Source organism: Dasypus novemcinctus, chromosome 20 (genome assembly GCF_030445035.2).
Source record: "Dasypus novemcinctus isolate mDasNov1 chromosome 20, mDasNov1.1.hap2, whole genome shotgun sequence".
NCBI lineage: Eukaryota > Metazoa > Chordata > Mammalia > Cingulata > Dasypodidae > Dasypus > Dasypus novemcinctus.
The window spans coordinates 34,263,245-34,551,602 of NC_080692.1; the positions used below are offsets into that span (position 1 = coordinate 34,263,245).

A 288,358-nucleotide genomic window follows, 5' to 3' on the forward strand; every position below is an offset into this window, starting at 1 on the left:
TTTTTTTTTTTTTAAAGATTTTATTTATTTACTTCTCTGCCCTTCCCTCCCCCCCCCCCCCCCGCCCCAGTTGTCTGTCTGTTGCATCTATTTACTGCGTATTCTTCTTTGTCCACTTCTGTTGTCAGCTGCACAGGAATCTGTGTTTCTTTTTGTTGCGTCATCTTGTTGTGTCAGCTCTCCGTGTGTGTGGTGCCATTCCTGGGCAGGCTGCACTTTCTTTCGCGCTGGGCGGCTCTCCTTACGGGGCACACTCCTTGCACGTGGGGCTCCCCTACGCAGGGGACACCCCTGTGTGGCACAGCATTCCTTGCGCGCATCAGCACTGCGCATGGGCCAGCTCCACACGGGTCGAGGAGGCCCGGGGTTTGAACCGCAGACCTCCCATGTGGCAGACGGACGCCCTAACAACTGGGCCAAGTCCGCTTCCCATGTCATCCCTTTCAATGCTGCTGGGAAGAGAGCTTCTTGCTTCATTCTTTAACCTCATCTCTGACAATTCTGCTCCTTCCCCCTTGGATCTGGAGTCTACTACCAAAGACCTCTCCTAGAAGGGACTAGAAGAGTTGGTGTAACCTCTTTAGGATTGGTGTAATTACAGCTCTAAAGCCCTTTGTAGAATTCAAGTAGTCTTGTTAAAGGCAGGTTTCTTTGCATCCTGCCAAACACCTCTGCTACTTGGCCTTCAATACAGAGCATCACTTACCATCACCTTCCATTCAAGAAGGCAATGGTTTATAGAAGGGAAGGCTCACAGTGCCTGAACCAAAAAGTTTGAAGCTATAAAGATAGAATTCTCAGACATCTGAAAACCATTATTGTGTCTTTCCCATCCCCTTATCTTTGGCATCTACAACTCAGGAAAATCATAAGCCTAAAGACTTCTTTTTGGCTTCTGCTTTGATCAAACTTCTACCATCCTGCCTATTAAGGCTTCAGTCAGCTATGAACTTCCCTTGCGATAGCCTCCAAAGCAGTGGAAAAAGGGAAAAAAAAAAAAAAGATCAAGTCTATCAGTCCTATCCAGGCAGTACCCAATTAATTTATAAGTAGCATTGAATTTCTTGTGGTTTCTGACATACAAGGCATGTACCTTCCAATTAGATATCCTAGTTAGAGGGGAATGGAAACCAGATAATGTAATTATTCAGATGCTTCAAACCCAAAAATCCAATTTGTGGATTTAGTTGCTTACTAGCATAACCAGTATCTAGTATGGTCTGCTAGTGGGTATGTATGTGTCCATTATGCGTAGGGATTTTTCCAGGGTCACATCTGTATAAGCCTGGATGGAATTTAATGATGACCCACTTAATTTTTCTTCACCAACCAAGGCTCATTCCTACTGCTACCTTTTATTGCATAATGTGACATGATTCGTGTTAAAAGCTTTTGGGGACCAAGTATTTTAATCCAGTCTTTTTTTGTATAAAATTTAAATTTTATGACCATATTTAGACCTTTTTACATTTAGCACAATGGAAATGTTCAAATGTTTCCCCCAAAGGAAAAATTTCTGAATCATCACTTTGTTGCACAGTAGAATAAAAATAGGAGTTCAGGCAACTTATTCAAATTTCTAAGTACAAATAACAGACAAAATTTTACTTCCAAAATCTGAAGTCACCAACATGATTTTGTGGTATTATATCTCAGGATTTCCCTAAAAATTAATTGTTCAGATAAAGATAGCCCCCTAATCACTTTTTAAAAAGCCTCTGCCCCACCACAAATTCCTGAGAACTGTGAAGGAACTGCAGTCTTGTGATCAGACTCCAGAAAGTAATGGCAGCTTTATCATCGGTAAAGGAAAAAAGGTGACTGGTTTTACGTGCCAGTCAACTGTCGTCTGCTGCTGTGATTAGAAGCCTTGACAAATGCCTGGTGGCGACTGCAAATCACTGCCAAGCATATCGGGATCATACAGTAGCCCCAGTTTTGGGGTCAGCTCTTGTGCAAGAATAAAGGGACAAAAACATCTGTAAGTAAGGTATGAGAAAAATACCTGTCCACAGCCAAAAAGGCAGGGAGAGTAATCGTGCTTTCAAGGAGTGCGTCCACGTGGTTCCTTCAAAGGCTCCTCAGAATGCTGCTGGATGTGTTCCAAGGCCAGCCTCTTGGAAGTCTCACTCATTTCAAAAAATGTAGTAAAAAGCTGCTGCACTTGATAACAGAGACAATCCCATTCTAAGCCATCCCATCGCTGACAGTTCATCACTCTCCATGCTCTATGCCTTCTTGTCCCAAGTGACCCTCCCGCTCCCCCCTCCCTTTAAAGACTTATTTACCACCACCACCACCCCCATCTGCTCTCTGTGTCCATTCACTGTGTGTTCTTTGGTGTCTGCTTGTATTCTCATTAGGCAGCTCCGGGAACCAATTCTGGCACCTTCCAGAATGGGAGGTGATCATTCTCTTGCACCACCTCAGCTCCATGTTCTGCTACATCTCTTAGTATCTCTCCTCTGTGTCTCTTGTGTCATCTTGCTGCACCAACTCTGCATTGGCCAGCACTCCTGCATGGGGTGGCCGTCCTGCGTGGGGGTCACTCCTGTGTGGGAACAGCAGCACTCCTGCATGGGCCAGCTTGCCTTCCCAGGGGGCCCTGGGCATCAAACCCTGGACCTCCTATATGGTTAACAGGAGCCCAACTGCTTGAGCCACATCCATTTCCCAAATCCAGTCTTTAAAGTTGTCATTCCCTGACCAGAGAACCTAGAGCAAAGCTGAACTAACCCTCTCCAAGTTACCGTTTCCTGTGACACTGCTTCTACATAGTCACATTCTGCATTTCCTGTGGGACAGCGTTCTCTGATTCTAGTGTTTTAGTTAGAACCAAAGGAACAAACTTGTTTTTGCATAAACCAACTGAATGTCTATATACATAAACTGCAACAATGTGATTCACTTGTAAACATCTTCCAGGAGAGTGTTGTAATTTTCCAGTTGGTTTCATAACACTTTAAAGATATAGCCAAGTATAGGGAAACGGACTTTGGCCCAGTGGTTAGGGCGTCCGTCTACCATATGGGAGGTCCGCGGTTCAAACCCCGGGCCTCCTTGACCCGTGTGGAGCTGGCCCATGCGCAGTGCTGATGCGCACAAGGAGTGCTGTGCCACGCAGGGGTGTCCCCCGCGTGGGGGAGCCCCACGCGCAAGGAGTGCGCCCGTGAGGAGAGCCGCCCAGCGTAAAAAGAAAGTGCAGCCTGCCCAGGAATGGCGCCGCCCACACTTCCCGTGCCGCTGACGACAACAGAAGCGGACAAAGAAACAAGACGCAGCAAATAGACACAGAGAACAGACAACCAGGGGAGGGGGGGAATTAAATAAATAAATAAATCTTTAAAAAAAAAAAAAAAAAAAAAAAAAAAAGATATAGCCAAGTATAATTATGCTATACAAGGATGACAGGGACCCACAGACTGCTAGAAATAACTCACGTTACTCTTCCATTTATAGATACAGGAAAGAGCAATATTCAGGAGGGGAAAAAAAAGCACTTAGACAAATTTTATTTACTAGACTTAAGGCATTGCCTCCTGTCAGAAAACAAGACCAGAACAGTTTTAAGGATGAAAAGTTTTTTGTCACCTAGAACAGATATATATATGCCCTACCTTTCACAAAATCTCCCTTTGGTCTAATTTTAGATGTTACATTCAACCTAGTCCTCTGGCGCCAGCCCGCTCAGGCTGGTCTCTAACGGGCTCCAAGATCGGGCTGCCTTTAAGTAGCTGGCTTGACCTTCAGGGCTCCCCAAGGTCCACACCTTTCCATCCAAAGCCTCCGACTGAAGCACCTACTCCCTGCCACCTGCCCTCTCTGGAGGCAGGTCGACCTCACTCCACTTCCTTCTACCACACTCCCACCTCTTTCTGTAGGGTCTGGCCACAACAGCTCTTCAGGCCTAGCTCACCCAGTCCAATCCTTCTTGCTTTGAAATTTTCTTTTTCCAACTTTAACCCAAGCCTTTCACAGTCAATTTAAATGAGGTCACCTATGATCTCTCTATATTCATTCCATCCGCTTCACTGTATTTAGGAAAATACTGATCCTTTCATGAATAATTCCTTAACACACCGCTACAACTCAGCTTCTAGGTGGCAGAGCCCATCTCTGACTACAGAAGTCAGCAACATCCAAGGTCACTCACAGGCAGACAGGCCATTAAGACGTACACGGCAAGCAAGAGTTGACACCTCTAAGAACTATGTTCTATGTTCTTCCCATAGAACCACTTACATACTATATTCAAATGTATTATATCTGACTTTTTCTCCCTGAGTGTTCTGGAATCAGAAAATACTTAACCAGGAAGTGGATTTGGCCCAACGGACAGGGCGTCCACCTACCACATGGGAGGTCCAAGGTTCAAACCCCAGGCCTCCTTGACCCGTGTGGAGCTGGCCATGTGCAGTGCTGATGTGTGCAAGGAGTGCCCTGTGCAAGGAGTGCACCCCATAAGGAGAGCCACCCAGCGCGAAAGAAAGTGCAGCCTGCCCAGGAGTGGCGTCGCACACACGGAGAGCTGACAGAACAAGATGACGCAACAAAATGAGACACGGATTGCAGATGCCACTGACAAGAATACAAGCGGACACAGAAGAACACAAGGCAAAACGACACAGAGAGGAGACAACGGGGGGAGGGGGCAGGGGAGAGAAATAAAAAAGTAATAATTTAAAAAAAGAAAATATTTACCAAGTGCCTCGGGTTTCTGCACTGCAGCGTGTATTTGGGGTAAGCCGTAAAGAATGAAGGTGGCACTAAACCATTAATGATTTAATGTTTCATGTAAATGAGAGAGGGCACAGATTTATCTGATGACACCACTTTATTTTGAGCTAAATCCTCATTTACTGAGAAAAGCTGGGCAGGTTCCATTACTGCCTTCTTTGCCAACTCGGACATTGTTGTTCCCAAGTTTATTAGCTGCACAGAGGTTCTTCCTCAGATTTATGTATAAACAGGTACCAGTTTTGATTTTATTTCTTATTAACATACATGTCACATCAAATGAGAAACATACAATTTAACCATTCAACAGCTTGCCTTACACCAAAAAAGAACACTATATTCATATTAGACATTTTTACAGTCCTTCCACCTAACTTAACAAATGTCCTAAGCCATTTTCCAGCATTTCTCACACAGAAGCCCAGTTTGGCTCTTTATATCACCAATCTGAATCATGCTAGTAGACTCCAGGGCGGCCCCTACAATTGCACGTGGAGTAGAGCCAGCCACACTGCCCAAGTGCCACGCAAACTCCACGGCTACCCCTTAAAATGGTAGCCTTGGTTCCAAGAACTGGTTATTTGACATAGTGACCAGGGACTAAAGGCTGCAGTGCATGACTGCATTGCAGTTATAGAAAGGCAGGCCACATGGCCAAGAGAAACCCCAAATGATGGAAGGCAAGTTGCTGCCAATAGATCTCTCGTCAAAGCCAAGTCCCTAATTCTCCTGAGACATATTTTAACATTGGAGCTTCTGCTTTCATTTCTTAAAAACGTTTCACAGTTGTGACCAGACTCTGGAAGCAGTGAGCTGTTAACTTGTTTGGTGTGTATATGAGTAACACATTGGAAATTACTCAGTGAAACCTTGAGAATGATTATATCAAAGATGTAAATTTTCAGCAAATGTTTCTATAAAAACTACCTTGGATCATTTAACAGATATGGTAATAATGTACTTTCTTTACTTTCTTTCTGCCTTCACTTTACACCCAGATCGTAGCACATTATTTGGGCATAACCAGACACATCTGTGAAGTTCATTATTACGATTCAGTTAGGCAGTTTTAAAAAATGTCATTCTATGCTGGTTTTAGCAGTCACCATAGAAAGAGTAAGTACATCCTAGTCAAAGGACTGTCCATTTCTCAAACACAGAAAAACCTGAGATATGAGTCAGCAACTAGCTACAATTACAGTAAAGAACAATTCCAACACCCGCCCCCTCAAAAGAAGGAAAAAAAGCTGCTGACATGAATTAAGTCTTCGAAAGAGGACCGTACTGTAGTCAACAAAACTACAGGGGGTTTAAGAGCAGGTCTGTGCTATCGCTTGTGTGCTTGTTCCAATCACCTCCTATTTCCAGCTGCCAGGACTGATTCCACCGTGATGGTGACTCATGGGCCGAGAGACCACCGTGGTCTTACCCATTGTGATGCGCTCCTTTTACTAAAAAAGCGTGGAGAGAGTTTTGAAAGTAGCTTGGCTGTGGCTTTCTACACTACCAGCAATTAAACAAAATGTACCAGCCTTCTCCTCACCGTCCCCTACCAGCTATTTTATTCTGAATGTTCATTGCTTACTAAAGCCCCTTTCAGCCCTATCAAGAAATTCAAAAGTCTGAAGAAATTACAGAAATACCACCCTCGTCACATGCCAAGAAGGGAAGAAAACCTTTTGAGAAAGTAAATTCCTGCTCCCAAGCAGTTTTTACCTTCCCTAATCTTTCCATAGTTTTTCTCCTCCTTAGTACTTCCTATCCAATTCTGCCTTAATGTTACATTTTCACAAAATATATCCATACAGTGAAACAGGAATGGAAATTGACTACTTTGGCTGAGAACTTGAAGATGCTGCTCTTCTGCTAACAACCCAAATAAATTCACATTTGGCTCTAAACCAGGTTAATCTTTAAAGGGTTAACAATCCCATTTTAAACAACTGTTTGATTTATAAAGAGAGAGAGAGACTAGTTTAGTCTCCCACCTTTAGCTTAAATCATTATGCTGCCAGATCATGGCTGTTAAATTGAATCTTAGACGGCTTCCCTTCTCTTTCTTCATAAAGGCTGAGAAGAAGAATATTAGTTACCTCCATCCAGGTCCACCTGGAAATCTGTGTGCAGTTTGAATTGGTTTGAAGAGTGCGGCTAGCTACCTACCTATTCACGACACTTAGAAAACGGGCTACCAGGTGTGGGTAGTGGTGAAAGCCCCATTTTCACGTCTGAGGTACTGGGTTTGCTCTAGAGTAGATCTTGGCAACTCCCCTAACAGTCTGTCCAGCAGAATGAGGTGTGTCACTCAGCTGGTGACCCAGCTGGGGTGCTCATTTCTTCTGGAGTTACCATTAGGCTTCTGTCCCTATCAGGGTCTACCACTTGACCCACCAGCTGGCTCAGTCTTAGCGCTAAGGTGCACTATGGAAGGGACTGGACAAACACGTGGATTTGAGATCTCTTTGTGGCACAAAATGAAAATGGTAGGGGATTTTGTCCTAACACCAAATAAAACTAATTTTTGTAAGAACAAGAGGATATGCAATTGTATAAAATTGCTTCACCTGTCTAGGGGAAACTCTAGCATCTGTCCTTCCATTTTTATTGAGAGAACTGTTAGATATCTCCCAAATGCAGATGTCAAGAGAGCTGTGTTGATCCGCCTTTTGCTTTTACACCATAGCTCCATTTTTCAAAAATATATATGTATATACATATATATACTTCAGATTTACAGGGAATATTTTTGTGAATAAGAAAGTTATGAATAGAAATCACAAGTGTCTTTCTTCTCAGGAGACCTCAATGATTTCCATGCTGCCTGAAAAGCTAGACTGACTGCCCACTTTCCCCAGTTCTTCCCGTGACCTGTTGTCTGACATTATACTCTCTCCAAATTCCATCTGGCAGCTTCTGCGTTTAAACTGCTTTTCAAAGGGGCTCTCTTCATGCCAGCTCCGCCGGGAGTCAGCTCTGTCATTTGGCTTCTGCCTCCGGCGCACAGAGTAGACTTGATCACTGCAAGTGGGCAGCTGGCTACAGCTGTAGGCAGAATAGCTGGCATTGCCTCCGTAGATGGCTGAGGCAGAGTAGAAGTGAGAGGGCTCTGTGGCAAAATACCAGCTATTGGCCAAGGAAGGGGTAGAGGTCTGGGGAGCCAAGATATCTGAGTGCCAGCCCTTGAGACCCAGGCCAGCGGCAGACTTCGCAAGGTGTTGCTGGCTGGTGGAGAGGCCAAAAAGGAAGTTGGTATGGTAGTTGTCCTCCACACTGCCACTTCGATGTAATGGCGATAAGAGGGACCTTTGGGTGGCACCACCGTTGCTGGTTCTTACCGAGTGGAATCGCTTGACCTGGCTGTCTGGAGGCCTGCTAACCTGGGGCTTCTTGGGGATGTTGGCTTCTTCCTTATCCGGGCTGGTTTCTGGAGTCTGCTCTGATACTTCCTGAACTGGGGAGAACTGGCATAGCTTGTTGGTCCCATCCAGAGCACTGGAAGGTTTGTAGTACTCCAAAGCATCCTCTGATGAGGAGAAACCATGCAAGGATGGTGCCATACCAGCTGAGTATGAAACTGATTTGATATCCAGAGAGAAAGAACGCTTGAGCTTATTGCTGTCTTCCAGCTTGTCTGAAGACAGGTGGAGCCCATTGAGCGCCTCCTCCAGCAGCTGTCTGCGAGGCAGACTGGCAGGATGCACAGGCCTTTGCCCTGCTGCTTCTGAGGTAGCAGAGTTGGCACAGGGTGGACTGAGGGACATCTCACTTTTTTGTCCACCCTCTGAGCCCACAGGGACAACTTCATTTGGCTTCTCCAGGTGCAGCAACTTGAGTTTGCTCTTTGGCCCTAATGTTCCAGTCTGGTTCTTAATCTTCTTCTCATAATCTAGGAGTTGGCCCAGGAAATTGAAGTTTGGAGATATAGTAGGTCTTTTTTCTTTCACAAATCTATGAAGAGAAGGAAATAAACTGAAAACCTGATTTTCAAACTGTGCTATAACTAAAGAAAACTAAGTGAATAAATGAGATGAAGTATTAGAAAGACCCTCTCAAAAACCTTTGGAAAAGACTGGGTTAAAAGTTCAGGGAGATGCCTCAAGGTCGCGAATACAAAAGAAAAGGCATCTGCACTGGAGGGCTTTAGAGCCTGTCCCTCCCTGGAGCAGGTGGAGGGCCAAGCCCCAAAAGCTCTAGTTTTAGCCTCCTTATTTTCAAGGACCCAGGGTTTCCACTGCTGTTGATAGATGATTCTCTCCTTCCCGGCAAGAACCACCCGTCCCACACACACCAGTGCTGCCAGAAGAAATACAGAAACTTTAGTTTCCAATATCATGCCCTCTCAAAGTCCCCTTAGTTACTTCCTCAACACAGTTCACATTTTTAATGAATGAGAGAAAAAGAGGTTATCAGATGGTCAGAATATCAAAGCACGCATTTCTGACTTCCTTCCCTGTACTCAACACGCCCAGAATAACCAGCCACAAAGTGATCTTTGTGGTAGTAGCGAGTGAGTGCTCTATATAGTGCAGGGTCTCGTTTAAGCCTCAGGTGGGTATAATTATTCCCATCACACAGAGGTAGAAAGAGGGTCTTAAATGACTTGCCCTAAAATCAGTTACTGAATGACAGTGCTAGGATTAATTTTGTAGCCACCATGTGAAAAAAGATTTGTATTTTCATAACTAATCATTGATACTATGTTTCACTGAGGAAGCAAAGACTCTTAGGGGTAGAAGACAAATTCTTCAGGGCCCCTGAACCTTATTGACAAGCTTCAGCAAAGGAGGCAAGAGTGAAACATCTTTGAAAATTTGCATTTGGTAAGGAAAAAAGAATTAAACTCCTTGGAAATCAATAAAACTAAGCAAACAGACTAGAAATAACTGGCTCAACTAACAAGTCAAGCTGTAGGGCCTTGGTAAGGAGCCTTAATAACTCTGGTTTACACACAGTACAAGTCAGACTTTAGGAGAAGAGCCTGAACAGAGGGTGAGGGGGCTTGTGCTGACATGTGGAGACTGCATCTCCTCCGTCTTCTTCCTCAAACTGGGAAGCTCATTTCTTCTTTCCAAGCAGTCAAAATTATATACTACCAGGAGCCGCGAAATCTGGGCAATACGAGAATGTGGGAAATCTTACTCAACAAATGGAGTGTGACAATAATTTGGTTTTATACTTGCACGTCGAAGCAGAGTAGAGATTATAGTATAAGGATTTGACTATAATCCCACAAGAGCTTTTTTCCTCACATGTAAATTAGAGCAAATAACATTCCCCCAATTATGGAAAGGAATAATATACTCATGTAATGGGATAGAGATCTCTGCCTGGATTTGTTGATGCATAAACTTCAAAATTAGCTGAGGAGGAATATGGTGTATGTTAGGGCAGAATTAATGTTAAATAATAAAAATGGATTCTTCAGTCTTTAAGAGAACATTTAAAATTTGAAAATACAGAGATATTTTTAAATTTAACATTTTTTTTGTGATGTATGTATCTTCAAAAGAATACAATTTACAAAAATGATGGGCGTGGGGGGGTGGGGAGTGGGTTATACGGGAACTTCTTATGTTTTTTAATGTAACATTCTGTGTGCTCTATTAACTTTAAAAAAAAAGTAATGAAAAATAAAATAATTTTTTAAAAATCACCTAAAAAAAATAAAAAAGTACATTTAAAAATACAGAAACATGTAAAGAATGTAACTAAAATAATCTCAATCTGCTTTAATGTGGTGAGCCACCCTCTTATCTCATGTTTCAAGTCAAATTAAAAGCCAGCTGCACAAGGCACGTTCCTGTCCTGACCTGTAAGCTTCGTCTAAGGACAGATCCATCCTCTTCATGATGTAGGCAATAGCGATGGTGGCGGAGCGCGAGATCCCAGCTAAACAGTGCACCAGGACGCATCCATTGGAGGCTTTGGCTTTCTCTGCATGAGTCAAATTCGAGAGGGTCAGGCAAAACAACTTCCTTCAGCAGTGAAATCTGGTTTCCATTTTTAATCTTTCATCAGAAAAACTCAAAGCAAATCTCATCTCTCTCACAGATCATATTTATCCTTTCAATATTTTTTTTTGAGGAGGGAGGGGAAGATAGTTTCCCTATCATTTGCATATAAGACAACTGAGTCCAAAAGGGTTAATGAACAAGTTGTCCCTAACTCAGGTTGCCAGATACACATTTCACATTTTCACTATGTATTTTATATCAGGCTACTTTAACAAGGACCAAGGGAACTTTCCTCCCTTCCTTGATACCCCAAAGTTACTGTCTTATTAGGTTATCTTAATTCCTCATAACATGGTATAAGGACTCGTATACACTGTTAGAACCACAGAACCAAAGAAACTCAGTCCAACATCGCTGTCATCTCTCGTGTTAAGGGGCTTAAGAAGTTCACACGCAAGCGTGGGTGAAGTTCATCCCACACAGCCTAACTGCTGCTAACATTCCCCACCAGGATCGTATACTGGGCACAAAATATGCATCCAGTAAATACTGGCTGGATGACTGATAAATATTTTTAAAAACAATCTATATAATAATAGGAGAAAAGGTGGAAGGAAATAAAACAGTGATGATAACAGATGTGTTAGGATAACTAAAGTTCTTTACTGATTTCCTTTTCTCTTCCCCCCCCGCCCCCATTTTCTGCATTGTGATTACACTATTTTTACAATTAAAGTCTTTTGATGAATTGGTTTTAAAAATCAAAATGAAAAAATGTTTAGACTGCAGTAGATTTCATTAGAATGGATTTCTTGGCAGAAGTGGAATTTTAAAGCAAAGGAAGGAATACACATGGGCCTGGCAGAAAGGAAAAGGGAAAGTGTAGAACTGAACAAACTGCTCAGAAAATAGTCTGCCTTAGCTGGTGCACACACCCATCGGGAAGCATCTAGAGACGTTTCAACTGTGGAAAGCAGGTTTTGGAGGGCCTTGGGAATGGTAGGGTAAGGACTACAGTTTTTATGTAGGCAATTAGGGAGCCACAGCAGGTTCCTGAATGGGAGAAAACAAGAAGACAGTGGTGAAAAACTGAAATAAAAAAGTAGGCTACCACCACAGAAATTCAGGATAAAATCTACATTAAAAAAAAAAAGAGAAGACAGCAAATAAGAAGGGTACAGGAACCAGTGAGGAGATAGTACAAAGACTAAAAGAAGGTTTAACAACTACCTGAGGTACACAGTGAGGCTCTAAAGAAAGAAAGGAACTCAGATAAATGTGGCATGCAATGGAAATATTAACCATAAATGTTACCTTTTGAGGCAAAAAAGCTGAATGATATGTTGGGTATTTTCTAGAAGTACACTGTGGAGGGTATTATTTCGGCGGGTGTGATTATTTTAATGTGACTTGTCTAAGGCCTTTATCTTCAGATGTTTCACATTATGAGTCCTAACTGAAGATGAAAACCCTGGCCAATCTGAAAATCTTGAAAAAAGAGAACTTTTTTGGAAATACCCAAAGCTCCAACGGCATTGCCTAGAAGATTCTTCCCACAAATCAAAGATACACAGTGGGGAGCTTAATTTACATGGAACTGGTTGACTAATTAAGGATTTAAGGACTCAAACTTATGTGACTAGGGAAAAAACAACGAAAACTCCTCCCATGAAACACTAAGAGTCTTGAGCTAGCAATGTTCCTCTCTCTGCTCACTCTCCACCAAAACCACTCTTCAAATCCACCCTAGCACTATATTACCAGCAGACCTGATCTGGAAGCACCAAAATATCATAGCTGGCATCAGGGAGGTTCTGGGACTAAACAGCCTCACTAAGCAGAACAGAAAACTATGGTACAGTCAGATCCTGGCACAGGTAATTCAAGGAAATGACCAAATGTATGTGTATGTGTGTGTTTTGGAATTTATTAGATCTACCACTTATAGCAATTACTGGCATATGGACCAAGACTTAGAAATCTTGTGACATAAAAACTGTAGTGAAGGGAAGCAGATGTGGTTCAACTGACAGAGCGTCTGCCTACCATATGGAGGGTCCAGGGTTCAAACCCCAGGCCTCCTTGACCCATGTGGAGCTGGCCCTCATGCAGTGCTGCCACATGCGAGGAGTGCTGTGCCACGCAGAGGTGTCCCCACGTAGGGGAGCTCCACGTGCAAGGGGGGTGCAAGGCCCCCTAAGGAGAGCCGCCCCACGCAAAAAGCGCAGGCTGCCCAGGAGTGGTGCCACACACATGGAGAACTGACACAGCAAGATAATGCAATAAGGGAAACGGACTTTGGCCCAGTGGTTAGGGCGTCCGTCTACCATATGGGAGGTCCGCGGTTCAAACCCCGGGCCTCCTTGACCCGTGTGGAGCTGGCCATGCGCAGTGCTGATGCGCGCAAGGAGTGCCGTGCCACGCAAGGGTGTCCCCCGCGTGGGGGAGCCCCACGCGCAAGGAGTGCGCCCGTGAGGAAAGCCGCCCAGCGTGAAAAGAAAGAGCAGCCTGCCCAGGAATGGCGCCGCCCACACTTCCCGTGCCGCTGACGACAACAGAAGCGGACAAAGAAACAAGACGCAGCAAATAGACACCAAGAACAGACAACCAGGGGAGGGGGGGAAATTAAATAAATAAATAAATCTTTTTTTTTTTAAAAAAAAAAAAGATAATGCAATAAAAAGACAATGCAATAAAAAGATAATGCAATAAAAAGACCTGACAAGAATGTAAGTGGACACAGAAAAACACAAAGCGAATGGACACGAGAGCAGACAACGGGGCGGGGGGGGGGGGGGGAGTGGGAGGGAAAAGAAATAAATAAAAATAAATCTTTAAAAAAATTTAGTGTAAATGAGATTTGTTTTTATAGGATTTGACTTATCTCTAGAAAAAACAAAGCAAAAGCAAAAACAGTTTAAGGAAATCCACCAACGTTTCTAAATATTTTATGGGATATGAAAAAGTGGGGGAGACTTCAGGGAAGATGGTGGAGTAGAGAGTTCTGAGAATCAGGCCTTCTACCAAAACAACTATTAAATAGGCGGGAACGGTCTGAAACAACTATTTTGAAGCACTGGAGGCCAGAAGAAAACTGTATAGCATCCACAAAAAAAAACAAGAAGAAGCTGCTGATAAATTATGGCAAAGAACTGTAAATTGCTCTCTCCAAACGGTAGTAACCGGCACCCATCCCACACTCGTACAGCAGGCTGCGTCAGGGTCCAGTCCCTGGCGAGCAGCTGCTGACAGAAAGGGGCATAAAAATCCTCTTCCCCAAGAACAGTAGTGTGTTTGGCCGATCACTGATTACAGCTTTTGATTAGTAAATTTGGATCGCTGGGTCCTGGTTCTGAGGGCCGCTATTGTTCCAACCTGTCCCAAAGGCGGAAGCAGCCATTGTTTCAACCTCCCTAGACAGGGGCGGAGGTCATGGAGGTTTAGAGACGCAGGGCTCCCTCAGGACTGTGGGCGAGAGTTAGCTGAAGGGCTGCATGTGCCGGACAGGTAAGTTCAGCTTTGGGGAGCAACTGGAGAAGATTTGGGTGCCCGTCCTGACCCTCTCCACAGGGCACTTTAGAACCAGTCTGCGCCCCCTTCATGGGTCCTGGTCCTGTTTTGGCTGGGAAAGTCCTTCTCGGGTAATCCTCCACCCAGAATTTATCCTCTAGGCAAAAACAGCATGAAACAACGAAAGGAGTATAAAAAAATATAGAAATGGACAGTCTGGGACAAATGCCTGCTGACTTTTGATACCTGGGGAACAGAGCAGACAACTAAACACCTGTAAATAGGGGAACTCCAAAACAACTAACAAGCTAAAGCTGAGGAAAAGAGAAGGGGCCCAGCCAGACAAGGAGACCCTGCACACTGCATTCGCCTTGGGCAGACCTTCCTTACAGGAAGCCTGAAGCTCAAGAAAATCTGTCTTCTCACCAGCTCATTACAAAACCAGGAAACAAACATCCCAGGAAGTAAATCCCAGAGTTAACGTGTTAAATAAAGCCTTTTTATTTTTTTTTATTTTTAATTTTTTTAGAGATTTATTTTATTTATTCCATCCTCCTCCTCGCCCCCCCCCCACACACACATTGTTTGCTCTCTATATCCATACACTGTGTGTTCTTCTGTGTCTGCTTGTATTCTCATTGGATGGCTCCGGGACCGATCCTGGGACCTTCCGGAGTGGGAGAGAGGTGATTACTCTCTTGCGCCACCTCAGCTCCCTGTTCTGCTGTGTCTTCTTATTTTCTCTCCTCTGTGTCTATTGTGTCATCCTGCTGTGCCACCTCTGCATGTCGGCTGGCACTCCTTTGCGGGATGGCTTTCTCACATGGGGCGGCATTTCTGCATGGACCAGCACTCCGCATGGGCTAGCTCTCCATGTGGGCCAGCTTGCCCTTACCAGGAGGCCTGGGCATCAAACCCTGGACTTCCTATACGGTAGACGGGAGCCCAATTGGTTGAGCCACATTCATTTCCCAAAATAAAACCTTTTTAAAATGATCTTAAAAATGCTTAATGGGGGAGGCAGAGTTGGCCCAATGGATGGGGCATCTGCCTGCCACATGGGAGGTCCGTGGATCAAACCCCAGGCCTCCTTGACCCGTGTGGAGCTGGCCCATGCACGGTGCTGATGGTGCATAGGGAGTGCTGTGCCACACAGGGGTTCCCCCCTTAGGGGACTCCACGTGCAGGGGGTGGTCCCCGTAAGGAGAGACGCCCAGCATGAAAGAAAGTGCAGCCTGCCCAGGAATGGCGCCGCACACACAGAGAGCTGACACAGCAAGATGACGCAACAAAGGGAGACACAGATTTCCAGTGCCGCTGGTAAGGATGGAAGCAGTCACAGAAGAGCACGCAGCGGGTGGACACAGAGAGCAGACAACTGAGGGGCGGGGGAAGGGGAGAGAAATAAATAAAAAAATCTTTAAAAAAAAAAGAAAGAAAGAAATTCCTAAATCTTATTTTAAAAAATGCTTAATGAGATGAAGAAAAGTACAGAGAAGGATATAAGGAAAGCAATGAATGAAAAAAGAGTCTAAGTAAACAAAATTTTAAAACAAAAATTTAAAACCAAACAGAACAGCTAGAGTTGAAGACCATTATAACCAAAATGAAAATGCCCAGGAATGTTTCAATGAGTAGAATGGAGTTGGCAGCAGAAAGAATCAATGAACATGAAGACAAGAAACTAGAAATAAGTCAGCCTGAGGAGCAGAAAGAAAAAAAGATATAATAAAAGTGAAAACAGCCTGAGAAAGCTATGGGATACCATCAAGTGTAATTGGAGGCCCAGAAGGCGAAGAAAGAAAGAAAGGAACAAAAGGAAGAGTCAAAGAAATAATGACAGAGAATTTCCCAAACTTAGCAAAAGATGTGAATATGCGCATCCAAGAAGCACAGAGAGTACCATACGGGATAAATGTGAAGAAAAAATATACCCTGTCATGTATTACACTATCAAATACAAAAAACAAGAAGAAAGTTCTGAAAGCTGCAAGAGAAAAGCAAAGTATTACATACAAGGAAATCCCAATAAGACTGAGGACTGAATTCTTATCAGAAACCATGGATGCAAGAAGGCACAGGATGAAATACTAAAAGCAGTAAAGGAAAACAATTACCAGCCAATAATTTTATATCCAGCAAGACTCTTTCAAAAATATGGGAGAGATTAAGACATTCTCTAAATCTCTAAAGGGCCTTCTTCAGATTGAAACAAAAGGACATTAGGCAGTGGTTCAAAGAAGCATGAAAAATAAAAACTTGAGGTAAGGGGAACCATTTAGTGATCATAACTGCCAGTATTATTTATTGTATTGTTTGGTATATAACTCTAGTACTTATTTCCTACAGGTACTAAAATGCAAATGCATTTTTTATAAAAAGTAATGATAAATCTAGGTATCTGGAAATACAGTGTACAAAGATATAAGTGCTAACAAGTATAAACAAATGTTTGGGGGACAGAAGGGTACAGGAAAAGTATATGCACATACTAATGAATTTAAGTTAGTAAGAAACCAAATATAATTGTTATATATTTAGGATGTTAACTTTTAACCCTATGGTAACTACAAGGAAAACCAATGAAAATTATATCCAGATAGAAGTAAGAAGGCATTCAATATGGTACAACACAAGAGAGCAAATCAATATAAAAGTAGACTTTAATAGAATTGAGGGACAAAAAAGGTATAAGACTTACAAAGGCTAAATAGCAAAACAGCAGAAGAAAGACCTGTATTATTAGTAGTAACTTTAAATGTAAATGGATTAAACTTTCCAGTTAAAAAGCAGAGATTGGCAGAATAGATTAAAAAGCCCCAACTATATCCTGTCTGCAAGAGACTCACTTAATTCAAAGATACAAGTTGGTTGATGGTGAAAGGATGGGAAAAAAATATACCATATAAGTAGTAATCAAAAGAGAGCTGGGCGAAGCAGCTGTGGCTCAAGCAACTGAGCTCCTGTTTACCATATGAAGGACCCAGGTTCAGTCCCCGGGACCTCCTGGTAGAAAAAGTAAAGAAAAGGCAGCCCAGATCTGCACGGTAAAAAGACAAAGAGGCAACCAGATTTAAAAAAAAAAAGAGAGAGAGAGAGAGGGAGAGAGAACTGGAGTAGCTGTACTAGTATAGAATAAAATAGACTTCAAGTCAAAACAGTTATGAGGGACAAAGATGGTCATTACCACTGATAAAGGGCACAATTCACCAGGAAGATGTAACAATTATAAATATATATGCACCTAACAGTGGAGCCCCAGAATACATGAAGCAAATACTAATAGATTTGAAAGAAAAAATTGACAGTTCCACATTCACAGTAGGAGATTTTAAAACATCACTCTCAATAATGGATAGAACAACTAGTGATAATATCAATAAGGAAGTATAGGACTTGAATAATACACTAAACCATCTAGACCTAACAGATATATAAGAACACTGCACCTAACAAAAACAGAATGCACATTCTTCTCAAGTGCACATGGATCATTCTCCAAGATAGACCATATGTTGGGTCACAAAACAAATCTCAATAAATTATTCATATAATATAATTCAGTATAAAAATATTGAAATCATACAATGTAATATCTCTGACCACAATGAAATGTTTTTTTTCAAACTTATTCTAAAATAGGCTCCTCTTCTCTAAAGAAAAAAGAAGATTAGCATGAGGCTAGAACCCAAAGAACTTTTAATACTACTTGAGGTACTTACCAATGAAATCCACTGACTTGTCCAACCATGGGAAAATTTTCTCACAAAAACTATCATTCACAGGCACTCGCAGGAAATGAGACTCAGGAATAAAGTCAGGCTTTGGACAGGTATTGCTGGCATTTAACACATAACCAATCCCATTCTGCTGCATCAGCTCCTATGGAAGGGAAAGAGCAATTAAAGAGACTAATAATATACTAACATAATCACTCTGAAAGAGTAGTTTAAAATAATGATTAAAAAAAATAATGGTCCATTTCCATGAATTAATTTTTTTAATCAGTGAAATCCAAAACCCCAGCAAAATGACATCTAGAGACTTTAGGTTTAAAGCAGTGTGTGTTTCAAGGACAAAAAAAAAGGCTGTTTAAAATGATATGCTTGAAGATCATGTTATTATAGTCAACTTTCAATTGTCTTACTTCCAGGAAGATGGAAGATAAGAGAGACACAATACTCAATTCTCTGCTAGAAAAATAACCAGAGGACAGGCAGAAATGGCCTGAAAAAATGTTTCAGGGTTTAGGGCACCAGGCGAAGACTGGCTACCACCCAGAAGAGAGAATCTCAATGGGAAAACTATGAATAAAAGCTGCAGTTGCAGCTGCTGGTGCCCATCTTCCCATGGCTGGGGCAGAAAGCTCTAAATTCTCCAGCCTCTGGCTGGTAGCTATGGACAGAGAGGGCCACAGGGGTCCACCTCCCCAGGAAAGGGTAGATAGAGGGATGTGGCCTAAGGCTGATTCAGCTTTTAGGCAACAAATTTGTTCTGCTGTTTGCTACAAGTCCTTGTGGGGCGACACCATTGTTTTCCCTAAGAGCAGGCAAGGGATGAAAGAGAACCAACTTTTATAAACACTCTCCTGATACTGCCCAGGACTGGTTGTTGAGAATATAGAGGGGAGTGGAATTATTTTCTACCCAGGAAAGGGAGGGGAGCCGCCAGCAGAGGTTGGAGACAGCCTCTAAGAAAGTTTGATTTTAGAGGCGCTACATAGCCTTGAAGCAGGATCCTCTGTCACACTGTTGAGGTCTGTGTTGCTGTGAACACATTCTGACCAGGGTTTGAACTGCAAGGGCTGCTGAATGGCGCCATCTGCTGGCAGGCCAAGAAAGTGCATGAAAGGAAATTTTTTTAAAAAATGAAAGGTTTTATTGGGCCTTTACAACCTCCCTCCCCAAGGCCCTTGGAAATGTATCTGGAACCTATTACTAGGTCCATGGTATGGATTTCAGCAATTAAACAGGGATAATCCTAAAGAGTTAGAACAGCTTGAACCAAGAATCAAAGAACATCAGTAACACATAGCTTCCTGCTACTAAATCCCAATACAAGAGAGAGAAATTTGAGCACCACCATAAACTCACCATCATTATCAGATGCCTAGAGTTCAGCAAATTACAAGGCATGCTAAAAAAATGGAAGATATGGCCCCAGGAAAGGAATATATCAAAGCCCCAGATGAAACACAGGATTTGAGACAACTAATTAATGAGGTTCATACAAATCTCCTAAATCAAACCAACGAGCTGAAAGACAATATAGCTAAAGAGATAAAGGACGTTAAGAGGACACTGGGCAAACTCAAAGAAGAATTTGAAAACTTGAATAGAAAAATAAGAGAGCTTATGGGAATGAAAGACACAATAGGTGAGATATAAAACACATTAGAGGCATACAACAGCAGACTCGAAATGACAGAAGAAAAAGTAAGTGATGCAGAAGACAAAACAGCTGAAAATGAAGAGAGAAGAACGTAGAGAGAAAAGAACAGGAAAAATTAAGCAGGGACTCAGGGAGCCTAATGAAAACATAAAGCACAACAACGTAAGTGTCATGAGCATTCCAGAAGGAGAAGACAAGGTAAAATAGGCAGAAACAATATTTGAGGAAATAATGGCTAAAATTTCCCAACTTTTACGAAAGAAATGAGCTCTCAATTGTCTTCATTACTGGAGAAAGAAGTGGAAGAAAGGATACAAAATAAAACCACGCAATGTTAGTGACCTTAGAATATATGTACACACAATAATACATAGCGATGATACACACACACACACACACACACACACACACACACGTACTCTTAAATTCCCAACACATATTTCCAACTACCTACTGGGTATCTCTATTTGTCCCACAGGCCCTCCAAACTCAAAATGTCATCAACTAAACGTATTCCCCTTCTCCTTTCTCTACCCCAAACCCCATTTCCTTTCTGTAATCCCAAAATTGTTTTATGGTAACAGTATCCAGGCAGGCAGTCTAGTAGAAAACAGGATCATTTGACAGCTTTCTTTAGCTCACAACCCCTGTCCAAAGGGTCACCAGATCCTTTGGTTCTACTTCCCATTTATCCTCTCCTCTCTATTTCCAGTCCCTGTGCTTATGGTAACCTCTCATGAAGATAATGAAAAGAGTCACCAGGGAGCTCTTGAAGTTTTCAGTCTTTCCCTCTCCCATTCATATTCTTAACAGCAACTAGAGTAATCTAATATTTCTTCTAATTAAATACAGGCTGGGTGTTTTATGCATATCTCTTGTCCCAAATCCCTGCAAAATCCCATGAACACCCACCCTTATGTGCTTTTGCTCACACCATTCCTGGGCCTCTTCCTAATGACATTATTCCCATTTTCCCAAGTCATTTCAGTTAAACTTATCTATCAACTTTTCCCACTAATGCAATTAACCATTCTGTTCTCTGTCCTTCCAAAATACTTTGTTCAAATCATTAGTAAAGCACTTAGCATAGTGTGTTATCATTAGCTGATAGTTTTTTTCTCCTCTATTAGACACTAGAGGGAGTGATACCTTGGACTCAGTCTTGCCTGTTTTTCTACCTTCTCACCAGGTGCACAGTTGCACTGAATACATGTTTGTTCAATTGACTTCCCATCTACATTTACCAGACAAGCCTATACAACCCCATTTCATTTAGTCATTCCACTGCTGCCTCTCAGGAAATGTTCTGAGTCTACAATAATTCTCTTCTTCTAAGCAATGTGGGTCACTTCTTTCTTTTCTTGGAATGCTACTTCCTCTACCAATCTTTTCCAATTTTCTTTCTACTTTATTCTCCTGAAACATTCCGTATCCCTAATTTTCTTCATCCACTACACCTCCAAAATGTATTTTGCACAATAAATTTTTTTCTATAAAGGGTGGAATGCATAAATCCAGATCATGTATTCAGCCCTCTCTCAACTCTGAGATGACTGTCAAGAAGTAGTTTTAACTCTGTGATGAAAATGAGAGCCACCGAATGTACACTTTGAATGGACTGTACAAAGCCTTGGGACTGTATAACACAGGGAATCCAGTGGTGGAAGATGGGCTGTGGTTAACAGAACAAATATGAGAACATTCCTTATGAGCTATAGCAACTATTATAGTAGTAATACAGGATGGTAATAATCAGGTGGGTTGGGGGAAAAGTACACCAAATGTAAGATATGGGCTACAGTTAGTAGTAATATTTTCACAATGCTCTTTGATAGCTTGTGACAAATGTTTCACAACAATGCAAGTACTGGTGATGGGATAACATGCATGTTTGTTTTGTAAGTTCACAAATTTTACAGTGTATTATTGTTTACATATTTTCATATGTGAATGATATATTTCAGTAAAATTTTATAAAAAACCTTAAAAAAAAAAAAAAAAAAAGAAGTAGTTTTAAAACTTCTGATTAGCCAACACTCATCATCTGTACCAGAGCCCAAGTCTTCTGAAGGTCTCATACGCTCCTTTTAGGTGGAATCAACAGTCTATGAAGATCTCAATGATGTTTACTACAATCTTTAAACTCTTGTACATGTAGTAAGGGTTATAACCATTTTTCTATGGGTGAACCAAAGCTACACTGGGATTATCTAGGACTGTCTGATCAACCATAGGGTGAAGAGACTGATTCAGTATAGCACATGTAAGGACAGAAGTGGCCACTGGAGGTAAGTCAGCTTTTCAAGCCTTTCTCACTAATGGTCCTTGAAGACAGGAAACACTCTTTCATGTATCACCTCCCCTTTCCTTTCCAACAGTACTACAAAGACCTATTAAAGTAATACCATTCCTTTCCACCAATCCAATAATGAAGAGATCAGAGGTTCATGAAAGAAGGGACAGACACCAACAGTGTTATCCACTACAATCAAAGGACAACAGGCAATTCTCACTGAGGATCCAATACATTGCAAGTCAAAATGATGACTGTCAAATTTGATGTCCCCATAGAAAGAATGTAACAATGTATACTTCTGAGAGAGTCTGATAACCTACCCTGTAAAAGAGACCACTTAACTTAATTCAATAAAAAATACTGTTTAAGCACCTCTACTAGAAACTTATTAATAAAAATATTATAGTAAAATAATAGTATCTAAAATTTAACAAATGCCTACTATATACCGGTACTATGCTAAGCATTTAAATGGATTGTCTCATTTAATCCTCAAAACATTCTTTAATGTGTTTACTATTATCATCCCCATTTTAAAAAGAGGGAAACTGAGGCTTAGTGAGGTTACATAATTTGTCCAAAGTCACACAACTAGCAAATGGGTATACAGTGAAGATTCAAATCCAAGGATATCCATCTATGGTATCTTCCCTCTTAATCAATAGACTGAACACAACTCTTAAGTTCTTTCAGAAGCAAACAAAAATTAGATGAAGCAGTAAAGTAACTAGCCTAAACACTTTTTAAACTAAATGAGGTATTAGCATAGAAAAGTTATTTTTTTCTTTTGAAGATTTATTTTATTTATTTATCCCCAGCCCCCTCTGTTTGCACTCACTGTTTGTCTTCTCTTTAGGAGGTACCAGGAACTGAACCTGGGACCTCCCATGTGGGAGAGAGGTACTCAATCACTTGAACCACCTCAGTTCACTGCTCTGTTGTATCTCCCATTGTCTTTCCTCTTTGTGTCTCTTTGTTGCATCATCTTTTTGCATCAGCTTGCTGCTCCTGCCCATCGTGCCAGCGCGCCTTCTCCAGGAAGCACCAGGAACTGAACCTGGGACCTCCCTTGTGGTAGGCAGGAGCTCAATCGCTGGAGCCACATTTGCTTCCCCAGCATATCAAGTTTTTTTTAAAAGATTTCTTTCTTTCTTTCTCTCCCCTCTCCCCCAATCTGGTTGTCTGTTCTCTGTGTCTATTTGCTGTGTCTTCTTTGTCCGCTTCTGTTGTTGTCAGTGGCACGGGAATCTGTGTTTCTTTTTGTTGCGTAATCTTGTTGTGTCAGCTCTCCACGTGTGTGGCACCATTCATGGGCAGGCTGCACTTTCTTTCGCGCTGGGCAGCTCTCCTTACGGGGCGCACTCCTTGCATGTGGGGCTCCCCTACGCGGGGGACACCCCTGCGTGGCACGGCACTCCTTGCATGCAACAGCACTGCACATGGGCCAGCTCCACACGGGTCAAGGAGGCCCGGGGTTTGAACCGCGGACCTCCCATGTGGTAGACAGACACCCTAACCACTGGGCCAAGTCCGCCACCATAATCTCATTCTTCTTTGTACTTTTCAACTATAACAAATTAGAAAGCAAGGGAACACCACTTGCCCTGGACTTTGAGGAGATTTTGGGAGATAACTTGGGCCACTACATGACTCTTTGAGGAAACTTATCTATGTTGTACCTTTGCCCTCTTTTTTCCCCTTATTGTCACCTTAATTGCAGGTATAGGCATTAGAGGGCTGGTCTTTCTGCCACGTTTCCACTGGTATCTACACTGTAAGCTGAGGACTGGCTGCCTATAGCATGCCACTGTCCTCACGTTGCTGGCTGCTGCCCACCAAACTGCAGCATTTCCCTGATGTATAGGAAGGAACCACGAGACAGACAGTTCTAACCTGATTTAAGAAATGTCAAAAATGCAAGCTTATAATTATAAGTGTTTACATCACAAAGGGATTCTTCTCTGATAAAACAACATTCCTTAAAAGATGCATTTAAATATTTGCTTTATTTTAGATAACTGGCAAAAGGGAGGAAAATATCAATGTGTTGAAATTGAGAGTGATATTATCCATTATTAGTGGAATAAAATACTTTAAATAGAAAATTAAATGGGAAAAAATTGAATAATTTCAGTGGTAAATAGGACAATTTATAAAATTTTTACTTTAAAAATATTTTTGTAACATTTATGTAATTAAGGTATCTTTTAAAAAAGTGAAAAAAAAATTTTTCATTTATTTAATCTATTATCTAGCTTCCACCTGAAATTCTTTTTGGATTCAGATGGAATTTGATACATAAAACACTGCCAATGTCAAAAGCAAAACAACTTACATGTCACCAGGTACAATTTAAATATAATTTAGCTCCTAAATTAAATACCATAATTAATGGTGATCATACGGATTGGTAGTTATTGGGTTACTATGGGATTATGATGCTTACAAACCTGAGACATTTTAATTTAAGAAAAAAAAAGAAATGTACATTCATTCACTGGTTACTAATACAATGACTTTCTTTTACAGGTTAGAGGAATGGAGTACATAAGCAAATCACACCCAAATGTATCATCTACCATATAGTTTCCATTTCTTTAAAAAAAAAAAAAAGGCAAGAATTTGTGAAGCAGCATCAGTACAGGTTCCTTCTAGATTATGACTATTCCACAGGCTCCTTCTAGATTTCAACTATCCCCAAAATATTTCACATATGCCTTACTCCCACCTAACTTGACAGAAAAAATTTTAAAGTAGTTTGTCTCTTGAATTTTTCCAAAACATTTAACTTAGGTCATAGAAAAACAAGTCACTCACATTTCATCAGTGTATGTAATATTTAATTAATGTATATAATTTTAAGAAGTAAAATGGCCTAAACAGGTTTGAGAACAAACACAATGGACTCTCAGAAAGCACGTGGTTCAGAGGGGAAAGCAGAAGTGCTGCAGCAGATAGCCAGCCCACTGTTGGCCAAGAGCAGGCCTTCCCCTGCTGAGGGCAGCAGGCATAGGAATGCCAAGAAGCCCTTAAGTCAGTTAAGAAAGTCTCTACTGAAGTTTCAAATAACTACTCTAGTAACTTATTCTCTTGATTTTTTTTTCCTAGAACTTTTTTTCTTGAATGAACATACATAAGTGGTCAAGAGAACATTTATTTATTGGCAATGGAAATGGGATAGAACCACAATTATGAAGAATGGGTCTATTTTATAGAATAATGATTGTTTTTATTCACAGATGGCTGTAAATAACTTCTGACTAAAATATAGATATTTATATGTTTTGTTTTAGTAGATTGTATAAACATACACAATTGAATATTTGCTCTGACCCATAATTTAACATTATAACCTTTATGCCTCGAGAGAGCAGTCATCTTGTACGTTTAATATTTAGCTCAACTTCGTGCTAAGTCTATCAATTATTTGCACTGATAAACTAATCTTTCTTCTGTGGCCTTCAAATATCCTCCGACACCTTGGTCTCTCAGTTCCCTGACTCATCATTTCAGCCACTCACTCCATGGCCCTAGCCTGGTCTCTGCCACACCGAGAACCACAACCCCTCCATAATCTCAATTCCACACAACCCACTCTTCAACCACTATTCCTCTTTTTCCACCTCACTCACTACCCCTGAAATTCTTCAACCCCTCCGGCACTGCTCCCACCCACTTTTCTGTGTCCCTCATCCCCATGATGTCTACCGTCTCTCCTTTGCCCAACTGCAAGTCTATGGTCACTCATTGTAAATACTCCCTTGCCTTCACCCTCAATTTTTTCACCCACTATCACCTCTTCACACCCATTTAACAAGCCTACGAGCCACACTGATTTTAATTCTCCATCTACTCCACATCTGCACCCATGAAGGTAAACGTGGCTAAAGAAGAGAACACAACAATACTGCCTGATCTCACTTTCAATTTGTGCTCCTCAACAATCATCCTATTTCCCTAGTCCATTCCTTCCCCCTGTCGCCTAGATCCTATTTCACCTATTTCCTTTTCTCTTCAAACTCTATATATCTTCCCTCATTCTCACTCTCAGCAGATAGGTATCTTTCTTGCTTCACTGAGAAAACGGAAACAATCAGAAACAAATTTTGGTAAATTCTCACTACCACATTTACCCTTCTACCAGTACATACACCTCTATATACTCTAATTTTCCTTCTGTTACTATGGATAAACTGTCTGTGCTCCTAAAGCCAATCTCTCTACTTGTTTAATAAATCCCATTTCCTCTTACTCAAGGACATAGTTCTGACAATTCTCTTCTCTTTTATCAGTTTTCCACTGAAACATTCCTCCCATCAGCAAACAATTATTTCTCCCATCTTAAAAGTATCTTTTTTTGCTCTGTACTTCACTTCCAGCTATTCCCATTTTTTGCTCCTCTATAGCAAAATTCATTGAAAGAGCTGCCCTTATGTTCTATCTCCAATTATTCTCCTCCCATTACCTCCTGAGCCCTTTCATTCAGGCTTTCACTACACCACTCCAGCAAACTGCTCCTAGGTCACTAACGGCATCCATGTTGGCCAATTCTTAGTCTTCATCTCACTTGACCCATAGGATCATTTGATAGTCCTGATTACACCTTCCTTCTGGGAAACACTTTGCTCACATGCCTCCTGGCACACCACACTCCACTCTCTAGTTCTCTCTCTTTCCCCAATGTCACTTCAAATCTCTTTTTGCTGGATCCGTCTCATCTCCCCAGCTTTTCAATGTTGGAGTACCCCAAGGCTCTGTCCCTGATCATTTCCTCTTCACCATCCTATATTTTATCAATTGTATCCAGTCTTATAACATTAAATACCATCTATATGGTAATGACTCCCATATTCATACTTCCTCCTTCAGGGACCTCCCTCTGAATTTTTATCTCCATCTGTCTATTCAAAATCACCATTTACATGTATCACAGGCATCCAAGCTTAAGTAAAAAACTGAATGCCTACCCTTCCCTTTCTCAGTCAATAACTCCATTTCCAGTCTCCTTGATGTCTATCTTTTTTTACACACCTCCACCATCCAATCCGTGAGAACATCCTACTGGCTATCCATTCAATATACAGCCAGAACCCAACCACTTCTCGCCACTGCTACCACCCTGATTCCAATCCACCATTGTGTAACCTCCTAACTGGTCTCCTTGCTTCCATCCGAAAGAGAGTTCAGGCTATTCTGAACACAAAGTGATCCTAATATGAGATCATGACACTCCTCTGGTTAGAATCTTCTAGTGACTCCCCATTTTTTCACACAATGCCCTTACACAAGGCCTACAAAGTCTTACACGATCTGCTCCCATTACCTCTTTGACTTCCTCTCCTGCCACAATGCCCCATGCTCATTGCGTTCCACTTGTCTTCTTGCTATACCTTTCTCACATGAGATCCACTCTCATTTTTGCACCCATGTTTCTTCTGCCTGTACTACTCTTCTCCTAGATATCCAAAAGGCTCACTCTTTGATCTCCTTCAAGTGTTAGTTCAATCTCGAGCTCAGTAAGGCCTACATTGAGCACCCCACATCCCCAAAGGGACTCCCTGCCCTTTTTATGCTATTTTTTTCATAGCACTTATCACATCCACTATATTATATAATTTACCTATTTATTATGTTTACTGTCAGTTTCTTTCCTTGACAATGTAAGACCATGAATGCAGGGATTTCTGTCTGGTTTGCTGATACATCTCTGGCACATAAAAAAGTTCCTGGCACACAGTAGAGGCTCAAAAAATATTTGTTGAATGAATCAATGAATGACCATTCTTATAATGACTAAAATCAGGATCTAGTAATTCATGTATTAGCATCTTATGATAAAGAATCTTTATAAATGTTCTTTACACATTTTAGTTTAGTAAAATGCCAATAACTTACATTCCATTCATTTTGTGATTTGTTAGAGCCTATTTTATTTGGGTTGAGCAATTTTACTTTCTCAAATTCATTAAGAAAGTGTTTTCTGAATAAACAACATAAATGTTTCAGGAGGGCATAGTTTATTTTAAACAAAATTTAAGGTATATTAAACTGCGCACAAATTGCACTGGTTATAAATTAGGTTACAAAATAACTTATTATTTTGAAAATAATTATCTAGGACTTACTCTGCATCAAGGTACTCTGTAGGGGTGCCCTGGGGTATAAAAGCAAGAGTCCCTCTAAAGGGTGAAGAGTTTACCTGCAGATAAAAGGAACTTGTGCGAATATTGATGAAAAAGAGGTATCTGATGAATGTTAAGGGAAGAAAATAAATACAAAAAGATCAGAAAACAGAAGAATAAAACTAAAGGAGGATTTCTGAGAGGCCCATTTATAATGGGAACTGAAGTTCACCTGAATCTCAAGTAAGGGTACGGGCATTCCAGATGAAGTACAGAAAGTGAGTGAAGACGGTGAAGATGGGGGGGGGGGGAGAAGGGGAGAAATAAATAAATAAATCTTTTTAAGAAAAAAGGGAGGGAGGAGGGGGAATCTGGTTTAAGAATGCAATTAAGTAAACTTTCAAAAATAATATCTTAGTCCAAAAATAAAGCTTAAATTTATTATTTAATTTCCATTCACTATTTTTCCCCTTTTAAATTTTTTTTCTCTCTCTCATTTCCTTCTCTTCTAAGTCATTTACGTAAACTTTCTCTGTTAGTTGGGCTAATTTCTAAAAATGTGTTCTATGTTCTGTTGATGCAGACCATGGAGTAATGTATGGAGGACAGATTAATATTATGGCCTTAATACAACTGCTTTATTTGGTCTAATTCCTCATGTTCAGCTAGACTGAGGAGATGAGATCCTATTAAATCACCATGGATACTGCAATTCCAGATAGTGGAATTGTCATTTTTCTTTCCAAAGTCAAGTCAAATGAATAATTTTGCATTTGCCAATCCTTTTGCCTTAAAAATCGACCTCAAGCCCTACTTCCTCCATCAAAACTTCCGCAAACAACCAAATCCACTGTATCTCCCACTCACCTAGCATCTTGTATACACCACCCTGTGATGGTGATAATGTTGAGTGTCTCCCTATAAACCAGGAACTGTACTTGGTACTGGGCATGGGTCTTTGCATTTGAGCCTTACAGCATCACTAGCAGGCAGGAATTATTACAATTTGTAGGTGAAGAAACCAAGATTAAGAAACTTGGGTAAACTGACATGGCTAATAAGGTGGAAAACTGGGATGCAAAGCCAGGCATGTCTACTTCCAGCACTAGCTCTGAACCATTAAGCCAGGCAGCCTCTGTATTGGGAGCTATACTGTAAGTCACCTTGCCTTGTGAATTACTGTTTAATGAATAGGTCTTGTCTACCTAATATACACACTGTGTGGTGTTCTACATATAATGGATATTAAATAAATATTTTTGCTGATAATTTTGGTGACCTTTTGTCTTCCAGTCATATATTTCTTTTGGAAACCCTGAAAGTCGTATTTGACTAAATTGTGTCTAGGCTACTGCTTAACTCTCTTAAAACAACAGAGAAAATAGCAGTAGGCAGAACAATACAGCCAACTTTTCATGTTAAAAGGCTGAAATAAGCTACACAAAGAATGCTGACAACAGTTTGTTTGGAACAGGGCTGGCAGCAGAACTGCTTCAGTGAAGAGGCTGGAGCAGTTCACTGCAGATACAGTTCTGGCTTAGTAATTTACCCCAATAGGTAATTCTGACTTACATTTTATGTACTTAAGGATGAAAAAAGAAATTCCCTATTTGAAATTTTAGGTGAGAAAGAAGAAAAATGATCAAGAACATCTGTCTTTCACGTAGACACTAGATATTCTTGCTCAAATCCCACTCAGTTCAGAAGTGGATTGGGCATACGCAAACCACTTTTAGTAGGACACACTGTTGCTGTTCCAAGTCTAGGGCAAAGACGAGAAGGTGAAAGACCAGACTGAGAAACAAAAGTAGAGAGCTGTGAGGAAAAGGGTAAATAAAAGTATCCTTTTTGCTACCGTTGACTTATTATGGTCTAGTACAGAAGAACCATGTCCTTTAAAGTAAAAATTAATCCCTGCTGAGAATACTGACATGCCCTGTCCAGTATGTGGCTAACAAGACATGAAATGCCGTGCATCCAGACTGAGATGTGCAGTAAGCATAAAATACACATCTGATTTCAAAGACTTAGTATCAAAGAAGGAATGTAAAATACCTCCATAATTTTTTATAATGACTGCATGTTAAAATGATATTTTACATATATTAGGTTAAGTGAAATATTAAAATTAGCCTTACAGGTTTCTTTTTTACTTTTTAAATAAGGTGGCTGGAAAATTTTAATTGTTGTATGTGGCTTGTATTATATTTCTATTAGATAGTACTGGTATAGAATATGCCATGAAAAAACCTGGGAAAGAAAATCTCAGTTGTAATTCACCTGATAGTTAAGATTTGTCAGTCTTTCATTAACAGCCTGCAATAGAGAGTTCCACTTTCCAGAAAATGGGTATTTCCAGTATTAGATAAACAGTCGGTTAAGTCAGAGCAGCATGGGTTTGAGTATGAGCTCAGCCACTGACCAGCTCTGAAGGCAACAATTTTCTACCTACATAATCTTGGGTAAGTGACTTAACATCTTAGGAGTAACCTACCTCAAATTCTATTATAAAAATTAAAGGCACTATTATATTTTAAAGAGCCTAAGCATTTCAAATGGTAAATATTATGATCCTCCTAGGAAAGTTTCTGTGACTTTTTTAAAAAACATATTTGGTGGCACTTTATTTAAAAAAAAAGAAAATGACTAAATAAAATTAGTAGGCTTGTGTTTCTGGGTTTTAATGAAAAGGAATATACTATTTAGGGCAGATTTCAAAATCTTCATTGTTAGAGAGCTTCAAGAAGAAAATAAGCATATTATTTCTCCTGGAAAGTTTAAGTCAGTGAGTTGAGTGGGTCAGTCAGTCAGTTTATGTTATCTATGAAATAAAGGCAAATATGGTTCTGAAACTCATCATCTGGGTAACCGTGGGGAAGTCATTTAACATTTCTAAAATAACAATATCCATATTTATAAGATAAAGGAGGCTAACTAAGGTATCTAAAAACATCTTCAGTACTAAGCTTCTTGCCAACAGTAAGTCTGGAGGTGAAATATAATTTCTATTTACTGCTTTCAAAGTCATCCAGCCTAACAGTGCATTCTCATTTCTCACCATCCCCCTAATCTGTTCCAAAGATTTTTTTAAGGTGTTCTCTCAAGACTCCTTGTCCAAATTGTTTTCCCTGTGAAAACAACTCTATAAACCTATTCTCCCCACTACAACCATTTCCTCTCAATGCATCTATGCCTCCTCTTTTAGTAGACAATGAAAACCAGAAAACTACCCTTTTCCTCAATCCTTAACTCTAAATTAAGTTTTAACTGCTCTCACTTTGTGGGCACTCACACAATTTTTAACTGATATTTCTGTTAAACCTGGAAAACGTACATAGCAAAATAAATGTGCCCATTTAATTTAATGTCAAAAGTAACAAGATTGATCTGCAACAATTATTTGTGGATCATCTACTGACAGGCTGGTGGAAGTTTACTGGACTTTCTGAACAGGATCCTTAACTAGGAATTTTCTTTCTTTTTTCCTGATCCAACTTTGTGCCAGGGATGCATGTGATTTTAGGAAATTAATTTTACTTTCCATGACATAGTTTGCTTATCTCTAAAAGAGAATTAATAACAATCACATGCTCAAAGGCACTGTGACCTCATCAAAATGGCTCAGCTTTCAAATCTCACACAGGCAGATTTCACAATAAGAGCAGGCTTGTTAACAACAGTGTCCAAGGCAAAAGTTTTGAAGAGGCAGGAGTTTTGAGAACAAAAAAGAATGCCTCATTGCTGCTCAATGTTAGGGTTTTTTTTTCCCTCCCAAAAAGCTTTGCTTCCACAAGTTTAAAGAAAGCCAGTCTGGAAGCTTATTTTCTAGTCAGCCCAATTCTGCAAGAAAGAAATTACTGAACAAAATGTTAAGATATTGTTCTTCATATAGGTAAGTAGTACTTGTAAATCTGTGACAGCTGAATTAAATGCTTTTGCAATCAGCAGAAACGTAAAATGATTGTTTTTAGAAAAACTTCACTTTTATGGGCAATTAGAGCACTGTTTTATTGTACTAGTGGTTGAAAGCCTATCAGCTGTGGAATTGGACAAATTTTAGTTCTAAAATTGTTGTTGTGCTTGTACCATTACATATAGTAGGTGCTCTTTTTCTATTAGGGACACTTTGCTCAGTATGACCCATGGCCTTTCCAGCAAGAATCCCTGCTCTTCCCTCATCTTTCTGAACTGAACTGCTCCAACTCTTTTCAGACAAGGGAGGCGGCTCATAATTTTAGCCCTTGACTTTACCATTTTTCACAGCCTCTTCTCACTACCCTTCCAGCCAGTACAACTGAGAGCCTTCCTCAATCTAAGTCCAATCTGTTTACCTTTTTAGGATGCTGCAGCAAATATACATTTCCAAAAACAAAATAATTTAGAACGTATTTGCCTACAAAAGTTATTTATGCTTCCTGAGTGTGTCCAACTACTACAATAGAACAATTAATACTCTACTAAGGCTAAACTTCTAAACAATCCTGTCCTAATTCAGGTCTTTGGCCATATAAGGAACACACAAACATGAAGATGGGTTAGATTTACTGTGAGCAGTAAATAACATCAAACAGAATAACACTACAAAAGATAACGCAACTGTTAACTGGGCAGTCACAATGAGATGTGTGTACTTCCTTTCTGAGACTGGGGTGTGTTTGAAATGGCGGTTAATGGGCAATTGCTGTTCTCTAACTGCTAAGAATAAACCCTACAATGAAGGATATTTTCAAAGCACCCACCTTGTTGAGGGCATCTCGCTGGCAACCAAGATAAAGATGGGGAAGAATTCGGGTTGGCCCAATGTTGGCAACAGGTAGACAAGGCTGAGAAATGCAGGTAGGGACTAGAGTGGATTTTCCTTCACAGAGGCCAGGGAAACAACGGGAGAACTCAGCAAACCCACCTAAGAATAAACATTGGAGTCATCAAACATACTATAAAATTATGCCATGTACAAAGATAAAATCTGCCTCCTGTGAACCACTCAACTAAACCTGTTTACAAAAAGGAAAATCAAACCCTGCATATACAAGTGGACAGCACTGCAGGTGCACACCTTTCTACAGCTGCTGACTGTGAAGACTGGTATGTGACCCAGCACTGAGTCCTGGCATTCAGGGCTACACCAGGATCTGTAGCCCTGCGCCTCCTCTCTCAAGTGCATTCTTCAACAGCCTCCAGCATTTGCTTCCTACTCCCCACCTCCCACCCCCCATGTGACCTTTTTTGTTTGTTACCAAGGGCAAACATAACAGGGATTCAAAGTCAGCAGCAGTAACCAAGTCGAGACAATTACCGTCAGAAGCAAAATGGGGATATAAAAAATTTGAACTGGGGCCTGATGTGACTTCTTCAAAATAAAACTGACCCAAGTTAAAGATTCTTTCTAACCAGATGGACAGAGTAGGTAGTTCCACTGCAGACCCCTTCCAAGTTCCTTTGTGTGATACATGAGGCCCTCCAGGATCTGTATCTGTATAGTTTCAGGTTTCACTTCTTACCATTTCCTAACATGACCTCCAGCCACCCAAAACTCATTGTTTTACTCTTTCAGGTTGTTCGTTCACGTAGGAAAACTACCCTTACAGCCTGTCCCATATATGCATGATGCATACCACACGACACACAGTACACAACATATGCGCATGCGTGTGCACACACACGCCCCTGTCTGAACAGAAGAGAAATTGAAATCGAGAACACAGCCTCTTGTACTTGAGTTCAAGAAGTGGCTCCACCACTTCTCGTCATCTGGCCTTGGGAAAATTACTTAAACCCTCTGCCTCTCAGTTTCCTCATCTATAAAATAGGGACGGTGATAGAATCTACCCATAGATTTGCTGAAATGACTAAATTAGTTAATAATCTAAAGCCCTTCTCACCTGGCACAAAGAAAGCATGCAGTAGGTATCAGCGATTATGATAGCCTTAGAGTGATCGTACATTCAGTTTCCAGTCTCAACTGTGAAGCCTTCCTCCACTGGTGATCTGCAGCTAATTGCTTAGCTGCACCTCGTTAGGATTCACCAGGCACAAAGTGAGAAAACTAAGGCTTCTAAGATTACACTTTCCAAAATGTGCTCCAGAGCACTGACGTTCTGCAGGAAGTTGATAGACAAGATCTTGGTCCAAAAAGTGAGAGAAAAATAATACATATCTCCCTGGCAGGGTCATAGTACATATTAGCATACTAGAAGTTCCAGAAAGTATCTCCATAGAAACTCATTTAATTTTATTTAATTCAATTAAGTTTCCCACAATTACTTAAAAATAGAATTCCCCCTCTTTATTTTTTCCCCTAAAATGTGTTAATAGCTAATGTAGTTCATGCTTAGGAAAATGCCATACTAAGTCCATTGCAGCTACTGAAACATAGTTGATTAAAATTCTTAAAACTGCAATCTAAAAAAAGGGTTGGCCAGGGAAGCAGCTGTGGCTCAATCGACTGGGCTCCCGTCTACCATATGAGAGGCCCTGGGTTCGGGTCCCACAAGGGCCTCCTTGTGAAAACAAGCTGGCCTGTGCCCCGGAGAGCTGACAGCCCATGCCCACAGAGAGCTGGCGCAGCAAGAGGACCCAACAAAGGGAGACAAGCAGACACAGAAGAATGCGCAGTGAATAGACACAGAGAGCAGAGAGCAAGCAAGCCACAAGGTGGGGGATAAATAAATAAAAAATAAATCTTAAAAAAAAAAGCGTTAGCCAATGTTGGGATATGTATATTAGTGAGCCCCACTGTTCAGAATGTATAGTTTTGTTTCTATTAGTGCTTTGTTCTTTTTCACTCTAATTGTATAATACAGTTATTTAAGATGAAGCTTCCCAAAAGTAATTCTTGTAATAATGTGTTAAAGAGTCTCAACATTCTTTGCCTATCTTGTATCTACTCAACATAACTGACAAGCACTATTTTGATTATAATTTAATTGTATGAATGTTAACTCTATTTCTGTTGTTCTGGTGTTTCTCTAAAGAACCAGTTTCATATTTTTTCTATTCTGGCTCCCAAACAGTTTATGGTTTGGTATCTCATTTAAATCCAACAATTTAGTACTCTAGTAAACATTCTCTGTGAAAGAAAAGCCAGACAATCCAAGGGAATGTCACTTTAATTCCATTTTAAATTTATAAATAATCCAACTAGTATGTGCTGAACACTGGCCCTGTGCAATGCACTGCCCTAAGCACCTAACCACCACCACACTATCCTATGAGGTAGGAGCTGCTATTATTCTCATTCTACAGAGGCCAGCAGTTAGCTTAACACTTGGCAGGGCTTGGAGGAGAATCCAGGCAGTCTGGCTCTAGAGACTGCTACACCCCTTCCCTAAATGCTACTGAGGTTAATTTCAACCCCCTTCGATGGGGGCAGCCTTGCTGATATACAGCGCCCTGACCTCCACAGTGGTGCCCTGCCAGATCCCAATACCAGCTACAAATGCCTATGGCCCTTCTCCCAAACTTATGGAAAAGCCTAGTTTTCCCAAAGCTAAATAGTCTAAAAGCTTCAATGACAGAGAAGACAGTCTGGCATGACTAGGGCCAGAAGAGACTCTTTAAAGCACATCACATGAGACCAGCAACAAAGTTTACAGATGAACTAACTGAAATGTAAATATGGTCACTGAGGGGATATATGGCTGACAGGGAGCTGTACAGAACATATGTCCAGGGTGCATGGCAATGTTTGGATATACTCATAGTGGCAACAATTAAAAACCACAGCAGGGGGGGTACTGGGTTCCTGGCCAGTGGTGCTCTGTCGTGGTCCCTAGGGGAGCAGCGACAGTCTCCCAGGTGCAGCGGTGGGGACCGGGAGGGAGTGAGGGTTCAACAGTGAGCCCCTGACACTAATGACTATGCTTGTGAGCTGATAAGCCTAAAATAAGAACAAGGCCTAGAGCAGCATTGTGCCTGGGAATTTCCTCCTGTCAGCCTTCATGTTACTCAAATGTGGCCAGTCTCGAAGCCAAACTCAGCATGTAAATGCAATGCCTTCCCCCCAGCATGGGACATGACACCCGGGGATGAGCCTCCCTGGCACCGAGGGACCACTATCAACTACCAACTGATGATGCAACTGGAAAATGACCTCATATGGAAGGTTCAACGTGGATCAGCGGAATATCCCTGTCTACATAAAATAACATGACTTTAAAATGCTGTTTGACCTAACGTAAGGGGGAAATGGAAAGGAGAAATGAGTTTATATGGCTACGAGTCTCTAAAAAAGAGTCTGGAGGCTGTCAGAAGGATTGCCCTTATGCACAACTGAGCAGAGTCTGAGAGACAGATAAAGCAGATACAACCCCCAGATATCGGTTCCTTTGAGGGCTAAAGAGACCCATGGGAGTTATGGTCATGGCCGATGGGGTTAACTACCAGGTCAGATGGCCCCTCTTTGGAACTGGTGTTTATGTGTGATGAATCTGGACTCAGATGGGATCTCTCTTCATAAGACTTTCATGCTAATGTGCTGGAGGTGCAGTTAGTGTCGGGGTTTAAGATATATTTAGGGGATTTGAATCTCTGGACTGACAATGTGATAGCCAGGTCCTGAGCCTCAACAGACACCAGCACCTACAATCTGACTTATTGGGCTCACCACACTCAGCTAAGATGGAGTTGAAGAAGGACAACCACCACACCATGGAGCCTAGAGTGATTACAACTGAAAGTGGGAGGATTGCATCCAGCATCCATGTGGAATCTGAGCCTCCTCTTGACATAGAGGTGCAATGGACACAACCAATCCAATGTCCACATAGAAAAGGTGGCATTGGATTGAGAAAAGTGGACATGATGGCTGATGGGTATGGGGAAAGGCAGGAAGAGATGAGAGGTGGAGGCGTCTTTGGGACATGGAGCTGCCCTGGATGGTGCTTCAGGGGCAATCACTGGACATTGTAAATCCTCACAGGGCCCACTGGATGGTATGGGGGAGAGTATGGGCCATGATGTGGACCATTGACCATGAGGTGCAGAGGTGCCCAAAGATGTACTTGCCAAATGCAATGGATATGTCATGATGATGGGAAGGAGTGTTGCTGGGGGGTGGGGGTGGTAGGGTTCAAAGGGACCTCATATATATATATTTTTAATGTAATATTATTACAAAGTCAATAAAAAAATAAATAAATAAATATGGTCACTGGTTTGTTTATGATCTTAATTTGCCACTTGGTAGTAAGGCTGAAGCTGGGTCTTGATGACTTTATGCCATCCTCTATAGAACTTTCAGAGGGGAGACAAGTTTGCAACAATCATAAACTGCAAGTCGATCAGCCTGGGCTGTTTAAAGTTCACTCCATCATTAATTCTAAATCACCTAACTTCATCGGCCCTCAAAAGTGAGAGTGTGTCAATAGAAACTTATAAGACAGAGAACAGAAATAAATCTGAGAAAGGAACCACTGCTCAGCCTCAAAACAAAAGAGCAAAACAAAACAATAACACATTACAAAACAAAAAGGAACCTCTTTTTAGAAATCTGTTCAATTAATAGCCATTGCAAATCCAGAAAAGCCTTAAAATAAACAACAGATTTCACTGGAATCAGTGCGTTTAGTGCAAGACTTTGCATGAAATGTCCCAGCCTATGGCCCAGTCACTTCCAGAAAAGAGAGTTCATTTACTCTGATCTTTATCTACCACAATGTTCCATTCTGCTGACATCCTCCTTCATTGACAGTTCTTTCCATTCACTGACCTTTCATTCATTGCTGTTCTCTAGTGACCCCAGTTTCATTTCATTAATTTACAACAGATGAGACACTGCTGATTTCCCTGAACCCTTTAAAAACCACCTGTGGCTTCACAAGCAACTTAGTTTTGAAATATGCCTAAAATGTCCCTCTTCCTCTGCTAGGTCCTCTTACAAACTAGATCTACAAAAAAAGAAAAGTATAATTCATTTGGTCAAACTTTTTATTACCAGTGGCTGAAAGATACAAAGAAAAAAGTAATCTTATCTGCCCTTGTCATAATTCTCCACTGTCCCATTAGAGATTCCATTCCATTTTCACTACTGTGAAAAGTAGTATGGAAAAACTGATAAGCATTTTGAAAAAGTTTAAAAATATTTTAAGTTGCTCAAACATTTGATTCACCGTCCAATTTTGCCAAGTGTCTGCTACTGCTAGATGTTAAAAAGGATTCTTACTTTGGAATGACAAAAATAGAAAGCAGTAGTAACCCACACACACTTCCCTAACACAGACCCAAATCTAAGAATGGCTGTATCAGTTCTTCCCCCTTTTACTAAACCTATTTGTGTTTAAAAGGAAGGAGACACACATACAGATACCCCTGGCTTGTAGAGAAAGGGTTTGGGAGATAGGCAGACAGACACCGTTGGCCTCCAAAGAATCTGGATGGACAGGCAGGCAGGCAGGCTGCAATGCAGAAGTCCACGTTTCCCTTTGTTAATCTTCCATAAATCCAACAAAAACAATTAATGTTTATACATAAAAACATTTATATTGCTTTGGACTGAGAAATCATTTAGTATAGCTTCAAAGTCATTAACTTACATATCTATTTATTCTAAATGAGTCAAGGGAAGCTTCTTCCTTTAAAAGGATCGTCTCTGCAATTTCGAAAATAAATACTATTTTCTGTAAAAGCCAATATGAACCACTATTTAATTTTGGGGGGGAAACATCTGCCAAGTAAAACAGAATACATTTAACAACCCTACTAAACAATTCCAATCAGTTACTTTTTTCTTTTCCTAAGAACCCTCTGACCCTTGTAGTTATAAATCACACCCATTTCTAATAAGAAAATTCAATTTCTTAAAATGAAAGAATATTTATATAATAAACAAAAGTAACATTGAACTACAGCATTAACAACATTTAAATGTTTTTTAAGTTCCAAACATGCATCCCTTTCCTTTTAGTCAAACTATGATAAATGTCAGTTTCACTCTTCAGGTTCATCAGAGGGTGAGACTGAGGACCTTTCCACTTATGCTTCAGTTCAAATAGGTTCAAATCAGTGGCACTTTATCAATTGACACAGCTGTCCAAAGTGGACAGGTAGAATTAAAGCAACTCCTCCCAAACTGTGAATGGATTCCTTGACTATATACTGAAATGTTATTTACACAAACCCTACTTCATAGAAGACATGCTTCTAAAACAGTCATATGCAAATTTAATTTTGGAAAATTAAATTATTTTCACATAGTTTACATAGTTTCATAGTTTTAAAAATATGATTCTACATAGTAAAAACTATAGTTTAATAGTTTCACAGTTTTTTATATGGTTCTCATGTAGTTTAATCCTTTTGTAAATTAAAGACTCCCTATCTGTGATATATATATTCAACCTCTTCATTTACTTATTTTAGACTGTGAGGAATTAAGGGAAGTATATCTGAACCTGTAAAGAACAGTTTTGTTCATACTGAAAATAAAATCTGCTGGTTTACTATTGCACAAAGGAGACAACCTTAGTAGTAAAAATTGAAAATATTAAAAGCATATATTTCACAATGAAGTATTTAATTGCTCTTGAGAGCATTTCTTTTATCCTTTAGTTTGAAGTGAAAGATTCAGGCAATTCTGTTCTCTAGTCACATAAAAACAGACTCAAGTTTGGTTACAATTCTTCCAGGTTCAGCAGGCAGTATACATGGAGATCTGAAACTAGTTAAAGAAAACGAAAAAACACAAACAAAAGAACATAATTTTGTACCCCAAAGGAAGCAAAGAAAAAAGAAAAATAAATAACTGTAATTTTCCAATGTAGATGGGTTGGTCTGGGTAAGCCAAGGCACACAGGTTGGATAAATCAGTTCTGGAAGGATAGAGAACATGGCCTATTTTTCTCCTTAATATTAGCAGCATTCCACCTATGTCCTACATAGTCAATGCTCCGTCTCTGAAGCCAGTGATCAGCACTGAAGAAAACCATCCTAAATGATCTGAAGCACTAATTGTGAGCTCTTATTTGATCCACCCCACAGTTGCTAGAGCACAGACCAAGAGGAAGTCGAGAAATATGCATTTCTTCGGGGACCCATCAAGAAGCCTGACAGCCCACATCTCATAAAACTTGTCCTATAAATGTCACCTCCCAAAAATCTCACCCTATATTAAACAACTCTATCACCTGGTACAGTCAGGGAAAATGGGAAGTTCTATCTAATCTAATTTTGGGATTAATAGTTATATACACAACACATGAATTAAAAATGCCCAAAGCTGCTAGTATAAAAATCACTAAGTACTAAAATAATGCAAATCGTAATTATTTTCTTGTGATTCAGAATGTCCAGATCTCATTATTACCCAGGATAACATTATCTAAGTCAATTCAGCTGGCAAAATCCAGAGGCAGTAAGAAAAGTTCTCAGAAGTTGTAGGGTGACACCTATTTTACTTACCATTCAAATTTGCAATACATAACTATGTCCAAAACAAACATGCACAGCCAGGACTCTTAATAAGTGCCCTCAAACAAACAAAGATTGTTCTGCAGAGTGCAACCAGAACAGCCAATCACAGGGAACATGGCCAGAAGCCACTGCTTAGCTGAATAAACTTAGCAAGCTTGTAAGTAGGCTAGCCAGTCACAGATGCAACCCTGACTGGTCCTTGGGGACTTTAAGATACTAAGACAAACAGCCAAGCAGACAGTACCCTAAGGCTTCCTGAGAAGGATTTATTTAGAAAGATTCTACTTTCATCAACATGGAAGGAGGTTAAATGAGGAGATCTCATTTGCTCATTTTTACCTGAAAACCAAAGATTTCCCAGTTTTTATAGTTTAGCCTTGATATCCTAAACTCCAGTGTAACATTTTCAACCACGTTTGAATATTTTCACTTGAAAGACATACTGACTTTTTAAAAATAAATTCAAAGCCAAAATCTTCCTCTTCCATCTGCCCTGCCTTCCCTCTCTCCTACTACCACCCTAGTCCAGAACCTTTGCACCTCAAGCTCAATAAATTCAGGAACAGTTCTCTGATCCATGTGCCCTTTATTTCCAACCTATTTCCACTCTACGTCAGATTAAGCACCTAAAATAAAGTTTTGATGTCATTCCCTGCCCCCGAATACCCACAGAATAAAACCCAAAGTCTTTAGCCAGACATTCAAGGCCTTCTAATCCCAATCTACCATCCAGCCTAATTTCCCTTACCACCCTACAAACAAACTGGTCTTACTGTTTTCCTAACACACTTGTGCTTTTTGACCTCTGGGCCTTTACCAATTCAACTCTTCCAATCCATTTTATATTTCCTTCTAAACCTTAAGCAAGCACAAATCACACCTCTTCAAAAGCAAAAAAATTTTTTATCATGACCAACAAAATACACTTTACATCAAAACCTCTGGACATTTGTTCAAATAATGAAACGTGGAGGTGGATGTGGTTCAACTGATGGGAGCGTCCGCCTACCATATGGGAGGTCCAGGGTTCAAACCCAGGGTCTCCTGGCCCATGTGGTGAGCTAGACCACGGGCATTTCTGCCAAGCACAAGAAGTGCCATGCCACGCACAGATGCCCCCACGTAGGGGTGCCCCACGCACAAGGAGTGCGCCCTGCAAGGAGAGCTGCCCCACACGAAAAGCACAGCCTGCCCAGGAGTGGAGCCGCACACATGGAGAGTGGCTGCAGCAAGATGATGCAACAAAAAGAGACAGATTCCCTGTGCCGCCTGATGAGAATGCGAGCGGACATGGAAGAACACACAGCGAATGGACAGAAGAGAGTGGACAGTGGGGGGCAGGGAGGGGGAGGTAAGGTGAGTGAAATAAAGAAAATAAATCTTTAAAAAATAAAAATAAAATATACAAAAGTTTTACAATACAATCTTCTCTTACTTGGGAGATACTCTTTGACAGTTTCAATTCTATTCTGTTGCATTAAAAAAATCTTCCCTGACCAGCATATCTAGATATGGTCTTGTCACCACAGAACTTAGTAAATTTATACCAGTCATTTGGCAGTAAGCATTTACTGCTGACCTAGTAACTATGAATTATCTTTGCATATGTCTTATTTCTTAAACTATAATACACTCTGAATTGCTTATAGGCAAGAATTACGTTTTCTACTCCTTTTTAATCCTCTCTGCATTTAGCACTGTGCCTGGCACATAATTAGAATTCAGTAAATGTTTACTGAATCCTTCCTTGTTACAATGAATAGCTGGTGACAGACATAGGTCTTATATATTTTTGGTGTTGAAAGGATTTCCTGATTCCGCTCAAAGCCAAAAGCTCTGTCAGTATGGGTGGGTGCACAGAATCTCTTTCCTATTTCTAGACCACAATACTCCAGAAGACTCCCAGGGAGAGTGCTTGGGAGGCACAGGACAAGTAAAAGGAAAAAAGATGGAATTGTTGAAATGTGGCCTTGGTCATCTAAAAGCAATGTTAAATCCTCACTGTGCTTCTGCCATACTCAGGGGACTTAACATGAAAGAAGAACAAAGATTCTCTAACGCCTCTAAGTGGCTCTGGAGTCCATAATGGTCTGCAGAGTCCGTAATCCCCTCAGAGTTCAGGACATCAGGGCACATCCTTAGGAAACCAATTAGACACCAACAAAAAGTATGCCCCAGCTGAGGATGAAGTGACTTGTTACAGTGATGATCAAAGGGCACAAGGAAATGAGATTATCTATCAGGGGTAACTCCATGAGTCAGGGGAAATGGAATATGGTCTGGTCTCCAGAGAATAACTATTAAGAATCAGCGTTGACTAATTTGTGACTGTCCATGAGTCAATACACCACTCATTTCTCAGGCCTTTCTATGTGAAGCTCAACCCTTTCTAATCTATGCAGTAGCTGGCTCTCCCACAAAATCACTCTATCAAGAGTCATCCTCTTTGGCCAACTGCACTACTTCACAAGAGGTTTCGTGGAGCAATATCAATTCTACTACCCAATTTCTTTTACCCTTTGTCTAGAGAACGGAAGTCTTCAACATTCCATTTCAAATCCTATAGTATTTGTAAAAGATTAAAACTAAAGGATTTTGGTACAAGTACTACAGTTATACAGGAACTGGCTATTCTTGTGTCTGAAAAGCTGTAATGGCTAAAAGTCACTGAAAACAAACTAAAAATCAGGCCCATTTTTAGTTTATTCAGAAAACATTTAACGAGCACCTACTGTGAGCTGACACTGTACTAGATAAGGGGGATAACAGTGGTAACCAAGACAAAGACCCTGTCTGCATGGAGCTGACAGTTCAGTGGGACAAACTTTAAATAATCAGACAAATAATTAAGCAATTGTGATAAATGGTCAAAGGAGAGGAGGACATTATAACATTGTACATAACAGAGGAATCCAACTTTGCCTGGTAGCTAAGGAAGGCTTGACAACTGGACTGAGCAGGAGACACCCAGGTAAGTGAGGAAGAGGAAGAGATCACCAGACAGAGACGGACCCTATACAGCCCCACAGAGCATGAAGCTGTGATAAGTCTTCAGGAGCTGAAACAAAAAAACAAACAAACAGAGGACTTTAAGAGGCATTAGATCAAGTTCAAGGGGGTAGCAATACCCAGCCACTGTGGGGCCTCTGAACAGTTAATTAAGAATTTTGGAATTTATCCCAGTAGAACTGAGGCATATTAAACTAGGGAGTGATAACAATTGGTTATATTAAAAATGTAACTTTAGCTCTAGTGTGAGAATGGAATGGAGGCTGGCAAGAAGATGGGAGAAGAGCAGGTGAGAAGCTCTGGAGCAATCCAAGGGAAGGCCTGGTTTGGCTCCACTGAGTTAGGAGGAGAAGAGTGGACAGATCTGAGGAGCCAAGAGAAAGACCTGGTGGCTGAGGCATGACAGGGAGGATGGGCAGCACAGCCAGGTCTCCTGCATTCACAAGCCCCCACCTCAAAGCACAAATCTGTCCTTCTGGTTTAAAGGGCTTGCTTAACTTGATCTCACTCCTTCTTAATTCTCATTTCCCATTCTAATTCCCTTCACAAAAAAATCCACTCTGGTTTTATCACTGCCCTCCACCCCTAAAATTTAGGTTCATTCCTGACATTTTTATTTGCACTTTTTCCTCCTCAGGACCCTCACCTTCAAGGTTCAATGAAAATTCCATTGCCCTAACAGAGTCTTCCCAACTTCTCCAGACTACACTGAACCCCTTATCACTGTATCATACATTTCAACACATGATCATATGCTTCTCTTTGTTTCATGCACTTTAGGCATTATCCAAAATTGAGACCCTCAAGGGCAGGGGCAAGCATTTTACTGTTCCGGTCTCCCCATGCCCCAGAGCCCAGTCCAGGGCCCATCCACACAAGTGTCCATCAAACACTGAGAAACTCACTGAAAAGGCTGCAGACAATGCCTGGACCGGGCATTTCTCCAGAGCACACAGATGACATGACTGGGGCAAGGGCAGGCTGATGTTGCTGTCGTCACTAGGGGTGATCTTGCTTAGCTTGCACAGAATGTCAGAATGAGGAGCCAAGGAACCAGCGTTAGTCTGGTCTGTAGCCAATTTTTTAAAAAGACACAGCCTGAGGCATTATGTCTTAGCACCTGGTAGCTGGGAATTGACATAAACTGGGTGACCACACTGGCATGTGGCAGTTGGGGAAAAGATGATCCAATCTGCGCAACCTCATGCAAACTCAAGCTTGGGAGCAGAGTCAGGAAACACACAGAAACCAGTGGTAAAATTACCCTATTTTAAGTTTGTTTTCAGTGACTTTCAGCCACTACAGCTTTTTAGACAGAATAGTCAAACCCTGAACATATGTAGTACTTTTACTGAACTCCATTAGTTTTAATCTCTTTCACCAGATACTACAGGATTTGAAATAGAATGATGAAGACTCCCCTTCTCCAAACAAAGGGATAGAAGGAACTGTGTAATAGAATTGATAATAATACCATGGGCACCCAAACTGTAACCATGAAGATCAAGATCTTACTACACTGCCATGAGGAAGGCAATAATTGCTTCCATTAAGCCAAAACTATGCCTTGACTACATAGAACAGGTGGTTGAATCAGGATGCCTGTTAAGAAACTGAAGATGTGTTAAGAGTCAATACATTCTTATTCATTCCTATCTATAACTACGTTAGCAAGTCTAATTCAAAACAAAGAAACATGTATTTGGCTTTTAACCATAGCAAACAATCTAAGTTCAGAGATGAAATGCTTATGAAAGCTCTCAGCAAAGCACCTAGCACACAGTAAGCTGCTTAATAAACAGTATCTTTTATCATTATTCACACCTATACTTCAACATAGAAGAGAATAGTAAGAATTTTTTTACCTGATGATTTCCCGTGGCCATAATAATTTATGGCTTTAAAATTTTTATATATAGTATTTTTATAGATTGCATCATTCCATGAAATGTTAAGTAAGAATATGACTCTGAAACCCACACATAGTTTACGAAAGAGTTACTACCAGAAGAGCCTTTCAGAATAAGCCTGACCTGAAATAGGCACTCTTGATTCCCAATCTGGCCTCCTGTTGAAATTCCAGAAGACTCAGGAATTACCTGTGAATGGCGGACTTGAGCTAAGTGTCCTGGGTAGAATATCAAGAGCTAGGGAAAGTCCCACAATGCCTCTGTTCTTTTCCTCTTTGGGAAATGAAAGGGCTGAAGTCTGTGATTCACTGATGGTTATCCTGTGCCTCATCACCGGATAGAAATGAGTGCTGAAGAATTAACAAACCATTGTGGATCCCTTAGGTTTTAGTTTTTACTCAGAGTCATAAAAATCAATGTTTTAGTTTAATAAAACATTGCTGGGAGCAATATACCAGAAATGGGTTGGCTTTTACAATGGGGATTTATTAGGTTAAAAGCTTACAGTTCTGAGGCTGTGAAAGTGTCCAAATCAAGGCATCATCAGGAGATGCTTTCTTCTCAAGCTGCAGCTGTGGATGATCAGAAACATGGCAGTGTTCATTCCTCTTCCCTGTCTTGCCCCTCTCCTCTGGCCTCGTTGCTTTCAGCTTTGGGCTGCTCCATTTGTGGCTTTTCTCTCTCCTAGATTCACTGATTTCAACTTCTGGAGGCCTCTCTCTATCTCTACAGACGTTTTCCCTGTCTCATTTTTTATTACATTTATACAGGACTTCAATAAGAGGATTAAGACCCACCCTGGGTCACACAATCTAATCAGAAGCCCTTAACTGCAGTAAATTAATCAGAAGGTCATACCTACAATAGATTTACACACAGAGATAAGACTTATGCATTAGCTTTGAAGACAGGCTTTTCTGGGTCCACAAAAGCTTCAAACTGCCACAGCAGAGAAAGAAATAATAAAAGAGTATTTTTCATCAGCAGATTGGTCTTTATTTCTACTAAATGAGTCCACTTACTCTCTTTTCTATATGTAGGCATAAAATAATAGCCCAAATTCAGTAATTTTTCTTTTCTCCCCTATATTTATTTCCAATCTAGCACTTAGAAATATAAGAGACAGGGGCAAGTAGAATAAAGTAATACCAAGTTCATAAGTAAAGGATAAATGCAACTTTATTTTTTCTTAAAAAAAGAACTAGTTTTCAGAAGGTTAACAAGACCAAAAAAGTTGATCAATAAGTCAATATTGACAATTGGTTGTTTTCTAATTCATAATAATAATAGTTGTATTTAAAAGAAAATACATAGAGATTTCACATGCATTATCTAATATGATCTGTACAGTAGGACAAGAGTATTAGCCCTTTTTAGGAGTTGAATAGCTAAAATAAGCCAGGTTAAGTGAGTTAGTCACCCAGCCAGAGAACATGCAAGATAAAAACATGGTGCTGTGGATTGAATCGTGTACCCCACAAAGGACATGTTCAAATCTTAACCCACATTCCTGTGGGTGTGAACCACTTGTAAACATGACCTTTTAAAGATGTTATTATCATTTAAAGTGTGGCCAAACTGAATCAAGGTGGTCTTAATCCATATAAGGAGGCCTTATACAGACAGGAAATTAGATGCTGTCACTCAGCAGAAGTCAGAAGATCACCAAGTGGCGGAGGACAGCCACCACCAGGTTACCAACCCCAGGAGAAAGCATGGCCTTGCTGACATAGTAAGTTTGGATTTTTAGCCTTCAAAACCATGAGACAATAAACACTTATTGTTTAAGCCAACCCATAGTAGGGTATTATATGTCATAGCAGCTCTGGCAAACTGAGACACACAGGTTATAGATTTGACCCCTATTCCATTGATCTTTCCAGTTTAACCTGATGGTTGCTCAATACAGATGTTAGACCACCCAAGGAATGGGTTGGGGAAAGGCTGTGAGTCCACCATATGACCCCATAACCTCCAGAGGATAAAGATGTTGTGCTAGGACAGCACTCTTTACCACTCAGACCTAGCTTTTTCTCTTTCCTGCTCTCTTTACTGATCCTTTCCTTTTCTTTTTTTCTGTGAATATCAAATATTTAGCAGAAGCATTAGAAAGTATTATCAAGCCTTAAAAATGGTTTTGGATTCTCCCAATTCCTATCTTTTCCTTTCCCCTCCATCTTAAATGTTACTTCTGTACAGGAAATAGCAGGACACAGTATGAAGCAGAATGCCTACCTTTCTCTTGCTCTACCTTCTCCTGTTATTTTTTTTTTTAAGATTTATTTATTTCTCTCCCCACCCCGTTGTCTGCTCTCTTGTGTTCATTCGCTGTGTATTCTTCTGTGTCCGCCTGCATTTTCCGCGGCACCAGGAATCTGTCTCTTTTTGTTGTGTAATCAGCTCTCCGTGTGCGTGGTACCACTCCTGGGCAGGCTGCACTTTTTTCATGCAGGGCAGTTCTCCTTACGGGGCACACGCCCATGCGTGGGGCGCCCCCACACAGAGGACACCCTTGCATGGCACGGCACTCCTTGCACGCAGCAGCGCTAAGCATGGGACGGCTCACCACATGGGCCAGGAGACCCTGGGTTTGAACCCTGGACCTCCCATATGGTAGGCAGACACACCATCAGTTGAGCCACATTTGCTTCCCTTCTCCTGTTATTTCTATGCCTGGTTTACCTTTTGCTCCCATTAACTTAAAATGGCCCTCTCTACATTTATGGCTTTCTATTGGAAGTTCAAAATATAGTTCATTCTGTTTGTTAACATTTCCCCCCAATTTTAACTATTTTTCACCTATTTAAAATAACTACGCAAATTTTTCTGAAAAAAAAAAACAAAACCCTCAATTAAATTGGATTCTGTTCAAGTTATTAGAAATCCATGGGTTTTATTTCTTCATCCAAATAGGAATTTTAGCATTTCTCCCTTACAAAAGTCCATCCTAGGTTATAAAGTCATTTTCATGATTCAAATTTTTGTCACTCCATTACTCCACTAACAAGTTTTAAATATTGTTTAAAGATGTATTTACTTATTTATTTATTTTCCCCTCTTCCCCTCCTCCTGCCCTGCTGTTTTTGCTGTCTGTGTTGTCTTCTCTTCTCATTTTCTCTCCTCTAGGATTCACCGGGATTTGATCCTGGAGACCTCTGATGTGGAGAAAGGTTCCCTGTCAATTGTGCCACCTCAGTTCCTGATTTCTGCTTCACTTTGACTCTCCCCTTGTCTCTCTTTTTATGAGTCATCATCTTGCTGCATGACTCACGTGTGCAGGCACTGGCTTGCCATGCTTTCTCCTTTTTCACCAGGAGGCCCCGGGGTCCTCCCATATGGTAGGTGGGAGCTCTTATCACTTGAGCCACATCCGCTTCCCTAAATATTATTATTTTTAAAGAGGATTGCAGAGAAGATATATGGGTCTTTAAAGTATGTTCATTCAGTAACTGACTTCAAAATTGAAAATAAAATGGAAAAAAAAAAAAGGCTTTACCATTACCTACCCATTAATGACAATGAAGGACATTCTAAAGGGATCCAAATTCATTCTGTTTTTGCTAAGAGGAGAATGTTACTCATAATTAAACCATTCAATCCTCTGGAGGGTGGGGAGAAACAATGTTATGGTCTGGTTTTGTCTGGCTACTGGGTGACTTACTAATGACTAAACAGAACAATCTATCTTTTCATATAAAATAATATTAAAATTATTCCAACTGTTCTCAGTTCACATGGATTCAAGACTTGTATCCAGCTATGAATACAGCTGTGTTTCTAGAGCTGTTAGCTCTTCCTTATTAAAATTTGGCATTTAAGGACCACACAAAATTAACATTGTTTAAGTGCAGCAATATTTTTATTATACTTTTAATATCATGTTTAATCTATTCAAATAAATGAAAACATTTTGTTATTAGGTCATTTTCCAATAGCAGCTACATGTCTGCTCTATTTGAACAAATAAATTTTGCAAATCATTTATGTCAAAACAATCCCATACATTCTCTACTCTTTCAATTAAGTTTCATTACTGTTTAATACAATCAAATATATCCTAAACTAATAAAATAGATCATATAAAATATAAATGTTCAAAAATGTACATGTAAGCTAATTTATTTATCAAATATTTACTGAAAAGAAGTGCTAGGAGAACATAAAGATAAGCAAATGTAAAAAAAAAAAAAAGAAGAAGAAAAACAAGACAAACAAATGTAGTCCTCAGCCTTAAGGAAAATAATCCAATATGGGAGTTAATGCTAACAAGTGAAAAAGAGAAATAACAATGTAAGCTTTAAATAAGATTTTAAGGTAATAATGAAAAACTTGTGACAGAACAATCTATGATTATCAAATTAGCCATTTTGTTCAGAATATTGACTGGTCTTGGAAAAAGGGGAGGCTGATCAGGTAGGGTCAAAGTCCCTGACCGAACGGGCCCACAGATGAGGCCAGCAGAGACAAAGTCCATTTTAAAACCAAGTCCTAAATTTCAGGATCAGAAAATCCTTGAGAATCAGGTCCCACTGATAATTAGATGTCAAATCTGAGCAAAAGAACCCCTTTCACCTGGTTGAGGCTGAAATTTACTAGGCTAGTTCTATCCCCCAAGCAGGGCCTGTTCCATATTAAAGAACTAAGTCTGCTCCATTCCCCACATCCCATCCCCTTTCTTCAGTTATCCGTTATTTTTCATGTCCATGTAACTAGGGCCTCCAAGGAAGTCTGCATCTCTTTTGTCTGAAGGAAAGAGCTCATTAAGATGCTGCTATAAGCTTCTGGGGGAGGAGGGATCCCTTGTTTCCCTTCTTCAAAGTCTTTTTTTCGGGGTAAGGGTGTCTGAGAGTGTGCGTGGAATTTGGGCCACAATTCTTCACTCTCATATCTAGTGACCATAAAAACCATCTCACATATCTAATGTTTTCTTCCTCAATCATCTCAGCATAGCTGAAACATCTAAAAGGATGCAAAAATTACTCCAAGAAACAACTTTGTCTATTTATCACATCCACATGATGATGACACATATCTGTAACTGCAGATAGGAATAGTCAGTTTATAGTGAAAATTGTCTCCAAAGACCTTGTAATTTCCTTTAGCACCTGTGAGAAGTTAGTGTGCTTTTCTACAGGCAGTTATTTCCCCCAAAGCAAAATATTTAAGAAACATCTGTTGAGATGTCCTTTATCTCATATCCCTGGCATGTCCTCTGAGCAGCTGGACTTTGGCAAAGAAACAGGCTGCCAAGAATTGATGGCCATACCTTCCCCAGCATTCCTTTCCATTTATCCCAATTTTCTGTCTACCCTGAGGAAAAGACTTATTTACTGACCAATAGAATTTCCAGTTGTTCAGAGGCTTTCAGAAGGCTGGGGAGGCTTTTAACCAGCCAGAACTCTCCCTAATGTCAGAAAGAGCTTTGGCTGCTCAGATACTCCTAAACAAGGCAATCCCAACACCAAAGCTACCTTCTGTGCTAGAAGAAATGCCAGGTTCTGGAGATGTGGCTGGGAATATGGTACTATCAACACATTTAATACGGTGCTTGGTGCTGACTCAGTGGGCTTTCATTTAGGTCTAGGAAACATTTCCTTTATGACATGTGGATGTCAGGATGTTGTGACTCAGTGTATCCTACCACATGTCCTTAGGGTTGATCTCACTGATTACTCATTACCGCCCAATGAGTGCCCACCTCTACCACCAAGCTACAGAGTTTCAAACTGTTAATACATAGACTCATGATTCTTTTTCTTAAACAGGAAATGCTTAGATTTCAAACCATTAATTGCCAATAATACCAAGTTCACTGAACTCTCCTTGCAACAAATTATGAAAGGTTTGAAAACGATGGTATCTATCAATAGCCAATTTTTCCATTACTCTGGCAGTATCTACCTCACCAAACAGCTTTCTGTTAAAGATTACTGTGCATTGTCAAATTGTATTCTCTGTTGTGAGCCAGTGTGAGTAAAAGAGCTTTAGTAATGTTTGCAAAACAGCAGAAGCAGAGATGAACACCCTGCTCTGGAATTTGATGAGATGGAAACCCTCAGTGCCCTCCTTCAGGATAGATAAAAATTACTTAGTCCTTTCCATGTACTTTATAAAATCATTTTAGGCACTGAATATTTGCAAGTTGAGAAGTTAATTGTTTTACTGTAAAAACAAACAAAAATACACAATACGTTTTTTTTTTAAGATTTATTAATTTCTCTCCCCTTCCCCACCCCCCACCCCAGTTGTCTGTTTTCTGTGTCCATTTGCTGCGTGTTGTTCTTTTGTCTGCTTCTGTTATTGTCAGCAGCATGGGAATCTGTGTCTCTTTTTGTTGCATCATCTTGCTGCGTCAGCTCTCCAAGTGTGCAGCGCCATTCCTAGGCAGGCTGCACTTTCTTTCACGCTGGGCGGCTCTCCACACCCCTGCGTGGCACTGCACTCCTTGCGTGCATCAGTACTGAGCGTGGGCCAGCTCCACATGGGTCAAGGAGGCCCGGGGTTTGAACCATGGACCTCCCATGTGGTAGAAGGATGCCCTAACCACTGGGCCAAGTCCGCTTCCCTGTGTCTCTTTTTGGTTGCATCACCTTGTGTGTCAGCTCGGCATCACTCCTGGGTGGGCTGCACTTTTCTCGTGGGGGCAGCTCAATGTGGAGAGCACTCCTTCTGTATGGGACTCCCCTACGTTGGGGACACCCCTGCGTGGCACAGCACTCCCTGCACACAGCAGCACTGCACATGGGCCAGCTTACCACAAAGACCAGGAGGCCCTGGGTTTGAACCCTGGACTTCCCATATGGTAGGCGGACAATCTATCAGTTGAGCCATGTCTGCTTCCCCAAGTAATAAGTTTTAAAATAGTCCCCCTAAATTATTTAGGAGAAATATTCTACACACACACTCTCCTTATTTCATTGTGCATAATGTCCAAGAATGATGACCTGATCTCTGGAGTCAATGTTAACTATAAATGTTTCATAAGTTGTTTTGATGCCATAACACTAGTCTTTCCAGTTCTTGCCACAGGGAGTGAGAACTGACAGCAGGAGCTGAGATATACAACATCTGGTGTTCTTAGATCACAGGCAAATGGAAAAAGCTCTGGATAGAAAGTTCTGGCTTTGAGCTATCTATATGAAGACTGTGGCACTTCTAGCTAATAAATACTGCAAGCAAGTGAACAAGCATTTGAGCTAAGTCAATAATACACTGAACAATGTAGGATTAATTAAATAGAAGAGTTACATCAATTAAAAGCTATAGAATAGATCATTTTACCCAACAAATTTAAAGTAGCAATGACCTATTGTAGTTTGAGCTCACTGTGCAGTATGACTTACTCATCTGGCACGATGAGATTCTGAGTCCTCTGAATCCTCCACAAACCTTACCTGCAAGCAAGTGAACAGAACTGAAGCTCTTCTCCAGTTTACCCAGAAGTACAATGAGAAAACAGTCTGCAGACAGAGGGGCCACATCTTGGGAGCTCTGATCATAAACTACAACCTTCTGATTACGATCGATGTCAACCTAAAATGCAAATATGAGGCTGTTAGAAACAAGGTGAAGAAAATAATCCCATAACTACTGGCTGAGCAGGACTGGACATTTTACTGGCATTGAAGCAAACAGATGCTGTTTTCATTTCCTAGTTGCTAAAACAAATACCAGACAATGGATTGGCTTTTCTATCATATGACACAGTACATGGTGGCATCTTCTTTCTCTTCTGGGCTCACTGACTTCAGAACGCTCCTTGTGGCTTTTTTCTGTAATTTTTCCCTTTCTTTAAAAGGACTTTAGCCATGTTAGAGTAAGGTCCATTCTCATTCAGTTTAGGTGCACCTTAACTAACAACAGCTTTAAAACTTCAAGGTCCTATTTACAAATGGGTTCACATCTACAGGACCAGGGTTTGGGACCTGAACATGCCTTTTATGGGGGAGATGATTCAGTCCCTTAGAGTTCCCTGCCAGATCACAAAAAAGCCTGTTATTCCCAAGGACAAAGTACATGTTTTCCATCACATTCCAAAAGTCTTAAGCTATTTTAGAACAATGTTATACACACGTATCAATCTGATATGGTGTCCATATCAAAATTAGATATAGGTGTCCATTCTGGGAAAAATTTCTCTCTCTGATAGACCTGTGACAACTAGAAAACAAGTGATCTGCTTCCAATATACAATGGTGGGACAGACATACAATAGACATTCCCTTTCCCGGAGGGAAAAACTGGAAGGAAAACAAGGGTCTCAGGTCCCAAGCGAATCCAAAACCCAGCAGGGCAAACTCCATAACGTCTGAGAGTCATCTCTGGGTCGATGTTTGGTCCTCCAGGCCTGATGGAGCAGCAGCCTTACCCCTTCCAAGTACTTGCACAGCAGCCGTTTCTCCCCAGACTCTGGGGGAGAGGCCCCGTCCTCTCCAAGCATCAGGATGGTTGCCAGGCTCTCCTTGAACACCAGCAACACAGGCCCTACCATCTCTGAGCACTGGGGTGGAAGCCTGAACAATGGCATGGGGCCCAAGGCCCAGCCCCTCCAAGCGGAGAGGAGGACCTGCCCTTTCCATGCACATGGGTGGGCTGGCACTTTTGGCCTGAGGTTTTGGTTCAGACCTTGGCTTCCAAGGTTCTTCTCTTGAAGTAATTCTTTCTTCAATTCATTCCTTCTCTGCCACTTTTGGTCCAGGATGGCAGTGGTTCTGCTCACACCAATTAAACAAAAATCTTGTCAGTTTTGTTTTGTAGTTCAAGCAGGTCCAAAGCATTAGACAACAGAACTCTCCACAGATCCTTCCTGGAAAGTTGCATTTCCAACTCTGAATTCTTCTGAAATGTCTGACTGGATCCACCTTTTTTTTTTTAATAAAGATTTTTATTTTATTTACTTATTTCTCCTCTCCCCTCCTTGTTGTTTGCACTTGCTATCTGCTCATCATGTGCTCATCTTTTTTAGAAGGCACTGAGAACCAAACCTGGGACCTCCCATGTAGGAGGGAGGCGCCCACTCACTTGAGTCATATCTGTTCCCTGCTTGTATCTCTTGTTGTGTTTTCCTTGTTGTGTCTTGTGTCATCTTGTTGTGCCAGCCCATCACATCAGCTCGACATGTCAGCTCGCTGTCTTGCTCTTCTTCTTTAGGAGGCACCAGGAACCAATCCAGGACCTCCCAATGTGATAGGTGGACACCCAACTGCTTGAACCACAGCTGCTTTCCTGCTACACCTTCTTTAACAAAGGGTTATTTGGTTAAAACTCTTACATGGAGCCTTGTTCTCTGGGTACTCAACTTTCCAGGAGTTCAGGAGGGTCCCTGATAGAGCCACTTCTGGCCTTAGTCTCAGAGGATACTATCTGGACAGGCTGAGAATTTTCCAAATCATCAGCTGCTGATTTCCTAATGCTTAACAGTTCAATCCTTGAGAAGCAGATACGGCTCAAGCAACTGGGCTCCTGTCTATCACATTCAATTCAATTCCCAGGGACTCCTGGTGAAGGCAAGCTGGCCCTGTGGCAAGCTGGCCCACATGGAGTGCTGGCCCACGCAGAGAGCTGGCGCAGCAAGATGACACAACAAAAGGAGACACAGAGGAGAGACAATAAGAGACACAGCAAACCAGGGAGCTGAGGTGGTGCAAGAGATTGAGTGACTCTCTCCCACTCCAGAAGGTCCCAGGATTGGTTCCTGGTGCCACCTAAAGAGAAGACAAGTAGACACAGAACACACAGCAAATGGACACAGAAAGCAGACAGTGAGTGCAAAAACAACAGGAGGGTGGGAATAAATAAATATATAAAATAAAATCTTAAAAAAACCCAAAAACATTTCAATCCTCAGTTTCTCTCATTCCACTATAAGGTGCAAGGAGAGGGAAACGGACTTTGGCCCAGTGGTTAGGGTGTCCGTCTACCATATGGGAGGTCCGCAGTTCAAACCCCGGGCCTCCTTGACCCGTGTGGAGCTGGCCATGCGCAGTGCTGATGCGCACAAGGAGTGCCGTGCCACGCAAGGGTGACCCCCGCGTGGGGGAGCCCCACGCGCAAGGAGTGCACCCGTGAGGAAAGCCGCCCAGCGTGAAAAGAAAGAGCAGCCTGCCCAGGAATGGCGCCGCCCACACTTCCTCTGCCGCTGACGACAACAGAAGCGGACAAAGAAACAAAAGCAGACAAAGAAACAAGACGCAGCAAATAGACACCAAGAACAGACAACCAGGGGAGGGGGGGAAATTAAATAAATAAATAAATCTTTTTAAAAATAAATAAATAAATAAATAAGGTGCAAGGAGAAATCAGGCTGTACCTCCCATCCTTAGCCTGGAAATCTCCTCAGCTAAATATCCAAGTTCATCACTTACAAGTTCTGCCTCCCATCTGACATCAGAACTCAATTTTGCTAAGTTCTCTGCCACTTTATAACAAGGATCACCTTTCTTCCAATTTCCGATGACATGTTCATCATTTCCATCTAAAGGCATATAAGAAGTACCTTTAACATTCTTATTTCTACCAACACTCTTTTTGTGATGAATTATGTATTTTCCAGGACAATACAAACATTCTCTGCAGCTCTCACTAATTTTTTTAAAAAGCAATGTTTAAAATTTATTGATTTTACTTTTAATTTTTAAGTAGAATTCACTCTTAATTTTTTTTTCTTTTTTTTTAAAGATTTATTTATTTATTTAATTTCCCCCCCTCCCCCGGTTGTCTGTTCTTGGTGTCTATTTGCTGCGTCTTGTTTCTTTGTCCGCTTCTGTTGTCGTCAGCGGCGCGGGAAGTGTGGGCGGCGCCATTCCTGGGCAGGCTGCTCTTTCTTTTCACGCTGGGCGGCTCTCCTCACGGGTACACTCCTTGCGCGTGGGGCTCCCCTACGCGGGGGACACCCTTGCGTGGCGCGGCACTCCTTGCGCGCATCAGCACTGCGCATGGCCAGCTCCACACGGGTCAAGGAGGCCCGGGGTTTGAACCGCAGACCTCCCATATGGTGGACGGACGCCCTAACCACTGGGCCAAAGTCCGTTTCCCTCACTCTTAATTTTTAAGTAGAGTTCATAGGTTTTGACAAATGTAGAGTCCACCACCCCAGTACCACACAGAACAGTTTAATATCCTAATTGTTCTCGGGGCATCCCTTTTTGCAGATCTTACCTATATTAGTCAGAGTTCTCTAGGGAAACAGAAACAACAGGAGATATCTATAAATAGTATGAGATTTTATAAAATTGTCTCACACAATCGTGGGGATGCACAAGTCCAAATTCTGTAAGTCAGACTGCAAGCCAGGGGCTCAATGAAGGTCCCTGATGATTTCCTTAGGAGACACGAGCTGTCCAAAGTAGAGATGGGAATTCTCTTTCTTCTCCTTTTAAGGCCTTCAACTGATTGGATAAGACATCACTCATTGCTGACAGCAGTCTCTTCAGTTGATTGAAGATGTAACCAGCCATCTCTGCAATCAACTCATTGATGATTAATGTCCATGAAATGCCCTGTATTACAAGTAGTCCAGTGCTTGCTTGACCCAACAACTTGGCACCATTGCTTGGCCTAGCTGACACATTAGCCTAACCATCACATTTCTCATTATCCAAACACTTTGTATAGTCACGTGATTAACATCAGACATTTGCTTTCACAGCCCCATTGGTCAGTGAAACATCTTGTACACAGGATGTCATTCTGGGCTCCACATAATTCCTGCACCCTCATGCTACCCACACACTTCTCCACTTCTCGTCCTTCACTGTACCTCCCCCCACACACCTCAAAAGACAGCTGAAACCTGCACCAATGGAGGGAAAAATACAATTTTTAACTAAATTAGCATGCATGATTGGGAAACAAACAAACACCTACATAGCTCTCAATAAAAAATTTTTTTGGGGGCCAACTGGTTTTATTATTATTATTATTATTATTAATTGTCTTTTTAAAAAAAGATAAATAGATCACACAAAATGTTAATTAAAAAATAAAAGAGGTCCCCATATAACCCGCTCCTCCCACACCAACGTCCCCTTTCATCAGTAAAGCACATTCATTGCATTTGTCAACCAATTATTGATGAGTTACTCTGTGCCAGTAATGTCTCACTCATTTTTAAGCCCCTCCAGTCTCTACCCATTACCCAATTTCAAAGTCATTTCCACATTTTTAGTTGTTTGCAGTAACAAGATACCACTTTCAAGTACCACAACTGTTTCAGTTTTTCAGCTGCTAAAACAAATATCATACAATGGGTTGGATTAACAACAGGAATTTACTGATTGAAGATTTCAGAGGTTAGAAGGTTTGCTACCTCCTGGGAGTAGCACCTTCTGACTGGCTGGCAATCTTTGGGATTCCTTGGCTTTTCTATCACAAGGCAATGCACATAGTGACATCTTCTCCTTTCTCTTCTGGGTTCCACTGACTTCCAATTTCCAGGTTCTCTTGACTTCCAGGTTCTCTTGACTTCCACCTTCTTACTCCTACTGTAGCTTCTCTATGTCCAACGTCCTCTGCTTATAAAGACTTCAGCCATATTGGTTTATGGCCCACTGCATTTCAGTCTGGGCACACCTAACTAATAACAGCTTTAAGGGTCCCATTTACAAATGAGTTCACACCCATAAGACCAGAGTCTGGGACCTGAACATGTCTTCTGTGGAGGACACCATTCAATCCCTAGCAGCTACTTCCTGTTTTCAGTTAATAATACGATAAAAATAGTTGCAATCACCTTACTAAATAAACTGAGCACACATCATAAAAATCAATTTTTAAAAGACAAATCCATGTAATTCTGTGTGGATATAGTTCAAAACTTCCAGATTAAAAATCTTTATACTGGCGGCGGACTTGGCCCAGTGGTTAGGGTGTCCATCTACCACTTGGGAAGTCCGCGGTTCAAACCCTGGACCTCCTCGACCCATGTGGAGCTAGCCCATGCACAGTGCTGATGCATGCAAGGAGTGCTGTGCCACCCAGGGGTGTCCCCCGCGTAGGGGAGCCCCACGCGCAAGGAGTGCGCCCGTGAGGAGAGCCATCCAGCGTGAAAGAGAGAGCAGCCTGCCCAGGAATGGCGCCGCCCACACTTCCCATGCTGCTGACGACAACAGAAGCAGACAAAGAAACAAGATGCAGCAAAATAGACACAGAGAACAGACAACCGGGGGAGGGGGGAATTAAGTAAATAAATAAATCTTAAAAAAAAAACAAAACTTTATACTATAAAAAGATAACGCTCATAAAATAAAATAATATGCAAAGTAAACACAATAAACTTTGAACTAAAGAAATACTTTTAAAAATGTTTTATGCATAACAAAGAAATCAGTTTAATAAAATTAAAACTAGCTCATTTTTATTTCTGAAGAAAAGAAATAACCTTCTTTATCACAAAGATGATTATTTTGATAACCCAGGAATAACTTTCCAGGAAAGTTATTTCCTGGGACCAATAGAACCTTACCTTCCCACACATAAAAAGGACCTCTACTATAATCAGTTACTACTTTGTTTCCAAAGCACTTGAAAACAATGATTTTCCTTTCGTTAAATTTGTAGATAGCACAAAATAATGATTAATAAAACTTTTAGCAAGCCATTAGTAAGAAAACATCATACCTACCCAAATTAAAACAAGTTAACTTTTCTGTATACTTCAGAAATATTCTTAAATGTGACAATACAGTTAGTAAATTATTTTGAGGTACCACAAAGTAAATTTAAAAGGAATTGAAACTTCCTCCAATTAATTTCTCCCCTCAAAAATAAAGTTTCAATTAATTTCCCCATTTAGTGTGCTCATTTATTTTAAAAGGGTGAGAGAGAGGGAGGAAAGAAGGAAGGTCAGTTTACCTTATGTTTTGCTGAATGCTGGATGAGTTCAGTAATTAACACTTTGTCCTGTTGCAATCTTCGCTTCATAAGCTTGGAACAGTTGATATTAATGGCTTCCAAAATGTGGGATGTATTGTATTCCACAAAAGGCCGGCTATCAATTAGCAGCACTTTTTCCGTTCCACTTTCCAGAAGAGCCACCAATCTCTCAGAAACAATTGGAGTTCCAATGATCTCATGGGCCATGACCACAATAAGTCCTCTTTTCCCACCTCCTTTAATTTGCCACGATGATGTAACGGTGGTGTGCTCAAAGGCTCACCCACTCCATTGTGCTAAAAATGTATGAGGTCAGGCTGGCGGTGACTGGCAAAAGGAGAGTTAAACCCATTTTCAGCAAGAGCCCTCCAAGTGAATGTCTCTTTCTCTTTCCTGTTGATGTGCTTGCTCTTGCAAAGGACTCCTTCCACAAAGCTGCCCCTCACATTTGATTCATAAAGAGATGGCTGGAATAACCATTCCACAACAAAAGATGCTTTGGGGCAGCCACTGCATTACATCATTCTTTACCTTTGCTCCTTCGCTCCAACAGCTTTACCCTGGTCTGAAAGCCTATGTGGAGAGAGAGAGACAGAAAACAAAACATGGGGTCACAAAAAGAAAGAACATCAGATTAGAGAGTATATGATCCATAATATTTACTCCATTAATCTAATTGCAAAATCTAATTTCATTTGAACAAACAAACAAAAAGGACAAATAAGTACGGTTTCAGAAAAATGTGCTAGTGATAATTCAATTTTACCTCAACTGCAAAAAACAAAGACTAAACAAGACACATTTATGAATTATATCACCAGGGCCCAGCACCAAATAACTTGTACGAAATTAAAAAGGCTATAAAAAATTGCCAGAAGTATTATTATGCCAAATGACTTCCCTCCACCTTATTTGCTTATTTTTGGAAAACAGCATAAAGAATGACAGTTTAGGGACCAAGTTAGCAATCCCGAATTATCTGCGACAAAAATGTTTCCTGATGGCTTGAGAATTACTGTGATGAGTGCTCAGAAGTAAGTCCCTTTACACACAAACAGCAATCCCTTTAAACCAGGGGTTCCTGATCTTTTTTGTTCCACAGACCCTTTGCCAGGTAGGTGAAAACCATGGGCCCTTTACTAAGTTCAAGCTATACTGTGTATTGTTTAACACATCATACTGCACCAACTTGAGCCCACAGGAAAAATGTTTTCTTGAACTGCAATTCAAGTTCACAAACCCCTTGTTAGAACCCCTGCTTTAAACTGTCCTCACAGAGGATAAAAAGTAGGAAAACAGGGGGTTCCATAAATTTTAGCTGCCTTTTAAGGAAAAGGGCTAGAAATGGCTGGTAAGCTTGTCATAGCAAGACCTGAGCTGACTGCACGCTTCCAGAGCCATCCCAGGCAGCCCCACAGCTATGATCCTTGCCTGATGACCCTCTCCCCTGACCTTTGCTTGTTTCCCCAGTACTGAGTTCCTGGACCTTTTGTTGGCTTATGTACAATCCCCTTACTTTTTTTTTTTTTTTTTAATTTCTCTTCCCTTCCCCGCCCCCGCCCCCCGCCCCGCCGTTGTCTGCTCTCTATGTCCATTCGCTGTGTGTTCTTCTGTGTCCTTGTATTCTGTGTTCTTGTATTCTGTCAGCGGCACCAGGAATCTGTGTCATCTTGCTGTGTCAGTTCCCCACGTGTGTGGCGCCACTCCTGGGCGGTCTGCACTTTTTTCGCAGGGGGCAGCTTTCCTTACAGGGCATACTCTTTATGCGTGGGGCTCCCCTACACGGGGGACACCCCTGCATGGCAGGGCACTCCTTGTGCACATCAGCACTGTGCATGGGCCAGCTCACCACGTGGGTCAGGAGGCCGTGGGTTTGAATACTGGACCTCCCATGTGGTAGGCAGACACTCTATCCATTGAGCCAAATCAGCTTCCCCCCCTCACTTTCTATACCTCATTCTTAAGAGAAGCACTGACTTAAAACCTTAGAAAACCTTACATCTTAACCTGGGATTCTGGGTCAGCAACTCAGAGCCCAATGCTTCCCTGTGATGGACCATTCCCTAATTAATACTGATTAATTAGTATTAGTATTAATTAGTATTAGAACTTCGTGCTCACACCTTGGACCTCACCCTAACATTCAATATTCTCATATGCCTATGTCCCCTGGTCTACCTCTGCTTATAGTAAATCCTCTACTACATAAAACTAGATGTCCACTATCAGCATACAACCTCTAGAAGATAAGCTATTTGGGAAGTTCTATATCTTACTTCTTACCCCCATATTGCTAAGTACATAAGATACCCAATTTATATTATTACAGTAAGTAAAATCCTCCTTGCTCCAAATACAACTTAAGATTCTAAATAAACATTTGATTAACTGATTTCAGATCAGGATAGTAGAGTCCTCCAACTTCCTGATTTTATACTTATAAATGAGAAACTGAAGCATGGAGAAGAGGGAGCAAGATATAAAGAGAAGCTGCCTTGCCATTTATCTATTAAATAACTTTGGCAAAGCATATGACCATAATTTCTTCATCCTTGAATTGTGAATGTAGGGAAGCAGATGTGGCTCAAGTGATTGAGTCCCCGCCTACCACACGGGAGGTCCCAGATTTGGTTCCCACTGCCTCCTGGAGAAGACGAAAAAGACAGCGGGCTGGCGCAATGGGCAGTCACAGCAAGCTGATGCAACAAGGAAAGACAATGAGAGATACAACAGAGCAGGGAGTTGAGGTGGCTCAATCAAGTAAGCACCTCTCTCCCACATGGGCGATCCCAGGTTCGGTTCCCAGTGCCTCCCAAACAGAAGACAGAGAGCAGACAGTGAGCACAAACAACAGGGAGGTGGGGGAGATAAATAAAATAAATTTTTTAAAAAATTGTGGAGAAGTGGCTGTGGTTCAATCAGCTGAGCTCCCGTCTACCATATGGGAGGCCCTAGGTTCACGTCCCGGGGCTCCTTGTGAAGGCAGGCTCGCCCACACATTGCAGAGAGCTGCCCGGCCCACAAGCGCCGGGGAGAGCCGACTCAGCAAGGTGATGCAACAAAAAAGGGAGACAAGCAAAAACACAGAAGAGCGCACAGCAAATGGGCACAGAGAGCAGACAGCAAGCAAGCCGCAGAGGGGAAGGGGGGGAGATAAATAGATAAATAAATAAATAAATAATTGTGAATGTAATAATGCCCTTGTCTCCTCACGAAGTTTCTAATAAGGACAAAATTATCGAATTTATCTAAAGTGAGTAGGTAAAGAAGCAACTACATATCACATAGAGAAAGGAGGAAAATTCTCTAAAGATGCACATGCTGACCAGAGCTGTCTTGTATCTGGAATCTAAAAGACATCACCCATCCTGTTCTAATCCAGCCTCAACCAAGCTATGCCCATATGCACATGTCAGAGCTAGGGGGATCAGACAGATCATCTCATCCACCCCCCCACCCCCCATATTTTACAAATCACAAAAAGTCTCCATTTAATGCATTTGTCCAGTTCTTCTCTTCCAAGAAACTGAAAATGCTTCATTACAGTAATTTATTTATTTTTAGTATTGTTTTATGGCAATGAGATACAAAAGTCATCTCTTTTATCAATTGAAGAAAGCAGAGTATTTGTCCTAGATAAGCACCTAATAAACTTTTGCAATGCATCTAAAAAGAATACAGCATTGAATCAATTTGTGATTGCTCAGTGACACAGTTCACAGCAATAAAGACTGACACCTAAACCAGGGCTCCTCCTACTGGGTTACCCTGTTTTCCCTAAGTACCTGTTCCCGTAATGGAACTGGACTGGGAAAGAATGACGTGACTTGTCCTTGTGGGTACCCAAGGGGCAAAGAAAGTAGAAACTTCAGAACAAGAGAAGTTGATTCCAACAATGGCATTGAGTCTCCCAGTCTGATTGGCTCCTCTCGATGATAAAATCAGGATAGGACAAAGCAGTTATCTGGGTTAGCAGATCAAGGGACAAAGGGAGGGAGATGACAGCAAACATGCAAAAGTTGAATTATAAAGTTCTCATCTTTGCTTCCCTTCAGCCAAATCTCATAAGCCCAAATCACTGAAACCAAAGATGAGCTATAGCAAACACTTCTCCAGGGCAGAAAATGGTCACTTACCTAGCGACCCAGTACTGACTTACTCTGGTCAGTAGTTCAGATATGAAACCCTGTCCCCAACCAAAAAAGGCCTGGTCAAAGGGACTCAAATATGAGGATGTAATGGAAGCAAAGGGGTGAAGTGAAATGAGGATAAAGTTTCACCTGTTCAGTGCAGTACCAAGGCCAACTGGAGCCCTCTTGTTATACCTTTATGCTCAAGGTCTGATTTTCTGTAGCCTCAAATTGATCATGTTAGAGGTGCAGCCTTGCCAAGGGGGGAGGAGGGTGGAGTAACAAACACCTTAAATCTCAATTACTTACACTGAGAGATTTTTTTATTAAATCCTGATCATGGGCTACAACTCTAATTAAAAAGAAAGAAAGAAAGAAAATCTCGACAATCACTGTCTAATTCTGAAAAAATGTCAATATTCTGAGATCAGGGATATGTCTGTAGTAGTTTTGTTTTCAAAATATTCTGCATGAGGCAGCATTTAAAAGATGACAAGAGAATACTTTATAGTTGGCAAATCAACAAGCTAACCTTACCAAACTTTCTACAAAGAAGTCAAAAGGAATAAAAAATTTTTAGACTGAACAGCAAAGGCGCAAATGCATATAACAAAACCTAAGGCAGACCAGCGTCACAATTTACATATTTACTTAGCCAATCTTTAAAGTTCGAATTAATATCTTTAATTTTGAGTAGACAATATATTCACATAGTTCAAAATAATTAAAAGTATAAAAATTTTTACTGTTTATGGCATACCTTAACAAAGCTGTTAAAAACACCATGATATTCAAACTCCAACAAATACATTTAAAGGGTAACAACGAACATACTAAAAAGTTTTCTCCCTTCCTTGGCCAGTTCCCACCCCTACCCCCTAACTGATAATCACTGTTATTAATTTCTTCTGATTTCTTCCAAAGATTTTTTTTAATGAATACAGAATAAAACACAAAGGCATACTCATTTTATCTGTTTTGTTCAAGTAATTACAGTACATACATTGTTTTGCATAGGGTTTTTTCTACTTACAATACATACCCATTTGTCTTCTATACATGGATTTTTTGAAGTCTAAATAAAACATGCAGAAATACTGTAACCTTAAAAGACGACTCTATTCCTTTAGCACCACTCTTATTCAATCAGCGGTCTACCTGAATGCTGAACAATAATTCAGAAAAGTGTGCTTGAAAGGCTAGCAAATTGTTTCCTATCAGCCTAATGAAACAATATCCTCTAAGCACTACTGTGACTGAAAGAAATCTATAAATGTGACAGGTCATATCCATAGAATTATGAAAAGTATCCCTAAAGTCATACCAAAGCCAATTAACTTTAATCAGGGCTACTGAACAAACAATTGCAAAGTATCTCACATTCAGAAGTAAAAGTTTTAAAAAGACTTTATTTATCTAGGGATAGAGAGTGTGGCAACATGCCAGGATAATAAAATGACTATACAGATCAGGGAACAGAAAGGGCAAATCTCCTAAAGAAATGCCACTTCTGGCAAACAATTTGTTCTATATTTTGTAACATTTAATATTAACATACCTTGTATAAGAACTTTCCCCCTTCGATATACAATTTTTAAAGTTTTACTGTGGTCTTTATATTTAATTTGTGTTATGTTTTAGATTTCATTCAGTTACTAATGAAAATCAGTAGAGGTTAATTTATTAAATCACTTTAACGGCAACTTTACAAGAATATGGTCTATCAACAGTAAAGTAACTATTGAATTAGTTATGTTTGAAAACTATAAGCCTATGTTTTAATTAAAATAACAATATGAAAGCCAACTGTTAAAAAATCAATATTTGACATTAGAGTTAGTTAAGAGGAAAAGGGCTTTGTTTAGATTTTCTTCAGTACCCTTAGCCTTTAAAGCTGGTGCCCAACCAGAAAATAAAAAACGATTAAGGTGGTTTTTTTTTTATTATTTATTCTTCCCCCCTTGCGGCTTGCTTGTTGTCTGCTCTCTGTGTCCACTTGCTGCACGCTCTTCTGTGTTTTTGCTTATCTCCCTTTTTGTTGCATCACTTTGCTGAGTTGGCTCTCTGCAGTGCTTGCAGGCCAGCGGCACTCTGCGGCGCCCAGGCCGGCTGTTCTCCGCAGAGAGTGGACAAGCCTGCCTTCATAAGGAGGCCCCGGGATGCAAACCCAGGGCCTCCCATATGGTAGACAGGAGTCCAATTGATTGAGCCACAGCCACTTCCCAATTAAAGTTATTTTTAAATGATTCTATTAAGCATCTCCCTCTTCTTTTCAGATGAGGCATAATTCTTTTTAACAATTCAATTTTATTGATAACATATTAATAAAGCATACAATTCACCCACAGTGTACAATCAATGGTATTTGGTATAATCACATAGCCATAATTCTTTTTAACATTACATATGTGATTCTGGCTTCTAGCTCAAGCATACCAACCCTGGATAAGAAACTTTCTCCCAAGTTTTTTTTCCCTTCTACCCATGGGTTATGTCCAGCCATCAGCAACAGCCCATGTGCTTGCCTCCCCTGCACCGCTCCCCTCAGCACGGCCTACAGCAGGGAGGGCAAGGGATAAGACTCCAGGATGCACCTGCTGGTCTCAAAAGTGGTGTCCATGAGGAGGGAGGGGCTCCCCCTTGGAAAGGTTTCCTTCCATTTTAAATACTTCTCATCTACAAAGAGAAATTCTCAGGGAAAGGGAAAGAATCCTATGGCTATGGGGTGCTTAAAAGTGATTTAGCTTTATTTGGCTGAGCTTAAGTTCAAAATCTCAGAGAGTTTATAGGAAGGACATAGTCAGGGGAGATTTACTTTTTTTTTTAGAATTTACTTTTATTAAATGACAAGTCAGTCTTAATTTTTTCCCTCAAATAAAAGTGAAGAAAGGGGTAACAAAATACAGCAAACAGTCTTTCAATAACAAAGAAAACTTGAGCAAATCATGAGAAGAAGTAGGCTGCTGACGTCCGGAAGCAAGCCAGAACATGTCAGGTTTTGACCCTCTTCACTCCACAGTGATAAAAGCCACTCTGCCTCCTATGCTGTGGGTTAATACTGACTGAAATTCTGAGGGCTGACACTTTGTAAATAAGTTCAATAAAAAATAAAAATAAAAATTTAAAAAACAAAAAAACAAAAACTTCCCTCACCAAAGCTAAGTAGACTGTATGAGCATAATATGCTTTTCAGTTGCCTATTCATGTCATGACCAATCCTTACCCCAAAGTTGAGGACACATGTTCTGAGAAGTGAGGGGACAACAGGAGCTAGCCCAGTGAAGCCCAGCCACATCTCACTGCTGAGAGCACCCCGTGCTACCGGAGGCTCAGGTGGTTTACATGGATCTCAAGGATCCACAGACAGGCTGGACTAGCAGCCTTCTTTCAAAGACAAAATACAATGCCTCTGCTTCCAGAAATATGCTCTCCAAGGCAGAGCCCAGGTCTGTGAGAAAACTCCCGATTCCACAGTTTCTGCTGGACTGGCGCCTCTCCATTAGCACTCTCCTGTCTTCTTAGCACTGCTTTCCACTTGTGCTCCCCTGCTGTCCTCTCCACCTTCCTCTTTGCTTCTCCCACAGCACTTACTCTCCAAGTGACCACCTTTCCTACAGACTCCCTCACTGACTCCTCTACATTTAGCATTTCCCTGCAGGGCTGGCCGCTAAGGACTCCACCAGCAAGGAACGGGCCTGGGGGTGGAGGCCATCTGGAGTACAAATGGAAACACTCATTGGACAAGGAAAAATGTGACAAGGGGCTGGGGTTCAATCTGAGAGTTGAAGCAGAAAATGTTCTGGAAGGATATTAGGGATAAAGTGGGCTGGAGGCAGGAAAAAAGACTCAGAACAAGCCAATCAGAGGCAAGATGGTGACTGACTGTGCATCCTAGTTTAGGGTTTGTCAGCCTACTGAGACTTATTCAGTCAACTAACAGATAGTTACCAGGCTCCTATTGCAGATGCAACAATGAATGGAACAGACAAAAATCCCTACCCTCCTGGAGCTACTAATTTGGCAATGGGAGATTCACAAGAAACAGCAACTACAAAATTAAAAAAAGAAAACAAAAAACTTTTTGTATGAGAGATGGTGATATATGCCATGAGGAAAAAAATAAAGCAGGGAAGGAAGAGTGGGAGTGTAGAGAGGGAAGGCCTCCCTGACAGGGTGTCACTGAAGCCCACTTATGAGGTGAGAGTGGGCCATGTGAGCACTGAGGAGACTGTCCATCTCTGCCCATGCCAATAGCTTGAGGCCTGGGGCTGAACTGGGCAAATGCCAATAAAAGATGTGGCAGATATTCAGGCTTTCTTCAGAACTATGGCTGTATCTATTGAAAATTATGCATTTCCCCAGGCAACTGACCTTTTAATTCCAGTGTGAAAAAATATATACAGAAAGTTTAGTATAGGGAAGTGGATGTGGTTCGACCAGTTGGGCGCCTGCCTTCCACATGGGAGGTCCCAGATTTGGGTTCTGGTGCCTCCTAAAGAAGACAAGCAGATGCCACACCTACTGCAACGAGCTAGACGCTGCACTACTACAATGAGCAGATGCCTAAACGAGCAGATGCCACAAACCAGCAGATGCTGCAGCCCACAGGGAATGGATGTGACTCAGGCCACTGGGCACTCGCCTCCCAGAAGGGAGGTCCTGGGTTTCGTTCCCGGTGCCTCCTGGGAAATGAAAGCAAACAATGAGCAGACAGATAAGAAAACCATCTGGGGAAGAGGGGGCTAAATAAATTTAAAAAATAAAGACTAAATCTTAAAAAAAAAAAAAAGTGGATGTGAGCCAACTGTCTAAACAGTATCAAAACAAACTAAAAGGATAAAAAGTTTAGCATAGTTTCTTCTCTAAAACTGCAAAGAAGCTGTAGTTCCTACCTTAGTACTTTTCTTGGCAAGGAAATGAAAAGAAATATTGTAACAAAAAAGATTACCATTAATGTTAAACTAACACTATTCTGCCAACTACACAAACGTGCTACACACCTAATATTTAGAGAGACTCAGTTTTATCCCATGGAATGTAGTAAAATATCAAGGACAGTGTTATGTATTTATATACTTAAATAAACCTATACAACAAGGAGGTAGTTTAAAGGATCTTTATATTAAAATAAATAAAAACACTTTCAAGGTGCTTTCCTTGTCAGAAGGTGTGTGAACTACTTCACACATGGCCTTTGTAAATCAGGTGACTGTATTCAAGGGTGTGGTTAACACTCTAATCTGTACCCATGTACCACCCTTAGCCCACCCCACCCTCAAAGCGAAACTCCACTACATGAAAGATATGATATACTTTCCTGACAAAGAGCTCAATTACTAAAGGTGTAAAGACCAGAGTAAGCATCCGGACAATTTGCAATAGTCTAATAGAGAAGGGGGGTGGCTATAATTTAATTTTTCCAGAAGGTACCAGCAGGCTTTAGAACAGGAAATGGAATCCAATTAGAAATCACCAACCACCTCAACCTGAACCCAAGTTTGTAGATTTGGGGATTTTATCTATTTTAAATTTATGAATGCTAAAACAAGTAAAACTAGAATGCCAAACTGTATTCAGAACAGTACATAAAGTAGAACCTTAAACACACCCAAGGACGGATATACTAAAAATGCAGCTAATATTCAGTTTGTATAACTAAATTAAAGGTATTTTTATTATACTCTTTTTCCATAGCCTTAGAAAGCATGAAGAATATTTGCAAAGGATATAAGACACACTCAGAACCCTGAGAGCCTGTTCAGGGACTCTGCTCTGCCTGCATTGCTTAGCAATCGATACAGTTAACAGAAGTGTGTGAGCACGTGGGTAAGAAGACACACGAATACAACCTATGGAAATCCATGTGTACCCACAGATAAAAGCTGAACTTCTGCTTTACAAAAGAATTTAACAAAAATTCTTTTATATAGCAAAAATGTTGGGGGGAGACTACAAGAAAAATTACATTTTAAATCATGCACTTATGACTATAAACCTGAACTTTGAAAATAACTTTTACTTAATGAACATGTGCTTTAATTTATAGCTTCCAAAATAAATGTACTATAAGCACTGCAGTGAAATACACTGACTTTTATTCCTCACAATGAAAAGCACCAACTGTTCTGACAACAACCGTCGTCCTTGTGGCCACGGTTCTCGGCGCCTAAGCAGACATGCACAGCAAGTCTTCAACAGATTCCAGGCTCGGCCTTCAGGTCTTCAAGTTCCCACCACACCTGCTTCCAAGGCCTTGGGGCTAAAAACAACGCTGGGGCCTCAAAAAAACGGGATAGTAGCCAGGCCAAGGGGTAGCTACAGGCCCGTTGCTCAGTACCACTCATGGTAAAGCAGGAACTTCAAAACTACAATCACAAAATACACCATCACAGGCTGTTTCCTTCAATCTCCTTGTGCCAATCACCTCCATCCTATTTTCTTTGCCCCTTGCTCATTTTCTTTGCCCCTTGAAGCCAAAACCAATTCCAGAAGCTTAAAAACAAGTAAGGTTTTATGATGAATTGTTAAAACACGGTAGCCTAGGTAAGACTCAGGAGGCCTTTTTCTAATCTCAGCTCCTCTACTAAGTGGCTAAAATGTCATGGCAAGAGTTTTTTGATGATGAGAACTGTGGGAAGATGGAGCAGAGAACTACAGGATTCAGTCCTTCTACAAAAAAAACTATTAAACAGGTAGTAACAACTGTCTGAAACAACTATTTTGAAACTCCAGAGACCACAAGAACACTGTACAGCATGCAGGGAAGAGTGGCAGAGGGGAGGGGGTGTAGCTCAGTGATTTGAGCGCCTGCTTCTCACGTCTAAGATCCAGGTTCAAATCCCAGTACTTTCTTTAAAAAAAAAATTGTGACAGGAAAGGACTGATAAATCATGGTAAAGAACAGTGAACTGCTCTCTCTGTGCAGTGGCTACCTGCACCCATCCCCCACTCTAGCAGCATGCTACTGTGGGGTCCAGCCCTAGCTAGCTCGCAGGTGACAAGAAGGAAAATTAAAATCCTCATCCCCAAGACCAGGGGTGGGCATAGCTGATCACTGATCATGGCTTGTGATTAGTGACTTTGGATCACTGGGGCCCTGGCTCTGAGCGGCCACTGTTTCAACCCACCCTGGACAAGGGCAGAGGTGGCCATTGTTTCAACAGGCCCTGACAGGGGCCACGGCGGAGGAGACTTAAAGATGCTGTGCTTCCACGGGCCTGCAAGGAATATATTTAGTAGAAGGGATGTATTTGCCTGACAGTCCAGAAAAGCTCAGCTTTGGAGAGCTATGGAAGAAGTTCTAGGCACCCCTTCCGATCCCCTCCCCAGGGCACGGTGGAGCCGCCTGTGCCCCCTTCGAAGGTCCCTGGCCCTGTTTCAGCTGGCTAAGGCTGACTGGCGAAAATCCTTTCCAGTGTGCCCCTCTTCCCAGAACTTGCCTTGCAGGCAAAAGAAGCTTGACACAACAAAGGAATTTAAGAAACGGTAGAAGTGGACGATTTGGGGCAACAGCTTGCTGGCTTCGAACACCCAGGAGAGGGAAGTGTGTCTCCTGAGAAACAGAGGGAACAGCCAAGCTCATGTAAACAGCGGAACTCCAAAACGGCTAACAAGCAAAAGCTTAGGACAAGACAGAGGCCTAGAAAGGGAAAACCATGCAACCAGCATTCACCTTAGGCAGCCCTTCCTAATAGTTGAGCTTCAGCCCTCCTGTCTTATCACCAGTTGGTTACAAAATCAAGACACAGACATCAAAGGAAAAAAATTTGAGTCAACATTTTAAAATATCAAACTATGCAGTGTGCAAAAAAAGAGTACAAGACAAAAAAGATACAGGAAATGGTGGCACACCCAAAGGAAGAGGATAAAAATCCATAAGGTAGATAGATGTGGCTCAAGTGATTGAGCTCCTGCCTACCAATGGGAGGTCCTAAGTTCGGTCCTAGGGCCTCATGGAGAAGGCAAGCTGGAGCAACAGGCGCAGCAAGCTGATGTAATAAGATGATACAAAGTAGAGACACAAAAAGGAAAGACAATGAGAGATACAACTACCCAGGGAGCCGAGGTGGCTCAAGCGATTGAGTGCCTCTCCCCCACACAGGAGGTCCCAGGTTCAGTTCCCGGTGCCTCAAGAAGATGAGCGGACACAGAGAACAGACAGTGAGCGCAAACAATGAGGGCAGTGGAAATAAATAAAATAAATCTTTAAAAAACAAAATCCATAAAACGCCAATGAAGAAGACCAGAATGTGGAACTTATCAGAGTCTTTTTTTTAAATGATCTTAAAAATGCTTAAGGAGATGAAGGAAACCACAGAGAAAGAGCTAAAGGATATGAGCAAAACAGTTTAAAGAGAAACCAAACAGAACTAATGGAGTTCAAGACCCCAATAACTGAAATGAAAAAAAAAAAAAAACAACTCATAGGAGGATGTCAAAAGCAGATTGGAGCTGACAGAAGAAAGAATTCATGAACTCGTAGACAAGACCCTTAAAATGAATCACTGAGGAGATGAAAAACAATTATAAAAAGTAAAAATAGCCTAAGACATCTTGGGACACCGTGAAGCACACCAATAAAAGCATTATGCAATATAAGCATTATCCCAGAAGAAGGAATAGTTAAGGAAATAATGATAGAGAACTTCCTAAACTTAGCAAAAGATGTGAATATGCACATCCAAGAATCCCAGAGAACACAAACTAGGGTAAACATGAAGAAAAATACACCCCATCATATATCGAGCACACTAATGAATGCAAAGGACAAGGAGAGAGTGTTGAAAGATGCAAGAGAAAAGCAACATATTATGTACAAGGGAATGCCAATTAGACTGAGTGCTGATTTTTCATCAGAAACTATGGAGTAAAGAAAGCAGTGGGTTGAACTACTTAAAGTGCTGAAAGAAAACTGCCAACCAAGAATTTTATATCTGGCAGATATTTCAAAAATGAAGGAGCATTTAAGACGTTCCCAGATGAACAAAAGCTGAGGGAGTTCATCACCACTAGACCTGTTCTACATGAAATGCTAAAGGGAGTTCTTCGGACTGAAAGGAAAGGACACTAGACAATGGTACAAACCAACATAAATAAAGACCTGCAGTAGAGGCAACCATATGGGTAATTATAAATGCCAATATTATTGTAATGTAATTGGTATGTAACCCCAATTCTTACTTCCTACAGGTGCTAAAATGCAAATAAATGAAAAATAAGGATAAATGAATGGTTTTGGACATACAATGTACAAAAAGATATAAGTGGCAATAAATACAATTAAAAAAAAGGTGGGGGATGAAAAGGTATAGGAAAAGTATATGTGTATGCTATTGAAGTTTAAATTGGTATCAAACCAAATATGTTTATTATATATTTAAGATGTTAAATTTTAACTCCATGGTAACCACAAGGAAAACAGATGAAAAACATATCATTAGAAAAGAGAAGGCACTCAACATGGTACAACATAAAAAATCAAATAAATATGAAAGAAGGCATTAACTGAAGATTGGGGGACATAAATCATAAGACATGCAAAGGTTAAATAGCAAAATTGCAAAAAAAAAAAAAAAGTCCTGCATTATCATTAGTGACTTTAAATATAAACGGATTAAATTCATGAATCAAAAGGCAGAGATTGGAAAAATGGATTAAAAAAAAAAAAGAGCCAATTATATGCTGCCTGCAAGAGACTCACTTAAATTAAAGATAAAAGTAGCTTGTAAGTGAAAGGATGAAAAAATACATATACCATGCAAGTAGTAACCAAAAGAGAGCTGGGGTAGCTACACTAAAATCAGATAAAATAGACTTTAAGTCAAAAACAGTTAAGAGGAATGAGGCAGTATGGAAAATGTGAGCCAAACATACATTATGAGCATGGTAACAATCATTTGATATTATCTTCTCTGTAGCAAACATTCCACCATAGTGTGGTGTGTTGATGGAAGGGTGTTGTTTGGGAATTCTGCACATGTGCATGATTGTTTTACAAGTTTACAACCTCTGTAATAAAAATATATTTTAAAAATAGTAATAGGGTAGGTTGGGGGAAAAACGCACCAAATGTAAGATAAGGACTATGATTAATAGTAAGATTTTGACAATATTCTTTCATAATTTGTAACAAATGTCTCACAATAATGCAAGGTGTTGGTGGAAGGTTGATATATGGGACCCCTGAATGATGTTATGCATGTTTGCTTTGTAAGTTCACAACTTTGACTATACACTTAATAGTTTATGTATGTCAATGTATAAATGATATAAAGATAATAGGGTTGCTTGGGGAAAAATATTTTGGTTAGTAGTAATATTTTGACAATGCTCTTTAATCACTAAAAAGGTTTAAAAACGGCAAGTTATTGCTGGTAGGGTGAATGATGTTATATATGTTTCTTTTGGAAGTTCACAACTATTATCATACACTTATTGCTTATGTATGTTTATGTATAAATGATAAACTTCAATAAATTAATTTCTTAATAAGGTAAGGAATGGAAAATTTTATGGAAGAATATTTGGTTTAAAATCTTTTGAGTAAAAGCCCTTATAAATTTTAATAGGCCTTTAAATAAAATGCCTACCATTTGAACTCCAAAAAAAAAAACAGTTAAGAGGGACAAAGATGGTTATTCTATACTAATAAAGGGGACAATTCAACAAGAAGATGTTAAAATTATAAATATATTTGCATCCAACAGGAGAGCCTCAAATTATATGAAGGAGGGAGGCAGATGTGGCTCAAGCAACTGAGTTTCCAGCTACTACATGGGAAGTCCCAGTTTCAGTTCCTGATGCCTTCTGGAAAAGATGAGCAAGACAGTGAGCTGGCACCACGGGCAGGTGTGGTGAGCTGATGCAACAAGATGATGCAACAAGGAGACACAAAGAGGAAAGACAATGAGAGATACAACAAAGCAGGAAGCTGAGGTGGCTCAAGTGATTGAGCACCTCTCTCCCACATGGGAGGTCCCAGGTTGGGTTCCCAGTGCCTCCTAAAGAGAAGACAAGCAGACACAGGGAGCATACAGCACATGGACACAGACAGCAGACAGCAAGTGCAAATGGTGGGGAGAGGGGGGTAGGAATAAGTAAAATAAATCTTTAAAAAAAATTATATGAAGGAAATACTGACAACTTTGAAGGGAGCAACAGATGGTTCTAAAAAATAGTAGGACACCACATTCAATAATGGATAGATCATTTAGTCAGAAGATAACAAAGAAATGCAAGCCTTCAATGATACTCATAACCAACTAGACTTAACAGACATATATACAACACAACACCCAACAAAAACAGAATACACATTCTTCTTAAGTGCACATGGATCATTCCCTAAGATAGGCCATATGCTGAGTCAGAAAACAAGTCTCAGTAAATTAAAAAGTATTGAAATCATACAATGCATAATCTCCAACCACAATAACAGAGGGCAATGGAAAAATTCACAGATATTTGGAAATAAAATAATATACTTTTATTTTTTTATTTTTTATTTATTTCTCTCCCCTTCCCCCACCCACCCCCACCCCGGCTGTCTATTCTCTGTGTCTATTTGCTGTGTCTTCTTCTTTGTCCGCTTCTGTTGTTGTCAGCGGCACGGGAATCTGTGTTTCTTTTTGTTGCGTCATCTTGTTGTGTTAGCTCTCCGTGTGTGCGGCGCCATTCTTGGGCAGTTTGCACTTTCTTTCGCACTGGGCGGCTCTCCTTACGGGGCACACTCCTTGCGCGTGGGGCTCCCCTACGCAGGGGACACGCCTGTGTGGCATGGCACTCCTTGCGCGCATCAGCACTGCACATGGGCCAGCTCGACACAAGTCAAGGAGGCCGGGGTTTGAACCACAGACCTCCCATGTGGTAGACGGACGCCCTATCCATTGGGCCAATATTCACATTTAATCAACTGTCAAGACCTAGTGTCTATCTCTATCACCTGGAGGCAGAGAGGAGCAAAAACTGTATTTGCACTGGAAAGAGTGGCAGGGTGAGGAATGCGAAATCAGCCAGCGAAAATCCATATCTCATAGATGATGCAGTATTACCATTTAGTTACATGCCTTCTGGTATGTAATGTCCCTTTTATAAAATGTTAAGTATTTGTCCAAAGTCTAAGAATCTGTCAGCAAAGCTTCTAGGGAAGAGACCTTTCCACAACTCTATGGGATTACCAAACATTCTTCAAATTTTAATAGGCTCCTGAAAGGCACAGAAAGCAACAGATTTCAAAAGGTAACAAATAATGCAACTTCATAAAAACTTGATGTGTGTGGCTGTGAAGAGAAACAGCCTTATCAAAATGCTAGCCTGCCTGAAGTGACAGTCAAACAGTCAAGTATCAAGTGGGAATGGTGAGGCAATAACCTTTGCAGAACACTAGTACAGAATGAGGAATCTTGGAAGCAGAAGTTCAAGTTCTTTACTGGTAACTGTGAGAATACAATCAGATAACTAAAGTATGTAAAAGTATAATACTTTACAGAGCAGATGTAGCTAAGTGGTTGAGCACCTGCTTCACATGTATGAGGTACCTGGGTTCAAGCCCTGGTATTTACTTAAAAAAAAAAAGAAAAAAGCACAGTACCTTGTAAATTGTCCAAAATTCACTAAAAACGAGTAACTCACTTTGATATTAATGGAGGGGCATTTTGGCTAATGTAGGAGTTCTGAATCTTGCCTACACATTAAAATGACCTGGGAAACTTTTAATATCCTAATGTAGCCAAGACAAATGAAATAAAAATTTGGGAGAAGTGAGACCCAGGGATCAGTACATATATATTTTTTTGAGGTACAGGGACCAGTGATGGAACCCAGGACTTTGTATTTGGGAAGCCAGCATTCAACCACTGAGCCACATCAGCTCCCCTGAATTGGTTTTTTTCTTTTGTTTGCTTGCTTCTTTTTAGGAGGCACTGGGAACTGAACCGGGACCTCCCATGTGGAAAGAAGGTGCTCAATTGCTTGACCTACATCCACTCCCTGGGGTGAGTATTTTTATACAAACAGGTAGAGGTGGATTCTTCTTTATCTCCTCACAAAGATGAGTCACAAAGGACAGCCCACTTGAAAGACAAAATTTAAGATGGAGAAAAAGAGAAATTTGGTTACACAATGTGATTTATTTGACCTATTATTGGAGGTATTTTATATCCGCTGGAAATCTGGGGTTCTAAATATATTATCAGATTATGAATCAAATTCTCAATGTTACAACCTCCATAAAAGAGCCCAACAATTCCATTATGACACTCAACAAAAGACCAGAAGGATATACTAGGGCACAGAACCTCATTATTTATGGCTTACAAACACAGAGTTTATGGTTGAAGCAATCTGTTTTCTACATGTAGAAGTATTAAGAAAAGATTTTAAAAGGTAGGAAGGAGACAAGGTAGAGCTCAATGTTCACATATGTGTGAATGCAAGTTAAATAAGTGTCTGCACCCAGAAATTTCCCATTTCAAAGGGTGAATCACAATTACAAGGGCATAATCCTTTAGAATTCCTCCTTCTAATCTAAACCTGTAAACCCCATTTAAATAAACTGATGATGGAACTCAATATTTAGGCCTCTTGGGAAGCGGACTTGGCCCAATGGATGGGGCGTCCGCCTACCACACAGGAGGTCTGCAGTTCAAACCCGGGCCTCCTTGACCCGTGTGGAGCTGATGCGCGCAAGGAGTGCCACGTCACGCAGGGGTGTATCCCCGCATAGGGTAGCCCCACGTGCAAGCAGTGTGCCCCATAAGGAGAGCCGCCCAGTACGAAAGAGTGTGCAGCCTGTCCAAGAATGGCGCCGTACACACAGAGAGCTGACACAGCAAGATGATGCAACAAAAAAGAAACAGATTCCCAGGCCGCTGATAAGGATAGAAGCGGTCACAGAAGAACACACAGTGAATGGACACAGAGAGCAGACAACTGGGGGGGGGGGGGGCGGAGAGGGGAGAGAAATAAATTTTTAAAATAATAGTAAAAAAAAAAAAAGATATAGGCCTCCAGCCAAATAAATATTACATGAAATAAAGGACAAACTCTTCTCAAGGTTGTGCCAGTAGTTATTGGGGGAAAAGAAAAAAGAAAAAGTGACTTCAGCCAGAGTAGGGACGTTTTATTCATAACATACCATATTATCAACCAACAGAAGAAACACTAGATGTAGAAAATACTTTCAGCTGTCTCCATTGCATAGTAGGTACCTGAGGTACCTTTAGAGGTCACAATTCAAGATCCAAGGGAAAGGCATGGAGTGAAGAGTGCTGCCTGAGTGGGAGGAAGGAAAGAATTTCTGGTGGTGAAGTCTAAGAAGGCACCAAGGCAATAAGAGGTGATAAACCTCATCAACATATATTTACTCTGAATGTGTGCCTACCCAACTCCTTAGAGTGCTACACAACCTTTTGATATTCACAAATAACCCTCAACCAAGGAAAGTAGTAGGAAGTGGGGACATCCCCAGCCTGCATACTCTTCTACTTTGGAGGCAACTTCCTTTCAGCCAGTCCCTGAAGGCTGGCCACTTCATGCAAGGAGCACTTAGCACAGATGCATCTCCAGGAGGCATATGGGTTCCTGATTCTCCTTGTGACACTGACTTGGCTGAGGAAGAGGGGAAGGGGAAGACAGTTCATCTCTCTCAGACTCCAGGTCCCTCTTCAACACAAATACAAACATAAAGGGGACAAGAAATAAAAGGAAGGTACAGGTCTTTCAATTCTGACAGTTACCTGACATTATAACATTGACATTATTCCAATATCTAACAAATCTTAAGCAGGAAAAAAAGAGAGAGAGGAAATTACAATTAGTCCATTTTTTGGAAGGCCCACTAAAGTAGGCAAAAAGCATAAATTCTCAGGAGTTGGTCCATCTATAATGGTTGTAAACAGGGATAGCTTAGCTGTCCAGACCCATGGGCCTCACCTTATCTACAGAGCACTTCAGAATGGCCAAAGTACCTGGCCTACAACTTCCTAACAACTGTTTCTCTGAATATAGGTAATCTACCCCAAACCCTAAAGGAGAGGGAATGATGGTGAACCAATTTTTGCAGAGTGCTACAGTGAGATATGAAGCCTAAGTCAGACTTTAGATAAGAGAGAACTGAAAACAGGGAAGCGAACGTGGCTCAACTGACAGAGCATCCGCCTACCGTATGGAGGGTCCAGGATTCTCTACCCAGGTCCTCCTGACCTGTGTGGTGAGCTGGCCCACGTGCAGTGTGGCCGCGCATAAGGAGGGCCATGCCACGAAGGGATGTCCCGTGTGTAGGGGAGCCCCATGCGCAAGGAGTGCACCCCACAAGAAAAGCTGCCCCGTGTGTTAAAAGCACAGCCCACCCAGGAATGGCAATGCACACATGGAGAGCGGAAGCAGCAAGATAACGCAACAAAGAAGAGACGCAGTTTCCCACTGCCCTGCCTGATAACACAAACAGATGCAGAAGAACACAGTGAATGGACACAGTCAGCAGACAAAAAAAAGAGAACTCAAAACATATGGCTACGCAAAATCTTGTACAAGAATGTTCATAGCGGGAAGCAGACTTGGCCCAGTGGTTAGGGCGTCCATCTATCACATGGGAGGTCCGCGGTTCAAACCCCCAGCCTCCTTGACCCGTGTGGAGCTGGCCCATGCACAGTGCTGATGCGCGCAAGGAGTGCCCTGCCACGCAGGGGTGTCCCCCGCGTAGGGGAACCCCACATGCAAGGAGTGTGCCCCGTAAGGAGAGCCGCCCAGCACGAAAGAAAGTGCAGCCCGCCCAAGAATGGCGCGGCACACATGGAGAGCTGACACAACAAGGTAACGCAACAAAAAGAAACACAGATTCCCGGTGACGCTGATAAGGATAGAAGCGGTCACAGAAGAACACACAGCGAATGGACACAGAGAGCAGACAACGGGGGGATTAGGGGGAGAAGGGGAGAGAAATAAATAAAAAATAAATCTTTAAAAAAAAAAAAAAAGCTGAGAAACAGACTTGGCCCAATATGGGAGGTCCGCGGTTCAAACCCCGGGCCTCCTTGACCCGTGTGGAGCTGGCCCATGCGCAGTGCTGATGCGCGCAAGGAGTGCCCTGCCATGTAGGGGTATCCCCCGTGTAGGAAGCCCGACACACAAGGAGTGCGCCCCATAAAGAGAGCCACCCAGCACGAAAGAAAGTGCAGCCTGCCCAGGAATGGCACCACCCACACAGAGAGCTGACGCAGAAAGATGACGCAACAAAAAGAAACACAGATTCCCGTGCCGCTGACAACAACAGAAGCAGATGAAGAAGAAAGATGAAGAAGAAAGAAGCGGCAAATAGAGAACAGACAAGGGGGAGGGGTGTAAATAAATAAATCTTTATTAAAAAAAAGCAACAGTTTCTTGGTGCCACATGACAAGCATGAACACACAGAGAATGGACACAGAGAGCAGACAGGAGGGGGGAAGGGAGAGAAATAAAATAAATCTTTTAAAAAAAGCAAAAGTTTTTATTTTGATATAATCCAATTTATTCTTTTTTTTCCCTTTTACAGATCAAGCTTTCAGTGTCATATGTAAGAACTTGCTGTCTAACCAAAGTCACAAAGATTTTCTCCTATGATTTCTTCTAAAAGTTTTATAGTTTTATGTTTTACATTTAGGAGTATGATCCATTTTGAGTTAATTTTTGTAACTTTTGTTCTGAGGTTCATTTTTTTTGTAATTGGAGGTCCAATTGTTTTAGCACTATTGTTTAAAAAAATTCTTCTTCCACTAAATTGCTTTACACCATGTCAAAAATCAGTTGACTATTTTTGTAGGTTAATATCTGGACATCATTCTGTCCCATTACAGTAAGTTTTGAAATTAGACATTTGTGAGTTCTGCAACTATGTTCTTTTTGAGAATTGTTTTGGTGATTCTAGTTCCTTTTCCTTTCTGTATAAATTTTAAAATCAACTTGTTGATATTTACAAAGTCTTGCTAGGATTTTGATTGGGATTGTGTTGAATCTACAGATCACAGTGTTAAGCCTTCCAATCTATGAATCTGTCTATCTAAGTCATTTTTGAAGTCTTTCATTAGTGTTTTGTAGTTTTCATCATAAAGATCCCACATATATTTTGCTAAATTTATTCCTAAGTATTTTGTTTTTTGGTGATTATAAATGGTAGGTTTTTTTATTTTGAATTCCAACTGTTCGTTGCCAATACATAGATATACAATTGAATTTTGTATATTAACCTTGTATCCTTAGACCTTATTAACTCACTTCTTAGTTTTAGAACTGTACATTCCTTGGGATGTTATATGTAGACAATCGTGACATCTGCAAATCAAGTCTTTTATTTCTTCCTTTACAATCTATATGCCTTTTCTTTCTCTTTCCTGTCTTACTGCACTGGCCAGAATCTGCAATATAATGGTGAGTAGGAATGGTGAAAGTAAATATTCTTGCCTTGTTCCCAAATTTAGCTTCTAATCTTTTACCACCAAATTTACTTTTTTATTTAATAGTTCATTTATAGATTCTTCTGGTCACACAATCATTCCTGTCCAGTCCTTTTATTACTTTTATTATCTTATTGTACTAGCCAAAACTTCCAATACAATGTTGAGTATAAGTGGTGATAGTAGGCATTCTTACCTTTTTCCCAATTTCAGTATTTCATTATTATTTGTGTTTTTGTATAATAATATGACTTTTATAAATATTCTTTATCATATTAAAGAAGGTCCTTTCTATTCATGTTTGCTAAGTTTTTAAAATGAACAATATTAGATTTTAACAAATGCTTTGTCTGCATCCACAGAAACAGTCATAAGATTTTTCTACATTTTACAGTTTTACAGTTAATGTGGTAAATTATATTAACTTTTTAATAGATGTATACATGTTTGCTGCATCAAAACATGTATACATCTATTCCCTGTTTACTTAGAAAAGCTTACTTAGTCATTTTTATATAAATCAAGATCAAATCATAAAGTTACCCTAATAACAGATAAAAGGATACATGGATAGATGAAGTATAATGATACTCTAAAAGCTACCATCTAATCAAAACATGATAGCTTCAGCCTCACTTCCTAGCAAATTTTTCCCTACCAAATACAATGCAGATCAGAAATCATGGCTAAATTATGGTCGTAGAGCCGAATGCACCATTCTAATGTTTAATATATAGATTCTGAAGCACACAAAAATAAAAAGAACTTCTATTACAAATGATATGGGTGTCGTTATAAAAGAAACACATTTTTAGAAACCAGAAAATTATAGAATAGTGACAAGTTATATTTCACACAAAATAAATGGATGAATAATGTAAACATCTGACAGTCCAATGTATTATAAATATATGAAAAATTATATTTGGAGAGGAACTCTTATACCTCTTTGATAATTATTACATTAAGTAATTCTGTCTTACTAATTATCACCCATAGGTTAGTTTTATCTTTTTACTTTATCTGTGTTCTAGTAGTTGTGTTTTTCTAATATTAACTGACCAAACTACAATCAAGTGGATAGTGAAGAGGAACCCCAAAGGGCCTAGATAATCTTCTGCAATGAAATTGTCATTATGCTACCAAATGTATTATCAGTTCCTGAGTTGGCTATATAATCTAGATTAAGAATGACCTAGAGTGGCTCTGAATATTTTGGCAGCTTCCCACAATGCAGCTTTCTGAAGTTGCCTCAGTTTCCTATTAACATACCCAGGCGTATTTAGCATTTTCATAAAAGGGACTGGTGATACCCTATCAGGACCTTGCAAACCTGCCAAAAAGTAATATAGATGACATGGGTAGCTAAGCACAAAAATTGCTGCACTAGAGATCTTTAGTTCTACTGCAAAATTACCAACAACTCACTCATTCTGAGTCACGAGCATATTCCTTGCACATTCCTACCTGCTTTACTGTATTTTTCTGGTTTACCTTATTAGCTCGTAGGGTATTGTTAGTATTAGTGCATTTTAAGTCACAGCACCATAGAGCAATAACATATAACACCAAATAACTAAGACAAGCTACCTAAAGACCAATCAACTGTCAGATAGTATCTACCAAGTATTTTAAGACTATAAGATGTAAAAAAATTAAAAATATCAAGTACTAAAAATCTAAAACTACTTCTAAGCATATCTTAAAGTCCACAGTGTCCTTTAACTTCAACCACCACAATCACATTACCTCTTCCTTTTTATTACTACCATGATATCACCGTCTATGTGAGAAATATAGACAAGGAATAAATAAACCAGTTTGGTAATATTTCTGTAAAGATGGTATTTGACATTTAAAGACATAACTAGTCTTACAGAAATTAAACACCTCGCTGAATTTGGACTGGTTGTTTTGTTTGCTCTACGTATTTAAAAAAAAAGCAAACATACTGTCCGATGAACTTTGGCTTCTATTTCTTCATTACTCTCTAAGTAGGTTAAAAAATAAAAGCACAACTCTCTATATCTCCAGGACAAAGTACAAGCTCTACCAGTCGATGACATATCCACTGTAGGACTTATGTATATCAGCAATTAAAGAACTGACCTTTAGGCCCAGGATTTGGAGATGATACCACACTATAAAAAAATTAGTATGATTAAAAGTTAGAAAAACAAAGATCCAACAAAGCTTTGGGTAGAGTGCTACCTACTAGCCATTGATTGCGGCAACAAAGATTCCTCAATCTAGGGATCAGATATTACTGAGGTTCCAAAGAATTGTACACACAAGAGGTCGGTTGGTAAAAGGCAATACTCTCTCAAAACTCAGAATTTCAGAGCTGGAAGAAACCTTAGATATCTAGCCCATACGTCTGGTTTTACAGATAATGAGAAAGGGAAGGAGGGAGAGGAGGAAGAAAAGAATGAATCTGCAGGGAAGCGGATTTGGCCCAACTGATAAAGCGTCCACCTATCATACAGGAGGTCCAGGGTTCAAACCCAGGGCCTCCTGACCCGTGTGCTGAGGTGGTCCAGGCACAGTGCTGATGTGCGCAAGGAGTGCCATGCCACACAGCGGTGTGTCCCCCCCACCCCGGGGAAGTCCCACGCACAAGAAGTGTGCCCCATGAGAAAAAAGCGCAGCCTGCCCAGGGGTGGCGCCACACACACAGAGAGCTGATACAGCAAGATGATGCAACAAAAAAGAGACACAGATTCCCATGCCACTGACAAGAACACAAGCAGACAAAGAAAAACACACAGCGAATGGACACAGAAAGCAGACAACAGGAGGGGGTTAGAAATAAAATATAAATCTTTAACAAAAAAACAGAGAATGAATCTGCAGCCTCTAAGTCCTCTTCAGAGTACAAAGCCCTCAACTAGAAAAGCTGTGCTGGTAAAAGCTAAGGAGGGGAGAGACTATGCTGCAGCTACTACCGTCCACTCCACTATTCTCATACCCTTGACTGCACCATGCCTGATCTGTTTAGTTCTAAGTTGCTGATTCATATTTTATTTATTATTTTTTTTAATAAAGGGTATTTATTTGGGGTAGGAGCTTACAGATACTAGGCCATAAAGCATAAGCTCCTTCCCTCATCAGTCTATTTTCATGTGTTGGAGCAAGATGGCTGCCAACATTTGCGAGGGTTCAGGCTTCTTGGGTTCCTCCCTTCCAAGGTCTTGCTTCTCTCTCCTCTTTGTGCTTACTTCCTGGGGCTCCAGCTTAAGGCTTCAGCATCAAACTCCAATATCAAAACTCCAACATCAAAAATCCTCTCGTCATCTTTTTTTAAGAGGCACTGGGAACTGAACCCAAGACCTCCCATGTGGGTGAGAGGAGCCCAATCACTTGAGCTACCTCCTCTCCCTGCTGTTATGTCCCTCATTCATCTCCTCATTGCTTGATCTTTTTGCAACATCTTGTTGTGTCAGCTCACCATGCCAGCTCGCTGTCTTGCTCATCTTTAGGAGGCACCGGGAACTGAACCCAGGAAAACCTCCCATTGGTAGATGGGTACCCAACTGCTTGAGCCACATCCGCTTCCCACATTCAAGTCTTAATGTGCATTCCTGTGAGTGTGAACCCATTTGTAAACAGGACCTTTGAAGATATTACTAGTTAAGGTATGGACTCATTTGTGAATAGGATCCTCAGTGATCCTATGTAGATGAAGCCGAAGTGAGTCAGGGTAGGCCTTAATCCGTATGCTGGTGTCTTGGTTTGCCAAAGGGTTGATGGCACAAAGTACCTCTTTCACCCATAGGTCTTCCCTGTTTTCCTGCAGTCCTTTCTCTCTCATATGGCAAGATCAATATGGTGGCTTCCTTTTTCTCTTCTAATTCATATTTTAAAAAGAAAGTGGCAAAAGATCTCTTACTATTTCTTGCTGTGTCCTTCACCCCACCCTGCCAACCTTCATACTGTAAAGGTCCTCCTTCTCCTAAACCCACCTAGTGAAGCCACTGGCTAGTGCTGCTCTTAGAGCAAGTAGGGCAGGGTTGCAATTACAGCAGAGAAGAGGCCAGAGAAGGACTTCGGGTGGACTGACCTATATTTCTACTCTTGACTTCATCCCTCAGCCTAGGAAAGTAGAAACTGGCACGCAGGACTTCTAGTTGAAGAACTCCTAGAGCAAAGAAAAACGAATCTTTTATAGCATTTTGTTTAAACCTAGAAGAGTAGATAATCAAGAGATGCTGGCAATGAGTGTAAGCTCCTTGATGGACAAAGACACGCACTATACACTTCTTTACATCCCTTCCAGTATTTCACTTTTAGTGAAATTGGTAAATACTTGGTTCATGCTGATTACAATGACACTGTTGGCCAAAAGAATATATCTTTTGTCCAGAGAAACTACCTTAGCAGGCAAAGTACTTACTTGGATAAATTAAGGTCATTTTTATAATGAAAATCTCCACTGGTTTCATAATAATCTCTATTAAAGACCTCTATAAAACTAGTTTTTCCTGGCAAGTGGATGCCATACTGCTTAACACTTCCTACTTGGAAATTCCCCCTTATATACTGTCTCTTTAAACTATTATTATGTTAATTACATTCTACAGTGAAATAGCCACGGGCAGCATACAACATTATACCACACAAAATCATACATTTGCCACAAAAATCGCTTGGTTTGTGTATTTTCAGTTGGACCTGTTGGTAGACAAGGGAAAGGGGGTTTTCCACTGTATGTGATTTTTATTGTAGGTTATAAAACCAAGAAGCTATAAAGTTAAGCTTCCTGAATATTTACATTAACAAGGCTCTTAGTCATTCACAGAATGAAAAATGAAAACAACTGCCTTAATTACATACTTAAAAAGCTTTCAGTAGAGGGAAAAAGTTTCTAGCATTTGGATATTCTGTGGCAATGAAATTAGATACTGCTCCTAAACTAATTAAAGCAACTGTTAAATGTGCACACCCACATGCATTTTATTCTTAAAAATACACCCCAAAATGTAGATGCCTTTTGGTCCTTTAAATGCTACAGTTAATAACATTTATATCCAGGACTTTCCAATACTAATAGACAACAAATAAAGTGCAGTGGAACTCTTCTACAAGATTTCTTTTAGGTTAAAATGTATTACTCTTACAAGCAATGTAGTTGTGTCCTAATTTGTTAGAATTGGGAATGTGATTTTCAACTCACTATATATCCAAACTCATATAATAACAAATATTGATAGAATTCTTTATGAGGAACCAGATTATCACTCTTTGATACTAAAGTAGAATACCAGTTTAAGGCACCTGAACATTAAAGCTTCTGCCTTACTCCAGTGAAATCTAGTTGCTACAATGCACAAAGGGAATCAATCACCTTCCTTTAATTCTTACCTAAGGCAAATATACAACATGAACACTATTAATATGAAGAAATGTATTAAATGTTCTACCAGGTTTTCAACAATAGTGCTCAAAAGCCTCCCTCTGTTGAAACAGAAGGCATTTTCTCTGAATGTTTTACTAAGGGTATTTTGTTAAAAATATACACATATATGTATCTTTTCCTATTAAAATATATATTAATTTCCTATTTTCAATAGAAATTTGGGACAGAAGCAATGACTAACTGCTGAAAAGTTAAAACCTAATTTTAGCTTTAACCTTCTTTACCATCAAGATCTCTAACAGAAATACTTCTTAGCAAAATTATTAAAAATCATTTTCATAATCCTCTAATAAAGAGGATTTTTTAAAAATATAGATAACAAGTGAAATATTCAAAAGATGGGGGGTGGTGAGAAGAAGAGAAACAAGAATTTTAGAGCTGAAAGTTACCTCAGAGATTATCTAACCCAATTAGACCTAATTCTTGCTTTACATAGTTGAAAAAAAATAAAATCTGAGACAATCTTTAAATTAGCACCATAATTAATTGCAATATAAGTCTATATAATCTTCCCTTAAAATAAGAAAGAAAATGGATATGGTTATGTTTGAGGGGAATACTAAAAAAGTCTCTGGACTAAAAGTAATTTTAAAAACTGCCAAACTTTCTTTGTGCTTTCCTTTCTGCATACCTGTGAGAGACACAGCTAGCTACCCAAAAGATATTTCTTCCCCTCTGATTTGCTAAAAGAACCCCATGTTTGCCCTGGGCAGCTATGTGCCTAACCCTTAGGGATGATGCATGATGCATGCTAAATACACGATGGTAATCTCATTCCCCCAGTCTATTCTGTGAGTGGGAGTGGTCTTGTGAGACAGTTTACACAATGAGACACAGTCTGATGAGAACTTCCGGGATTTTGTTTTCTGTTAGGCGTGGAGAAAAAAAGTGCTGCTTGCTCTGTCCCCTCTCTCCTTCTTGCCTTTGAAAGGGACTTGACACCTGAAGCCGAGGCAGCCATTTTGTTACCTGGAGGAATCAAGCATGGTCACAATAAGTGATCATGCAAAAGATGGCAGATTCAAAGACTGGAGAGAACCTGGAGCCTTGGTGACGCTGCTGAGCAGGTGAACTGACTCTGAGACCGTCTACCTCTGAATTTCTCTGAACTCCTTAATAACAAATTGTTCATGGTTTAAACCTCTGTTGGTGGCTCTCATTAACTACAGCTGAAAGCAGTCCTGAATTTTTCAAAACTTTTTCTGTAGCATGCTATAATTTTCCTGCTCACTACATTCCTATTACAAACACATTCTACTTAAAGACAAGAAGTGACAGGACTATTTTATTCCTATATAGTTAACAGAGACCAGTTCAATGATTTCATAGTCATACTACCTTACCTATATGACCCTATTAAAATAAGCATCATCAGTAGAGATAAACAATTAGGAAAACAAAACATGATATAGAGTATTTGTTCTTTATTGAGTTTGATCCTTCCTTTGCCATCTCCAACCCGTTTTGGAAATAAGCACTAAATAAATAACAAATGTTATCTGTTTGGAATAAACTTTTGTCTCCTTTAATCAGATCTGCCTGTTAGTAAATAAACTATTTAAATTTCATTCTTGAATTTGTAGCTCTAAACCTGGCTTGGTCAATATTTCCATATACTAATGTAGATAACCAAAGCTTAGAGATCTACCTAACCTACACCAAACTCATGGTGTCATTGTTTTTCTCTACTATAACTGTAGTTGTCTGAATATACAGGTATAGAATTTGAAAATTGGTAAGGCATTAAAATAAAGTCAGACTATCTAGTACAGTTATTTTAGTCATATTTTGATGGAAATCTGTCGTTATTCATCTCCACGACTCCTGGCTGCACCCATCTCCTTCTTCCCTGACCTAATTCTTCCAGCGCCTGGCACCTGGGGAGCCCAGTTCTTCCAGTAGTCCCTCTGTATCCACCAATGCTTATCTCCATCCTCTGTCTGGAGCCCTGTTGTGCTTCTAGCTGTTCGCATGCTCACTCTATTCCAATCCACTCTTCTCTCACCAATTCTTCTTTCTCTTCTCGTCTTCTGTCCTCTCCCCTTTCCCAGAAAAAAAAAAAAAAAGAACAGCCTCCCTAGTTGGAAGGAACAAACAACTGCCACAAGCACTCCATTCTCAAGTATGTTGCCATCTTGTCATTCAAGAAAAAAGGTGGCTGAGTACCCTTGATTTTTAACACATACAAATGAGTGTGAGGACGTGTTTGTGCATATAAGTAGGCTCAGTGTTTTAGTTAAAAAAAAAAAAATAGGGAGTGCATGTGGTCATTTTTTTTGATAAGCTGTGAAACAAAGAGCCTTTACTCACCTCCTGGTTTCTATCTTTATTCACCATTCTCTGATATTATGTGACTTTCCACCTAATATAGTCTCTTGGTCATGTGGCTCATCCCACACACTAGCATATTCACTTCCTCCTGAGAAATTAATCAGTCAATTTTTGGTGTATATGTGTATGTCAGACTGCTCTAAAAATGTTAGGACACAGGTCTAGTTTATACCAGCAGTTTTGAAAGCCTGGTCCAAAGATCTTAGTCGGGCACCCGAGACCCATTCAGGGGATACACAAGTCAAAACTATTCTTAGTCATATCAAGATGTTGTTTGCCTTTTTCATTCTCATTCTCTCATGAGGGCACAACAGTGATTTCCAGAGGATACAGTGTATGTATGGTGAAGTATCACTCTGACGGCTAATGAAAATGTTGCTTGTATATTCTTGTTTTAGAATTTTCTAAGGTAGCAAGTTTGAGGTATAACGAGGCATTTTCAGAAATTACCTAAGTACTTCTACCATGTTCCTACTACCAATCTTCAGCTACATTTGCTATAATCTCAATAAACTCTTTATCACTCAGTGATTCAGTGAGAGTTTAAAGAAAAGTAAAATGGACATCAAACAGTAACACGATGAGCTCTTTAAGAGAAAAAAAATGTTTTCAAAATAGAAATGAAAAAGAAACTTAAGTATCTACAGGATAAATTACAGATTTCACTAGCCAGAGCAGTACACAATAGTTGCTAAGAAATTAACAAAGCTTTTTATAGTTGCAATTGCTGAATCCTGCTGAATGAAAAATCCGTAAAAGAAATCATTGCACTGCCACTTTCCAATGATGCAGTTACTCATCAAATTAAAGATTTTACTGCAAACATAAATCCCAAGTTAATATCCAGCCTTTATTGTTCTTTTGCTTTACAAGTGGGCAAATCTAGAGATGTGGTTGTACTCGCTGCTTTGTTTATATTATTCCAATATCCACACCAACTTATCATTGAAGATTTTCTTTTATGTGAATGCTTGGCAACAAATACAAGTGCTGCTGAATTATTTAAAATGTTGAGCAGATTTTTTGAGTCTTGTGACTGATCCTGAAACAAATGTGTTGACATCTGCTCTGATGGCTGGTGCTTCAGCATGATGCAAGGCAGTGGCACCAAACTGTACTCAAAGCAATTATACCCTTCACTTCCAAATCAATCATTCAAAAAGAGAAAGTTCCATTTAATGTCCTTGATAATGCAATCAATTACTAATTTTATTAAATTTCAACCTTTGAGAATATGTCTTTTTAATATTCTATGGGGTGAAATGGAAAGTACACATAAAGCACTTCTGCTGTATACTAAGTACAATGGTTGTCTTGAGGGAAAGCATTTACGTAATTGTTTGAGTTGTGAGCTAAACTAATCATCTTTTTCATGGAATACCATTGTTGTTTATAAGAACGGCAGACAGACAACTCTTGGTTATTCAGACTTAGGTAACTGGTAAACATTTTCTCTAAAATTAATAAAGTAAGCCTGTCATCTCAAGGGGGAAAAAATGACAATATCTATTGCCAGTGATAAAATTTGAGCTTTCAAGAGCAAATGAGGGAAGCGGATGTGACTCAAGCATTACAGCTCCCACCTACCACATGGGAGGTCCCAGGTTTGGTTCCCAGTGCCTCCTAGAGAAGAGGTGCAAGACAGCAAGCTGGTGCAATGGGCTGGCATGGCAAGCTGACACAACAAGATGATGCAACAAGGAGACACAAAGAGGAAACACAATGAGAGACACAAAAAAGCAGGGAGCAGAGGTGGCTCAAGCAATTGAGCACCTCTCTCTCACATGGGAGGTACCAACTTTGGTTCCTGGTGCTTCCTAAAGAGTAAATGAGCAGACAGTGAGAGCAAACAACAGGGGTGGGGGATAAGTAATAAACCTTAAAAAAAAAAAAAGAAAAAAGGATAAATGAGAAGTTTGGAAAACTTGTATTTGCCATCATGATCTTGACTACTTTCCAATTCTTAAAGACTTTCTTGATGAGAATGATGGTCATATTAATAAACATGATTTTTAAAAAATACTGTATAATGAAATGTGTCAACTTTTGAAAGATCTGTATAACTCACTCAGTAAGCATTATTTTTCAAATGACCAAGGTATGTTACAAACTCATACATGTCAAAATCCATTCAAAGTGCAAGATGAACCAATAGTTCTGTTTTGTCTTTTAATATATCTAAGTTGTTTTAATGTTAATCTGTTTTTTCCAATAGAATCTTTATGGAGTAAAAAATCAGAAAGATGAGCTCTTGGCTTTGAATATTCATTAAAATGTTTATTCTGTAACATGTTAAACCTAAAATTTTCAGTTTTATCCAATTTCAGGTATACAATTCAGTGGTGCTAATTATAATACATTCACAATGTTGTGCTACCATTACTGCCATCAATTACCAAAACTTTTGCCTCACTCCAAACAGGTACTCTGTACCAATTAAGCATTACCTCCCCATTTCCTATCTCTACCCAGCCCCTGGTAACCTGTATTTCAGTTTCTGACTCTGACCAATAGGGTTTAATGCTACAGAATACCAAAAAATCCATTGATAATGATTTAGATTGAACACTGCAACTAATCTTTAAGAATTTACCACTTGTAATATCCACAATTATGTGAAAAGAATATTAAAATAAACTTTTTCCTTTCCAACTACAATGAATATGTGCAACCAGACTTTCTTCATCCACCTCAACCAAAATAACATGTTGCAACAGACTGAATATGATAGAAGCAGTTATGAAAATTCACCTGATCTTCTATTATGTAATGCATTAAAAAGTGTGGTAAAAATATAAAACAATGCTACTCTTCTCACTAATTTTTTTAATACCTTCTTCATAAAAATGCTATTTATGTTAACATTTAATGAGTTTGTTGTTTATTTTTTAATGGATATTTTAAAAATTCATTTTAATTTCTACTATGTTAAATATTGATATAGACCACATAAACAAAAGTTCTTTGATGTCCTGAATAAATTTTAAGAATATAAAGGTGTCCTGAGACCGAAAGGTTTAAAAACTGCTGGTTTATACCACCACAAAAAAAGAGCATTGTAAGTATGTGTATGTATGAAAATGGCACCCAAATAAGAATTAGAAAATCTCAGCCCCAGTTCTAGCATCACTTCTCACTTTCTCTGAGATTTAGATAAATTACTTAATATCTCTAAGCCTTAGTTTCCACATCTACAAAATGGATAACTCATGTCTTATTCTAAAGATAAAACAGACAAATATGTCAAAGTAATTTATAAACTATAAGGTATATTATTACAGATCTTAAAGTTCAGAGTTCTAATCACTTCTTGTAATGTTTCTACTAAATTCTTCATATTCTCAAAAATTCATCATTAAAAAGAGAACTTACCAAAAATACAAAATAGAGATTCTTCACTAGCCAATTATTTCGAATGTTCAACCATAGTTTCACTGTATTAAATTTCTTCCCCTACAGTTAACCGATATTTTCAACTCATTATTAGACATTTCCAAATATAAACAAATGTAGAGAAAATAAACCCCAATGTACCAACATTCAGCTTCAACAAGTACCACAATTTTGCCCTTATATAGTTTTACTTATTTCCCATTTGTGTGTGCTTGTGACTCTCCTCAAGTTTTTAAAAACAAATATTAGGTATCCTTTCATTTTGCCTATAAATACTTCCATACATATCTTTCAGAAATTAAGTTTTTTTAAACATAACAACAATACCATTATAGCTAAAAACTTCATGGTTATTAGAATAGAGGTTACCAGACGCCAGGTAGAGGGGCAGAATAGAGAGTTAATGCTTAATTCTATTTAGGGTGATACAAAAGTTTTGGTAATGGATGATGGTGACAGTAGCACAACATTGTGAATGTAATTCAACTGAAATATATCTGAAAGTGGGTAAGATGGGAAATTTTAGGTTGTATATATGTTACCACAACAATTTTTTAAAAACACCCATAGAACTGTACAACATAGAGTAAACCCTAAATATGGATTATACTTAAAAACATTTATAATTATATTGTTGCATCAATTATAACAATGGTACTATACTTATGGAAAACTCTGAGGAGGGGCTTATATGGAAACTCTGCACTTTCTGAATGATTATTCTGTAAACCTACAAATGTGCTAATTTTAAAAAAACTTTATGAATTTTCAGTAACATCTAATACTTACTCCCTGCTCAAATTCTCTGATTGTCTCAAAAAATGTTATTTTCCGTTTTTTAGTTGGTCTGTATCATAAAAATGTCATTCTTACTGGTTTGTTTTCAGGTGAACGAATACAAGATTTTTAAACTAAAGCAAGGAAGGAAGGAAAAGGAAATAATACCATGCTTTATATACCATGCACAGTTCATAAAACAGTCAGGAACTGTCATTCTAGGGAATGTGCTTCTCCCCCAACCAAAAAAATAAACAAACAAAAACAAATAACAACAAAAACAAACAAAAAAAAGTCCACTACAAAACAGGCCAGATGGCTGGCATTTGCTCTTCAGTATTCTGAGAAGTGACCAGAAGACGACACAGCTCAGCTGCTCAGGGAGGGGAGGAGCTGTTAGAATGGAGCAGAGGGAGCCGACAGGAAGCAACCACCTGCCATTTCGGAAAGGATGAGGTCAGAGTCAGCCACAGGGTCAGGGGAACAGGAGGCGTCATCAGACACTAGGCCCTGGGGAAGCATACGGCTCACATATGAGCAGGGCGCCCAAAACAGTAAGGCAACTCCCTGCAGTTTTCAACTCAAAGCTCAAGAAACAGTACTCTAAGCTAGAGCAAGCAGGTGCTGGAAATGTAACGAAGACTCAATAAACACCAGCAGTTGTGAGAATTAATACAATTTATTCAGCAAACATTGAACAAAAGCCAACTCTATCAGCACTAATGTAGGATATGAATTGTGTATTAAAAAAAAAAAGTATAGGGGTGTGGGTATTGCTCAGCAGTTGAGCACCTGCTTCACATGTACGAGGTCCTGGGTTCAATGCCAGTACCTCCTAAAAAAAAACAAAATGCATACAACCGGTAGCATATATTCTACATCTGTCTTTCCCGAATCATTTCAAAGGAGAGGATAAAGATATTTAATGTTAATTTCCTTGCAATAGCATTATGATTTATAGTGCATCTCTTCTATAAACTGTACTTTGCCCCCCTACTACACTCATACAGACATTAAAACAAATCTGAGTTCTACTCTCCTTCCCAAATACTTTTGAAAAATATGTGTCACATTAGCTATTATATGCACACACTACAGGTCCCTACCATTTATACCTAGGATTCTTTTCTAAAGGAATATTTAGTTAGGGAGGGGCTCAAGGGAACATTCCTCCCTCTTAAAATGCTTTTCTTTTCCATAGGTAATAAAAATTCAAGCACATCAAAAGATATTGTTGATGAAAACCGGTTAGGAACATATAGAAAAATTTTCAAGGGGTTTGCTTCCACAGACACACACATTCAATATAAGCCCTTCTGGAATCCTTCACAATTTCACCTACAATTTTTTTTTTAAGTTTAAAACTGGAAAAATAGTGGACAAGGGGCAGGAACATATTTCCTGAAGGGGCACACTTTGTAAATGTGCCCCAAAACATGAAAAAGTCACTAATAGCCACCAACAACAGCCACTAAGAATATTTTAGTTGATGATAAAGAACATCTTCTAAACAGCAACGGGAAAAAACCTGTCAGTAAGATAATTACAATAAAAATCCAGACTTCCCCATTTAAGAATGAACACTTTTGCTTCAGGTTTCTGCTACCTGTAGAAAAATAGTAAAAATTATAAACTGAAGACAATTTCAGTGAGACCATTAAACCCCTACAAATCTTTAAGGAGATATAATTAAGCATATAGTGCACGTGACAATCCTAATCTCTCATTCAATTCCTGTACCACACTGACAAAACCTGAACGATGTCAACACTGACCCTATTTTACCAATCTAGTTATTGAGCCCAAACTATTTGAACCCCCTGATAGTGTTTGCACAAGATTTGCCTTGTAAGTTCTCATACATGGTACCATCAAAACAAATAGTCCTTGGAATTTAGTTTCACTTTATAGGACCATACTCTATTTTTCCTAATGAAAAATCTAACCTAAGTATATAACCCAATATATAACCCTAAATAAACTGTAAACAATAAGAGTAAACTCACTGTAATAACAGGACTCTTAATAAATGACAACAAAAGAATTCAAGATAAATTTGTTAAGGAGTTAAAAACTCAAAGCTTACACACTTCCATAAGAATATTTACAGAATAAGGGGGCAGTAATTCTATCATTTCCTTGATTCTGATTATTATTTTCCTAAGATACCACTATTTCACATCAGATTTTTCATGTATTATTTATTGCCATCTTCTCCCACTTGAATGTTAAGTTTCATAAGGGCAAAAACCTTATCTATCTTACTTTCCACAGTATGCCTAGTGCCCTACACATAGTAGAGGCTCAATATTAATTTGCTTAATAAATAGAGGAATAAATGGCTTCCCACTTCGGCACTCCCTGTCATCCACTTCCCTTCCCCCATACAAATGCCGACCATCTTGTAATGCAAATTTCAAATTCCATTACATCTCTGAGAACACAATATCTTTCTCCTTTAAACCTTTGACACTTACCGGTTGTCTTATAATTGCTTATCTTTACATATGTGTATTCTTTCCTTAAAATACTTATAATTCTACTCTCCTTAAGAGCAAGGGCCTGAGTGTCAAACTTTTGGTATCTACGTCAGCACACGGACACAGTAAAGTTTTAATAAATATCTTGCTTGATTAATTTATATTTGTAGTTAATCCAGATATCAATTTAGTTACTAGTTTCAACTTTTTATAACTCATCCCTCCTTCCAAATAGGCAATGTAATTGCAGTGGGTCCCCCCTATTTTAAATTTACCTCTGACAATTTCAAGTTTTATATTCCCTGTTCATAACGTACTTGATCCACTACCTACCCCAAGGCAAAAATTTTTATATAATAAAAAATCTTGTGACTTTTTGGTGATGTCTATAATGAGGTTTCTAACCTCACTTAAGAAGTAGGTAAATTTCATCACCATCGTGTTCTTGCTGCTGAGCACCCGAGGATAATTTCCCCTTCGTGCTTTTCTCCTTTCATGTGAAGATGTACCCCATTTCCTTCTTTACTGATCATACCTCCCGCAAGGTTTTATTATTCCTTTATATCTGTCCTAGGAATCCGGCCTTAGAGCCCACTTTTTGAGCCATTCCTATCTGGTTTCTCCAGTCATTTATTGGATTAATTTTCTAACTCCCTTTCTAAATCAGTTTGTATATGAAAATAGCCTCTTTTTAAAGTTTGATTCTGTTTTTTTCAATTCCAGCTGAACTTTATGAACCCCATCCACTCACACAGACAACCCCTGAAATGTAGTGAAATGTATAAAAATATCCAATTATCCACAACACAAGAAAATCAGATTAAAATTGACATCTGGCTTTGGAAGATATCATGAATCTATGGGCAAGATTGACTAAATTATGTTTTGCTTAAGCCAACATTAGTAAGATTTTCTTTTATGGTGGTAGATGTCTGTCTCCATTTTTTTAATTTGATGCACTTCAATTAAAAAGAAGCCAATCAAGCATCAACTGTGGTTTTTCCCATGAAACCTTTCAACTAGTTTCTTCAATCTGCTGAGATCTGTCATAAAATCTGGTTTCTGTTTCCCATGATTTATATCCTTCCTTTCTTGGGATTCTGAAGAATTCTGATCCAAATCAGTTTACTCTATATTAATTTACTTTTTCAATTTAAAGTACCTTTTGCTTGAGCTCTCAAAGCACTTGAAAAATGTTAAATCTTCAGTGAAATGTTTAGTCCACAATTAATAGAAAACTCATTTTTCTCAAATACACCAGAAAAACTTAGGTTTCTAGCATAAATTACACTGGCAATTCTAGCAAAGTATGTTTAATAGATCATGATTGGCTGAAAAACAGAAAAACTTTAATATTCAAGAGCCATGTAAGTCTGCTTGATCAATATATATTGTTACATTTTCCAAGAACTCTACTAAATTAAGCCCCCAATACACAAATGTATAGAAAATAATATCAAAACAGAGCAATGCAACCTTGGCCCTTCTGGCCACAGTCTAAACTTTGCACTCATCTCAGACCTACTTTTAAGCACTGATCTCCCCCTCACCTCCATTCCCAACCACGCCACAATTATTTTTTTAAATGTACAGGAAAGAAAAAAGGAAAGAACTGGGTTAATAGGGGTGTTCTCTTTTGATCCCTTCTCAATTAATACCATTTAAACTCATCTCTAATTTTACATGACTATTTTCACAGTTACCAAATGAACAAAAGGACAAAGGTTTCTCAAATTGAAGAAAGAGCTAAACTGGAAAATTCGGCATTCCTGTTCCCTGCTCCCTCCATAATCATGCACTATCCAGAACCCTACAATGTCTAATTGGACCACCCAAGTAAACTAAGTACAATTTTAAGCCAAATCATACAGTTTACTCAGAGTTACTACCACACCAGAGGTTAAAATTTTAAAATTTAAACATCATTACCACAGTTCATACACTTTTTACATCTGAATGTAGGCTTACAGGGCTTGAACTGACTTAGTTTCATACACTATTATGACCATGTTAACAGCAGAATTAAGAATGAACCCCAGGTCTAATTTTGTGCTTTGGTAAGTGCAAATTATTTATTTTAAAAATACCTTTGGGGCTGTTATTATTCAGTTAATAAATGTTAACCAAAAAATAATTTTTTAACAGCAACCTTCCACAGTCTTCGAATTCAGTAAATTCCACAACTTTATTTCAAAAAAAAAAAAAAAAAAAAAAAAAGCTTTCCCAATGCCTAGTCACATTTTGACTAAAATACCCACACAAAGCCATGAATTCTTCGTTTTTCAATTTACTTCTCCAAGCTGCTGCCTTCACCAAATTTAGAACTCCACAAGCCTCAATTATTTATGGCTTCCCAAGTTGTGTGTCCACCAACACATATGAGTCTCAAGAAAAAGTAAGTAATTAAAAGTTACTTAACTTGCTTGGTAAGAGATTATTTTCTTCTTTTAAAGTTTTACCTTAAGTTTTACCATCTTTTTTCTTGATGAAAATGAAACAGAATAAATCCCTTAAGGAGACAGTTGTCACCTTTGTGCGCTCTCAATCAGCCCCAGTAAGTCGGTGGCAAAGGGGACATTTTTCTGACATCTAAATTCCCCAAATAGTAGTCTAAAGGTCTTTCGTGGATGGTAAATTTCACACATACGTACAGAAAGAAAGAAGAGAAACATACCTGGTCGTTTTCTAAACAGGTTTGATAAGTTTTGTTCACTTGTAAGAACAGGGTATTTATTTACTTACAATCTTTTAAGCAGAAGTGGCAGCCGGAGCACTGGATAAATAAAAACTTCAGAGTTTTAAAAATCCTGCATCTTAACTCACCTCCCCTGACTTCAAGAGGCACGGCACAGCAAACCCCACCGCAAATGAGATTATGCAACAGGTTTTCTTCTCTCCACCTTTCTCATCACGAGCTGGTTAGAGGTGTGCTTTCTCCAAACAATCTGAATCACCCCGGAGAACTTCAAAACGCCAAGAATCTTTGCAGTTGACGTTTAATAAACTTCTTTAGGACTTTACAGTACCCATTCATTTGGTTAATCCCGGAAAAATCCTACACACTTTTTTTTTTAATGATCTACTTTTATTCTCTTATGACCTAAACCCAGCATCTGAAAAACTTAAGGTTTTGCATACAATATATTCTCCCCTGGCGTTTTATCACACGAAAGGAAACAGGAGAAACAGACCCTCAGTTGCCTCACTGAGCTTTAATGTCTCACGTCTTACGGCGAAAGTAAATAAAGAAGTCACAGGCGCACCCGGCCCCCCAATACTGCGACCCGAGATCCGGTATGAAATTTTTCATTTTTGATTTTTTTTTGATTGGCTGCTTTGGTTTAAGAAAGCAGTACCGTCACCACCCAGGTGGCCTCGCTGCTTACACCGAAGGCGAACTGGGCAGAATGGGAACAGTCAGGCCGGGGCCCCACTTGGCAGGCGTGTTGTGTAACAGTCGCGCCTGGAAGTGAGCAGCTTCGCCCGCGAAGGTACCGGGTCCCGCGGCCGCGGCTCCCGTCGGCGGGGCCCGGGCCAAGCCCGCTCGGGGGGCCGGAGGCGCACGGTCCGCGACCCCCTCCTCGGGCCGGCCCCCAGCAGGGCCTACATCCCTCCCCAAAACGCCCTCGCGGCTCCGGGCCGCAGCCGCCCCCCACGCCGCCTTCCGAAAAGGTGGCGGGTCCGCCCGGGCAGGCGGATCGCGCGGCGCCGGGAGCAGCCGGGGTCGGGACGCGCCGCGGGGCGTCCACGCTGTGGTGCGGGCGGCCGCCCGCGCCCCGCGCCCTCCCGCCCGCACCTCCCGCGCGGCCCGCCGGAGGGCACTTACTCTGGGGACCGCCGACCTCCCGACTCCCCCGGGAGGAAGCGAAAGTTGTCACGGCGTCTCCCCGCGGGCCCCCCTCAGCTCCCGAACGTGCGAGGCGCCGCCGCCGAGCCGGGCGAGCGGCAGCGCTCCCGCTCGCGTCCCGTCGCGTCGCTCTCTCCTCCTCTTCTTTTCACTATTTTATCTTCTCCTTCTCTGTGCGGCGGGTGGGGGCGGGAGGCTTAGGAAGAGAGGAAACGTTTGCAACTTTTCTTCACTCTTTCTCTTCCACACCCCCCCCTCCCCAGTCAGCCTTGAAAAAAAAAATGTCGAAAGGGATGAAGCGCTTGAGGAGCTAAAGGTGGGGGCCGGGGGGGGGGGCAAAGTGGGGAGGGGGTAGGGAGAGGTGATAATAATTGTTTTAAAACGGCTTAAAGCCCCCAAACGGTGATTCACAGAAAGAGGGGGAAAGGCGTGGGGGGGGCTGGGGTGGGGGTTGGGGGGAAAGAGAAAGAGTCGCTGGTCAGGAAACTTCAAGCGCCGATGAGGTCATTGGTTTAAAAATAAAGAGATGGCGTCATTTGAAACCAATCCCAGTGAATGAACTCAGCGGAGCCCGGGGGAAAGGAGGAGACAGGCGAGGGCAGGGCGGTGGGCGCCGGGCGGGGCCGCGCGGCCGCCGGGCCCCGCGCGCGGCTCCGCGCCTCGTTCCGGCGGCGCGGGGAGGCGCGGGTCACGTTCCCCCCGCACAGCCCGGCGGCTCCGAGGCAGGTTCGGCGGGCGCCGCGGGGAGGAGCCGGGGCTGCCCCGGGAGGCGGCCCCGCGGCCTCCTCCTTCCGCGCCCGCGCGCCCTCCGGCCCCGGCCCGCGTCTCCGCCTGGGCCTCGCGCGCTCCCGCGCAGCGCCCCAGCAGGTATTTAAGGGTTTGCGCCCCCCGGGGACGCCGAGCCTCTTCCTCTTCCCTGGGCTGTTTCCGACTGCTTTACGGCGTGGAGAAAGGCAAACAATGATTTGAGAGAAATTACCGTCGTTCCTTAAAAAGTCTAATGAATCCAAAGTGCAGGACTCCGCTGTCTATAAAAGAGAAGTTACAGGTACTTTAAGAAAAATCACACGAGGGTTGCCAGGCTTTCAGTACTTTAAGAAAAATCACACGAGGGTTGCCAGGCTTTCAGCTGTCGTTGGAAGCCCTCGCATGAATCTTCCCAAATTATTTTACTTTGCCAAGTATGATGAGAATAAGCAGCCTAAAATGCTCTCATAATGTTTTCCACATCTGCAGCACAGTATCGTCTTTGAGATCAGGGGTTGTTAAGAGGTGCAAGACCCTACTGATAGAACGCTACACACCTCGTGCATTTTTTTTTCTTTGAATTTATTAAAATACCCTGGAAAACTAGAGTCCTGAGGTGGTGACAAACCAGAACTTGGACTCACTGAATAGACAATCGGAGCTTTATTCCAGTGTTCTTTGAGCATTTAGCACGAAGCTGCTTCTACTGAGAAGTACTCACGTGGATATCATATAACAAAGATGTGATTAATGACGGAAAAGCAGTCTGCGCCCAGTGGACTGCTCCATGAGCCAGAATTTAAGTGCAGGAATAATCCAGCTCTTAAAACGTTCTGTTAGCAGTGGACAAGATTAGGATCACTGGTCCCTAAACGCTTCTTTGTTGCAGGATATCCAGGTGGACACTGCATAAGCGATTTTTTTTGTTGTTGTTGTTTAATTGGTTAAAGAACTGAGAAGTAGGTTTGGGTGGATTAGAAGGATAAGACATCTCTGTTCCTGCTTTTCTGCCTTTAAATCCTGCAACTGAAGTGCACTTGTTATTGCTGGTAATCATAGTATTATGGTTAGTATTATGGGGTACTTCTGGCCCATCTATGAGAAGAGAAATAGGAACCTAGTTGGAGATGGGAGAGGAGCCTAAGGCCACCGATGTTGAGTGGCTTTCAGCCCCTGCCTTTGACCTCTTCTTCTGCTAAGGGGTAGCAATCGCTTCCACTGCTCCTTGTCCTCTGGTGGCCAGGAGATGTTACTGCAGCTTCTTGGTATTACCTGTGTTCTGTAGGTAAACCTCTAAAAGATCTGCTGTTTTTAGGATGGTTTGGAGGGTGTGGTTGGAAAGGACCTGCGTCTCAAATCCACTTAGTTGGAGGAGCTGGGATTTTTAGGAAGGAAGGAAGCCATGAGTCCTGTAACTAGAGGTTGTTGGGGTGAAGGACTCGAGAATTTATGGACCCCCCTTTACATCTGCAACGCTATATATAGCCTTACTTTCAATGAATTTCTTCATTCTTTCAACAGTTAAGTTTGAGTACTTAACATGCATGCGGACTTACGACAGCTGTAATGGGAACCTCTCTACTACTTAGGGAAATAAGAGACTAAAATTAAATGAAAAATTAAACTTGAGTAGCATGCAATATTGGTTAAAGAAGTTCAGAGGAGAAAAGGAGCCCTGTTGGCTGGTAGTGACAGGGAAGCTTCTTATGCAGAGCTTTGACCTCGCCTTGAAGGGATAGTTAAGATTTAATTTGGACATTTTGTCAAAACCTATAAAATTGTTGGGTACAAAGTGTAAACCATAATGTAAACCAAAAACCTTGGTTAGTAACAGTGCTTCAATATTTGTTCATCAATTGTAACAAATGTAAGATGTTATTAATAGGGAAAAATTTGGGAGGGGGGTTGGGGTACATGGGAATCCCCTATACTTTCCATGTAACTTTTCTGTACTCTAAAACTTCTTTAAAAATAAAGTTTATTATATGAAAAAAAAAATTAGCTTGGAGTAAAAGGGTCAGTGGAGGGACTGTTTTAGAATGGAAATGGCATGAGCAAATACATGGAGGTAGAATGAATAAGATGTATTCAGATGAAGGATGAGTAGTCCATTCTGGCCATAGTAGACATTTGTGTTTAGCAGTTAGGTATCAGGTTAAAGTTGAGAGATTTAGAGACACAGTATGGAGATACTTGATTGTTAGGATAAATAGTTTATTAATAGTCTAGCATGTTACAGGAAACCATTGAACAAGTTTACTTCACTGCAGAGTCCATTTCTCCTTGTTTTGCTAAAAGTTTCCACATATGCTAACCACAAACATGTGGAAACAAAAATGAAAAACACAATACCATCTACAATTGCTCTAAAGACATGAACTATTTAGATATAAATTAATCAAAGCTTGTAGAGGACCTATATGCAGAAAATTGTAAAATGCTGATGAAAAAAATTAAGGAATAATAATTAGAAGGACTTACTATATTCATGAGTTGGAAGATTCAATATAGTAAAGATATCAGTTCTCTCCAGATTGATCTGTAGATTTAACACAATTGCTATCAAAATCCCAGCAAGATTTTTTGTAGACATAGACAAACTTATTCTAAAAATGCTTCCAGCAAATTTAGATGGGAGAGAAGATATATTTTTTTTTCTGCCTCCAATTATCCCAAGGACTATAAAAAAACTTTCACAAATTTCAAAATCAAATTAAATATAATTCACTTTATTAAATAAAGACCTTAAAGCATCTTCAAGAGAAAATCTATACTGGAATTTTAAAAATTGGTAGACAGTAATAAATATCTGCAACAACCAAAAAATTGTGACCCACTACTTTAAGTGAATTTTGCTTCTCTCAACTGACCCTAAAGGAAAATAATTGGAATGAATACCATGATGTCCTTTCATTCTGATACAGAGAATATGTTTTTTTTTTAAATTGATGTCTGTTTTTGAAGGCCAGTGATTTTAAAATCGTTTTTCCATTTTCTGAGTAAACATAGGTCTTGATGTGTTCAATTTTAAAATTTGCAGTGGCTTTCTGGACTAACAATGACAACATTCAGCAGCAACATTCATATTTATAAATGTAAACATTTACCTGAGGAACAGTCTTTAACCAATAACTGAACCTCTTGTTCAATATTGGTTAAATAGCAAGATGGGATATTCTGACCAAAATAGCAAAATACTATTGGTAGTACTTTTTAAATTTGTGTAAAGTTGATTTTTTAATATCTTGAAGAAAAAGACCTTTTCCTCTTTAGGTTGTTGAGTCTTACAACTATCACAAACAACTACTATAAAGAAACTAGGAATTATATAGATTTTGGAAAATGAACTAATGTCACCATGTCAAATCAAAGGTTTAATAAGCCACTCTTTTGTACGACGTATACACTGGGCTTTTAACTCTCATAACCCTAAGAGTTTGGTATTATCATTCTCTCTCCTAGTTTACCGTTGAGAATCTGAGACTGAGAAAAGTTAAGGAGTTTGGCAGAAAACACATAGCTAGTAAATAGCAAGCTAGGACTTGAACCCAGCTTTTCCCACAAGGAGCATTGGTTGAAAAGATAAACAAAAATACAAAATATACATAGTTAAGCATAACATTATAAGCAATCCGTTATCTTAGAATACACTTCTGTGATTATTGGTCAAATTTAACATTCAAATATATGCTACCAAAGTTGGGAAAAATGAGAGCTCAGTGAGCTGGGGCAGAAGAGTCAGCCAGCTATAAATTCCAGCTCTGCCACATACTGGCTATGTGGCTTGAGGGAAACTTTGTTTCCTCTTCTCTAAAATGAAGATAATTAATGCCAACCTTCCAGCTGATGTGGAGTTTGACTGAAGTACTGACTAAAACACCAAGTACCGTGTATAGCACATAGTAAATACTCACTAAATACTGACTCCTTCCTTCTTCCTTCTTAGGAAAGCTTTATGTAGAACTGACTTAGATCTTGAACAATAGATTGAACTGGGGTAGTAAAAGAGAATGAGGGGAGCAGATGAGACTCAAGCAGTTGAGTGCCTGCCTCCCACATGGGGGGTCCCAGGTTTAGTTCCTGGTGCCTCCTAAAGAAAACAAACAAGTAGACAACAAGCAGACATTGAGGGGGGGAAAAACACAAATGAGCGAATAAGTATAAACAATGAACAAAAACCAAGAGCAAATAAATGAGAAGCCATGGAGGGGCGGGGGGGGGGGGGTGGAATATAAAAAAAGAGAATGGGGGATGCTCATTCCAGGAGGAGGAAAAAAGCACAGAGACACAAGAAAGAGCTGTTAAAATAATTTAACTGAAGCAGAACATTTGTATTTAATAGCATATAAAAAACCTGGAAAGTTGTTTGGGGCCAGATTATATAGGACCTCAGCCAAAGATTTTAAACTTTATGCTAATTAAGTTGCAGGAAATGATGGAAAGTTTTGCTCTTTGTTTAAGCTTTATTGGCCTTATTTTCCATTATAAAGCTATACATGTTCATTGTAGAAAGTCCGTAAATTACAGAAAAGTATAAAAAAGAACATATAAATCATCTTATTAATGGTTACCTTGGAAGAGCAATACATTTTTGTTATATCCTTTTGTGACATTTCGATTGGGTCTTTTACCATGTACATTTATTATTTTAATCACAATAATAAAGCATATAAATAATTGAAAAACGCTAAACACATTTACAAGACTTTTATTTGTGCAAAGATTTGCCTCTAAAAAAATGGAGTTGCATATTTGGAATGGTCTGATGACCAGTGAGAACTCCCCAATGCTGGATCAATGATGTTTGACCTGCCCTTTTATAAAGTCAAATTGTTTATTATCTTTACTATGAATCTTGTCTTACCGTTTTAACATATAGTTGTAACATTTTTTCCTTTTATACTTAATATAAAGATATTCAAATTTTCTAAAAAATATCACTACCATTACACTAATTCAAGGATAACATATGGGGATATCTGGATGTATCTTTTCCTGTTTAATGGTTTGAACTTGGAAATGGATGGCATAAAAATAGTGCTCAGTCTGACCAAAAGTGTATTAGAAAGATCTAAGGCAAGAAGGTCATGTAACAAGGGAGACCATATAGGGCTATGTGAGCAATTTAGGCATAAATCAAAAGGGGAAAGATCACTACAGTGGCAATGGACACGAAAAGAAAGCAACAGATGCAAGAAATAGTACACAGAGAGCATTGACAGAACTTGGTGATTCATTTCCTATGGAGGACAAAGATGAGTAGTGAAAGATGATGCTAATGTGTCACCTTTATCGATTTATATAAGCCTCAATTTCCTAATCAATAACATGGTAGCAATAATTATACCTTCCTTGTAAGGTTGTTGGGAGGATTACATGGATGATGTCTAAAACACTTGGCACAACACATGGAATGTATTCTCAATAAATGTTAGCTGTTAATGTTTTTATAGGTGTTTAACCTGTGTGACTAAGTTAATAATGAAATTTTTTAATGAAATAGGAAAGTTATCTGATGGGGAGAGAGCACAAATGAGCTGTATTTTAGACATGTCAAATTTTGGGTCATGGTAGGTAGTTCAATTAAAAATGTTTAGCAAAAAGTCACCACTAGCCAGTGATGTTTTGATAATGGTTACATTGTAGTGAGACTCCATATTCATGAGAAGCAGACATTGAATGGATACCCATTGCAAAGTATTATCTGCACATCTACCCCCAGCCCCCATTTAACTTGCACAAATTACCTGAACTAATGAACACTCTCCATGCATGTTGACTTCCTGGCTGAATGGCTCACCAAGGAGGACAGATACCAAAGTGGTGAAGTACCTGGGCTTTGGAACCAGACAGATGTGTTGAAATCCCAACTCTTCCACCTACTAATTGTCTGATCTCAGGCAGATTAACTCTCTAAAACTTAGTTTTCTTATTTACAAAATGGAATATAGAAATTTTGACCTCATAGGGTTGATGGAAGGAATGAGACTGTTTAGGTCAGGGGTTCTTAACAAGGGGTCCATGAGCCTGAATTGAAATTCAAAATACATTATTCTTGTGAGGACCTGTTGGTGCAAGTATGATATATTTATTAAATAATGCACAATAGAGTGGACTTAGAAGGGATGCATGTTTTTCACTGACTGGCAAAGGGGTCCGTGGAATAAAAAAAGGTTCAGAACCTCTAGTTTAGGTGAAACCCTTGGTGTACACCAAGAGGCTGTGCATGCCACAGCCCAGGCCTTCCCAGATGTCCACTGGCACAGGCCCAAGCCAAGTCCATCCTGCCCACTCCTGCCACCCCTAACCGGCTGTTCCTGCAGGTCTCTTCTCAGTCAATGGCTTCCCCTCACCTCCCAAGTCCCCCCCTACACCCTACCTCACCCCACAACAGCCACCCCTGCCAGAAGGGGCTATCCTCACTCTGACCCTCTTAATGATACCCTCTTAGGCATACCCCTAATGTCTTATCTCACACCCTTCTCCTTCTCCACCCGTCTCCATCTTGCCTTCAGTCAGGCCTCATCATGCTTGCCTTCCAGCTGCCCTCCATACCTCTACCCACACACACACCAATTCTTTATCCAGCTGCCAGGCCTGTGTTTCTCAAACATCAGACTCCACCACTCACCTGCTTAAAATAAATAAAGAAGGATGTGATAGAAATACCCATATAGAATACCTTTCTCTCCTTGAGATTATGAGTTAGATTTCTTCTCCATCTCTTATGATGCTAAGCATGAGATCCACTGTCTACTAACTGCTGATTGCTTTTCCCCATGTCTGTGTCCCTCAGCCTCTCATTGTGTCACAGTCCCTTTGAGACTTTGTTACCCATAGTCGAGTGGAATCCCAAAATGCCAAGCAACATCTTTGGGACAAGAGAGTCTGCCAGTCTCTATTTGGAGAGACCTTCTGTACTAGTTTTGTATTACTGCTATACACAAATTGCCACAGACTTAGTGGCTTAAAACAACACAAATTAATTACCTTACTGCTCGGCAGTTTAGAAGTCCTAAATGAGTCTCCCTTGGCTAAAATGGTGTCAGTGGGGCTGTGTTCCTTTCTGGAAGCTCTAGGAGAGAATCTGGTTTCTTGCCCTTTCCAGCTTCTAGAAGCTGCCCATATTCCTTGGCTCATGGACCTCTTCTTCCACCTTCAAGGCCAACAACAGCAAGAAAAGTTCTCATAATAGTATCTCTCTGGTTCTCTTCTGCCTCCCTCTTCCCCTTTTAAGACCCTTATCTGCTCCAGAATAATCTATTTTAAAGCCTGCTGATTAGCAACCTTAATTCCATCTCTAACTTTATGCCCTCCCTTTCCATGTAATCTAACATCTTCACAGGTTCCAGGGATTAGGATGTGAATGTCTGTAAGGAACCATTATTCTGCCTACCATACCCAACACAAAGGGAACTCCAAGGTGGTTTGCCCTTGCTTTGGCCCTCTACCTTGTAGGACCCAACCAACTCACTAAATCGTGAACCATCAATCACAATTTGATAACTGCAATTATCACAACTGGTAGGGCTTTCATGCCAAGACTTTTCTTCTGTTCTAATCCTAATTCTGCCACATGCTTAAAAATATATTTGCAGTCAAGCACAATAAATATTAACTAACCAAACTTTTTTTTTTGAGGTACCAGGGGCCAGAGATTGAACCCAGGACCTCATATATGGGAAGCTGGTGCTCAACTACTGAGCCACATGGCTCCCCTGAGTTTTTTTTTTTTAATTTGTTTTGTTTTTTTTTTAGGAGGCACCAAGAACTCAACCCTGTATCTCCCATGTGAGAAGCAGGGGCTCAACCACTTGAGCTACATCTGCTCCCCAACATTTATAAAATAACCAGTAAATCCTCTCTAGTCTGGGAAAGAATGGTTTATTGTCAACCAATCATTTTTATAAATGATATGATGTCCATTTCATTTCTGAGACTAAATTACCCCCTGCAAGTCTACCGAGATCATTATCAATGTTTCTTATTTTTTTAACAGAAGCTCAACAGCATTGTTTTCATTTTAGTTTTGATTGATGATTAATGGACAGTAGAGTATGTCTTAAGAGAGACAGGTGAAAAATATCAGGTTGCAAGGCAAAGCATGTAAAAGATCAGGGACTGGAATCTTTATTTTTTAAAAGGGTAAAAGGCCATGAGTATATTTTAGGAGTAGGAAGGGCTCAAAATCTATGGTTGGAAATGGGTAGAATCTCAATACCTTTGAAGTTCATTCTGAAATTCAGCATTCCTATCTTCTAAGTTCTCTTTTTCAGAAGTATATAAATGTACTCAAAATAAATCTGTCCAAATAGCCAATGAAGGTAATTGCCACATTTAAGAAAATGTTAATGGTTGCTCCTAATTTTCTCATGGGTAGGAGACTAAATCTTAGTATGTGATTGAAAAAAAGGTTAGCTTGAAAAACAGGAGTCTAGCACTAAATTGCGTGATGGTGTTGGGCAGGGCACTCAAGAGAAGGAAAGGGGACAGAACCAACAAGATCTGAGCATCTGGTACATACATGACCTCACTTAGTTCTCACAAGCCTAGTAGATAGGCAGTGGTATCCCCACTTTAAAGATGAGGAAATTCAGGTTCTGAGCTGGTTAGTGACTTTTCCACTAGCACACAGCTAAAAAAAAAAGTGGCAATGCGGGGATTCAAGTCCAGTTCCACGTTATTCCAAGGCCAGGTATATTCCCCTCACCACCCTTGGCTGCTTCTCCCTGAGCCCCAGGTCCCTCAATTAGAAAATAAGGGCATTGAATCAGACAGTCTTCGGGGCACCTTGCAGCTCTAACTGGATGCCTTCATGGTTGGGAGGGGAGAGCGGAATCAGAGAAGGGGGCTCAGGTCTGAGGTGGAACATCTTTATCTCCTACTCAGGAAAGTGCTGTCACCGTGCACCTCTCTGTACTGGCTGGACTTCCTGTCCTACCACCGGAGGCTGCTGCTGCTGACACCACCATGGATAACGAAGGGCCTCCCAGGGCCCACTACTTTAAAGAAGCTGGTCTTTGAGTTCTCCTTTGTTGGGCTACTTTTCTATGAATTCGCATTTCCAAAAACAAATCCATTAACACTTGTTGAGAATTTTATTGTGCCCAAGGCTGAGTTAAATTGGAGGATCTATAGGGGACAGCAAAGTATGAAACATAGTCTCTGTTCTCAAGAAACCTAAAACTAGCAGTCTTTAAAAGACAATGCATACTCAGGATTAACTGTGGAGCCCGGGCGATAAGTATTATAAGAGTTCAGGAAGTACAGAGCTTGGCGTAGACTGCAACACCCTGAGAAGGCGTCGTGAGAACTGGGGCAAAGACTCTGCCCTTCACCTTGCATCGAAGCTGCTCTTTCTTGGCCTTCCCAGTAATTGTGAAATTATGGTATGAGCCTTTCACATAGTTCAAACACTCTCAGCTTCAGAGGCTGCCGTGATGTCCTTCATATCACACCATCTGAATGGCGCTTCATCTTTATTGGCACATATGGGAGGGGTGAAGCCCCAGTGGTATGCAAACACCGTCATGGATACTTGCTTCAAGCCAGGGGAAGTTTCATGCAAAACCAGTTTCTCAACCGGGCAAACGTTGTGTAAAGTGTCAGGAGCTTGAGAAACCAGTTAAAGGCAAAGCTTGTCACAGCAAGAACCAGGTTTGAATGGGGACACTTTCTGTCTGTCAGCGATGGTTGGCTCCAGTCCCTCTCTGCAGAGCCACCCTGTTTCAGCACTTCTCCAACATGTTGGCCTGAGGCCACCAGCCTCATCTCATGCAGCAAGAACTGCTTACCCCACAGCCCCCTGCATCTGCCCACTCTCAGAGGCCCCGAGATTAATGACAGACTCTAGGTCTGCAATTTTTTTTCTCGAAATTCTAAATCCTTCCTGTTATCTGACAACTAAATGTGCATTCCTTTCCCCAAATTCTACCTTAAACATAATCTGGGAATAAAATCCCACAGATGATATGAGAGAATAAGATAGAATAGTAAATTAAGTAAGCATTCCCTAGATATTTACTGTGTAAGGAATATTTTCCAAACTAGTTAGAGACGAGATGAGTACACAGGAAATACTACTCTGTGTACCTGACAGAATAATAGCATCAAGTCCTAAATCAAGAGTAATTGGTTCAGAAGAGTGAGAAATCAATAAGTACAGCTGTAAAGAGGGTAAGTTTCTAGAGGCAGGGTTTAGGAGAGCCTTGAAGCATAGAAAGCATTTGCCTAAGCAGAAAGGAGAAATAATGGTATTCTAGAAAAGAGGAATACCATAACCAAAGGCAAGGAAAGTTGAAACGTATTCATGGAAAGCTGAGGCAGTCAGCCTGTCTGGAGAAAGGGTGGTGTGAGAATGTGCATGGCAAGGATTCACAGGAAATAAGATCATATGGATAAAATAAATTCATCGACAAACTTAGCAAATATTTTTTAAGTGTGGAGGAGGTCAAGCACTGTACTGAGTCCCTGGCCAGGTGGTAATAAAAGAGCATACACTTATAGGTTTACAATATTGCCAGGCTCTGTGCTAAGCACTATACGTAAGTAATCTCATTTAGTCATCACTACAGACCTGTGAGTTATGCACTGTTACTCACTCCATTTTTCCACGTGAAAAAGATGAAGCCTTAGAGAAGTTAAGGCGCTTGCTCCAGGTCACACAGGTTCTAAGAGGAAAAGCCTGGTTCTGAATGAAAGGAGTCAGCGCCAAGCCTAGGTTCTGAACACAATGTTAAACTGCCTCCACACACATTATCTCATTAAATCCTAATAAGATTCCCAGTGATATAGGCATTATTATCCCCATTTTACAAAGCTCTGAGAGACTGAATTGCCCAAGGTCGTTCTCTAAGTACAGAGCCAGGATTTGAAATTGGTTTCGCTAAGTCTAAGCCCATTACACTTTATAGCACACTTTAGCTGTCTGGCAGAAGGGGTGTCTAGGATGAGATAAAATTAGGGGAGTCTTTGACAGCCTGATAAGAGCAAGAAGCCTACCTGACAGGAGCAGAGAAGAACTTCAGGGTTTTGGACTTGATAAATGAAGATAGGTCTAGCTATAGCTGTCCCGGTAAACTGAAGCAGGGAAAGCACTAAGTTGATATCAGAAGTGGAAAGAACCTAGAAAGGGGAAGGCAGGAGAGAAGGACAGAAACAATGATCAATATTTGAAGGAAAATCTGCTCTTTCTTGGGACTGAATGGCTGAGGGTGATGAAAGATTAGAGTAAATCAAAGAGGACTTTGTATCTGTGTTTAATTGACTTAATATACTATCGACTGACTGAGCCGTTATAAGAACCACTGGTGTGGGGCATAAAATAATGATTGTGCATAAAATGACGGATGTTTTTGGATGGTGTCGCAATCTGCCTGGCAGAACAACTACTGGCACATTACAAGGAAATTACCAGTGGGCGGTCAGAGATGTGGGATTGGAGCTCAGGTAGCAAGCAAAAGCTACCTGACATTTATATCTGACAAGTGCAGTACACTACACAAGGGCCACAGAAGGCTCAGACCCCAGGGAAGAGGCTCTTAATAGTCAGGATAAGCCGGGAGTCACTGGAGAACAAAAATGCAGCATGGCAAAAACGATCAGGCACAAGGGCAAGTCAGAGGCCAAGACAAGTGACCAGGGCATAGATAAAACTTGATGGAACAGAAGAAAAGAAAAAAAATTTTTTTTTCACCCAAAGGGACACGGCAGCAAATGAGATCTCACCAGTATCCAGGAGATATAACCACTGAATAATTTCCTGCCCTGCTTCTGGTATTTTAGAATATCTCCCTAGTGCAGGAGGCAACCCAGCTGAACTGGATGGGACCGTGTAGTCTAGAACAATCAGGAACTTTCCTAGCAGGGACCACAGGGTCGACATCAGCATAGGGAGAATATTGAAGAAACCAAAAAGGGTCTTCTCCCCTGAAAACTTAAACATCTATGGATCCCACAAAAATTTCCACAAGCCCATCTAATTTAAACATCTCCTAGACTTACCTCTTTGTTAAAGATCTTGATTTCCTTGCCTACGTTGGTGGCTGCAGTGTTGAGGGAATGAAGGTATTTATGAAGCCATGGACGCTTTAGCTGGCTGGCTCCCATGTCCCTTCCACTCTGGAAAGAGATGGGGCTAGCCAATTGTCGTCAGTCTGCAGTGGAAATTCTTCTTCAGGCCTTTCTGCTCCTACTGTCCTCTCTCCAAAGCACTGGGAGCATGAGACATTGGTCCAAGGGGGTCCTGCGGTTTCAGTTCTTGCTTTTTGCCCTTTAGACACTCCCTTTAAAGTTCTAGGGTCCTTCTAACTGGCTTGACAGAGCTTATCTCCAAGCCTGTATCCAATTCCTTTCCTACCCAATGTGTAGCGTGGCTCTTGATCAGGGCACCTCTACCACCCAGGGCCATTCACAGGGGTTCCTATACTCTTGGAAGTAGCCAGGTAAGGTTCTACCTCGTTTTACAAGTGCAGAAATGGGCTGAGGGTTGTCATGTGTCATGCCCAAGGGTATACACCTGGTTAGTTTGCAGAACAAGGCAATTGCAGGCCTTCTGATCCACACTGCAATTCTCTTTTAGATTTTCAGATCTTAGTTGAAATATTTGGAATTCTATTTGTACTGAAACTATGCTTTCCCCAGAATTTAGTACCAGCATTTAGTTTCCTTTACTGCCCTTTTCTCAAAAGATGTTTGAAATGCCAGATTAGAAGTCTAGAAGAGAATAGTAATAACTGTGATGGAGGGGAAAACTCATCGGTTACCCACAAAACCGTCACAGAGTGCCTATGACATTGCGGCTAAACTTCAGAGCCGTGCCCTCAGCCCTCACACAGCAGAGCCTAGTAGGGGAACCCTGTTTACTAGGACTCCCTCGTCCTTTCTGTCACTTTGGTCCCTACCTCTGCAGTCCTTCACTGCCATTGTCAACAGGCAGCTGGTCTGCTTCAAAGGGACCCTCCAACCCCATGGCAAGGTAGATGAGTGACAGCACAGCTCATTGTAAACGTATTTGTCAGGCAAACTTCAAGAAAAACTGGTTGCTCAAGCGTGCCACCTCGAGAAAAATAGTTTTGTGTAAAGCTCGACGTGGCACAAAATAGATGTATGCAAGCCTGTTCCATTGCAACACTCAGTTGAGAGGTATCTGTGAGTCAGTTCAGCACACAAAAAGACACTATTTCAAACTATAAAATTAGCCAAAGGAATGGATTATCTGGTTTCATCAAGCATAGGCATCTTTTCTGAGAATGCACGAATTCAAAAGTTCAGAACATCGAAGTTAGAGAGTCATATACTTATAAAATATGAGAACTGTATGGGACTTAGAAATCATCTAATCTAGCCCATAATTTTGTAGATGGGGAAGCTGAAGTTTCCTATTATTAGGACATTGTACATGTACTACACAGACTAAGAATGCACTCATTTCTTTCTTTTTTTTTTTAACACTCATTTCTTTATAAGCCAAAATTGCAATGTTGGCCCTCTCCTGGACCCAATGATCAATCTAAAACCCCTGGTATTTTTCATATAAACTGCTACCTAGCTGAATTTTCCTCAGTCCAGGTTTATACAATAAATTTCTTGAAATTTTGTTCAGAAGTTTACACTTTCCCTTTCCATTCCATTTTGCTAATTTTAACTCAGATTTCCAGTCTATGATTTGAATTTTTTTTTCTTTTTTCAGGTATTAGGGCTGGGGATTGAACCTAATGGGAAGCGGGTGCTCAACCACTGAGCCATATCTGCTCCCCTGAGTTGGTTTTCCACTTGTTTGCTTGAGTTTTTTTTTGTTTGTTTCTTTAGAAGGTATGGAGAACCGAAACTGGACCTCTCATGGGAAGCGTGTATTCAACCACTTGAGCCAGATCTGCTCCCCAAATTTTGGTTCTTAAATTGTATAAGTGTGTGTGGGGAAAGGAAAATAATTTGCCCTTATGCATTTTACAGTGTGCTTGCTATCTCATAATGAATAGCAAAATTGTTCTAAATAAAATTCTATTCATGAAAAGCATTTAATTTGGAATTACCACCACCTAGTTTTTCAGATCTCAAGAAAGATGGATAACTTTTCTCCTTTCTTATATATTCCCTACGGCAGACACATATTCTTATGTCTGTTTCCTTCAGGGAGTGGGCAAGATTTTGGTAATGTGGTAAGAGGCCACCCTCTAAATTCCAAAGTGCAGAGGACTTTTTTTTTCCTACCATTTTTTTAATTAAAAAAAATATTTTTTATCAATGTTACAAGTTACTCAGTTAACACAAGATAATATCTACAATAACAACATATCTGCTTTAGTCAGCAGCAACACTCCGCCCTTCCTTTTGTTCATTCCTCAATCTTCAGGGATTTTGGATGACGTCTACTCTGACTGCTTCAGGCTGAGAAGAGACATAGATATTATGTGGCAGAGGAATGGAATGGTTTTGCTTGCAGCTGAAGATAGCCCTTTTTTTTGGAATGAGGCTGCTCTATCATTATTTTGTTAGTTGTCCAGGGCAGCCCTGAAGAACAGGAGAGTAGGTGTTGACCGCAACTCTGCTAGGTTTCTGGGTTCAACCAGCATATTTTCCATCCATTTGATGTATAAGTTAATTGATTATCTTCCATTGGCCATGAATACTGGATGAGTCAGGAAGAAATTTGTGAATGAGGAAGAAAGAAAGGAAGAATTTCTTACTCTTTTTTGAGCTCAAAAGGATCGCTGTTGTGTGTAAAAGAAGAATTAAATTGAATGGAATATTTGGGCTCATTCTAGATATTGTAAATAGCCAGTAACCTAAGAATTACCTTAACTTCTTTTTCTTCTTCTTCCTACATATCTACCATGTATCAAGTGCATTAATCAAGCACTTACCATGTGCCAGATATTGTGCTAAATTCTTTATAATCCTGATTAATCAAGTGGAAGAGTCTTCCACTACAGTGCAGGTCTGAGAAAGGACAGCGAGACTGATGGGACATCTTAGAGCTCAAGTTGGGATAGGCCTACCTTAAAGTCCCTGCTGTGCTCAAGTCATGAAGTAATCTGTGAGAAGCACATGGCCTCAGCAAGAAGCAGTGATGGATTTCAGAGCAGAGAAGCTGGGGTCATCAGTTGTGATCTTTTCTAAAAATTGCATTTTCATGACTGCCACATTATATTACAATGCTTCTTTGAGCAAATCCAGCTTATTTTGTCTTCCAAAAAGTCTTTATCTACTGCCCTAATTCGGGGCCCTGTCATCACTCACCTAGACAATTCTAATAACCCTTTAATTCATTTTCCTACTTCCTATTTCAGTATGATTAAAACAATTTCCCACAATGCTACCAGGGCGATTTTTCTAATACATAAATCCAACTATGTCATACCCAGTTTAAGAAGTTAGGTGGAGACTTCCTTTTGTCAATATTAGAACAGGTCTAATGATCCTCTAGCATATAAATGACAAGAATCTCATCAGCTTTCATTAACTAGGCTAATTTCAAAATTGCCTCATATTAATTTTGACAAAGTCATCATTATGATTTTGACATATGGGGCTATTCAGTTTACTGTATGTCATTCATGTGCTTAAAACCCTTCCAACATTTATAGGATAAAATCCAAGCTTTTGACCATTGCATACAAGGACCCCCAGAACCCAGCTGCTCCCTACTTCTCTGATTTTCATCCCTGCCACTCCTTACCTTGAGTGTTCATATTTCAAAATTATATTACTGTATTATGTATGGCTCCCTTGATGTTGTCGCACGTTTCCATGCCTTCATTTATACTCTTTCCTCTATCTGCAGTGCCGTTTTCTCTTCTTCCCCTCCTCTCTCTTTTTTTTTTAAGATTTATTTATTTATTTAATTCCCCCCCTCCCCCGGTTGTCTGTTCTTTGTGTCTATTTGCTGCGTCTTGTTTCTTTGTGGTCATCGGCACTTCAGCGGCACAGGAAGTGTGGGCGGCGCCATTCCTGGGCAGGCTGCACTTTCTTTTGCGCTGGGCGGCTCTCCTTACGGGGCGCACTCCTTGCGCGTGGGGCTCCCCTACGCCCGGAACACCCCTGCGTGGTGCGGCACTCCTTGCGCGCAGTGCTGATGCGCATGGGCCAGTTCCACACACGGGTCAAGGAGGCCCGGGGCTTGAACCGCGGACCTCCCATGTGGTAGACGGACGCCCTAACCACTGGACCAAGTCCGTTTCCCCTCCTCCTCTCCCTTTTGTGCCTATTTAAATACCATCTAAGATTCAGAATGCTCGGCTGCCTCCTCCTTGGGGAAGCTTTCCCTGACTCACACACTATCCCCTACTTCAAAGATCATTTAGTCCAATGTCCAGTCAATTCAGGAACCCTATCTAAGGCATGAGGCAGATGGTCATCCAAGGAAGAGTGCATGACTTCACAAGACAATTGGCGATACCTTTGTTCTGTGCTAGTGGTCACATATACAAGTTATGGCCCCTTGCTTGCTCTGTTCCATGAGAGTCTAACAGTTCCTATTTACTCAACTTTTCTCTGTGGGAAATGTTAAAATAGTACTCACCTGAAGCTTCAAGATGAGTAGCACGGTAGCAGTTGCGAGACTGACTGAGCGATTCTGCTGCCAAGTCCTGTGAAGGTGATCTCCAGCTTTGAACCTTCAGCCATAGCACCATCTTGGGTGGAGAGGGTGAGGGAGGGGAGGACAGAACTTACCAATAAGACAGTGATCATTTCCTTCTATTGTTGTAATTTCTGAACTTTCCGGCTTTTCGTTTCTATGACTTAGAGATATCGTAAGGGGCCTTCAGAATGTCTATGAATTTCAAGAAGGGGGATCAATGGATAGAAAAAGGATGTAGTCTATGATAAACCACATAGGGATCAGCATTTGGCCACAATGTCTGCACTTACCAAGATTCCAAATGTTTCCTTAGGGTTTTTTTGGTAAATCTTTCTTTTCCAAGACTGAAAAGTTCTGTTCAGAACTAGATCCACAGATAGGAGATACCTGATATAGAGGAGATGATAGGGAACAAAGGTTGATCTGTAGGCCCTAACCCTACTGGGACGGTGGAATGGGAAGCATGATGAATATGAGCTTTCTCTATCCACACTGAGCACAGGCAAAGGTTTTCAAGTTTTCAGTAGGTACTGCCTGCTTTTTATGCATTTTTAGAGCATTCCAAATAATGGCTGAGTTAACAATGGGATATTGTAAAATAGTTTTCAGCCAAAAGTTTATTTGGGGAAAGCAAAGTTTGTAATACATATAATCAAATCAGAAAAACAGAGCTGAAGAAAAATGTCACTATTGGCAATGCTGTTTATACTGTAATATGGAAATAAAAACAATAATAAAAGAGACCCAAGTTCAAGGAAAATTAGTTTATGATAAAAAGAGCATTTCAGATCAGTAGGAAAAATATTCAATAAATGGTGTTAGGAGAAGGATTTTGACATAAAACCCAGAGGTCAAAAAGAAAAGATTAATAAATACGACTACTTAAAAATAGAAACTTCTGAATAAAAAGATACAATCAACAAAGTCAAAGACAAACAACAAATAGAGAGAAAAATGGGCAAAACATATGATATATAGTACTAATTCCTTTAATATATGAGGATCTTCTGCAAATCTATAGGACTTAACCAATTACCATTAAAGAGTAGGTAAAGAGTGTGAACAGGTAGTCCACAGAAAAATAAATATAAATGCCCCTTCCCAAAATAATAAAAAGAATACCCAAACTGGATGCTAATTTGACCAAAAAAAAGAAATTAAAATTTCAATAATTTACTATTTTATACCTATCAAATTTCCCCAGATTTAAAGTTTAATAAAATGTGTTGGCTGTCAAGTGGAGAAACATGCACTATTGGTGAGAGTATATATTTTGCAACACTTTTAGAGGAAATTTGGCAACATCTGTGAAAAAATCAAGTATATATATTCAAATGCACTTAATCTAGGGATTTCTCTATTAGGAGTTCACTCTATGGAGAAAGTCACACAAAAGTAGAATGATATATAATCAAGATTGTATATTTCTGGGGAGTGAATGTAGCTCAAATGGTTGAATGCCTGCTTCCCATGTACACAGTCCCAGGTTTGATCCCCAGTACCTCCTAAAAAATAATTTTAAAAAAGATTGTACATTTCTTCATTGTTTAATAAAAATAAAAAGTAAAACCAAAAAATTCTGAAAGAAAAAACAATGAGGGAAGGGTATAGTATTTGTACAATGATATGGAATTATATCTCAGATATATAATTAATTGAGAAAACAAATTGCAGAACAGTGTGTATAACATAATATCATTTGTGTAAAAATGAAAAGGAAATACCTATACTCCTCAAAATGCATAGAAAATTTAATTCTCGAAGAATGTACAGTGGTTAACTCTGAAGAGTGCATCAAAGTGATTGGATAGAGATTAGGAAAAGCGTCTTTTACATTTCTCCTTGTAACCTTCTTTACAAGGTTTTGAATGTTTTACCATAGACACATATAACTTTTAAAATTAAAAGCTACTTTTTTTTTTCTACTTCTATAAACAAAAGAGAAATTTCTGCTGGTTAAGGAAATTTTCTGTAAAGGATATTGTACTTTCTTTTTTTAAAATCACCTTTCTTAAGTAACATTTGTTCAACTCTATTGAATAAGTGGTAAGATTCTAACTTTGGTCTCACTTCAATGAGTCCTTCTATCTGCCCATTCACTGTTCTTTTTTTAAAAAAAAGATTTTATTTATTTTCTCCTTCCCACCCCCTTGCCACCTGCGCTTGCTATCTGTTCTCTGTGTCCATTCACTCTATGTGCTTGTCTTCTCATCTTCTCTTTAGGAGGTACTGGGAACTGAGCCCCAGACCTTCCAATGTGGAAGAGAGGCACTCAATCGCCCAAGCCACCTCAGCTCCCTTGTTTTGTTGTGTCTCTCACTGTTTCTCTTCTGTGTCTCTTTTTGTTGTGTCACCTTGTTGCTCCAGCTCTCCATACCATGAGGGCCAGCTTGCTTCTCACCAGGAGGCCCCAGGAATTGAACCCTGGACCTCCCATATGGTAGATGGGAGCCCAATCGCTTGAGCCACATCTGCTTCCCCATCAATTCTTGATAATATGTCTTAATAGGAATAGTATGGGGAAATGAAGAACACTGAAAATTTTTAGTCTATCCGCTACATGTCCATGCCAGGTGTTCCTCACTTTGCAAAATGGATTAGTTCATTGCAGTTGAAAATAAGATTTCTCTGGAGTGAACTCCACATCTTGCTGACTAACATTATAAAAGTTACTGTCCTTTTACAGAGATATTACAATAGATTGAATTAAAATTTGGGGTTATGGAGGACTTAAAATAATTTCTGGAAAATCTAGACATTGTTATTTAGCTGCAATGCATACCTATGGGAACATCCCAACAGTTCACTTTTCTTTTTTAAAAAAAGATTTATTTATTTATACCCCCCTCCCTCATTGTCTGCTCTCTGTGTCCATTTGTTGTATGTCTCTGTGTCTGCTTGTCTTCTCTTTAGGAGGCACTGGGAACCAAACCCGGGACCCCCCATGTAGGAGAGAGGCACTCAATTGCTTGAGCCACCTCTGCTCCCTGCTTTATTGTCTCTCTCATAGTCTTTCCTCTTTGTGTCTCCTTGTTGCATCATCTTCCTGTGTCAGCTCGCTGTCTTGCTCATCTTCTCTAGGAGGCACTGGGAACCAAATCCTGGACCTCCCATGTGGTAGGCAGGAGCCAGGTTGCTTGACCCACATCTACTTCCCCAGTTCACCTTTCATTTATCACTTGTTGCTTGTGTGTGATAGAAAGAGCTTGGAGGGGAAGGAGTTCAGGAGTCTTGACCTATAGTCCTGTCTAGAGCCAGCAACTGACTAAGGGCAAGAGACACGTCATAGCCTTCATTCAGTCATTACATATTCAAAAAGTGCTTAGTAAATACCAGGCACTTATACCATAACATTCATTTCTGTATACCATACTATGATATAGCACATACTGTGCATATGACATAATATAGTATAATAAAATAAAATATTCCAAAATAAAATAAGAGTTGTTGAGGAGCTGCCAATTGCATATGAAGTTCTACAGATTTAATTGTTACTCTTGCTTGAACTCCGAATGGCTCCCAAGCACCTTCAAATTAAGTCCAAGCTCCTAAGCTTGACATTCAAAGTGCTTTGCTATTCACTTCCTGTCTAACTCTTTGGCCTTAGCACTTGAGACAGCTCTCTTCCTCTCCTGAGATGCCTAGGTTACACCTAAACCAAATTATTTGTGGTTCTCCTGTACTACTTCACACCACTATGCCTTTGCAAGTGTTCCTTTTCTTGATTGATTGACAAACTTTGTACTCATACTTTTGAGACCTGGCTCAGAATCAGCCTTGCAGAAAAGTCTTACCCTAGATGCTCTCTTACTTTACACTTGACACTTAACCCCTATCCTGCAGTTTCATTTACATGCATAGACATGTGTGCAATGAATTCCCCATTGGTCTATAAGCTCCCTGAGGGCAGAACTACTGTCTCACTAATTTTTCTAACTCTAGTGTATAGCATAGTGGCTGGCAAGGAGTTGCTTGGTACATTTTGTGAATGAATGGATGGATAAAAGGATAAATCAGTCATGCTAGAGCTGAAGGATTTCTCTGTAGTGTGACATTTCTCAATATAGTGACCACTTTGGTAAGACTTACATCTCTCCTGTACTCCCTGTTGTCTCTAGCCTAGAGCCAGTGCAACAGGCAACTCCACAGCCTTCTAGTGAGGTTTCCTGTGACAACAAGTAGTGTCAGCTCTACAGTTGGCGCAGTCTTGCATAGTGAAAGGTAACTTTAAAACACACCAAATCAACAAGTATATATCATTTTAATCTTGACAGTGCACTTCTAAGCAGACACTGGAGTTTTTCTTCCTTCACATAGCTAGCATCTCTCCAAACAAGCCTGGAGAGCAACCTGTTTTCTTTGGAGAATTGATTAATGGGGACATTACTCATATGCCTGGTAGTATGACATTTCCAATAACATTGCCATTTTGTTTATGGGGTAGTGGATAAAAATACCCAGGAATTCAGTACCAGTGGAGTGACCACCTGTCTGCTGGAAATGTTAGAGAGGAAATGCTGTGGAAGCAGCTCCCTTGAAGAATGCCGAAGGGGTCTTGTTCCACCACCAGCCTCCCCCACAACCAGCTTCCTTCTCCAGGCTTAGCAGTAGCACCTGTGGAAACAAGAGACCGGTCTTGCTCTGTACCTAGCCCTTTGGTTGGCTGGGGGCTGAGCTGCCTGTGGGCATCTAGTAAAACTGCAGCAGTAGCTCTTCCCAGACCTAAGGGAGGGCAGAGCAAAGGAGCTGGGGGAACTGTCAAACACTGCATCTGTGGCAGGGAGAGAGGTAGGTACTGATGTAGGAGGAGAAATGGGAGAAAACAAGCATGAATGAGAGAAGGTCAGGGTGATGGTCAGGCAAAGGAACACCTGGAAGAGAGGGAACTACACAAAGGCAGTTTGCCAACCACAAAGATGGGGCAGGGGGACACGGAAGATAAGGATTCCCAAGAAAAGGTGTGATCTTGTCCTCTGGAAGCTCTGACTGGGCTGGAAGGTAACAAGCGTGGATTTTGGTCTCAGCTCAGCAACAAGACCAGAGCAGAAAAAAAGACAAATTCTAGTCTGAGTGGGAAAGGAGCCTAGTTGAGGGAAACATACCAGAAGGCCTGAAGTTTTCCACGGCAAAATAAACTGAGGAAAATCTTAAAGGATTAGGGGATTAATGGACTTTCCAAACCACTCCCAGGACCTGCTGTCTTAAAAAGAAAAGAAAAGAAAAGATCAACAGAACACAACACAAGAATCTCATGAAAAAATGGGAAAGGGTGACGTTGTCCAGAGAGGGTAAGAAAGTCCAGGCTGATGACCAAAGTGTCAAATGCTGCAGGAAAAGATCAACATTCCTTGCACAATCCTCTGCTGCGTGTGCGTCAGCCCGCACAAGGCCGTCTTGAACTGGCAACAGTACAACTCAAGAGGTTTACTTGAGGAGGGCAACATTACTTCAGACAAAATGACTTTCTGTTCTAGTTTAGAAAAATACCCCATCAGAGGCCAGAGCTTAAATGTAAATAAATCGATAAAATTCACAGTGATACGTTCATGTCTGGTGAAAGAGGAAGGAGGGTTTGTTCATTTTGTGGTTTGAGTCTCATAATCTTGAGGGCAGCAGGAGTGCTGGAGAGGCTATAGTCCTAACTCTTAACATTTTTAAATTCCTACACTGCATTATAAAATGAGAACTATAACAGAAGAGCTACTTGTGCAAAGTCTTAGTTCTGACAGATACTTTCTTGGGGAAACAAGGTGGCCGTCTAAAATCTAACTTACAGAAAAAAAGTAAGGGAACAAAGAACTGGTAGTTGTGTGGAAAAGATGTATATGCCTAGACAAAATTCCTATAGATTACTGTGTTATATCCAAAAAGTTCCAGCAGAAGGCCCCAGAAAATGTCTGGCGGCACCAAGTCCAGAACAGAAATGAAAACAAGAGTTATTATGTTCTGATTTAAAAAAACAAAACAAGTGAAACTGTGGTTTATCCACTCATGGGAGACATTACTGAGGTAGTTCTAAGGACTGCACCTGGAAAGAGAGGTGATGGGGTCAGAATCTGCTCAGAATAGATCAGTGTAAAACCTTGTAGGGGTCAGGCATGGGGAAAGACTTCTTTAACCAACCTATTTCATCTTGGATAGATAAAGGCTGAAAATAGCAAGACGTGAATCTATAAAAGCCATAAGCAGTGAGGATAGAATCAACATAGGCTTGATTACAAAATAAACAAGGATGAACTGGTGCCTTTTGAAACTCGTTTGAGAATACATTTTTTTAAAGTTTAGAATACATTTTTTAAAAGAACTATTTCACAAAGAAAGCAAAAAAAATCTTAGAAAATCATAACCTGTAAAAAAAAAATGATACTACCAAGAACTATAAATGGATCTATAAATGATTTGGGCACTTTCATGAATGACAGAATCAAAATTGGCTTCTAAGTGGACCTATGGTATCTAACTTTTAAGGATAACATTAAGCTAGAAAAGCCATATTCTTCTACCAAAGGACTCTGTTGGTGACAGAAATACCATGATAGACTGGTCAGATTCCATGTGATAATATTCACGAGATTTGCATGAGATAATATTCATGCAAATGCCTGTGGAAATTAGGAAGTGGTATTACAAGTACTAATTTTATAATTTATCAGACAACATATTATACCATTCAATATTAACATTGTATTAGCCAGAGAAGATTGACATTAACCACCTTCAGCCTTAAGAAAATGTTTTTAGAAACAACTCTATGTATCATCAAAAAGATTTAAAGATATGTTCTAGAATTGAAGTATTCTTAGATGAAGGAAGCACTTAAAATGAGAGGAATTGAAAAAATACTTTTAAAAATTCTTACCTTAAATATGGAAATAATTAAAAAATGAATGAAGATGTATGACTACTGTGTGATATCAAATGATAAAAGCAGAATATCTATGTTATCAAGTAATGCCAGAAAGAGAAAGTCAAAGGTATTTAGCCATAGATAGTTCCTGACAAGCAGCAGGAGATATTGTTAGTACTTAAATTCTCATAAATATTTTTGTGACTTTGAAAAATATCTTTATGGTTGTAAGTAGGTCTGATACTATCCCAATGGTCAAATTTAGGTTGTTTTTTTTTCCTAAAAAATAAGGATGATTGAAACATAATTTGGAGCCAATAAGGGACTATTCATAAAATAAGAAATGACTTCTCTGCTGCTCTCCTAAAGTCTCACGATACCAAAACTACACTTTTTCCTAGATAACCGAGAATTCTAGACTTTTTCCCCTTAAAAATGCAAGATCCAAAAGAGAACTCCATCAGATTTCAGTTCAGCGATCACCTCTGGGTTTACCAAACCTTATACAGGCAACAACCAAAGTGAACTCTGATGGAAGGAAACTGCTTTTTAAAAAGTCTTCCAAGCTTTAAGCGCAAGCTGAGTTGTTTGTTTTGTTTTGTTTTTACTTGCTTTGTAACAAGTAAGTTTAGACATCTTCAGGTCTGAGTCAGTAGAATCAAATGTGCCTGTCCTGTGTGTGTCTGCTGGGTAAAACCTAGGATTATTGTGAAAGAAGATACCTGATCATTTGTCCTTTCCTCATCTTTCTCCCATCTTCTCCAGCCTGACCCTCACAAGTATCTGCGTCCACTGGCTACTCTTCAAATGCTCAAAGCCCCGCCACAGTGTGCAGCTCTACCCGGCTCTTCCTCCTCTCAGAACACCTGTTATTTAAGGCTACGTATTCCTCTTTGTTCACCACCTAACAACCCCTTATTAAGCTAATCTTTAGGTAGCAGGTATGAAGCACATTCATACTAAAATGTAAATGGTTAATGGTGATTACCATTAATCCCCCCCAAAGGGTAATTTAGCTTTAAACAGTTGCTGGTTGGGCAAATATTCAATACATAAATTTCCTGTTACTTCCTCAAATAAGCACAAACTTTTCCTTTCCCTACTTGGGTAAGGTATGGTTCAGGAACAGCAGCAGTATTTAACATAGAAAACTGTGCTTAGGACAACATAAAAACAGCTGTTGTTGAGTTTGAGGAGAAGCATTAAGTTTGTTGTTGAAGCGGAAGAGGTGAGGGAATGTTTAAACACGGTAGGTTTTGGTTCCTTGAGCTTCATTTTCTCTTCCTTATATTTAATGCTGATTAGGTCTCTTTTTCCTTCCCTCAACAGACCATTTCGGTCTTCTTGGCTTTGTTTATTTATGTATTTATTTATTCTGCTCCACTGAAAAGTTGGAGGCTGAATTATGAGCTCATCCTGAAAATGTTCGTTTAGACTTTGCCTCTGAGCTTTTTAGCCAATGAAGAGAGTAATAGGTACTTTGCTCTGTGCAAATGTAGGCATATTTGTCCGTGTGGGCAAAAGGAGGGAGGCATGTTGCAAAATGCCTTAGAACAAAAACAAACTTTTGAGATGGAATACTTCATAGCCTCATGAAAATAAGCTCAACTTTCAGAAAACAAGAAGTACAGAGGAGTACTCATCTATAAAATAAATCGGAAAAAAAACCACACACAAAACACAGAACATGACTAACGCTTCAACAGTGAGTTTACCTCAAGCATTTTATGAATTTCACATGACCCGCCCACTTTTCCTCTGTACCTCTGAAGATTACCATATCAGCAGCAATAGTACTCTGTTGTTCAAGTGCCAGATTTACATATCGACCCAGCCGTGGCATTCCTGAATGTAGAATATTGTACTGTTCTGCCTTGTTGGTGGTTTCTATAATAAGGTTAATTTTTGTTCCCTTACCCTCCTCACTTAATCTCATGCCACCCCCTACCTCTCTTCAATTGGTGGTTTGTGTTTTTCTTTGAATAGTGCCTTCCTTTCTCTGTCTCTGTGTCATGATTTGAGCTATCTGCAAATTTACCATACAAATAATGCTGTATTTTTTTCATCTTTAGCACTCAGCCGTAGATGTCCAACTCTCAGGGGACAGAGAAGTAATGAATGGTCACTTTTGGGTTAGGCTGGGATGCCTTCTTCCCCAAGTGTGTGGTGTATGTTTTGATGGGTCAGAAGTTAACATGGTAGATTTCCTGGCCACCTTTGTCTCTTTCTTGGTCGGCCTTGTTTTTAATTATTGCTATTTCTAGATTGTATTGGAGATGGATCTAGCAAAAATTTCCACACCATAATTGAGTCAAATAATTTTCATGTCCAGCAGAAGTTTGGAAGGGGCTGGATAATTCTGAAATTCTCAGACTCATATGTGTCAAACGTAATGGAAAGTCAGCTGGAGCCTAAAAAGCTATTTTAATGAGTTCCCTTTCTCTCTGCTGTTTCCCCAGGGATAGGTCCCCAGCGGAACCCATGGGGCCCAGGGAGTAACATGAGCGTCTTGGCTCTGTTTTGACACCTGTGCTCTTTTAGCCTAGCGGTAAGGGCAAAAGGGGAGAAAGATGAGCAGAGGAAGTGCATGCAGACCTGGTGGGAGTGGGTGTGTGCCATGCTGCTTAGGAATTCACCAAGAGACACTCCAAAGCCGCCAGAGGCTTGCTGCATTACGGGGCAACAGTGCCTCTATGTGGGGTGTCTGAGAGTGTCAGGAAATACGTTCGTGCATGTTAAGGAGGGAAGGATGGAGAGGACGGGAAGGAGAAAACTATGTGCCTTTAAAAAAAAAAAAAAAGAATTGCATGCTTCCCGTGTTCTTTTTGAGAAGGAAGGGACAGGGAGAAGAGATTGAGAACCCAGGATATAGATTATGCCCAGAATCCTGTGAGCAATTTAAAAAAAAAAATCTTTTTACTATGTTCACTTTTCCTTGTCCTCCAGTTATTCTTTTTTTTTTTTTTTAAAAGATTTATTTATTTATTTTTAATTTCCCCCCCTCCCCTGGTTGTCTGTTCTTGGTGTCTATTTGCTGCGTCTTGTTTCTTTGTCCGCTTCTGTTGTCGTCAGCGGCACGGGAAGTGTGGGCGGCGCCATTCCTGGGCAGGCTGCTCTTTCTTTTCACGCTGGGCGGCTTTCCTCACGGGCGCACTCCTTGTGCATGGGGCTCCCCCACGCGGGGGACACCCTTGCGTGGCACGGCACTCCTTGCGCGCATCAGCGCTGCGCATGGCCAGCTCCACACGGGTCAAGGAGGCCCGGGGTTTGAACCGCGGACCTCCCATATGGTAGACGGACGCCCTAACCACTGGGCCAAAGTCCGTTTCCCTCTTTTTTTTTTTAAAGATTTATTTTTTAAATTTATTTCTCTCCCTTTCCCGCCCCCCTCCCCGCCGAGTTGTCTGCTCTCTGTGTCCATTCGCTGTGTGTACTTCTGTGACCACTTCTTATCAGCGGCACCAGTAATCTGTGTCTCTTCTTGTTGCGTCATCTTGTTGATGTCAGCTCTCCATGTGTGCTGCGCCATTCCTGGGCAGGCTGCACTTTCTTTCGCGCTGGGCGGCTCTCCTTATGGGGTGCACTCCTTGCGCGTGGGGCTCCCCTACGCGGGGGACACCCCTGCGTGGCAGGGCTCTCCTTGCGCACATAAGCACTGCGCATGGGCCAGCTCCACATGGGTCAGGGAGGCCCGGGGTTTGAACCACGGACCTCCCATGTGGTAGACGGACGCCCTAACCACTGGGCCAAGTCCACTTCCCTCCTCCAGTTATTCTGATACTTGTCTCTTCCTACCCAATCTGTACACCTCTTTATCAGCATATAAATATGGAACTTGATCTGTATTATCTTTCCCCAGATGTCACATTTGCTGATTTTCTTTTTTTTTTTTATTTATTTTTCTCCCCTTCTCCCCCCCCAGTTGTCTGCTCTCCATGTCCATTCACTGTGTGTTCTTCTGTGACAGCTTCTATCCTTATCAGCGGCATGGGACTCTGTGTTTCTTTTTGTTGCGTCATCTTGTGTGTCAGCTCTCTGTGTGTGCGGCGCCATTCTTGGGCAGGCTGCACTGTCTTTCATGCTGGGCTGCTATCCTTATGGGGCGCACTCCTTGCGTGCGGGGCTCCCCTACGAGGGGGACACCCCTGCGTGGCTCAGCACTCCTTGCACGCATCAGCACTGCGCATGGGCCAGCTCCACACGGGTCAGAGAGGCCCAGGGTTTGAACCTTGGACCTCCCATGTGGCAGGCAGACGCCCTATCCATTGGGCCAAGCCCGCTTCCCTGCTGATTTTCTTAGTCTCATGTATTTCTTAGTCTCATGTATTTCCCTCACCTGGATTATAAAGTCCTTGAGGATTTATACTTATAGAAACTAATATTTCCTCTTGTTCTTTCCTCCCCTCTTTGTTACCAATTCTGGGTACTTCTCAGTAAATGTTTAACACGTGATGATACAATACTTCATAAGAGATTCTTCCCTCCAGAGTCTTATTTTATGATATGATTAAGCTTTATTTTTATAACTTAAAATATTATTTTATAACAAAGTATTTCCACACTTTCTAAAGTAAGCATGTTTAAAGTTTTTTTGTTTTTAAATTTCTATTTTATGTAATATTTTAAAACGTACAGAAATATAAAGAAAATGATACACTCTATAGCTACCACAGATTTAACAGATTTGCTTCCACTCTTTAAAAATCAAAAATATATGTGCAGCTAATGGCCCAGATCGCCCCATCCCATTTGCCTTCCTCCTTATAGATACCCACTCTACTCAAAATGGTGTTTCTATTCCTTGGCATGTTTTTTATTTTATTTTTATTTATTTCTCCCCACCCCCTCATTGTTTTGCATTCATCTTCCTTGTTTCTTTATGAGGCACCAGGAACTGAACCCTGAACCACCAATGTGCGAGAGAGGAGCCTAATTGCCTGAGCCACCTCTGTTCCCTGCTCTGTTGTGCCTCTCATTATGCTTTTTCTTCTTGTGTCTCTTGTTGCATCAGCTTGCCGCACCTGCCCATTGCATCAGCTCGCTGTCTTGCTCATCTTCCTTAGGAGGCACCAAGAACCTCTGCTCCCTGCTTTTCGCGTGTCTCTCATTATATTTTTCTTCTCATGTCTCTTGTTGCATCAACTTGCTGCTCTTGCCTGGCATGTCAGCTGGTTGTCTTCTATAGGAGGCACCAGGATGTGAACCAGGGACCTCCCATGTGGTAGGCGGGAGCCCAATCTCTTGAGCCACATCTGCCTCCCTTGCAGGTTTTATTTCACCAGTATTGGTCAAAAGTTCTAAAGGTCAAGAGGCCTTCCCTCTTGAGGATCCTGAGTGCTGCCGCCACACAGTGCAGCACGGTGGGCCCTGGAACTCCTGAAGGCGGGAGGACAGGACAGATAAGTGCTGTTCATTAGGGTGGGGGAACGCAGCTGGGAGGGAGGAAGGGAGCATAGCAGAAGACTGACCCAGGGAAAAGGCAGCAACTGTCCAAAGACCCGTTCTTAGCAGTGGCAAGGGTGTGGTGAGAGGTGGACCAAGGCCTGCTGGGCACAAGAGAGAAGGGGGCACCTCCAGCTGCAAAGCCTCTGGCGGGAGGGTGGGGCAAAAGAGGTATTAGTGAGAGAGCTTGCTGGCACTAGCAGACTTGTGCTCAGTGAAGATGGGCTGGGGTCTCTCAGGACACCAGGAAGTTTGGGGTTACTGATGTGCCCCAGGGCTGAGGTCCACCACTGCAACTTGCCCCTGCGCATCTGACTCTTAGCAACCATGTGGCCTGGCTGAGCCGCATTTACTTAGAGGAGCTGACCTGCTTCAGTTCTACAGCGTTACAATTACGATTCAACTTTACTAGTACAATATTAACTCCTTATTTAGCTTGCCAGATAAACTAGTTAAATTTGAATTTCAGATAAATAATAAATAATTTTTAGGAAAAGTATGTGCCAAATATTGCCTGGGACCCATGCTGATATTAAAAAGGTATTTATTGGGAAGTGGTTGTGGCTCAACCAGTTGGGTTCCCATCTACCATATAGGAGGCCCTGGGTTTGCGTCCTGTGGCCTCCTTGTGAAGGCAGGCTCGCCCGCACACTGCAGAGTGCCACCAGGCCTGCAGACACACTGGAGAGCCAACTCAGCAAAGTGATGCAACAGAAAGGGAGACCAGCAAAAACACAGAAGAGCACACAGAGAATGGACACAGAGAACAGACAACAAGCAAGTTGCAAGGGGGAAGGGGAAATAAAATAAATAAATATAGACACAGAAGAGCACACAGCAAATGGACACAGAGAGCAGACAGCACGCAAAAAAAAAAAGCTATTTATTGTTTATTTGAAATTCAAGTGTAACTCGGTGACCTATATTTTTATTGCTAAATTGGGGAGACCTACCTCAAATGGATTTTGGAGGGGTTTAGCAAAGAAACCCAAAGAAACCAAGCAAAGAACTTCAGGAGTTTTTGAAAAGATGTGCGTTAAAGGACTTACTAGGAATAACGTTAATAAAAACAATCTTTCTCAAGCTCTCAAAGGCCTTAAGATAGGTTAAAACAACAAGAAAAAGGAAGCTAAAGGACTTTATTAATTTGGGAGGCCCCAACGACAATCTTAGGTTTTTTTTTAACAGATTTACTGAGGTATGATTCACATACCATAAAACCCACCCGTAAGTGTACAATTCAGTAATTTTTCGTATATTCACAGAGTTGTGCAACCATTACCACAACCAATTTTCTTTCTCTTTAGTTTGCCTATCCTGGACAGTTCTTATAAATGGAATCATATTTGTCCTTTTGTGTCTAGTTTATTTCATTTAGCATAATGTTGTCAACGTTCATTCATTTTGTTGCATGCATCAAAACTTCATTCCTTTGTATGGCTGAATACTATTTCCTTGTTTGGATATTGTTCATCTGTCTAAGGACATTTGGATTGTTTCCACTTCTTGGTGGAATAAAGCTGCTATAAGCATTTCTGTACAAGTTGATACATGGACATATGTTTTCATTTTTGAATTGCTGGCCACACGGTTGGACTATGTTTAATCTTTTGGAGAACTTCCAAAGTGTCTACCAAAGTGGCTGCACTATTTTACAGTTTAAGGGTGTTTGTCTTGTTTCGGTTGTTGTTGCTGCTATTCTTAATAAAGAACCACTAGGATTTCCTCAGCGTCCTGAGGGAGTCGACCCAAAGTACCCAGCACAGTGCCAGAGCACGGCTTCTTCAGGGCTGCCTCCTCCCCGCCCCAGCCTCCCGCCCCTACGGGCTGGATCCCCGGCACTCTGGGCCAATATGGACCAACGCACTCTGGGAAACGTAGTTTTCTTCTCCGCCAGACCCTCCTTCCAGGCGCTTGAAGGCTAGAGAAAAATAGACGCCGCTGGCTGGGGGGGATATGGATACTGTAGTTCTCTTTTTAGAAAGCCATGCAGCGACTATGGTAAAGAAAACTACAACTCCCAGAATGCCCGCAGTGCTACGGCGGCCGAAGGGGCCGGGCGGTGCGCAGCGCCCCGCCCACTCCCCGGTCCCCGCCGCTTCCAGGGCGTCTGTAAACACACCCAAAGACTGTCATGGAGGGGGAGGAGGACACGGCGGCGGCGAAAGGAGGCGTTTTGTGCCGCCTCCAGGGTCTGCTCTGCCATTCCTGAAGTGGTCCCTCGTCCCAGTGACTGTGGCATCAGTGAAGCGAGCTGTTAGGCGCGAGAAGGGGGCAGTCAGAACCGTATCCCCTTCTTCCCCGGGGCGGGGGCCGGGCCAGGCCAGGCCGGCTGAGCCGGGGGAGGGTCGGGAGAGGGAGCGCCGGGCCGGGCTGGCCTGACTGCTGAGATGGATGACAGTAAGGTAAGTCCTGTGGTTTGCACGCTCAGCTTCCGCCGCCTCCGCCTGCTTGTCGCCAAGTGCCAGTCCCGCCGCTGAGCCTAAGCTGGGTAGTTTAAGCCAGCACCCAAGAAACACCTGCGCTAGATAGCCCTACCCTCTGCACTTAATGCCCGATGGTACACAACCAGGAACTCAGGGACCACCGGGGCTGCGTTTCCCCAGAAACGGCCCTCTCTGGAAAATTCTCATTCCAAGGGCAAGCCTATTTGCCAGCTTTTCAGGTAGTGCAAACCCTGGCCCTAGACATGCTGATCGAGAAACTACTGTGCTTTTACTTTTTGCCTTTCCCGCCCCTATCCCGTCTTTCTCCAGTTGGAGACCTCACACCCTGAATTAGCTCCGTTCGGCTTTATGATTCCCCTTTCTTCTCTCAGACTCCTTAACTCAATGGCCCATTCATATAGTCAGTTCACTTCCCCTCTGAGCTATTTTCCTGTGGTTGGTTGGAACACTCTGCTAAGCTCATGTTGCTCTTCGGCAGGAGTCTGGAATCTCCGCTCCTTTTGAAAGCCTTTAGGAAAAGTAGTGAATTCCTTCTTGTTAACCTTTCCTAATATCCCATCACTGTCCCCCTTTCCCTAATCAAATCACTTATCCCTATGATTGTAAAATAATAGGCAATGTTTATTATTGCCCAGTTCACGTAGTTAATGTATAACTTGTTCTTATGACTTCTGTTTTTCCACATTGGTGTAATCTAGTTTACTTCATGAAGATAGGGATAGTCAGGGATTAAGTTATTGATGTTTTAGGTTATTTAGGAAATTGGGCCCTTTTTAAAACTTTCGTAGAAGGGAACTTCTAAAACTTGCCATTTTTAAAAATGCAAATCAGTGCTTCCCTATGCTTTCCAGAGGTCCTATTTTCCACAACCTCTGGCATGCTCCTTGTCATAGCTTTTACTTTTGCTTGGGTCCCCTTTTGTTCCTCCACGTAACTTTAAAGCTTTTCTGCTGCCAAATTGTTTTTTCACCCACTCTCAGAGGTGGAAAAAACTTCAAGCTTCACTTTGCTGCTTAGTTTATTCTTCCTTCTCTCCTGTTTTTGTTTTCCGTGAAAGACCCTGAGAAAAGTGACAAACAGAAGGGAAAGCCCAACACAGTACTCTGGAATTGAGACCTGCCTAGGGGAATAGATTGATTGTGAAGTAGCAGATCCCTCATAATAGGAAATGGTATTTCCAAGACAGAAGTTCTGAAAGTTTTCCAGAAAAGATGAAAATAATTTCCTTTAAAAGCCTTCGCTAACTTGATCTTTCACTGTCAGTTTGGAAGTTAAATCTGAATATTATACCCAAAACCTTTCCCAGAAAATTATATTAACGTTATAGCTGTTTAAGGATGCTAAAATAACATTCTTTCAATTCCTTAATTTGATACTCTGACAGTATATTCTACCTTATTTTCAGTTGTTTCCTTTTGAGACCTTCGAGATATTTAAGAACTTTAACAAAGTTTTCAATAATCTCAAAATAAGTCCAAGAAAAATGCATAGGATTTTTGGTTGTTTTAATTACCTATAAAATCACATAAGGGTTATTTCTAAAAGTAACAAACTTTAATGGGAGTGATAAAATTTCATTATTCTGCCAAAACACAGTTAAATTTCTAGGGGGAGGCTATCCATAGCTTTGTTTGTATATAGGCAAACAAAATTGATTTAGTTTCATTCTTCATTATCATTATTTTTATGAGAGTAGGTAGAAGCCAACAGTTTAATTTTTAAAATTTTATTATTTTTAGGAGGTACGGATTGAACCCTAGACCTTGTATATGGGAAGCAGGTGCTCAATGAGCTACATCCGCTCCCCAATGAGAGTTGTTTTTTTTGTTTGTTTGGTTTGTTTGTTTTAGGAGGTCTGGGGGATCAAACCCAGGATCTCACACATGGGGAGCAGGTGCTCAACCACATGAGCTACATTTGCTGCCCTAGTTTCATTAATGTTTAATGATTACTGTAAAGAAAATTCATTTCAAATGTCTCCAAATGGATATTGCCTGCATGAGTGTACTACTTTCACTTTGAATATATGTCTTAGTTGTGGATGAGTAATACTTAAATGCCACATACAGCAAGACTGGCCTACTTCAGCAGTCAGACCTTGTGAAACAGCCCTTAAGTAAGGCTTTGGCAGCTCCCAGCCCTGCTTTTCCCTGTGCCCTAGTTGTTATAATTCAGCAGAACCATCAGAATTGTTCCCTCCTCCCAGTATACACATACGTACCCAGACTAAAACACATTCTTTCCTCACAATGTGTATGGGTAATGAGACTCTTGTTCCAGTTTTCCCCGTATAAGAGAAGGTGAGGGTTGCAGCTTGGAAGTATGGTGGCTGGACCGGTGAGAGCATAGAGGATGACAGACTGGCTGACAGCAAGGCCAGGGCAATCGGTAGAGGGCAGAGTGGGCAGAAGCAGCAATTAGAAAGAGGCAGTATTTGAATATGCTAGTCAGGAAGAAAGGGATGATGATGTGAGGAACTCCTTTTTTAAATATTGTGTTTTGGGTTGTTTTTACCAGTGGCAATGTGTGAGTTTGCCAAGAGCTCTCCACCCTCTGACATCAGCCTCCTCAAGTAAGAATAGGACAGATATTGGAATGAGAGTGCAGCTTTGCCTCAGAAGGATCTAGACCAGCACAGGGTACTAGTTAATCGTGAAGAAATTGAATTGAAACAGAGTGATATTAGGGAGATTTCCCTGACATACCTGTTAATCAGCAGTGTGCTCCAAGTGAGCAAACCAGCCAGAGAATACAAACCCAGCAATCCTAAGCAATAGCAAATGGAAACAATAAAGCAAGAGACAGATTAGGCATCTAATAGTGGGGGTTTGGAAAAGTGCTAGCTAAGTAACCGGCTCAAATACTGACTGGGTAGACCTCCTAGTGGGCTAATTGGGAAGGAAAACAATTTTTTGGCTAAGTTATTTAACCTTTCTGAGATTCCATTTCCTTAACTATTAAATAAGAGTAATATCTTCCTCATAAGACTTTGGTAAGGATTAGAGAAAGAGAGATACATATAAATCATCGAGTACAGAATCTAACACACAGTAAGCATTCAGAAAAATGTCATAATTATTATATTCCCTAGCAGTGATTTTCTTAGTCCTTAGCAAAGTGCAATAGGCACTGAGATGCTCACTTTAGTGATTTCTTAAGTGTATGCAGATGTATAATACCTGCAGCTGTGTTTACACCTAACTGGGCCCCAAAATGGGACAGGGGCAGTGGGATGGGAAATGGAATGAACTTAAACTCTGCCCTTATCTCTTGGATTGAGAAAGGTATGAGAAAGGTAGTCTCCTGAGCCGACCCATGTGTTCACCTCTGGGAAAAATTGCTTGTTTTGATGAAGGCTCCTTTCCCTGACCTTCTGCATTCAGTTATAAAGAAAATTAAAATGTGCTGTTTTCAGAGGCTTTGATCATATCAATAGCTTTGTAGTTCATCTTAAATTTGACTTTTATGTTTATTGAATAAACGAATGGATACATTGAAATATCCTAGACCAGATATCTTCCTGCCATAGGCTTTAAACTAATAAAAGACTCTCTCCCATCCATCAGCCATGTGGGATCGACATCCCCTCTCAATTAGAGGTGGAGTGGGCTTTACCATCCCAGAATCCTCAGGATTGGGGAATAAAATATGGACTAGAGTGGACTTACTGGTATTTTACTATAGATTTATTGTGATTCTAGCAGTGGAAGATATTATATCTTTGATGTGGAGACAATGGCCACTGGAGTTGCTAAAGTCAGGGAGAGGGAAAAAGAGATGTAATATGGGGGCATTTTCAGAACTTGGAATTGTTCTGAATGACATTGCAACTACAGATACAGGCCATTATATATCCTGCCATAACCTACAGAATTGAGTGGGAGAGAGTGTAAAATACAGTGTAAACTATAATCCATGCTTAGTGGCAATGCTGCAAAATGTGTTCATCAATTGCAATGAAAGTACCACACTAATGAAAGAAGTTGTTAATGTGGGGAAGGGTGGGATGTGTGGGGAGTGGGGCATATGGGAATCCCTTATATATTTTTTATGTAACATTTTATATAATCTAAGTATCTTAAAAACAAACAAACAAGAAAACTACCACACTCTATTGTGCAGCCTGACAGCTTGGGCGTCAAGTCCCAGTTGGGGGACTGATGAGAGAGTAGGCCAGCCACTGGTCACAGTATGCCAATATGGGTTCCTATTCCCTTCCATATTCCTTTTCACTTTGTGCTACCCATGATTATCTGGGAATTACGTTTCTTAACACTTACCTTATCCTTTCTCCAGTGTCTTCTGTTCTATTCATTTGTTCTGAGTAGTGCTAGTTTTCACTAAAATTAAATTAAACTGGGCCAAAAAATCTTTGACATCTGAAACCTATCCTTTGGCCTCTGAAGTCCCCTCATATTGGCACCTTAGCTACCCTCCTTGAGTAGTGCCTCACAGCCCATGCATTTTCTGCTTTTTATGTCTTCCTTTTCCATCAATGCTTTTCATAGGACCAAGAGAGAAGAGCCAGCTAATCTACTAAAACAAATCTCTGATAGCAGATATTATTGTCCTTCCTTTTCAGTCCAGTTCATGTACATTTTAGAGTATCTCTAAAGATAGCTTAATCCCATGGAGTAATTTTAATACTACAGAAACAAGTTGAAATCTAAGTTTAAATAACCTTGTTCAGAATTTTTGGCTCATGAGTGTTTTAGTTCACTTGGCTGCTAAAGCAAATACCATGCAATGGGTTGGTTTAAAAAATGGGAATTTACTGGCTTTCAGTTTTGAGGCTGAGAAAAATGTCCAAATCAAAGCATTCAGTGCAATGCTTTTTTCCCAAAGACTGGCTGCCGCCAATCCTTGATTGCTCTTCCACATGGCAAGGCACGTGGTCTCCTTTCTCTTCTGGGTTTCCTTGCCTCCAACTTCTTGCTTCCATGGCTTTCTCTCTCTCTGTCTGAATTTCATACTTTTATAAAGGACTCCAGTAAGAGGGCTAAGACCCGTCCTAGGCTACACCTTAACTGAAGTAACCTCATCAAAAGGTCCTATTTACAACAGGATTACACCAATAGGAATAGATTAGCTTTAAGAACGTGATTTTCTGGGGTACATACAGTTCCAAACCACCACAAGCCTAGAAGTCCAAAATTCTGGAGCTGGTTACTGGTCATCCTTGGTCCTTGGCTTTTCTGTCACATGGCAATGCACATGATGGCCTCTCCTGGCTTCTCCCATCTTTTCCAGGTTTTGATGATATTCAGCTTCTGGCTGTTCCCTCTAGTTTCTCTCTGTGGACTTCCCTACAAGACCTTAAGTAATAGGATTAAGACCCATCCTGGTTGAGCTGGGCCATATCTTAACTAAAGTAATCTCATCAAAAGGTCCTTTTTACAAGAGTTCATACCCAAAGGCATGGGTTATGTTTAAAAATATGTTTGTTTGTTTTTTTCCTGGAGTACATAGCTCCAAACCAAATGTTCTGAAAACATTTGTTGGGTACCTAAGATGTACTAGACATGGTGCTAAGCAGTAGAAATATTAAGATGAATAATAGTGACTGTTTTTGAGGAGCTTACTTATCAGTGGGGTAGGCAGTCATATGAAAAAGTACTTATAGTGAGATAAGAAATGAGGACAAATAAAGGCAAAGGTCTTTGGGGTACCAAGAATGGATATCTAATTGTCTGGGGATGTCAGAGGTGAGTTCACAGAGTAGGAATAAATTTCTAAGAATGAATAGCAGTCACTTTCCCCTCCCTCTCCCCCTCCAAAAAAGACAACGGAAAGAAGGAATAGCTTGTACTAAAGCATATAAGCAAAGGAAAATAAGTATTTTGGTACAGCTAGAGCAGAGATTTGCAAACTTTCTGTAAAGGCCAGATAGTACATATTTGTAGGCTGTTTGATCTCTGTTACAATTACTCAGTTTGCCATTGTAACAGTCTCCCATGTGGTAGACAGATGCCCTAACCACTGGGAAGTGGACTTGGCCCAATGGATAGGGCGTCCGCCTACCACATGGGAGGTCCACGGTTCAAACCCCGGGCCTCCTTGACCCGTGTGGAGTTGGCCCATGTGGAGTGCTGATGCATGCAAGGAGTGCCCTGTCACACAGGGGTGTCCCCTACATAGGGGAGCCCCATGCATAGGGAGTGCGCCCCATAAGGAGAGCCACCCAGCGCGAAAGAAAGTGCAGCCTGCTCAGGAATGGTGCCGCACACATGGAGAGCTGACACAACAAATGACACAACAAAAAGAAACACAGATTCCCGATGTTGCTGATAAGGATAGAAGCGGTCACAGAAGAACAGATAGCGAATGGACAGACAGAGCAAACAACTGGGGGGGGGGATAAATAAATAAATCTTAAAAAAAAAACTTTAGTTACAAAAACAAATGGCAAACTAGATTTGGCTCACCAGCTAGGCTGTAGTTTGTGGACTCCTGAATTAGAGCATAGGCACAGTAGGAGTATGGTCACAGATAAGGATTGAAAGAAAATTGGGTCAGATCACGATATGTCTCACAAACTAGGCTAAGAAATTTGGGTCAGTATTTTCCAAAGTGTGGAATAAAAAAGAGACCTGCTGCATTAAAATCTCTGGGGATGGAGTCTGGAAATTTGCCTTTTAACAGGCTTTCCGGTGGTAGTGACTCATCTGCTTAATGAAGTTTGAAACCAAGGCCATAGATATTGGCGATCTGTTAAAAGATTTTGAAGCAGAGGTAATAAGATCAGATTTGTGTTTTTGAAGAAAGGAAGCTAATGGATATGGGGAAAACAGATTAGGGTAAAGATGTGACAAGAATAGAGGGACAAGTGGCCCAGTTAGGAAAGAACATGGGTTTCAGCATATGAAACTGAGCTAAAATCTCAGTTCCTGCCACTTTCAAGCTAATATGATTTTGGACAAACTATTTATTTACTTAAAGATCTGGTGTGTTAACAATGAACTGATTGAGTTATTATGAGACTTAAATGTCATATATATGTGTATTAGTGAGCCAAAGGGGTGCTGATGCAAAATACCAGAAATCTCTTGGCTTTTATACAGGGTATTTATTTGGGGTAGAAGCTTACTGTTACCAGGCCATAAAGCATAAGTTACTTCCCTCACCAAAGTCTGTTGCTATTGCATTGGAGCAAGATGGCTGCTGGTCTCTGTGAGGATTCAGCCTTCCTCTTCCTGCTAAGTCTCCGTGGTCCCAGCTTCTTCCTATCTCAGCTGTAGGCTAGAATAAGGCTCATCACTTTCCCCGAGGCACGTTTCTTTCTGGGCTTTCTCAGCTGTTCAAGGTTCTGGTCTCATCAGCTGTAAACTATCAGGTGAACTGCTCAGCTCTCTCCCCAGGCTCCAGCATCCAAAACTAAACTCTCTATGTATTTACTTCCCTGTCTCAGATTGAGCTCCATTTATATAGCACACAAGGGGTGTGGGGACCCTAACCACGTCACCTTAATGATATAGTCAAATAAAAGCCCTAATCTTGATGTAATAAAGTAAAAGTGAAGCCTCTGAATCTAATACAATCTAATACGCCCAGAGGGACAGACCAGTTTACAAACACAATCCAATATCTAGTTTTGGAATTCATAAACAATACCAAACTGCCACAATATGTGACCTCCTACTATCAGAACTTAGTACATAATAGGTTGTCAAAAAATGTTAGTCCTTTCTGTATCCTCAGCAGCTAAGTTATATTGTATTAGCATATAGGTTGTGGTTGAGGCAGCATACATAAAATCTCTCAGTGATGAGGATTGTGGAGAGAAGAAAGAACTAGAGAGACAGAGCCCTGGGAAACTCTTAAAATATACAGGAGAAGTTGAGGAATAGGATTCATTAAAATACACAGAAAAGTAGAGATCAGAGATGTAGAAGAACTGGAAGAAAGAGCTGCTATGACATCAGTCTAAAGGAGAGACTTTTAAAAAGGAATTTGGTCTAAATGTGAGGTGTTACAGGTCAAATAAATTAAGTAGTGATAAAGTAGCCATTGCACTTGGAAAACAGGAGATTATAAACCTAGTGAGAACAATTTCAGTGGAGTGATGGGCAGAAGCAAGAATGTAGTAGTTGAAGAGGTGGGTAGGAAAGAAGCAAAGACAATAAGCACAGACCATTCTTACCAAATCATTTTTTAAAAGTTTCAGGCATTGCTAATATGTATAGTAGTATATTTAGATGAAATTATACTTAGTTCTAGCTTCAAAATATAATTCCTGTTTTTTGGGGAAAAAGCACAGAAAGGAGAAGCAGGAGTTAACTCTCACTTCAGAGATGCCACCTCCTCTTTCTCCTGTTGACTAGAAAAACTGACTGAAGGGTTCACAGCAGGAAGATGAGATTAGATTTTTCTCAATTTCTCAAAATCTGATAAATGAAAGAAGAAGAGTCTAGCCCACAGCTGTGAAGGGAGTTATGGGAGCGTTCACCCCAAATGAAAATGCAGCTGCTTGTTTTTGTACATTTTTCTTTAAAGTGGTAAAGAGCAGTGGCTAGGCACATTCATATCTGTCTTGTTTTTCTGTAATCCGTGACTTCTCACTTTATGTTTTTAAAAGAAAAGTAAAACAAGCTCTCCTGCTATTTTCCATTTTAGCCTAGGCTGCTGGTACCACTTCATGTAAATACCTAAAAAATTCTCTTAAATGTAATAACTTGAAACTTTTCTGGGTTGCTTTAAGAGTTAAAATATCAAGATGTAAATTAGTGTAAATGGGTGGTAAAATAATAAAAGTTCTTGCTTTCCAGATTTTATACCCCTCACCGAGGAGCATTTCTTCACGACTTCTGTCAGTTGGTGGTGGTGGTGGCAGTGGTATCTAAAACCCTGTGCTGGATACTGTGGGGTGTAAATGTAGAAGGCAGCCTTGTGCCTGAGGAGCTCACACTGTTTGGGGGAGAGAGAACTTAAATATGTGAGACTACTGAAAAAACAGTATAAAATAACATATAAATACAGTGTGATATCATCTATGTGTTCTAGAAATTTGGAGAAGAAAAATGAAGGGCAGAGAGTGGGTGTGAGAGCATTAGAGAAAGTGTCTTGAGCTGAACCTAATAAAAGAAAGCATAACATTTGTCCTTTTGATGGTGGGAGAATGGAGGAGAGAACAGTTAGAGAAATGGTGAGTATAGATAGGAATGCAGAGTATGGGGTTTAGTGCTGAGGACCTTAAAGGAGCCTAGGCATGACTTGATAAGGACGGTGCCTGGGGAATGAGAAAGAGCAACTGGCTTGGTGAGGAAGAGCCTAGAGAAGGTTGAGTAGTAGTCCCCAGAAAGGTATGTCCATGCCCTAGTCGCTGGGATTTGTAACTGTTACCTTAAACGGTGAAAGCTGTGACTAAGTTTGCTGCTGATTTAGTTTGCTGGTATTTTTCAACATCTTTTACATTTATATTCTTAAGAAATATTGCTCTGTAGTTTTCTTATATCTTTGTCTGGTTTTGGTATCAGGATAATATTGGCCTTATAGAATGAGTTGGGAAATGGTCCCTTGTCTTCCATTTTTTGGAAGTTGGTGAAGGACTGGTGTTAATTCTTTAAACATTTAAAATTCACCAGTGAAGTCACCTAGGCCTGGCTTTTCTTTGTGTGGGAAATGCTTAAATTACTAAATCAACCAATTAGAGTTCTGTCCAGATTTTCGGTTCCTTTTTGAGTCAATTTTGGTAGTTTGAGTCTTTCTAGGAAATTGTCCATTCCATATAGGTTACCTAATTTGTTGGCATATTGTTGGATTATAAGTATCTTCTTATAATCCTTTTAAAATTTCTGTAAGATTGGTAGCAAAGACCCTTCTTTCAATCCTGATTGTAGTATCTTGACTATTTTCTCTTTTTTTCTTATTTTATCAAACTAAAGGTTCATCAGTTTTGTTTCAAAGCACCAACCTTTGATTTTGTTTTCTCTATTGCTTTTTTTATTCTCTTTCTCCACACTAATCTTTATTATTTCTTCTTCTGCTTGCTTTAGGCTTACTTTGTTCTTTTTTTTCCTAGGTTCCTAAGATAGAAGGTTAGGTTATTGATTTGAGGTCTTTGTTTTCTTTTTCTTTTACTTCTTTCTTCATTTTCACACTCCCTCTGTGTACTACTTTAGCTGCATCCCATACATTTTGTCTGTTGTGTTTTCCTTTTCATTCATCTCAAAGTATTTTCAAATTTCCCTTGTGATTTCTTGTTTTGACTACAGGTTATTTAGGAATGTCTTTTGTTTTTTATCTGTCATATTGATTACTTACTTATTACTGTATATTAAAATATAATTATATGACATAGTCCCAGGTTCTTACTTTCTAAGAGCTGTCTAGTTTTATCTTGTCTCAAAGGAGAAAGTGTTAAAAGTAGTTCAGAGAAAAGCAAGACTTTCACTCTTACTTATAATCAATAAGCTTTAACATTTCTACCATGTAATGAAGATAGACTTAGTATTGTAGAGGCCCTAGTGAAATCAAACTTCTCTAAATCCCTACCTTTGTGAAAGATGTTCTTTCTGGAGAGTACGAGGATCAATAACTGGCAGGTTTCTTTTCTTAGTGATGGGGATAGGAACATAGGCTTTCTGAGTGTTTCCCTTTGGACCACACTCAAGAGCAAAAGGCCTAAGAACCCTAGCTCACATAAATGTTCTGGGGAAAAAGAGGTCAAATGCATAGTAGGTAAAGAGGTACACTGTTTTAAAGCCAGCTATTTAAATTTGCATGTGGCTCTATGCCAGTATAAATAAAAGTGGAACAGGAAAAAAAGTTAAACTTTTGGGTTATTTTTGTAGTTTTCTTTGGAGTTCACAGTGTTAGGACATAAAAATTAGTGCCTTCACTTAGCCACGTTCATTTGCTTCCTCACAGGAGAAATAGAAGGGGAGAATAGGGGGCAACGTGATTATCACTAAATTTGTGAAAATTTTATGAATTGGTAAAAATGTGGTTTTTTTTGTCCCAGAAATATTTAAGGAACTTGTGAGGGTGATGTCAGCTTTTAGTTCCTGGTTCCTGGTTTATAATTAACTTCCCTTATTTTTCCCCAATCTTTATGGCTTATGAAACATAAAGTTCAGTGTCGTTAATGCAACTAGTTTATCAACCTCCATTTGTATAACAGTTTGGGAATCTTTTGTATCTTCTCTCTTTGATTTGCCTTTAAAGTCTCAGCAATATTACTGTCACCATACAGAGCTTATTCTATTAAGTTGATTTTCAGAAAGAGCTAGCTACCATTCAGAGCCATGCCAGGTAAACTAAATGGATAATCAGATCCTTTGGGAATCTGAAAAATAATGTATGGCTCAGAAATAACAAAGCATATTGTGTTGTAGCTTATAAAAACTGGCTCCAAAGGCACTTCCAAAAGAGTTTCGAAGAGTGGCATTATTGGAATAAATGTATCCCTTTTCAAGGTGACTCCTTTAAAGACCATTTGTTTGAAGTATAAGTTCTGGTTGATATATTTAAAAATTCATCATCTTTATAACATAGTTATGTCCTCTATAAGAACTTGGGGAGGTCTCACAGCTAAACAATGAAGAAGATAAAATTACTTTGCCAGTCACCTAAAAAGTGTGCCTAGGGAGGTCAATGAATCATAGGGATATTGAGAGACTGTACTATGACATCAGTGGGAGCAGGCAGAAATCTACTGAGACAGTGTAGGGTTTTAATGAAAGGCTTCTAAAGGCAAGAGAGGATTATCCTAAAGATTTCAGGAACTTCCTATGGGCTCCTTAGGGCTGTACAAATTTGAAGGAGAAATTCATGACCAAATTGCTTAGAAAACATATTTATTAGGGCTACCATTTTAATGTTATATACATATTTTGTATTGCTTCTAATTGTAAACATTTAAAAATCCAAAAAATGACAGATGAGCAAAAAGCTTTTGATAATCACATCTAACAGTAAGATCCTCATTCACCTTCTGTTAACTTCCTTTCTTCTGTGTGTTCTTTTAAAATGTTGCAGTCATACTGAACTCACAATTTTGAATATTGATTTTTTAACTTATTATTTTCTTAAGTCAAAAATTCTTTATAAGCAAAATATTTGTTAGTGATTTTTTAGTTTTTATTGCTACCTAATAAAAACTTAAATTATTTCTTCTCTCATATTCATGGTATCAGAAAATATTTAAAAAATTATAAGGCATAGATCCATAAAGCATTTGATGTAATTGCGTTTTCTTAGTTCCAAGGTCTTATTGTTTGTTTGTTTGTAAATATTCTCTTTGCTAAGATGTAGCTCTAGTTGCTTTACTGGGAACAGAACTAGAGAAAAAATAATTCTTTTTCTCTCTTCTTGAAGATGGTTGGAGGCAAAGTAAAGAAGCCTGGTAAACGTGGTCGGAAACCAGCCAAAATCGACTTGAAGGCAAAACTTGAAAGGAGCCGACAGAGCGCAAGAGAATGCCGGGCCAGAAAAAAACTGAGATATCAGTATTTGGAAGAATTGGTGTCCAGTCGGGAAAGAGCTATATGTGCTCTCAGAGAGGAACTGGAAATGGTAAGAAAATTTGTCAAGAACATATGAAAAAAATCAAACCTCAATTTAGTAGTCAAATAAATTTATGTTAAAACATGAAGATACTAGTTTCACCTACCCAACTGGCAAACACTGGAAAGAATATTAATCTTTTGGCCAAAATGTGGGCAAATAAGCATTTTCATACTCTGCTGGTATATGAATTCATTGAGGGATTGTTTATGATAGCAAAACACTAAAAATAACTCAAATGTGCAACACTTAAATGTGGTAACAAGTTAAAAAGTAACAACTATATTCATATATTATACCACTTTGCAGCCAGTAAAAATGCACGTATTTATTTACTGATATAGAAAGATGTTCAGAATATATTGCTAAGTAGAAAAAGCAATATAATTATGCATGGTTTGATCCCATTTGTGTTTAAACATATATATTTATTTAACGTTTTATTCATTTATTATTTAATTGATTTAGACTTTGGATAGTGGCTATGGAAATGTAAAGCGAAGTAGATAAAAGACAGAATTAAAACCCTGTTGCTGTGAGATTAGGGAGGAGGTGAAATGTAGGAGAGGAGAAAGATGGTACTATCATGAGGGTTACAAAACTGGGACAGGCTACTTCAGGTTTTTAGAAGGTAAGAAATAAGATTGGCACATAAGGAGAGTCCAAATATACATTATTCAGTAGTTTGTTTCTGTAAAATGTTGAATTTAACTTACAGTATAAATTATTCCATTGTGTGTCTATATCACAGTTTGTTTATCATTCATTAGTTGATCAACACTTGGGTTGTTTCCATATTTTCACAATTGTGAATATCACCTCTGTGAACATCAGTGTGCAGATGTCTGTGTCACAGTCTTCAGTTCTTCTGAATATATTCCTAGTAGAGGAATTGCTGGATCATATGACAGTTCTATATTTACCTTCCTGAGGAACTGCCAGACTATCTTCCACAGAGGCTGCACCATTTTACAATCCCACCAATAGTAGAGTGTTCCTATTTCTCCACATCCTCTCCAGACATATTGTGTTGTTTTTTTAATAATGGCCATTCTGTGCAGTATGAGATGATATCTCATTGTCATTTTAAAATCCCTAGTAGCTAGTGATATTGAATATTTTTTATGTGTTTTTTGGCCATTTATATTTCCTCTTTGGAGAAATGCCTATTTAAGTCTTGCCCATTTTTAAATTACCACCCAATATATTTTTCTTATCAAATATTGTGTTTTTCATTTCTAGAAGTTCCATTTGGGTCTTTTTTTTTTTAAATTTCCATTTGTTTACTCTTTATTCCTTTAAATCTTTGAATGTATTTATAATAAATATTTTAATGTCATTGATTAGTAATTCCATCCGCTCTAGTTCATTTCTGGATCTGCTTCATCAACTGATTTTTCTCCTGGTTATGACTCACGTTTTTCTGTTTCTATGTCTAGTAATTTTTATTGGATGGTGGACATTATGAATGGTACATTGTTAAGTTTCCAGATTTTATTGTCTTTCTTTATAAAGTACTGAATTTCATTTTGGCAGGAAACCAAGTAATATATTTGTACTAGTCAGCCAAAGGGGTGCTGATGCAAAATACCAGAAATTGGTTGGTTTTTATAAAGGGTATTTATTTGGGGCAGGACTTACAGATACTAGGCCATCAAGCATAAGTTACTTCCCTCACCAAAGTTTATTTTCACATGTTGGAGCAAGATGGCTGCTGATGTCTGCAAAGGTTCAGGCTTCCTGGGTTCCTCCTTCCAGGGTCTCACTTCTTTCTGGGTTCAAGGTTCCTCTCTTCACAGGGCTTGCTTCTTCCTGGGCTCAGCGTTCCTCTCTTCCCAGGGCTTGCTTCTCTTTCCTCTGTAAGCTTACTTCCTGGGGCTCCAATTTAAGTCTTCAGCATCAAACTCCAACATCAAAATCCAGCATCCAAACCCTCAACTCTGTCCTGTGCCATGCCTTTTATCTTTTACCAAGGGGTGGGCACTCAACGCCCAAATGACATGGCCCAATCAAAGCCCTAATCATAACTTAATCACGCCCAGGTACAGACCAGATTACAAACATAATCCATTATCTGTTTTTGGAATTCATAACCATATCGAACTGCTACACTCCACCTCTGAATTCCAAAAAGACATTACAATATTCTAAAAAACCTTAAATCAGTAATAATGCAAGTACTAAATCATATCACAATCGATTTAAAGAAATATAGTTTGTCTTGTGGCAAAGTCCTGTCTGCTATAGACTTCTGAAACTTACACAACAATTTATCTGTTTCCAATACACAAATGAACAAAGGATAAAAATTTTCATTACAATAAGGAGAAATTGGGAGGGAAACATGAGTCATGGGTCTTCTATAGTTCAGTAAATCTGCAGGGCATCCTCCATTTGATTTCAGTCTGAGAGTCATTCTTTAGTTGATGGTTTCTTCTCCTTGGTGCCTTATGGGGACCCACCCTTTCACCATGCTTGTCCAACGGCCATTTTCTTGGTTCCACCCTCATCAAGCATCTGGGTGTTGACCACGCTCCAGACCTCACCCTCCAAGAGTGTTGGGGTGATTGCCACACCTTACTCAATCTTTGGGTTAGAGTCTTAACCTCCCTAGTACAATGATGTGAAGACAATATTCCCCGTAACCTTTGGCATACAGGCTCAACCCTCTTAGAGCAATGAGTTGACCACCTGGCCTTCCCTAACCTTTGGCATGTAGACTCAACCTTCTCAGAGCAACAAGTTGACCGCCTGGCCTTCACTAATCCATGGGGGACAGGTCCACTCCTCTCACACCTGTGGGGTGCTGACCTTAACCACCATAGTGCTTGGGGAATGTGCTTTACCCTCTCTGTACCCTGGGGTGGAAAAACCTCCCAGAACATTAGGCAGGAACATCCACTCTCTTCAACTGCTGGTGCAAACTCAAACCCTCTTGCTACACATGGGAGGAGTTCCTCTCTTGGCCCAAGGTGATATCTTAATTCCAGATTTCAGCTTCCATGGTTTTGCTCTTAAAGCTGTTTCTCCTTCAATCTCTCTTTTCCATGTCCCTTTTAGTCCAAGCTGACAGTGGTTTTGTTCATATAGCTCTCTCAAAAACCTTGTTGGTTTAACATCCAAGAAGCAGGTGTCCAAGCCATCAGACAGTATGTATGAAGCAGGTGTCCAAGCCATCAGACTTTCCACAAGTCTTTCCAGGGTAACTGTATCTTCAATGCTGATTTATAAGTTCCAGGTATAGTTGAATCCTCCAATGGGGCATTTTCATCTGGGAGCTTGATTTCCAGAGGCTTGGAATTTCCAGAATCAGTTTCTGTTTTCTTTGTGCCTGACAGTTCAGTCCTCAATATGTCTCTCTCATCTAGCATTTTGCTATAAGCTGCAAGGAGAAGCCAAGCTGCATTATCTGGGTTTCCTTTGGAAATTTCTTCAGCTAAATGCCCAGGCTGGCCATTTTCAAATTCTGCCTCCCATAAAACACCAAGAGTTAATCTTGCTAAGTTCTCTGTAACTTTAAAACACAGATTGCCTTTCCTCCAGTTTCCAATAATAGTTTTATCTATTACTTCTAAGGAATCATAAAAAGTCTCTTTAGCATCCATATTGCTATCGATAGTCTCTTCAAAGCAATCTAGGCTTTTTCCATCAAGCATCTCACAAATTCCTCCAAAAATACCCCTTACCCATTTATAAAACCATTCCAGCATTTTTTATTTTATTTTATTTTATTTTTTACATTTTTACATTTTACATTTTTTACAATTACTATCCCACTCTTGTAAAAAGCACTATCCCACTCTTGGTACCAAGCTGTATCAGTCAGGGTTCTCTAGGGAAACAGAATCAACAGAGATATCTGTCAATAGTATGCAATTTTATAAGAGTCTCTCACACAGCCGTGGGGATACACAAGCCCAGGTTCCGCAGGCAGGCTGCAACCAGGGGCTCTGATGAAAGTCCAGTGTTCTTGATGAGTTCTGGGAGACATTGAGTGAGCTGGGAAATTCTCAACTCAATGCTGGAATCACTTTCCCTTTAAGGCAGTCAGTTGATTGGTAAAGTGTCACTCATTGTGGATGGCAATCTCCCTGATTGATGTAATTGTAATCAGCCATCATGATTTACCACTGCAGTAGTCAATGGTGACTAAAGTCATAAATGTCCTTGTATTACAGTTAGCCCAGTGCTTGCTTGACCAAGCAACTAGGCACACTTACCTGGCCAAATTGACACAATAGCCTAACCAACACAATGTTAATCAGTTTAATTCTTTTGAGAATTGTTTATAAACTTTATTTGGGCAAGTCTAGAGTAGTCTTTATTTAGGACTAATTTACCTTAATACTAAGGTGTGATCCTCCTGAGTTATTACTCAGTGCTCAAGTGTTCTGTAAGGCCTCTGTCCTCTGACTGCATGGAATTCATTTCCCAGTTTTATTGTGTAAGTTCTGGGAACTGTTCAGCTTACAGCTCTCTGGTAGTCCTTTCCCTAGCCTTGTGGAGTTTCACTCTATACATAGTTTATGCATAGTTTAGTATTCTGCTACAGACTTAAACCCCATGCGGATTTCTGGAGCTCATTCTCTGCATAGCTCCCTCCTCTGCACTACTCAGCCTTTCAAATTTCAAACACCTCAATCTCTTCAAACTTTCGTCTGTATTCTCAACCCAGAGAGACCATCTTATTCTACTTAAATCTCTCCCCATTCCACACTTCTTCCAAGAAAAAGGCTGGGTGCTTAGAGGGTTCAACTCATTTGTTTCTCTTATTTTGGGGATCATACTCCTATACTGCCATTGGCCTAATGTTTGAAAATAGCTGTCTCTTATATTTGTTTAGTTTCCTTGTTGTTTACAGTAAGAGCGGAAGTCCAATTTTCTCTAATTTTTTAACATTACAAATTATACTTCAGTAAATATCCTTGTAAATAAAGCCTTACCTACTTTCCATGTCACTTAAAGGTTAATTTTGAAAATATTTCCTTGTAAAAAGGTAATATGATTGTTAACTTAATTCTTATTAAAAACATTACCATTTATTATTTTTTAAAAAGTAGTCTTCACTTTATTTCCAGTTCTCAATTCAGAATAGGATGCCCTATGTATAAAACCTTATATAGAAATAATGATGTTTTTTATATATGCACATTTACAAATATATTAATTAAATCAGTAAATATTTAGTGATCATGAGCTTTGTACCTTGTACTATGCCTGGCCCTTGGGTTACAATTATATATAAGAGTGTCCCTGCTGGGTATGGAATAAATATATGAAATGTACTCTCTGCACCATAGTTAATGGTAATAGTCTGATTATATATTATCTCATATTCTGTAACAAATGTTCTACAACAATGTAATATGTTGGTGGAGGGTGTTGTATGGGAATTCTACATATGTACATGATTGTTTTGTAAGTTCATAACTTCTCTAATAAAATATACTACAAAAAAAAAAAAAAGAAAGCTAGAGAATAATCTAGGGACTGAATAACATAGTGAACCTAGAGGTGGATAAGCAAAAAATAAAAAAAGTGTCCCTGCCACCCTCTAGCTTATAGTCTAGTTCAGGGGTTCTTAACCTTTTTTGTTCCACGGATCCCTTTGCCAATCAGGTGAAAAGCACGGACCCTGTACTAAGTCCACACTATACTGTGTATTATTTAATAAATATAGCATACCCACACCAACACGTCCCCACAACAATGTTTTTTGAATTTCAATTCAAGCTCACGGACCCCTTGTTAAGAACCCCTGGTTTAGATGGTAAGATGGAGAAATGTACAATTAACAGTAAAATACATGCTTTGTTATTGTAGGATAGTAATACTGTTAGAAGGGACACTTAAGCTAGTGGCGGGAGGGGGTGGTCTGGGGAGAATTTCTGACTGATGAGTAAAAGTAAACCAGGGTGTTCCAGGCAGATGTAGCAGGTCTAGTGGTAAGAAACAATGGCAAATTCTGGGAACTGTGAGTAGATCAATGTGATTGATTCTTAGAGATAATGGGGATGATGAAAGTTTGTTGCCAGTAGCATCGGCAGAGACAGACCTTATGAGCAATAAAGAGGAGTAAGAATTTCATCCTAATTGTATTTGAAGGCTTTTAAGCTGAAGAGTGATATGGTTAAATTTGTCTAAGGATAATTACTGTGACTGTAGTATGGAGAGTAGTTAGGGTGAGTAAATGGGAGTAGTTAGAGGCAGAGGGAACGTTTAGAAAGCTATGGTAGTTGGCCTGAACTTCAGTGAAGGTGCAGAGAAACGAAAATACAGGGGTTCTTATAAGAGGTATAATCCACGGAAGTTAGAGGAGAGAATGAGGAGTGACTTGAGCATATGGCTAGACAAATGGTCCTGTACGTTGAGAGAATGTAGATGGTACAGAGTGGGTTTGGTTGAGAAAGACGTATTCAGATTTTTAGACATGTTTAATTTGAGGTGTCTGTGGAAGATCCAATGCCAGAGATTAAGTGATACCTGGATAAATGAGTCTAAAGCAGGGCTTGGTAAATTTTTTTCCTGTAAATGTCCAAATAATAGTAAATATTTCAGGTTTTGCAGGCCACACAGTCTTCTTTAGGAGGTGCTGAGAACCAAACCAGGGACCTTGCATGTGGTAGGCGGGAGCTCAGTCGTTTGAGCCATATCCACTTCCCTTACGTTTGTTTTTGCTTGTTTTTTGTTTCCATTTTCCTTAGGAGGCACCAGAAACTGAACCCTGGACTTCCCATGTGGGAAGCAAGCATTCAATTGTTTGAGCCACATCCGCTCCCCTTCCTGTTTTCTTTTTTCCTTTGTTTTTATTATTTTTTGTTTTGTCTTTTATTTTTTTAAAAATAATTTCCAAATACCAAAAAACCCCGCTAATATAATACTAAATTTAAAAGTTAATAAATATGAAAGACCTAACACACATATTTTTGTGCTAGCTGTCTAAAGTAGGGGTGGTACCTATGGAACTACAATGCCAGAATCTAATTTCAGATTCTGAAATATGAAGTGTACAGGTTTCATATATTTATATGTGTATTGTATATAAAATACATAAGTGTACATTTATATACATTTATATTATAGGTCTTCAAAATAACTATTCCTAATATTTAATATCTAAATTTTTCATTACCTTAGTTGTGCTATATAATAACAGATATTACAAAGAACATTACTGCTTGCCTGTTTTAAAATTTATTTAATCATATGAAATGCCTCTAATAAACATTGATATAAACTGCTTTTATCTTATTAAAAAATTATGCCCCCCCATCTGTTTATGAGCAGACATCCACAAGTCTTCTGTTTTATGAGCTGAAATGTGTCTCATTTGGCCATTTTGGGCACAGTTGCTCACGTTTCTTTTAGCTTACCATCTAAATGCATGTGGTCACAATTATAAATATAAATATAAATATAAATAAGTACCAAAATAATGTAACCTGATAGTGATTTAATGAGAGGAAGGATAGCACCAGAGATGACTTTTAATTACCTGAATTTCCCCTAGATCTGAATCCTTGTCTTTGACATTGGAAAGCTCCCATTGGTGGATTCAGAAGTCTAAAAGAGTGTGGCAGTTACATAAATGCCCATGGCACTAGCTTGGCGGCCAGCAGTGGCCCCAGACACTGACTGCAACCCAACTCTTGGATAATTATTAAGGCTTTAGGCAAATTGCAGGGTTTGATTAGATTTGGTCATTTTTTTATCTCTCAATCCACTTTGTCTTTAAATCACCCATATTGTCTTTTAGCTTTCCAATTTGCCACTCTTGTCTCTAGGGTTTTTGTTTTTTTTTTTAATTTTTTAATTTTTAATTTTTTTTAAGATTTATTTATTTATTTAATTCCCCCCTCCCCCGGTTATCTGTTCTCTGTGTCCATTTGCTGCGTCTTGTTTCTTTGTCCGCTTCCGTTGTCGTCAGCGGCATGGGAAGTGTGGGCGGCGCCATTCCTGGGCAGGCTGCACTTTCTTTTGCGCTGGGCGGCTCTCCTTATGGGGCGCACTGTTTGCGCGTGGGGCTCCCCTGCGTGGCAGGGCACTCCTTGCGCGCATCAGCACTGCGCATGGGCCAGCTCCACACGGGTCAAGGAGGCCCGGGGTTTGAACCGCGGACCTCCCATGTGGTAGACATGGGACCCTAACCACTGGGCCAAGTCCGTTTCCCGGGTTTTTTTTTTTTTTAAATTGTACTCTTAGCTAAGAGAGTTTTTGGTTTTAAAGTGCTTCTCACTGAGAAATAAATACTTGAGAGGCTTATCTATTTGTGGGTATTTGCATTTTAAAATAAATTTATTAATCACAATAAATCTCTAATTAACAGCACAGTAGGGAGCTAGTCTTTTAGCCAGAATGGCTTTCTTAATCAGAGCAGCATTTCAATAAGAATCATTAGAAGATTCAGCAGCATTTTAGCACCCTTTTCTGAGAGGTGCACATGTCCTACATAGCCTAGTTTATAAAAAGTAAATATAGCAGAGGGTGAGATTCCTGGCAGTCAATTTAATCTATAGTTATAAGGGTTCTTATGTCTAGGACTTCTAATAGTGGTTCTTGAACTTGGGTAAAATTTTACTTAAATTATATTTTACATATTTCAGTACAAGCAATGGTGCATGGCAATGGACCAAGGAAAAATCCCTTCTGAAATAAAGGCCCTGCTCACTGGAGAAGAGCAGAGTAAATCTCAGCAGAGCTCAAGCAGACACACCAAAGCTGGGAAGACAGAAGCTAATAACAATTCCTGTGAGTACAATCCACAGAGAATGTATATAGGGGAGTGACTGAAGGTAGAGTTTCTGTTGACCACTTTACTCTTTAAATAAAATAAAATGTTGATGTCCTTTGTAATACACAAATAAGCAAGTGAAATGGGATTAGCTTCTAGTAATTGAAATATATTTTATATGGGATCTTTAAAGAGCAACTGATAGACTGGGAACTTTCTCATTGAATATACTTAGTACATAAATGGAAGTGAATTATTCTAGTTGTTAATATTTTATTTGCATTTTGATTTATACCTTGCAAAGTACTTTCATTTATATTTATCTTGTTTCTACCAACAATTGTGTTAAGGAATTATACTATTTATTTCATAGATGAAGAAATATAAGCAGGGCTGTGAGGAGCCCAAGGTTACACCGCTGTAGTGTGGAACCTGTCCTCACCCAGTGCAGGCTCATTCTAGTACAGCAGCACATCACTGCAAGGATTTTAGAAAGAAGATGTAGTGTGTTGATTATTTCATCATTGTGATTGTTTGGGGACCCTTGAAATAATTATGAGGGAACGTTATAAACGTTTAATCTTTTTAAAAACTTTGATAATTGAAGGAATTGCCTTTTTGATAATTTTTATTAGGTGAAACAACATTTATCTTATTATAAATTGAATTAAAGAAAAATGCCAAATGAGCCTGTTTATTTTTCAGTCTGAGTTTGAGAAAACAATTCATGTGTTTTAAAGCAGATTAACAAAACTTCAATGACTTTAACAACATTATTAACTTTGATTTATTTTTCAGGGTGAAGATCATATAAAATGATTCAGTGAATGGAGCCAATTTTCTGATTCCCAGGGAGGATGAATGGACAACATTGCACTTCTTGGCTCCATTTACTACCTACTGCTCAGTAGTCATCTCTGTAAATCTGCTATTTCTACCAAAATGTGTGATCTTAGATCTCAGAGGGTCTTGCTTTAACATTCAACACTTAGAAAATTTACATACATTCAGACCTGTTCCGGTTGGTGTTGCCACCCATGGCACTTAACACATTGTGATGCTTGAAAACACAGGAATAGAGAAAATAGGTTGAAGATTGTATTTTTGCACCTTAACTCCACATTGCTTTATTGATTATTTATGTTCTTTTGATGTAATTCACGTAATTGTGTGTGTGTTTGTGTGTGTTTTGGTGTCACCTCCTTTCATGTTTTTGATTGCCCTACAAAGAGAAACCAAATGGGCTGATTATTAAATTCTCAGCCTTTACGGACCTAATCTTATTTCATTATATTTACTTGAGTAACGTATATTTCTTGCATGAACCATGATTTCTCCGTGAGCCATTCCAGCATAAGCTGTGAATATGTATTAACAAATATATACATTTCTATTTTTATAATCCATAATATTATACCTGTTTTAAATAATGAACACATTAGCAAAATGCATCAGGAAAGCCCTCAAGACAGCCTATATTTAACACCTTTGTTGCTGTCCTCTTAAACTGTATTTATATAGTTTATGAAAGTTTACTAGGGCCTCATCCTTACCTGGAGAATAATTAGTCACATTTTATTTTTAAGTGAGACGTAACCTTTCAGACATTTCAGCAGCCTGCATCATCTTGACAACCAGGATGTGTATGTATGTATGCGTTTATATTGTATGTCTACATATGTATGGCAGAGGGCAGGAGTGAATGCTCACACACATTTTCTTGTGTACCCAACTAACTCAGAGAATTTTTCTGAAAAAATAGGATGAAGCTAGCTGCTGAGACCGAGTTTCTGCCTGAAGAGATCTAGAATAAAATGAAGGACAAGTTGGTGGTAGAGCTAATGGCTATAACTGTAACCAGAACACTTAGTGTCCTTCCTGACATGATTTTCCTTATGAATGTGTTCTGTGCCAGAAAGAAAGATGTTGTGGGTTTGCATCTGGTTCTTCCCTGGTCATGCCCCCACTGTGGAGTGAAGCACTGGTGCTGGGGTCGGGCACTGCACTAGTGGACTTGGTAGGAGGTGCAGAAGAGCAGGGTAGCTGTTTCCCGTCAGCATCACAGCTGCATTTACTTCCTGACTACCATACGGAATAAAGTGTATCACAATATGATACGCGCAAATAGACTTAAGAATCTTCATTGTCCCAATGAAACACTTGATTACTCTCTCTTTACCATCGTTTGAAATCAGGAGTTGTGTCCTCTGGAGCTGCTCCATTATAATTATTCTTCACTTCTAATGAAGCAAATATTTGGCTTCCAAACAAAATGTTTTATTATAAACTAGCAGTTCAAGACGTCGCATCACACTCTAGATTGTCTGAAATAGAACGTAACATAGTTTAAGATTACAATGTATTTTTCCCCTTCACTCAGGCCATGAATTTGAATAAAGTGCCTCCCTTGAGCCTGAGTTCCAAAAGACCTCTTGCACTTAGGATGCAAACTCAGATCTCCAGTCTAGTCATGTGACTACTGATATACCACTAGCCCAGCCTGTTGGGTCTCTCTGTGTTTTGGAGGAGTGGAGGTTTAAGAGTATTTAATGTCTTTTTAGGATCATAGATACAGATAGATAGAAGGATTATTGATATTCAAGCCTTTAGAATTTTAAGTGTTTTAAATATAGTGTTCAGATTGTAGTGGGTATGTCTTTTGCCATCTGGTCTACTCAATTGTATATTTTTGTTTTGCAAAACATCCCAAGACTTACTTTATGTTGCTTTGTTCAGTACCTTTTGAATTCCCCAGAAGAGTTGTTTTCAAAGCAAACATTCCAAAATGAACGTGGCTCTTTCTTCAATAGAATGTCTCCATTGTGCTTGAAGTGTTTCTTCTCTGTTGAAATTCTAAATTACAGGAATATTTTAGCTTTTTCTTTTTTTTCTTTTTTTTTTTTTGGAACATTTACAAGAGCAGAGTGACCATGTCCTCAGGTAGAGGATATGTAATTTTGGATGAAAGTAAATTATAATTTATTTTAGTTTAAACTCTATCTGGGTGTTGGGAATAGAATAAAACAAAGGGACGTTCCTTAGTCTTAAAAAGGAATGATTTGATTGTTTTGGGTATTGTGCTAGCTGCAAGCTTTTGGCCACTTTGAAGCATGATGATAAATGTCATTGATTAGAACACCTGGAGCCTTTCATTCCCCATTCCAGTTAAGAAGCAGCATACTGAACTCCTGGCATCTCCCACTTACCTGTAATGCTAACAGAAGGGCTGAGAGAACAGAAGAGAGTGAGAGAGTCCCTCACTCTTTTCTTAGTCCTTCTGGAACAGTGCTGTTCTCCTTCCCTTCTGAGTAAACTAAGTAATGTGCTCTTTTTCTTTTTCCCAATAAAGATAAGAGAAAAATTCATATGTGAATTAGACCAGTCATATTCTGTCATTAATTTAGTGTAGACCTGCTACATCTGAGAGGAACAGAATATAATATGGATTAAGTCTGACCAGGCCAAGTTTTAGGATATAGTCTTTCTTTAAAAATATATCTTTTCATTATATCTAAATCAGAACCTCTCTTACTGTGGCAAATTCATATCACTGTTTACCAGCTAACTGACAGTATTTATCAGCATCACCATTTAGCATTTTATTTTATCATCTTTGAATTATGATAGACCTGATTTGACTCACTGCAAAAAGTACAGGTTTAAACTGAACTGAACTTTGATTGAAAGAAAGACAACAAAAATTTACAAATATAAATGATATATTTCACAAGAAATCACTTGCATATTATCAATTATGTATTTAGTTTCAAAAGGGAGGAAGATTACTGTTAAACCACATGGTGTTTGGGGCATTGGAGGAATTTTTCTTTCTCTGGAAAACATTGTACAATTATATTTTTATGAAAAATAAAAAAAAATTCACCAGATATCTGAAATTGTCTGTTTTATAGTACTGAAATATGCATATATAAGCATAGGATAGTAAAAGGTATGGGTTTTAAGCAAGAAATGGTTTTGGGTCCATATTCTAAGTGACCTTGTAATTATTTAATCTCCCAGCCTGTTTCCTCATCTATAAAAAGCAGGGAGGATAACTTTCTGAGAGTTATTATTAGGCTAAAGAGGATTATGAGAAAATGCTTCTTAAGTAGTAAAGAACTACATTAAATTCAACAGTCAAATTACAGTGTTTGACTAGGAAAGTTTAAAATCACTTCATACAAATATATTTTCTCTAAATCTGTAGTGCTGTAGGTATTAGTATTCAAGTTTTTTTGCTATATCATTTCTATCCATAGAATGGTATCATTGGAGGCTTCTTTTTTTTTAAGCAATAATAGCCTATTAGGCTAATTTTAAGAACATCTAATATTCTATTTAGCGATCCCATCTTATAATTATCTGCATAAAACATTTTCAGGCTGCTGGGTAATTTGGTTTTCTTCTTCCTTTATTCCATCCATTTTACTTAACTACAGAGTGGTTATGAATCAGGACTACTATGGAAAGTTGTGCCAATGTGCACTGCACAGAGTGATCTGGATAAAGAGGTAAATGGACCTAAAATCCTGCTCACAGTCCCCTCAACATGCCATATATGAAGGTAGGGACAACTATGTTCATCAAGACACACATGAGGTATGTGTTAGCCCATAAAAGGTGCTGTTTACTAATTTGTCTGCCCAAAGCAGGTATCTTTCTTAATTCCTCCACCCAGAGCGGGGCCTGCTGGCTCCCCAGATGCAATTCTGTGCATCTTCTCAACTCCACATGTAGGGGCATTACATCGGTAGCATTTAAGCAGTAACAGTGGGAGTATTTCTACCACAGAAATCAAGAAATGCTACAAATCAGAGATTTTTTTTTCTCCTAGAGAGCTAGTAACACACCACTAAAAAGGCCCTCAGGCTAGCATGACCCTGACCAGGGCAGGTAAATTTGAGGCCCAAAGAATATATGACTGAAAGATAACATGGAAGAACTCTTTTTCTGTTTGTAGACTGCTTGAAGATGTCCATATCTAATACCCATTAGTTTGACTTCCAAGAAGATGGCATTGGAATAGGTCAGCAGGTCTCAACGCTTTTAAAAAAACAATGGGGAAGTAGATGTGGCTCAAGTGATAGGTCTCCCGCCTACATTATGGGAGGACCGGGATTCGATCCCTGGGCCTTCTGATGAAAAAGAAGAAAAGAGAGCATGCCTGCATGGCAAACCGAGTGCCCACGTGGAAGCTGAGTGCCTGCACAGTGAGCCGAGCGCCCATGTAGCAAGCCGAGTGCCTGTATGGTGAGCCCAGTGCCGGCATGAGTGCCCAAATGGTGAGCCAGTGCCCACACAAGTGACTCGTAGCAAGATAATGATGCAACAAAAGAGACAAAGGGAAGAGTCAAGGTGAAGCAGAGCAGAAACCAGGAATAGAGGGGGCACAGCTGACAGGGAATCTCTCTCCATATCAGAGGTCTCCAGGATCGCATCCCAGTGAATCCTAGAGGAGAAAAAATGAGAAGAAAAAAAGAGAGATACAGAAGATCACACAGCAAAAACAGCAGGGGAGGGGGAGGGGGAGGGGGAGAGAAAGAGAGAAAAATAAATAAATCTGGGGAATAAAAGGCAAGGGAGCAGATGTAGCTCAAGCAGTTGACAGCCTGCTTCCCTCCTAAGGAAAACGGAAACAAGCAAAAACAAACATAAAAACCAACACAGGGAAGCCAATATGGCTCAGTGGTTGAGCACTGGCTTCCCACAAACAAGATTCCCAGTTCAATCTCAGGTCCCAGTACCTAAGAAGAAAACCCAGCAACAATGTAGGAAGGGCAAAAAGCTGTCTGAGGTAGCTGCTTTGGGAATCTGCAGACCAGGAGAGTGGCGCACATAGTCCAGGAGGGCGAAGGACAGAGAGATGAAGAGGCCAAAAAAAAACCATTGGGAGAAGATGTGGTTCAAGTGGTTGAATACCCACCTACCTACCATATGGAAGTTCCTGGGTTCGGTTCCTGGTGCCTCCTGAAAAAACAAAAACGACAAGCAAAACAAATGAAAAAACCAACTCAGGGAAGCTAATGTGGCTCAGTGTTCAGGTGCTGGGCTTCCCACATATGAGGTCCTGGATTCATTCTCCAGCTCCTGGATAAAAACAAACAAAAGAACTGGGAATTACTGGCCCTCACAGCTGAGAACAGCACCCATCCACCACCCTCAAGGCAAACAGCCTTGGTAAAACCAGTGATTCTCTGTGGTCAACTGAGGGAACAGAGGTCATCCTCCCTGGAAAGAGGGAGAGTGTGGTAGAGAGCAGAGAGTGGTTTCTCTTCAGTGAGTTTATCCAGCAGAGCTGACTTTTTTTTTTCTCTTTATTTTTTTAATGTTACATTAAAAAAAATATGAGGTTCCCATATATCCCCCACCCTGCTCACCCCACTCCTCTCCCCATAACAACAATCTCCTCCATCATCATGAGACATTCATTGCATTTGGTGAATACATCTCTGAGCACCGCTGCACCTCATGGTCAATGGTCCACACATAGCCCACACTCTCCCACAGTCTACTCGGTGGGCCATGGGAAGACATACAATGTCTGGTAACTGTCCCTGCAGCACCACCCAGGACAACTCCAACCCCCAAAAATGCCCCCACATCACATCTCTTCCTCCTATTCCCTACCCCCAGCAGCCACCATGGCCACTCTCTTCACACCAATGCCACATTTTCTTCGATTACTAATCACAATAGTTCATGAATAGAATATCAGTAAGTCCACTACTAATCCATTTTCTATTCCTCCATCCTGTGGACCCTAGAATGGCCGTATCCACTCCACATCTATATCAAGAGGGGGCTTAGATTCTACATGGATGCTGGATGCAATTCTCCTGCTTTCAGGTGTAGGCACTCTTGGCTCCCTGGTGTGGTAGTTGACCTTCTTTACTTCCATTTTAGGTGAGTGGGGTAAGTCCAATAAACCAGAGTGTAGGAGCTGCAAGTCTGTTGAGGCTCAGGGCCTAACTATCACATGGTCAGTCCAGAGTCAGGTCCCCTGGGTATACATTAAACCCCAGCACAAACTACAGTTCTGGTAAAAGTAACAGGAGAGGCTTGTGGACAAAGATCACATCTGAATCCAGCTCCATCACACAGAAACACAAACTCCAAAGTAGGGCCAGCTGACATGGCACTGAACTCCATCTGCCATGGCCATAGAAATTGTGGGTCTCTGCAGCCCTCAGAAGAACCAATACCTGGGGTTGCATCTACTTTATCTGTCTCAGGGACTCTGCTGAGGTGTGCATAAGGGCAACCCCTCTGATAACCTCCCAGCTCTTTTTGGAGACTCATAGCCATATAAACTCATTTGTCCTTTCCATTTCCCCCTTTGATTCAGGTCAAAAAGCATTTTTAACTCCTGGTATTATATGTAGACTGAGATATTCTGCTGGTATGAGTTGACCCTTTTATTCAAGGTCATTTTCTAGTTACATCATCAGCTGATACTTGGTAGTAATCCCTCGGTGCCAGAGAGGCTCATCCCCGGGAGTCATGTCCCATGCGGAGGGGAAGGCAACACATTTACATGCTGAGTTTGGCTTTGAGACTGGCCACATTTGAGCAACACGGAGACTCTCAGGAGGTAACTTTTAGGCACCCTGCAGCTCTAGGCCTTGTTCTTATTTCAGGTGCACAGGCTCACAAGCATAGTCATTAGTATCAAGGGCTCATTGTTGGAACTTCATTCTTTTTTGGTCTTTGCTATTGCACTTGGGGGATTGTTGCTGTTCCTTTAGGGACTATGATAGAGCTCCTCTGGCTAGGAACTCAGCACTCCCTCAGATGTTGTTTTTAATTGTAACCACTATGAAAATATCCAAACATTTTATGTACCCTGGATATATGCCCTGGAGAACTCCCTGCCAACTATACATCCCCTGTCAATAACACCCCACACCAGTATTCCTCCCTGCCATTGTTCCAGCAGAGCTGACTTTAAATCTCCACCCTCACCAGCCCAGCAAGAGGAGGTTGAAAGAGTCACTTCCGTGGAAAGATTTGTCAAAGATCACCATCTGCTGGCAGGCAGGGATAAAAAAATATTTATGAGTTTCTCAAGTCTCAAAACCCTTGAATCTGGTCTAAGCCCTACTAATGGATCCCTGACCCCATTTTTTTCATTTAAGCTAATTAATTTTTTTTAAAAAAAGATTTATTTATTTATTTAATATCCCCCTCTCCCCTGGTTGTCTGTTCTTGGTGTCTATTTGCTGCATCTTGTTTCTTTGTCCGCTTCTGTTGTCAGCGTAACAGGAAGTGTGGGCGGCGCCATTCCTGGGCAGGCTGCACTTTCTTTTCACGCTGGGCGGCTTTCCTCACGGGCGCACTTCTTGCGCGTGGGGCTCCCCCACGCGGGGACACCCTTGGTGGCACGGCACTCCTTGCGCGCATCAGCACTGCGCATGGCCAGCTCCACATGGGTCAAGGAGGCCCAGGGTTTGAACCGCGGACCTCCCATATGGTAGACGGACGCCCTAACCACTGGGCCAAAGTCTGTTTCCCAAAGCTAATTAATTTTAAAGATTTAGAATAAGTTGAACTAAAAAGCAAAGAGAGCTATGAAACAAAATTACTAGGCAAAAGAAATTGAATGTCAGAGTAAATTCATTGACAAAATCAGGTGTCTAGACGTCAGCAAAAAATTACAATCCATACTAAGAAATTGGAAGATATGGCTCAACCAAAGGAACAACTCAAAAATCCTGAAGAGACTCAGGATTTAAGACAATAAATCAATGATGTTCACACAAATCTCCTGAATCAATTGAAGCTGTTGAAGGAAAATATGGCTAAAGAGATAAAGAATATTAAGAAGATGGGAAGCAGATGTGGCTCAGGAAATGGATGTGGCTCAAGTGGTTGAGCTCCCACCTACCACATGGGAGGTCCTGGGATTGGTTTCCAGTACCTCCTAAAGAAAATGAATGAGATAGCAAGCTGGCACAAGACGACGATGCAACAAAGAGACACAAGGAGGAAAACACAATGAGAGAACAACAAAGCAGGGACATGGGAGGTACCTAGTTCAGTTCCTGTGCCTCCTAAAAAAAAGATGAACACACAATGAACAGACACAGCAAGCACAAACACCAATAGTGGGAGGGAAAAATAAATAAATAAAATCTTTAAAAAAAAACACTGGGTGAGCATAAAGAACAATTTGAAAGCCTACAAAGAAAATGAACAGCTTATGAGAATGAAAAACACAATGGGGGAAACGGACTTTGGCCCAGTGGTTAGGGCGTCCGTCTACCACATGGGAGGTCCGCGGTTCAAACCCCGGGCCTCCTTGACCCGCGTGCAGCTGGCCATGCGCAGTGCTGATGCGCGCAAGGAGTGCCGTGCCACGCAAGGGTGCCCCCCGCGTGCGGGAGCCCCACGCGCAAGGAGTGCGCCCGTGAGGAAAGCCGCCCAGCGTGAAAAGAAAGTGCAGCCTGCCCAGGAATGGCGCCGCCCACACTTCCCGTGCCGCTGACGACAACAGAAGCGGACAAAGAAACAAGACGCAGCAAATAGACACCAAGAACAGACAACCAGGGGAGGGGGGAAATTAAATAAATAAATAAATCTTTAAAAAAAAAAAAAAAAGAAAAAAAAAAAGAAAAACACAATGGATGAGATTTTTTTAAAATGTACTTTAGAGGCATATAACAGCAGATTTGAATTTGCTGAGAGGAGAATTAGTGAATTAAAAGAGAATCTGAACTTGAAAAGACAGGATTAAAGACAAAATTGAACATGGTCTCAGGAATTTGAACGACAACACGAAACACAAACATACACTGTTATAAAAGATGGAGAAGGTCATTATGTATTAATAAAAGGGGTAATTCAACAAGAAGAAATAATCATAAATATTTATGCACCTAAACTGGATGCCCCCAAATACATGAGGCACATACTGGCAAAACTGAAGGAAGAAACAGACATCTACAATAATAGTTGGAGACTTCAATACACCATTCTCAGCACTGGATAGAATGTCTGAACAGAGGATAAGTAAGGAAGCAGAGCTTCAATAATATGATAAATGTACTAGACCTCACAGACAATTTAGAGCTTTACACCCTCCAAAGCAGCAGGATATACATTTTGTAATTCTGAGCATTCTCAAGTGCTTTTATCCTTTTCCAGGATAGACCATATATATTGATAGACAGGTATCAATAAATTTTAAAAGATTGAAATTATGCAAAGCACTTTCTCTGGTCATAATGGAATGAAGCTGGAAATCTATAACAGGCAAAAAAAAAAAGGGGGAAACACAAATATATGGCATTCTTCATCAGTGGGTCAAAGAAGAAATTACAAGAGAAATCAGTAAATATCTCAAGATGAATGATAACATGAATACAATATATCAAAATCTATGGGATACAGCTAAGGCAGCACTGAGAAGGAAATTTATTGCCCTCAATGTTTACATTAAATGAGAAGAAAGATCTAAAATCAAAGCTCTAACTGCACTCTGGGAGGAACAAGAAAAAGAAAAGTAAAACATTTCCAAAGCAAGCATAACAAAGAGCATAAATAAATGAAATTGAGAACAAAACAAAAACAAAAACAATAGCATCAAGAAAATCAGAAGTTGATTATTTTTTGAGAAGAGAAAATCAACAAACCCTTTGGTAGATTGACAAAGAAAAAAACAGACAAGATGCAAATAAATAAAATCAGAAATGAGAGGTGGGTCATTACCACTGACCCTGCAGAAATAAAAGAGATTATAAGAAGATACCATTGGGAAGTGGACTTGGATCAATGGTTAGAATATCCACCTACCACATGGGAGGTCCATGGTTCAAACCCAGGGCCTCCTTGACCCGTGTGGAGCCGGCCCACACACCATGCTGATGTGCACAAGGAGTGCTGTGCCATGCAGGGGTGTCCCCCACGTAGGGGAGCCCCATGCGCAAGGAGTGCACCCCCGTAAAGAGAGCCGCCCAGTGCGAAAGAAAGTTCAGCCTGCCCAGGAGTGGCGCTGCACACACAGAGAGCTGATGCAGCATGATGACTCAACAACAACAACAACACAAAAAACGAGACACAGATTCCTGGTGCTGCTGAGAAGAATAGAAACAGACACAGAAGAACACACAGTGAATGGACACAGAGAGCAGACAACAGGGGGATGGGGAGGGGGGAATGGGAGAGAAATAAAAATAATAAAATAAAATAAAAAGGATACCATAAACAACTGTATACCAACAAACTAGACAATGTAGACAAAATGGACAAATTCCTAGAAACACATGAAGAACCTACACTGACCTTTCAAGAAATAGAACACCTCAACAAACCAATCATAAATGAAGAGATTGAAACAATCATCAAAAACCTCAAAAAAAAAAAAAAAAAGGGAAGCAGATGTGGCTCAACTGGTAGAGCATCCACCTACCATACAGGAGGTCCAGGGTTCAATACCCAGGGCCTCCTGGCCGGTGTGGTGACCTGGCCCATGGGCAGTGCTGCTGTGCACAAGGAGTGCCATGCCACACCAGAGTGCTGTGCCACACAGGAGTGTCATTCCTAGGGATGGTTAACCACATCAGTTTATTGCGGGAGACATTGTTGGTTGATTTCCTAAGAACCTTCCCCTCTCCTTCCTTGCTTAGGGATTTTGTTGAGGTTTTGTTCAGATTTGGGATGGCAATAAAGGCAGGTGAAGTGGGCATCTCCAAAGTCTTAGGGCAGGGGTTCTTAACAAGGGGTCCATGAGCTTGAATTTAAATGAAAAAGACATTATTCTTGGGAAGCAGACTTGGCCCCGTGGTTAGGGCGTCTGCCTACCACATGGGAGGTCTGTGGTTCAAACCCCGGGCCTCCTTGACCCATGTGGAACTGGCTAATGTGCAGTGCTGATGTGCACAAGGAGTGCCATGCCACGCAGGGGTGTCCCCCGTGTAGGGGAGCCCCATGTGCAAGGAGTGCGCCCCGTAAGTAGAGCCGCCCAGCGCCAAAGAAAGTGCAGCCTGCCTAAGAATGGCGCTGCCCACACGGAGAGATGACACAACAAGATGACACAGCAAAAAGAAACACAGATTCCCGTGCCGCTGACAACAACAGAAGCACACAAAGAAGACGCAGCAAATAGACACAGAGAACAGACAACCAGGGTGGGGGGGAAGGGGAGAGAAACAAATAAATCTTAAAAAAAAAAAAAAGAATGCCTTAAAAAAAAAAGAATTATACATCACGATCAAGTGGTTTTTATCACTGGTATGCAAGGGTGGTTCAACACAAGAAAATCAATTAAGGTAAAACACCAGATTACTAAATTGAAGAAGAAAAATCACATGATTCTTTCAACTGATGCTGAAAAGGCATCTGACAAAATCCAGCATTCTTTTTTGATAAAAACACTCCAAAAGATAGCAATAGAAGGAAACTTTCTCAGCCTGGTTAAGTGCATATATGAAAAACCCACAGCTTACATTGGTGAAAGACTGAAAACTTTCCCGGTGAGATCAGCAACAAGACAAGGGTGCCCACTGTTACCATTGATATTCAATACTGTGATAGAATTTCTAGCCAGAGAAACTAGGCAAGAAAAAGAAAGAAAAGGCACCCAAATAGTAAAGGAGAAATATTTGCTGATGATATGATCTTATATCTAGAAAATCCTGAAATAATCACAACAAAGCTACCAGAACTAATAGATGAGTTCAGGAAAGTGGCAGGATATAAGATGAGCCTGCAACAATCAGTAGCTAATTTTTTATAATGAGAAATCTGAGGAGGAAGTCAGGAAAAAATGCCATTTACAATAGAAACTAAAAGAATAAAATATTTAGGAATAAACTTAGCCAAGACATCAAGGACCTGTATTCAACAAAACATTGCTAAAAGAAACCAAACTTCTTTGGTTTCTTCTAAATAAATGGAAAGACATCCATGTTCATGGATTGAAAGACTAAATATCATTAACATGTCAATTCTACCCAAACTGCTTTACAGATTCAATGCAATCCCAATAAAAACTCCAATAGCCTTTTTTTTGCAGAAATGGAAAAGCCAATTATCAAACATATCTGGAAGGGTATTATCCCTGAATAGCCAAAAATGTTTTTAAAAAGAAGAACGAAGTTGGAGGACTCTCACTTCCTGACTTTAAACATATTACTTAGCTACAATGGTAAAAAACAAAAACAAACCAATGTGGTATTGGCATAAAGATAGATATATTGACCAGTGGAATCGAACTGAGAATTCAGAAACAGACCTTCACATTTATACTCAAATGATTTAATTTTTTTTTATTTCTCCCCCCCCCCCCCGTTTCCCTCCATTGTCTGCTCTCTGTGTCCATTTGCTGTGTGTACTTCTGTGTCTGCTTGTATTCTCATTAGACAACTCCAGGAACCGATCCTGACCTTCTAGAGTAGGAAAGATGCAATTACTTTCTTGTGCCACCTCAGGCCCCCGTTCTGCTACTGTCTTATCTTCTCTCCTCTGTGTATCTTTTTGCATCTTCTTGCTGCACCAGCTCTCAGCATTTGCCAGCACTCCTGCGCGGGCTACCTTCCCAAGTGGGATGGCACTCCGCAAGGGCCAGCTCGCCGCAAGGGCCAGCTCGCCGCGAGGGCCAGCTTGCCCTCACCACGAGGCCCTGGGGATTGAACCCTGGACCTCCTATATGGTAGACAGGAGCCCAACTGATTGAGCCACATCTGTTTCCCTATACTCAAGTGATTTTTGACAAGTCTGTCAAATCCACCCAGCTAGGTCAGAACATTCTATTCAACAAATGGTGCTGGGAGAATTGTATATCCATAGCTAAAAGAAAGAGGATCACCATCTCACACTTTATAAAAAAATTAACTCAAAATGGATCAAGGACCTAAATATAAAAGTTAAAACCACAAAACTCCTAGAAGAAAATGTAGGGAAACATGTTCAAGGTCTTGTGGTAGGTGGTTGTTTCTTAAACCTTAGACCCAAAGCACAAGCAATGAAATAAAAATAGATAAATGGGACCTCCTCAAAATTAAACACTTTTGTGCTTCAAATGACTTTGTTAAGGTGAAAAGGCAGCCTACTCAATGGGAGAAAATAATTGGAAACCACTATCCAATAAGGGTTTGATCTTCATGTTATGTAAAGAGATCCTACAACACAATGATAAAAAGACAAGAAAATAATTTAAAAATGGGCAAAAGACTTGACATTTTTCCAAAGAAGAAATACAAATGGCCAAAAGCACATGAAAATATGCTTATCACCAGCTCTTAGGGAAATGCAGATCAAAACTATAATTAGATATCATGTCACGCCTTACAGAATGGTCATTATTTTAAAAAACAGAAAATTATAAGTGCTGGAGGGGATGCGGAAAAATAGGAACAGAGCTCCTTCACTGTTGGTGGGAATGTAAAATGGTGCAGCCTCTATAGAAGTTGGTGGTTCTTCAGGAAGCTAAATATATAACTGCCATATGATCTGTCAATCCCACTACCAGGAATATATTCAGAAGTACTGAAAGCAAGGATGTGAACAGACATTGTTACACCCATGTTCATAGTGGCATTATTCACAATTGCTAAAAGATGGAAACAGCCCAAGTGTCTATCAATTGATGAATGGATAAACAAAATGTGTTATATACATATGATGAAACGCTATTCATCTGTAAGAAGAAATAAATTTGGGATGCATATGGCAACATGGATTAACCTTGAGAGCATTATGTTGAATGGAATAAGCCATACAAAAAAGGACAAATACTATATGGTCTCCCTAATATGAACTAAATGCAATGAGTAAACTCGTGGATTAAACTATAGAGTATAGGTTACTAGGAGATAGAATTGGGTTGAGAAGGGAGAACTGATGCTGAAGTTATGCAGAATATTTAATAAGGGGACAGTGAATGTGGAGAAATGGTTAGAGTAGATGGTAATGCATTTCAGTGAGTATAGTTAATGCTGCTGGTTTATAAATGTGATTGTGGCTGAAAGGGTAGTCTAGGGAGGTTAATGTCAATGGTAAAAAGCCAGAGGATAATCTAGGGACTGTATAAGAGTGATTTCAAGTGTGGATGATAATTGTGTTTAATAATACAAAGACAAGAACGTTCTCCTATTACCAGGTGTTAAGAATAGAGAGATACATGGGGAAAATATCTCTATTATAATGTGTAGCCTATGGGTGACAGTAATATTGTAATATTTTTACAGCAACAGTAAAGAAGGTACTGTATTAATGCTAAGGGTCAATAATAGGGTGTATAAAGGGATATGGGATTTTTCATTCTGAAGTAATGAAAATGTTCTGAAATGGACTAAGCTGATGACAGTACAACTTTGTGATGAAACTGAGAGCCACTGAGTACCTACTTTGGATGGATTGTATAGGCAGGGGACTATACAGCAAACCCCATGATGAATGATGGACTGTGGTTAACAGTACAAATATGAGAACGTTTTCTCATGAACTATAACAAATATACAATACTAATGCATGGTGTTAATAATAGGATGGTGTTGGGGGCACGCCCGCCATTTTGCGGACCGCCCCACACCAGTAGAAAAAATGGCGGGCGGCATGATTCAGCACTGTTTCCCCCTGCTTCCTGCCCTCTCCCCGCCCCTTTTTCCCCCGGAGCCCTTTCCAAGCCATATAAGGTCTTGTTCCAGCCCTGACCAATCCCCTTGCAACACAAATGCTTAAGACGCTATATAAGCTTGCTCTGTACAAAAAGAATAAACGGAAGAAGACGACACACCATGGTGCGGCTCTGAGTGGTTCTTCCCCGCCATCTGCCCACTCCCTCTCTCGGGTACCCTGTTGTCCTCGTGGTCTCCGTACACCCGCTGGCGGGGCAGGAGAGCACAGGATGGTTTGTGGGAAAAATATACAAAATATAAGCTATGGACTGTAGATAGTAGTAATACAATGTTCTTTCATCATTTGTAACAAAGGTGTCACAACAATGTAAGGTGTTGGTGGTAGGGTGATGTATTGGGAATCTTGTGTGTTATATATGATGATTCTTTACACTTTTGAAATAAAAAAAGGAAAAAAATTTCCATTAGTTCACAAGACAGAGTTGTGACTCAGAACCCATTATGGGTTGCAGGAGAATATCCAGCCCAACTCTAGAAATGACTAGGAATAAATCAGCTCAATTCTTAAAGCAAATTCTGTGCTCAGAGTTGACACAACAAATTCATCTATCGTGCTTTGGTTTAGTGCCCCAAATGCTCCTTGGCTGGGGGTGGACTGGAGTTGAACAGTGACCTGTGATTTACAGGCCATTTTGACTCTGCAGTAAGATAAATATCTGGGCAGAAAAAATTTCCTGTGATCCAGCAGAACCTAGTCAAATCCTTCCCTGCCTCTAGTATTTCCTTCCTGAGACAGAAAGCAATAGTTAGGAAGCACTTTATGACCCCATAACCAGCGTGGAATCAAGTCAGCCAGCTAGATGTGAAAATTCCTGTGCCTAAACTAGGTAAATTTGAACAGCACAGAACCAAATAACACCAAAATCCCAATGTCTAAACTAAGTTTTGGATCTCACTACCTCAGTGGAATAAAGACAATGCCTGCCAGCACAACAAAAGAAAGTAGAATGTTGTCAATCAGTTAGCAAGTAATAAATAATGCCCTAAATAAGTAAATCAATAAATAATGCCACCAAACCTGCTCCAGTCCTTCTCAGATCAGAATAACCCTGGGCCACATATGGAGAAAGGCGAGAGCATCAGAAAAAGTAAGGGGAAAAAACGCCAATGAAAGCTGGCCGGGCCTTCTCCCAAAAGGAGGAAGAGAGCCCACATCGGGGTCAAACAGGAGAGGAAGGCTGGAAATACCTCTTCCCTTGTGGGAGCAGCCGCACCTTTTCACCATGCCATATAAAAAGTGAACCAACCCACATGCCCGCAGCCATTTCAACTAGGCAGTGTGAGAACTCCACAGAGCAAAAGCCAATCAAATATCTTTAAAATAGAGTCAAGGGGGCCAGGAGTAGTGGGGAGAAAGGAGCATTCAGTATTTTTGGAAGCCAAGAGCTGCAAATGAGAGGCGCACAAACTGAGGTAATAAATAAACACAAGTCTGGGCTCAGGAGAAAGCCCATTTAGACCATATAGGGTCACCAGCTAGACACAGTTACGGTATTAAATAGGGAAACCTGTTCCAAATACAGAGAACTCACCATGAGGTTCTTTTACATCTGGGGTTCTTAACCAGGGGTCTGTGAGCTTGAATTTAAATTAAAAAACAAAACATTTTTTTTTGTGTGGGGATGTGTTGGTATGGGTGTGATATATTTATTAAATAATACACAGTATAGTGTGAACTTAATAAAGTGTCTATGGTTTTCAACTGCCTGGCAAAGGGGTCCATGGAACAAAAAAGGTTAAGAACTCCTGCTTTAAATGATCACTCCTCAGTGAAGTGTAATGGTTTACAGATCATTTACCACATCATTTTGTGCCTGGGGGAGATGGAAAATATCAAGTTGAAATGTGCTCATCCATTTGTTATCAGGTAAAGTGAAAATAGAGTATTTGTAAATATATGTCCCAATGACATTTTGAATAAGCATGACTTTTTAGAAACATTTTTGTTGAATTAAAAGAACCAGTGGTGTTTAATAGCTAACTCTTAATGGGGGCAGCCTGATTTATAATGTTTTCCAATTTATGAGGTGGAAATACTGCCACCATGGTCAATTTCAAGCTACCGTGTTGTCAGCCAATTCTGAAAATTCCTGAAAATTTAGGAATTGGCTCACTGAAGCCTTTATGAACTGACTTCAGCACACCATTGGATAACCTACATGGTGTAAGAACAGGATATCAGTTAGGAGGCTTTCAAGTGAAGAATACCCAACTAAAATTGGCATAAACAATAAGGGACATGTATTATCTCACATAATGAATGTGAAGGCAGGCAGTTCCAGCATCCTTATCATGACTCAACATCATTAAGGACCCAGGATCTTTCCTTCTGTCTGCTCTACCACGCTCAGTATGTTAGCATATCCTCTCATGGCTGTAAAATGACTGCCACAGCTCCACCCTTCGCTCTCACAACCATGACCTAAGCGGAAAAGGAATGTTTTCTTCTTCATTTTCTCAGAGAGGAAAACCTTTCCCAGAGTCCCCTCAACAGATCTCTCTTATAGTTCATTGGTCAGAATCGGGTATTATGTCCATCACAAACCAATCACTGACAAGAGAGAATGGAATTATGATTAGCTCAGATCAAACATTGCTTATCCCCTCAGACAGGGGTTCTTAACCTTTTTTGCTCCATGGACCCCTTTGCCAGCCAGGTGAAAATCACAGACCCCTTCACAAATCCACACTAGGCTGTATATTATTTAATAAATATATCACACCTGCACCAGTATGTCCCCACAAGAATAATTGTTTTTTTTTTTCATTTAAATTCAAGCTCACGGACCCCTTGTTAAGAACCCCTGCCCTAAGACTTTGGAGGGGCCCACTTTACCTGCCTTCATTGCCATCCCAAACCTGAACAAAACCTCAACAAAATCCCTCAGCAAGGAACGAGGAGGGAAGGCTCTTAGGAAATCAACCAGCAATGTCTCCCACAATAAACTGATGTGGTTAACCATCCCTAGGAATAAACCAAGAGGTCATCAGAAACAAATGACGGCGCTTCGGGGGAGCTCCCTCAATTCTAATCAAGTGACTTTGGTACATTCTCAAGAAAGATATCAGATATCCCAAATCTGATATAATTTATTAAAGCAAAAACTAATTATTCCCTATTTGGAGACTATATGACTAGATGGAGGATGATCAGAGTATAGAAAATGGAGGCCCAGAAGCAGAGAGTGGCAGAGTTTATTCAGCAATGTTCAGGAGAGAGCAGAGTATGGTAGATAAAAATCTACTTGTACATTATAACAAATGTACCACACTAATGTAAGATGTTATTAAGAGGGGAAAATGTGGGAGGGGGAGGGGTGGGTTATATGGAATCCCCTATACTTTTTTTTTTAAAGGAGGTAGCAGGGATTTAACCCAGTACCTTGTACATGGGAAGTAGGAGCTCAACTACTGAACTACTCCCCTTTCCTGTAGTTCTTTTCTTTTTCTTTTCTCTTCTTTTTAAAGAAGATTTTTCTATTTGTTTTGTTTTTGTTTTTTAGTACTATACATTTTTTTTTATTGTTCATGAGAGAACATTCTCATATTTGTCCTGTTAACCACAGCCCATCCTGCACCACTGGATTCCTGTGTTAGCCGTCCCCATGTCTGTACAATCCATTCAAAGTGGACACTCAGTGGCTCTCATTTTATTCAGAGTTGTACTGTCATCACCTCAGTCAATTTTAGAACCTATCCTTTTGTTTCCTGGGTTTTTTTTTTTATCTCTCTCTTTTTTTAAAATGTTACATTCAAAAAATATAGGAGGTTCCCATATACTCTCCACCCCCCCACACCCAACTCCTCCCACATCAACAACCCCTTTCATCATTGTGGCACATTCATTGCATTTGGTGAATACATTTTGGAGCACTGCTGCACCACATGGATAATAGTTTATATTGTAGTTTACACTCTCCCCCAGTCCATTCAGTGGGTTATGGCAGGATAGATAATAACCAGCATCTGACCCTGCAATATCATTTAGGACAACTCCAAGTCCCGAAAATGCCCCCACATCCCATCTCTTCTTCCCTCTCCCTGCCCACAGCAATTACCCCGACCACTTTCGGCACATCAGTGCTACAATTCCTTCCATTACTGGTCACAATACTTCTATAGTAGAATATCAGTAAGTCCACTCTGATCCATATTTTATTCCTCCATCCTGTGGGCCCTGGGATGGTGATGTCCACTCCACCTCTATATCGAGAGGGGGCTTAGGTTCCACACTGATGATGGATGAATTCTCCTGCTTGCAGTTGTAGGCGCTCTCGGCTCCCTGGTGTGGTGGTGGACCTTCTTCACCTCCCTGTTAGCTGGCCTGGGTAAGCCCAGTGAACCAGGGTAGGAGTTGCAACTCTGCTGAAGCTTTCAATTACATACATGTTACATAAAAAATATAGGGGATTCCCTATATTTTGGTACAAATTGGTACATTTGTTACAATTGATGAACAAATACTGAAGCGTTGCCGCTAACCATGGTCAATAGTTTACATTATGTTCACATTCTGTACGGTACACTTTTTGTGGGTTCTAACAAAATGCATAATGGCCTGTTTCCATCATTGCAAGATCTTGCCAAACAATTCCAATGCGCTAAAAATGCTCCATCCATTCTTCCCTTCTCCTCCCCTTGGAGCCCATGGTAGCCACTAAATTACAATTTTTGAAGAATAAGGTTCATAGTTAGATGCATTAATATTGAGGACTTGACATATTGGTCTGCCTTCTTTTTTTTTTTTTTAAGATTTATTTTATTTGTTTCTCTCCCCTTCCTCCCTCCACCTGCCCCCGTTTTCTGCTCTCGTGTCCATTTGCTGTGTGTACTTCTGTGTCCGCTTACATTCTCCATGGCACCAGGAATCTGTGTCTCTTTCTGTTGTGTCATCTTGCTGCATCAGCTCTCTGTGTGTGCGGCACCACTCCTAGGTGGGCTGCGCTTTTTTCATGCGGGATGGCTCTCCTTGTAGGGTGCACTCCTTGTGTGTTGGGTTCCCTACGCAGGTGACACCGCTGCATGGCATGGCACTCCTTGTGCACGGCAGCACTGTGCGTGGGCCAGCTCACTACATGGGCCAGGAGGCCCTGGGTTTGAACTCTGGACCTCCTATATGGTAGGTGGATGCTACATCAGTTCAGCCACATCCGCTTCCCATATTAGGCACTGCCTATGTTCTCAAGAGACTCTTGTCCCTCTCTTTGAGAACATAGCAGGATACCCCAGGAAGGGAGTTTAATATTTTCTTGTTTATTGTGTGGGTCTCCATTCAATGCAATAACACCCTATGACAAGATTAACACTTTCATATTGCAGAGAAGCATCCCCCAGTTGTGTCCTTTCCCATATACCGCCCCCATTCCCTACACCCTCACCAATAACCCTCCCGTCGTATTTCCTAAAAGAACATTCCCACCACTGTAGTTTTAACTGTAGCCCTACAAACCCCCCGAGACCAGCCTTCTTCCCAGTTCCTTGGATAGCTCAACTCAACCCCCCATGCTGCTCACCCTCACATTCCAGCACCATCGACCCCACTCACATCCCTACACCACAATTACCCTCATCCACTGCAAAACCAACCCCATTCACCTTATCATAGGTGCTCCCCATATTGAGCACTGGCTCTTCCCACTCCCTTTCTGGCTCCTGATAACATATCTTCCAGACTCTAGCTCTGAGTGCTCAATTTGCTTAGATCATATCAGTGAGGTCATGTAATATTTGTCCTTTACTGACTGTCTTACTTCACTCATCATAAGGTCTTCAAGATTCATCCATGTATTCCCATGTGTCAATACTTCATTCCTTGTTAAAGCTGAGTAATATTCTATTTTTCAAGAAGATGTATTTATTTCTCCCCACCCCCTTGTTGTTTTTCACTTGCTGTTTATCTTCCTTGTATCTTTAGGAGGCACTGGGAGTTGAACCCAGGACCTCTGAAGTGGGAAGGAAGTGCCTAATCACTTGAGCAACCTCTGCTCCCTGCTTTGTTATGTCTCTCATTCTGCTTTTCCTTCCCATGTCTCTTGTTGTGTCAGCTCACCATCTTCTTTAGGAGACACTGGGAACCTCTGCTCCCTGCTTTGCTGTATCTCTCATTATGTTTTTACTTTTTGTGTCTCTTGTGTCAGTGTGCTGCACCTGCCTGTCATGCCAGCTCTGTCTTCTTTATGAGACACTGGGATCTGAACCAGTGACCTCCCACATGGCAGGCAGGAGCCCAGTTGCTTGAGCCACATCTGCTTCCCTGAGTAATATTCTATTGTATAAATAATTACAAAATTTATTTGGAAGAGCATATTGGTCTACCTTCTTTTTTTTGGAAGGACAAGAGGTCCCAAATAGCCAAAAACATATTGAAAAAGAAAAACGAAATTGGAGGAATCATGCTACCTGGCTTTAAAGCATACTGCAAAGCTACAGTGCTCAAAACTGCATGGTATTGGCATAAGGATAGACATACTGACTAATGGAACTAAACTGAGAGTTCTGATATAGAGCCTCACATATACAGCCAATTGATATTCGACAAGTCCATCAAGCCCACTCAACTGGGACAGAAAGGCCTCTTCAACAAATGGTGCTGGGAGAACTGGAAATCCATATGCAAAAGAATGAGAGAGGATTACCATCTCGCGCCCTATACAAAAATAAATCAAGATGGATCAAAGATCTAAATATAAGAGCCAAGACCATAAATCTCCCAAAAGATATTGTAAGGGAGCATCTATGAGATCTTGTAATAATAAATGGTTTCATAAACTTTACACCCAAAGCATGAGCAACAAAGGAAAAAAACAGATAAGTGGGACCTCCTCAAAATTAAAAAATTTTGGACTTCAAAGGAGTTTGTCAAGAAAGTGAAAATGCAGCCTACACAATGGGAGAAAATATTTGGTAATCATTTATCCAATAAGAGCCTAATATCCAGGATATATAAAGAAATCCAGGAAACGGACTTTGGCCCAGTGGGAAACGGACTTTGGCCCAGTGGTTAGGGCGTCCGTCTACCATATGGGAGGTCCGCGGTTCAAACCCCGGGCCTCCTTGACCCGTGTGGAGCTGGCCATGCGCAGTGCTAATGCGCGCAAGGAGTGCCGTGCCACGCAAGGGTGTCCCCCGCGTGGGGGAGCCCCACGCGCAAGGAGTGCGCCCGTGAGGAAAGTCGCCCAGCATGAAAAGAAAGAGCAGCCTGCCCAGGAATGGCGCCGCCCACACTTCCCGTGCCGTTGACGACAACAGAAGCGGACAAAGAAACAAGACGCAGCAAATACACACAGAGAACAGACAACGGGGGGGGGGGGGGGGGGGGGGGGGATTAAATAAATAAATAAATCTTTAAAAAAAAAAAAAGAAATCCTACATCTTGAAAATAAAAGCTAAACAACCCATTTAAAATATGGGCAAGATATTTGAACAGATACTTTTCCAAAGAGGAAATGCAAATGGCCAAAAAGTACATGAAAAGATGCTCAACATCACTATTAGGGCAATGCAATTCAAAACTACAAGATATCGGGAAACGGACTTTGGCCCAGTGGTTAGGGCGTCCGTCTACCATATGGGAGATCCGCAGTTCAAACCCCGGGCCTCCTTGACCCGTGCGGAGCTGGCCATGCGCAGTGCTGATGCGCGCAAGGAGTGCCGTTCCACTCAAGGGTGTCCCCCGCGTGGGGCAAGGAGTGCGCCGTGAGGAAAGCCGCCCAGCGTGAAAAGAAAGTGCAGCCTGCCCAGGAATGGCGCCGCCCACACTTCCCGTGCAGCTGACGACAACAGAAGCGGACAAAGAAACAAGACGCAGCAAATAGACACAGAGAACAGACAACCGGGGGAGGGGGGGAATTAAATAAATAAATAAATCTTTAAAAACAAAAACAAACAAACAAAAAAAACTACAAGATATCATCTTACGCCTATTAGACTGGCAACTATTAAAAAAACAGAGGACTGTAAGTTTTGGAGAGCATGAGGAGGTAAGGGAACCCTCATCCACTGCTGGTGGGAATGCAGAATGGTGCAGCCATTGTGGAGAGTGGTTTGGCAGTTCCTCAGGAAGCTAACTATAGAACTGCTGTATGATCCAGCATTCCCACTGCTAGGCATATACCCAGAAGAATTGAAAGCAGGGACACAAACAGATATATGCACACCAATGTTCAGAGCGGCATTATTCACTATGGCCAAAAGTTGGAAGCAACCCAAGTGCCCTTCCCTATACTTTATTTTTTTTATTTTTTTTTATTTTGAGGAACTGCGGCCAGGAATTGAACCTGAAACCTTGTATGTGGGAAACTGGAACTCAACCACTGAGCTAGATTGGCTCCTCTGAGCAATAGCATAAAATAAATTTAAAAAAAAAAGAACAAATATTTATGACTTCACTTATAAGAGATGACTAGAAACAGCAAATTTGCAAAGATAGAAAGTAGATTAGAGGTTACCAGGGGCTGCGAAAAGGGGGAAGAAGTATTTGGGGAAAAAGAAAAAAAATTTAAAGAGAGACAAACTGTGACTGCAACTCAATTCTTTAGGAAGTGAATTTTCTCCTTCTTACTGGACTTAAAATATGAAAGGTCACAGGACCTAGAGTTGCTGCTCCCTTTTGCTCCCACTGAAGTTATGCTGTTTTAAATCTCAAATTCTGTCATGCCTGAAGTTCTACCTTTATGATTCTCAGTTATGGGAGCCAGTTCATTCCTTTTTTTCTTATGCCAATATGGGTCTGTCACTTAAAATTAATTAGGTGCCCTAACTGATATACTACTCAGTACTAAAACAAGCAAAAGACATGAAAAATAAATGCTTTTAAACATATAAAAAGTTGCTCAACCTCACTCATAATCAAAGAAATGTATATGAAAACAATAGGATACCTTATATCTAATTAGCAAAACTCAAGTTAATAAAGGTTGAGTTGGTAACTATGAGAAAAAACAGCTATGCTCACATGCTGTTGGTGGGAATATGAATTCAGCTGCCATTCTCCAGGAGCAACATTTTGGAGGGTAATCTGACAACAACTATCACAATATAAATACTTAAAATCGTTTAGTTATCAGGAAAATGAACATTAAACCCACAAGGAGATACCATTACATACCATTCTAATAACTAAAATTTAAAAAAAAAACAGGAAATAGTTGTGGTTCAAATGGTTGAAGGCCTGTTTCCCACATGGGAGTTTCCAGATTGGTCCTCAGTGGCTCCTAAGAAAACGAAAACAACAACAAGCAAAACAAATGAAAAAACCAACTCAGGAGCTGCTGTGGCTCAGTGGTTGAGCACTAGCTTCCCACATAAGAGGTCCTGGGTTCAATCCCAGCCCCAGTAACTTAAACAAAACAAAACAGGACAAAAAAACCTGTTTGTATTTGTCAGCCAAAGGGGTGCTGATTCAGAAATCTGTTGGGTTTTGTAAAGGGTATTTACTGGGGGTAGAAGCTTACAGTTATCAGGCCATAAAGCATAAGTTACCTCCCTCACCAAAGTCTGTTGCCACATGTTGGGGCAAGGTGGCTGCTGACGTTCAGCCTTCCTCTTCCTCTTAAGGCTCCATGGTCCCAGCTTCTTCCAATATCAGCCATAGGCTCATTTCTCATATCAGCCAGGGCTCATTTCTGTCTGGGCTCAGCTGCTTTGTTCTCTCCACAAGGCCAGCTGTAAACTCTCAGGTGAACGGCTCCTCTCTCTTCCCAGGGCCTCTGCCTTTTCTAATGGAGGCTTCTCTCTTTCCTCACATATCTGCTTCTTTGTGTTTTTACTTCCCAGGGCTCCAGCATTAAAACTCCAACTAACTCCTCTGCCATTTAGTTTTCTCTGAGTCCCCACTCCCACTGACATGGCCTAATCAAAGCTCTAACCACAACTCAATCAAGTAAGAGTGAAACCTGTGAATCCAATACAATCTAATATGCCCAGAGGAACAGACCAGTTCACAAATATAATCCAATATCTATTTTAGGAATTCATAAAATCAAACTGCTACACTGTTCACACAAAGTGACATCAAGGAGATGGAGTAACTGGAACCCTCCTGCATTGCTGGTGGGCATGTAAAAAGGCTTGGCAGCTTCTTCAAAAGCTAAACATACACCTACCACATGATCCATCCATTCTACACTTTGGTATTTACCCAAGAGTACAAAGATACATGTTCACACAAAGTCTTGTACACAAATGTTCATAGCAGCTTTATTTGTGATGGCCAAAAACTGGAAACCCAAATGTCCATCAACTGTTAAATGGATAAACAAACTACGGTACATCCATACAATAAAATACTACTCAGCAATGAAAAGGAAAGAACCATGAATACACAGAACAACTGGATGAATCTCAAAAATGTTATACTGAAAAAAAAAGTTATACTGAGTGGAGAAAGTCAGATACAAAAGACTATTTTCTACATGATTCCATTGATATGAAACTCTATAAAAGGAAACAGAATCTACAGTGACAATGACAATATGAATAAGTGGCTACCTGGGTATGGGAGAGTGGCTGACTGCAAAGGGGCACAAGGGATCTTTTTGGAGTGATGGAAATGTTCTATATCTAGATTGAGGTAGTGGTTACAAGGATGTATGCATTTGTCAAAATTCATCAAAGTGTACAGTTAAAACAGGTATATTTTATTATATTTTAAAAGAATATATAATACATCCGCTATAATATACACACCCACTAAGATGGCTGTAATTTTTTAAGGACATGGAAAATAACAATTATTGGTAAGGATGTGGAGAAACTGGAACACCCATCCATTGCTGATGGAAATGTAAAATGGTACAGCTGCTATGGAAAACAGTTTGGCATCGTCTTAGAAAGTTAAACATAGAATTACCATGTGGCCTAGAAATTCCATTTCTAGTAATATACCCCAATGAACTGAACACAGGTACTCAAACGAATACTTGTACATGAATGTCCATATCAGCACTTATTCAAGATAGCCAAAACATCTCCATTGTCCATCAACAGAAGAACAGACAAATTCTGATAAATTCATATTCAGGAATGCTATTCAACCATAAAAAGGAATAAAATTCTGATACATGCTATCACATGAGTGAGCCTCGAAATCATTATGCTAAGTGAAGGAAGCCAGACACAAAAAGCCACATATTATATGACTCCATTTATCTGAAACATTCAGAATAGGCAAACATATGAAGACAGAAAGCAAACTCATAGTTGCAGAGGAGGAGGAAATAGAAAGTAAATGCTTAATGGGCATGGGGTTTCTTTTAAGTGATGGAAATGTTCTGAAGTTAGATAAAGGTGGTGATTGCACAAAATTGTGACTACCCTAAATTCTACTGAACTTCTCACTTTAAAATGGTTAACTTTATGTTATGTGAATTTCACCTCAATAAAACAAGCAAAAATACAGACACACATATACTTTGACCCAGCAACTCCACTTGTAAAGATATGGCCATTAGATTTATTAGCCCTCGTGTACAAAAATATATGTACACACTTCCCCACAGTGGTTGCAACTGCAGAAGTGCAGGAGACAATCTCTCTAGACGAGGCAGTTGAGGAGGAGGGGTGCCACCCCGCACCCCGGGAACGTTATTGCATGTGGAACGGCTGCATTTGGAAGACTCTTGCCCAGAAGAAGATGTTTGGTTTTCACAAGCCAAAGAAGTACTGAAGTATAGAGGGCTGCTGTATTTACAGAGCTAAGTCCTCTAGCTCTCGATTCACTGAAGGTAAACACTATGAAAAGGACTTCCAGAGCTGTTTTAGTTTGCAGGAGACTCGTTCAGGAGATACCTGCAATGCCTGGGTCCTGCTTGTGAAAAGATGGAAGAAGCTGCCAGTAGGATTAAAAAAAAACAACAAAAAACACTGGAGTAATGTGGTAGATGCAAGGGCAGGGTCCAGTCTAAAGGCTATATTGAAACCAAGGGAAATGAAAACTCTATCTGGAAACAGGATAAAAAACAACCAGATCGGGAAACTGCAGAAAGAATTTAAACGTCACAATTCTGATGCTCACAGAAGCACCTCAAGTGCCTCTCTTCCCAATCTCCTTTTTACAGCAACCACTCAGATGATGGCTCTACAGAACACTAGTCTTTTCCTTTTTAGATCTCACGCACAGGAAAAGACAGAAAATTCGCTGTGGGCTTACCTACAAAGGCTGTCTTGGGGAAGTCCTCAGTGACACACATCTATTCAAGCCTTGCTGGAGCAGTAAGAAAGCAGCCCTGAGATCGGGGAGGAGCAGGGCCAGAGCCTCCACCCAGCTCCACTCAGGAGTGGTGACTGAGGCTTATGAACATGGGGAACAACAACAAAAAAGAATTTTGGAAAGACAACAAAGCAACGAAGTGACCCTCCTATTTTTTAACATGGTTCTTGCTATTCTATCAAAAGACAATCTCTAGAATGGTTTTGAAGGGGTTACTTCCCACACCCCCCCGCCAGATCCACAAACTCTGAAGCCAGTATCTAGCTTACTAAAAGAAAAAGAGAAGTGTACGTAATATTTAAGATGCTGAATATTCCACAGGAAAGCTGAATGCTGTTGTAAAGTGCTTTGTCTTCCTTTAAAATCCCCTTCTCGTGAATGAAACTAGGGGAAGTTCAGAGGACAGAGATGGGATTTGCTGTATGACAAACCATAGGTAGCTTTAGTATTGTCTATAATCAGAAGCAGTGGTTGAGGTATTTTAAAAGATGGCTGGCTATATTTGTTTTCCCTTATGATAGTAAATTTGTCATAATTCAGTAGCAAGGACTTGCCCCTAGAATTATGTTAATAATTTTGAAATATTAAGGTCTTGCCAAGGTTCTGATGGTTTAAACCTGTACTACTGAAATATTAAGCAGGGCAGTCTAAGCTTTCTAGTGCAAATACCTTGGAAGAGAAAGTAATTACTAAATCTACAGAGAGGTAACTTGACTATATATGTTGCATGCTGTGTAACCTCCCTCCATATTAATTATTTTTTCTAAGGTACCAGGGCCGGGGTTTGAACTGGGACCTCATATGTGGGAAGCCAGCACTCAACCACTGAGCCACATCAGCTCCCCTGAGTTGGGTTTTTCCTTTATTTGCTTGTTGTTTGCTTTTTTGTTTATTTTTAGGAGGCACTGGGGACCAAACCCAGGACGCCCCTTGGGAAGAAGGCACTCAATCGCTTGAGCCACATCCACTCCCCCATATTGATTTTGATAAGGATTTTAATTTATATGAAACTTCTAAAGCAGAATCAAAGCTCCTCCTGGGGAAATATGGCAAGGCTTCAGGATAAGCGATCCTATATGAATAGTACCAAACATGACCACATGGTAAAGAACATACACTATCAAAAATCTTAAACTATCTGTAAATTAAAATGTACAAGTCTTCAAGAGAGCACAAGACAAAGGTTAAGGCTTCTTGGGCACATTCTTAAAGGGCTTGCCGAGTGTGTATATAACTGACTTTTGGTTGTGTTATATGGCTGTTTGGTGACTTCACTGAAAATTTACACAATTCCTTTTAGTTCTGGATTACTTCAGTTGACCTTTGTGAAGGTTTTATCTGTGTGGAGTGGGTGTTTGACTTATTTTAACCTATTAGTTTAACTTATTAGGGTTTTGGTTTTTTCTTTTCACTATATTTAAAGTAAAATTCTACTAGAAGAAAAGAGGTGTGGCTAATGTTGAGTGGGTTGGTTTTTGGATTGGTTTCTTTTGGTTAGGCATTCTGAACATTGATATGTTAGGAGACAAAAAAAATCCTGAACATGGAGCTCTTCAATTCTAACATCTCCATTAAAAGCCTTTCACTTGAATCATATATATATATTATATATATGTATGTATTATTCTACCATGTTCTGTAAGAGCAAAAATCTGGGGGAAAAAAACAACTTAAATTGCCACTAATAGGGAACTGGTTAAATAAATCATGGTACATCCTCACAATGGAATACTATACCACCGTTTAAAATAAAATCCTGATATGGAATTATCTTTAAGAAATATCAAGTAAAAAAAAGCAAAGTGCCATATAGCTTGTATATGTACCTAATTATATTTTTAAAGGTACGCTGGGTACTACCCCAATCAAGATGGCAGAGTAAGAAGATTCAGGGCTCTGTCCCCCCACAGAAGCTTTGAACAACCAGCAAGAACTGGCAGAAATGGTTACAAGCCTACAGTAAGAAATCAAGAAAAAGGCTTCTAAGAAACAGTAGGATTTCATGGCACCCTGGCTGGCCTCGCCTCAAGCCCTCGCCAGCTTGGTGCTGAGATGCCTACACTCCCACTGCATATCCCTGGTCCCAGTTCCAGAGGTTACAGAGTACTCCTCATGCACACACTGGGAGCATGTATGTATGGCCCAGTCTGTCTGGTGGTGGCCTGAAGGACTTGCCATCCCAGAACTTGCCTTTTGTGTAGAAAGTGGCTCACAGAGTTTTTTGCATTGTGGGAATCCCAGAAGGAGAAGAAAAACAGAAAGAAGCATAGAGGATATTCAAAGAAATAATGGCTGAAAACTTTCCCAATTTAACAAAAGACATGATTATATACAGCCAGGATGTTCAATGAACTCCAAATAGGATGAACCCAAGTAGACCCACACTATGCCATGCTATAATCAAACTTTTGAATGCCAAAGATAAAGGGAAAACTCTGAAAGTTCCAAGAGAGAAACAACGTGTCACATACAAGGGATTCTGAATAAAATTAAGTGCCAAATTTCATTGGAAGCCGTGGAGGCAAGAAGGCAATAGGAAGACATTTAAAGTGCTGAGGCAGCGGACTTGGCCCAGTGGTTAGGGCGTCCGTCTACCACATGGGAGGTCCGTGGTTCAAACCCCGGGCCTCCTTGACCCGTGTGGAGCTGGCCCATGTGCAGCGCTGATGCGTGCAAGGGGTGCCCTGCCACACAGGGGTGTCCTCTGCGGGTGTTCCCCATGTAGGGTAGTCCCACACACAAGCAGTGCGCCCCGTAAGGACAGCCGCCCAGCGCGAAAGAAAGTGCAGCCTTCCCAGGAATGGCGCCGCACACACAAAGAGCTGACACAGCAAGATGACGCAACAAAAAGAAACACAGCAGGCCCTGAGCCTCAACAGACTTCAGCTCCTACAGTCTGATTTATTGGACTCACCTCACTCAGCTAAGATGGAGTTGAAGAAGGACAACCACCACACCATGGAGCCTAGACTGCCTACAACTGAAAGCAGGAGGATTGCATCCAGTATCCATGTGGAATCTGAGCCTCCTCTTGACATAGAGATGCCACGGACATAACCAATCCAAGGGCCACAGAGAAAAGGTGGCATTGGAGTGGAGTGGGAAAAGTGGACATGGTGGCTGATATGGGTATGGGGAATGGAGGAAGAGATGAGATGTGGAGGCGCCTTTGGGACTTAGAGTTGCCCTGGATGGTGCTGCAGGGGCAATCACCGGACATTGTAAATCCTCCCAGGGCCCACTGGATGGAATGTGGGAGAGTATGGGCCATGATGTGGACCATTGACCATGAGGTGCAGAGATGCCCAGAGATGTACTTACCAAATGCAATGGATGTACCATGATGATGGGAGTGAGTGTTACTGGGGGGGAGTGGTGGGGTAGGGGTGGTAGGGTTGAATAGGACCTCATATTGTTTTTTTAATGTAATATTTTTACAAAATCAATTAAAAAAATGTCAAAAAAATAAAAAATAAAAAAAAATAAAAGGACTAAAGGCAAAAAGGCAAAAGAAAATGGAAAATTATGAATTATACATGCATTTGTTTATGTATATTTCTTTATATTTAATAAGGTATTATGTATTCTGAAATCTATGGGAACCTTGACAAAAATTTTAAGCCTCCTAAGAGAACATTAGACAAGTATTTGGAAGTACTAATTTTCTCTCAACTGCCTGAATAGTAAACTTTAAGTAGTTACATAATAAAATGATTTTATTGCCAGACATGTACCATAGTTGAAATATACATAAAGATCATTTATGAGAATTTAAATTTGCTAACAAGTTACATATTTACTAATGGCATCTCTTACAGAATCTCTGACTTTCTCATTATGGAGGCTGTAAATAAAAGGATTCAGCATTGGTGTTATGATGGTATTAAAAAAAAAAAAAAAAAAAGAAACACAGATTCCCGTGCCACTGACAACAACAGAAGCGGACAAAGAAGACGCAGCAAATAGATAAAGAGAACAGACAACTGGGGTTGGGGAAGGGGGAAGGGGAAAGAAATTTTTTAAATCTTAAAAAATAAAGTGCTGAAAGCAAAAAAAACAAGAATTTTATATCTGGCAAAATTATCTTTCAAAAATGAGGGGAAAATTAAGATATTCTCAGATAAACAAAAGGCGAAGAACTTCATTACCACTTCATTCCTATAAGGATGCTAAATGGAGCTGGCAAATTGAAAAAAAAAGGACACTAGACATCTGACTGAAGCCACATGAAGAAATAAAAATCTCAAGTAGAGAAAATGACATGGGTAAATATAAATACCAGGACTATTGTATTTTTTTATTTGTAACTCCACTTTTTACTTGCTACAGGATCTAAACAGCAAATGCATTAAATGTAATGATAAATCAATAGTTTTGGATTCATAATGTATAAATACATCATTTGTGACAGAAACTACACAAAAGTGGGGGGATGAAGGGGTATAGGAATATAGTTCATGTATGTTATTGAAGTTAATCTGTTATGAAATAAAACAAGATTTTATGGATTTAGGATGTTAAATTTAAGTCCCATGATGACCACAAAGAAAATATCAGAGAATTTGCAAACTTATAGAGACAGAAAGTAGATACAGCTTACTAGGGATAGAGAAAAGGGGCAATAGAGTTAAGGCAAAATGAATGTAGGATTTTTGTTTGGGGTGAGGGGAAAGCTCTAGTGATGGATGGTGGTGAAGGTATTACAATTTTTTTTTAAGGTACTGGGGCCGGAGTTTGAACCCAGGACCTTGTAAGTGGGAAGCCAGCGCTCAACCACTGAACCACATCAGCTCCCCTGAGTTGGTTTTCTCATCTGTTTGCTCATTGTTTGTCTTTTGTTTTTAGGAGGCACCATGAACAAAACCCAGGACCTCCCATGTGGGAAGCAGGTGCTCAACCACTCAAGCCACATCCACTCCCCTATAACATTGTGTGTGTGTTTTTTAAAGATTTATTTTATTTATTTATTTCTCCCCACCCCCTCATTGTTTGCACTTGATGTGCCTGTTCATCTTCCTTGTTTATTTAGGAAGCACCAGGAACTGAACCCAGGACTTCTGATGTGGGAGGGAGGCGCCTAATTGCTTGAACTACCTCCATTCCCTGCTTTGTTGTCTCTCATTATGTGTTTCTTCTTGTGTCTCTTGCTGCATCTTGTTGCATCAGCTTGCCATGCCTGCCCGTTGCACTAGCTGTCTTCTTTAGGAGGCACCGGGAATCGAAACAGGGACCTCCCATGTGGTAGGCAGAAGCCCAGTTGCTTGAGCCACATCCACCTCCCGAATACTGTGTTTCGCTTTGTTTTCCTGTCTGGTTGCATCATCGTCTTTTTGGTGCATTTCTTCACTGCACGGGGGCCTACACCTCTCTACGCAGGTCTGGGACACCTCTTTTCTTTTTTTATCAGGAGGTCCTGGGGATCGAACCCGGGTCCTCCATATGGTAAATGGGGGCTCAATTGCTTGAACCATAGCTGCTTACTCTAATATGGTTTTGAATGTGATTAATCCCACTGAATGGTATGCATAAGAGGGTGTGGGAGGAGATTTATGTTATATGTATGTTTCCACAATTCAAAAAAAAGAAAGATAAAGAGATAATGACAATTAAATACAATATAACATAAGGATTGGATCTAAATATGGGGGAGAAAAGGCTCAAAAGGCCATTATTGGGACACAAGAAAAATTTGGGATATAGAATGTAAGCTCTGGGAAGAAGACTTGTCCCAGTGGTTAGGGTGTCCGTCTACCACATGGAAGGTCCGCGGTTCAAACCCTGGGCCTCCTTGACCCGTGTGGAGCTAGCCCACGTGCAGTGCTGATGTGCACAAGGAGTGCCCTGCCACGCAGGGGTGTTCCCCACATAGGAGAGCCCCACGCATAAGGAGCGCGCCCTGTAAGGTGAGCCGCCCAGAGTGAAAGAAATTGCAGCCTTCCCAGGAATGGCGTAGCACACACGGAGAGCTGACACAACAAGATGATGCAACAAAAAGAAACACAGATTCCCATGCCACTGACAACAGAAGTGGACAAAGAAGAACACGTAGCAAGTAGACACAGAGAACAGACAAACTGGGCGGGGGGGCGGGTAAGGGGAGAGAAAGAAAAAAAAAAAGAATGTAAGCTCTATATCAATGTTAAATTTCCTGAAATTGATAACTTTACTTAAAGCTATTATATAAGTGAATATTCCTGTTTATAGGAAATGTATATAGAAGCATTCTGAGTTCAAGAATGATGTGTGCAAACTGCTCTCAAATGTTCTGCAAGAGGTACATGAATAGATAGATTAGAAGAAAGAGAAAGAAAAGAAAGAAAGAAAGAAAGGAAAGAAAGAAAACTAGAGAGAAAGAAAGAAAGAGAGAGAGAAAGAAAGAAAGAGAAAGAAAGAAAGAGAAAGAAAGAAAGAAAGAAAGAAAGAAAGAAAGAAAGAAAGAAAGAAAGAAAGAAAGAAAGAAAGAAAGAAAGAAAGAAAGAAAGAAAGAAAGAAAGAAAGAAAGAAGAAAAAAATTATATGGCAAAGGTGATAACATGTTAAAAATGGTGGATCTGTGTGTCTAGGGTGAGTGGAACTTCTGTAAGTTTGAGATTATTTTAAAATGAAAAGTTTTTAAAAAGGGTTTGGTGTTATATATTCATATACCTGCTTTTATATATATAGACTTTTTGGATTTATAAGGATATATATATATTTTTTAGTTTAAAAACCTTTTACTTCTGGAGGGGGTTGCACAGAGAGAAGGGATTTGTTGTGGTGGTAGCATTTCTCATGTAATGAGAATCCTGGAATACCCCCTGGTATTCAGATCCTTGTGTAATCAATCCCTTCCCCTTGAGTTTGGGCAGGATTTGTAAACTTGCTTCTGACTAATTGAATACTGTATGGTGATGGGATGTCACTTCCATGATTAGGTTTCATAAGATAATGGCTTCTGTCTTGCTAGCAGACTATCTTGATGAAGCCAGCTGCCATACTGGAGGGGCCTATGTGGACAGGAAGGAACTGAAGGTGGCTTCTAGCCAACAGCCAGCAAAGAACTAAGGCCCTCAATTCAACAGCCCTTGACAGACTGAATGTTGCCAACAACCATGTGAGCTTGGAAGCAGATACTGCTTCAGCTGAGTCTTCAGATGAGACCATAGCCCTGCCCAACACCTTACAGTCTTGTGAAACAGGATGGTTAAGCTGAGCCTACATTCCTCACTCACAGAGGTTATGTGATAATAAATGTGTGTTGTTTTAAGTTGCAAATTTTGGTGTAATCTGTCATGCAGAAAGAAATAATGAATATAGTTGGGTTTCATTTTTTCCATTAAATATATTTTTCATATGCAATATAAAAAATAAGCTAGTTTACAATACCTGCTAAAGTAACAATGAAAGAAATAATGACCCACATTCCTTTCATTCTGATTCCATATTCACAAAGCAACTTCCAGATTATACTTCCAGGTCCCCAACAATTTCAAAACTGGGAAGAGTGTGCCCTGGATAAGTCATCTAAATATTTTGGACATTGGAAAGGCATCAATAATAAATCAATACCTGGTACTCTAATTAGTATACTTCAGTCTCCTGTGAGGATGACTAGGGACAAGAGAGTGAATCTTAGTGTAACTGATCAACTCTGCAACAGGTGTGGCCAATTTGGGATAATCCCAGCAAGATCATCTGTAGTACCCTAAGCTCTCTTGATGAATGCCTGTCCCCCCCATCCTGCCTGCAACCTCAACTGTGTGTGCCCCCTCCCCTCTCATCTTCTACAAGTTATAACAGCTTATATAAACCAAAAAACTGAGACTATTACACATTTCTACCTAGTCTATTAAGTTGAATTGAGTCTAATGCATGACCTTTTTTAGTTGAGGGCTTTGTGAAACCACAAAACCCATAATCTTCTTAAATATAAGCACATTTGCCCCCTACATCCCCCAAATGGTATGCTCTAACTCTATTCTTAAAAAAAAAAAAAGCCATAAGCTAGTCTGTTACTCACAAAATTTTCGTGAAAATTAACTTTTAATTTCCTTACAATATTCATGTTCATAAGTTTGAAACTTCTTTGACTTTTTCATTGTGTTGTTCGCTTTTTTTCTCTTCCACTCCAATTTACCAAATAGCTTTTTTTTATACCCTGATTTGTTTCCTTGATTCTGTTTAGATTTGTTTCTAGTTAAAGCATAATTAACCTATGGTTTAACAGAAAAGTTTTGTTACTTGTTTTAAGCTTCATAGTTGCCTACAATTAACTATAGCCAAGAGCTACTTAAGTCACATTTCATTGATTTTTCATATTCTACAGAAACAAATAATTGAATTATCAGCTAAAACTGATTTTTCCCCCATCAGTATCTCTGTGGGATTAATGAAAATTCCAAAGGCAGACAGCTGATAAAAGTCTACATTCACAAGTATTTCATGTATCCTGATTCAGACCATCCCTTCTAAAGAAATATTTCAAGGGGGAACAGGAAAGTTACATTGGAATGAGTGATGAATACAACAGTTCTACCACCTGCCTTCCTTCTACTCTGAGCTGGCAGAATCAAGCAGAACTGAAAAAGCAACTAAAGACAGAAAATTCAGTACCACAATTCGAGGGCAAGTATTCAAAATCTGCTTTTAATAGGGTTAGCATGTGTCAATATGGTGTAAAATAACCAAAAGGTGCAAAAATCCATTGGATTAGCATCAACTTAAAAATAACAACAGATAATCTTTACTGAGTGCTTATATGTGCCTGATAATGCACTGAGTGATTACATGGATTTGGCTGATTTTACTTCTACAATTCTATAAGAACACTGTCATTTTCCCCCATTTTAAAAATGGAGAAGCTGTGGTTTGAGAAAGAATTTGCCATTTTCAAACAGCTGGTAAGTGGAAAAACCTGGGCTCGGACACAGAAAGTTTGACTCCAGAGCTCTTGAAAGCATTCATCATTCTATTCTGCAATTAAGGAGAATTGTGTTCACTAAATACATCATTTGCGTTTTGTATCTAATAAACTGGTTTGCAAATATATAGTTGTGGGTAAACAGCTGGAAATGGCTGGTTAACTGTATGCCTGTTGAAAACAAGATTATGTTCTTAAGCTTCCATACTCGCATCCTAATCCTGAAATCAGATACATATGCACCAGTCACTGCAGCACTCAGCACTTGTTGGGCATAATTCTTCTGTAGAACTCAAATCACATATTCTTCAAATTTTAAGTGACTCCAAATTCGGTAGCCTAATTGTATATCTCAGTTAGGGCTAATGGAGAGTGGATAAAGCAATAATTTTAAAGAGGCTTCTTCTGGAAAAATTTATATATACAAAGAGATCTTGAGAAAGAAGTGTTCTGTTGAGCAAAAAATTCAAAATGGCCCAGATTGCAGGGGCTCCAAAAATTAAGGAGGGCTTGGAAATGAGACAGAGGCCTAAAATAAATTTAACCTAAAATAAATGTAACCCACCTACTTAGCGGCAGCATAGGAACATTTACTTGTAGGGAAACTCTAGATTACTCTGCTATGAACAAGTCCTTGAATTCTCTGAGCGAAATGCTTAAAGGAACAGAAAGGGGAGAGACAGGTCTTGGTACGTGTGGGTGGCAATACCACCCACATGGTGGGCTTAGGGGGCTTTTTCAAAATGATGCCATTAGTAAAGTAGGTTTAAAGCAGTATTTTGACTAATGCTTCAGATCTGTAAAAGGTATGCTTCAGATCTGTAAAAGGTATTAATTATTTTGGAATTTCGTCCAATGTGTAGATGCTTTGTTTTAAACACACTGATGGATTAGTTAATCTCCAGCTGCTCCTGGGTGCGCTGCAGGTTTCAGTCTTGTTGCTATGAGCTGGGCACCTCTGCAATCTTCAGTGACAGGCACCATGAAGGGGCGGTGGCTCTGCACACTGGCCACAGTGCCATCAAGTGGTCATTCTGCAAAACTGTTAGTGTTAAGTCTGATTCCACTGAGTGCTCTAATTAGGACACTCTAATGTTGTCTCTTTGCCAGGTGAATTAAAAAGTTAAGTGAACGGTGGGGAGTGATTGTTCTTTTCATGTTCTTCTGCACACAATGAGGATCTTTTTTTAAAATTTTTTGCAATAAATGAATGCCAAAGTTGAAAGAACTTTGGGCTGAGAGGCAGAATATGGTTTTACTTTGCCTCTAACTTCACCTCTCTTGTTTGCAATTTATTCTTCTAAATAGTGAGAGTTCTTGGACTAGGTCACCCAATGTCCCTTCCTGAGCTAAAAGTCTCTAAGCCTTTGCCCTTTTTACATGTGGTTCTTAGAGGGGAGCAGAACCTGGGAGCTGATTGCCGACCTAGTAGCTCCAACAGATCCTGGTTATGTTGCTTCAAAGCAAGTTCAAGCAAGTGGCAACGAGACTGGAGGGGTGAGAGAGGAACTGTATCCCCTGTGCCCTATGGGAGAGGCAGACTTGCCAACCTTATCTGGCAAATGACCCTGCTCCCCACATGTCTGGTGGAGGTAGACCTTGGTTAAACTGTCCTTTGAGTGAGGTCTGACCCAGGGAAACTGCTGTGGCTTTCCTGGATAAACCTGGGATGGAAGGCTCACAGGCAATGGAATCCGACTTCTAGCAGCAGCCTTCTAGGACTAGTGCTCTCACTGAAGATTAGAAGAAAGGGGGGATTCAAATTCCACCTCAAAAGGCTGGGCTCTGTCCCTTCCTCTCAGGGTGCACAAGACCCTGGAGCCAGATAGGGAACTGCCTCTACCCTGCAGCCTGCTTTCCACTGCCGCCTTTCTCAAACTCCTGTTTGGAGGCTACATCAATCAGGGTTTGTGGTGCACCTCACTATGCATCTGGAGGGCAATGGGGGTCATTTCCTTATGTCCACTAATAGTTTGCCTCCCTGAAGCTTAATCCTGGTTCTTGCCGGGTAAATGTGAGGTGTGGTGAATGTTGTTCTTGTGTTCCCAGGATTTATGCAACTTTTCCTCAATATGTGCATTATACCGTTTCCACTAATTTTAGGATCGAGACAAGAATTCTGAATAGTAAACTAAACTAAAAAAAACAAAAAAAACAAAAAAAAACACAATGAATTATCAACACCCTGACAGAATAGAGCTGAATTAATAGAGGTCTTTGGGGCACTCTTGATTGTAATTTGACTAACACTTTTAATGTGTCATTATTTAGGGGTCTTAAGAAAGTACTGTCTATACCAGGAGCTTCTGTGAGGTTGTCTTACTGAATTTCCAGGAACTCTTACATAATGTTAAAGACAAAATGGAGCTTAGAAATTACCTAGGTGAAACCTTTCAGTTTAAACTTGACCTAAAATATATATAAATGTAAAATTGAAATGAATTAAATTTTACTTTTTATAATCTAACTTTTAAAAATAATATTCCGTGGTCACTTTCTCCACATCAATTCTACAGTTTCTTACATTACTAGTTATAATACTTCTATAGTAGAATACCAGTAAGTCTACTCTTATCCATATTTTATTCCTCCATCCTGTGGACCCTGGGATGGTGACGTCCAGTCCACCTCTATATTGAGAGGGGGCTTAGATTCCACATGGTTGATGGATGCAATTCTCCTGCTTGGAGTTGGAGGCACTCTCGGTTCCCTGGTGTGGTGGTTGACCATCTTTACCTCCTTGTTAGCTGACCTGGAGTAAGTCCAACGAACCGGAGAATAGGAGTTGCAACTCTGCTGAGGCTCAGCGCCCAGCTGGCACATGGCCAGTCCAGAGATTCAAGTCTCCTGGGCATACACCAACCCCAGTGCCAACCACAGGTTCAGTAAAAGTGACAGAAGAGGCATGGTAGTTGCTGAGGGCAGGGAGAGGGGAGAAGAGATGGGATGTGGGGGCATGCTGGGGACTTGGAGTTGCCCTAAATGATATTGCAGGGACAGATGCTGGACATTATATATCCTGCCATAACCCACTGAATGGACTAGGGGAGACTGTAAACTACAATGTAAACTATAATCCATGCAGTGCAGCAGTGCTCCAAAATGTATTCACCAAAAGCAATGAATGTGCCACAATGATGAAAGAAGTTGTTGATGTGGAAGGAGTGGGCAGTGGTGTGGGGTATATATATGGGAACCTCTTATATTTTTTAATTTAACAATTTTTGTGATCTACATATCTTAAAAAAAATAAACATACAATGGAATATAAAATAAAATAAAATAAAACAAAAATAATATTCCATAATAAGAAACAATCAGTAAGGAGTTAACAGTCATAAATATCTATGCACCTAACCAGGGTGCCCCAAAATACATGTGGCAAACTCCAGCAAAACTGAAAGTAGAAATAGACATCTTTCCATTAATAGTTGGAGAATTCAACATGCTATTCACATCAATAGAATTAGACAGAAGACCAACAAGGATACAGAGAACTTGAACAATATAATAAACAAACAGGACCTGACAGGCATATACAGAACACTGCACCGCAAATTAGTAGGTTATACATTCTTTTCAAGTGCTCATGGCTCTTTCTCCAGGATAGAATACATGTTGAGCCAAACAAAATTCTCAATAAATTCAAGATTGAAATTATACAAAGCACCTTCTCTGGTCATAATGGAATAAAGCTGGAAATCAACAATAGGGAGGAAATGGGAAAATTTGCAAATGTGTGGAGGCTAAACAACACACTCCTAAACAATCAGTGAGTCAAAGAAGAAACTGCAAGAGAAATTAGTAGATATTTTGAGATGAATGTAAACAAGAACACAACATATCAAAACTTACAGGATACAGTGAAGGTAGTGCTGAGAGGGAAATTTACAGCAAAGAGCTAAAATCCAAGAACTAACCGAACATCTGGAGAAACTAGAAAAAGAATAGCAAACCAATCCCAAAGCAAGCACAAAGAAAGAAATAACAAAAGATTAGAGAATAAGTGAAACTGAGAACGAAAAAACAATAGAGAAAATCAACAAACCAAAACCTGATTCTTTGAGAAGATCAATAAAACTGACAAACCCTTAGCAAGACTAACAGAAAAAGAGAGAGATGATGAAAATGAAAGGGAGGAACATTACAACTCACTCCACAGAAATAAAAAGTATAAGAGGATATTATGAGAAACTGAATGCCAACAAATTAGACAGCCTAGATGAAATGGACAAATTCCTAGGAATGCACAAACAACCTACATTGACTCGACAAGAAATCAACAAACCAATCATAAGTAAAGAGATTGAATCAAAAATCTTCCAACAAAGGAAAGTCCAGGATCAGATAGCTTCACAGGTAAATTCTACCAAACATTCCAAGAAGAATTAATACCAATCCTGTTTAAACTAGTCCAAGAAATTGAAAAGGAGGGAAAACTACCCAATGGATTTTTTTATGCCAACATCACCCTAATACCAAAGCCAGATAAAAATACTATAAGAAAAGAAAATTACAGATCAATCTAACAAATATAGATTCAAACATTCTCAACAAAATACTTGCAAATCAAGTTCAATGGCATATATAAACAATTATACGGGAAACGGACTTTGGCCCAGTGGTTAGGGCGTCCGTCTACCATATGGGAGGTCCGCGGTTCAAACCCCGGGCCTCCTTGACCCGTGTGGAGCTGGCCATGCGCAGCGCTGATGCGCGCAAGGAGTGCCGTGCCACGCAAGGGTGTCCCCCGCGTGCGGGAGCCCCACGCGCAAGGAGTGCGCCCATGAGGAAAGCCGCCCAGCGTGAAAAGAAAGTGCAGCCTGCCCAGGAATGGCGCCGCCCACACTTCCCATGCCGCTGACGACAACAGAAGCAGACAAAGAAACAAGACGCAGCAAATAGACACCAAGAACAGACAACCAGGGGAGGGGGGGAAATTAAATAAATAAATAAATCTTAAAAAAAAAAAAACAATTATACATCACAATCAAATGGGTTTTATTCCTGGTATGTAAGGGTGGCTCAACATAAGAAAATCAATTAACAAATCGAAGGGAAAAACCACATAATACAAAAAGGGCATTTAACAAAATCTAGCATCCTTTCTTGATAAAAACCACTTCAAAAGACAGGTATAGAAGGAAAGTTCCTCAACAAAATAAAGGGCATATATGAAAATCCCACAGCAAACATCATACTCAATGAGGAGAGGTTGAAAGTTTTCCCTCTAAGATTGGGAACAAGACAAAGAAGTCCACTGTCACCACTGTTATTCAACATTGTGCTTGAAGTTCTAGCAAGAGCAATTAGGCAAGGAAAAAAATAAAAGCCATCCAAATTGGAAAAAAGGAGGTAAAAATTTCACTATTCACAGGCAACATGATTCTATATTTAGAAAATCCTGAGACATCTACAACAAAGCTACTTTAGCTAATAAATGAGTTCAAGCCTCCTCTTGACATAAAGGTGCAATGGACACAACCAATCCAGTGTCCACATAGAAGAGGTGGCATTGGATTGGGAAAAGTGGACATAATGGACAAAGGGTATGGGGAAAGGCAGGAAGAGATGAGAGGTGGAGGCGTCTTCGGGACATGGAGCTGCCCTGGATGGTGCTTCAGAGGTAATCACCGGACATTGTAAATCCTCACAGGGCCTACATGATGGAATAAAGGAGAGTATGGGCCATGATGTGAACCAATGTATATGAGGTGCAGAGGTGCCCAAAGATGTACTTACCAAATCCAATGGATGTGTCATGATGATGGGAACGAGTGTTGTTGGGGGGGGGGAGAGGGGGGGTGGGGGGGTGGGGTTGAATGGGACCTCACATATATATTTTTAATGTAATATTATTACAAAGTCAATAAAAAATAAAAAAATTAAAAAAAATAAAATAAAAAAAATAAAATAAAATAAAAAAAATAAATGAGTTCAGCAAAATGACAGGATACAACATAAACATGCAAAAATCAGTAGCATTTCTATATATTAGTAATGAGCAAGCTGAGGAGGAAATCAAGGGAAAAAATCCATATACAATAGCAACAAAAAGGCTCAAATATCTAGGAATTAATTTAACCAGGAATGTAAAGGATCTGTATTCATAAAACTACAAAACACGGCTAAAAGAAATCAAAGAAGACTTAAACAAATGGAAGGACATTCTGTGTTCATGGACTGGAAGAGTAAACATCGTGAAGATGTCAATTCTATACAAATTGATTTATAGATTCAATGCAATACCAATAAAATTCCAACATTCTACTTGACAGAAATAGAAAAGTTAATTACCAAATTTATTTGGAAGAGAAAGGGATCCTGAATAGCCAAAAACACCCTAAAAAAGAAGAGCGAAGTTGGAGGACTCAAGCTCCCTGACCTTGAAGTGTATTATAAAGCTAGAGTGGTCAAAATAGAATGGTATAGACCTAAAGATAGACACACTGATCAATGGAATTGAATGTAGAGTTCAGAAATAGACCCTGACCTCCATGCACAACTGGTTTTCAATAAGCCTACCAAGTCTGCTTTTCTGTAATATTTTTTGTGATCTATGTATTTTCAAAAAAATACAATAAAAAAAAACATAATGACGGGGTGGGCAAGAAAAAAAAGAGATCATACAACTCAATGATAAAAAGACAAGCAACCCAATTTAAAAATTGGGCAAAAAACTTGAGCAGGCATTTTTCCAAAGAAGAAATACAAATGGCAAAAAAAAAAGAAAAAGAAAAAAATGCTCAGCATCATTAGCTATTAGGGAAATGCAAATCAAAGCTACAATGAGATATCATTTCACACCTGCTAGAATGGCCACTATTAACAAAATGGAAAACTACAAGTGTTGGAGAGGATGTGGGGAGATAGGAACGCTTATTCACTGCTGGAGAGCATGTATAATAATACAGCCACTGTGGAAGTCTGTTTGGCGGTTCCTAAGGAAGTTAGATACAGATCTACCATGTGACCCAGCAATACCTCTACTAGGTATATACCCAGAAGAATTGAGAGCAGTGATATAAACAGATATCTGCACACTAATGTTCATAACGACATTATTCACAAGTGCCAAAAGATGGAAACAACCCAGTTATCCATGAACTGAGGAATGGATAAACAAACTGATATATACACACAATGGAATATTATTCAGTGGTAAGAAGAAATGAAGTCATGAGGCATATGACAACATTAGGCTGAGTGAAGCAAGACAGGCACAGAAGGACAAATATTGTATCGCTTCACTATCATGAACTAAATATAATGAGCAAAACTCATGGCGTAAATAGTTAGAATATAAGTCATCAGAGAAAATAATATGGTTAAGAGAATGGAAAGCTGGCAGCGGACTTGGCCCAGTGGTTAGGGCGTCCATCTACCACATGGGAGGTCCCCATTCAAACCCCGGGCCTCCTTGACCCGTGTGGAGCTGGCCCATGCGCAGTGCTGATGTGTGCAAGGAGTGCCGTGCCACGCAGGGGTGTCCCCTGCGTAGGGGAGCCCCACGCACAATGAGTGCGCCCCATAAGGAGAGCCGCCCAGCGCAAGAGAAAGTGCAGCCTGCCCAGGAGTGGTGCCGCACACATGGAGAGCTGACACAACAAGATGACGCAACAACAACAAAAGAAACACAGATTCCTGTGCTGCTGACAACAACAGAAGCGGACAAAGAAGAAGATGCAGCAAATAGACACAGAGAATAGACAACTGGGGGGGGGGAGGGGAGAGAAATAAATAAATAAATCTTTTAAAAAAAGAGAGAGGGAATGGAAAGCTGAGATTTAATCTGTACAGAATTGGTAAAAAGTTGTTTGTAAATGTTTGTAAATTAATAGAAATGGTGAAAGCACATAATAGGATTTGTAATTAGTAGTGCTAACATACGGATATATAGTGATTTGTTTTTTGTTGGTTTTTTGTTTTATTTTGTAATGAAAATGCTCTTATATATATATATATTTTAGGTACTAGGGACTGGGGATTAAACCTGGGACCTCGTATGTAAGAAGCCAGAGCTCAGCCACTGAGCCACATCAGCTCCCCTGAGTTGGCTTGTTTGTTTTGCTTGTTGTTTGTCTCTTGGTTTTTTTTCTAGGAGGCACAGAGAACCAAATTTAGGACCTTCCATGTCGGAAGCAGGCTCTCAACTGCTTGAGCCACATATGCTCCCGAAAATGCTCTAATATTGACTGAGGTGAAGAATGTACAACTCGGTGATTATACCAAATGCCAATAATCGTACATTTTAGACAAATGTATGATTTATGAAAAAAAAATGAGTTTGGGGAAAAACAGAACCAAATATAAAATCGGGACTATAGTTAACAGTAATACTTTGATGATACTTTCATAATTTGTTACAAATGTTTCACAACATTGCAAGGTGTTTGTGGTGGGGTGATGTATAGGAGCCCTTTATAATTTAGCAAGGCTGGATGGGTTGGCCAGGACCTGAGTTTGAATGCCAGCTCTGTCACATTCCAACTGAATGATCTTGGGCAAATCACATCATTTTGAGCCCAATTTCCTCATATATAAAACAGGGATCATAATAACTACATCACAGAATTGTTGAGAAGACAAAATGAGATAATGCATGTAAAATTATTGAGCAGTCAGTTATTATTTGCAGTTCTTATTAACTAGGATATAAAAAGGCATGCCAGTCTTGTCTGTAGGCTCTTTATTGTTTAAAGGAAAACATTTTTAAAATGTGCCAATCCTATATGGAGACCTAGGAACTAGAAAAAAAAAAAATCCTATCCTGAATTATCACAGGCATAAAAGAGTTTGAGCTTGGCTGGGGTATGGCGATGTGACCTGGAGAGAGGAGGGGGAGAAGGCTCTGGCTAGAAAAATGGTCTCACATCTGAGTCTTTCAGAGACAGAAGGAGATGGCCCTAACCCTTGCTGTCCTGGTGTACAGGGAGAGGGCTGGGCAGCCAAATGTCTGTCTGAATTGCAGAGCACAGAGAAATGCCAATCGTCATCTCTCCCTTTGGCATTTTCTGGCATGCCTAGCCAGGGCATCTGCTCATTTGCTTATATTAAACTCAACGTAGGGAAGTAAACATCCCTAGATGGGACACAGATGTGAGGAAAGCATCACGGTGACCTCAAGTTTCTCACCAGTGGCTTAGGTCAAGGTTGGGTGAAAACAGAGAGAGTGAAGGAAAGAAAGAGAGAAGGGAAGAGGGAAAGAGGAAGGAAGGGAGGGAGAAAGCAGGGGAGGGGTTAAGCAATTCTGTAAATTATCTTTCCTTAAGAATCCAGACTAAAATCCAATCACAGAAGACTGCCCAGCAAATTCCAAAATATAGAGTGATTTCCACAGCAGATTTGAACGTGGACTGGTTACTTGGAAGAAAATTATGTGAAAACATATACAATTTTACCCATTCCCATTTGCTCAGTAGCAGAAATACAAGGCTCTGAAATGTGTGACACTGGGGATTTCATTTGTAACTCAAAATCACAAAAATTCATTTTTCAAGAAGAAAAAAATGAATAAAATTAGGTGGAATCATTAATCAAAGACTATGTGTATGGTTTATACTTTTTGGACCTAATAGTAAATAAAAAATAGGAAAGCATTTTCTTTTTAATACATGTAACTAATATATTAAAAGGATTGTCGACTATGGTTCAAAGCAAATGCTTCCTCTAAAACAAGAAGCAACTAAAATTTAAAAACACAAAATTATAATCAACAAACAGAACACATTTTACAAAATAAAACATTTCCCTCAGAAAGTTGAGTGAAAAAATATGTAAATCACTTCTGTTTTTATAATTCAAGCTTTTTAATCTCTGGCACATAACAGTAATTGGAAGAATTCTGAGAAACTAGACAAAAGTATTTGGTGGATTTGAATTAATGGGCCAGGCAAGCTTTTTTTCCTTGGCTTCTCTATCAAATGAATCATAGATTGAGTCTTTGGTTATAGTTCTGGCTGTGGGAGGGATTTCTGAAATGCCAACATAGTTTTTTTTGGCCATTCTTGAGCTGGTTGTGATTGTATAGGCATTGCTTCGGTAACATTTCATCGAGGACATGCAAAAAGTCTCTTTCATCCCTCTCCTGAAATTGGCATTATAAATTGAATACAGAGTAGGTTTGGAGGCTGAAGAACTAAAGGATATCCATGTGATAGCTGTGAAAACAAGGGAACTTTTCCTATAGTCTCGTTCATGGGGATGCCATAGCTGAGCTATATGAAAAGGCAGCCAGGAGAGCAAAAACAATAGATTTAAAATGAGGAACATCTTGACAGTTTTCACTTTTGTCCTTGGGACAATGTTCATTGTCCTCCTCACTGTTCGGCCATCAGTGCCTATTCTCCAAATATATTTTATGACCTTTTGGTAAAATAAGATTATGAGAACAGATGGAATCACAAAGCCCACCAAAAAGTGGATGACAGTATAGGCAGTTCCTTCCCAAGAGGAAGGGAAGAAATAATTACAATGACTGTCCCAATTGGAGCCATAGAAAAAGAACACAGGGGTCACAAAGGCTGCATCAAAGATCCACGATGCTGCAATCATTTTCTTGGCTTTTTCTCTGGATACCTTGAAGCTCAGAGGATAGACAATGGTGTAGAACCGGTCAATGCAGATGGAGAGGAGAACATAGATCTGGACGCCTGGGGTGAGGTACTGAAAATATCGCACAATCTTGCACATTGCACTACCTAGTGTCCACCTTCCAGCAGTGAACTGAAGCAGGACAAAAGGTGTGCTGGCAATACTGATTAGAAGGTCAGCACATGCCATGGAGACCACAAAGTAGTTGGTGGTAGATTGAGTCCTCCTGCTCCTATGGATGACCAGACAAACCAGGGAATTGCCAAAGACAGAGAATAACCACAGGGTCCCAAAGAAAATGCTGGCTGTGGCCACTTCCCCAGGTTTCAGCTCATATTGCAGGTCCGTTCTGTTGCTCTGCCAACTATGCTCCTCATAGGTTTCCGTCAGGTCATGGCTTGACAGAGGAAGGGCTGTCTCAGTGCAACTGTGATTTTGGAGGAATACCAGAAGTGTAGGAATAACCAAAGAAGGCTTGCTGCTATCCATTCTGTGAGCAAAAACCATATTCACTGTTTTCCTCTTAGCTCTGGATAAGAAAAGAAGAATGAGGCCTCCTGTTAAAATGGTGTTATATAGATTGATTCCTGAAGCTAATGACCTTATTTGACACTTAGATTGCTAATCATTTGGCAATGAGCAGGACTAGTGCAATGACAGGTAAACATGACTACATCTTACGGTATCGATCCAGAAAAAAGCTCTGGCCCCCATTTCTCTTTCATTTTAGGAGCTGTTTTAGCTGATCCCAGCTCAGGCTTTCTCTGGCATCACTCTCTCTTCCAGAACCCTTAGTCAAATATGGTAGCCCTCATACCAAACTCAACTCCTAAACATATCCTCATTCCCCATAGGGTTAAGGAGCCCAAATCTAGCAGACAAAGGACTGCTGGAATTCTGGGGATGTATGTGAGAAGTTCCTGAATGTCTTAACACTGAAGTAATGAGGCTGCAAGAGAGGAAAACTTGGGCAAATGGAAACACAGATGCCAGCTATGGAAATAGCTAACAGGAGTCTGTGAATACAGACTAACAATTATTGCAGAATTCCCATCCATTATGGTAGCACATAGACAATTATAACACAGCAGTGTTACACAAGCCAAAAGTAGATCCTAATTTAATAACATCTAAGAATTACTTTCTTTTTCCAAAAGATTATGTAGTTCATGTACTAATACCAAAACATCTGTTTTGATGCTATTCTGTTGTTACTTTTTCATAAAATAACATATTGTCTGAAAAATAAAGAAGATGATTTCTAAAGGATGTCACTAAATTACAAGAGAACCAGACAAGCAGACTATTAAAAACAACCAAATATAACTGTGAACATTACTCAACTTTTTAGAAGGCTATGATCCTTAGATATAAAATAATATAAAGTCAGCCTCTATTTTATTCTTTTTTGTATTATTCAGTAAGAAAAAAATTGCACTTTTTAATAGGTAAAAAAATAGCACAACTGTGACCTATTCAATTGAAATTGAGGTGATTTTGGTCACAGCCTGTTTATTAGAGTTTAATTTGTTCTGAATATTCAGAAAAAAAAAGCATAGCAACTTTATGGTTATTAAAGTAAGGGTTAAGAATAAACAGATATTTTCAAAATTTTACCCACTAAAAGTAAAAAGCCTATGGGGGTGACCACCTCCATATTGTTTCTCTTCCATCTGGCCTTTGGAATGTCCTCTAACAGCAGACTCTCATAGGGACAAGCTTTCCTCTGGGGGGCTCCTCGGAATACATCTCACAAAGAAAGGTTCTTAAGTTGAAAGGTGGAATCAAAGAAGAGTTGTTAATGACCCATTTCCCCTTGAAGGATTTTTGCACTAATTTTTGGTAGGGGGAGGAGTGCTAATATATATTATCCTCACGAGAAACCACATTCTACAAAAGCCTGGGGTTCAGGGCAACATACCATTTCTATAAATTACCTTCAGGCGTCCTTGTCCATGACACAGGCCTACTTAAGATCTCAAAGAAAATGTAAGATAATTTAACATTTTAATTTCTAAAAGACCTTTAGGAGTCAGATACTAGACTACAAGTATAACTTGGAAATATTGCGGGTTTGGCTCCAGACCTCCACAATAAGGTGAACATCACAGCAAGGCCAGTGATATGAATTTTTTGGTTTCCCAGTGCATATAAAAATTATGTTTACACTATGCTATAATCTATTAAGTGTCAAAGCATTATGGGTAAGAAAACAATGTGCAAATTTTAATTAAAAGGTGACACACAGACAGGAAGTAAGCACATGCTGTTGGAAAAATGGTACTGATAGACTTGGTCAATGCAGGGTTGTCACAAACCTTCAATTTGTAAAAAATGCAATATCTGAAAAACACAGTAAAGCAAAGTACAATAAAACAAGGTATGCCTGAACAGGTTACCAGGGGCTGAGTGGGGGTGGGCAATGGGGGGTTAATGTTTAATTGGTACAGAGTTTCTATTTGAGATGATGCAAAAGTTTTGATGATAGATTACGTGATGGTGGCACAACACTGAGAATGTTATTAACACCACTGAACTGCATATCTGGAAGTGGATAAAATGGGAAATTTTAGGTTCTATATATGCTAACAGAAAAAAAAAAAAAGACCTTTAAAGCATAGCTACCCAATTAATGACCATTCATAAGATCAGAAACCGTATTTTCCATATAACAAACCACGATATACATAGGACATGAGATCTGAAACCATTCTTGAAAATCTGGAATGTATGATCCTCATACTTAGAAAACTAAAATGTCAACTTTAAAAAACCAAAATAATCTTTTCACCAACATATGTATAAAACCTACAAAATTCTTTTTTAAAAAGTTTTTTTTTAAGATTAAAGTTTAAAACTAAAACAGGGAAGCAATTTTCCCAGGCAGAAAGAAAGAATTATTCTAGGCCTAGCTCTGATCAAGATGGTAGAGTTAGAAATGTCAGGGCTCTGTGCCTCTGTAGATGATTTGAACAATCAGTAAGAACTGGCAGAAACATCTTTCTCAAAGCTCCAGAAAACACTAAAAGGACTACAGTAACTGGGTGAACACTAAATCAAGAAAAAGGCTACTTAATTGTGGTAGGATTTCATGGCACCATGGCTGGCCCATCCCTAATGCCTCACTGGCTCAGTGCACAGCTAGACATACTCCCAGTGCAGACCCCTAATCCTGGATCTGGAGGGAGCAGAATAACCCTCATGCACATACTGGGAGCATATATGTATGGCCTAATCTGTCTGGAGTGGCCTGAGTTCACAGCCTCAGAACTTGTCCTGCATGTAGAAGGTGGCTCACAGAGCTCACACAGACCACTGTGGTAGAGTTTTCAAATGGAGATTGCTGGTTCTAGGACATATAGTGCAATGCGTGCAACATGAGGAATCTGTTTCCTAAAGAAGAGGGGTTATTTGGAACCATGTAAACAGGACGTGCATACCCAAGACTAGACACGCGCGCGGAAAAAACCAGGGAGGTTCCTATGCTTTGGCCTAGAGCTATTCTCTAAATTCATTCATGGATAAACTCTAAGGAGAGCAGTCATGAAGGTAAAACTGCATTGACTAGGAAAGGTGTTTTCTTTTTTTCCTTATTTTATTTATTTATTTAGTTAGTTAGCTCCTGGTATTCTGTAAGAGCTGTCAAAATAATACCTGGATATAAGCTTAAGGAACAGATGCTTCAGCATCTAAATTCCAAGAATAACACCTTAAAATACCAAAAATTTCTAGGTTTCAACAAAGGACTACAAAACATACAAAGAAACAGGAAATCATGGCTAGACAAAGAATAATAAAGCTTTAGAAACCATCAATGAGGAGATCAGACCTGAGACATTCCAGACAAATACTTTTTAAAATGGTCTTAAACATGCTCAAATAGCTAAAGGAAAATATGGACAAAGAACTGAAGGAAATCAGGAAAACGACAGGTGAATTCAAAGAGAATATTTTTTTTTTTTAAAAGATTTATTTATTTATTTAATTTCCCCCCCTCCCCTGGTTGTCTGTTCTTGGTGTCTATTTGCTGCGTCTTGTTTCTTTGTCCGCTTCTGTTGTCGTCAGCGGCACGGGAAGTGTGGGCGGCGCCATTCCTGGGCAGGCTGCTCTTTCTTTTCACGCTGGGCGGCTTTCCTCACGGGCGCACTCCTTGCGGGTGGGACTCCCCCACGCGGGGGACACCCTTGCGTGGCACGGCACTCCTTGCGCGCATCAGCACTGCACATGAGCCAGCTCCACACGGGTCAAGGAGGCCCGGGGTTTGAACCGCGGACCTCCCATATGGTAGACGGACGCCCTAACCACTGGGCCAAAGTCCGTTTCCCTCAAAGAGAATATTATGAAAACAAACATACAAACAAACAACAAACTGACCTAAAGACCACAGTAACAGAAATAAAAAGTTCCTTAGATGGGCTCAATAGTAAACTGGAGATGGCAGAAGAAAAAATCAATGATCTTGAAGATAAGACAATTGAAAATATCTAGTCTGAGAAGCAGAAAGAGGAAAGGATAAAGAAAAGTTGACACAGCTTGAGTGTAACCTATGGGACACCATCAAGCATAACAATATGCACATTGTGAGAGTCCCATTAGGAGAAGAAAGAGAGACAGGAACAGAGAGAATATTCAAAGAAATAAGAGCAGAAAACATCCCAAATTTAATGAAAAGCATGGATATGCATATTCAACAAACTCCAAACAGGATAAAACCAAATAGACCTACACTGTGCCATGATATAATTAAACTTTTGAATGCCAAAGATAAAAAGAGAATTCTGAAAGCTCCAAGAGAGAAGCAACATGTCACACACAAGCGAGTGTCAATAAGATTGAGTACCAATTTTCATCAGAAACCATGGAGGCAGGAAGGCGGTGGGAAGACATATTTAAACTGCTAAAAGCGAAAAAAAAAAAAAAAAGCCAACTGAGAACTTCATATCTGGCAAAATTATCTTTCAAAATATGAGGGAGGAATTAAGACATTCTCAGATAAACAAAAAGTGAGGGACTTCATCACCAGTAGACCAGACTTACAAGGGATGTTAAAGGGAGTTCTGCAAGTTGAAAGAAAAAGATACTGGACAATTGAGTAGACATGAAGCCACATGAGGAAATAAAGATCTCTGATAAAGATAATATCACAGATACATATAAATACCTGTATTATAGTATTCTTTATTTGTGCTACCACTTTTTACTTCCTATAGGATCCAAGAGGCAAATGCATAAAATATAATGATAAATCAATAGTTTTGGACTCATAATGTATAAATATGTCATTTGCAACAAGAACTACATAAGGGGGGGGGATGAAGGGACATAGGAACATTGTTTATGTATGCTATTGATGAAATTAAGTTGATATCAAAGCAAACAAGGTTGTTATGGATTTAGGATGTTAATTTTAAGCCCCATAGTAGCCACAAAGAAAATATCAGAGACTATGCAAACTCAGAGACAGAGATTTGAGTACAATTACCAGGGATGGGGAGAGGGACAATGGGAACTTAAAGCAAAATGAGTATAAGGTTTCTGTTTGGGGTGAAGGGGAAGAAGTTCTAGTAATGTGTGGTGGTGAGAATGCTGCAACATCATGAATGTGATTAATACCAGTGAATAGTATGCCAGAAAAGGGTTGGTAGGGAGATTTCTGTTATATATATGTTTCCACAATTAAAGAAAGATAAGCTAAAGAGATAATGACAATGAAATATAATACATGATATTGAAGGATCTAAGAATGGAGGAGAAAAGGATCAAGAGGACATTATTAAGACATAAGAAATAATTGGAATACAGAATGTAAAGTTTTATATCAATATTAAATTTCTTGAACTTGATTACTGCATTTAAGGTGTTTATATAAGAGAATGTCATTGTTCATAGAAAATGCACATGGAAGTATTATGGTTTCAAGGATTATAATGTGTGCAACCTGCTCTCAAATGTTCAGAAAATGATAGATATAGATAGAATGAATGATATAGCAAAGGTGGCAAAATGTTAAAATTGATGGATCTGGGTAGCTGAAGGTTGAGGGTATGCTGGCATACTCTGTATGGAGTTTTTTATTATTTTTGCAACTGTCCTATATGTTTGAAATTATTTTTTTAAAAAAAGAACTGTTCTGGGAGCAGATGTGGCTCAAGTGGTTGAGTGCCTACCTCCCACATGGGAGGTCCCGGGTTTGGGAAAACAAACAGAAAACAAGCAAAACAAATGTAAAAACCAACTCAGGGAAACCAATGTGATTCAGTGCTTGAGCATGAGTTTCACACATATGTGGTCCCATATTCAATCCCCAGCACTGGTACCTCAGGGAAAAAACAAAAAAACAAAAAAAAAAACTCCTCTAAGCTTTTTTTGGATAACTGTGGCCTAAATAAAATAGGAGTCAGAGGTGCAGGCACTTTTCCTTAGTCAATACACATACTTAAAACCCATAAACTTCTGTTTCTCTTCCTCTCATAACAAAAATGCAAATGAACCCTAGCTCACCACTAAACCTCTGTGAGACCTCCTTTCATCATTTCCTCCAACTGTTCATACTAATGAGTGCATCTGCCAATTTCTCCAGCAGCACCACTTGGAAGGAGAGGGTCCAGACCCTCAGAAATGGGACAAGGGAGCACAAGGAGTTCCAGAGTCCAGGTGTCCCTAGATAACCGTACGACTTTTCTGACTCAACTTAAAATTGCTACTCTAAATGTTCACTCTAAAAATACTTCTAGGTACTAGGGAAACAAAAATAACTAAGGCCCATAAATAAGGGTAAACATATAAATAAGCAGATACAATAACGATAATTAAGTGCTAAAAAGAGATGTATAGAGTCAGACAGAGCACAGAGATGCCTCTGGAAGAATCATCACGATAACTGCCCAAGGAGAGACCTAAATTCAGTTTAAACCTGTATTGGCTGGTGATGGCAGTACTGAAAAAAACTACTTTCATAAAACGTCGTTTGGTGAATTTGAGAAGTATGTAGCCACCTTGGGTGTTGAGGTCCATCCCCCTGTGCTCCATACCAACAGAGGACCTATCAAATTCAACGTATGGGATAGAACTGGCCAGGAGAAATCTGGTGGAGTGAGAGATGGCAATTATATCTGAGCCCAGTGTGCCATTATAATGTTTGATGTAATATGCAGAGTTACAAGAATGTGCCTAGCTGGCAAAGAAGTTTGGTATGGGCATGTGAAAACATCCCCATTGTGTTGTGTGGCAACACAGGAAAGGACAGGAAAGTCAAGGCAAAATCCATCATCTTCTACCAAAAGAAGAATCTTTGGTACTATGACATTTCTGCCAAAAATAACTGCAACTTTGAAAAGCCCTTCCTTTGTCTTGCTAGAAAGCTGATTGGAGACCCTAACTTGGAGCTTATTGCCATGCCTGCTCTTGCTCCACCAGAGATTGTAATGGACCCAGCTTTTGAAGCGCAGGATGAACATGACTTAGATCGGGGATTCTTAACCAGGGGTTGGGGGCCCATGGAAAGATTTCAGGGGGCCCAGGAGCATGAATTGAAAAAAAAATCAACTCAATTAGACGTCCAACATGATATGCCTGCTGTCTTGTCAAATACTATACCAGTTTTCTTATTCAAGATAAACAACAGCCTGCACATTGACATGTCTTTAAAAAATAACATTTAACTCTAACTTTCTTATATTTTTGATATATTGGATTATCACTTAGTATGTACAGAAAGAAGCACATATGTATAGTATTATATCATGTTTTTAATTTTAGTAACTGTATTTCAATATATGTAACTGATTTCCTTTGTAATTTTAAAAACATTCTTGTGGAGATGTGTTGGTGCAGGTGTGATATTTTTATTAAATAATACAGAGTATAGTGTGGACTTAGTATGATTTTTATATTAATGTAGTATGTTCTGAGTGGATAACTACCTGCAAAAAGGTTGGTAAGGATGGCAGAGATGGTTTTATGATGCCATGAAAAAACTTGAATTTCTAAATATTTGCCGAAAATGACTGAACAGATGTTGAACTGTTAGGTTATCAGGTTAACTGAGAGGTTGCTCAGAAAACTGCTCTCCTGGATAAGTATGACAACCTGTGAGAAAACGAAGCTGGAGTGCAAGCTTCAGTTTTATATGCAACTGTCCTGTGATGTCAATGGTGCAGCATGTTTGTCACTTTATTATACAGCTAATCAGAACATGTGCCTAATCTTTGGCATGCTGAAGTAGATGAATAGGCTACAGAATGAATGTGGCAGTTTGAAAAGTACCTTCATTTTTTTGGACCTGCATAGTTAGCTGTTTCAGAACGCAGTTGTTTCCTTTTTGAGTTTCAAATATAAGACTGCTATAGTCACATCACAAAACAAACAAAAACCACATGTATATATACAAAGAGCTAAGAAGCACAGAAAAATCTGCCTGCACTGTGAGGAGGAAAGGAAAGGGTTCACAAAGAAGGGGAGGTTGGAGGAGAAATAATGCTCCAGGAAGACAAGGGAATAAAAAACAAAAAACAAACAAAAACCAAAACATTCCAAGGGAGAGAGAGAGCATGTGGAATGAAATTTTCAGTCATCTTTCTGGGTTGGTCATGTTTTTTTCCCTGTAAGGGGAAATGCTTACAGACATAGTTTCCTCCAGATCATACCTCTCAGAGCATATAGCTTCAAAATGTCCTACAACCAGGGGAGCGGACTTGGCCCAATGGTTAGGGTGTCTGTCTACCACATGGGAGGTCTGTGGATCAAACCCCAGGCTTCCTTGACCCGTGTGGAGCTGGCCCATGTGCAGTGCTGATGCGCGCAGGGAGTGCCCTGCCACGCAGGGGTGTCCCCCGCATAGGGGAGCCCCACAGGGAGAGCCCTTGCGCCCCGTAGGGAGAACTGACCAGCACCAAAGGAAGTGCAGCCTGCCCAGGAATGGCACCGCCCACACAGAGAGCTGACACAACAAGATGACACAACAAAAAGAAACACAGATTCCCATGGTGCTGACGACGACAGAAGCAGACTAAGAACACACAGCAAATAGGCACAGAGAACAGACAACTGGGGCGGGGGCGGAGGACAGAAATATATAAATAAATCTTAAAAAAAAAAATGTCCTACAACCAGACCTAAATTTTTCCCATTGTACAATGACAGGTTATATTTTCCACATTCCTGGGCTAAAATGTGGTTGGACAGTGGATAGGAATATGAACATATCCAGAATGGTTGTGGTATCCTTGTTCATATAGCAATTTGTTAATAGTTTACTGTAGCATTTTCCAAATTTGTTTTGCTTAAGAGCAGTAGTTCTCTAGCCTGCAGTGGGCTCTCCCAGGCAGCTTTAAAAAATACTGATGCCTGGGTCCCACTGCCAGGGATTCTAATTCGATTGGTCTGGAGTGCAGCCTGGGCATCAGGATATTTCAAAGCTCCCCAGGTGACCCTAATGTGCAGCCAAGGCTAAGAATCACTGCTTTAGGATTAATTGCATGTTTCTGTTTTCCCCACTAGACTCTGGGCTCTGGGGAGGAGGGTGTTAATCTTTTCTCCATGCCCCATAGCGTCCATTGAAGTTCTTTACATTAATAATTGCTCATTAGATATTTGCTGAATTGAATCCATGAGGACAGAGAAATGAAGAAAAAAGAAAAAGACTCCTACTCTATGTAGCTATGCTAGGAGAATTAAATACAGAAGGAAAATATTTCCACTAGTTTCCTTTTTTTTTTTTTTCACGTGCAGCACTTTTAAGAAAGTCACAGACTTAGGAGGGGGTGCATATGCATGTTTGTGTGTGCAATAGGATAGTACATAAAACCTTTACTAGACTGTGAAAGAAAAAAGTTGGCTCAGTAATGTAGAAGAAGGGAGATCATGGTAAGGATAAGAGGAAGGGAGAGGGTAAAAAAAGGAAGAAGGCTTCAAAGCCAGAAACTCTGCTATGCCTATAGCCTGCTTCTTAGGGGTTCTTTGCTAAGAACCTTTACTAAGAAGGTAAATGTACCTTCTGTTGCACTTGACCCCATGGGACATAGTTGACTGGATAAGGAATGGACGACTGTCCATGGGGGAACAATTCATAAACTGATGAATGGTCTGTGAAGCCACCTATCCAAGTGATGGTGGTGTGGAACAGTCGGATTCTCTGTCTCTCTCAGAATATGAGGAGATTGTTGCAGGAATAGAAGCCTAAAGACCAGACAGAAATAGTAAGCAGAGACCGTGATGTGTAGAAGCATAGAGTAAAACCAAAATTATGGGTAAGCAAAAGATAAGAAGTAGACAAAATATACTGAAGAGATGGTATTTGGTTATTCATCTATTCATCATTTCCATAAATATATATTAAGATCATACTAGGTACCATAATTTACTGTGCTGAGAATTGGATACACAATGTCAAACAGAGCAGTGTCCCTACCCTCATGGGGATCATAGTCCAATTAGTCGGGGAGGGGATAGAGGGAAGAGCAATAAATAAACACAAGTAAATACAGTAAGTCGTAATAAGTGCTATGAAAGAAAAGAGCAAGCTATCACAAGAGAGGGTGATAGGAGGACCCTCTTTTGGACTGGGTGGCCAGGGAAGCCGTGGAAGCAGTAGAAGCAGAGACAGGGAAGACTGGGGTCTTCCAGTGCAGACTCTCTAGGACCTCTGATGTTGACAGATGACAAGAGAACCTAATCACCAAACTGCCTTGCTCCCTAGGCACCCTCCACATCCTGAACAGTGACTGAACACTGTTTCAGACTTCTCAAAGCCTGAAGTTAGTACTCTTCTTGGGATAGACTGTTTTCTTGAGGGAACTCAGAGTCTATGCAGCCAAAAGAATCTAACTACCAAGTGGGGTCACAGAAGAGAGAAAGAGGGATAAGTGGAGTGTGGAGGCATAAAGTGCCTTTAGGGACTCTTTTCACTCTTGTGCCACAGTTTTACTCTTGTCCCATAGGTTGGTTCCCTTATTCTCCCATCCCACTTCACACTATGATCCTCTTAGGTCACTTAAGGTGGGATCAAGGAGCGAGGCAGCAGGAGAAGAGAGAGAGGTCTGATTCACCTGCATGGCACTGCTCAGTGGAGTCAGTGGTTACCCATTAGGTGCAATTTGAAGGTGCCACCCTATCCTATTGAGATACTGAGATATTGATGTATGCTATGTTTTGTTTTTGTTTTCTTTTTCCTTCTTTCCTCTCTCATTCTGAGAATGAATTCAGACCCTAAGCGCTGTCTTGCCTTAGAGGAAAGTTGTGTCTCTGTGTCTGAAACAAACCTGTTTCCTTGGCATGTGTTTTCTGGAAGCTGAATTCTCTGAGGGGACTTCCCTGGAAGAGAGGATGGAGAAGTGAGGACCTGAATCAGGAATGTCATTGGGGCTTAATGGAGTCATGCAAAAGGTAGACCTGGATGGGCAAAGAGATCTGTTTGGGATGATGGAAATGTTCTAAAATTGCACAACTCTTTAATAAAAATCAATGAATTGTACAGTTAAAATTTAGAATGAATTTTATGGTATATAAATTATACTTCAATAAAGCTGCTTAAAATTTAAAAAAAGAAAAGAAAAAAGGCAGACATGGGATCCTTGCCTCATTTCTTCACTGTGTTCCAGTTTAAGTGGCATGCAAGGATAGAGGAGTGCATCTGGGGAGACAGACCCAAGGTCCAGGGTTCCTAGCTGAGGAAGAGAGTCCACTACACAAAGGTCCCGAAGCAACAGATCCACCAGCCTTCAAAGACCTATCAGCTCAGACCCTAATTACATCTCTGTAATTACATCAATACGGGTCCAAGGCTAGAGGGACTACCCCATAGATTTTGCTCTATGTTAGAACCCCTGGACCTAAGAAGAAGAAAGGAGTCCCAGTAATGAGTGTCACTGAATTTCCCAGTAGCCTCGTCGTTATTTAACGTAGTTGTAATTTTAGTTGGCAGAATGGCCCCCCAAAGATGCCCATGCCCTAATCCCTAACGTGTGAATATGTTATGTTACATAGAGAGTTCGCAGATATGATTAAGGTTATGAACCTTAAAATGGGGAGATTATTCTAGAAACCCTGCTATGGAGTTTCCAGGTAGGCTCTGTCTAATCACGTGAACCTTTAAAAGCGGAGAATTTTCTCTGACTTTGGCAAAGAGATGCCGCAGAAGCAGAAGTTAGAGTGAGATTCTAAGCATGAGAAGGATTTGACATACTGTTGCTGACCATGCAATGTCGGAGTCCACACGCAAGGACCAGAGAAGCCCCCAACTGACAGGCATCAGGGAAATGGGGCCCTCGGCCTTACAACAACAAGGTATTGGATTCTGCCGACAACCTGAATGAGCTTGGAAGGCATCTATTCCCAGTGCCTCTAGAAAGGAACAAAGCCTTGCCATCACCTTGATTTCGGCCTTGTGAGACTCTAAGCAGAGAAACCAGCCAAACCCAACAGGGCTTCAACCCTTCAGAGCTGTGAGATAATAAATAGGCATTTACTTAAGTCACAAAATTTGTTACAGCAGAAATAGAAAACTAATTCAATGTGGCATTTCTTATACAATTGAGTGTGAGGGGAAGTGGACTTGGCCCAAGGGATAGGGCGTCTGCCTACCACATGGGAAGTCCGCGGTTCAAACCCCGGGCCTTCTTGACCCATGTGGAGCTGGCCCATGTGCAGTGCTGATGCGCACAAGGAATGCTGTGCCACGCAGGGGTGTCCCCCACGTAGGGGAGCCCCACGCACAAGGAATGCACCCCTAAAGAGAGACACCCAGCGCGAAAGAAAGTGCAGCCTGCCCAAGAATGGTGCCGCACACACGGAGAGTTGACACAACAAGATGATGCAACAAAAAGAAACACAGATTCCGGTGCCGCTGATAAGGATAGAAGCAGTCACAGAAGAACACGCAGCAAATGGACACAGAGAGCAGACAACTGGGGTGGGGGAGGGAAGGGAAGATAAATAAATAAAAAATAAATCTTAAAAAAAAAACAACCAATTGAGTGTGAGGACTGAAATTCATACCAGCCATTCTATCACCTTCCACTACCCCACCAAAATCAAGAATGATATTAGAATTTCTGAGAAGTTTAAAGAGTAGAGTGCCTTAAATGTTGGGCTAGGGGGTTAAGAAACCTAGGTTTTAATTCTGATTATAAGCACTGACTAGGAAGTCAATAGTCCCAGTTCTTATCTTTATATCAACATAAGGACCATAAATAAATCAATCTCTCTGAATCTCTTTTTCCATGCCTACAATATGAATGATTTGGTCTAGATGATTTCTAAGGACACTTTAGCCCTATGAACTAAAACTGACATGTAGACATTGTTACTTGGGATGAGCAACACACAATATAACTTACAACCCACCACCATCACCCAGTAAAGAGCACATCCTGAGAGCTCATTTTGATGGGAGAAAAGGGAAGTTGTTCAGGGCTGCTAAGGCCCAGCACTTGGAGCCCTTGACAACCAGGATCAGTAGTTTGGATCTCCAAAGGAGAGATGAATTTTACTTAGGGGCCAGTCCTGCCCTCCTCATTAATCATCCTGGATGTGCCAACAATCTCTCGCCGAAGATACGTTACAAGTGGACTGGTCAAAGATGACCCACCACGTGTTTGTTTTCCATTTCATCTAATACCAAACCTCTCAAGAGGGGTGAAACCCATACTGGATTGCCTGACTGTTCTCTACCAATTTTCCACACCTCTCTTCCCAGTATGGGGTCTTTCTAATTCTGAAGAAAATTCCCCAGGGTTGGTCAAGGAATTTGTGCCTCATCAAATCCAACTGAATTCATTATAACATTTTTGAACACTTGCGTGTGCTTATTGAGTTGAAGTAGAGGCAACCTGTTGTTTAGGAGGCAAAAGTTAAGCTTCATCTCCAAGTTCTGATTTTAGCATCAACATCTCTAGTAGAGTGTCTTAAATATAAAAGAGGGAAGCGGAGTTGGCCCAACGGATAGGGCGTCTGCCTACCACATGGGAGGTCCAAGGTTCAAACCCAGGGCCTCCTGACCCGTGTGATGAGCTGGCCCACGCGCAGTGCTGATGTGCGCAAGGAGTGCCGTGCCACACAGGGGTGTCCTCCGTGTAGGGGAACCCCACACACAAGGAGTGTGCCCCAGAAGGAGAGCCACCCAGCGCAAAAAAAGTGCAGCCTGCCCAGGAGTGGTGCCGCACACACGGAGAGCTGACGCAGCAAGATGACGCAACAAAACGCAACACAGATTCTGGGTGCCGCTGACAAGAATACAAGCGAACACAGAAGAACACACAGTGAATGGACACAGAGAACAGACAACTGAGGTGGGGAGGGCGGGGAAGGGAAAATAAATAAATAAATAATAAATCTTTAAAAAAAAATATATATATATATATAAAGAGTTGGGGAGGCAAAGACCAGGCTCATTATTCTCAAAGAGTTGTTATAGTAGACATGATTTACAGCTGTTTGAAATGCAGGTAAAGAATTCTCTAAGAATTGAGTATAGTACAAAGAATTGCTAAATCTGTTTTTCAGAAGCATTTATCTTCTATCTCATATCAAATTCACATCAACACACTGGGTAAATTTCAATCTGTACCACTGTCTTCAGTTGGCATTTTCCAGAATGCCACTTTCATGTTCATGAAGCAGAAGTTAGATTTGAATTTGGATTTAACATGTTTTATATATTTTTCATGGATAAATTATGGAACTCTATGTAATCAGACATCATTTAAAATATGGTTGGGGAAGTAGTTGTGGCTCAACTGATAGAGCGTCCACCTACCATATGGAGGGTCCAGGGTTCAATACTCAGGGCCTCCTGACCCGTGTGGAGCTGGCCCACCTGCAGTGCTGAAGAGCACAAGGAGTGCCGTGCCACACAAGAGTGTCCCCATGCAGGGGTGCCCCACGTGCAAGGACTGCACCCTGCAAGGAGAGCCGCCCTGGGTAAAAAAAGCGCAGCCTGCCCAGGAGTGGCACCGCACACACAGAGAGCTGACGCAGCAAGATGATGCAACAAAAAAAAGTGACAGTTTCCTGGTGCTGCATGACAAGAATGCAAGCAGACACAGAAGAACACACAGCAAATGAACACAAAGAGTAAGACAACGGGGTGGGGGGGAGGGGAGAGAAATAAATAAAATAAATCTTTAAAAAAAAATGGTTGAAAGTATTTTTGCATACATTACCCATATGTAGCAGTTTGATATGGTTATGAATTCCAAAAATAGATATTGGATTATATTTGGCATCTGATATGTACCTGGGCCTGATTGAGCTTTTTTATTTTTTATTTTTTTTTATTTTTTATTTTTTTTGCTCTCATCCCTTTGTTCTTTATTCCTATTTTTTTCTGTTATTCATCCAGCATTACTTAATCTTTGGTAACATGAATCATAATATGTAGCCCACACATTCAAGGACCATTCTGTGTTGTGATTTTCTCATTCATCTATGCTTTGAGTAGTATTGTCTCCTGTTGCTGTCATGGGCTTTGTATTTTTCTAAATGTCAAAAGTGCCGAATATTTATAGTACAAGATGACATGCTAGTTTGTAAAATTATTGGGGAGCTTTTTTATTTTTTAAGATTTTTTTAAAATAAACTATTTATAGACTATCAGCCATTCGCCTGATAGTCTACAGCTGACCTTGTAGAGGAAACAGAGGCGCTGAGCAAACAGGAACCCAGAAAACCTGAACAGTCATCTTGCTCCAACATGTGGAAATAGACTTTGGTGAGGGAAGTAACTTATGCTTTATGGCCTGGTAACTATAAGCTCCTACCCCAAATAAATACCCTTTATAACACCCAGGAGATTTCTGGTGTTTTGCATCAGCATCCCTTTGGCTGACTAATAGAACATAGTTAACATATTTTAGTGCCATCTATTTTTAAACAGTTTTTAAGTTAAAATGTTATTATTATCATTTCTTAGTGCTTCTATTTTTAATACTATTTTAATACTTTGCCTATCAGCAATGGTTGACCCAAATCACCTACATCAGCAATTTTCAACCTTACTTCTTCAGAGACACATTTGGCAAGGGGGTTCATATTTGTAACACACCCCCACAAATAAATCCAGAATTATGTGCAACTCTAGGCACTCAACCTATAACTTTATCCCTCGATCTTTAACCTAAGAAATTATGTTGAAAAGAAAAGTATTATGGGAAGGCAGGATGGGCCAGAAGGCCACTGTGCTGTACTGCTTGCACAACAAATAAAACTCTCTTTCTCAGAAACTGGCTTTAAAGATGCACCAGGAGAAAAGAACCCACCACCTTTGCCAAAAATCAGTTTGGCCACTCTGGTGGGACTAAGAACAAAGAGGTCCCTGAGAGAGTCCAACTGCCCGAGGTTCTGGGGCCCCAGTGAAAAAGGTAAGCCGCTAGCCCTCTTGGTGTAAAAGCTCAACAACCAGAATTTTCCTGCCTCGGTGGCACTCCAAGCCCTAAAGGCACTTGAAAGCTTCAAAGTTAGAAACGCTTTCAACTCTTAGTTCAGATATTTGAATGGATGAGCGCATCATCAAGGAAGAAGTGAATCCAGAAGTCAGTCTAGAAGTTCGAGTCTCCTCAAAGTTCCAGAATGATTCCTCTTGCTCTGACCTCTCCATCTTTTCTTTTTGTTGTTGTTGTTGTTGTTTTTTGGGGGAGGGGTATCATTCTGTCTGGGAGTCAAGTACCCAGTTTAAGTCTGTCTGTTAAGTGTACTCCTGAAGCTTAAGTCTGTCTTTTGGATATACTCTCGAACCTTAAGTCTATTGGTTAAGTATGCTTCTGAAAATCAATCCATAATATAGGAAATATTGTCTGTTTGCTAAATGGTTTGGGTTATCTAGGTATAAGAAATGCTCAGTACCTATCTAAACTATTAAATTGGAGTTTAACTGCATTTACATTGCTCAAGTGTCCCTAATAGGTTACTACTGGTTACTGAAATTCTTTAAAATGGTAAATTCTAATTTTACTAGCACTCCTAAGTGTAGCCCTTTAAGCTATATTGTGAAAGACTAGAAAATCTTAGCCACAAATCTATGAAAAAGCAGGAAATAGTTTTTCCCCTAGCAAAGGTAGATATAACTTAGAATCAGAAGGAAATGGCTCTTTATAAAAGAATCTTGTATCTCAGTTTGGCCAGGATAGCTCTCTAAAATCAGCAGCTGAGCTGGCAAAAACTCTACTCCTCTGGGAAACACCTCCAGGATAAAAAGCTTAATTGTTCCAAGGTGCAAGTAAAATTTTGATTGAATAGTGCAGAAACTGAGGAAAAGTCCATTACCCTTCCTTAAAGGTCAAGTTGAGAAAAGCCAGGTGCTACTCCAGTGAACAAGGTCAGTTAGAGAAGGGTTAGAACAAAAGCTAAAACTCCTTAGCGCACCCTCAAGGGATGGGAGACCTTCTTTAGAAATTAGAAATCCCCAGGGACAGCTGGGTGAGAACAGAAACCTGGAATGAAAGGGCCCTAGGGTGAGGAGGGGAGCCTTATTAATGAATTAAAATATTTAAATCATAGCTTCCTAAACATACCTCCCTAGCTAAAAAGCCAGTTAACCAAACAATACCCAGATAACGTTTCCTTCAATTTTTATATATATAAAAGTTTTCCAAGAACAAGTTTGCATATTACAGGCAACACTAAACCCAGAGATCTTAAAAGCTTAAAAAAAAAACAAAAACCCAAAGGTGTGATGATAAAAAACCTGAAGGGAAGCCGACTTGGCCCAATGAATAGGGCATCCGCCTACCACATGGGAGGTCCACGGTTCAAACCCCGGGCCTACTTGACCCGTGTGGAGCTGGCCCATGCGCAGTGCTGATGCACGCAAGGAGTGCCCTGCCACGCAGGGGTGTCCCCCGCATAGGGGAGCCCCACGTGCAAGGAGTGTGCCCCATAACGAGAGCCACCCAGCGTGAAAGAAAGTGCAGCCTGCCCAAGAATGGCACCGCACACATGGAGAGCTGACACAACAAGATGACGCAACGAAAAGAAACACAGATTCCCGGTGCCGCTGATAAGGATAGAAGTGGTCATAGAAGAACACACAGCGAATGGACACAGAGAGCAGACAACTGGGGGAGGGGAGAGGGGGAGAGAAATAAATAAATAAATAAATCTTTTTTTTAAAAGAAGAAAGAAAGACCTGGATTCAGCTCTTGGCTCTACTTGTGTGTGTGACTTTGGGCAGGTTAGTTAATCTCTCTCAGCTTCAAATTCTTCATTTGAAAGTAAGGCTAATAATGCCTATCATATAGAGTTGTTATGAGGATTAAACATGACATACATCAGCGCCTAGGAGAGTGTGCTAAATGAAAGCCTCCAGGAGGTCAGAGCTTTCAAGTTTAGCCAAGGAAAAATGACTCTACAAACAAGAAAATATAGTCATGAGGATAATGCCCTTTTTACATTTTTAAACTAAACTCTTGGATATCCTCTTGGAGAGGGCAGACCTCCCTCCCCATCCCATGTTTTGCCTTGGTGTCCAGAGGAGGTCCATGTCTTGCCTCCTACACCATGCCCCTTGATTATCCTGACCACACCCTGGTAATGCCCCTCGAAGTCACCCCAGTCCTTAGTATCACCCTACCCTGCTCAGTACCTATTTTTACTTCTGTCTTATCAGCCAGTTTGAACTGGACAAAATCAGAACATGCTGGCTACTCCTACCCACACATGCACAAAGCAAGAAAATGCTGACCCAAAGTAACCCTCCTTAATTATAATACTAAGAGATCTGCACCTCATGATAAGGTCACCATGTATGGGCAGCCATGATCTTCCACTGCACATGCTCCACTTAACCGTGCCTCCAGACCCACGTCATCTCACCACCATGTCACATCATCCCATCTCCCAAAGCTGTCCACAACTATCGCTCAACAAAACCCTGCTTCTCCCCCAGCTAGAGAAGACAGATTAGAGGGTTGTTGCTTTTACCTCCTGTCTCCTTGCTAGGCAGCCTCACAATAAACTCTTTTCTTGAAATCCTGGTGTCGTACATTGACTTTAGTGCACATTGGACAATGAGCCCCTGTTCGGTAACAAAACTGTATCTACAGTTCTTGTCTTTCTCTTTAATCCTGTTCCCTTCCCATATATACTTCCTAGGAAGGATTTGATAATTCTACTGGCAAGGTGTGACTTTCATTGGGCAAGGTTTACTAGCGGGCCAGGCTACTATGTCTCAAAGGCAGAATCATCTAATTTCCTTCACCCATGCCCATGGGTTCTCTTCCTATTTCCTTTTTCACTCCTAACCTCCAAGTTGAAAGCATCAAAGACTCTACTCAAGGGGAAGACTCTTCACTTTCTCTGTTCTATCTTCTCCCACTCAGCTGGCAGAGTAGGCTGCCCCTTTTGGATTTGAGGGGGTTGAGAAGGAAGCCCAGTTAGGTTTCCAGATCCAAACCTCTTGTGTGCACTGGCCTTGCTTCTCAGAGCAGCCCTGCATGTGTATAGTGGGCATGTGGCACTCACTAGCTGCTCTGTGTGTCGAGCAGCTCTGTGTTTCTTTTGTGCAGCTCACTCAGCAGGTAACACAGGAGGTAAGATGGGTGAATGGTAGGATTCAAGGACCTTCAGAATCCCAATCAGCTGCTCCTTAATGATCTAATTATGTTGAAAATAATAGAATCAGTTATATTGATTGTACTATCAGGAGAGGGACTACTTTAAGCCTAGCTAAACCACTAACTTGAACTCAAATCCTAAGAAAGCTTTCAACATGCCCTGTGACAACCCTCTGCATTCAGGTCCTTACTGCTTTGGTTGGGAAGGGAGTCTGAGCCCAAACAATGCTGACACTGAAGATCCAAGGATCTCTAGGGAAGAGTCTCTGGGGACCGGGAACCAGCCTGGATTAGGAGAACTATGTATGTTTTAATTAAGTATCCCAAAGAGATATATTTTTAAAGAATACAAAGGAAAGAACTTTACTTGTGATAAATTGAAAAGAGGACAGAATTAGAAAGACCTGGATTCAACCCTTAGCTCTAGTTGCCAACCACTCTCAACCCTAAGGTGAACAGTTTCAGCATTTTCCTAAAATGGGGCCAGAAAAACTGCAGAGGGAAATGAGGCTATTTGGGGTAATTTCATCTAGATATAAATAAAAATATAGAGAACTTCATTCTAGATGTAAGCAAAAATGTCAGGGGATTGGCGATCCCAGGAAAGAATTTGTGGATCCTTCCTGAACCCTAATTTGCTACTGCTCCAGGGCCAGCCACGACTAACATATATAAACTTCAGGCACATGTCTTACTACACATTTGCTTTCTTACTGCTGTCCTCCCTCATGCATGGGCCCCCAAATTGGCTCAGCAGAATGTTGTCAGAACTTTGCCTTTCCATTCTTCATACACAAGTAGATATCAAGTACTTAGAATTAACCAGGTCTGGTGCTAAGTGCTAGAAATCTGAAGATCAAAAGATACAGTCCCTTCTCTCAAGCTCATTTCAGGTGACCATAATAGGTAAAAGTGTTACTTGTCCCGGGGAAATTTAAATTTCAGCAGGAAACAAAGACTCAATCTAAAGGTCTAAAGTTCAATATTTTAGAGGATACAATTACTCCTCAGAATAAATGCTGCAATGAAACCCTAAAGAGAAGCACAGAATTTAGTACAGAATGTCATAAATTGAGATTCTTCCTTTTTATATCTTGGACCTAGTATCGTCTCACAGTTTTCCCACAGCATACAGGAATGAGAAGAATGATCCTTTATCGCCAAGGGTCAGAAAAGGGAATCAACACAGACCAAAGGGAGAAAATACTCATCTCTCAGAAATTTCCAGCAGTTAAAAAAAAATTCCTAACAAACTTCTTTTTCCCTTAAAAATCTAAAATAATTTGCAAAGAGAGATCTATTCCCTTGTTTAAAGAATGATGATAGAAAAGCAGATGTTGTGCAAGTGATTGAGCTCCCACCCACCACATGGGAGGTCCCGGGTTCAGTTCCAGTGCCTCCAAAAGAAGATTAGCAAGACAGTAAGCTGACACAACAGGCTGGCACAGGGAGCTGATGCATCAAGAGACACAAGGAGGAAAACATAATGAGAGACACAACAAAGCAATTAGATGCCTCCCTCCCACATGGGAGGTCCTGGGTTTGGTTGCCGATACCTACTAAAAGGAAGATGAGCACACAATGAATGGACATACCAAGTGCAAACAACAAGAGGGCAGGGAGAAATAAATAAAGTTAATCTAAAAAACAAAACAATAAAAAAGAATGATAAATATTATTTTAAAACAATAAAACTAGTAGATTTGATATCACAGTTTCTTTGTATAATTACAGAAGATATGTGTATTTTTTTTTTCTAATGAAGTTGTAGGTTTACAGAAAAACCAGGCCTCAAATACAGGCTTCCCATATACCATCCTATTATTAATACCTTGCATTAGTGTGGTACATTCATTATAATTGATGAAAGCACGTTTTTATAATTGTACTATTAACTATAGTCCATGGTTTATCTTAAGGTTTACTGTTTGTGCTGTGCAGTTCCATGGATTTATTTCAAAAATTTTATTCTAGTAACATATATACAACCTAAAATTTCCCTATTTGGTTAAAATGTGGTTCATTCAAATATATAATTGAGTGGTGTTACTACCTATCTATCTCATTCTGAGAACAAGGTAGGTGCCTTTTAAGACAATATGCTTAGGCTAGTCTTGTTAGTAGGTTCTGAGAATGCAAGAATGTTTCCAGGTTCAATTAAAAAAGAATCAACCATGATGTAATTCTATTTTTTTTTTCCTTTAGACATCATTTGGTCACCATAGAAACTCTATTTTACTACCAGATATCTGTACAGCATAAGAAGAAGAAAAGAGCAGGAGATTACTTACTGGGTTATTTGGGGATACAAAATGTAACTATTAAGATAATTCAAGATTAAATAGATATTCCACTAGGGATCTGTTTTAGCAGAGCAAGTTGATTCAATCTTCCAGGAGACTCAGCTGAACAAAATTTCTGAAGGAGCCAAATTGACTGTGAAATCTCAAACATCATTTGAAATAACCTGAGTAGGGAGACAGTATTGCTCAAAAGTTCAAGACTGTGGACTCTGTGGTCTGGCTTCTTGGGTCCAAATCCTGACTCTACTGTTTCCTAGGTGTGTGAGCTTGGGAAAGTACCCTAACTTCCCCGTGCCTCTGTTTCTTCATCTGTAAAATGTGAGTAATAATAGTACCTATCTCATAGGATTGTTTTAAGGATTAAATGAGTAATAATTTACACTTAGAATGGTGCCTTGCACACAACAAGAACTTTATTAGTATGTGTTAACTAAAGATGGAATACAATTTTAATGATATCATCCATCTTTGTGTTGGGGAGAAATTATAGTAAATTTGCCAAGATTTGAGGGCAAGGAAGATTATTTTAGCTTGTAACTTTAGTAGATCCCTTTGAGAACTTCCTGGGGGCCTTCCTGGTAGCAATTCTACAAGGTTTGGAATTCTGCAGCTGTCTCTACTGCCCTAAACCAAAGCTGGGAGCAATCACAAGCACTCCTGGTACCAGGAACATCAGAACGAAGATGATCACATAGCACAAAGGAACAGCATGCCTGCCCACCCAGCCTCCCTAAGCCACTGCCAATAACCTCTGGGAACATGGGCAGAGAATAAGCAGCTCATGTGGGATGAAAGAGGATTTTATTGCAGTGAAAATGAAATCTAGTTGTTTTCAGTCATATTATCTTTTCTCTTCCTAGGATTCAAAGGAAGAAAAAGCATCCTTTTCATCAATGAGTGCTTTGTTTTATTCATTATCACTCTATACAATTTCCATGCAAATTTTCTTCAACAGGCACTTACCCTGGTGAATTATCCATTTTACAGAACTACCTAGGCCTCTTTTCTGAACCTGTAACAAATCTAAAGCATCTAAACCAGGAAAAAAATCTCCAAATTGCCTGGAATAAAAGAAGGTATGTCCTCTGAGCTAAATTTCAGCCACGATCCCACAGGTTTTCTCTATCACATACCTTCATTCGGACTTGATTCCAGAGACCATCTCCTTGGGTCTTCTCGGTCAGCAGTAGCCCTTGCATAGGAGTTTAAAATAATGCCATAAACAACCAGGAAAGCTTTAGAACACATTCATATCTGTCCTCTGCCTTCCTCTTGGTTCACAGCTTGCTTCCTGGTAGGAAGACAAGATGACGTTGTGCAGGGTTGACTGTTAAACCATCTTCCCGCCCCCAGCCACTCTCTTGGTGCGCCCCCCTTCTCCTTTCCAAGGCTTTGGAATGTGTCACATGGGAAATGGATCATGTGGCTCATGGGGAGAATATGGCCATTTTTCTCTCTTCCCCAATTTTCCTTTCAGGAACAAAGCAGCAGAAATCTCTGACCTGATTGGCTCTGACCGAAAATCTCCATATGAAAAGGGGATGATTAAACCACCCAAATCTTCAGTCTTCTCCACTTTCTTTTCCGCTTTTCCATATGAAGGTTTTATCCTAGTCACTCAGAGTTGTTCGGTATGGAAGTGAAACGATGCTTTCTTCCCAGCGGCTCTCTTTTCCTTACTCTGACATGGCAAGGTGATCCTTAACCTCCCTCCGGAGCCCCGGAGCACATCTGGGACAATAGTGTTCAGCACCATGGACAGCGCCACACCTTCTTCAGAGCTGGTTCACGCTATTTGTTTATTTTACTCTCAGGTAAATAAAAATATTTAAACCTATTTCCCTGAGGTTTTGTGCCTAAATATAAGTCAGATCATATATTTAGGATTCTGAGTTCCCCTATTACGAACTTACTGCTGCCATATAAATACAAATATGATTTTTATATTTTATTAAACTATCCCATGTTTAATTTCCTGTCCCTGCCAAAACCCCTCCGCCTCCACCCTTTAAATACGCTCTACGCATTTTTGGGAGGAGGAGAATTCTCCTAACATAGTTTAATATAATCCCATACATCTATGCTCATAGGCACAACCACAGAAATCCATAGGAATTCCTGGGTGTACAAGTTTAGATATCTTTAGCCCCATCCCTACACCTTGGGCAAGGCTGAATTAGAGAGTCAGGGAGGGAGCCTGGTTGGAGCAGTTCTGTGCGAGGTCTATCCTGCTCTGCTGAAGTCCTGGTTGCCATGGTGCTAGGTAACTGCTGAAGGGGACAATTTCTTTCAAAACCGGTCACCATGGGACCCTGCTGACTAAAGAAAGGAAGAGGGAAAAGGACTGAATTGCTGCGGACTTTCAATTAGCATTTTCAGAACAAAATTTACCTAAAGGGCTCTTTCATTACTGGATTGTTGCTACCCCAAATCTTGAAAGCCTTCTATGAATATAATATGGACACTGCAATGGTAACTCTTCCCCATCCTCCACTATTTCTTTCCTTAAGAACCAATTTCAGTACAAGGGAATGAAAATGCCATCTTCACACAATGACTGTGGAGTTCTATCCCTAAGTTGTTCTCATAGGAACACAAGAAAGATATTTCACCTCACATTGCACACAGATACTTTTGGGAAGCCATTCAGCCAAGTCCTAACATACTTAAGTGGGAAATATTTTAGAATCACACGTTATTGTTGACACTAGGAACAACTTGAGAATGCTTTAAAATTTTATGGGACAGAGCAGAGGTGACTCAAGCAGTTGTGCTCCGTCTTCACATGGGAGGTTTCGGGTTCAGTTCCCAGTGCCTCCTAAAGATGAGCAAAAATGAGCAGACACAACTAGCAGAGACAATGAGCAGACATCACAAGCAGACAAACAAGGGAGCCATCTCGGGGTGAAAAGGCATTTTATGGGAGAAAAGATAAATAGTTTTTAACATGAATTGAGAATTATTTTAAGTAACTATAGATTTTCTTAATAAAGTCAGTACCTTGGATAGCATTTGGACTACCCCAAATCAGGAATTTTGACCCACACGCAAGGAATGCGCCCCTAGGGAGAGCCGCCCAGCAAGAAAGTGCAGCCTGCCCGGGAATGGCGCCGCACACACGGAGAGCTGACGCAGCATGATGACGCAACAAAAAGAAACACAGATTCCCGTGCCGCTGACAATAGAAGCAGACAAGGAAGAACACACAGCAAATAGACACAGAGAACAGACAACTGGGGGGGGGAGGGGAGATAAATTTTTTTTAAAAGTTTAAAAAAAAACTTTATAAGGAGGAGTCATAACCTAGAATATTATTAAGAAGGGCTATGAAACGTATTATATAATATGCTAATTCTGTTCTTTTAAAAACGTTAACTTTGTTCCTGGCCATTTGGAAGAAGATAAAGAAATAATTATCTTATATCCAAACCCATAAAACCCCTTAACATTTGTGTAACTGGGGTAATGTGATGGTCACCTCAGCCAGGTAATTGTGCCCAATTATTTGGTCAAGCAAGCACTGGGCTACCTGTAATACAAGGGCATTTATGGACGTTAGTCACCATTGACTTTACTGCAGTGGTAAATCATAGATAGCTGATTACAATTACATCAATCAAGGAGATTGCCATCAGCAATGAGTGAAACTTTATCCAATCAGTTGAATGCCTTAAAAGGGGAAGTGATTCCAGCATTGAGTGAGCATTTCCCAGCTCGTCTTTGGACAGCCAGCATCTCCCAGAACTCGTCGAGAACCTTCATTGGACTTTCATTGGAGCCCCTGGTTGCAGCCTGTCTGTGGAACCTGGACTTGTACATTTCCACCGTCACATGAGAGACTCTTATAAAATCGCACACTATTGACAGATATCTCTTATTGATTCTGTTTCCCTAGAGAACCCTGACTAATATGTAATATTTTGAAAATGATTACTGTGATAATTTTTCTCCTTTGTCTAGGGATTCCATTTGCCCTGGTGATGGAATGTGTGGCTCTGTTTTTAAAGTTATAAAGTTATATAAAGTTATATAAAGTTATAAAGTTTAAAGAAAGAGAAAAGGAATTAATATTTAGCTTCTGAAATTGAAAACAGGATTGTACAGTAAGACAGCTTGAAAACCAGGCTATTGTATCGCAAACCATTCTCTAATTTCGTTTATTTCTGCATTTAGCTTATCATCAAGCAAACCCAAAAGACTTTGTTCAGTGTTCTGTGCTACAGAACAGCATTTATAGACTGGGGCACACAAAAACTTTCTAAGGGGTCCTAAATCATGCAGACAGTTTTATGGGAACTGATTTCTAGACCCTCAACTTCAATAAAATAGGCTTTCTAAAACTAATCTTCCTAAGTACTGGCACAGTCAAGATATCAACATAGGGAAGCAGACTTGGCCTAGTAGATAGGGTGTTTGCCTACCACATGGGAGGTCCACAGTTCAAACCCCGGGCCTCCTTGACCCGTGTGGAGCTGGCCCATGTGTAGTGCTGATGCATGCAAGAAGTGCCCTGCCATGCAGGGGTGTCCCCCCCATAGGGGAGCCCCACGCACAAGGAGTGCACCCCGCAAGGAGTGCGTCCACAATGAGAGCTGCCCAGCGCGAAAGGCAGCAGCTTGCCCAATAATGGCACCACACAAATGGAGAGCTGACACAAAATGACGCAACAAAAAGAAACACAGATTCCTGGTGCCACTGACAAGGATAGAAGCGGTCACAGAAGAACACACAGCGAATGGACCCAGAGAGCAGACAATTTGGGGGGGAGGGTAGGGGAGAGAGAGAAAGAAAAAAAAGATGTCAACGTACTGCTTCTCAGTTCCCAATTAATAGTTTTTCTCCCATTTTATCTCACCCACATTTACCTTAAATCCCAAAATGTTTCAGTCTGGCTTTTAAAACCTTCTGGAGGCTAAAAAAAGGAACAACTGGAAATACTGGGGATGGTATTGAGAAACTGAATGGCTCTAATGATTGGGTAACAAATCCTTTTACTAATCAGGAGCTTTCCAATTGTTTAAAGAAAAACTGAGAACAAACCACTATCAAATTATCCTCTGAGATTCTTAAAAGTTAAAATAACATTCTTAAAAGTTCTGGGAGTAGGTGTAGCTCAAGTAGTTGGATGCCCACCTCCCACATGGGAGGCCCCAGGTTTGGTTCCCAGTGCCTCCTAAAGAAGACAAGCAGAAGCAACAAATTGATGCAATGAGCTGACAAACAAGCAGACACAACGAGCAGGGAGTGGATGTGGCTCAATTGGTTGGGCACCTGCCTCCCACACGGGAGGTCCCAGGTTTGCTTTCCAGTGCTGCATAAAGAAGATGAGCAGAGACAATGAGTGGATATAATCAGCAGAGACAATGAGCAGGGACAATAAGAAGACAGACTAGGGAGCCATGGGGGGAGTAGTTCTTTACAGAATAATGTCAGCTAACAAATGCAGAATATTACAGTTAGAAACCACCATTTTTGCAGCCTTCAATGAAATAATTGATCCAGGCATGATCACAGTAGTATTCAAACTATTAAATGAAAATCTGTTGGGATATGGGCTGTTGGTAGAGTAATTACAAACTGCAAAGGGAAATGTGTCCCTTTTCAATAGACTCTCCATCTTCAAAACCAACAACCTTTTCTCTCTCTGATCTATCTTCCCTAGTCACATCTCCCTCTGATCTGACCTGCCTGGAAAGATTCTTTTAAAAAGCTTTGATTATATTTGGCCTATCTGGATAGTCTGGGATAATCTCCCCATTTCAAGATCCTTAACTTAATCACATCTGCAAAGTCCCTTTTGTCATGTGTATTAGTCAGCCAAAGGGGTGCCGATGCAAAATACCAAAAGTCTGTTGGCTTTTATAAAGGGTAGGAGCTTACAGATACCAGGCCATAAAGCATAAATTAGTTTCCTCACCAAAGTCTATTTCCATGTGTTGGAGCAAGATGGCTGCCAATATCTGCCAGAGTTCAGGCTTCCTGGGTTCCTCTCTTCCTAGGTCTTGCTTCTTTCTGGGATCAGGTTCTTTGTCTTATCCACAAGGTCAGCTGTAGACTAGGAGGCTCTCTAGGCTTTGCCTCTCTCCACAAGGTCAGTAGACTATCAGGCAAACAGCTCTGTCTCTCACCCTGGGGTTTCTGTCATGTCTAAGAAGCCATCTCTATTCATCTGTGTTCTTCTCCTGGCTTAGGTCCTCTCTTCCCGGGGCTTTCTTCTCTTTCTTCTCTTTGCTTACTACCCGGGGCTCCAGCTCAAGACTACAGCATCAAACTCCAAATCAAAACTCTAACATCAAAATCTCCAACTCTGTCCTTTGCCATGTCTTTTATCTGTGAGTCCCCACCCACAAAGGTGTAGGGACACAACACACTACTGATGTGGTCCAATCAAAGCCCTAATCATAATTTAATCATGCCCAGTTACAGACCAGTTTACAAATATAATCCAATATCTATTTTTGGAATTCATAATTATATCTTACTGCTATACCATGTAAGATAATATAGCCACAGGTGCTAGATGTTAAGATGTGGACATCTTTGGGAGGCCCATTATTCTGCCTGCCACAATGAGTTACCTCTGCAATGAGAGGAGCACTCAGGGCAAAGGAGCTGTGTCTTTGCTTCCCTTTTGGGACCAATGTGCATATCTCATTCCCTACACTTTCTGCAGCTGTTTGGGCCACTGGAAAGCTCCCAACAGCATGGTCAGACAGAGAGAGAAGTCAATGTTCCCAAGCCTTCTTCCTTTCCCTGAAGTTCAAATGTTGGACTGACAGCCAGTGGGCTGCCATGGCAAGGCAAGATGACTCTATAGCAGGGGCCAAGGGGAACAGAGCCTGCAAGGGGAAAGTGCCAATACTCTCTGGGAGATTTGCCTGGAGCCAAACAATGGGTCATGAGTTCACCAGCTGCAGGTTCTATCATCACAGGCCAGAGGCTACCCAGCAACCAGGCAGATAACTGAAGGCACTAGCCAGTGCCTCTAGGTCCATAATGAAGCCAGGGTTACCCCCTCTCTCACCAATGCTGTAAGAATGTATAAGTTATCCCACCCCTATATAAATGGGTGTCACCTTCAGAGATGACAGGTCCTCTTTGGGAGGCAGTATGAAAGATGAAACATTTTTATCCAAAGGAGACTTATATTATCTAAAGGAGCTGCTTAATGATTAAATTGAACTATTTTTGAAACCAGATTGGACACTCATCTTTTGGGTTTTTGTTTGTATTTCCCTGCAACGTAATAAGTCATAGTGGTTTTAAAATATGTCCATATATTCTTAGATATACCTCCCCTCAAAAGGTGAAATCTAATTTCCCTCCCCTGGAAAGCAGACCAGACTTGTTTCTATAAGAGTGGCAGAAGTGATTGTATGCAACTTCTTAGACTAGATCATAATAAGGATAGTTTCCACCTCATTCTCTGCCTCCTGAATTACTCATTCCAGGGGAAGCCAGTCATCATTTCGTAGGGAGCCCTTGGAGAGGCCCACATGTGGAAAACTGAGCCCTCTCACCAAGAATGAGCACCAACTAACCAAATAAGACTGAGCCAGAAGCAGATCCTCCAGATGACCACAGCCCTGGCCAAAATCTTGACTATAACCATGTGAGAGACCCCAAGTTAGAACTGCCCAAATTCCTGATCCACAGAAACTATGAAATAATCAATGTTTATTGTTGTTTAACTAAGTTAATAAGTTTGGGGGTATTTTGTTAATACAGTAAGAAATACCTAATACACAGGTGAAGACACCAGGCAAAATAAAAGATCTACTTTTTCTTGGCATATTTAAGCTGTAGTGAGTTAAGTATGTGTACTTGCTACACACGCATGTGTTCCTAGTGTGGAAGGTTTATGGTTTTTCTTTTTTTTTTTAAGATTTATTTTTTATTTATTTCTCTCCTCTTCCCGCCCCCTCCCGCCCCCTCCCACCCCAGTTGTCTCTTCTCTGTGTTCATTCACTGTGTGTTCTTTTTGTCCACTTCTGTTGTTGTCAGCGGCACGAGAATCTGTGTTTCTTTTTGTTGTGCCATCTTGCTGCATCAACTCTCCATGTGTCCAGCGCCATTCTTGGGCAGGCTGCACTTTCTTTCGCACTGAATGACTCTCCTTACGGGGAAAACTCCTTGCGTGTGGGGCTCCCCTATGCGGGGGACACCCCTGTGTAGCAGGGCAGTGCTTGCGCACATCAGCACTGCGCATGGGCCAGCTCCACGTGGGTCAAGGAGGACCGGGGTTTGAACCGTGGACCTCCCATGTGGTAGACGGACGCCCTAACCACTGGGCCAAGTCCGCTTCCCTGTGGTTTTTCTAGACATCTAGAAGGGGACAAAATGAGTAGGCACATTAGTGTTGTTTAAGGGAAAAAAGAAAGGACTTAGGTGGAGATGAATCTATCACAAAGACTCAAAGGAGGGAAGCGGATGTGGTTCAAATGATAGAGCATATATCTACCATATGGAGGGTCCAGTGTTCAATCCCCAGGGCCTCCTGACCCGTGTGGCAAACTGGCCCATGCACAGTGCTGCCATGTGCAAGGAGTGCCATGCCACACAGGGGCACCTTTGCGTAGGAGTGCCCCACATGCAAGGAGTGCGCCCCACAAGGAGAGTTGTCCTGCATGAAAAAAGTGCAGCCTGCCCAGGAGTGGCACCGCACACATGGAGAGCTGATGCAGCAAGATGATGCAACACAAAAGAGATGCAGTTTCCCAGTGCCACCAGATAATGCAAGCAGATGCAGAAGAACACACAGCAAATGGACAGAGAGAGCAGACAATGGGGGGGGGATTAAATAAAATAAATCTTTAAAAAAAAAAAAGACTCAAAGGATTGAGGGAACTCAAGAATAGGAAGTGGGGAAGTCGGGAAGCAGATGTGGCTCAAATGATTGGGCTCCCATCTATCATATGGGAGTCCAGGGTTCAAATCCTGGGGCCTCCTGGTGAAGGCAAGCTGGCCCAGGCAGAGAGCTGGCGCAGCATGATAACACAACAAAAAGAGACACAGAGGGGAGACAATAAGAGACACAGCTGACCAAGGAGCTAAGGTATCGCAAGAGACTGAGCACCTCTCTCCCACTCTGGAAGGTCCCAGGATCGGTTCCCAGTGCTGCCCAAAGAGAAGACAAGCAGAAACAGAAGAACACAGAGCAAATGGACACAGAGAGCAGACAATGAGGGGGTGGGGATATAAATCAATAACTAAATCTTTTTTTTAAATTATTAAATTTTTTAAAAAAAAGGAAGTGGCAGCCAGACCTAAAGTGGGACTGAAACAGGGGCCCAGAAAGCTGTTGGACCCAACACAGCCACTGACTCCATCTCTTTCTCTCTGAGACTACATGGCCTATTGTTTTTGATTCTCTCTCTGTGCATTAGCTGCATTTCCCTGTTTCTCTTTTTTTTTTTTTTTTAAAGATTTATTTATTTATTTAATTTCCCCCCCTCCCCTGGTTGTCTGTTCTTGGTGTCTATTTGCTGCGTCTTGTTTCTTTGTCCGCTTCTGTTGTCGTCAGCGGCATGGGAAGTGTGGGTGGCGCCATTCCTAGGCAGGCTGCTCTTTCTTTTCACGCTGGGCGGCTTTCCTCACGGGCGCACTCCTTGCGCGTGGGGCTCCCCCACGCGGGGGACACCCTTGCGTGGCACGGCACTCCTTGCGCGCATCAGCACTGCGCATGGCCAGCTCCACCCGGGTCAAGGAGGCCCGGGGTTTGAACCGCGGACCTCCCATGTGGTAGACGGACGCCCTAACCACTGGGCCAAAGTCCGTTTCCCTCCCTGTTTCTCTTTAGAGATCAGCTAACTCTGCTTGCCCCTCCTTGACTCACTAGCCCCAAAAAGACCACCTCCAAATAGGAGCCTTGGCTGCGAAATTTACCTATCCTTATATGACATGAAATTTACATGTCTTTACACTCCTATCTAAATGACCTGGTCTCTCAATGTCCAATTCTATATTCTTAGAGAGGGTCTGTTTGACCCAGCTTATGTCAGATGTAGAGCCTGGTTCCACCAGCTATTGGTACTGGGATAGGGAAGCTTTCCCTTACTATCCTCTCAGCACTCTCTAAAAATGGGCTGTTGGCAAATTTCACAAAAGGGAAGAGTAAGGAGAGGGAGAGATTGATAGATGGGGAAATAAATGGCATCTTACTGTGCATGTTCATTTTTAAAATTCTTTTAACTCTACACTGGTGAGCCTGCCTAGCGCCCCAGTCTAACTCCCTAAATACCTATGACCTTTATTTCACTTCCATTTTAATCACCCAGCTGAATCTGCATGCCCTTCACACTGCATATAGTTTTCCCACAAACACACTACACTCTTTCATGCCTCCACAGATTAGATTTGACATATTATCCTCTGCTTTGTTCACCTAGTGAACACCTATACTTCTCTCAAACTCTGCTCGGTTTCACCTTCCTTGAGATTCTCGGTCTTTCCCCATTCCTTGAAGAAAAGTGATTCACACCTTTATTTTTACTATACTATTACTTTTAATTTTTACATGTATTACTTCTGTTACTTCATATATCATACTGCATTATGTTCATAGATTCTTGCAGGGAGGAACGTCACTGATTTCATCTTTATACAAAGTAAGTGGGAAGCGGACTTGGTCAAATGGATAGGGCGTCCGTCTACCACATGGGAGGTCCGCAGTTCAAACCCCGGGCCTCCTCGACCCGTGTGGAGCTGGCCCACGTGCAGTGCTGATGCGCGCAGGGAGTGCCCTGCCATGCAGGGGTGTCCCCCGCGTAAGGGAGCCCCACGTGCAAGGACTGCGCCCCATAAGGAGAGCCGCCCAGCGCGAAAGAAAGTGCAGCCTGCCCAAGAATGGCTCCACACACATGGAGAGCTGACACAACAAGATGACACAACAAAAAGAAACACAGATTCCTGGTGCCGCTGAGAAGGATAGAAGCGGTCACAGAAGAACACATAGCGAATGGACACAGCAGACAACTGGGGAGCGGGGGAAAGGGAGAGAAATAAATAAATAAATCTTAAAAAAAAAAAAAAAAAGTAAGTGCTCAGTGAGTGCCCCAGGACATTTAACAAGCATGCTGTGACAATTCGAAGCTTTTTGTGAATCCCAGAAGAGACCATGATCTTGAAGCTAATCCATTTCTGTGGGTGTGGGACCCTTCGATTGGATTGGATTCAGTTGGGGATACTTTGATTGGATAATTTCAGTAAGATATGACCCAGGGTGGTCCTTGATAAACCGAGAACTGAAAGCAGAGACACACAGAGAAAAAGCCGCAGAGACGGAGAGAAGGAACCCAGGATCTCAGAGATAATCCAGAAGAGAGGAAGCCATAGACCGAGCAGCCAGAAGCTGAAGTAACGAGACCTGGAAGAAAAGTAGATGCCTCCATGTGCCCTGCCACGTGGAAGGAGTCCAGGATCACCTACAGCCGACCTTCAGGGAGGCAGCATCTCTGAGGATGCCTTGCTTTGGACATTTTCATAGCCTTAGAACTATGAGCTTGTAACTTAATAAATTCCCATTATAAAAGTCAACCCATTTCTGGTATATTGCTCCAGCAGCTTTTAGCAAAATAAAACACATGCCTTTTGGCATTAACCTAAAAGTTTAATTTTCTATTTTTCCACTGCCCCTTTGAAAACACTGCAGAGTAGTGGTTCTTCTATCCCTGGCTGAAACCTTGGAGAATTCCACCTTAATTCTGGTCACTCTTAGATAAGAGAAGGCCCTCCAGTTAGAAATTAAAATATCTAGTCATATATAATAGTTTAAATTTGGAACATGATCCCCAAGGATGACACTCCATTCAGTATTCCAGATGGCTGCAACTACAGTAATGGCAGATACATCTTTGTAAGACACACTGTATCATCCAGCTTCCTAGTGCCTGTCCCAAAATTCCTTTTATAGATCAAAAAACACACTGCATACAAAAGAGAAGTCCAGGGTCCAGGCAATCCAGTCTCATTAATGAACTCATATCAATTATATAGAATTGTATTTCTGACATCCCCCCAAAAAGCAGGAAGAAAGATGGACTGGACACCTCATATGTAGGCATAGGCATAGGAACACCCTATCAATACAATGTGAAACTCTTTGAATAAGGTCCAACAATCACTTGACATCCCACAAAGCAGAAAAGACCTAATCCAGTTTTTTCTTGCTGGGTCCAAGCTCCATTTGATTTGCTTTCTATGCAAAAGTTCTAGTGGCCTCCCATGGCTGAAAAGGCCTTCGTGAACCTGGACATGTTATATTTGGCCACAGTCTTGACTTACCCTAACTCATAAGAATCATCTGAGACAGAGACCAATCCATCCAGTGTGGCTTCCTTTCTCAGGTCTATTGGATGCAGTGGATGCATGTATCCCTGCTTCTCAAGAAAAGGGACCCAATTAAAGACAGATTACCCCATATGTCAAAAGATATTCCTGGCCATTACAACACTGGGTCTTGGCATGCAGTGACCAAAATATCATGGTGGTTTCAACTTCTGAATTACTGATATCTCTAGAAACCAGAGTTGTCCTACTATAAAGTACCAGGCTCTTAAAGCTCAAATTCCTGGCCCAGATCTGCCACCCTTCCTATTCCAAGTGATTCTCTATTCACTTAAAGGATACAAAGTTAGGCTTGAACCTCACCTTTGCCATCCGGCAGTACTAACAAAACGACTTTTGGGGTCAGAGCAGTCACATTAACTCTGACAGGCCATGGGAGGTTTCCTTATCAAAGGCCTTTTGCACATGCATTCCCACCAGCACCCTCCCACTGGAGAACACTCAAATGGATACACTTCAGTCTTGCCTTGATAGCTCTCCCCAAGCGATGGAGCAGAGAAGATTGTAAAAGAATTCCTCCCACCACCATCGCCATCAGCTCTGCTAATGGCCCAAGATTTACAATGTAGTAAAGCAATAAAGACATCATCATCTGTGTTGCCTGTGCTAGATTGAAGGACCAGTCTGGGAGGCTCAAAGTCCTCTATCTCTATAGCAAATCCTGTAAAATACCCAGGATCTGAATTAATGACCTCATCACTGGCCTTACCCCATTCTCATAGTGACCTTCCTCCAGGTTATGGTCATTATGCCCTCCTCTTCTAGCCTTCTCAAGCTCTAGCCTTTATTCCTCAAGACATTTTTCAAATACATAGCCGTCCAGATCAGGTGATCTTAAACCACAGGTCTAATGTCTTTTCTCCTTCTTCTGAAGGGAACAAATAAATGAGCAGTTCTCAACCTTAGTTACAAAATGGAGAGCTTTAAAATAGACTGATATCCAGTTCTACCCCCAGAGATTCTGATTTAATTGGTTTAGGGTACAGCCTGGGCAATAGGATTTTTTAAAGTTCCCCAGGTGATCTGAATGTGCAGGTAAGGTTGAGAACCTGTCTTACAATTCTCTAAGTACAGAAGGACCTATCTCCACTGAGCACCCACAGTTTGATAAGTAGGTGGCATACACAGTAGAAAGCTCAGAGAAGAAACGTTCATTTGCTGATCGTACATTAAAAGCCAAATTCTATGCTAGTAACTTAAGTAATTTTTTCAACAGTACTTCATTTAGTCTATACAATAATCTTATGAGGTAAGTACTGTTATCCTTATTTTACAAATAGAGAAACTGAGGCTCAGAGATGTTGGATAGAGTGATTGGCAGACCCAAGATTTACCCCAGGTCTGACTCCCAAGTCCACGCATTTCTACAACACCATACTCAGATGTCATACCTTTTACAGCTGGATGATCCCAACCCCTAAAACAAGACACCCACCCTTCAACCCAGAACATCCTATTCTACGGCAACCATGGATTCTTCCTGCATTTTCCCATGAACTGTAGGCATAGAGCTCAGCTGCCAGGATGTACTTAGGCTTCCAAAGTGAAGTGAAGAGCTCCAAAGAAAATTTCTTGGTAGGAGTCTACCATGCCTGGCTCTTTACTGAAATACTTCCATTCTATATATTAATACCTGGATCTTTCTCCATCAAATCAATCCGGAGGCTTTCCACATTAAGTTTTTCTTACAGATGAAACTATGCTGCTTACACATCAGCCTTCTATTGATAGGCCTTGTAAAATTGTGTTTTCCATCAGTATTCCTCTGCCTTGTACTCCAGATGGTACACAAAGAACCAATTAAACTGACTAAGCTATGTAGGACTGCTGCCAGTAACAGGATGGACTCCAATACCTAAGGAACTGGAAGGGTAGAGGCCAGAAGTAAATATTGTGTGTGCCAGTGGAACATCTGAGCAGGCTGATGGCTAAGTTCCACCACTTCACTCCATGAAATCCATATTTCATTCTGGCTGAGGGGCGGGGTTGGTGGGAGGCAGTAGGGACCAGGGGATTCCACTGGGAGAAAAGTGTTGGGTAGTACCTTTCAAGATGTCACAGGGCAAAAGCCAATGCTTGTTCAGGTGTCCCATATATCCTGAGAGAGAAAGAGATCAGATTAGACACATCCCTCAAAACAGTCCCCAAATTCCTGACTCTGCTCCCTTGACTGTTCTTCCCAATCCCAATCCTCAATCCTTGCTCAGGACTACGGCTTTTAGACCTTCCTTCTTCCACTCACCTAGATACATTCCAGTTTTCACCTTACACATCATAGCATTCTGCTTTTCTGTTTACAAACACACATAGGTTCACGTTATTGTAAGGCAAACTTCTTTCCATGCTACTGCCAACAGTTTTCTCCGCATTTCTAGTCTCACCTCTTGGCGTGTGCTTCATTTACCGCTATTTTCCCATCTTCTCCTTCCCACTGCATTACCTTAGTTCACACTCACATCCTCTTTTGGTCTCCAGTAAAAAAAAAAAAAAAAAAAAAAAATCCCCTTGGCTCCTGAGATTTATTCCGTTATGTCGCTCCCAGAGTTATCCTCCCAGACAAGAGTCATCGCCTTTATTTTAAAACCTTGATGGGCTTTCCCACTCCTTTACTACTTGACTCGTTGAAACTTTCTCCGCTCACACGTGAGAGTTCACGGCCAATAAATACATAATAATGTAAAGAAGGGACGATCATAAAAGCATATGGAGTTTTGAGTGCAAAATCTCGAGGAATATGGTGTTGTGTACTTGAATCCACCGAACTCATGTGACGCACCTTTCCCGAGCGACAAATTTGGTTGACTATTCCCAGTCAGAAAATTTCGAAATTTTGGCGCGCTAAAAGGATTTTAGTCAGACGCATGCGCAGGGTCACGTTTGGGCGGGGGGGAGAGGGGGGTCTGGAGGGGGGGAGGGTCTGGGTTTTCGCGGAGGCAAATCTCGCGCTGTTTAAAGAAAGCCGGGAGTCGAAATGCTTTATGTGGGATTGTGATACCTTTTTTTTTTTTTTCCCCATTGCGACCCCAGTGAAATAGTATTGCGATCGAATAAATTAAAAAGGCCAAAACATCTCAGCGAGAACAAATTAAGTCTAATAAAATAGACGACACGCTAGCGGCAGTTCTCTGAGGGCCGACTATTTCTCTGACGGACTTCTCAACCAGGCACCGGAAGCTGCACAACTAGGTCTTTCGAAAACCAAAAAAAGAGTAAAAATAGAAAATAGCCCGCCAGCTGATCATCTTACGACCCAGTATTTTGTTTTGCTTTTCTTCTTAACTGTATAAAAAAATTCCATTGGCTATTAACCAATTTAACCTCCTGCCGCCATTGCGCCTGCGCAGAGGTTTGTTTACGAACTCCGGAAACCCGCTGGGTCTTGCTGATCACCGCGCGCAGCGCCTTAGTGGACGGCCTTCAAGTGTAATTTGTAATGAAAATCGTGTTTTCAGTTAGGAACAGTTGTTAAAAACAAGAGCGTTTAAGTGTAAGCGTGAAACCTGTGAAAATACGAACGGTAGTGAGAACTCTGAACATTCAGAAATCGTTGCCGTGCCAGATCTGTCACGGATGACCTTTACGAGGAACCTAATGAAGAAGGTGACAGCACTATTCTAACCGTAACTAAGCGGTGGTAAGCAGCAGCAGTAAATCAGAAGCATAGGTAGTACTTAGGAACCTATTTAAAATATGGACTCTATTATTAGAAAGGTGCAAATAAACCTAAGCTAAGCCCACCCTTTTCAAGTAGACCTCAAGCAATACCTGCATGATTAAGACTGATTCTTGAAGCAAAGTTAAAAAGGCAGTCATGCAAATTTTGAAACTAAAAAGAGACCTGACTCCAGAAGCAATAGCCAGAAAAAGCACAAGCCAACAAGCAGATGTAAAAAATAGTTTGAAGATCCCTTGAAAGTCAGTTTCAGACGGTTTTAGAAAGCCACGGTGCTTATAAAATGAGATCTGATTGAAAAGTTTGTGGTATAGGTATGACTGGGTCAGTTTGAAAATAAAACGAGATAGGCAAGCTGATTGACTACAAGGGATCCTTATGGAAAGATTTCTAATGATGCCTTTTAATGTGTTGCAAAAAATAATAACTGGGTAACTGAGGTAAACTTGGATATCTGTGTGGTATTCTGTTTATGTTTAAAATGATTTGGGGAGTCTGTAGCTCAGTGGTTTGAGCACCTGCTTCCCATACAAGGTCCTGGGTTCAATCCCAGATACCCCCTTTGAAAAGAAAAAAAGAAGAGAATTTGAAGACCTTATTTTGTAGCAGAAGATTTCCTCAAGAAAGAAATTAGGTATAGAATGTATGGACTGTGCACAGATAGGCCAAAAATTGAAGGCTCTGAAAACTTCCAGTATCTTTCACAGAGAAGCTTTCATTTCAAAAAAACTAGCCTCTGGATTTTATTAAGTTCAATGGGATAGTAAATTTTAGTAAGTCTAACACCTTGTATACTCACCTTTTAAGACAAATTTGTGACAAAGTGGAAAGTGACTTTAAAATCCTGCTCCATTAGACAAAGGTACAGTGATTTGTTTGAGGTTCATTGATGACCTGTTTTCCAGGCCAGGGTTGAATGGCATTTTCATCATGAAGGAGAAGAAATGAAGATAAGATGAATGAATTCCTTGTTCACCTTTGCAATTAATACTGAATCACAAAGACAGCTTACTTTGTAAAGGCAATCAACAACTGGAAAACAAAACTGAATCCTTTTATTGCACATGATGAGATGGCTCTAATGAAAATTAAGTTTGGGAGTTGGATAGAGTTGATAAAGAACTGTGAATCCTTTGAGACTCCTAGTTTATTTACATGTGATGAAAATGGTAGTGTAAAACAGATAAATGTTCAAATAAAACATTATCTTTCTTCACTGAAAGAAAAATCCTGGTGTATTGGTTACCCATTTAGTCTGCCAAATGACTCAGGAAATACCAAAATTTCCATAATTAGTAGCTGAAAAAGTTAGTCATGTATTTCTTTAGCAGCATTCCAGACATGCTCCCTTGTGACTACCCTGACATTATAAAGCACTGAAAAGACTGCTTCCATTTGTATCCACGTGGGTTTCTTGACCTCAAGATAAATAAAAGAAATTGCTAAACAATGAATCTGATATGTGTTCCAATTACCAAAAATGGGTTGAATCAACATTATAGAATCTTATTAACTGAGTGATAAGGTGGAATTTTTTTCAAGATAGATAACTTTACCATTTTTTAAAAATTATTAAACACAAATTAAGTCAAATTGCACTATTGGCATTTACACTTAAACAAAAACTTCAAAGAAATTCTACTGTTGCTTATAGCTCTGCACACTGTTGAGAGTCTTGTCGTATCTAAAGAGTGTTTCAATAGTCAGCGAGGAGGAAAAATGACAGAAAGAAGGGTAAACCTTGAGTGTGACTTTTCATGGAATGCCCATTAAGGACATCTTTGGAAACACTCATCTGTTAGGCAACTCATGGTGGCTTTCTCACTCCTTACACCACTAAAAAGGAAAAAACAATATCTTTCTGTTCTGCCATCCTCAGAGTTGATAAAGAACTGTGAGTCCTTTGAGACTCCTAGTTTATTAACATGTAATGTAAATGGTAGTGTAAGACTGATAAGTGGTCAAATAAAACATCATCTTCACTGAAAGAAAAGTTTTAGTGGATTGGTTACCCATTCGGTCACCAAACAACTCACAACAGGGTGTTGGAGAGTCTTTTATCATAGTCTCAAAATGGCTGTCACAGCTCCAAACATCATGTCTTCATATGAAGTATTCCAAACAGAAAGGAAGGGGTATGGGAGAAAAATGAGCTTTCCCATATGACTTCAACAGACTTCCCTTTATATTTCATTACCCATAGCTCTTTCATATGATTACCTCTCACAGCAAAGGGAGGTTGGGAAGGAATCACTTGTTTTTCACAAGTTTGTTATATAAAAGGATGCACTAAACACAATAGGTCTTGTAGGAAATACAGAATTAGGAGCAGACCACTCAAAATCTATGCAACTGTGTTACTTGAGGACCATAAAAATTACTATGCTAAGAAAAAATACTAAAATGAATTTACACTGGCATATGCTTAACATCACAATCAGTTCTGTAGCTCTGTGCTGACCAATTTGGTAGCCACTAGCCTTGTGTGACTATTGAGCCCTTGAAATATAGCTAATCCAAATTATGCGCATAAGTGTAAAACATACACCGGATTTCAAAGACTTATTATGAAATGCAGAACATAAAATATCTCATTAATTTTTATGTTGATGGCAGGTTGAAATGAAAATTTTAGATAGATTATTATTGTATTGTTAAAAGTAATCTCACCTGTTTCTTTTTACATTCACTCTTTAAAATGTGCCTACTAGAAAACCTAAACTGAGTATGTGTCTCACATATTTCTATTGGGTCTATTGGACAGCATTCCTTTAGAGTCTTTAACCCAGGGGCACGTGCTTCTTCCTTCGACATATAGGTCCTTGAGGGCATTTGCTTCCCATTAAAATCAGTCACATCAAAATTAAAAGTCTGACCCAGGGCTTAGCCTTAATTATCAGTCAGACTTGCCCCCACAGGGGAAATGTTTTCTCACCTTTATTTGCACCTTGCAGCTTCACCCCTTAATAACGTTGTGAAGTGCTGAAAGAGTCTTAAAGCCACCAAACTAGGCTCTTTTCCAAATAAAGGAAAGCATTCCTGCAGAATGTCCCACTTTTTTTTCAAAGTCTTTATATGTATTTCACCAGGATTTCCTCTTAAATTGTGAGAAGGCTCACCTGAATTATATTAGCATTAATTCCCCAACTTCCCAATTGTATAAAAGTTAATAATAACTACTTCTGGCAAATAAAACCTTTATTATGGGAGATAGAACTGCCAGTAGGAAAAAGGGAGAGATAATTAAAATTCTGTATTTTGAAGGAGGTGGTATACAAGCACAGGATCTCTTGAACGGTGTCAGTGAACAAAAACAAGGAAATAGGATGACCTTTCTGATAATCAAGTTAACATTTAATAAATCATCCCATAAAATTAATTATTCCCTTTTCTCAGCAAAATCCACTGAGTTCTTAAGACCCATTTAAAAAGCTACCTCTTTAGTGAAGTCTTTCCTGATGTCTCCTCTTGAACTTTCATAGCACTTTGCTTGAACCTTCTTTTTATAGCACACATATTTGGCCTTATATTCATGTTATGGTCTCTTTAATGTTTATATTAGAAGAAGGCTCCTCCCATTGAAGACAGTGACTTTTATTCACTTTTTAAAATTCCTTTGATGACTGACCTTATAATTCATATAAATTAGACATACTTATTTTTTTAATTTAATCATCCTGTAATCTAAAATAACTTTAAAAAAAGTAGAACATTTCTAAAATTTCAATTGCAAATTGATATTTGACTTACATTTCTAGTATTTAAAAAGTACAACAGAACCCTCTGGATAGAATAATATTATAAAAACAGACTAAACATGTTAGAGTAAGTAATGGTAGGTTTTTAAAAAATATTTTAGGTGACTCATTAAATCAATGGTAGAGATAGACCTGTGATAAACCTGGATTCATATTGTGATGAATCCTGTTTTAAACGACTCTGGTTTTCTGGATCTTCCTTCTCCCTCTCCTTAGTGCCCTCTCCTTTTCTTCCTCCATTTTAAACTCTGTGTTTTCTTTACTTCTCCATCTTGCTAATAGCTCAAAACAAGAAACTAGAAAGGGAGTGTCTCTCTTTTAAGTCTAACACATCATAACCACATTTAAAAGCTTGAGAAGCCAGCATGTTAAGTAGTAGTCATGATGAACTTAGTAATTGTTAACCTGGGTCATCTAATTGCATCACTCTACATCCCAGTGATCAAAGTACTGAAAAATAGGGAAACGGACTTTGGCCCAGTGGTTAGGGCGTCCGTCTACCACATGGGAGGTCCGCGGTTCAAGCCCCGGGCCTCCTTGACCCGTGTGGAGCTGGCCCATGCGCAGCGCTGATGCGCGCAAGGAGTGCCCCTTGGCTCCCATAAGGATAGCCGCCCAGCGCGAAGGAGGGAGCAGCCTGCCCAGGAATGGCGCCGCCCACACTTCCCGTGCCGCTGACAACAACAGAAGCGGACAAAGAAACAAGACGCAGCAAAAAGACACAGAAAACAGACAACCGGGGGAGGGGAGGGGAATTAAATAAATAAAAATAAAAAATCCTTTAAAAATAAAAATAAAACCTTTAAAAAAAAAAAACAAAGTACTGAAAAATGATTATTTAAATCTATTCTCATTTTATTCGCTTGGGTGTACAGTATGCTGGCACAAATCTCATGTTGACTGAGAAGCTAGACTTAGAGAGAAACCCCCTAGAAGAATGATCTAGAAACAAGAGAGAATCTATCATTTAGGTAACAGGTGTAGCTTCCCTAAATTTTCTATACTCTGTTTCCATTCTCATATGATGTTTCTATACTTTTCCCACTGAGCTGGGAACCCCTCAAACAAAAGTACCCAGTGTAATGCCTGACACATTATAGGCACCCAATAGATATTAAATAAGTGAAAGAAGTATACCTTTGATCAAACTACTGCATGTTCCATATGAGCTTGGCTTGGGTTAAATATGTCCTTATATTGCATAGAGTGAGTTTTGGTTGCATAATTGGAATCTACCTCTCTCACTGTGTTTGTGGGTGGTGGCTGAGAAAAGTCTTTTGGATATAAGAACAGCCTCACTGGTTGTCTTAAATTATGTGTGGGGTGTGCATGTTTACATGCGTGTGACAGGAATCTTAAGCCACACTGTCAAAGGACATGGAGAGCCAAACTATGGAGCCTTGAAAGGGTCACACGTAAACAGGAATCAAATGTTCGTTTGGAATCCTGGAAGCTCTAGATACCTTTGCCAAGGAAGTCCACTACACATCACCCCTGCACACAGTAACTCTGTCAGTCCCTACACATCTCTTCACTCTGCATCAATCTGTTCCCATCTCACTATGATCCTCTGAGTCTTACTGCACTTTCCAGTCCTAATCCTTGAGAGAGGGTGGAATCTTGGGTAGCTAATAACATCTTTCTTCTTGGGGGCAGAGCTGTCTGTACCAGGCCCCATGATAAACCACAGCTCTTGGAGAGTCCCTGCCATGACCTGGCAGTGAGGCACTTGCTTTTGGAAGAGGCTGTAGACCAAATAGGTTCCATATCTGCCATGTCTAGGGCCCCTAGTAGAACACACTGGGAGTTATCTCTGAGATCTTCACTGAAATCATGAGCACTTGCCAATAATGTCTACTTAGGGCTACTTACTTTGCACTTAATTTGTTTAGAAGACAGGAATTGGCCTCATTGGAGGATAGAAAAAGGTTAAGGCTATGGATTTTACATCAGAATCAAGGTGAATAAGTCAGGGAAGCAGTATACGTGCTTATTTGTGTACATGTGGATGGGTAGATGTCTTTCAGAAAGAGCTAGGTGAGTGGAAAAGGATTAAGGTTAGGTTTTTATCTTGACTTTGCAACTAATTATAGGTGACCATAGACAGATCACCTTTTATCTTTATTTCTACTTCCTCACTTGTGAAGAGTTGTAAAACTTACCTTGACTGAATCAGACAATTGTTAAAATATTCTGGGGAAACGGACTTTGGCCCAGTGGTTAGGGCGTCCGTCTACCATATGGGAGGTCCGCGGTTCAAGCCCCGGGCCTCCTTGACCCGTGTGGAGCTGGCCATGCGCAGTGCTGATGCGCGCAAGGAGTGCCGCACCACGCAAGGGTGTCCCCCGCGTGGGGGAGCCCCACGCGCAAGGAGTGCGCCCGTGAGAAAAGCCGCCCAGCGTGAAAAGAAAGTGCAGCCTGCCCAGGAATGGTGCCGCGAATGGTGCCGCCCACACTTCCCGCGCCGCTGACGACAACGGAAGCGGACAAAGAAACAAGAAGCAGCAAATAGACACCAAGAACAGACAACCAGGGGAGGGGGGAAATTAAATAAATAAATAAATAAATCTTTAAAAAAAAAAAAATTCTGATGTTTAAATGTTAAAATCCAGATTAGTATGTGAATAATATATGAAAATGATCTGAAAATGTTTAATAGAATCTATGCAAATTTAGAATTAAATTTGGTGGGAATTAAAACTCTTGTGAATGCATTTAGAAAAGTAGATTATAACTGTGGTTGCAGTTTGGAATATTTGCCGAAAGGACTGACAGTTCTGGCCTTGTGCTGCCCTCCAGTGCTGTTTTAAAAATGCAGCAGGTCAATTACATTCCTGCTTCCTGAATGCTGGGGGGAAGGGGAGTGGAAGGTGGGGGGCGGGATTTGATCTTATTACCAAACCGCTTCTGTCCTCCTGTGGCCACAGAGGGCCTAACTATCCTGGAATGTTTATTTCTTTAGAAATGGAAAGGAAGGAAACTACTGTGAAATATTCTAGGTCAGAACGTCTGAGTTAAGGAAAAGGGCAATAAATTGCATTTCTGATTATTCTTGACACTGGAGAGATAACTGGTATTCCAATATAGGCAGCTTCTAAGCAGATTATTGAGGTTTGAAGAAGAATTCCATCATTACAGTGCAGGCAAGACTTTTTGTCAAGAATAAATAGAAATGCAACTTATTGCCCTTTTCATATGCTAAGAACCTAGAATAAAACCTTTCATTGTTTATTTGACAAATAAAGCAGTCTATTATGGTAGGAACAGAAGATGCTTTTCTGCAGTGATTTTCTAAGTAGAACATTAGCCAGTTGAAACTGGCTTTGCTCAAGCAAAGCTAAGAAGGAAGTATAACCCCTCTTAAGACATTCCCTAAAAGTGGTGCCTTTCAAAGAAGATTAAGGTGATGTGTCAGCATGACAATTTTTATGACAGGTAAGAAAAGATATTGAAGGAAGCAGTGTGAAAGTTGACAATGAAACAGGTGGGGCAGGTAGTCAAAGTGTGGCACCTTTTTAAAGTGCCTACTTCCCAACAGCCAATACCTGACCCCCTGCCGGGGACCCAATCTACCTGCTTTCCTGGTATCAGAACCTAGCTACTCTCTGCTTAGACTAGGTATGTGGTGCATATTTTATTTGTGTAGGTATACGATCTAGTTAGACATTCACACCCCCCTCTCGACCAAAACTACTCTTACTAAGATCACAAATGACCACCGTGGCCAAATCCAAGAGTCAACTTTCAGTTTATATCTGAAAGTTTGTGCTTGACATTTGAATTATTTCATCTCTCCTGCCTTCTTGAAACTGTCTTTACTTGTTCTCTGGGTAGCCTTTCTCTTAGCTCTCCTCTACTCCACCAGCTGCTCCTTTCCAGTCTCCTTTGCAGGATCCGTCCTGTCTCCTTGACTTATAAATGTTGTTACGCCCAAAGGCTTACTGCTCAGGCTTCTTCTTTGTCTAAACTTGGTGATCTTACTCAGTTCCATAGCTTTAATATCATCTAAATGCTGAAAATTTTCCAAATTTGTATTTCCAGCACAGACCTCTCTCCCTTGAATTCTGTACTCATATTTCCAACTGCTTACTCAAAATCTTGTCTGGATGTCAACGGATACCTCAAATTTAACATGTCTAAAGAAAAATTTGTTTATCCTTCAACCAAGCCCATTTCTCAGTTAAATGGCCACACCTTTCTATAGTTGCTTAGGCCAAAGAACCTCGAAGTCATTGTGGACTCTCTCTCACAAACACACTTTATTTCAGTCCTTCAGCAAATCTTGTTGGCTGCATCTTCAAAACACATCTGTCAACTCTACCTTCCTTACCACCTACCACCCTGGTCTGATCCCACCATCATCTCTTATCTGAATTACTGCACTTGTCTATTCAGTGGTCTCCCTGCTCTTCTCTTGACTCCTTGAAGTACTTCCCACTTAGCAGTCAGCAGTCAAAGTGATCAAAGTAGGCCAAAGTCAGATCAAAACTCTCTGCTCAGAGATGGCTTACCTCATTGGAATAAAATCCAAAGTCTTTACCATGGCTCATAAAGTTTCCATGATCTGGGCTCACACTTCCTTTCTGACTTCATCTCTCTCCTACCACTCCAGCGTCTACTTGTTCACTCTATTTCAGCCTCACTAGCTCCCTCATTGTCTCTTAAACATCCCAAGTACTTTCCAATCTCAGGATCTTTGAATTTGCTATTTCCTCTGCCTGGAATACAAAATTACATGGTCCATGCCCTCATTTCATTCAGGTCCCTACACAAATATCACTTCAGCAAAAAGTGCCTTCTCTGTTACTACAGTGTTTGCCTTGATTACTCCCTGTACTCTTAACTAGTTTGACATAGCACATGTAACACTACTTATTGGGCTCGTTTGTTTATGTATTGTCTGCATTCCCCACTTGAGTGTAAGCTCCAATTCGTGAAAGCAGGGACCTTGGCCATCTTTTTTTCCTGCTGTGACCCCAGAGGGTCTGGAATCTGGTAGGTAGTCACTAAAAATTTAACGAATGCACTGATTTTACACTTGAAAGTGGTTAGAATGGAAAGTTTTGAGTTGTATATATGTTATTATTATAAAAAGTTGAAAGAAATGAATGAATGAATGAACAAATATTCATCTGAACAATTATTTAGATAGTGTTCAAGAGCATCAACTGGGCAGCTTACATTTTTTAGGCGTATGTTTGTGTAACTAAAGACTGAAATCAGAACAGAGGAGGTTTTCTCCTTCATGCCTTCCTAAATATAAAGAATAGAATGTTGTTGAAAAATAGTGTCTTTGTGGTAAATATGTTTATTCTTCAAAATTCTATAGTCTGGGGAAGCAGATGTGGCTCAATCGACTGGGCTCCCATCTACCTTTTGGGAGGCCATTTGGGGTTCGCATTCCAGGACCTCCTTGTGAAGGCAGGCTAGCCCACGGAGAGCTGGCGCAGCAAGATGATACAACAAAGCAAGACAAGCAGACAAGCAGAAGAATGCACAGTGAATGGACACAGAGAGCAGACACCAAGCAAGCTGCAAGGGGGCTAAAATATTTTTAGAAATTAAGAAAAAAAAAACTTAAAAAATATTCTATAGTCGAGTCACAGAAGTTGTCCACTTAGGTTTCAGTCATGGAAATTAGATCAGGTACATGGTCATGAATGCAAGTTTTGCTATTTACTTCCCCTTGTTACCACACAAGTAATACTGGTAAACTTACATTTACTTACTACATTTTATTTGAAAATTAAGGTTTTCTTCTAAATAAAATTGCCCAAAGCATTTTTTTCTTTATATCTTCATCCCACCAGATTAATTTTAAACCTTTCTTGAATCCAGGTTCTTTAAAAAATGTCATTTTTCTCTTTCCAGGGATTGGAATACAATTTTCCCTAGAACCTTCTTTTTGTTATTGAACACTGTAGGTGAATTAAGCCAGTGTAGGCTCACTAAGATAATTTGCAAACCCTCAAAACCTTTGCATCTTCCCCATGGATCCTGGACTCAGATTCAGAAGAGCAGGCACACTAGACCTAGTATCTCTACTTTGTTTGGTGGCTTTCACACTCTCAGGTCTCCCTACCTGCCAGAGAAGAGAATTGCATTTGTTTATAAATGTGTTCTTTTGAGGGTCAAATGAGATGACTCCAGAGCAATGGCTTTCAGATATGTAAAGTATTGTGTTCACCAAGGATGTCTTGGAAAACCATAAATAAAAACACTATCTTAGAGCAAAAGGGGAGGGGGTGCATTGTTTTATGAACACAGAGTTGTCACATAGAATTTAGTAGAAATGGGAACTAGGTCTGGGGAGTCTTCAGTTACTGAAGGCTCTTTCTCTCTTTCTAAAACCACCTCCTTTCTCTTTCCCTCCATTCTTCTCTTCCTTCTTCTAACACTCTACAGACTTTATCTACATCTCTGTTAAACATGTGGTAAAGATAGCTTTCTTGAAATTGCACAGTCTACATTACCTTAATCTCTGACTTAAAACTTACTAATTGAAGTTTCAGAGACCTGATTCCAAGTTTTCAGGAGAGAGAAGTTTTGGTTGCCCATGTTTAATTCAGACAGCCACCTCCTCTCCCCTTGCCCAGTCAACTACAGGAAGGAGTGGGAACAGGTCACATAATCCGGGGCTCCTCGGCAGAGGTGAAGGAAGCAGAGTCTCTGAGAAGGGAGTGTGGAACAGTGAAAAAACAATGTCACCCACCTGGAGTGTGAAGTAAAAGAATTGAGACCACCACATGCATCCTTAATCTCATAATCTTTTTTAAAAATTTTATTTATTTATTTATTTATTTATTTATTTATTATTTCTCTCCCCCTCTCCCCACTTGTCTGCTCTCTGTGTCCATTTGCTGTCTGTTCTTCTGTGACTGCTTCTATCCTAATCAGCAGCACTGGGAATCTGTGTTTCTTTTTGTTGCATCATCTTGTTGTGTCAGATCTCAGTGTGTGCGGCACCATTCTCGGGCAGGCTGCACTTTCTTTCGCACTGGGCAGCTCTCCATAAGGGTTGCACTCCCTGCACGTGGAGCTCCCCTATGCGGGGGACACCCCTGCATGGCAGGGCACTCCTTGCGTGCATCAGCACTGCGCATGGGCCAGCTCCACATGGGTAAAGGAGGCCCTGGGTTTGAACCGCAGACCTCCCATGTGGTAGGTGGATGCCCTATCCATTGGGCCAAATCCGCTTCCCATATTCCCATAATCATTTCATCTTTAACCTACTTAGTGACTGGCCATATAATTAATGTAAACATGGATGGGTTTCAGAGAGCCCCAACAACCATGGCTTCCCTCCACTGTGTTTTCAGATTCATGTTCAATACTGGCTCTGTTGTCCTCTTAAGGGAGGCACCCTCTCATTCTTTTTTCTGGAGAGCCAATTAATTTCAATACACATATTGATTGTGTCAAACCAAATTCTTAGTTTTCCCTACTCACTATTCCCAAACTTTTCCCTCATATTAGTTTGAATTGATTGTAAAATATTGTAACAGGACCCAAAATGTAATGATTCTATAAAATAGCAGTTAATTTTTCTCTCAGGTTAGATCAGGAACCCAAGTTGATAGCAACTCTGCCATCTTTAACATGTGGCTTCCAAGGTCACACTAGTATTCATCTTTACAGCCCTTGGAAGAGGAACAGAGAGTGGAGGGGTCATGTGGCAGTTTTTATACACTAGGCCTGGAAGACATGTACCACTTTTGCTTCTGTTCCATTGGCGACTATGTATCATAAGGTTTTACCTAACTGCAGAGGAGGCTGGGACACTTATTGCAGCAGGGTAGCTATATTCCCAGTTCTAATTCTAAGGAAGAAGGTGAGAAAGGATTGTTGGTAGACAGCTAGAAGTCTCCTTCTGTGTTACCTCCCATAGTTAAGGGGGCATTATTATTCTCTCACATGCCTATGCTTGAATCCTTAAAGTCATGCTTCATTTCTCCACCTCTCCTCAATCCCCATATCTGTTCCAACTAAGCAATCCCACATGCATTCCTTGCTTTCCATTCCCTCCTCCACAGCACTCTCCAATAAGGCCTTGTGTCTCTTGCTTCAACAATAGCAATAGCCTCCAAAATGACCTCCCAAAGTTCAGCTTCTCCAGGCTCATCACACCCACGCTTTAGTCTGCTGTCAAATTCTACTCTGATCACAAAGATCTGATTGTCCAAGACCGCCTGGGCCCCTTAATGGTTATCTCCCTATTCACAGTCAAGGCTGTAAGCACCATGTAAAACCTTCTGCAAAAACAAAACAAAACACTGCAGCTATGCCTTTGCATCCCAGGAGATTTCGCCAGATTGCCTCCTGCTCCCTGTTCCAAGTCCTCTCATCCTGGTCTCCTGGCCTGTTTTTCTACCCTCTTGCCTCACCATTAGCACCATAGTTGAACGGTCTGCCCTGCTTTTCAGTTAGCTCTGTCCTTAGACACTACCAGCTCACCCTCAGCCCCACCCTCTGTAGACCCTGCAGACCATCCCTTCTTGTGAACCTAAACCCCAGAACTCCAACCCAGGCCCAGGGCCCAGGCTCGCTCTTGTTCAGGAGGCAAGTGTAGCAGTTTGGTGTTGTTTATGAATTACAAAAATAGTTACTGGATTATGTCTGTAAACTGGTCTGCCGGAGGTATCATTTTTCATTGATTAAATTATGATTAGGACTTTGATGGGGCCACGTCAGTAGGGCAATCCCAAGGGGCGGGGACTCACAGAGAAAAGACATGGCAAAGGACAGAGTTGGGGAGATTTGAGTTGGAGCCTGGGAAGTGAACACACAGGAGTGGAACGCAGAAGAGTAGAGACAGCTCCTTAGACACAGCAGAAGCCCCAGGGAGAGAGACAGAGTCGTTTGCCTGGTAGTCTACAGCTGGCCTTGTGGAGCAAGCACAGCAGCTGAGCCCAGAGAGAAATGGAGCCCTGAGAAGAGATGAACCCAAGAAGCCTGGCAGACATCGGCAGCCATCTTGCCCCAACAGCTGGCAACAGACTTTGGTGAGAGAAGTAGCTTATGCGTTATGGCCTGGGAACTGTAGCTTCTACTCGAATAAATACCCTTTATAAAAACCAACTGAGCTCTGAGATTTTGCATCAGCACCCCTTTGGCTGACAAATACAGCAAGTTTGGACAGTGATTATGTCATTCTGTTCACCAAAAGCTCCATAGCTTTCCCATTGCTTAGTGAATAAAATGCAGATTTTTTAAGCATGTCATCATGGCTGGCCACTGTCTGATCCCACCCCCACCATCACCACTCCTAACAGACACCCTTATAGCTTCCCAATATTCTCCTCATTCTTCAAGACCTGGCTCCTGTATCACCTCCTCCATGAACCTTCCCTTTCTCCCTCTGTGCTCCATGGCTCCAGGTTCTCCCATCCTCCGCCTTCTACCTCTGTGGCCGTTTGTGCACAGGATGGGCTGCCCATCCTGGTCTATATCCCTAAGGCAGGGATGGGGACTCCGTCACCACTTTACTCCCCACACTGCTGAGAAGAATACCCCGGAAAATGTCTTACACATGGTAAGTTCACCTCATTCCACTGCTCAAAACCTCCCAATGCCCCAGGGGCTCCCCGTATCCCTCAGAGTCATGACAAGAACCCTACAGAGGCCTTCACGGTCCTCTGAGACCTGATGCGCCCCTCCCCACTCCCACCCTGCTCAGCCCTTCCCCACTTGGGCCTCCTTACTGTTCCTCAAACTCACCAGCAAGATCCCACTCAGAGCCTTTGCTATTGCTGCTCCCTTTACTGGGACAATTCCCTGATATCTGCATGGCTCCCTTTCTCTCATCCTTCAGGGCAAAGGCCTGTTTCTCAGCGAGGCCTTCCCGGATGGCCTATTCACACTGTAACTCTCACAGCCCTCTCTTTCCTCCTCCCCTGCTAGCTGAATTATCATAGTAGGTCTCACCTTCTTACACAGTGTGTATTCTATTCCTTTTTTTCGCGTTTATTTTCTGTCTCCCCTCCCCCCTCCAGAAGGTAAGCTTAGTTCTAGTTTTTATCTCTTCACGTCTGCATCCCCAGGGCCCACAGTAATGCCTGGCACTTAGCAGGCACTCCATAAATATTTGTTAAATCGAATCAAAAGATGTTAGAAAAGGTGACGGTGAAATTCTAAGCTCTTTAAAAACAAACCGGTTTGGGGGAACGGTGAGGTTGAGTAAAAGCTGCCGCAAGAGAAACTTCCTCGAGGAAGGATTTGAAATGTGTGCAGGAGGTGGGAGGGGAGAAGGCCGGGGGCTGCAGGGTGGGCGGGAGGGGACTGCAGCTGCGAGGGCGGGCGACCGGCCCGCGCCCTGCGGAGACTTGCCCGCCTCACAGGTGCTTGCTTTTAAGCTGTTTGGTCTCTGCCTCTCTCAGCTCGTGAAAAGATACAGCAATCCGGGGTGGCCTACGTGACACTCCTCAGCTCTCTGAGTACGAAAGCACCCGGAGGGAAAACAACAGGACGAAGCTCTGGTCCCGGGGAAACAGAGCCCGTTTTAGAGCAGCGCCCGCGGAGCGGAACTCTCTGGGCTCGGCCAGGGCTCCGCCTTCGCGCTGTTTATCTGCTCACTTGCTCCCCGGCCCCTTTCCGCGGGAGGAGGGCGCTCCGAGCCCCACGTCCCCCCTGCCCTCGGGGACTCCAGAGTATTTTTTTCACGCTTCGTCGCTACTACCGCAGACGCCTGCCTTCTCTTTATTTGCTATACAGATCTCTGGTGCCTTGACTGTAAACAAAACACTTTAGATCCGGGCAAGGTCGGTGAGAGCCCAGCTCTCCGCCGGCAGCCAGACTTCTTAAGGTGGCGAGACGGAGGCGTTCCGTTTTCAAGATGAACAACAACAAAATGGTGCTTCTACCTCTTAATCGAAGACAGACTGGGTGTGTAGGGGATACAAGTATTACTCTTTCACTTGATGTAAGTGGAATTGATTATAATAATTCCATGAATAACATCAGACTTCAGTGGCAAGGTAGTACTCTAAAATTTCTCCATTTATATCCATGTGGGAGCTTGTGTAGTTATGCATAATTACACACAGGCACACATATAATATAGAATTCCTGTGTAGCCTAGCAAATATTTAAAAATTTGGGCAAGAATAATCTGATTTCAGGGGCAGGGTATAAAATATGGTCACGAGCCTATCCTGTCTTCCCCTTCCCAATCCAATAAATTGGGAGTGGCATTAAATGTAGGGAAAAAAAAAAAAGAGGATGAGACTGCCTGCTGTGATCCCAGGTGAATGCTTTTCTGTTGGTCAGGCAGGAAGCCTGAGTTTGAAACCACTTCTGGCTGCTGCCTTTGTCACTGCTCTCTGCATACCACCCCTGCCTGTCCTTTTGGAATCTGCATTTTGGTTGAGTTAGTTGATAGTGATATCAAAGGCAGGGGCCACTGCATTGAAATATCCATGACCACAAGCCACATCGAGGACACTTCTGCAGGCAGTCCAGAGAGGAGGCATTTGGAGTCACTTGTACTCAGGGAGGACCTGCAGGCCATAGCACAAGGGAATCCAGACAGGTTGGGATCATCAGGAAGGAACTGAACAGAAACTGAACCAGAGTGAGGGTGAGGAAACCTGTGTCTAGTCTGGACTCTGCTACCAACTGGATGTGTGTCCCTGGACAGGAAACCTCTCTGATTCTCAATTTCCTCACTGGTAAAAAGAGAGAGCTGAACCACTGAGTTCTGGAGTATCTGTGGTGAGGAAAGCATGTAAAGTGGAAAAACAAGATGCCAAGTTAAACCATGAACTATGGTTAATAGCACAATTTTAAAAATATGTGATCATCAATTGGAACAAAAGTTTCACATCGATGCAGGGTGTAAATAACAGGGTGGTAAATGGGTATTCTTTGCATGATTGTTTTATAAACCTACAACTTCTCTAATAAAGAAAAAACAAACACAAGATGTGGCTGTGAAAGCAAGTTAAAGAGAAAACTCATCTATATAGCAGAGGTGCATGAGAAAACACCGTGGCTATGTAATATGAGCACTCAATAAATTTCCATTTAAATTTATTAAGTTTGGCCCCAACCAAGATAGTGTGTTTTGGGAGCTGGGGTGGGGAGGCAGTTAAAGACCCACTGAGTTATGTCTGAGATACAAAAGCCCATCCCATCCTGTTTTAACTTCCACCACCTTGCTCAAAACCAAACTGATAATTTTCAAAGCGGAGCAGAGAAATAAATGTCAGAACAATAAGCGAGGTATGAGGACATGGTTATGTTAGTTTTATAAATATCTTCCCAGGACGGACATTGATCCTTCGGGGAATATTGTCACTTTCCAACAGCTTGCAATACTTAAAGCATTCACGCTCATCTGAATGATGTTCTGGGCTGGGTTGGAGCAGGGAATGTGGTGGGAGAGAAAGGTGGAGGAAGGAAGAAGCTGCTGTGTTTGGCGCTGGACTCAGGTAGAGGAAACTGCTACACTCCGGGAAAGAATTAAAACGTATAAAGAGGAGACGAGTCCCCACACGCAGACAATGTCCGTCCGCTTAACTGCATTTGAGAAACAAGAACCTGGGCCAGGGGTGTAACTCGCTTTTCAAAGCTAAATGTATCTGTGATGGCTACAACGTTTATTAAGGGACTCGGGGGAGGGGGGGGGGGGGGCTTTTGATCTTGGAATCCTTTTTTTTATTGCGGGAAGGTTTGGGTTCAGCCTACACTATAAATGCTGCCCCTATTCCCGGCTCATTTATCGAAAGAAGTCAGCCCTGGCTTCTCCCCTAAGCCCCCTGCCTCCCCCGAAGAGCAGAGACTTCTGGATTAAGGCTGAGCTCCCCAGTGGGGGATCCCAGCTAAGGCACTCAAGCAGGGGGCTCCCAGCGCCTCAGCAGAGGTGCGGGGGCCTCCTCCGCAGTGCGCTAAGTGGGGGTCACTGGTGACAGCCGAGCGGAGACCTGCGCTCCCAACCGCCCGCCTCAGCCCCGCAACCTCCCACACCCCGCGGCTCGGCGAGTGCGGGAAAAAACCGCGATCGCCACCGCGGGCGCCCTTAGAGACCTTCGGGCCCAGCCCCTGCGCTTCCCGGCGAGGGGCTGGAGGTCGGGGCTGCGCAGCGGCTGGGGGCCCGCCCGCGCCGCCGGGACCAGAACCCCAGGCCCCGCGCGCGCAGCCGGCGAGGCCCCTCCCCGGCTCCCCGGCCGTTGGGCCGGCCTGTTTGTCTGAGTTTTCATTTCTCCGGGGCCAGCCCCGGCAGGTTTGCTGGCAGCGCCGCACCTCCAGCCATCACGCGACCAGCCAATCTCCGCGCCGCGCTCGCGGAGGCGGCGCGCTCGGGGGCGCGGAGAGGCGGCGGGGCCGCGCGGGGCCACCTTAAGGCCGCGCTCGCCAGCCGCGGCGGGGCGGCTCCCCGCGCCGCAGCCAATGGATCTCCTCCTCTGTTTAAATAGACTTGCGGTGTCAATCATCTTCTTCTTCGTCAGCCTCCCTGCCACCGCCATATTGGGCCGCTCGCAGAAGGGGGCTCGTCTTTTCGGGGTGTTTTGACCCCCCGCCCCCTCTCCCCGCTCTCTCGCCGCCGCCGCCCGCCGGGTTTGGGGAGCGCTGGCCGCGCGGGCGCCGCGGGCCGCAGCCGCCGGGGCCGGGACCCGCCGCCTCCGCCGCCCGCTCCCGCCGTCGGCTCGCCCGTGCACTTGATCCGCGGGGGCCGCGGGGGCCGCTCGCGGGGCAGCCCCTTCCCCTCCCCGGGCCGGCGCGCTCCAGCCGTCGCGCAGCGACTCGCCGGCGTTTGTTGCTCTTGGCGCCGGGGCCCGGCGCCGGCCTTATAAAAGGGGGTTGGGTTGGGCCGGGGCGTTTTGTTGTGCTGGGTTTTGTTTTTCGGCGAGCGCGCGCGCCGCGGTAGTAAAGCCCCGGGCGGAGGATGTCCAACGTGCGGGTGTCGAACGGGAGCCCGAGCCTGGAGCGCATGGACGGCCGGCCCGCCGAGTACCCCAAGCCCTCGGCCTGCCGGAACCTCTTCGGCCCGGTCAACCACGAAGAGTTAAGCCGGGACTTGGAGAAGCACTGCCGAGACATGGAGGAGGCGAGCCAGCGCAAGTGGAATTTTGATTTTCAGAACCACAGGCCCCTGGAGGGAAAATACGAGTGGCAGGAGGTGGAGAAGGGCCACCTGCCCGAGTTTTACTACAGACCCCCGCGGCCACCCAAAGGCGCCTGCAAGGGGCCCGCGCAGGAGAGCCAGGATGTCAGCGGCACCCGCCCGGCGGCGCCGTTAATGGGGTCGCCGGCGGACTCAGAGGACACGCATTTGGGGGACCAAAAACCGGATCCGGCGGGCAGCCAGCCGGGCTTGGCGGAGCAGTGCGGTGGGATAAGGAAGCGACCTGGAACCGACGGTAAGGGCCCTTCCAGGAACCTAAAATGTCTGTCTGTCTGTGGCACCGCTTTGCCTGCTTGGGGTGGGGGTGTGGGGAGGTCTGAACCTTAAACGCTTCCTTTGCAGTGGTATTTTGTTTTGGCTTTTGGGAGCGAACTTTATGAATCCTAGGTTTCCAGTGCTACCTGGCTGACTGGATGGTTTTTAAATCAGAAGCTGGAGATTGTAGTATCTGAGCATTTCTCTCTCCTAAAACCCCGCAGCGCCCCCTCCCCCCGCCGCCAGCTGTAGTTATGTGACAACAACGTTGGGGTGGTTATCAACGGCCTCGCTCTCCGCTGGGGACAGAGAGATTTGGGGCGTAGAATGCACTTTCTGTTATGTGAAAACAACCTTATTTTGTGCACTCAAAGGCCACTGGTGATGATGGATCCAGGACTGTGGGTGGAGGTGGTGGGTTTTTCATTCCCTGACTGTTAGGTCAACTTCTGTGTGCCATTGTTTTTTCTAATAAAGATTATTTGTGTGGTTTTTTTTTTTTTTATTTTTTTTTAATTCCTTCTTGCCCCCAGATTCCGCTCCTCAAAACAAAAAAGCCAACAGAACAGAAGAGAATGTTTCAGAAGGTTCCCCGAACGCCGGGTCAGTGGAGCAGACGCCCAAGAAACCGGGCCTCCGAAGACGTCAGACGTAAATCATCCGGTGGGTTGATTTCGAAGGCAAACAACAGGCACCGACCTGGGCTGCAGGAACCCGGGGGCCTTCACCCCGACGAGACCTGATCTCATAGGGTGCTGGCAGATGACTTTAACGTTCGTATTTCGTGAGGTCAAAAAAGTAGGAATGGAGATAGCTTGGAATCCCTCTGCGGATACTGTGATTCTACAGCTTGCCTTGATACACGACTAGAACAAGTGTCGCAGGGCAGCACTTGTAGCGAGGCCCTGTTTCCCTGTCAGCCCCATCAAAACCTGCTGAGAACAATAGATTCCTTCCCCATCCGAACAAGAACTTTAGTAAGCCTTAGTCCCACTTCAAGAGAACTCATTTCTCAGGTTCTGGAGGAGTCAGTGGCAGATTCTCAGCATGTACGAAAAAATGGCAAACGACTTGATTTACAATTTGAGGGAAAAGTTAGGTACCAGTAACTCACATTTGGTCAGTCAAGTGGTTAGAAACGTGAATAGTGTATGTTACATTCTTTTATCTTTTGACATTTTCACAGACTGCCACTTTTCCTGTTTTCTGATAATTTGGGGGGAGAGCAGGAACTTGAATATTTTTTTAAAATCCAAAAAATGGAAAACTCAAAAATACTAAAGTATCCTACAGTGACAACCCTGAAGTCCCAAAGCAGAAGTTAAATTAACTCTGCCAGAGAAGCAGTCTAGGAACACGTCAGCACGCGTATGCTAATCGTGCTGTGAAACAACAATTTGGATATGTGTAGGGGAAATGGAGAGTAGATACCAGGGCTGGCTGAGGAGAGGGTTACCCAGCACAAGGGAAGTGGAGATTTCTTGGTTTACTAAAATCTGATCAATGCAGATAGCTGATTTGAATAATTCAGCCTCCAAATTTACATAGGTTATAGCTACCCATAATGATCAAACTATATATATTCTTATAGTTTACATGCTTCTTAATGACAAGGACTGACGTCTCCCCCCTCCCCGAAAAAAAAAACACACACTACACTCAGCCTCACGTATAAAAAGATCTTAATGGATGTTCTTATTTATTAACGGTTTAAATCCTCTTCATAAAAATTTTAAAATAAATTAACAGGGATTAAATTGGGAATCAGGTTTGTTGGGTTTTAAAATCATTTTATGTGACGTGCAGTATATGATTTCTCCACATACATCTGGTATTTTTTACAGCTTATACAAAACAGCACCAAAGAACCTTTATAGTACGGTTCTGTATGAAGTGAGAGAATTGGTGAAAAATTTCCTTAACACCTGAAACACTTCTTGGTCTGTAAGTTGTCGTCTAGTTCATCAAAGCCACAGTGAATCAGAGCTACCGGATTTTGAGCTGGCCCCACTCTAACACACAGGTGTTAGTAAATATCAGCCGTTCAGAGTATTCTAGAAATGGTTAGATTTGAAAGCATTCATGCGCATATTATGCGTGTGAATAAGAAATTAGAATATTTTGCCCTCAATTATTTAAAAAGATATTAATTGAATTTTCCTTTGGAGTGCCTTTATAAGCTATACTTGTAATTATTTTTCAAATTTAGAAAAATTTGCTACTCCGAATGTAACTGTTTTTAATATTCCTCTCTCTTCTTCCTCTCTCTCTCTGACCCAGATTCTCTAGAGGAGGGTTTCTCAACTTGTGCACTATTGACATTTTGGACCTCATAATTCTTTTTTGTGGAGCTGTGCTGTGTGTTGTGGGATGTCTGGCAGCATCCTTGGCCTCCACTCACCAGATGCCAGCAGTTCCCTCCCCTCGCCCAGTTGTGACAACCAAAGATGTCTCCAGAAATTGCCAAATGTCCCCTGGGGACAAGATTGTCCAAGTTAGGAACTACTGCTCTAGACAAAAGTACATAGCACAGGAGGGCAAATGTTGGATGTTAGGGAACGTTGAGTGGAATGACTATAGCTGTCAACTTTAGTACATACATTTTTTCTTTTTCATTTCTCAGGTATTTCCCAGTTATGATAGTGGCAAAATGATTCCTGTTCTTTATTGGTATGTTACTCTAGTGCTTTCCCCCTAATTCATTCTTCTTTCTTTTACAGAATAAAGAATATCTTCCCTTGTTTATCAGATACATCATGGCTTGGTGAAGCAAGGGAGATTTAAATGAAAAATTTTAAATACATATCGTTGACTCCATGGAATGGACATCCTGTATAAGCACTGAAAAGCAACAACACAATAACACTAAAATTTTAGGCACTCTTAAATGATCTGCCTCTAAAAGCATTGGATGTAGCATTGTGCAATTAGGTTTTTCCTTATTTGCTTCATTGTACTACCTGTGTATATAGTTTTTACTTTTTATGTAGCATATAAACCTTGGGGAAGGGAGGGCAGGGTGGGGTTGAGGAACTGGCAAGGTTGGGGGGGGGGGGGGTGTTGAAGAGCTTGCTTTGATTTATAGCAAGGAGAAAAATATTTGTCTTGCATGAAGAGAAGCAATTTTGGGGAAGGGTTTGAATTGTTTTCTTTAAAGATGTAATGTCCCTTTCAGTGAGAACTGATACTTCATTTTTAAAATCATGACAGTTTGAACACTGGCTACAAATAATTGCTATTTATTTTCACATGAAGCATATTCTAAATTGGGAGCTCTGATGATTCCGTTATGTAGCAAAGGCTTTAAAAAAAAAAAATACCCCTCTCAGTGCCCTCCCAAGTGCCCCTTAAAGTTGGAATTTACCATTTAATTATTCAGCAGTTAGGTAATAACTCCAGGTAATTCTGGGCGAAAATCGGTGTAGGATAGGCAGTTCTGAGTGATCAGAACTGACCCATCTACATTATCACATTTGTGGTTGAGAAAGTTTCTTAATTTTCTTTACACTTTGGGCTGTGTAGACACAGTCGAAATAAATCTAATTCCACGGATGTTTTTAAAAATCTAAAGGTAACTTCGCATGAAAAATAATGAAATAATTTTTAATTTAAAGCTCATTCTATTTTTTAATTTGCCCTAAGGAAAGCAGTGTTTCAACAGGAACGTGTGTGTAGAGGAAAGCACAGTGGTGGAAAAGGTGAAATGGATACTACATCTTTAAACAGTATTTCTGCATTGCTTGTGTATGTATGAAACAAAACCATTTGAAGTGTACCTGTGTACATAACTCTGTAAAGACACTGAAAATTATACTAACTTATTTATGTTAAAAAAGATTTTTTTTTTTTAATCTAGACAATATACAAGCCAAAGTGGCATGTTTTGTGCATTTGTAAATGCTGTATTGGGTAGAATAGTTTTTTTTTTTTTTCTTTCTCTTTTCTGTTAAATAATATGGCTATGCTTAAAAGATTGCATACTGAGCCAAGTATAATTTTTTGTAATGTGTGAAAAAGATGACAATTATTGTTACACATCAAGCAATCAATAAAGAAAACTTCCATAGCTATTCATTGAGTTGAACTATGATGTGTTTTACTAAGTCTGAGCTACTTAACCTGGCATTCTAGTCATATTTACACATATACAGTATAAGTGGCAAATATCTGGGTAATTCAGGGCTACAACTCAGAAGATGTTTATGTGGGTCTGAATGTAGTAGTCATTATTTTCCACTTAGCTCTGTATGGGTAGACAAAGCTTTAGATGTAAAAAGACTTGAAAAGCCACATTTTCATACAAATAAGACTGTCAGGGTCTCCACTCCATTAGTTCGAATATATCTTGTAGGATGTGAATGTGTCAGAACCAAAAATCCTTACAGAAGTATAGACTGCTCACACATTTGCAGGATTGAAAATGAAAGTAACTTGGTGACTTCTCTAAAATCTGTATTTACATATACGAAGTGTGAAGAATTAAGGTAATTGTTCAGACCATCTAATCTATATACATCTTGTCCAAGCTATTTAGATACATAGTCCTAAGAAATTGGTGTACATTCCAAGCTAATTTAGATAAAGAGATATTCTTCAAATTAAACTTGTCGTCATATACAAACTCAATTTCTAAATAGCCTGGTAGTTAAAACTATATCCAAAAACTGGTTAATCTAAATACCAATTCTGAGGGTTTAAGGTTCCCTTATTCACATACCAAAGAGAGAGAGAGAGATACTTAAAAATTTAAAACAGGGCACCTTAAAGTCAAATTTACTAAAATGATTGCTATAATTGCACATTCTCTTAAAAATGTAGTTAACTGGTGTAAAAACAAATTATTCTGGGAAATTGCAAATGGGTGAGCTGGAAAAATCTGAATCTGAGTTAACTTGTTTCCCTCAAATACTTCAATTTATTTTATTGCACCCCAAAAGGGGCTCTATAGTTTCAGCATATTTTGACCCAAAAAGAAAGTTTTTTTAAAAAAGTAGAGTTTGACACTCTTTGCTCCCGAGAAAAGTGGATTCTTTGGTAACTGGGCAAGATCTTTCAAGTAGATGTCATTTTACTTAAAGATGATAGGTGTTTTTGTGATTCTGTTCAAAACTCTTCTAGAGGGTGTTTTTTTAGGAAAAGACTGAGAAAGCAAGACAAATCAAAATGGAGAGGAAGGAGTGGAGAGGTTCAGGAAAAAAACGAAGTAAAAATTTTTCTGAGCAAAAAATGTTGTACTTTAAAAAGTGACTCTAAAAGAGGAAAAACCACCCTCTTAATTACTGCTGTACCCCATTTTCCTTTCCTGAAGAGATCTCTTTTATGTGAATTTTTAAGAGCTCGCGTTTTAGGAGTGGGGAGGCCGGGGAGAAGTGCATGCTTGCCGCGCCACGCACGTTCAGAGGAGCGCGATCCCCAAATCACCGTGTCCTCCTGTCCTTTACACTTGTGTCAAGACTCCAAATGCGACCCCGCGGGCTTCGGAGAGTCCTCCCCCACCCCGCAACCTGGCCTGCGGAGTCGCCGCGGGCTTCCGTCCGCGGGGGGTGAGGCCGCCAGCACCAACCACCCGTGCCTCGCCACCGCGGCCACTGCGCCGTCGCTCCCCAAACTGACTGTCCCGCGCCCGCCCGTCGCGGGGATTGCGGGGTCGCGTTGGCGGGTGCCTCGGGACTAAAAGGGCCATCACATCTCCCTCCCAGTCTGCGGTTTGCAGCTCCCGCCGTGCCCGTCACTGCGCGCAGTTCCCGCGCCCGGGGCGCCCGCAGGCCGCGGAGGGCGGCCGCGTCTCGGCCCGCGCCGCCGGGCTGGGCGGTTTCTCAGAAACTTTCCTCCCACAGCAGGTCTCCTCCGGGGCGTGGGGAAGAAGCGAGCCCCCGCCGTTCCTCTCACAAACCCCGCACCTCAGGACCCAGCCTCTTCCAGAGCCGGGGGGCCAGGCGACGGGAGGCAGAACCTTCCCGAATCCCTGGACCCTCCGGGGCGGCAGCTCCCACCCCACCCCGAGCTCCAATGATCCGCAGCCCCGCGCATTTCGAAAGGCTTCCCGGCCCGAGGGCGGCGGCGGCGGGAGCAGCTGCCCGCGGGGGCCGCTGCCTCCCTCACGCCCGCTCTGGAAAGTTCCCCCGTCTCATCCCCCGCTGCCCGGCGCGGGAGGCTGGGGCAGGGCGGAGCTGGGGGAATGCGGGCCGGGGCCCGCGCTTGCGGACGCGGGGGGGGGGGGGGTGCGTGTGTGACGGGGCGCGTGGAGTGAGGAGAGGGGCGAGGCGGGCGGCCTTTCAGGCCACGGCGCGCCCCCGGCTGCGGCCGCTCGGAAGGCCGCCCTCGCCATCCGCGCCTCCCCGCCGGCGCGGACGCTGGCTCTTCTTCAACTCGGGGTTTAAAAGGGGGTTGAAGCAGCTCGTCTAGGAGCTCTCGGAGGAGAAATTCCCTTTTTTATTTGCCATCTTTTCCACCTGGGCCGAACGCTACGTCCGCCCCCAAATCCAAGGCCACTGCGAGCGAGGGCGCCGGCCAAAGGGCCGCCCGTCGCGCCACGACGCCTCGGGGGGCGCCTGCCCCGGCGCTCGGCCCGCGTGGGGCGCGGTCAGGCCCGAGAACCCTCGCAGAACCGAAAGTGTGTCAGCCGCCGCCCCCGTGTGCCCACCCACGTCCCCGGCCTGTCACGCGTGGGGGCCCACACGCGACAGGCAGGACTCGGGACGTAAAAGAGACCAAAATAACTCGGGGCGTCGGGCGCGCCGCCTCGCCGCGCCCCGGCAGCGCGGGGAGGCCGGGAGGGCCGCGGGGATGGCGTCAGCGCGGCGCCCCCGCCCGCCCAGGGGCTCCGGCCGCGGCCCCATCATGGCGCGGGGGCGGGCCGCGCGGCCCCCGCGCCCCGAACCTGCCGACCCCGGCTTCCCCGCGCGCGCCCCCGCGCCGCCCCCGCCCCGCGCCCTGCCTTTTGTGTGCGTGCGGAGGGCGCGGGGGAGACGCTCGTCCTTCCCCCCTCCTCCGCGTCCCCGCCCGCGCGGGCGGTTGTAAACTTGATTGGCATTGGCTGCGCTCGCCGACCCCGGCGCCGGGTCCGCGGCGGATTTAAGGTGGCCCCGCGCGGTTGCCGCGGGAGGCGGAGCCTGGCGCGGGGGGGGCTGGTTTGGGGCCGGGAGGGTCCGGCGCCCCCGCCCCGCCGGCCCCCACCGTGCGCACTTCCTCCGCCCCCCGCCCACCTCGTCCTCATTGGCCCGCGCGTGCAGTTGGAGCTGTGTTTTTTCGGATGCCTGTTTTCTTTAAAAAATGCAAGTGCCCCGGATCGTGGGACGGGAGCAGCTCCGGCGGCGCGAGGTGGGGTGCGGCGGCGGGTGGGGTGGAGGCGGGAGGGCAGGGGCTGGGCGGGGCTTCGGGCCCGAACTTCGGTCCCCCTCGCCCGGGGCGCGCGGGCGGTAAATGAAGCCGGGCCGCCTCGGCGGGGGCCGAGATGTAGTATAAAAGGTTAATGGGTGTCCAGGGCGCGCCTTGTCACCGGCCGCGGGTCCCGGGGTCTGGGAATGAAGTCTTTTGTAAAGATCTTTAATCACGATTTAGGAGAATGTTGATTGGTAACGCAGGCCGAATAGAAATGGTATCCTTTATTAATGAGAACCCAGTTAGCGTTTATTTTGCCGTAAAAAGTTTAAAAGGTTATAAATTCAAATTATTCAGCAAATCATACCATCTCCAGATTGGTGACCTATTTTTTTTTGTTGTTTTGGTTAGTCTTGTGGTAGTGTAGCCAATGATTTTAACCGATGGCCAGGTTCAGCCTTCAGTCTAACAGTTCCTAACCCTGTCGGGTGGTGGCATTTTTTAGTTCGTAGTTCCCCCAATCCTGCCTCACCCAAACACCCCTTACCCAACCCAGCCTAGCTCCAACTGCCACCACCTGTTTGTGCCCTGGACTGTGCTCCTTTAACCTCTCTAACCATCCCACTCATAAAGACCCACTCTTGACCTCCGCAGGACGCATCTAACCAGGATGGACAATGAAAGGAAACAGCTGTGCCTCAGTATAAGGGATTTTTTGGGTTATGATTGCCCCAAGATAGGCTGGCTTGCCTCAGAAAGCAGTGAGTTCACCAGCCCTGGAAGTGTGAGCCAAACACTAGTCCGGATGATCCCCTGGTGGGGACATTGCAGATGAGATTCAAATATCAAATGAGTTATTTGGATTAGTGACTTTTACAAGTCTGTTCCAAACCTTTGAGATACTATGTTTCCAAATCTGGAGTTTCTGAATTTCCACTCAATTAAGCAGTTTTCCTTGCTCACTGCCATCTCTTAGACATACACTGTCCAATACTACATGTGGCTATGAGCACATGAATGTGGCTAGTCCAAATAGAGATTTGCTCTGTGGATACACAGCAGATTTCCAAGAATTAGTGCCCAAAAAAGAGTGTAAAATATATTAATAATTTTATAACGGTTACATGTTGAATAAAATTTTGATATATTGGGTTAAGTAAAATATTAAAATTAATTTCGTCTGTTTCTTTTTACCTTTTTTAGGGTGGTTACTAGAAAATCTTAGTGTGAGATATGGATTGTATAGTATTTTTATTGGACATTGCTGTTCTAGGCCAACACCCACCATAACTTGAGGTAGGGAGATCCAGGAAAGTAGAAGCCCCATCTTTTAGATTGGTGAGTAACAATACTGAGGAGTAGGTGGCAGTCTGCAGCTGCCATCCTAACTTCCCAAATTAAAGCAAGGCCCAAACTCAGCCTCTGGAATTTCCCTGCACCACCCCCTCCCTCCAGATGGCTTGCTCCTCTTCTTTAGGAGAACCAGGAACCGAAACTGGGACCTCCCATGTGGGAGGTGGGTACCCAACTGCTTGAGCCACTACACTCTCCAGCTTCTGGAATCTTTAAAAAGAATCCTGCCGGCACCTACCACTGACTCTTTAATCTTCAACACTTAGTAGTGGGTTTGTGCCAGATTATAGGAATATGGTACAGATATGTCTGATTAAGTCAGCTTTCCACATAATGTAAATAGATTGGGAAGCCCAACTTTTTAGGAGGCTCTCTGGAAAAAAATTTAGACCCCAAACAAAGCCTCCACAGGCAACTTTTCACTACCACTCTCCAGGAGATAGGAAGGCTGTGGGGAGATGGAGCAGTATTCTCATTCTAAGACTGTGTCTCTAGCAGAAGACTTGAATGAATGAAAAGGTGTACTGTATTCTTGGGCAGGAATATTCAACATGATAAAGATGGCAGTCCTCCCTAATTAAATTTATACATTTAGTACATTGCAATTTTTTAAAGTGCCAATAGGAATTATTTTTGAAACTAGACAATTGATTTTAAATTTATGTGGGAAAATAAGCAAGCAAAAGAAGCCAGTTCTGAAAAGAGAAAAGGGACCTATTAGTGGGTGGGGGGGGAGGTAGAACTAGTTCTGTCAGAAATTAAAGCATATTCTAAATTAACAGTAGTTAAAATAGTGTGTTCTAGAGAACTGATAGAACAGTGGAACAAAATGGGATGTTCAGAATTTATCAGAATTTAGTGTAATAGTAATGATGGCATTTCAAATTAATGGGGAGAAGATGATTATGCAGTAGATGGTTGTGAGACATTTTGGATCTGTATGTAACAAAATTAATACTTATCTCATGCTTTATACTAGGATAGATTGGAGGATTAAAGAGTAAAGTGTAAAAATTTCAATTCATATAGATACCAGAAGAAAACATCAGAGGACATAGAAAAATGTGACTTTAGAATGGGAAAGGCCTTTCTAGGTATGATACAAAACCTAGAATCCATAAATATAATATTGACAACATAAATATAATATTGATAACATAAATATTGATAATATTGACAACATAAATATAATATTGATAACATAAAAATAAAAATGTTCTGCATGGCAAAACCTGCCATAAGCAGTCAAAAGACAAATAACAAACTGGAAAAAATGTTTGCAACCTCTTCCTCAAAGGACTAATTTCTATAAATCAATAAGGTATAAACAGCACAAAGCAAACAAAAGAACAACAACCCAACTATATAGAAAAATAACAACAAAAAAGACATGAACACAGTTTTCTGAAAACGAAATAGAAATGGTGCTTAAAATATGAAAACATGCTCAATTGTGGTTTGAGACTTTTGGTATATAAACTATACATAAGTTTAGGTAAATAGAGGCACGATTGACATCACTGAGACACAAAGGTGGTCGTTTTCCTTTCTTGATAGTTAATCTTTGCTTCCTCCTTTTTATCCAAGACTGGGTGATTTTTCCCCCAGCTTCTTTGCTGACCAGTGAAGCAAGGAAGCCATAGCCAACTTTCGGGTTCAATGTAAACTCCTTCTCATCCAAACCATCTCATCTTGGACTTAGTGGCATTGCCTTACTTTGCCCATCGAAATCTCCTGAATCAGCCTCTTCATCCATTCCATCACTCTTAATGCCTGTGTATCAGTGGATAATCTGTGAAGGAAGGCTTTTTTTAGTGTGAACCAACGCCAGGATCCAGGTGAAACTTGACAGATTTAACGACTTTTAAAAAAATGTTAAAAACTGCAAACTTAAAAAAAAATTATGCTTATATGTATGTGTCTCTGTATAGATAATGTAAGATTTGACTTTGAACCATTTTTAAGTGTACAATTAAATGTTATTAGTTAATTTCATAAGGTTGTGCTAACATCACCACCTTCAATTACTAAAACTTTTTCATAATCCAATATAGTAACTCTACCCATTAGGCAATTAAAAAAAAAACCCCACACATTTGTACCATAAAAGACACCATTAAAAGAGGTAAAAGGCAAGTGACATTTGGAGAAAAATATTTGCAAATATTTGGTAGACAAAGGCTTAATAATACATTTTAGATAAAGAGATCGTATAAATCAAGAAGGAAAAATATAGTACACCAAAAGAAATATAGACATGAAAAAGAAAGAAAAACAAATGGCTAGCTAGCACATATAAGAAAAACTGTTCAATTTTTAAATTAATAAATATAAATTAATTTGGCAAAGACTTGTCTTTTAAAGAATGTTATTTATTATTCAGTGCTGAGTGGGAATAAAATACTATGAATATTTTCACTCTGTATTTTATATTATATACTGTCGGCTTAAAATATATCCTTTGGTCTAACAATTTCTCTTCTACAAATTTGTTTTTAGGAAATAATTAAATATGTGACTAAAGAAATATTAACCAGAATGAACATTGCAATGTTATATATTAGATTTTATAAAGAAACAAAAAAATTAAACAAAAGTCTTTAAATATAGGATTACAGGATTGATTCAATTATAGTATATTCAAGAATGATACAGATTGCAGCATCAAAACACCTCATGTAGCTTTCAGTGTATTAGTAGGAAAAGTTGTCCCTAATATATTAAAGCAAAATGCAGACACAGGGCAGTATTTATAGTATGATCTCATTTGTGTAAAAAAACCCAAATCACATGCATGAAATCTGCCTGGAAGGCTCTGCCTCACATTAATAGTTCCCATTTCTGAGGATGGGATTAGGAAGAGATTTTCACTTTATTCATTTCTGTAGTGATTTGAATTTTCCACAGTGGATTTTAACCAGAAAAAAAACAACACATAAAAATACTTCAAATTTGAAAAATAATTATCATTGCAATTTATTGAGCACAGAATCTGAATTTCCCTTCCTATCTTACATAGAGTTTCTCTTCTCAAACGTTAGCAGAGAGCTTTACTATAATTCACTACCCTTCTGTTTTTCTGACTCTCAGCTTCGGGTAGTGTTGGATCCATATGTGAATTATGAGGAAAGCATGTATGTATTTGTCTATATGGTTTTGCTTCCAAGGCACATAAGCAAGGTATAAATATCACCCCCATTAGCTCAGGGATATCTTAACAAACCATGGAAAACTGAGCCTATGCCAATTTCTTGCCACATGGGATCCCACTGGTAACATTATCCCAAACCTCACATTCCTTGATCTTTAGCAGTTGGCACACCCTGGGAATCCGCCCAGGGATTCCACAGATGAACTGTTCAACTTCCTACCTCAGTGCAGTTATTTAGGACACGTTGCTAAGGAAATCGTCTTAAACTTCAGGTTAACAGACCAATTTTTAGCTGCCACCCTCCACGTGACTGACCATGGGCAAATTTTATAATTTCAGAATATTGGGTTTGAGAGATGCACTGCATCCAGTCTTTTCATTTTACAAAATGAGCAAAGTCTAATTCTTGATTTCCTGTAAAGTGGAGAAGTTAAATGGGTTTTTGTCTGGCCTGAGATTCTGTGATTCTTGTTCCCTAGTCAGGCTCACACATTCCATCCCTGTGGGTCAGATTATTTTCCAGGCAAGCTAGGTTCCTGATTTTTTGGCCACAAAACACATATTCACGGAGTCAAAGGAAGATGATAGCACAAGAGTGTAGGCTGAACAGTGAACACTTACTGTACTAGAAGCAAGCATGTGAATGCATTGCTTAAAGCTGCAAGGGGTACCGAACATTGCTCCATTGTTGCATGCGTCCTCCTGGAGCTTCTACCAAAGGCAGGCTCTGTGTCTTGAACAAGACAAACAAAAGCTCTATGCTCATGAAACTACAATCTGGGGGAAGAGATGGACGAGGAATCACATCCATAAATTAAACAGACTCTATGAGAGCTCTGAAGGATAAGTGCTGTGAAGGAATCTCAGGACTTCTGCTTATGGTCCAACAGAAGTGTCCAGACCACATACCAAGGTATCCAGCTGGAGGAGCAAGCAGGGGCTGACATCTAAACTCTGCCTGGCCAGCCTGTGCTTACCCAGAAGATTTAAAACTTTTTCCCCATAGGGGTGCCTTCTACAGTTTTCTGATAGCTGCCCTGAATTCTAGTGGCTGCATCTGTAGGATACTACTGAGTATAAAGTAAGGGGCCTAACCTAGTGGTAGGGGCCCAGGAAATCTCTCCTAAGGAAACGACCCTCAGGCTGAGACCTGAAGGCTCAGCACGAGTTAACCAGTTGAAAGGAGAAGGGAAAGGAGAGTCAGCCAGGTAGAACAAGGTCCCGCGAGTCAAGGGCAGAAGGCGTGAGTGCTTTGGGGAAGTCTAGATTGTGATGGGCTTTTTAAGCCACGAGCAGTGGGAAGCCATTGGATAATTTATTTAAGAGAGCAACTTGAACAGCTTCACTTGAAGTCACTTATTTCCTCATTTTATCTAATCCTAGTAAAAACCTTTTCTCTTATTAGGATACTACTGATAGGCTGTGGGAAGGAAAGTTCAGGCTTGCACCTTTCTCTTTGTATTTCTCTGTGATGTTTGATATATCAATATATTTTTAAAAAATTTGAACACCTTGGCTTCAGGAAATTAAGAGGGTGTAATGTGATGTGCTTGGGCCATCAGAGTAGATACTAATAAGAAATTAAAACCGATTTGGAAGGAGGACCCAGGCAAGAAGCAAGGGCCAGCGTCTGTCTGCTCAGTCAGCAGTCTGTAGAAGCAGATCTCACCACTTCTGCTCCACCCGGCTACTGGTTTCAGCTGGAATCCCCTTTTTTATTGTCACCATGGCCTGGTTGCTTGCGTTTTAGGGTCCAGCCGGTGTTTCGCTCTTTGCCAGTCCAATCGTGACTCTAAGCAAGTAAACAGCCTGGGGGTGAATACAGAATCATTTTCTTCAAATAGCCTCAGCACTTAGCCTTCATTTTCACTGAGCGACTGGATTCAAAGTTCGTAGAAACTTTGGTCGAATGATTCGTTATGTATTTGATTTCGGAAAGCTACTTCAAAAGAGGGATAATACAACAAATGAACAACCCAGAGATTTTCGTTTTGTTGCTTTGTTTTAAATTGAAGATTAGGAAAAGAGAGACCTCTGCTGTCTAAACTGGTGTAATGCTGTGGAGTTGGTCGGCACCCCAACGAAAAGCTGTAATGGGACCGACTAACCTCTAAAGCTTTTGCAGGTGTTAGCAAAATGTTCACTCTATGTTCCTTTCTTCAGCTATCGGCTCAAGTTCATTTAGAGCTAATCTCCATGACCCATAATTCCCAGCCCCAGCCACAATTGTTTCTGTTTCTATCTTGAGGAAAAGTGTTAGTGTTTCGTATTTCTCGAAAATAATAGGCCTCTCTGAATATTAGCAACCCCCAGCCAATACCTAGACCCGAAATAACTCCTGCACCTTATCTTCTTTGTTTCCTTTTCCTTTCTTGTCCTTCCAGCCTCCCTCCTCTCCTGCTCCAGTGAAACAAAATAAAGCAGAGAATGCGCTGCCGGTGGAAAGTGAGAAGGGGAGAATCACGGCTTATCTCCAGCGCACCCTCGACTGAATATCAAAGCCCAGGGCTGGGCTCAGATCCCCGAGAAGATCCGTGGTTGCTGTTGAGGCCTCCGATGGGTTCCGCCGTGGGAGCGTGGGAGCATGGGTGCGCGATAGGGTGGGAGCGAGGGTGCGAGGGTGCGCGATAGCGAAGTGAGATTTGGAGAGTGGGACACTTGAGAATGTGGAGGATTGTTACCTAGAAGGAACGGGACGTCTCCAGGAGACCTTTCCTTTGGCAACAACAGCCAGGAGCGCCTGCTTTGTACCAGACCTGAAGCTGAGTACTGTACCTGCCTTTATTCTGTTTCTGCTTCCTCTCTTCACAATCTCAAGAACATCTTTCTCTGGAAAAACATAATTTATATGAAGAACGTAGAAGAATGCCTGCAGAAAATAATAGTCACGTGTCTTCGCTGTTTTATTATTTCGTTGTATGTTTTGCTCTGACCTACGCTGTAGCCCCTACACCCCGTGCTCTCTAGGCTAAGTCCTAAACTTGCTTCTGTGGGAACTCCTTTGGCCACTGGAGGCAGAGCAGCAAGAGGCCTCTTTGGTCTGGCCCAGTGTGGACTCTGCGCACTGAATGGCACCCATTCCCTGTCTTTCCGTGCCTGAGCAGACTCTGCCTCCTTAAATATTCATTCTTATACTTTCATCGATTCTGGGATTGGCAAAAGCATGAGCTATCGATAAATCAAGTAATGATAATTTTAGTGCCGTTAAGGGACCTTACATCATCTAGTCATCAGAGACCCAGAGAGGTTGTCACTTGCCCATAGCCTCCTGATTAACGAGTGGCAGAACTGGACCTCAGGACTCCTGGATTCTCGAGGCAGCGCTTTCTGTGTGATACCCACACTTCTTTGGCCTGCACTGTGCAAGAGATTTTTTTTTTTTCAAGGAGGTGTGGGGATTGAATCCAGGACCTCACACATGGAAAGCAGGCGCCCAATCACTTGAGCTCCCAAGAGAGAGTTTTGATTTGATTTTCTGCTCCTCTCCTCAGGTAGCCCCTCTTCCCCTTTCCTAAGGCCCCATTTCCAGGGCCCGCTCGTTAGTGAGGCCACCCTGGGCAGCTTCTCCCTCTGTTAAATTTATCTATTCAGTTTGGGCCTCATTAGGGCCCCAGCAAATCACTGGATTAGCAAAGTTATCAAGAGGTGTTTGTAGACCTGTTCCCCTTCTCTGAAATGCCTAGCGTTTCCACGCTGCTTGATAACACTAGGTGTTTTTGGAGGATGCCTTAAGTTTGCCTCTGCCGGAAGCTGTCTATAACTCCTTGTTAAACTCCCTTCGCTCCCTTGGCGTAACACATTGTCTTTTACTCGAGACAAAGCCTCTTACCTCAACAGAATAAACTTCTAACTCTGAGAATTTCAGGCACTGTGGCAAGCCAATTACACAGATACTTTTTTTTTTTGTCTTTATTTTTTTAATATTACATTAAAAAAAATATGAGGTCCCCATATACCCCCTCCCCCTTTCACAGAGTTCCAAATTGTAACCTATACTTTCTAAGATGGCGCCCTCAGTATACTGTTGGCACTCATTAAAGTTGTGTGAGGGATACTGGTCCTGCTTCAGCACTGCCACGCAATTAGCTCACTCATGTATCTGGCAATTATTTAAGGCGCACTTGTGCGGGCTGCTGGGCTATGTTAGGCTCCGAAGGGGTTTGAAAAGAACTTTAGCATCTGCCTCTCTTCTCCTTCTGGCAGCCTAGAAGGTGATAAGATGGATGCAACTTGAGGAGCCATCCTTTGTCCCTGAGGATAAAAGGTGCATTGTGGAGCAGAAAGACACAGGAACCACAGCGAAGCCACACCAGCTCTGCAGTGCTTATCTCCAGAATTCCTTTACAGAACAGAAAAACACACTTTTATCTTGTTTAAGTCATTATTTCTGGTCTCTGTTCCTAGCTGCCAAATGCAAAAATCTGAACTGATACAGAAGTCCTTGAGGACTTTTGAGCTAGGGACTGATTCTATAAAATTGGTGGCTATGCAAGAGGCAGATTCAGGGTGGGAGTGGTGGGGGTTGTGTGTGTAGCCAGAGAAAAAATTGGCTCGGTGGGGGCAGGCCAGGAGGGGGGGAAGCCTTTGAATGAAGAGAATACGTATCTCGCACAGGGTCGCTGATGTTGTTTTTGTGTGTCGTCCCTCCATCCTCCCCCTCCCCGTATCCCCCCCTCCATCCCCCCCTCCCCGTCTCCCCCCCCCCCAGGACACCCCTGTTCAACTCCTATTCTTTAGTGATTATTTAAATATATAGTTATTGAGTAATTTGTATTCTCCTATTGTCATGTGGTCTGAAAGCCTGGGAGATCAAGAAGATTGATTCTCTTTGTTCCTTATAAAGAAGCAAGCAAAAGCTGGAGCAGGAAAAAAGTATCAGTGTTACAGTAAAGAGAAGTTATTGTGTTTTCTGAACTCAGGCAGACATTTCCAAGGAAAGGCACTTTTGTTACATGTTATTGTCTGCTCAAGATACATTTGGACATGTAAGCTTTACTGGATAGCAACTGTAAATAACATTTAAAAAATATATCTTGGAGTAATTTGCAGAGTAAAGATAATTCCATATGCTAAAAATTCCTAAGAGGGGAAAACAAGCTATTTTAGTTACTTACTCTTAAGTTTTATGTAATCACCTTGAGTAATAGCTGAATCTCATAGTGAACCTTTCATCTTGAGGTTGGGTGGGTAATTTCAAAACTTTTTAGATTAGAAGAAATTTACTTATTGTTTCCATGGGTATGATCATCTAGCTGTAATATAGTAGAATACTACAAACACGTGTTCTTTAAACTCTCACTTTTCATTAAGTAGTCTATTTCTCAGATTCCACTGTTTAGGGACTCTCTACCTTCCTCGCCTCATGCATGAGGTATAGCTGGCCACGGTTCAACATTTTCACCTCTCTTTTTTGCAGTAAAGCCCCTAAGGGAAAGAGGAGGGTCTAAACTGGGAAAGGGTCTGGATGAGGAGGTATAGTAGAGGGCTGGCCACACTGCCCGTAGGGCAGAGCACTTTGTCCACACAGTTAGGAAACCTGAGCCCGGAGGCTCAGTGCCTATGACCATCTCTCTGTCCCCTTTAGAATGGTTTGGCAATTCTGAAGTTCCTTCCAAACCTGATTGGACAGGTAATTAGGAGCCTGGGTACACTTAAACCAATTTCAAGTTCAAGGCTTCAACCTTTCCCCCTACACATGCAAGGGCAGGTGCGCCCTGTATTACCTGAAAATCCCTGCCCTTTACTTGTGCCTTGCCTCCCCCCATTTTCCATCCACTGGAGAAATTACACTAGAATGCAAGTGCCTGAGATTTTCTCTTTAAGGAATGGGCATTTTTATTAATTTCAAATCCCAAACACATTGTAAAGCCAAATCAAGGTGGATTTCGTGAAGAACATTTACAAATTGCACAAATAATACATTGATTTTAATGGCTAGATACAGGGGATTAATGTCTTTTAAATGAATTTAAACAGTAATCTTCATAGAAAATGATTAGAATTTGTGCAGGTTCTGCTCCCTACCACACCATACAGTCTACAGCAGACTATAAGGAAGTGCCGGAGCTGCCGAGTGTAGCCTGGATTAACCTTTGCAAATGTTCATACTTTTCTACCAACTCAGTTTTAATCGTAGCATGAGATTGCACCCAGTATACAGTGGGGAGAAATATTTTAAAAGTTTCCAAATATTAGGTTTTGAGTTATACCTCCCTGAAGTGTCCAGGGTTGCATTTTGCACAGAAAAACAAGGAAAACAAAACTATCCCATACAGTATGATGAGCAGACATTTTCTCAACAGTTTAAATAAATAATAACAAGAGCCAACATTTAGGGAACACTCCGTGTGTGCTAAGCCACTCATCTACATTCTCTCTTTTAATCTTGATGAAAATCCTGACTATAAAGCAAGTGAGGCTTGGGGCTGCTCAAGGTCACGACACAGCAGAGAGAGGGCTTGTCTTTCTGACTCTCAGTGTGGGGTTAAGGCAGAAGCTTTTAACAAGGGGTCCACGAGTTTGAATTGAAATTTGAAAAAAACACTATTCTTGTGGGGACGTGTTGGTGCAGGTGTGATATATTTATTAAATAATACACAGCCTAGTGTGGACTTACACACTGATGCACAGTATAGTATGGACTTTCCCCTGATTGGCAAAGGGGTCCGTGGAACAAAAAAGGTTAAGAACCCCTGCTTTATAGGCTATCCATCATTCTTATAATCACAGTGCATGACTAGTTTCCTTCCTCAGTGAGAACAGGCCAGCCAGCTCAGTTTAACACTCGATTCCAAATTACTCCCTTTCACTTTCTGCCAAATTAGAAGCCTTCATAGTAGGGAAGTGGACATGGCTCAACTGATAGAGCATCTGCCTACCATATGGAGGGTCCAGGGTTCGATCCCCAGGGCCTCCTGACTTGGATGGTAAACTGGCCCACGCACAGTCCTGCCGCATGCAAGAAGTTCCCTGCCATGCAGGGGTGTCCCCCCTGTAGGGGAGCCCCACGCACAAGGAGTGCGCCCCATAAGGAGAGCCTCCCCACGTGAAGAAAGCACAGCCCGCCCAGGAGTGGTGCCACACACACGGAGAGCTGACACAGCAAGATGACACAACAAAAAAGAAACGCAGTTTCCCAATGCCATCGCATAATGCAAGCGGATGCAGAAGAACACGCAGCGAATGGACAGAGAGCAGACAACGGGGAGAGGAAGGGGAGAGAAATAAATAAAATAAATCTTAAAAAAAAAAAGAAGACTTCATAGTGATTAAATATTTCTGGCCAGGAATGTCTCGCCATTTATAGAAAAAGGGTATTTCAAAATCTTTAGGGATTGTTTCATTAAAAACAGAAACTCAGACCCTGCTTTCCTGTGGGGTGACTATAGGAATATCCTTTTAATTCCCTGCTACCTTCGTCTCTCCTCAGGCAGGATGGACAGAACAATGTGACCTTCCAGGTTTGTTTTGGGCAGAAGAGAATCTTAGTGGATCCTACTTTAGACATGATTAGATGCCATTGTTTGTCAGGCCACAACTGCCCCTCATTTTGAGATTAGGAGCCCCCTTCTTGAGTAGGCTGTGTTATGGTAAAAGAAGGATGGACAGCCTGAGGAAGACTTTTTATTTAAGATTTATTTTTATTTTACTTTATGTTTTCTTTACTCCGCCCCCCCCCCCCCCCCCCATGGTTCTCTAGTCTCTCTGCTCATTGTTTGCTCACCTTCTCCAGGAGGCACTGGGAACCTAACCTGGGACCTCCCACATGAGAGGCAAGTGCTCAATGGCCTGAGCCATATCTGCTCCCTGCAGGCTGCGGCATCTGCTGGCTTGTGGCATCCTGCTCATTGTGGTGCAGGTGGTGTCTGCTTGTCTTTTAGGAGGCGCTGGGACCTGAACCTGGGACTTCTCATGTGGTAGGCAGGTGCCCAACTGGTTGAGCCACATCTGCTTTCCTGAGGAAGACTTTTCATATGAGCCTGCCCCTGAGCCTCCTTTTGATTTTTTTTTTTTTTTTTAGCTCCATGTAGATTCAGGTGTTTCTCAAAGGCCACTTTCCAAGGTAGGAGGCCCTGATCAAAAGCATTACATTTATTAAATTTGGTGGTGTATTTTCCCACTTCCTAGATCAATTTCCTGGGAGGGAGGACCTAGCTTACTTGTGGGTAGTATTTGATCATTCGTTTATTTAGTGAAGGATCTCATTTTTAAATCTTTTTCCTTTGAGAGGTTAAAATGCTTCTAGGAAAGCTTTCTCATCTGTTATTCAGTTCCTGTCTTGGAGGTAATTCTGTTAAAAACAGTTAAGCCCTAGGTCTTCTTTTCAAACTGTCATTTAGGTCGCAGGGTTTAGGGTTTTTTTGATGGGAATACACCAATAGTTGGAGGTGGGATGGAGGAGAAGGCAGATCCGATGAGCTGAAATCTAAGCTAGTTTTCCTCAGGGCGACACCTGTAACTAACCGCCAACAGCTTGGTCACTATGAACTTGTAGGTTGGACCATTGCTTTTGTGTAGGATGCCTGACATCTCCAAGCGTATGAAGGACACTAACCTACTTCCTCACAAGGTTGGTGGCAGGATCAAATGGAAGAATGTATCCAAAAGTGCTTTCTAATTTATTATGAGTTAGCATGGTAGTTAATGGAAGTACTCTAAAATGTTGGCTATTAATAGGTGTGCGAGTCAATATTATGCTTAATTGGAGGGTGCTGATTGATGTGCACGATTCTCACGCCTTTTTGCTATCTGTTCACTGTAGTCCTCAGCGTCCATTCCCATCATCCCTTGCTCTCTCAGTTTGCAAGGAAAAGCCATAAAATCCCGTTCTTCTATTCAGCATTAGCATGTGGAGCATTGTATTTGTTCTCTTTGGTTGTCCTCTTCTGAGGGAAGTGAATGTTGACTACACATTATTCTCTACTTCTGGAATGTTGAGAACAAATCCAAAGCCAAGGGCATGTTGTGACACTGCTTAATAATCTGACGTAACACGGTCCGTGCTTTGAATTAATAGGTGTGTTTTCTTCAGGGTTGATGTGTTAGGCCTGCTTTATAGGGCCAGCGCCTTCTTCTTAAGCACAAATATATATATATATTTTTTAAGATTTATTTATTTATTTCTCTCCCCTCCCCCTGCCCCAGTCGTCTGCTCTCTGTGTCTGTTTGCTGAGTGTTCTTTGTCCGCTTCTGTTGTTGTCAGCGGCATGGGACTCTGTGTTTCTTTTTGTTGCGTCATCTTGTTGTGTCAGCTCTCCATGTGTGCAGCACCATTCCTGGGCAGGCTGCACTTTCTTTTGCGCTGGGCGGCTCTCCTTACAGGGCGCACTCCTTGTGCGTGGGGCTCCCCTACGCGGGGGACACCCCTGCGTGGCAGGGCACTCCTTGCGTGCATCAGCACTGCGCATGGGCCAGCTGCACATGGGTCAAGGAGGCCCGGGGTTTGAACCGCGGACCTCCCATGAGGGAAACAGACGCACTAACCACTGGGCCAAGTCTGCTTCCCCAAATATATCTTAATTAACCAAAATGAAAATGAATCTTGGCACAAAATTTAGACAAATTTCTGTTTGGGGAGGGATACTGTTTTTTGTTGTTTTTTTTTTTAAGATTTATTTATTTATTTATTTAATTCCCTTCCCCTCCCCTGGTTGTCTGTTTTCTGTGTCTTTTTGCTGCGTCTTGTTTCTTTGTCTGCTTCTGTTGTCGCCAGCGGCACGGGAAGTGTGCGCGGCACCATTCCTGGGCAGGCTGCACTTTCTTTCGCGCTGGGCGGCTCTCCTTATGGGTGCACTCCTTGCTCGTGGGGCTCCCCTTCGCGGGGGACACCCCTATGTGGCACGGCACTCCTTGCGCGCATCAGCACTGCACATGGGCCAGCTCCACACGGGTCAAGGAGGCCCGGGGTTTGAACCGTGGGCCTCCCATGTGGTAGACGGACGCCCTATCCACTGGGCCAAGTCCATTTCCCAAGGGATACTGTTTTAATCAGTTTTTTTTTTCGTTCCCAGGATCAAACCTGGGACCTCGTACATGGGAAGCAGGCTCTCAACCACTTGAGCTACATCTATTCCCTGCAGTACATGCCTCCCTCCTTCCTTCCAATAAATATTTACTGGCACCTACTAGATGCTAGGCATTAGGTACATAAAACATTATTTCTGCCCTGAAGCTCTAAAGGAGTTCAGGAATGTGTACATATGTGTGTTTGTGTGTGTACCCATGTGCGTATGTGTATGAAATCACAATAACAGTAAATTAGGAGCCATAAAATGGGTGTGAACAACCTTCTGCAAGAGCACACATGGGAGAGGGCAACTCTGGAATGGCTTTGTTAGGAGATGAGAGTTTAACTATTGAGGGATGAATGTATTTCTCCCTCCCACCAGAAGAAAGAAGGGCTGACGAGAATCTGTAAAAGCACCGAGGCCTAGAGGAATATGCAAGGAATTATGTCTGATGTTAATGTACTTGGGGGATTGTGATGGTCTGGTTGGGTGTTACTAGCGCATGGGTCACTTGATAGCTAGGGAATGAAATACTGCTGTGAAGAAAGATGTGGGGATTCTCAGGATGCTGTCATTAAGAGCAGAGTAAAGATGCACAGATTCTTTGAGTCTCGGGACCTAGTAGTGTGTCCACAAAATCAGTTCTTACAACTCACAAATCTGTGAGTCACCTGGTTGGTTGATCTCAGCTGGGCTTGGCTGAGCATCTCTGCTCATCTTGGCTGGGCTTGCTCACTCCCTGATGAAGAGTCTGCTTATGGGACGACCCGCCTGGGATGGCCCACCTGGGATGGATCACTGGGATGGCCCACCTGGGATGGCCCACCTGGGATGGATCACTGGGATGGCCCACCTGGGATGGCCCACCTGGGATGGATCACTGGGATGGCCCACCTGGGATGGCCCACCTGGGATGGATCACTGGGATGGCCCACCTGGGATGGCCCACCTGGGATGGATCACCTTGGATGGATCACCTGGGATGGCTTGCTGGGTGACTACTTACCTCTCATCCTCCCTGTCACTTTTGCCTCATTCTGTTGGTCAAAGCAAGTCACGTGGGCCATACCCAAAGTCAAGCAAGTCAAGGGAACAGACTTACTCCTGAGTGGGAAAAACTGCAAAGTTACATTGAAAAGGCTCTGGATATAGGGAGGAGCAAACAATCAGGAACACTAATTCAATATTCCCTAAAACCAAAGGGAGAAGGTCTCTAGTTGGCTGTGCTGAGTTGTGCGTCCATCTCTTACCCTTTGTGTGCCAGGGTGGGGTCATGGTAGGCTGCAAGAGGACCACATGCTCGAAGGTGGTAAAAAGAGCTGTTCCCAGAAAGAAGGGGGAGATGCTTATCCTGAAATAAGGAAGAGTGTTGGACAAACCAAATAAGCAATACCAGTCCCTACAGTCATCCTTTCAGAGAGGTAAGGCCACGGGAAGAGTCTTTTCACAGTGGAGCCAATTGAGGTCAAGAGGGTTATGTAACTTGTTCAAGGTTATGGTAAGTGCGGAGCTTTTTGGAATTAAAAAAAATAGATTTACTCATCAAAGGTATAGTAATATTTATTGAAAGTGGTGTTTATTGAAATAATACACACATAGAACAGTGAGACAGAATAGAGTCCTGAAATAGACCCACCTGCTTGTAGTCAACTGATTTCTGACAAAAATACAAAGGTAATTTAATGTAGGAAGAATGGTCTTTTCCTTAAATGGCACTGGGAGAAATGGGCAACCTATGCAAAAAAAGAAAAAAAAAAAATAGAACCTAATAGAATTAAACCTTACTCACCCTGACACAGCCTTTTCTTCCCTCATCCTCTTGCTTGCTTGTAATTTCGTCTTATGCCCATGTGACAGAGGGAAAATATACATTAAAATGATATACTAGCAATACCTCCCCACTTTGTTGTCTATAAGGAAGAATGAGTCCTAGTTCTGAGCTCACTAGGTGGACTTTGTTGAATTAAGCAGGGTTATTGACAGTGAGGAGAATTAGAAAGCTGAGAGGAGGCCATAAGGGAGATACTTGGAAGAATATTTTATGAGGAGAAGATTAGAGAGAGGAGGAAGTAGAAGAGTTTGTAAGGGAGGAAACAGATGGGTGAGCTATTCTAAGCTGTGGAACTTTGAGGAAAGAGAAAGAAATTCAAATACTGTTTTAAAGGAAGTCTTCCTATATGATGTGTAATGTAAAACCCTCCTTGCCTCCCTGAGAAGGGTTCAGTAAATGTTGGATTTGTGCGTGTGGGTGGGGGTGTGAATTAAGTGCTGAGGTTGGTCTTCAGGCAAGTGCAAGATCACCCACGAGCAGCACAATTAGGTTCAGTCCTTCCCCGTTCCTTTCTTTGTCAAGTTATTTGGACCCAAATTCAGGCTTGTCTGACGTGTGATGCTTCCTGGACGCCTCTATTTCTTAGCCTGAGTCTGAGGCGAGGAATCAAGTCCTCGCCCTTTATTTGTGAGGTCCAGGCCTCACAAATCTTCTCCTCATAAAATTTTCTTACCTTGGTAAGAAAAGAGGAAGGGAGGCAAGGAGGTAGGCAAAGAGGGCTTTCCAGCAGCAGGTCTCTCAGCAGACATGTTTGCTCTGTGCTCAGGACTCCTCCAGAAAGGTTGCAGGAAGCTGCACCTCAGAGCAGTCCGAGGAAGGGAGAAGGAAAGGGGCATTTATCTGCCAGCTCCCTCCTGTCTCCCATCTCCCTTGGTCCAGGTTTATCCTACAGGGATTTCCAGGTGGCATCCTCTGGCCACTCTGTGATCTCTCAGGAAGTTCATGTCGCACATGTCGTACAATGTGGCCATTTCATCCAAGTCTGGAGGTGGGGACTGACTCAAGGCTGGGGAACGACCAAAAGGCAGGAAAAAAGGGAGTCTGAGGAAATCTGAGAAAGCTTAAAACATTTGTATCTGTGATTGAGAAAACGTTTTATTTAAATCTTGCTCCAAATTGTGAACCATTTTTTTTAAAGCCCATAGCCAATAAATGTATGCACTTAGATGTCTTCAGAAAGACATAAGAAAAAACTATCTGAATTAGGAACACATTCTCTATTGCTAATTCATAATGCCCCAAAAATCTTATCTTTAGACCTGCAGGTTATAACCATGGCAGTTTTTATCATCTGACCTTGATGAAAATCAAGTTATTTAGTTACCCAGTACATATATTTTACTATATAGAAAAGAAAAAACAAAAAAGTGGAAACTGTCCTTCCTTTGGGGGGGGGGGGGGAGGTAATACATAAATAAATAAATAAATCTTTAAAAAAAAACCCAAAATACCAGCTGTTCTTCCAGGGGAAGGGAGTTGCATTAGTGAAACACCGGGTTTTTCTCTGGCCTTGACTCACTCTGCCCCGGGGCTGGAGGAAGCCATGACTTCATTTGGCAAATCAGGGGAAATGAAGCAGGCTCACTTATTTCTCTGGATGCAGCCAGCAGGAGGTCCAGTCTTGGGTTGAGCTGACAGTCCACCCCTGTGTAGGTGAGTCAACTCTGGGCCAGACTACCTGACATTGGAAAGCTCTTCTTTTTTTTTTTTAAGATTTATTTTATTTTTTTTCTCCCCTTCCCGCCTTTGTCTGCTCTCTGTGTCCATTCGCAGCGTGTTCTTCTGCATCCACTTGCATTATCCAATGGCACTGGGAAACTGTGTCTCTTTTTTGTTGCATCAGCTTGCTATGTCAGCTCTCCGTGTGTGCAGCGCCACTTCTGGGCAGGCTGTGCATTTTTTCTCACATGGGGCGGCTCTCCTTGTGGGGCACACACCTTGCACACGGGCACCCCTATGTGGGGGTGCCCCTGCATGACACGGTGTTCCTTGAGCGCAGCAGCACTGCATGTGGGCCAGCTCACCACATGGGTCAGGAGGCCCTGGGAATCAAACCTGGACCCTCCATGTGGTAGACGGATGCTCTATCAGTTGAGCCACATCCACTTCCCAGAAAGCTCTTCTGACTTTCATATTAAACTACGTCCTGCAACCTGGCTTTATAAATAAAGGTGATAATTTGGTCATTTTCTTCCATTCCTTTATCTTCTTAATTATTTTTTAAGGTTTATTTTATTTATTCCTCTCCCCCCCCCATTATTTACACTCACTGTCTGCTCTCTGTGTCTGTTCATTGTGTGGCGCCCAATGACTTGGGCATCTCTACTCCCTGTTGTTGTGTCTCATTGTTTTCCTTGTTGGGTCTCTTTGTGGCATCACCTTGCAGCATCAGCTCGCCGCTCCAGCCTGCCATTCCAGCTCACTGTCTTCTTTAGGAGGCCCTGGTAACTGAACCTGGGACCACCCATGTGGTAGGCAGGCACCCAACTGCTTGAGCCACATCTACTTCTCCTTAATTTGTTTTGAACTCAGAAAAGGAAGAGGAGTGCTATTTATTGGGTACCCTTCCCTTCCATGTTCCAACATTTGATGCATTGGCCAGGAAATTGATATATAAGAAATTAGAGGGAAGTGGATGTGACTCAGGCAACTGGACACCCACCTACCACATGGGAGGTCACTGGTTCAGCTCTTGGTGCCTCCTAAAGAAGACAGCAAGCTGGCACGATGGGCAGGCATGGCAAGCTGACACAATAAGAGACACAAGAAGGAAAAACATAATGAGAGACCCAACAAAGGCAGGGAGCAGAGGTGGCTCAAGTGATTAGGTACCTCCCTCCCACATCAGAGGTCCCGGGTTCAGCTCCTGGTGCCTCCTAAAGAAACAAGGAAGACAAACAGATAGAGCAAGTGAAAAACAAGTGGGTAGGGGAAGAAATAAATAAATTAAGTAAATTTATTTATTTATTTAATAAGAAGCACAATTTAGGAGAAGCAAATGAATATACACGACGGAGGCTTCTGGAGTGGCAAGGGATTGACCTTGGACCTTGGATCTTGTACTTTATTGTGTGTGTGCAGGACATTTTGACCTTGGCAGTTTGTATAGGCTTATATCAGGCCAGGCAGGTTTTCACGGTTGTGCAGCTGGCTTTTAACAGCTGTAGCCTGAGGGATAAGACCTCAGCAAAGCCACTCAGGCTGTAAGAGGGCCCTGGCAAGGGCTCAGGGACCAGAGGCAGAACAGGCCTGAATCGGCCATCACAGCTGAGACAAGGACTCAATTATAGAGGAAAAGAAGCAGTCTTTTCACATGCAGTCCTTTTAGATATTAAGGGAGTACAAAATATTTGCTGTGTTTAAATGTAAGACAGCTGGGTTTTCTACAGACCACAGAACATTAGCGAGCGCCTAGTTTTCATTGTGTTCATGCTAGGTCTGGGTAGGCAAAAGACAGTCCCAATTTTTTCCATTTATTTTAAGGACTAGCAAATATTTAAATAATAAAAATTGAAGTTTTCTACCATACCAATACATTGACGGCTGCAATTTTCATTCCTCTTTTAAGTTGCTTTGAATTATCTCCAAGGAAAAGGAGGGCACTAAATTTGAATTTGTTTGCCTCAAGAATCACTCCCTCTATTTGTTCTGAAGTTTCCTGGAATCTGGTTCCTTAGATCTGATGGAGAAACCCTCCCCAAGCCCAAGTACTTCCTCACCAGGAGGCAGTGGCAGAGCTGCTGTGGCTGGAATAGAAATGCCTGCTCCGTAGGTGCGGATCTCTGGCACTGGACAGGGTTCACCTTCACTGCAGCACTGCAGCACGGGAACCTCCAGTTCACGGGGGAAATGGAGATGAAGAGCTTTCGAATATCTGGGTGGGAAAGAACAGGAGCTCAAACAAGATCTGACACCTGAGGATGCTGCCATGCACATTTCTTCTCCCCCACACCCCCGACCCCACTGCACATTTCTAAACTTTGCAGATGCTCTGCCTGGCAGAAGAGGTGGTCCCTAGAGGTGGATCTTCCCAGATATGGCACGTGTGTTGTGCCATTGTGCTGAAATGAAGCTCTGGCTGGGAGGTTTCTGCTACCTGGGTTTAAGTTCTCAGGTCATGGGTTCTGGCCTCAGGGCATCGATCAACTGGCACCTTGGTGAGGTGCAATCTCTGCAATGGTCCTACTTCTGGGGATACAATTTTGCTTGAGATAACTGCTAGGAGTTGGCTTCTTTTCTAAATTTAGTGGGGTCAGTGTTATGGCTATTTTGCATGCTCTACTAAATCTGTAGATGCTTTGGGGGAAGAAAAAGTCCATCAGAGACTTGGCTGTTATTATTACTATTTTTTAAAATTTGGTGGCCTTGAAGGAAACATACCCATTCCAATGAGACACAGCTCAAAGTACAACTGCTAAAAGAAGCCTGACTCCACGCAGTCATTGAAATCCCCTTCTGATAAGACAGAACAGAAGAAAAAGTTGGGGAATATGAATTTTGGATTTAAATGCCTTTGAATTTTAACTCACAAAAACAAGATGATTTTGAACTTTTCTTTCTCTGAACTTTAATGCCTTGTGACTTAGACTTACAAGGAGACTTTATTTCTAGGACTTTAATTTCTCCTTTGAAATTTGAGAAGGGGAGGAGATTTATATTAAACTTGTTTTTTTCCCCCAACATTATTGGTATTTTGATATTTAAGTTACTTTATGCATTTACTCTTGGAAAAGCGTACTTTTGTCATTTAATCCCATTGCCAGTTTTCTGATATGTTGTGTGGACAGTATGATAGGGCGTAATAAAAATGGGAAATAGAAAAATGACCCTCAACCTTGGATACAGAATGACATTGAACTATTTCACTAATGCATATTGGGATCTGTTTCAGAACCTTTTGTGAGCAAAGTCTCTATAGCCCACCAGTGTTCCTGGGAGGGTACAATGTTGGTTGTTAATGGAGGAGTAGTCTTATGAAGGTGGGAGCACAACAAGCCTGATGGGCTGCTGAAATCCTCCCTCAGGAGAGGCTGACTACTGGCCTCCTAAAGATGTTCACACCCTAATCCCCAGGATCTGACACCTTACCTGGCAAAAGGGACTTGGCGGATGCGATGAAGTTAAGGATCCTGAGACAACAGACCTGCTGTGATATTGGATTACTTGGTGGGTCTGATGTAATCACGACAGTCTTCTAGGAGGGATGCAGGAGGAGTCAGAGGAGAAGGTGATCTGATATGATATGATAGCGGATGTGGAGATTGGAGTAAAGAGCTTTGAAGATGGAGGAAGACGCCACGAGCCAAGGAATATTGTTGGCCAACAGAACTTGGAAAGGGCAGGGAGGGAAGCGGACTTGGCCCAGTGGTTAGGGCGTCCGTCCACCACATGGGAAGTCCGCGGTTCAAACCCCGGGCCTCCTTGACCCGTGTGCAGCTGGCCCATGCACAGTGCTGATGCGCGCAAGGAGTGCCCTGCCATGCAGGAGTGTCCCCTGCGTAGGGGAGCTCCACGCTCAAGGAGTGCGCCCTGTACAGAGAGCCGCCCAGCGCGAAAGAAAGTGCAGCCTGTCCAAAAATGGCGCCACACACACGGAGAGCTGACACAACAAGATGACACAACAAAAAGAAACACAGATTCCCATGCCGCTGACAACAACAGAAGCGGACAAAGAAGACGCAGCAAATAGACACAGAGAACAGACAACTGGGGCGGGAAGGGGAAGGGGAGAGAAATAAATAAAATAAATAAATCTTTAAAAAAAAAAAAAGAAAGAAAGAAAAGGGCAGGGAGCCTGCAGAAGGAACCATCCCTGCTGACACCTTGACTTGTGGTAATTTGTTACAGCAGTAATTGAAAATGAATACTCCCTCCCTCCATGTTTAGGAACCTGATTTAGTGTATCTCCTGGCCTGTCTTCTTGGGAAGGGTAACTTAGTCGGAAAAATTCTGGAAGAATAAGTTGAGAAGAATGACTTAGTTTCATTTCTTGTTGCACATTGGGAGCCAGTTAGCCCGAGAAAATGCAGGTTGTACCTCAACTTCTTGCAGTGATGCTTCCCGTGCAGTGAGCCCTGCCCCAGTTAGGACTGCTGGGCATCGTAGTTAAGTTTATGTAATTCTGTGGTTCAGTGTTAGTAAGCCCATTTGGCTCTCATGCTATGCTACATTCTGCTGTAGCTTTGATCATAATAAGGCTATATTTTGGCCTCCACAGGCCACTTCTTTGTCTCTCAATGCCCATAACTCGTGCATGGCAAAAAGATGAATTTCAAGATAAGGGATTGAATAAAAATGATACAATCTCCTCTTTCAGCTCCAAATTTTTATAATAAGTGGAAAAGATTGATGAAAAAAAATCACAAGTGTGTGGGAAACAGAAGGGGAAATTTCCAGAGAACAGAAACTCACAAATCTCTGAATAACATGAAATCAGATGAAAGAGATAAACTACAGCTAAATCTAGAACAGTATCCTATTGCTGCAAAAGGCAGAGAGACACCGAGAATGCAACTTGCCTCGAAGTGGTGGATGCTAGGAGCAGCAGGATGTTCACGGGTAAACACTACGTTGACAAATTCAGGTACCACAGCAGGAATATCTAGATAGTTTAAACCTTGCTCACCCCCCTTCCCAGGCCCTTTTGGCTTAGAAATAGTGGTGGTGGCATCTATCTCCAATTGGGAAAAATGGTGAGAGGGTGGCAGTAAGAACGATGGGGCAGTGTCTGGCAATACCTGGAGGAATGGGGAGCACCCATGTCAGAATGCTAGCCACTAAGCTGTGTGCAGTGGTACTTCCCACCCTTCCTCAAAACAGGCTAAGAAAACTGATGCAACATGGGTCTAATGGACGTTTCCACTATGGAGATGAGTGAAATACCAAGAATTACCAAAATTTAAAGATTGCGGATATATGAATGTCTCATTATGATGGAGGAGATTGTTGTTATGGGGGGAGGAATGGGGTGAGGGGGGTGGGAGTTATATGGGGACCTCGTATTTTTTTAATGTAATATTAAAAAAATAAAGACAAAAAAAAAAAGATTGCAGATATGACACAGAAAAAAGAAGCCCAACAGATGAAAAAACTTCCATTTCAGAAAACAGATTTAATACAGCAAGAAAATTAGGTCTTCACAATAAGTATTATTCATATTAAAGAAATGTGAAAGGTTAATATATCTGCATATGAATAAACGAGAGACTGTGGAAATCCAATTGATTACTGAAAAATTGACTTGGATAAATTAATTTGCTGAAGAGAAAATTAATGAACTGAAAGATAGGGCTATAAAATTCTCCCAGATCATGGCACAAATAGGAAAGAGATGGAATGTATGGAAGAAAAATCAAGGGACATAGAAGATAGATGTATGAAGAAGAACAACAAGAAGAAGATAGATGTGGAATTTGAATTTTCATCTAATAGGAATACCAGAAAGAAAGAATATAGAGTAGGGGAGGGAGACAAAGCATTGAAATAAAAAAGTCAGAGGTTTGCCTCTTCAGATTGAACGGATTTACAAAGTTTCTTTAAAATTAAAAAAAAAACACAGGGAAACAGATGTGGCTCAACCAATTGGGCTCCTGTCCACCATATAGGAGGTCCAGTTCAATGCCCAGGGCCTCCTGGTGAGGGCAAGCTGGCCCACGTGGTGAGCTGGCCCACTCGGAGTGCCAGCCCACGCAGGAATGTCGTCCTGTTGAAGGAGTGCCGGCTGACGCGGAGAGTTGGTGCAGCAAGATGATGCAACAAGAGACACAGAGGAGAGAAAATAAGAAGGTGCAGCAGAACAGGGAGTTGAGGTGGCACAAGAGAGTAATCACCTCTCTCCCACTCCAGAAGGTCCCAGGAACGGTCCCTGGAGCCGCCTAATGAGAATACAAGCAGATACAGAAGAACACATGGCGAATGGACACAGAGAACAGATAACAGGGGAGTGTGTGGGGGGGAGAGAAATAAAATAAAAGAGAAAATCTTTTTTAAAAATTTAAAAACCCGTGCTGAGATATAAAATGTGAAATTATTAATAAAAAAGATAGAGAAAAAACTTAAAATCTTCCTGAGAAAACAAATAGAATGTCTACAAAGGAAGGAGAATCAAATTCACACCAGACTTCTCATTAGCAGTACTATATTAAAAAAATCAGTGTTGGGGAGTGGATGTAGCTCAGTGGCTGAATACCTGCTGTGCAAGTAGGGGGTCCCAGGTTCAATCTCTAGTACCTCCTTAAAAAAACAAAACAAAACAGTGCCATGATATCTTCTTAGTTTTGAGGGACAATAACTTTTAATTTAGGATTCTATTAGGCCCAATCAAAGAGAAGAAAAAGCAGGGTACTTTTTTTTCCAGATACCAAGATTTACTATGATGCTATTATTAAAACAGTGGGATATTTTTTTTTTTTTTAAAGATTTATTTTTATTTATTTATTTAATTCCCCTCCCCCGGTTGTCTGTGTCTTTTTGCTGCATCTTGTTTCCTCGTCCGCTTCTGTTGTCGTCAGCGGCACGGGAAGTGTGGGCGGCGCCATTCCTCAGCAGGCTGCTCCCTCCTGCGCGCTGGGCGGTTCTGCCTACAGGTGCACTCCTTGCACGTGGGGCTCCCCTACGCGGGGGACACCCCTGCGTGGCACAGCACTCCTTGCGCACATCAGCACTGCGCATGGGCCAGCTCCACACGGGTCAAGGAGGCCCGGGGCTTGAACCGCGGGCCTCCCATGTGGTAGACGGACGCCCTAACCACTGGGCCAAAGTCCGTTTCCCAAAACAGTGGGATATTAGTGCAAGGATAAACAGTTAGATATTTGGAACAGAATATAGAGCTCAGAGACTCACCCACACATACATGGAAACCTGACTTTTATAAAATTGGCATTCCAGACCAGTAAGGAAAGGATCAGTTATTCTGTCAGTGGTGCTGACAGAATATTATTGGATCCCTACCTCACATTATACATCGAAAATGAATTCCAGGCAAGGGCCCAAAGTTAAAGGCAAGGTTTAGAAGAACAGAACTGGAGGATATTCTTATGGTCTTGTATA

At 41.2% G+C, this 288,358-nt stretch overlaps 4 protein-coding genes, 1 long non-coding RNA gene and 2 pseudogenes across 11 annotated transcripts; 5 read left to right on the forward strand and 2 right to left on the reverse strand.

The window, feature by feature from the left end:
• Positions 1–4,815: 4,815 nt before the first annotated feature.
• DUSP16 (dual specificity phosphatase 16) lies at positions 4,816–99,670 on the reverse strand. 5 transcript variants are annotated; one of them, XM_071210175.1, is made up of 8 exons: positions 98,990–99,567; positions 59,189–59,782; positions 52,732–52,870; positions 45,843–45,909; positions 32,750–32,913; positions 17,924–18,083; positions 10,548–10,671; positions 4,816–8,685 (listed from the first exon to the last, which is right to left on the reverse strand). In XM_071210175.1, the coding sequence occupies exons 3-8, from the start codon at positions 52,834–52,836 to the stop codon at positions 7,530–7,532; spliced, it is 1,776 nt and encodes a 591-aa protein (XP_071066276.1). In that variant the 5' UTR covers positions 52,837–52,870; positions 59,189–59,782; positions 98,990–99,567; the 3' UTR covers positions 4,816–7,529. The 5 variants fall into 5 exon arrangements, with proteins under 5 accessions (XP_071066276.1, XP_058138792.1, XP_004468325.2 ...); XM_058282809.2 differs by lacking the exon at positions 45,843–45,909 and having other exon boundaries at positions 98,990–99,670; XM_004468268.5 differs by lacking the exons at positions 45,843–45,909; positions 98,990–99,567 and adding an exon at positions 97,987–98,442.
• Positions 99,551–156,200, forward strand: CREBL2 (cAMP responsive element binding protein like 2). Of its 2 annotated transcripts, none has more exons than XM_023591654.2 (4): positions 99,551–99,877; positions 143,394–143,591; positions 152,186–152,330; positions 153,112–156,200. In XM_023591654.2, exons 1-4 carry the CDS (start codon positions 99,566–99,568, stop codon positions 153,114–153,116), a joined length of 660 nt encoding a protein of 219 aa, XP_023447422.2. In that variant the 5' UTR covers positions 99,551–99,565; the 3' UTR covers positions 153,117–156,200. The 2 variants fall into 2 exon arrangements, with proteins under 2 accessions (XP_023447422.2, XP_004468322.1); XM_004468265.5 differs by lacking the exon at positions 99,551–99,877 and adding an exon at positions 130,680–131,036.
• Positions 110,759–222,861, reverse strand: GPR19 (G protein-coupled receptor 19). 2 transcript variants are annotated; one of them, XR_011646667.1, is made up of 3 exons: positions 222,629–222,861; positions 116,280–116,391; positions 110,759–110,881 (listed from the first exon to the last, which is right to left on the reverse strand). XR_011646667.1 is itself a non-coding variant. In XM_023591639.3 (2 exons), exon 2 carries the CDS (start codon positions 200,153–200,155, stop codon positions 198,908–198,910), a length of 1,248 nt encoding a protein of 415 aa, XP_023447407.1. In that variant the 5' UTR covers positions 200,156–200,177; positions 222,629–222,712; the 3' UTR covers positions 198,859–198,907. The 2 variants fall into 2 exon arrangements, 1 of the variants encoding a protein (XP_023447407.1); XM_023591639.3 differs by lacking the exons at positions 110,759–110,881; positions 116,280–116,391 and adding an exon at positions 198,859–200,177 and having other exon boundaries at positions 222,629–222,712.
• On the forward strand, positions 179,581–180,352 carry LOC101424103 (SIN3-HDAC complex-associated factor pseudogene; annotated as a pseudogene).
• On the forward strand, positions 200,302–209,828 carry LOC101424543 (GTP-binding nuclear protein Ran-like; annotated as a pseudogene).
• A 31,958-nt stretch (positions 222,862–254,819) lies between the features above and the next one.
• CDKN1B (cyclin dependent kinase inhibitor 1B) lies at positions 254,820–259,718 on the forward strand. The gene is made up of 3 exons (XM_012528917.4): positions 254,820–255,628; positions 256,182–256,311; positions 258,369–259,718. The coding sequence occupies exons 1-2, from the start codon at positions 255,154–255,156 to the stop codon at positions 256,301–256,303; spliced, it is 597 nt and encodes a 198-aa protein (XP_012384371.2). The 5' UTR covers positions 254,820–255,153; the 3' UTR covers positions 256,304–256,311; positions 258,369–259,718.
• A 3,030-nt stretch (positions 259,719–262,748) lies between these two features.
• Positions 262,749–274,724, forward strand: LOC111766503 (uncharacterized). The gene is made up of 2 exons (XR_002798540.2): positions 262,749–262,968; positions 269,857–274,724. It is a non-coding gene; the product is annotated as an uncharacterized lncRNA (long non-coding RNA).
• Positions 274,725–288,358: the final 13,634 nt, after the last annotated feature.

What these genes read in the sequence shown, in the direction of transcription:
- DUSP16 (XM_058282809.2), bottom strand. Translation starts at nt 59,416, where the DNA reads ATGGCCCATGAGATCATTGGAACTCCAATTGTTTCTGAGAGATTGGTG. An exon ending in AGCATTCAGCAAAACATAAG is followed by an intron (nt 52,871 to 59,188) that starts GTAAACTGACCT and finishes TTTGCATTTTAG; the next exon opens with GTTGACATCGATCGTAATCA. An exon ending in AGCGAGATGCCCTCAACAAG is followed by an intron (nt 18,084 to 32,749) that starts GTGGGTGCTTTG and finishes TCCCTTCCATAG; the next exon opens with GAGCTGATGCAGCAGAATGG.
- CREBL2 (XM_023591654.2), top strand. Translation starts at nt 99,566, where the DNA reads ATGAACTCAGCGGAGCCCGGGGGAAAGGAGGAGACAGGCGAGGGCAGG. An exon ending in CCCGCGCAGCGCCCCAGCAG is followed by an intron (nt 99,878 to 143,393) that starts GTATTTAAGGGT and finishes CTCTTCTTGAAG; the next exon opens with ATGGTTGGAGGCAAAGTAAA. An exon ending in TCAGAGAGGAACTGGAAATG is followed by an intron (nt 143,592 to 152,185) that starts GTAAGAAAATTT and finishes TACATATTTCAG; the next exon opens with TACAAGCAATGGTGCATGGC.
- GPR19 (XM_023591639.3), bottom strand. Translation starts at nt 200,155, where the DNA reads ATGGTTTTTGCTCACAGAATGGATAGCAGCAAGCCTTCTTTGGTTATT.
- CDKN1B (XM_012528917.4), top strand. Translation starts at nt 255,154, where the DNA reads ATGTCCAACGTGCGGGTGTCGAACGGGAGCCCGAGCCTGGAGCGCATG. An exon ending in GAAGCGACCTGGAACCGACG is followed by an intron (nt 255,629 to 256,181) that starts GTAAGGGCCCTT and finishes TCTTGCCCCCAG; the next exon opens with ATTCCGCTCCTCAAAACAAA.